The following is a 253936-nucleotide window of genomic DNA, read 5'->3' on the forward strand; positions in this document are numbered from 1 at the left end:
TTAATCAATTTATCATATTCCGAGATGAATGAATATTCACATTGTCCACCTAGAGAGAAGAAAACTTCTATTGATAAATTGAAGATGGTCGTCAACAATGCCAAGATACTCGGCCAATTTTATTTCATTGTTGCACGATATTGGGCGAGCCATGCCCATGTTTGACTTCAACTCTTGCTTACTTGGCTTTTTTTCGGTTTTTCCCAGTAGGCAAAAAAGGCACCTTGATGCTTATCAGTGACTTCAAAATTATCACTTATCCTTTCAGACGTCCACCCAAGATCTCCCGTGTGTCCACCTACTCAATCGGATATCCGTAACCTACGCTGAAATACTAAAAAACAATTTCCAAAGTCAAAGATGTCTCAGAAAATTCATTCTTACGTATAAATTTTGCCATTTGGTTTTACGTCGTGCGCGTAAATCACCATGTCCACGTTTGCTGGACACTTAATAGCGGCAATAATAAAATATGGGGGGAAAGCCCACTCTGTTATCTCTTATCTTAAACGCCGCCCAAATGTTTTTATTTGGATATCTTTAGGAATGCCATAAATTTACGAAGCTTGCGGATTATCTCTTTACGGTTATGCGCGCGACATCTATCTTCATACATTGTTCTTTTTTTTTTTTTGTATCTGCTTCTACCTCTTTATAGACTCGAATTACAGCAGTACAGTGTGGTATTGGGTGGCGAATTATAAATTAGTTCTGCGATCTGGATATTTCTGTAGAATTGATGGTTGAATATTTTTGAAATTGTGAAAGAAATTTCAAATTTTGAAATTTTCGCGATGGAAGTACATCAAACTCGCCTCAGTACGACACAACTTTGACTGGTCCTTGCACATTCACCACCAACTTGATGCATAAAAACATACCAGAGCAGCGGTTCTCAACCTTCTTTGACTCGCGGAGCCCTTTTAAGTAAAAAAATTCTATGGCGGAGCCCCGCAGGCCAATTTTTTTTAATTATGCATCAAAGTTACCGATATATGTTTACAATTTAAAAATATTTATAATTATTTTTTTAAATTTTACGATTTTTTTATATTTTCCTTGAGCAGCCGCGGAGCCCGTGGAGAGTGCACGAGGAGCCCCAAAGGGCTCCGCGGAGCACCGGTTTAGAACCGCTTTACTAGAGATATCAGTAAAGTCATATAAAAATAGGACGACCAGATTCAGAAACTCCGAAGTAAGGACGAACCTTGTGCCCTTTCAGCACCGACTCTTGTTTACAACAAATGTGACGCTACTGTACTAAAAACAGCAGTACTTTTGTAGCCAAAACAGAGCTACAACGACTTACCTTTACTTAACCGTACATGCACCTCGTACACATTTCTCTATGGAATTTCTAACGAATCGGTACACGTCGGAAAGTGTGTGTACGTGCTTTGAACATAACGTGAAGTTTGTTTCCGTGTAATGCTTGTTACGTGTAGCGCTGCCACTGCCGTCAATTTTTCTAACCATGAGTGAAGTATAATGATTCATTATTTGCACAGTTAGGCCGGTTGCTCTCTGTGGTGTGTGTGTGGCGACGGTGTAGTTCGAATCTCACCGGTCGCCGCGGTGGTGGTTAGCTGAAGTTGGTTTCCTGTGGTTCCCAACTTCGAGGTACAAATGCGAGCAGATCTTCCCATTAAATCTGTCTCCCCACAGAGAGCAACAGGCCTACAACGATAAATTATTCAATCATTACACTTCACTCATTGTTAGAAAAGCCGGTGGCAGCACTACACATAACAAGCATTACACAGAAACAAACTTCACTTCAGGTTTCACTACACGTACACTCCAACATGTACCAATTCGTTAGAGGTTCCGCAAAGGAATATGGACGAGGTGCATGTGTGTGAGTGGTTTACCAGTAGTAGTGGCTAACACAATGAAATGGTTTAGCGAAATCTGTGAAAATCACATCAAGCTGACTATTATTAGCTATGGCTTCGACCAGAACAGAACTGCTATTTCTATTTTCCTCGGGCTTTGGCTATCGGACCCACCGCATTTTATGCATTCTTAATAAATCCATCCCCATTTCCTTGCGAACAATAATTCAAATTTTCATCATCTCCCTCATGCGTTCATGTTGTGAATAAATAATATTATCAACACACAATCTCTCGATTATACTACTTACCATCACAACCCCCGAGTGGCAATTATCAAGTTTTCAAGCTTCCATGTTCACGTGCGAAAGATGGGAGAAAGAAAGGGACTGACCAAAGGAGAAAGAGACGCTGCACAAGCGGCGCGTAAAAATAGTAAACAACTGTACTGCGCCTGCGCAAATAAAGGCAAGACACGTATGATCCCATTCGGTTTGGATTTGGTCGGTCGTCCCCTGCTGCCGCCGGAGGAGATCGTCTCTAGGGGTTGCAAGCATAGTGCACTCCTAGAAACGATCTCACGTTGTGATTCACTCGACACTATCACGACGCATTTTCCCAATTGAAAAAAAAAAAACCCTGTAATTATAAATGGCTGAAACATTCATTATTTTCAACAAATGATTGATAGGAAATCGTAGAAATTGATGACATCAACTCGAGAATTGAAGAACGTTCCCCTAGCCATGGAAGAGACCGCAATGAAAAGCTCTAATTAACGCTAAAAAATGAGCTTGAACGGATCTCTGACTATAGGGCGAATTGATGATTATCGATGCGTCTGCCAATGACAGATGAAAACACAAGTGCAAAACTGATATTTGTTTGTTTGTTTTTTTTTCAGGGCATTTCGGAGCCAGTTCTCGGCCGATTTCTTGTTTTTCCCTTCCATGATCGATGCGATTCCAATAAATTTAACTAACGTTATGATCAATGACTCACGTTGGCATCCAATTTAGCCGGTCCATTCACCTCAGTTCCTCAGTTTATCATTCAAGTGAATTTTAAATATGTATCTTAGACAGTTCTGTGTAGATATGACTGCTTTCGCCTTCAAGAAGTTTAATTGGATTGTCGTTAAAGAAAACAGAAATGAATTTAATGTTCAGCCACTCCCCGACTTGCGAGCAGGTTCTCTTCCGAGCATCGTGTTCGTAGTCGTAATTGTGCTGATTAGGCCAGACTCCATCGATTTCACCGATATCAATTTTTTAAGGCTTTTGAAATCATCGGCAGATTTTTTTTTTTTTTGGACGCTTTCTTTATACAAATGCTTTCCATACATACACTACTTCACCAAACACCAACTCTGGCCATATCGCTATATTGCAATTTACTGCCATTAGTGAGATGGGTTGGAAGTGAAGGTGCTGTCTATCGGTGGTCGCCTCGAGTTCGGTAGGGAAATCCATACATACACTGGGAACTTCCAACGATGTCGGTCTAAGGGTCTCTCATTTCTTGCCAGAGAAAATTTTGCCAAAGCGAGCAACTCACCTGCAACAATGGTACAAATATTCAATAATTACACTTCACTTAGTTTGAAAATACGGTATACGCACTGAATGTTCACGCACAACACTAGATACGCATTCAGCCTTCTAGATGGAAACGCACACTTTGGTGGTGAATTTTCCATGGTGATAGACCGGAGTTGTGGTCGGTTTTAAAGAGAGAAAGGGGGGGCCCTCCTTGTATTTCCTCTCATTAAGATGTTATGTTACGAATGAAATGCTTGAATTAAAACGCAATACAGCAAAAAGCCAATCAACATAACGGTATAGCGTGCACATTATTTTCCCGCACGGGAGGAAGGAGGGGTCCTCTATTTGATAATGTTTTATTCCTGTGGCCCTGCATTTACTGAATGAAATTTCTTGCCATTTTCTTTTTTACTTTCATTCGATTTTCACCCACGTTCTCTGAATAATCCCATGGACACAGGAGTTAGCCAACGATTGAAAACCATAGGACAGCCTTTTGAATATATTTTCGTTGTAATACAAGTTTCATCATGACAAGTTTTATCATCTCAAACCTTTATCGTGAGTAAAACCTTTCTACTAACCTACTACTCAATGTTTCATTCTCATTTACTGTATGGCTCTGACATTAGTTGTACCGGGCCGTGAGCGATTCACTCTGGTTCATTTTTCCTCATTTATTTCTCACTGGTCGTGTGTATGACGGTGACACGCGGAAATTCTTTCAGATTTTTTCGTATTTCTGGACAAAATGTTTCGGATCCGGAAAGAATATTTCGATTAGAAACAAAGTTTTTCTGATCCAAAGTGAAATTCCGCCGATTGAAAACATTTTACTGATCCAAAAAAACAAAAAATTGCGATGGGCTTTAGTTTCCGGAATTATTTTTCGTACTAGTTTAAAATTGGGATCCGGAACTTTCGCCCCCGACATTTCGTCCCAGACATTTTGTCCCCGACATCTCGCCCCTGGAACGTTTCGTCCCCGTTACATTTGGCCCCCGGAAATTTCGCCCCTGACATTTCGCCCCGGTACATTTTGCCCCTGGTGCGTTTGGCCCCCGAAAAATTCACACCTGACATTTCACCTGCCCTGAACGTATGAGTGATTGACTGTATGAGTGACCGTATGAGTGATTGACTGTATGAGTGACCGTATGAGTGATTGACCGTATGAGTGATTGACCGTATGAGTGACCGTATGAGTGACCGTATGAGTGATTGACTGTATGAGTGACCGTATGAGTGATTGACCGTATGAGTGATTGACCGTATGAGTGATTGACTGTATGAGTGACCGTGTGAATGATCGAGTGACAGCATGAGTGATCGAGTGACCGTGTGAATGATCGAGTGACAGCATGAGTGATCGAGTGACCGTAAGAGTGATTGACTGTATGAGTGACCGTGTGAATGATCGAGTGACCGCATGAGTGACCGTGTGAATGATCGAGTGACCGCATGAGTGACCAAGTGAGTGTGAAATGAACTGTAGGAGTGCGTTAGTGACCGTACAAATGACTGAAAGAGTGGCAGAATGACTCACCACGTGAGTGACCGTATCAACTAGTGTGCAATTGACTTTATGAGTGAATGACCGTATGACTGACCACGTGACTGATCGAATGGCCGTATGAGTGAGCAAATGAATGACTGCATGAGCGACCAAGTGATTAACTGTATGAGTGATCAAGTGAGTGATAGTGGGATTGACCGTGTCAGCGACAAAGGGAGGAATTGAGCGATGGAACGTTTGAGTGAATAAGTGACTGACCGAATGAGTGACCGAGTGACTGACCGCATGAGTGACCGAGTGGTTAACTGCATGAGTGACCAAGTGAGTGACTGTATATGTGACCAGGTGAGTGACGGTACAAGTGTTCAAGTGAGTGATCAAGGGACTGACCGTGTGAGTGACCAAGGGAGTTACTGAGTGATAGAACGCATAAGTGAATGTGTGACCAAGTGAGTGACTGCATGAGTGACCGAAAGATTGATAAAGTGAATGACCGTATGATTGACCCAGTGAGCGACTGAGTGATTGACAAAGTGCGCGATTGAGTGATTGACAGAGTGAGCAATTGAGTGATTGGCAAAGTGCGAGGGTGGAGTGTCTGCAAAGATGATCCTCCTCATCCCCTCCCTTTTTATAGGTGGTTACGTAGCACTGAGTGACCAAGTGACTCACACTTTAATGGATTCTAAGAATTTAGAATTTTCAGTTTAAGCATAAAATATTTTTCCCAAATTTACAACTCACACCGGTGTGGTCACTCACACTATTATTCATATATTCACTCATACGGTCACGCGTATGGTCAAGATAGGCAAAATGACAGGGGTCAATTTCCGATTCACTTGATTACTCACTGAGTAACTCATATGATCACTCACTGGGTCACTCATATGGTCAGGGCAGGTGAAATGTCCGGGGATAAATTTTCAATTCACTCGATCACTCATGTATTCATTCACTTGGTCACTCATGCGATCAGGGGAAGCAAAATGTCACGAGTAAATGTCCAACTCACTTGATCACTCATGTGGTCACTCACTTGGTCACTTGTACCATCATTCATATGTTCACTCATAGAGTCACGCGTACGATAAGGGCTGGCGAAATATCAGAGATAAATTTCCAATTTACTTGATTACTTACTGAGTCACTCATATGGTCACTCACTGAGTCACTCATATGGTCACTGATATGGTCAGGGCGAAATTCCCGGTGTGAAATGTCCGGGGCGAAATATCCGGGGGCTAAATGTACCGGGGTGAGATGTCAGGGGCGAAATTTCCGGGGGCCAAATGTACTGGGGACGAAACGTGCCAGGGGCGAGATGTTCGCGAGAACATTCGTGCTCTCATGTAGAATTTTTTCTTATATATTCCCCAGCGCGACCCAACCCGCAAGGGTAAAAGGCTTATATCCCGGGAGGGACAGAGCCTGGGTCGTGACTGGTCTGTCGGGGCGAGATGTCGGGGACGAAATGTCGGAGGCGAAATATCGGGGGCAAAGGTTCCGTGAACCTTTAAAATTACCTCCAGTGCTGAATTTTCATTCTGTGCCATATGATTGCACAGCCGCAAGTTTTGACATGAATATGTCTTCTGTGCCTTAAATCGCTTGATAGGTACTGACATAATGAAATTAGGTATTGGCATAATGAAATTATGTCACTGTCATCGGCTTTGCCATTGTAATAGCTAACAAACGATACTAATGTCCCTATTTTCATTGTGAACTGCTCGAGATATAGCGGAAAACAATTTGTTACGAATCAGGACAGTAGTCCTGGTACCCAGACGGCGAGAGATATTAAATATTAAAACCGGAGTGGTATCATATATTGGATTTGCCGTTGCAATGTGCATCTGACGATACTATTGGTTTAGACCATTGTTTTCCAACCGTTGTGCCCCGGCACTCTAGGGTGCCGCGATATCGGCTAAGGGGTGCCGCGTAATATTATGGACATGAATCAAAAAACAAAATTTCACAGTCCACTTAAGGTCTTAAAATAAATTTAGTCAAATTAATTACTCTCATGCATTACAGACTTATCGGGTAAGTCGCCATCTGGTGGCAGTGTCATCAATGTGAGCTTTGTCCTGTGCTAGGTCTGGCTGCCCGTGTACGGCCCCGTTCAGCACACGCGACCTCTAAGGACAGAGGATTCGTTGGATTTCTAGATAATGGTCTACGGCGCTCACCCGCAAGTGAGAGGACGTGGGTTCGATTCCCGCAAGGCCAATTTTCTTTCTTGAATTTTTCTTTTTTTCTCAGCCAGCTGTCGGAACCCTCGTAGTAATAGCGGAGATGACATCACACACTCACCTTCGGATAAGCTGAAAGACCTCGCTTGTCAATACAGTGGAACTTCGGTTAACGAGCTTAATTCGTTCGCGAACGTGCTCGTTATACGAATCAAACTACCCCATAGGAAATAATGGAAACACGGATAATTCGTTCCACAATTATTCATCCACATAAAAATGACTAATAAAAACGGCATTTAATCAATAACACAATGCAATAATAATAAAATATTGATCTTGGCCCCGCCTATCCTGGGCTAGAAATCAGTGAACTTCCCTCTTGCGGGGAGGGCGTCTCAATATCATGGATCCTCAGGAAAAGTGCAGGTTTCAAGAGCCCCATTGGCTTCTTCTCCTTGGATACAGTAATTTTTCTAAGACCCCGTACTTAGATAAAAATGCCTTAGATAAGTATGCTATTCACATATTGAAGCTCTCGAAAATGTTGACCAAATGTCGTTATTATAAGCAGCCTTTTCAAAGTTGAGGTCCCCGGGCCGTTCCAGCTTGGGAACATGTATTAAGACGGCACTGACAAAGTGTTCTGGGGTCACCCGTACTTGGCTGGAGAGAAGTAATAGCTTATATATTAATTACATCCAGAAATTGTAGTACCAGATCTCATCATGTGGCCCACCTATGGATATTAGGGCCCGGGCCCTGCCCATATGGGCCCGCGGACTTAGATGGTCCTGGTTCCATACTGTGCTATTCAGAAAGTATTAACATTTCCTCCCACCACATAATTCACTTGAAATCTATCACCTCTCTCTCTCTGAGGGCCCCTCTTCAGCACTTGTCATGGTTCTCCTTCATCTGATTTTCACCTGTGCTTCCCCCCCCCCCCTCTCCACAGACGCTAAAAGGCCATACGGCACTATGTTAAGAACCACTGCAATCTAACATGCTAACATAAATCATTGATCTGAAATATCTGCTGCCACCTACCGAATAAAACTAATATAATTTTTCAATTGCCACTGGTGAAAGGTTTTCCGATTGGTAAAGTATATTGAAAAAATAATATAATATGATGCAATAAAATATTTTTATAAATAATAATATTTATAAAGTTATCAAATTCGTTTCAAAATTTTAACAGTTGATATTTTTGTAAAGTGAAATAATATGTATAAATTCTGAAGACAGGGCCGTCCTTGCTTTACTGGATTCTGTTTTCCGTCCTGTTTGAAAGCAATCATTCTTTAAAGTGATAGACGACCGCTCTTGACGAAATTTATTGATATTACATTACTGTACACAAATATCAACTGACAAAAATTTTTTAGTAAATTTAATAATTTTAAGTATATTATTGTATTTTAAAATATTACTAACATGATACAATATTTTTTTTATTACTTTATTATGTTATTCGGGAGTAGGTCAGCAACTTCAATCGGAAAATTATAACAGTTTTATTCGATAGGTGACAGCAAAAGTTCCAGAGAAATGATTTTTCTTTACCTGTATATAATATACTGCAGTAGTTCGCAACCTGATGTCATGTGGCCCTGGGATACTCTAAAAGGGGGCCACAGATAGAAAGGGGAGCAACGACAATTTCTGAAGGGAGCCATACACACAAAAAGAGAGGTGATGAATTAGAGCTTTCAAGTGAAATATGTACAATATATATAATGTAATAACGCCATAAACAAACATGCGATACGATAATCTATACAAACTAACTTACTCTAAACACCGAGAGAGAAGAGGACTCTCGTGTTAGACGATTTACGTACTCACTGTTGTTTGCATTCTTATTCTTTTTTGTGCGATTTTAAAAGGAACGTATCCAATGTGACACGTGCTTTTTGCCTCCTTTTTAGGATTTCTCGGAGATGGAAAATTGCATTGTCATTGCACAGATTTATTACTTGCTTTACTGTGCTTCTATTTCATTGGTACTTTTCTGCAGAATTTTTGCACGGATTCCTACATTTTACACATCTTTCTAATCACATTTGAAAAGTGAGGGACTTCTCACTTTTCAAATGTGAAATTTCTTCTCTCTCTTCCTCAGAAAAAGATACCTTCAATATAAGCTCTTGCTGTTGCATGCAATAGAGGTCCATCAATTCGTCAACTCCTGGCCAAGCAGAATTTATATAAAAAATAAGCGCACATACGCGCGATTGCAATGCGACATCAGGTTTCGTATGATAGTCACACTCAATTTTTCCAGTGAGACACGCTGACCGGACAATGTATATAGGGGAGTATATTACCTACAATTCCACAGTACGTGTGCACGAAAGCGAAAAATCATCAGTTAGTTGTGAAAACGTGACAATAAATAAACAAAGCGCAAAATTTTTGCTCGTAATGCGAATCATCGCTCGTTAATCGAATCAATTTTTTTTTCAAAATTTTTGCTCGTTATGCGAATTGCTCGCTAACCGAAGTTCCACTGTACTTATTAAGATTGCAAAAGAGATGTACTTTCCATCGTTTTCCACTAAAATTTCGACTGGGTTGGCTGAACATTTGATTTCGCAGATAGTGCGGAGAAAATAGATTTTACTGCTTGCGAACTATAACTACTTATAGATGAATTTATTGATCTTTGAGGCGATTCCACAATTGGCGCCGATTGCCGATTGAGGCGTCAGTGGCTGCTTTTTGGCTTGGATTGAGAAAGAGGTATCTAATCTAATGAAGACAGCCATTAACACATTTTTGCCCTTTTCAACATCATACATATGCGAACGAGATTTCTCTGCTATGGTGACAGTAAAATACAAAGCAAGAAATAGACTACTACCATTCAACCGTACATGAACCTCGTACACATTCCTCTACAGAATTTCTAATGAAGTGGTACATTCCGGAATGTGCGTGTATGTGTTGTGAACATAACGTGAAGTTTGTTTTTGTGTACTACTTTACTGAGATACTAAAATCATTATAGGGGGGATTTATAGCCTCGTTCACATGTGCAAATATTGCGGTAGTATTGGTAGTTCTAGCACCCACTTGACGACTTTTTTCCTTCGTAAGGAAAGAAATGGGGAGCAGTCGTTGGTGAAAATTCTTGAAGCGGGTTTTAAACCCACTGTTTTTATTTCCCACGTGAACGGGGCTTATGTGTAGTGCTGTCATCTGTTAAGAAATAGACTGCAAGACCTTCGGGACAATTTACGTGTTTCATTGCCAACTGCAAGGCTTGATTTCAAGTATCTGTTCACTACGCATCAATCACAAGTTTCACATTAATGATTAATCGAACAAAACTCTACCGATATATTTTTACTCAGTGATTTTTGTTGTGGTAAACTGTATTCTGTATTCAAGGAAGGGTGCCCCAAGTTTATAATTTTATTCCCAAGGGTGCCGAGAACTTCAAAAGGTTGGGAAACGCTGGTTTAGACTTTCGTTGCGTACTTTCCGAGTCATAGCATGAAACAATGAGTTGCGAATCAAAGCAGCGGGACTGTTGCCCAGACAGGAAGAGAGATATCGAAACCGGAGTGATATCATTGGATGCACCTTTGCCATGTGCATCTGATGGTATCATTTCTTTTGACTTGAGTTTGGTACTTCTTGAGATATGAGCGTTCGAAGAATTTCGTCACTCTAACTTTTTGCGAATGCTGCCATTGTCGTCAAATGATTTAAAAGATGTATTGACGTCAAAAAACGGAATCTTACTGATTCGGAAACAAAAAGTTTTTCTGATAAACAGAAAAACAGAATTTCACTGATTCGCAATGAAATTTTCCGTGATTCAAAACAAAGAAAAGTTCGATCCGCAACTAAGTACATCAGATCGCAAAAGAATTCAAAACGAAGAATTTTCTGATCGAAAACGGAATTTTGACGCTTCGAAACAGAAATGAGAAATAAATGAACCATGATGACCCATTCGATAAGGGTTTTCAAAACATTTTTCCTTATCCAAAATTCAAGCGCTGTACTGTTAACTGATTCTCGACGAGCTTACCGACGACTGCAACAACTTTCCCATCCGAAACAGAAACAGGTCGTTAACCGAATAGACATCATGATGATGATTCTTGAAAATTTTACTGATCCTATATTGGTGTTCAACCAAACCCGAATCTAGCAAATTTCAAAGAGACCGAAAAATCCGTTTAAGATACAATCTTCAGAGGACATCTTAGATGGGACCAAAAATTTCATTCGTTATATCGGCAGGTTCACTCCAGCGAGGTTCGTCTTACTTGGATCCTGATGAATCATCCGATAAAGGTGACAAAAACTTTTCATGGTTCAACACTAACACTAAAAAAACCATTCTGAATAATCGTAAGGCTTACAGATCAAAAAATAATCCTCACGTGATCCTAAAACAGTCTTTGGCCGTTTCCTACAAACTGAGGTCAAAAAAGGCCACCAGATTCGAACAAAATGTACTCTGAAGTTGAAAAAGACCCCTAGGAATCCACGACGTTGAATTCCAATGCTTTGAACCCATGTGAAATTTAGTTGCAAAACTTTTGATTAACCCGAAGCATTTAAAGAACTCGCCACATCTGGGAAATATCTGGCCTATTTTCTATTCATTCCGAACCAAATTCTTGGGAGGAGGTGAATTCGAATCTGAAATATAGTCTCTGTAATCGCCATTATAATCTCAATTTACCTTTTTCTTCCGAGTTCATAATTTGAAATAGGTCGCAGCACCCATCTACTATGACCATTATTATCTCGCATATTAAAACGGGAACGCAAAAATTGCTCGCATATCCATGTACGAAATTCCCATTGGGCGTTTTCTTTTATATGGAAAATAATTTAATATGGGAGAGACCTTATAATTGGTATTAAATATATATATATATATATATTTCTGAAGAATAACAGGGTGGTTGTGCGTGACCTAATGTGTCTCAATATCCCCGTTGTCCAATATCAGCAATCCTAATTCCATTCAATGGTAAATCTTGAGCACCCCATTTTCTATTTAAAATCCAGTTTAATTTATTTTAAATTCCATTATGCATAGCTTAAATTAAAATGAAATACTACGGCTCAGACACATAAGTTTAGGGCAGTGGTCACCAACCTGTGGAACGCGTACCTCCCGCGTATGTATGACAACCCATTCACAGGAGTAATTGAAAAATAACTTGTAATGGTGGTGGGGGGGGGGGGAATTAGCTCAGTAATGAGAAGTGCGAAACACTTAGAAGTGCAAACAATTAGAATTTCTAGGAACATAGAAGCTTCCCACGCATTTCTAAAGGTACGTAAGCTTCCTACGGAATTAAAATTTCAAACACCTCTTACGCGAATTTGAATTTTCACACATCTCTTACGAATTCAAAATTTTCCACACATCTCTTACGAATTTTCAGAAGTACGCAAGCCTCCTTCGTTTACCTAGGAGGCAAGTCTCCTACGTATTTCTATGAGCATGGAATCCTCTTACGCATTTTTCGGGTTACGGAATCCTCTTGTACGTTTCTAAAAGTATACAAGCTTTCCACGCATTGCCAGACCAGACGTAAGCCTTTCAATGGGTTCGCTAAACTCCCGAACGTTTTTACCGCTACGTCAGCGGGTAGCTCTCAGACGGGAATTCGGAAATTTTGCATCCGACATTTTGTCCCCGACATTTCGCCTGCCTTGACCGAATGATTTATCGAGTGACTGACTGACTGTGTGAGTGACCAAGTAAGTGTGCGATCGACTGTTTGAGTGAGTGAGGGACCGTCACTCACTTAGTCACTCATGCACGGTCAGGGAAGGCGAAATATACCGGGGATGAAACGTACTAGGGGCGAAATGCCGGGGGGGGGGCAAAGTTTCTGTAAACCCCACGGAGACCTATGAGCACATCCGGGGGAAGGCAAGTCCTCTACCCATTCCAATATGCAAGCCTTTCAAACATATATAATAGTGCCCCACAATCAACAGACTGTTTTCAAAATGGGATCGCAAGAAACGCTGGCAGATATTAAAGTCATTCTTGCGTAATATAAGTGTGTGAAGTCAGAAATTTCGGCTGCGTCACGTCGTTCATGTTGCAAGAGGTTGCATAGTTGTTGAAGGGGATTGAAGTATTACGTCAGCATCGTTGGGGGGAGGGGGTTTCCGATTTGCTGACTTTTGATGACAGGGGGAGGGTGGGGGGTTTGGACAATGCTTACGTCATCGACCACCGTTTGTAAAAAATATGAAATATTCTTAATGGCATCCTGGACTGTGGTTTGTGGGCACCTGAACTAACAATCTCCCTACTGATAAGTCTCCTAGAGAACCACTTTGGTGATCTCTAAATGTTTCGTGGATCCTTCAAGTGATCTAGAAATGTGTTTTGGACACTCAAGTACTCCCGAACTGTGCCACGCGTCATTCAAGTGATCCGTAATTATGCCACTTGAGTAATCTGGGAATGTGCCGCGGGTAACTTGAGTGATGTAGAGCAGCACTGGAGGGTCGCTTAAGAAGGGCCGCAACTAGAGGGGCAGCAGGCAGGTCTGGTGCCCCGTGTGCTGAACCATAAGAGGGCACCGAATTCACCCTTTAACTGCTTCTTCTACATTACAAGGGGCACCAACGTGCCGGCTTGCCCCGGGTGACAAAATATCTAGTTGCGGCCCTGCGCTGAAGTGTTCTAAAACTGTGCCAACTGTCACTCAAAGGATTTCTAAATGCGCCACGGGTCACTTAAGTGATCTGTGAATGCGCCCCGGTCCTACTCGGTAGTCTGAAAATGTGCCACGAGAACAGTGGACGTGTGAAGCGTAATACAGTCGAATCCCGTTATAACGAACTCCAAGAGACCGGAGAAATCACTTTGTTAAAACGAAATTTCATTATAAAGGAATTTCAAGTCTTTGCATTGTTCGTATGTAAATTTATCTGGGGGGGGGGGGATTAAAAAAAGTATTCGTTAAAACGAAATTTTCACTATAACGGTATTCGTTAAAACGGGATTCGACTGTATTCGGAAAAGTCGTTAATATATATATTACATGTATCATGTTAAGCGAGGAACTTTAACATTGTCTCTATGAGAGAAATTTTGGTACTGCAGGATTTTATCCGTTTAAGCGAGTTATCCGTTTATTCGTTATCCGATTAGGCGGGGCCGACTGTATTTTATAGAATCCGTCCCGGAACGTCTTGCACAGAGTGTTTATGACGCATTTTACAAATCTGTGGCTATTCCAAGAGGAGTTGCGACCATTTAAAGCATAGTTTCCCAACCTTTTTTTATTGTCCCATCGCCCCCTTCTTCAGAAATTTTTTTCCTCCCATCGCCCCCCCCCCCCCCTCCCAGGGGGCATTAACGCTCACGTTGGGAATCACTGATTTAAAGCTTTTTCAGAGGATCCTGTTGAAGTGAGGACGTTAGCCTGGAGAATGAGGATATACGAGCAGAAATGTCTTTGAAAAAATTAAGGTTTAATTCAACGGAAATTAGCATTTACTCGTGACTATTATACCACCTAGGCGGAATGGAAGTAAGTACACTCACGTCCACCCTCGCTATATCGAAACCGAGCTCTTCCTGTTGTCAGCCGGAGACTACGGGACTCCCAAAATGAATATGCAAATTTTTAAGTTCTAGTCGCTAATTCTGATTTGCCTCTATCCGTGGGGTTCAACGATCCTCACTTCGGAAGAAGAGACTCACGCGAAAGGGTCAAGATGACAAAAGTAGTTGTGGGAGGTGCCCGCGAGGCTTCTTCTCATTCCTTCAAGAAGGTCATAAACACGAGCAGATCCGTATTTACATCGAGGGATTCATTGGCGTGGTCGCCATCTCTCTCTCTCTCTCTTATAAACACTTTTTTTTATTTCCTTATTACCGTGTTCCCATGGTGTGGGCCGAGTGAAACCATGCAAGGTCATTGTCACCCCTCCTTCCGTGTAGTTTCTCGACCTTGTACGGGCACCACACTGCAATGCACTGCCCACAAAGAACATTTCGTGTGTATTTGATGTTGTCATAGGTTAGGGCTTTTTCGGATGACTCCCACGCAGAATCAGCTGGTGGATCGACTATGAAGTAAAGTAGTAGTAGTAGTAGTCGTCGTCGTCGCCAAGTAGGCGGAGGAACAGGAACTCAACTCTCTCTCTTTCTTGTTGTTGGCAGCTTATTTGGGAGTTGTCTTCGACAAGATAGAGAGAGAGAGAAGGCAAACTGGTCCACCCTATCGGTTGCAATTAAAATTCGAGAAGTGAAAGGGGTTCTTCTCTCTCTCTCTCTCAGAGTTGAGAGATTCAGCCAAGAGATTACAGGTTGACAAGAAGTGATGAGGCTGAAGCAACCACTTCCACAATCCGTCATGAGGTGGATGCTCGGATATATGCAGGAGGTGTTCACCGTCACACAATGTTTTGAGGAAAAATAATTTTCCCATTCAAATATTTAGGGTAAAACAAGATGTTTTGGAAAAGTTCTCGAGAGAGTATTGACTCTCGCCGCATATACAAAGTATTAAGTAATATGTACACGTGTTTCGCCACGGTCTTTATTCGGCTGGATTTGTATGAAATGAGCTGTTTCAAATGCATGAACAGAGGGCGTGTGAAGCCATGACCTTCCCCTCCACGGAGGAATAGAAGCTCGTGGCGGCGCGTGCCATCAGTGCCAGTGACCCTGTGCACACGTATCCTCCCCTTATATGAATTTTTAATTGCAACTAATGTGATACCAATCTGTATCAACTTACTTGGAACTTTTATCCTTGAGCAAAAAGGTGCGCGTTAATTTTATTCATGGCACTACCGTAACGTAAACGTAGTTGGTAATAGTAATAATAGCTTACTTACTGTTTAGATTGGATTCAGTGGTGTAGAAAACGGTCATATAGAAAAATAATACCTACAACAACAATATGAAGATGAAATTTCGATTGATTATTTCGAGTTACCAGTCAAGGTCTCATTGGCCCACGGTGTAATGGGTTTGCTCTGCGGTGGTCATGTGGATCGGATGTTTGTCAGTCTAGGGGTCTTTTGCCGGGCCTGCATCAATGCTTTAGTCGTTAAAATCTGTTATTGCACAATACGGAACTGTGATAGGTAATCATGAACGTTTTTTGGCCATTCTGAGTAGGAAATGTGAATTAGTGGCACATGCGGACATTGACTCTCGCGAATGTATCAGATTTAGTGACACTTGTCTTTACAAGTTTTATCTTTACACACACAGGGTTTTCAACAGCTGGTTGATGAGAAGATATATATTTTTTGGAAAGAGAGAAAATTCAACTACCCCCCTGCGGGAAATCGAACCCACGTCCTTTCACTTTCCGAGTGAACGCACGCACTAGACTACAGAGGCAACGAATATCTCAATCTCTCCTTGGAGCTCGTGTGCACTGAAAGGGACCGTGCATGGACGGTCGGACCTAACTCGGGCCAAAGCTCACAATTGATGACGATGCCACCAGATGGCGACTTATCCAATTGTGAGCTTTTGCCTGAGTTACGTCCGACCGCAGGGGTAGTTGAATTTTCTCTCTTTGGGGCCATTCAAGTATTACGTAAGCAGATTTTCAGCCATTTTTGACCCCCTCCCTCCCCTTGTCAGCAAAACACTGACCCTCCCCCTTCCCCCTGTCAGCAAAATTTCGTCAGCAGCTTAGAATATTTCATATCTTCAAAAAAGAATGGTTGATTACGTAAGCAATCTTCAAACCCCCCTCCTCCCCCCCCCCGTCATCAAAACTCAGCAAATCCAAAATCCCTTCCCCCCTCGATGCTGACGTAATACTTGAATGACCCCTTTCCAAAAAATATATCTTCGCATCGGCCAGCTGTTAAAAACCTTTGTATGGATAGCGGAGAGTGACGTCATCCTCGGACAAGTTTTATCTCCCCTGAAAGGTTTAAAACTATAACTTACTATATCTCTATATATATATATATATATATATAAGTACATGAAAACTATACTTAAACCCGGGAAGCGACCGCGTGTCAAAAACTTTGCCTGCCGAGCAGTTCCATAAGAACAGTATAAACGCGCAAAACGCGATTAATAATGTACGTACACGGGTGGCCCCCATTTCATAGAGAAATGGAAGTGAAATCAGGATCCCTTTGCTAAAATACTAAAGCATTACCAATTAAGGCCAAAAAAAAAAAATTGGCAAAGGTAAGAAAAGTTGTCATTTATCAATGCACTCATTGGAAAAAAAAAAAATCAATCATCGGCCAATATTGCGGGAAAATACGAGAATGTCCGGTGAAATGCTGACCATATGGTTCGTGAACGGTAGCAATTTATACATACGTACACAACGCCGGTGTATCGTCATGGGTAATTTACTAATGAATGAGTTACACCTAGGGTTACCAACCGTCCATCGAAAGAACTTACTGTGTATGTGTAACACTTATCGGGCAGAGCTGCAACCTCGAAATGCTTACAAAATAGTGGAATTTCGTACCTTCTGGGGTGATAACGCTGGGAGAAAAATTCTGGAAGGAAATATGGCCGTCAAAACAATTGGAACCCGTTTCTTTGAGGATCGCCGACGTCAGCAATCGCTCTATAATTTACGGCTTTTGCAGAGACAATATGCCAGAAGAACTGTTGCAGCGACGATTTTGCACTGCATACAAAAGTTGCGCACATTTGATAGATGTAAATGACGTTTCTCCCCCCCCCCCCCCATAAGATTCGGAGTTTGAATCGAAGTGAAAACGTCGAGTAATTGAGGTTTGGGGTCATTCAAGTATTACGTCAGCATCGGGGAGGGGGGTTCGGATTTGCTGACTTTTGATTACGGGGGGGGGGGGTCAAAAATGGCTGAAAATCTGCTTACTTGAATAGCCCCTTAGTAATACTTGAATGGCCCCTTTTACACAGAATAAATGAATTATTTTAACATTAAAATGCATAGGAACCAATTACGACTGCAGCCCAACGTCGAATAAACGTGAAAGTCGTATAGCTGAGCGAAGTATATAAACACGAGGTTCCGTTGTACTTGGAAAATTTTCATGACCGACGTTATTCTCTTATCTAAAGCGTATTTGACCGCAATTAACGCGAAATCCCACGCAAACGATTTCCGCTCGTTGATGTGCCATCTTTGGCACAAATAAATTACATTGAAGAAGAAAATTCAAAAATTTCGTAGGTGAACGATCTATACGTGATCACCGCAATATGGCTCTATTATTCGTCGTCATCATGCAAATTTAACAACAAAACATTTATGACAAAATATGGGGTGAAATGATAGAGCCCAGAAAGAAACCGGAATCGGCAATGGCCACTACCATCATCAACTGCTTTTTTTATCCCATGATGCATGTTGAAGAGACACCTACGAGTCATAATGGTGATAATTTGAGACAATCACGTCGAGAAAAAAAAATACAGCAATGATCACATCGATTCAGATTAGTGCTAATGGGTGCAAATTGAGCACTCTACATTCATGAGGACCGAGACCACATTTTGGTGATAGAAATGTAATGTCTTCGCATCACGCCTTCCGCATCAACATCACCTCTGTCTAGACGGGAATGAGATATTCCGAATTGGTATTAAATTATAGTCTCAAGTCTTGGAATTGAAATAAAGAACCCCGTGGAACACACACCTTCAGTACCTGTTACAAGGCTGCACGGGGTTCTCCAAAGATTCTATTAAGATTATGTAGCGTGGGTACAATAACCTTCTTGTTGTGGATGCAGGTATGGTGCTATAACCCCCGCGTTGAGGAGAACGACTCACTTTCATCACATGCGAACTATCACACCCTTCTTCACAGTCAGGTAATGTTAGACCAGTCATCATATATATATATATTCCAGCGTGGTCCAACCCGTCGGGGTAAAAGGCTTATATCCCTCTTGGGACAGAGCCTGGATCATGACTGGTCTTACAGTCATCATATATGTCTTCATGAAACATTATGATCTCGATTTCTTTAGATACTGATCAAATTTGGAAGAAGGTTTCAAACTTTTCTGCTGCAGTGCTTCACCTGAGCTGCCAAAACTTATACTTCACTCTTCATGCCACATTCTTACTGAGTAGCCTAGTTTTTGACAAAGTTTCACGCTCTCCTCACGTTTTACTGTAGGTGTTTTTAAACCTATGGGTCGCGACGTAAACTTAGATTTAAGGGGCTTCCGAGATGGGTCGTACAAATATAATTAAAGCCAATGATTCTTGAACGGGTCACGACCTAACCTTGATTAGTAGATGTATCCGAGATGGATCGTATAAATCCACTTACAGCCAGGGATTCTTGAGCTGAGTTTAAACCCCACACTTCATTCGCAGAGGCTTCCGAGATGAGTCGTTTAAAGCCACTAACAGCCAAGGGCTTACTTGCTTACTAACCGAAATGGCGACCCAGTCCATATTCCGAAGATAGCCAAGGGATCCCGACCCAAACTTAATTTTCAGGGACTTCCGGGAATGGTCGAACTAATCCACTTACAGCCAAGGGTTTATAAACCATAGGTCACGACCCAAATTTGATTAGCAGCAGCCTCTGAGATGGGTCGGGTCACGACTCAAACTTGATTGGCAATGGCTTTCTAGATGAGCCGTACAAATTCACTAACAGTCCTATTGTAAACGCACTTATTACGCAACTGGCGTCACTAATTTTGAAAACAAAACAAACAGTGCCATGAGTCGCGAAGGTGATCTTGTTGTTGATTTTGGGTCGCGGTTGGAAAAGAACCTCTGGCTTAGTGGGTAGTTTTTTGGAAAACCGAAAATTATCACATTTCCCAGTTTTATAATCACTGCGTTATGTGATGCAAACAAAAATTCGACACTATTCTTCCCTCTGTTTATCCATACGGAACCCTTATAACAATACCCATGTTGTAAGAAACCACTAAAATCGAAAGCTGTGTTTCCTCAACCAGGATTTCCCGGAAAACCCAACAGTTCTATATACAGGGTGATTATAGTTAAAGTTCGTTTTTGAAAAGGCTGTAAAAAAACCATTAGTCAGAATGACCTGATATTTCATCTGAATATACATGAAGCAATGAGATTTTGTCTAGCATAAGACAAAAAATACTTCAAAAGTTATTAGATAGATGGCGCTGGTCTCGTCATAAGATGCAAATTAAAAGACGTGACCGGAAGAAACATCGTAAAGAAGCAAACAGTGATGAAACCATCAGGAAAAGGATGTGGTAAATTAGCTGCAACTAAAGTAATTCAATAAGTAATTAATAAGTTCAATATGCTGTCCACCGTTTTCTCCTTTGAGCCGAAATCGCGCAACAGCATGTTCCACAACAGATCGAAGTGTATCAGGGGTGGTGATGTGAATGTGTTGAGTAATGTGGTTTTTCAACTCAGCAAGTTCGCAATCGGACTACTGTACACAACATTTTTTTAGATGATCCCACAGCCAGAAGTCACAAGGGTTCAGGGCAGGTGATCGTGGTGGCCAAACTGTTGGAAAATGGCGACTGATAACTCCGTCATTGCCAAACAGTAGATTCAACAGTTGGTTCAATGGTGTTGCAATATGCGGAGGAGCGCCATCGTGCATGAAAATTGCGCAACCCACGCTGTTGCAGTGCTGGAATGAGCTGGTTGCGCAAAAGATATTCATACCGTGTCCTATTTACGGTACAGGTTACAGGACCCGAAGAACCTACCTCCTCGAAAAAGAAAGAGCCAACGATAAACACTGCCGTAAATCCGCACCACACAGTGACCTTTATAGAATGAAGAGGCAATGGTTGCATTTGGAACGGATACTCTCTTGGCCCTATCCTGCAATTTTGTGTATTGACACAATTTTGTGTTATTGAACCTTAGAGATGGGCTTTGTCTATCCACAAAATGTTCCATGGTCATGCATGGTCCATTTCCATCCGAGCAAGAAATTCCAGGGTGAAATGTTTTCGTATTGGCAGGTCCGCAGGAAACAACTCTTGAGCATGTGTAATTTTGTATGGATAGCATTGCAGGATGTTTCGTAAAATTTTACGAATCGTGCTGACAGGCATGTCGAAAGTTCGGCCAATTCCCCGAGCACTGCTCGTTCCCAAAGCACAGCTTGACGCTTCCTGCAGTGCTGTAGCCACTTGCTCCACTGACATCGAAGCAATTGCTTTCTTCCCTCTGCCACATTGCACGTCAAACGAACACGTCTCTTCGAATTTATCAACTATCTTCTTTAGACCGTTTGCAGACATCGAATCAGAGCCACTTTTGATACCCTTTAATGTCCGGAATTTCTTTTATGCAAATACCACACACACAGTCACCGTTCTTGTAAAAAAGTTTCAAAACCAGAGCTCGTTCCTTCAATGACAACGTCATGACGACCTTCTCGGACGCAGAGAATAACAGGAACTGCCTTTTATCACAATTGCAATGTGCGGTGCGCATGTCATGTCTTTTAATTTGCATCTTATGACGAGTACAGCGCCATCTATCGGTCAATTTGTTGATTTTTTTTCTTTTTCTAGACATAATCCCATTGCTTCGTGTATATTCAGGTGAAATATCAGATAATTCTGACCTGTGGTTCTTTTATTACAGCCTTTTCAAAAACGAACTTTAAATATAATCACCTTGTATATAATTACACAGTCTTTAAGTAGGAAGAAAAGTAGAGCAAGGATGCATAGCTCCGGTCCGCGAAATGTGCTTCTGTCGAATGGAATTGATAGATATAACACAGTAGATAGAACGGTTTCTTCCGTTCCTCTACTTCAATTTTTCACCTTTGCTTTTAAATCTTTTTTTCCCCTCTTTAACATATTTTTTCTTCGTACCTTTTTTTTACATCTTTTCTCTTTTTTTTTTGTTTTCACATCTTTTCTCTCTCTACTTTTGTCATCATCGTCACCATCACGCATTTTCAATCCACCATTGGCTATAGGTCTCCTTTTTTGTGACACTTATTTCTTACTTATTTTCACCTCTTTTTCTGTTTTTACGTCCGTTTCCACATCTACTTCTCTATTCCCTTTGTTTTACACCTTGTTTTCATTCATCATTTTTCGTTGGTTTTCACATTTCCTTTTCTCTTTTCACGTCTACCTCTGTTTCTACATCTTTTTTTACCCCTTTTATCTCTATTTTTTACATCTTTAAAATGGCCAGTGGGAAATTTTTCCCACTCCTTTCATTAATGACCAACTCTACATAGGATCAGTTTTCGGAGGAACTGTGGCAGTCCTTAGAGAGATCCCGCTGTATTTCTCTATGAGATCTAGGTGAAATTACACGCAGCGTAGTCAATAAAGTGCGAGTGTGCGTAGGGGATCTTTATAATGTAAGCAGTACTTATAGTAAGCATTGAGTATACAAAAAATTGTGCTAACCACTGCAATTTTTCACAGATTGATAAATAAAATATTCCAAGTAACAAAGTTACTTGGCCTTGTAAAAACGCCCACGCCTTCAAATATATATAGAGATAATCGCACAGGCGGGTGAAAGTATACCTTGCCGTATAACCATTTTCCCCAGAAACCTGTAATTTTAGAGATAATTTGATACGGCTTTCTCAACTTAAAATAGACCTACTTTCATCCTCTTTTTATATTAAAATCGTTAGTTCCTAAATATTGAAAATAAAATGGTGTTCTAATTTCTATATACACTCCCTTCAAAGAAATTTTTTATGGTCTCTCGTATTTCAATGACGGAATTTCTTTTTTCCAAACTTTCAGGGACATAGGCCAAGCCTTTAGCCACTTTATGAAAAATAAAATGAAGAACAATAGCTAGCTGGAATTTCAAGCAACAATAAGATATAAGTGTGTTGTGTGAGGATAGAATACGTATGGTGGAAATTTGGAAGTTTGCTTTTAAAGGGGGTGAAAAAAGGGTTTACCCAAAGGTAAACAAGCCGCCATGTCTCGTTTGAACAACCCACGCCCGCGGTTAAGGTCTTAGATTTTAGTGACTTTTGCTTCTTTCGTAGTTTATCTTTACTGTTTCTTCTTTTCTCTCTCTCTCTCTCTCCCCATATAACGCCATCCTTTTCTATTTTTCTTGCGCATCCTTAGGACGCCTCTTCTGTCAAGGTTGCTTAGGGAGGGGTCACTGTCTGATTAGTCATTCCCCATCAAACTGTAGTACGAGACCAAAACAAGAGTCTTTTTTTCACACCATAAAATTATTTCTCACCCTTTCCTATCGAAAATATATCCCGGCATCAAATATTTAATATATTCTCAACTTCAACATAAATACTACTATAAGAGAATTGTACTTCTACTTTTACGGCTGTGCCCTGTGAGAGGAGTAAGCGAAGACACTAGATTTCTATTGTGCGTGTATCCAGAAACGAATGCAACTAACGAATTCACCTACTCCTCTCCCGTGGGCAAAGGCACTATAGTTGTATTGGGTACGCATCCAGAACAATACAACTGTAATGTTTTCACCAACTCTTCTAACGTGGGGCAATGATACCACGGTTGAGATGTGCGTTTCATTAGAGCAGCGGTTCTCAACCCTTTTCGTCTGGCCTTTGTAGTCTATGATTTCTATAGGCTTTTTCTGTAGGCTTCTTTTTTTTTCTTATTTATATATCAAATAATTTTATTGTACTGGAGGGGTCGCGAAGTCCTTGAGAAGTGTAAAAGTAGTCCTGAAAGGGCTCAGCGAAATACAGGTTGAGAACTCCTGATCTAGAGAAATGCAGCTGTAGCGCTATCACTTATTCCTCTCACGTGGTCAAAGACAATGCAGTTGTGTTAGCACATATCCAGAAAAACACAGCTTTTCTGGAACGTAGGAGAACGCTTGAAATGGCATCGAACAAGAGGACGTCTGGTAATCCTTAGGGCAGCGGTTCTCAACCGGTGCTCCGCGGAGCCCTTGGGGCTCCTTGTGCACTCTCCAGGGGCTCCGTGGCCGCTCTAGGAAAATAAAAAAAAACATTAAATTAAATTAATTATAAATATTTTTAAATGGTAAAAATAAATTAGTAACTTTAATGAATAATTAAAAATGGGTCTACAGGGCTCCGCCATTGAATTTTTTTACTAAAAAGGGCTCCGTGAGTCAAAATATGTTGAGAACCGATGCCTTTATAGTGCCGTTTGAAGCGTCCGCCTACGTTTCGGAAAATTCGTTCTTTTGTCCTCCTTTTTAGGTATCCAGAATCATTTTCTTTTTTTTCAGGGGAATTGTTTTTTCTTCAATCTGAAACATATACCTATCTCTTCATTGGAGTGTTTGCGTGTGTCTTTTTCTCCACACATTTTTACATGCTTTGACCAACGCCCTCGAAATTCCCAGACAAATCCAAGTTGATTTCAAGCAGGACAGATGCTATTCTAACCATGGCCCAACTTGCCCGAGGATAACATGAAAAAGACAGTCGGAAAAACCGCTCTGGGAGAAGAAAACGGCAATATCCATTTCGAGAATTCCATTGTTTGCTCACCGACAGCAGATGCCGTGTACTGAAGTGGTGGCGGAGGGGGCTACCTATTCTCAATTCAGAAATAAAGAAAATGGGATGCAAACAACACTCAATAATGCTGATTCCTCTAGCAAAAAAAAAAAGGGAAAGCAAACTCTCCGAAAAGATAAAAAAAATAAACTTTTGAGGGAAAGGAAACACCCTCCGTGCTCCGGGCGAAGTAATAAAACTGACAAGATAGTGGGTACAATTCATTAAAAGCGAGGAGAGACGGAACGTTATTTTTTTTCTCCAACTCCTAATGTCTCTGCTAGACATGTGTTTCAAAATGTCGAGACGGTTCAAGTCCAAGACTTTTTGGCTATCATCATCATCATCATCCTACTACCCTTTCCACCTGGTCGGAAATTCCAAATGAAAAAAAAAAATTAACCAATGGACAAGATTCACAACTGCAGGAGCGACGTCATAAACAGCTACTACACCATTAATGTTTGTTCCTCTCTTTGTTGAGAACTTATCGGGTGAATTCGAATAGCTTTTACCATAACTATAGCCCGGATTATACGCAAATGCATACGCGTATATGCATTTGGAAATTTTGAACTTTTTTAGTGTTGATGCATACAAGTGTATAAAATTGAAGTGAGTGCGTATTTTTGAAGTTAAACGAATGTTCAATCACATTTTTATAATTTTTCGAATGAGTATCGCTTTTAAAAATGCACGTGAATAATAAGCAATTGGAAAGTGTTCGTATCTCACGTAAAAGATGAACAGCATTTAGAGAGAGGATTTTTTTTAGTGAATTGCCAAAGATGTTTGTTACCTTTTGATGGTATCCGTTGCTCAAGCCAGATTTTAAAAAAAATTTACTTATTTCCTCCTGGTTAAGTTATATATATATAGAGCGAGTTTTAAAACTCTCCACAGGTTCTTTTCAAAAAATGTAAGACGAACCAATTGCTTTGTAAAGAAATAATAAATTATAGTGATCATCACTCAGGGCCGCAACTAGAAGGGGGAGTAGGCGGCAGGGCCGTCTTAAGAGCATCATGGGCCCCCTGGCCAAGTGATTTTTCTGAGGCCCCACCTTAGAAATTCTCGAAAAATTTAACTACTTCTCATCTTTCTGAGGCCTCTCTCCTCGTGAGGCCCCCGGGCCGTGCCCGGGTGGGCCCATGCGTTAAGACGGCACTGCCCGGCTGACCAAGCCTGTTGTAGCCCCGGACTTTATGATGCTCTTAAGGCGGCCTTAACGTACCCGTAGGCAAGGGAGGCTAGAGAAAAAAATCTCTACCAGTGCGGGATCTATCTTTGTGCCCCCGGCAACGTTTTTCTGGTCAACAGTTTTTTTTTACCTTTCCACTCGGATTTGGTACGCCCCCTCCTAGACAAGTGCCCCATGATGCTGCACAGGTCACACGGCCTCTGGGAGGGGGGCTGGAAGGATCCAGCCTAGTGCGATTCTTCTAATATTTTTGTTCTTTCATACTATAAATTCTTTATCGAGGGACAGGTGAAAAATCTGACCTAAGGCCTTCACCAAAGGTTCCAGCCTAGGGGCCCTTCCAGGACCGGATCTCGAATCCTGTGAACTACGCGGCCACAGAAGGTGCCAACCGATAGGGGCTCATTTTCTAGGCCGCCAACCATTGAACTTATATTACTGGAGAGCGGGGCTAACGAGAGGGCTCTTTTTCTCGTTAGCCCCGACTGGAGAGAGTATGACGTCAGCGGTCTCTGCCTTGGCAGTGCTAAGAACGGTGTCTCCAACTTCGTCGGAAGATCATGTAACTCGATGAAAACACACACAATCTCCCATTATTTTCTTATGGCATCCACAGAAATTTAAAACAATAAATGAAAGAAATAATTTCAGCACCGATGAGATAATTCCAAAATTAATGAAAGAAATAATTTCAGAATTGATGAAAGAGATAATAATAAAATTAATGAAAGATAATTCCAGAATGAAGGAAATAGATAATAATAAAATTAATGAAAGGTAATTCCAGAATGAAGGAAAGATATAATTCCACCGTTAATGAAAGATAATTTCAGATTGATGGACGTGATAATTCCAAAATCAATGAAATATGTAATTTCAGCATTAATGAAAAATAATTCCAAAATCAATGAAATATGTAATTTCAGCATTAATGAAAAATAATTCCAAAATTAAGGGAAGATATAATTCCAAAATTAATGGAACGATAAATACAGCATTAATGAAAGATAATTTCGAACCGATGAAAAAGTGATGATTCAAAAATTAATGAAAGAGATAATTCCAGAAGTAATGAGATTTCAGAGTCAATGAAAAAAATAATTCCAACATTAATAAAAGAAATACTTTCAGCATTAATGAAAGAAACAAATCCCGAATGGATGAAAGAAATAATAATTAATAAAGGAAATTATTCCAGCATTAATGAAAGAAATTATTTAATCTTTTTTTTTAGATGAGTTCTCCATCCTTTTTCCTAATCTTTAAAACGCGATGTTATAGAGACCGAACTGTACATTTCAATGAGGAAATTGTCAGGCACGAACTGTGTTTCCACCGAGTCACATGATTTTCTTTGCATTTGATGTCGCTGCCGTCGAGGAAACTGTGGCTGCCCTCCTGTAATATAAGCTCGACGGCGCCAACTGATGGGAGGGATGATTTTTTTCATCACCAAAATATCTTTCGTTCCCACTTGAAAAATGTCCAAAACTGTCTCTCAGCCAACACCTATGGAACATGTATGGAACATGTTCCATAGGTGGTGTTGCCTGGGTCCTGCTACAGAATGTGGGTGCTTAAATGCACCCATTCTTCCCCAGTACCTCCTATCATAGGCGTACGCAGAATTTGGAGTTTTCAATTTTTTTTTTCTTCTCAAGGGGGGCGGTTTACGTTTTTTCCTGCAAAATAACACTATAATCTCGGCTTGAGGAGGGATTAGAACTCCAACCCCTTCCCCCTTTGCGTACGCCAATGCCTCCTACAGATATTGTATCCAGGAAATAATGACGATTTAGTCCTTTATATACCGGGTGAAACGAAACTTTATGCCCCCGCACGTAGCAGTTTTTTTTTACTTTGCAGCATTTGCCGCTAAATCAAAATGGCACTAATAATTTTACGGGAATCCAATATTAATTTAATACTCTGGAATACTTTGACTGCGGTTCTCAACCTTTATCGACTCGCGGAGCCCTTTTTAGTATAAAATTTGCATGGCGGAGCTATTCTATTTTATTTATAAAATTTACTTATTTATTTTATTTTCTTCGGGTGGCTCTGGAGCTACTGGGAAGTCCACGCGGATCACCGGTTGAGAACCACTGCTTTATAAGTTTGTTTTTTTTTAATATTTTGGTGCTGCCATCTCATGTCGAAATTAGAAGTGACTTATGTGGTGATGATGAAGTTCAGGTTAGAAACTATATTCTTCATTCCACTCAGTTCCTTATACACAAAACTTATGAACTGAACTGAAAGTTCGAACTAACAGTTCAGTTATTTTTCCAGGAAACAAGGAGACGTCTAAAACAAAGGTCTTTCCAACAAGCAGACGACAGATAAGAAGTGAATTTCATCACGTCAATTGGTAGTGCAAGTGCTGCCATCTAACGTCAGAATTAAAAGTGACACATGTGGTGAAGATGAAGTATAATAAAAAAACGATATTCTTCATTCCGCTCAGCTCCTTACGAACAATGCTCATAAACTGAACTGGAAATTTGAACTAAAAGTTCGGCTATTATATGTGGGCATACGAAGATGTCCAAAACGAAGAACCTCTTAATGAGCAGACGACAGGCAAAAAGTAGATTTGTTCGGTTCCTTGAACTGGAAATTCAAACTAAAAGTTCAGTTATTCTTTATAACATAGAGTGACCATACGTCCCGTATTTCCAGGAACAGTCTCGGTATTTTTTTATTTGGTTGTCCCGACTTTTTCGCAAAAGTGTCCCGGTTTTTCCCGTATTTTACACGAAACCTACTTGAATTTTTATTGTTTAAGTCAAAGATTGAAATTATTTTTCAACTTATAAATTATATTATGATAATTACAACTATAAATGAGAATATTTCTTTTTACTTTCTTTTCACTCATGTTCTGTCAATTATTTTTTATTTATTTATTTTTATGTTTATAAGTTTCATATCAAATTGTAAATTGTGATTGCCAGTAAGGGCCATTTGGCTCCTTGGTAATTTTTTTTTTTTCCTCTTTTTTTTCTGTATTCCTCATTTCTGACTAATAAAGTATTGTATAATTATCTTTAAAAACAAAAATATTTATCACCCACATTTGTCTTGGTGAACTTTTCGTGGAACTCGTTTTAATCCACTGCAATTAGCAGTAATGCTGCATTTCTCGCAGTTGTGATTTTTCCGTTATTCAGGCCTAGAAGTAAAAATTTGAAAAAAAGAGTAGGAAAAATAGGAAAACCATTGACAAAAAAAGGAGGAAAAAAAACTGAATTCCCAAATTATCGTGGCATTTAAAAATGTGCCATTGAGATTCACACCTTATATATTTTAATTATTGCATTATCTATTGATATTTCAAGAAACTGAAGTTCTAATAAATGTAAAAATCTCTCACTTCCACAGAATGTGGAATCAAAAACAATGTAAACAGCAAAACTAAAAAGAAATTAATAAAATTTGTACTGTTCTTTATAAGTCCAATTAATGATCGTGATCCATTTTCCGCCGTGCTTTTCAGAGAGGGAAAAAAACCCTGTCTAGGTGCCAGAGAAATGTAGCACATGCATGCATACCTCATTGCCCACGGGCCGAATGTGGCCGCGGAATCATCTGTTGAGGCCCACAGCTTCAAACCTCATTTTGTAAAAAATGAACTAAGCGACACATTTCCAGATCATTCAAGAGAACCTGCAGCACAGTTTCAGGTCATTCAAGTGGCTCGTGTCACAGTTCCAGATTACTCAAGTTACCCAAGCTGCTGTTCCACTTCACTTAATGACATGTGGCACATTCCTAGATCACTAGAGTAACCTGCGATATTGTTCATCTACACTTAAGTGACTCACGGCAGAGTTCTAGACCACTCCAAGTGACCCGTGTACATTTACACATCATTCAAGAGGCCTGCGGCACATTCTCTGATGAGTAAATATGTCACAGCATATTTACAGATCACCGCGGCACAGTCCCAGAGCACTCAATTGACCCAGAAATATTTACAGCTCAGCTTCAGTGACCCGCGACACATTTCAAAATCAATGAAATAGCCCACACTACTGAATGTTGAACACCCTTGATGTAACACTTCCTGGAGTTACACTATATCCGAAGGATACAATGATTAGAATGGCCTGCATATGTTCGTGAATGTCTGGTTTTTCCAAAGACACACATGCTGACCTGTGACCCGCGGAGTTATCTCATGTGGTCCAGCACAAATAACAAAACCACTCAAGTGACCTACGAACGATCATCAAATCATTTAAGGGGCACACATTTCCAGATTACTTCAGTGGCTTGTGGCACATTTCCAGATATAAGAGGCCGTTCAAGTATTACGTTAGCAAATTTTTAGCCATTTTTGACCCCCCCTTGTTAGCAAAATTTCGTCATCAGCTCTGCACCTCTGAATCATAACTCATATTTTCATAAAGGGTGGTTGATGACGTAAGCATTATCCAACCCCCCCCCCTCATCAAAAGTCAGCAAATCAGAAACCCCCTCCCCTCCATCGATGATGACGTAATACTTGAACAGCCCGTAAGCTGCCAACAGTATATATCCAGATCACCTAAATGACCTCATGCACATTTCCAGATCACTTGAGCAACCAGCGGCAAACCCCCAGTTCACTTAAGTGGCATGTAGTTCAGTTGCAGATTACCTTAAGTGGCTGGAGGTACATTTGATGATTTGAGTGGCCCTCTGCAGGCTTCGAAATCACTTGAGTCGCTTGCAGCACACAGATCACCTAATGGGCTGCAATACATTAACACTTCAAGTGGCAAAATGCATTTTTTATAGATTACTAGCTAACCCATCGTGCGTTGCTGCGATCTCAGAAGAAAGGAAATTCAAGGAAATGGAAGGAAAGGAAAAAAAATTTTTTTTTTAAACTATGCCAGAAACCTTCGCGGGAGTGTACTAAACAACTTCCCAACGTTTCATGGCGATCGGATGAATGGTTTAGTAATGCATAAAGGACAAACAGACATACATTCGGTTTTATATATATAGAAGGTTTTAGTGGCGCTCTTGACACATTTCTTGTCAAGAAACTTGTCAGTGACTTGTGGCACACTTCCTGATGACTCAAACGGCCCGAGGCACACTTTTAGACCATCTGAATGACTTGTGGCACATTTCAACTTAACTCAATCTTTTGAAGAGTGTGGGGGCCACTTCATTGATTTGAAAACATGTCGCGGATCACTTGATCAAGTGATCTAGAACAGCACCGTAGGTTATTTGTGTGATCTGTAAATGTGCCGCGGATCATTCAAGCAATCTGGGAATGTGCAGCGGGCCACTTATGCGATTGGGAAATTTGCCTCAGGCCGCTCAATTGAAGTAAGAATTCACCGCGAGCCACTTGAGTGATCTGGAAATATGCCACGGGTCATTTAAATGAGGTATGAATGTGCCGCGAGCCACTTAATTTATTTGTACGTGTACCGGGGCCATTTGAGGCAGGCCACATTTAGGCCATGGGTTGAGCACATGCACGCTTTAAAATAAGTGGCCGTTCAAGTGTCAGCAAATTTTTAGTCACTTTTGACCCCCTCCTTGTCAGAAAAAGTCAGCAAAACTCTGACCCCCCCCCCCCCCCCCCGTAAGCAAAATTTTGTCAGCGCTCTGTCCCCTTCCTCCTAACGCATATTGGTGGGATCAGATTAGATTAACTGAACAAATTCAAAATAATAATAATAATAATACATCTTTTAATGGCAACAAAAGATCACTCACAAACACACACACAATCTACTCCTCTGAATATATTCCCTCGAGTCCATCGTCTTATCCATCAGGCCACAAGGACATAGACACAATCTACTCCTGGAAAATCTCGCATTTCTATCTTTCAGATGTTATCTTTCCATTTCCTAAGAACTTTTAGTTCCAGAACTTTTTTTTTTGTTTCGCGCCGCCAATCTAAATGTTTTCCAGTACGTTTCCCAAATGTTTTCCACTGTGCTTCAAATCGAAATTAATATATAAGCTTACCTTACAGTTACAGGCAGCTAGATTAAGTTCACACTATGATTCGTATTTCCAAATAATGTATAACATAGTGGAAAAATTGCATGTTTTAATAAACTGTGTGGCACACTATTTAATTAATAGATCCATTTGGTGTGAGACATAGCATCGCTCTTACACCTAATACCTTACCAAGGTGCAAAACAATGCTGTGAAGCATATCTTAGGGACAACGATACCAATGGAATAAAGCAATACATATTTTGCACCTCAAACTTTTTTCTTAGTTTCAAAAACAGAATTGAAGGAGGGAGAGGGGGGGGGTCATGATTGTGGAATATGGTTTGCAAAGCTGTTTGGAAAAATCAAATTGAATTTCCAACATACGTTCATTAGTTTCTTGAAAGGGAAAAGATGTTTTTTTAGAGTCCCGTTGTGGCCACACCTTACCAAGGCCTCCTAGACAGAGATACTGTCTAGGAGCCAAGCCTACTATGAGGCTCCTGGAGCCTCATAGGAGGCTTTACTGTTACTCACTGGATATCTGGAACAAGATCCATGAAACTCTGAAAAGATGTTCAGTTGTGTACGTACGGTTTGTTACAATTTTCGACACACATACGTTGCACTCAGGGGCGGGTCGAGACAAAATCTTTACACTCGAGCGGGACCTATTTTTGGGGCCCCCTGACCTCCCCAATTAGAAAAAAAACTTTTGTTTCAATCGCTTCGTTTTGATGCGTTCAAAGGAACAGCGATATTTTATGTCATAATACATCATGTCGAATGGTTTTTTTTTTTTTTTTTTTTTTTGCCCTTTTACCTTGGTGCTCCTTCTAGAGCAGGCAGAAATCATTTTCCAATTTTTTCGCTCTTTTACTTCGGACTTAACGCCCCTCCAAGAGAGGGCACAAATAATTTTTCCTAATTTTTTTTTGTCCTTTCACTTCGGATTAGAGGCCCTTCTAGAGCACACCCAATTGTAATACTCCTCACAACACAGGAAAACATTTTGGCTCTCGTTAGTAGAAAAATAGGGTGACCAAGGGTGATTCCTCCATTATTTTTATTTTTTACTGCACAACAACTGTGTGCATCAACTGTTTGTTCACCGTGGAGACCTACTGTGGTCATTATGCCTAAAATTTTGTTTAATTTGCCACACCCTGGTGACTTGAGCCGATCGCTTATACACTTATATAGCATCTATGTACAAAACAAGCAAAAAATTAAAGGAGATGAAAAAATTTCATAAGTAATTGATGCTATAATTTGAAAACTAACAAACTTGTTTACAATAACGTGGTGATTGATCTACTTTACCACACACCAACTCCAGTCATACATCGGCATACAGCATTTCCAGCCAGTGGAGTTGGGTGGGTAATGAAGATACCATCTATCGGTGGTCGCTCCCAGCTCAGAAGGTGAAGAACATGTTTCCGACATTCTATGCCTGTGGACCTTGGCAGTAACCACCATAGTGGAAGATGAGCATCTTATCACTGCACCACTCGAGTGTTCAAACTAATGGATGGTGATTGATCTAGCGAGAGTGAAAGAGTCAAACGAGTAACGTTGGATGACATATGATCACAGGAGGTGCAAATTACAGTTTAGATCCCAAAATTAATAACTGATTTGCAGGAAGGGCTCTAATGAGAAGAAACAGAAGGAAACACAATCATGTTATGATCCAGAGATCACAATTCGAAGTAAGAGAAAAATGCTATGACTGTAAAACGTACGATTATTGGCACTCATTCACTGTTTCGATGCTTTGGGTTTCCTCCTATTCCTGCTGCCACCAGATGAATTCTTATCTTGCCTCTTTCTCACAGGTCTTTGACCATATGAATCAGAGGTATCATCGTCCTGGTCAACCAAATCCAGTTCGTCGTTGGCTGTGTTCTTGATCTTCTGTTTCGCAAGCCTCACACTCGCCCTGCCCTTCATGTAATGGTCCTGCAGGTGTTTCACGAAACGCTCCGCGTTGACAGTCACCTTGCACAGCTTGCAGTTGGTCCCGACGTTTCTCAGCTTCTCCTTGACCTGTTGATGCCCACTGATGTCGTAGCCGGACTTGTTATCGATATAGTACTGGACCATGTCCTTCTCGTCCATGTTGAAATGAAATATCTTGAGTTTGTAGTAGCGGTGGATGTCGAAACACTCGCCAAGGATTATGTCATCGACTATCTCGCCAACTATCTCTTCCAGATACACGTCTAAATCATTCTGTGGGATATCTTTTAGATACTCGTATGAACTAAATGGTGAAAGTTCCATTATTTTCTTATTCCTCTCTCTCAACTCAATGGATTTCTTATGGGGAACTCAACCAATAACCACGTGATCAAAATATCTGAAACTGTTAAAAAGGGTATAGGTTAAAATCCAATTTATACAACAAAAACAATTGTAGAATTTTTCTCACGTAAGAATTCAAATATATTCATAGATAAATATCATGAAAATCAACGATTTGAGAAAGGCACCATTAAATGATCAAATATAATTAAATGGTAATTATATAAATTAAAGGACAAAAAACAAATAATAACCTGATCGAATAGTATTTTGAAATGACAGAATAACGCCGAGTACACAAAAAGAAGACAACAAAAGCAAATCTTTTGGTATGGCACACCGAAAATGTCAGGTCTTCCCATCAGTTTGAAAATAAATCGAAATATATTTCTAGACCTTACCGCTGGATGTCAGGAAGTCTCAAACGTTTGATCACATATATTAAAGGGGCAAAAAAGAATGATCGGCGGCATAATTTCGGATAACAAAATGCAAGAAACAAAAAAAAGCATCGAAAACAATTGTCCTTTTTTTTACCTTTCCTTCTTTTCTGTGCAGTGAGCAAAATAACATTTAACATTTTCGCCTATGGATTTGATTATTTATAAAGCATTCTTTATTTCAATACCATATCAGTGGTTTCTGGATTTGACAGAAAAACCGTAAAAAGTCATTCAAATCAAATCTTCTTTTGAATCACTTTTTTTGGCCAGAAAAAACAGAGACTGTCCCGGCAAATAAGGGACGTATGGTCACTTTATGAATACTGGAAATTCCAGGTAGAAAATAAAATTAAAAAACCCTCTATTCAAAAAATAGCCGTTCTCTATTGACTACCTATCCATCTGAACGATAGATGACAGTGTTCTCCACACTTAACCATGCATGTCGAAGTTCGAATGTAAAATATTTCCGTTATTTACTAGCAGTGCCTTGTACAAATGAAGCTGAAAAATTCTTCAGCTTTGATTTTTTTTCTCCAGCTGTTCGTGATCGGCTCTAAAGCCGGGTTTTCCTAGGAGCAGGTTTCCTGTGCCGCGCACAACGTGATTCGTCCAGCGCGACACGCCGTCCACTCACCAGTAAGAAAAGCAGCAAAGCAGCATGGCTGTATCCCTACAGAGCGCAATACGCCTGACGACAGCGCTTTACGTCGGGCGTGATTGGCCGACTGCTTCTGGAGGAGTCAAATGTGCACCGTGGTTTTGCTGATACTCTCGTGTGTTTTCTTTCCCTTCCCTTCAAACCGGAGCATGCAGACGACAGAGCAGCTGATGCCAGGGCCATATACTATAATATAGCTGTCCTGATTTGATGCGCCACTCTAGGAAAACACAAATGCGTAGCGTAATTATGTAACACGTTTCTGCCGACGCGAAATCGTCTAATTCGGTTCACGCGGCGTAAAAAAACTTGTTCCTAGGAATACCCGGCTTAAACTGCAAGTTCTGGACTCCGGATGCACAGTCGTGCCCGCTCTCCGTAAGCAGATTATGACCATGATATTTCAGTCACAAGAAGTAACTGGAGTCCAGTACGATATGCAAAATAGCATGACTTTTTAACCAACTCTCTTTTGTACACCCAATAGAATAAAATATATTATACAATAACTCAAAAAAATCATCTAATGCCTTTATTTTTCAGTAAACTTCGATAAAAAAACCTAAATTTAGCAACATTTACCCCCACAGTGCATTCAAGTAGTATCTAGTAAGACCGGAGCAATTGTTAATTAATATTAATTTATTGTTTTTATTGGCATTTCCCGTATATAATATCACAACGTAGTCCGATGTATAAAGACACGCTGGTTTCGATTTAATAATTCGTGAATTTTCGCTGCGATAAATTCATAGCAGGAAGTCCAAGTTATATTGAGCGAATCATTTCCTTGATCTTGTAAGTACGGATCCATCCGCCATCTTGTCACATGTCCATTTGCTCACATGACCCGTTGTTTAGCCCCGTGATCAGGTGGACAAAATTCAAAACAAATAGAGATCTCCATCGGCTGGTTACACACATGGACTCGAATGGATTCATTATTACCGTTATAAATTGGCGTTTTTATTAGTCGTCGAGGGTATACAATTCGTCGTCTGCTCGTCGTTTCTTGATGTCCGAAAGGTTATAAGAAGGAAGAGGAGGAAAAAGCACACCAGGAAGTCGCGAAGGTGAGCATGCAACTTCGAGTTCCATGAAATTTATTATAATTTAATAATTTATCTGGACTTTAATGGATCATCGATTTGATAAATGAACAATTTTCTACCGTACTTACGTCGAGGGCCGTGGGTTCGAGTTCGCATTGAAATGTTCGACCCTTCCGGTCCTGAAAAGTCCCTGGAAGCGAAGGACTGGGAAAGTCGGTGAGATCGTTTTGTTTGCGTATAATCGCGAAGAAGCTTGAGGATTGTTTGTGCATGTTTTCGACATGCAATCCGTGGATCCCGTTGAGAAGTGGGTGGGGGACTGTGCTGATGCCGTCTAAACGCATGGACTAATTTGGGAACGGCCTGGGGCCTCATGAAAATGAGACCTGGTTTTAATTTTTACTGTGAATTTGTAGATATTTCTAGCTGGATAGGAAAGAGGGGAGGGAAGGAGTTCCCTCTAAGGAAAAATAAAACTGCCTGGAGGTCCATGGCCTGCCATGTCCTACAGCAGGGCTACCACAAGGCTTGGAACTGTGGCAGGTCCCTCATTCCCCATGCCAGACTGTTCATAATCCTCTATAACGTGTAAAGATGAACTATGAAATATTAGAATCGTATCAGAACCTCCCTGGTTACTTTACCACGCAACTACTCTGGTCGCCATATATCGCCAGCCAATGGAGTTGCGGGGGAAATAAAGATGACATCCATTGGCAGTTGTCCAAGGCTCTGTAGGTGAAGAACTTGATTCTGATGCTCTTTTGGCCAGATTCAAAACCATGGACCTCGATGGTAACCTTCATAGCGTACAACAAGCATTTTTGCCACTGTGCCACTCGGGCACCTAATCAGGGAGAGTTCCTCCTTGACTGGAGCCTTGCCAGCTCTACCCTTGTGAGGGCCATGCGGAAGCCCATAGTTCTTTTTAAAATGCACCTTGTCTGGCCCGAGGGTCCACAGGATGTGTGTGTGCCAGAATGAAATCTTAAACCAAAAGAAATTATTGGTGGATTTATATATTGGGTTACTCAGTACTAGACCAAGAGTTCCTAAGTTAACTGTTCATTAAAAACTCTATTGGTAATATAGTAGTATACCGTTAAAAAGTCTGGTTTCTCTATTAGGTTACAGGTTACGTCACTAAAACGAAGCCAAGATTCAAGGATTGTTTTTTTTCCTGCAGTAATCTTCCCCTCGCTTGAGAAAATGTCTTGTACCTATTCCTGGGTCTCTCAGTATTCACATTTGGGTGGTGTGTTGATCAAAATTTCTTTAAGTCGTATTTGTGAGGACACAGAGAGAGTCAGTACATTCGTGAAATCTGCATACTAGCTCTTATTTTTATATTGGAAGTCTATGCCTCTGCCGTCACAATCACTTTATTACGGAAAGAAAAGCAAATAAAAGCAAAAGTCGGGCATATATTTATAATTTTTATTATTACCCCAAGAGAACCGGGAATAGTATAATCCCTTCTGAAAAAATTATAATAAAAACGAATGAGAGATATATAATCGTATAATTCCCAATATATGGTACACCACGATTTTGCTACTTTTTTTTAAATCACGAAACCTACTTTGGTGCCATGCTCTAGGATTATTGCCCGAACACCGAAAAACAATTAAAAACACATAGATATAAAGAAAAATAGCTACGACGTGAAAAAATGGCACAGAAAATAAAATCAGCTTAAGCATCAGCGCATAAAAAAAAAACTGCACGGAAAAAGCAGCCTAAGCACTTTCTTTTTTTGTTTTTCTGTCTTTCAAACCAAGCACAACTCAGGCCCATCACCATATCTATGGGCGATTTACTACCTAGTGAGTTGTGCCGAAAGTGTAACTGTGTGTACGTAGTTGTCTGATTGCATATGTAGTGTTGTGTTTCTTACACCAACAGGTCACCTCTAGTCATGCAGCACACAATTTTAACTGCAATTGTTCGCACTCAATATGTTGATGACATCCTGCAGCTGGTTGTGTCACCCTTCATGGCACATCGTCCAGGGGGCTATTTTCCAAGAAGGTAGTGCCAGGATCCCATGTTTCTCGCATATCTCTGGACCCCAAAGCGGAATATCCCGAAATGTGCGACGTACATCGCAGAACAACCAGTGCTGTTGCAGAACAATCTGGAAGAGTTTTAAGAAAAGTGTAGAAAAACGCTATTATGTAGATGCAAATTTTTACAGCAGAACATTTTAAGTCAGCTGAGGGATCGTTACAGAACAACGCAAAACATTCTGCTTTGGGGTCTATGGACTGCCTCAGTGCTGTTGATACTCTTCCTTGGCCAGCAAGGTCACTGGACCTTTTTCCAATCAAACATGTATGGGACATAGTAGGCAGCCAGATTCGGGCATCCCAAAATATGCAAATCTGGAGCAACAATTGATAAATGGCCTGGCAGAATATATCGCAAGATGAGATTAGGAATCTTTAACCCTTTGCACTCGAGGCTGTTTCCGCGCGGACTAATCAGCAACTCGAAGCGTTTCGCAGCGCTTTTGGTGAATTTCTTACCTCTAACTTAAGATGATTACGCACACAAATTAACACATAAAACTTTTATATTTTAATATTCAATGCGACACCCCACATGTCCAGAATCGCTACAAAGTGGCTCCAGGAACACTCTTCTGACTTTAGACACTTCCGCTGGCCATCTAAATCCCCAGACATGAACATTATTGAACATATCTGGGATGCCTTGCAACGTGCTGTTCAGAAGAGATCTCCACCCCCTCTTACTCCTACGGATTTATGAACAGCTCTGCAGAATTCATGGTGTCAATTACCTCCAGCACTACTTCAGACATTAGTCGAGTCCATGCCCCGTCGTGTTGCAGCACTTCTGCGGGCTCGCTGGGGCCCTACACGATATTAGGCAGGTGTACCAGTTTTTTTGGCTCAGACTTGGTGCCCCTTCTACAGTGGGCACAAATAATTTTTTCAAAATTTTTTTTGCCCTTTCACTTCAGATTTGACGCCCTTCTAGAGCACACCCAGTGCAACCGAGCTGCCCCTGATTGAACTAATAGGAAAGTCTAGCGAGACGGGAGACTGGCCAGTGATCGGGGGCGCTAAAGTGCATGGGTTTTCTCATGTGAGCACATTTTTGTTTCTCCTCGTGTGACAGGTAGGAACGTGACCCAAGTGCAGTATCCCTATTTAAAATGGTCAGCTAATCATAGGTTTTAATTCATTCGTTTTTTAAATATATTTTTTTTTTGGAAATACTGTACTGTATTGAGATTCGATTCTGAGTTTTTAATAAAAGTAATACAAGTCGGGAAAAAAGAGGCATGAAAGGCCTTCTGGCTGAAAATATTTCCCACATCAGAAGACACCTTCAATTCCTGTAATACTCATAATGTATATCTAACGTGTTTCGGCGCCCCTTATCATTTGGGGCCCAGTGCAAAAGTTTCTGTAAGTATCTGGACTTGACAAACCCCTGGTCATCATAGCAACTTAAAAATTGGTGTTAGCGCTAAAATTGTTTATGTATGATGACAAACTTGGAGTCTGAGGGCAACATAAAATTTTCTAGACTCATGTTATACATTTAACGCTCTATATACAAAAGCCTATTACTAGCTACCTCTAGAGCACTTTTTCCCAAAATTGGCAATATGGGCGATGGAATGGCCCAAGGGGAGGGGCACAGAAGCTACAAGTATAACATAAGAAATGGGGAGGATGCTGAGAGTCAAAGTGTTATAAATCTATGGGTTCGCTTAAGTCAGGGGCGATGGGAGAAAAAAATTTCTGAAGGAGGGGGAGGCGATAGAACAAAAATTTTGGGATACTGTGGTCTTGAGGGTGACGTCACCTTCAAACGATAACCAACAGTAAAAAAAAAAGGGAAGGAATGGCAACTTGGGAGTGAATAGTAATTACAACAGAGACAGACAAAAAACCCACACAGAAGAAAATGGGCGACCCATCGTAACCAGGAAGAAAAGCACCAACATGCTAGAAAGGAAATCGCCAAATAAAAAAGTAGATTATATACTATAGCTGTTTCAGAAACCAAATAAGTACACGTGGATTTTAGAAATGTAGAAATTTCCCAGAAGAAATGTTTTGAGGTGCCTTTACAAGGTGGTGGTGGTAGTCCTAGGATGTGAAGGAAGGGTACATAGGAATAATCGGCAAGTAATAGGATGATCACTAAATCCCTGTAAAGTCTAAAAAAAACATTTTGGATAATTTTTATCGAAAAAAAAAGTTTCGGCTATATAAACTAAAATAATATGTTTGGTTTACCAAGAAATATTCCGCAGTTGTCTAAATTATTTCTCAAGCCCCGTTTAAAATCACGTGCCCAGTTATAACTATCCCTTGATGTGCTTAAATAATTAAGGTTAAGGGGGCCATTCAAGTATTACGTAAGCAGATTTTTAGCCATTTTTTGTTAGCAAAACTCTGACCCCCCTCCTCCCTTGTCAGCAAATTTTCATCAGCACTTCCCCCACCTCCTCCTAACGTATATATTGGGATCAGAGATGTACGCTATGCCCCCCCCCCCATGATAAAAATAACTTTTTTTATGCAAAAATATTTAAAAACAAATTTTAAAATTTCGGAAGAAAATACCTTCATATGCTATTTAATCGATTTCTGTTAACTTCAATGCTATTTTTAGGCTAAGAACACAAAATTTCTCTTTAGGAAATTCATTGTGAACCACCTTCTAAGTCATAGTTTCTTAACCTTTTTTGTCCCATCGCCCCCATCCCCAACACAATCTAACCCATAGGATCCTATGTTATACCCATTGCTTCTACCGCCCTCCTGGAACTTTCCATCGCCCCCAAGGGGGCATTAACGCCCACGTTGGGAATCACTGCTCTAAGTCATATATGCTATGGCCCACATCCCAAATGTGACCCTCGGGGTTATCTGATGTTGCCCGCTACCTCAAACCTAATTTTGTAAAAATAAACTAAGCTGAACATTTAAGCAGTCCGTGGCACATTTTCAGATCACTGAAGTAGGCCTGTGGCACGTTCACAGATCATTTTAGTGACCTGCGGCACATTTACAGATCAATTGAATAACCCACGGCAGAGTTCCAGAACATTTAAGTGGCCAGAGGCACATTTAGACATGCCTTTTTTGAGTATTTAAGCAGCCTGCAGTGCAGTTATACATCACTCAAGTTGCCTGTGGGACATTCCCAGATTATTTGTGATGTGTGGCATACTTATAGATCATTTGGGTGATGCGTGGCACGGTTCCAGAGCACCTGAGTGGTTCGCTACACATTTTTAGAACACTTGAGTGGCCTGGACACATTTCCAGCTCACTTGAAGAATCAGCGGGACATTTAGAGATCACTAACGTGGTTCTATAGAGGTGTTATCAACAGGTATAATATAAGTTCAGTTGTCCACACACACTAGGCAAAGGTTTTTCTCGTTTTTAGTATACCCAGTAAGATGCCATTAAGAATATTTTGTATTTTTATAAAGGGTGGTTGATGATGTAATCATCATTCAAACCTCTCCCTCCTCAATCATCAACAGTCAGCAAATCGAAACTCCCCCTTATCGAATCTGACGTAATACTTGACCCTTAAGGAAAAATAAAATTGAGAAAATTCTTATATATATATATATATATATATAATACAGCGTATAAATAGGTTTTATTTTTTTTCATAGCAATATTTTCATAATTATTATTTCATAGTGTCCAGATGGATGTCAATGGCGAAGATAATACATCAAGTGGTCGCTGGGAAGTTGTTGAAGTCGTTCAGGAGTGCAATCCAACGAGAGGTCTACATGCCAATATCATATATTCTGAAGCATTGAGGTAAGGATTTGTTTTCAGATTCGATTAACTTCATGCAGCTTTGCATTTATCTATATCTGTTGCGATTAATTTGACTATTATGAATGCCATATAGTAAATTTATAACTAAAAGCACGGAGAAAGGACTGTCCAATCACACAAATTAATAGCAATGTGTCCAAAGGCACATTTACGGTTTTGCCACCTGTAGGCTATACAAATTTTGCTGCCCTCCTCCCATTTTAGTTCAATTTTCTTGACTACTTTTTCCTTGAATTCGCCACCCTGTGCTATAACCGATTTAGCCTTCCCCCCCCCCCTCCCCTACATTCCTGCAAGTGCAACTGTGTCTCAAAAGTCACTCTTTTGGTCTCTCACATGCTTGCACACTCTGTTTCATTTACTCACTCACTTGCACATGCTCTAGGTCAATCTTTTGGTTGCTCACTGACATTGTTTTTTTGCTTTATGGGTCACTCTTTTGGTCATTCATGTGCTTGAAAACTCTCTAGATCACTTTTTGGTCATTCACTGATCTAGTCCCTTGCTTCCTGGGCAGATGCAGATTTATCATGCCCCCTCCCATCCTGCACACCACCATTTACTATAACCCCGCTTGGCTTTCTTCTCCCCCCCCCCCCCTGCAAGTACACATGTCTCCAAAGTCACTCTTTTAGTCATTCACATGCTTGCACACTGTTTTGGTCACTCACTCTCTGCAGCCTTCCCTGTATCCGAAACTGTCAAAAAAAATTGTAATTGACAGGTCTATTATGTCTGGCAAATTTGTATAACTGTCCCTTGTACGTCAAATTTAGGCTATAACTATAAAGCCCTATGTCCAAAATTTTAACTAAGCCAAATGAATTTATAATTGACAGATCCTATGTCTGAAATTATAATTGCATAGCCCATTGTCTTCAACTCTATTGATTGCACGGCCTTATCTCTTAATTCATCATTGAATGGGTACTGGGGCACTGCAGTCGTAAACGAAAATTCACACTTCCAGGGAAAGAGAAAAAAAAAACTTGTTTTTGACCAAATGGCAGGAAAAACTGGAACAGTACTGCAGAAATAGTAATGGAGTTGCCAATTGCGATGCAGAACCTTTTGATAATACTCCTTGTCCGATACTTTCGATAATACTCCTTCGAGTAGACAGTCAACATGGCTCCATTATTGCATCTCCTGAAAACCAAATCATCAGTCAAATTGGAATGAACAGATATAATGCTAATGTTTGCCTCTTCTAAGAATTCTCTGATCTTGATTTAATGATCCTGTGCATCACCTGAGCCCTCACTCAGTCAATGTTGAGGGACCTACCAGAATATGCTTCACTCTGCATTGATGAGTTGCCATCATTGAAGAAGTTGTACCACTCCTTTATCGGCATGGTGCCAATTTCTTCATCTCAGCTGGTGTGTAGTATCATGGGGCGGCTCACACCAGAGCAATGAAAATTTAAAAATATGAAATGATTAATTTTTTTTTTTTAATTTAAATGAAAAATGTTAAAAGAATAATATGTGCTGAATATAAAAAAAACTAATAATAATAATACTATTTCTTTGAAGAGTGTGTTAAAGTATCAATAATATTTGCTGAAATTAATCGAAATGTATTGGTGAAATAGGAAAAATATGAGCTAATGAATCTGTTGCTATTTTGTTGTCTTGGTAATCCATATTTTTCTTTTCCCCCCTTTCAAATAGCCCTCAGGATGTGAAAGTCAATGTCGATGATCCCCCACAAATCACAGAAAATGATACAAAGTTCTCATTGCAGACATCCGATGATGGTAATATTACTTTCTTGTGATATTTTGTTCACAAATATAATCTCTTATGATCACTTTTCTTATTCTAAATATCTGGGCTATTTTTAAAACGCCTGTATATTATTCATACACGGTTGAATCTCGTTAAGACAAAATTCAAAGGTTACCAAAAATATTTCATACTGACCAAGGAAATAGCTATTTCAATTGTTAAAAGTGACTCTAAATGAAATTTTTATTTTGCTGAATGATGTTCAATGTGTATGGATGATGTAGTCAGCTAAATATATAACCACTGTTGGATACGGGTATCCTAGAGGGTCACAAAATGATCCTGCCGTAAAAGTCCGTGAAAAAGTCTAGCCGTATCCCTTCATTGGTCGAATGTTTTATAAAAAACTGGTGCCTTACATCAATGGTATACGTATAAGACTCAGAACCATGTATGCATTTAGCGTCTCTAGGAAATTAATGGTTGCTGCCACAGTAGGTTCTTTCTTCTAATGGAGAAAAATATTAATCATGTGGCTGATATTTATTATTTTCATTCCTGTCGTAAAATTTTCTTTTTTATATAGGGGGTGGTACAGTGACGTATCGCGTCGTGCATGTCACGCCAGACATAACACCAGAGGATGTCTCCTCTGAACAGAATGTCACGTCATCTGCAGCTCTGGTGGCTGGGCAACCAGTGGCGCAAGCTATCATTGCCAATACATTTACAGCAGCGAATGGCGGAACAAGTCCAAATGCGGATGGTTAGTTTCTGCTGTTATTCTCTTCCTATATTTGTATGATGCAATCGGATCTCGAAAAAAAACTTAGTAGTTCGTGTAAATATTGATATCATTCAATACTTTATCAATGCCACTGTGGTGGTCGAGTGGTCATAGTAATGGACTCGCATCATGAGGATCCGGGTTCAAGCCCCCACTGTCGCCGCAGTGGTGGTTGGCTGAAGTTGGTTTTCTGCAGTTCCTAACTTCGAGGCGCGAATGTAAGCCGATCACCCCATCAAAAAGTCTCACCACAGAGAGCAAGACCCGTACAACGGTACAATTATTCATTCATTACACTTCACTCATTATGAGTTGAGAAAAACTCATTGTTTCAAAAATTCATTGCAGATGGCAACACTATGCAAACAAGCATTACACAAACTTCACAGAAGGTTCACTATACGTACACACACATTCCAACAATTCGTTAGAAGTTCTGCAGAGGATTATGGATGAGATACATGTCTGGTGTAGTAGTAGTATTTCATCAATAAATTTACATTTCTAAGATATGTTTTTATGAGAAGAATCTTAAAATTTTGAATTGAGCAATAAGTGAGATATAACCGATTACTTTTTGCAACTATCAAGGGACTGTTTCTCTGGCAAAAAAAAAGTCATTGGTGCTAGTTCATCTGCTCTGTTTTGTGGCTAACAAGAATATGAGTAAAAACAAATTCCTTATTACATTTGATGTTCGTGCAACATCAGTTCCAGTGCTAAATAACCAATTGCAATGCAGCAGATCCAGTCAAGCTGTAAATATAGGCTTGAGTTACAGTATTTCACAGACCTAAAAACCACTGGTGGCAGGGGAAAACATTCAAAATGACCTTTTATCAATGGGGTTCATTTATCTTGAGACTCTCTTTCGAATGCATTCTATACTGCATATTGAAAACATGGAAATTGATATTTTTCCCCTTTCCATTCAAGGTCCGTTTTATGTGATGATGTCTCCACAAGACGTCATACAAACTGCTTCTGGTCAAAGAACGTTAGCACCTCGTACACACCAATTTAGTCCGAAACTCGAGAGCACTAGGACAGCTCGGGATGAAAGGAGGCGAGCGACACACAACGAAGGTGATTCAGTAGATTTGTTTCACACCTTGCTTATAAATATTACTAGATTGTGATTTTCATTTTTTATAAATTCTTATTTTAGAATACTTTATATGTAATCTAAATTTTCTCTATAACACATATACAGTGGAAAGGAGAAGGAGAGATAAGATAAATAACTGGATTTTGAAGTTATCAAAAATTGTACCAGACTGCACGCCCGATAATGCGAAGCAAGGACAAGTACGCATGCAAATTTCTTGTTCAAAAGTCGTATTATATTGTATTTGTGGTATTATTTCTTGTATGGAATATTTGGGATATTTAAATAGTTGGAATGGCAACAAACTGGTCAATGTAAAGTTTTAGTTGTAATGATGAGAATTTTTTCCCCACCATAATATATGCAAGTATGAATAATCCCTTGACTGTTAGATCGCTTTCACTTGCTTGCAACACTGACAGATCTATTCCTTCTGCTATAATCATCATGAAGTAGTGAGGAACCTTGATCGATCTTATCAGATGATGTGTTTCTATTCATATACAGTCCATTGGTAGTGAGCTGTTGTTAATTGGTTCAAAAATTCTGTTCCTCTTGCAGCCATGCTCTGATGCGAGCTGGTCTCCCATTCAAAAAGGCTCTTCACAGAGTACAACACAATTATTATTACAACACAATACTTACATAGCATGGGAATTCAAGCATTTGTCATCTTTACTTCAAAACATGGAAGATGGGTGGCAGCACCAGCAAGAACACAAAACAAGCCAAATTCTGACATGTTAGGACTACATATGCACTCAGAACAGACATTCTGGCATGTACAAATTTGTTGGAATTTCTGTAAAGAATGTTTAAGAGGTGCATGTATGGTTGAGTAGCAGCAGCCATGCTCCAACAAAGTCATCGTACATAACAATGGTTTTGCTGATTCCAAAATTTGTACAGGATTTCCCTGAGCCCATAGAGCTTTGTGCTTGCTGCTCCTCCAGGAAACAATAGGCAACCCCTGAAGCATGACTCACTTGCAATGTTTATATGTATGTGAGATACTTTATTGCAAAGACGTTTGCTTACATATTACTACAGCTGTTGTTACAAAAATTGATGAATTTCGAAAGTCTTAGCACACACCCCCCCCCCCTTTCTGCAGGGTCATCTGGATGAGTTAGAAGGGTTAGAGGCAAAACATTTTTTGGGGGTCTCTCATAACTGCCACTTCTCTACTTGATTTCCCTGAAACTCCCGAAAAATTCTTACATCTCCTGAATTTTGATTGTGAATGCAAAATAAAAGCTACTTTTGGAGAAGAATTACTCACAACGAATATACAATTGTCATTTAACTTGTTTAAACAAAATTCCTGAAAGTTTGGAGGTTCTATGGTGACAAAGGTACGAGAGTATGTTAAACTACCCATGCTAATTCATTGTGTATATCTCTTTTTTTGCTGCCGTTGATTGCTCATTTGTATGTTTTCGCTCAAGGTATGTATGTGAGTGTTTTCATTGTACAGTCAGACTTCGTTAGAATGTTACCCCCAACTAGGAACCAATTAAAAATGCCTGGTTTGCTAATCATGCCCGAGGAGACATTAAGTAAGATCTTAAAAGTGGTAAATGTTATACTGAAGTCTGGTTGAAGTATACTGAACAGGGAAGGTATTTTTCGCTTAAAAAATACAAAAACTGTAAACACGGTCCAAGGCATTCCTCAACTGTTAGTCTGCGGACCAGCACTGCTGGAATGGTGTGTTGTCTGTTACAATTTCCTACCAATCTGCAAAAAATTTATCCAATTCCTTTTAGCCGCTACGTAATTTTAGATTTTATAATTATACTGTCTCTTCGTTTTTTAATTTCTATCTTAACTGCCAGCAGGTTGTGAATTATTTCTCCCATTTATTTATTCCCATGCTTTGCTGTTTGCAAAATATTTCTCTCATTCAATTTTTTGCCTATCTGCAAATTAGACATATCTCAGCTAACAAAGATAATTTGTTCTGGAATCACATTGGTTAGCTGAAACGTGATTTCCCATAGATGTCTCTATAGAAAATTGTTTAATTCATTCCAAATTTTTGGCCAAAACTTGAAGATAAGGTTTATAAAACACTAGAGGAGCACGGTGAAAGAAATTGAATGCTAAAATAAACCGCTTCAAAATTAGAATTTATACAGGAAGTATAGAGGTACTGTTGAGAGAGATTGTTTTATTTAATACTATGTGCACAACAACCATTACCAGCTTTAGTCTACTGACGTTGACTCAATTCACTCGAGTTCAAAGGTGTTCCATAGATTTGTTATTTGGTCAGCTCATTTCTGTGTTCGTTACATGCAGGTGGAGAAGATAAATTTCTAGAATGTCCAAACCGTTCAGTTTGGACTGAACGGTTTTGCGCTGAAAAAACGTGCATTCCAAAAATATAGGCTCTTTTGTTTAATGCATTTTCTATTAGCTGAACCTTTCAGTTTGCATGAAATGGTTCAAAAACTTCCAGAAAAGAAGTGGAGTTACATTTGGAAAAAGATTTTCCTTTTGATCCTTGTTTCATTTTGAGGTGGACATGAGTTAATCAGGCTCGAGTGACAGTAATTCTGATGACGATTGGGGGGGCGAAAATTCAGCCCATGACGCTGCTGTTTTGCATTAGTGCATGCACACATGTCAACAAAAATGTTCTTTGGCCAGAACATTTGTTAGCTGAGATATCACTGCATATCTCCGATTTCCATAGGTCCTCAAAAATTGTTCCACTACTTTCAACAGCAGGCATACATAGCTGTAAAGAGGCTTAAAGAACACTGGTCTAGTGCCATGGTTTGGCCTTTAAAACTTATTCATAATACAGCGGGTGGCTAAAGAAGGTTTTTTTCAGTAAAATTACAATAAGATGGTAGACAAGCAAAATACATCTGGTCCCTGGTGTAGAGTTTTAAATTGATACATCTTCGATCTCATATGGAAATTTCAATTTTCTGGCATGGGCTCATGATAATCAAGGTACTATAATATGAAGTGAGTAGGGCGAGTGTAGACTTTACTTTGAAATAAATGAGGAATTACTACTTTTTAAAATCAAATATAAATTTGTATAAATAAGCTGAATGAATGTTTCTGGAGTGTAGGTGAAAAAACGATGACGCCCAAGATTTTTTTTATTTTTAGTTATCCTTCTATAATCGTAACCTCATGTAGTATAAATTTTACTGAAATAATGTATAAAGATTGAATTTTTTTTAAGTTTTGTCTGTGAAACTAACAATGAATACAATTTTTTTTTTCTACCCATATATGTTTATGTTTTCCCCGATTCGACCTCATTAAATGCTGTTTCATTTTGCGGTGCTACTACTAAGAATTCGTCCTGGGCACAAACTGAGGTATTACTTGTACATCCGTTTCCTTATTTCTTATATCGTTCCTTTTGCAAGCATGGTGTACGTAAGACAAAAAAACAAAATGAGTAAATGGTTTCTCTCTATATATGTGTGTATTACTTTTCAGAGAGAGGATTTTATTTCTTATTATTTTCCAAATGTTTAATTTCACAGACACCGTTATTGTATGTGAAATTCAGTTCTGCCTGAGGGTACGTCTGTACAACAAGCCTGCGAAGATTTCTTTTTGTAATTAGGTTGCAGTGTTAATTGATTTGTGGTAGTCATGTACATGGTCACTTGTACAGGGTGGCATGTATGATATCTACAAATTTTGAATCGGAATGTGAAGGTAGTGAGGGATTGTAGTAACTTTATACAGTTATGAATTACACATAGCACAGAGGTTCTTAACCAGGGGTCCTTGAAGAGATTTCAGGGAGTCATGGACGAGAAAACAATTAACTTATTCTTTTCACATTGCTATATACTTAATATTATATTGTAAAAGTGTCTTTGGCTTTCTTTTTATTGGGGGGTTTGTGGAGCACAAAATGTTAAGAACCTTCGAATTAGAGTATTCTTTTAGGAATTAATTACAATTTATGTATATAAAAAATTGATTTTCTGTATGTGCGTGTGTTCTCTACACAAATATACAATTTTAGATAAATCGTCTCCAAATTTTTCAGATATATCAAACAGGGTCGGGATTGAACAAGAGGCTACTTTAAAAAATTTTCAGAGCAGGGCAAATGCTCGAAATGGGCAAAAAACTGTCGGGCAATAATGGTTCCTGGACCTCAACAATCATTTTCGGAATATTTACTTTGGCTTCCATGATTCCATAGCAATGCGTTTCAGGCATGTATATGCCTTTACAATAGTTTGTCACTTCTTTAATCCTGTTGGTATGTGTATAATAGTTTATATGCCTTTATAATGGTTTATCACTTCCAGTAATTGAAGAAAACCTGGGCAGCGCTGGGTATTATAGCTAGTGCACAATAATGTATGTACTTAGACTTTCTTCCTCTTGTGCTTGGTTGCATGGTTCTAGGCAAAGCACTAAGGCCTGACGTGCTCCAACTTGTCCCCATAGTTGCCAAATCTCAAATTCTCTGGAAGGCTCCCGTATTTTTACTCCATCCCCTTAGACTCCAAAAAAATTATACTTCGCAAATGTCGACCATGATGGAGAAAAATCCATACTTTTTGTGGGGATTATTCCCAAAAGTTTACCCTTTAAAATATTGATGCTTTTAAAACTTATGTCCATACATAAAGTAAATTGTAGCTATTGTGCTTTGCTAAACTGCCAGTGTCAGTTTGGCCTCTCCACAGTCGAATTGGCGAGATTACCCATGTCCTAGATCAGTGATGCATCCGCTGATCTTCTTTAGCACGTGAAATACTCGTAAAGATTTCAATCATGCATCCTGTGGGATGTTTACTTTCCAAGTTCTGAGAAAAAATAGTACAGAGGGAAAAATCTGAATGAACTTTTTTTCCCTCCTCCTCGCCATCTATTCTGATCTTGCGATGTCACGACATTGAAAAGTAGTTCCATTACTTTTAAGTACAGAGGAAGTATAAACTGTATTGGTATAAAATATATAACCCCGCGGGCTATCACAAATAGGTGGATGAAATATCAAGTTGTGTACCTGAATGAGTGGCTATTGTACCAGATTTTCAAATTTCTGAAGGTTTTTCTCCTTTGGGTTATACATCGGAAATTATTGTACTTTCGCACATGTCCACCCACATTCAGAGACAGTATGTTTACTACATAAATTTGCTTCATTCCCACAAGATTGCACCTGTGTCTTTTTCAAGAATCATATAAGATTGGATCACTCAATTTTTTAAAAAAAATTCAGAAATTGACAGGAAAAAAAAACGATCTGTGGAAACTTGATCATAAATATCCACAGTTTTGTCATCTAGCCGCTATGCAGTTGTTGCAAACATCCGGGTTTGGGACCCTCTAGGCCACTAATGCTTAGTGGTGATCAGTTAAATATGATTTTCTGAGGTTTTCCAACTTTGAATTGGTTATTGCTTTGAAAAAGCTTTGTTGCCACGATGCAGAGGTGGCTCTCGGGATAAGCGGTCACACGGGATGCTGCTGTAGGAGGGGTGACAAATCCAAGATGAAAGGGGGATTTTTTTTGATAAAACAATAAAAGAAAAATATTTGTCTGCACTTGGATGAGCATCAAAGGCAAAAAAAAAAAAAATTGGGATGGGGCACGAAAAACCCTGCACAGGTAGAGATTTTTTCCCAAGCCACCCCTTCCGTGATGATCAGCAAACCTACAGCACAAATACATGTTGAATTATTATTGGGCTGTTGTACAGGCATGTCCTCGAACAGATCTGTTTCTGACCTTATGTGTGTATATGTGTGCACAATTTTTTCCCCTCTTTCTTTTCATTCCTTATAGTTCCATAACCAGAGTAAAGGTGGCATTCTGGCAAAAGCGTGTGATTATATTCAAGAGTTGAGAGCGGCTAGTGCTCGTGTACCTGAGATGCTGAAAGAAAATGAAAGGCTCACGGTCGAACTCGACATAATGAAACAGCAGTGCGAGGACCTCAGAAACGAAAATGAGATTCTTCGAGCTCACCTCCAGCAAAACGGGATAACAGTCGCCTCCTCCATCACCACCAGTGGTAACAGCAGTTCTTAGTCATGTGGGGAAAATAAACGGTACGTGTGGTTTTGAACATATGGTATTGATCTTCACATTTCATTCTATACAACAGGGGTGTGAGTTGAAAAATGGTAATTCCATCCTTCATGTGTTTTCTTCCCAACTCATCTCATGGTCTCGCACCCTTCTGCTTTTTTTTTAATCTGCAACATTATTTTCGACAAGATAAATCTAACAATACTATACTATAACGGTGGCAACGGTCACTGTTGTTTACAAACACGCCCGTGTAACGCTGTTGAAAAAAAAATTTGTTTTCTGTTCGATTCTTCGATTTCTAAATACGGTGAGTGACGCAGAATATGTTTAACTATGCCAATAATTGAAAATTAACATCGTTTATGCAATTAGCTGTGTTAATTAAGATGCAAATGAAATAAATAAAATTGGATTTAACCCTAAAGTTAAATGACAAACGATTAAGTCGCCATCTATATTTAAAAAAAAATAAACACTTGAAAAAAATTATTGCAAGATGAACTGCAACGTTTGCTCTGCCACGATATATGATATTAATGAGGTGCTGAAATGCAAGTGCTGTTCAAAATTATTCCATCCAACCTGTATAGGGAAAACTGAAGCTGTTTTCCGCAAAATGAACAAAGAGTCGAAAAAAAATTATGTATGCAAAAATTGTGTTGAGCCCAGTGAGGGGCTCAAAATGTTAAACATGTCTTGGATCAATTCAAGCAAGAGATGAAAGCAATGATCCAAAATAACCTGGCTTCAATTCAGGATACCATGAAGGAATACAAAAAAGATATAGGTGACATTACTAAAAGCTTAGAGTTTCATATGGAACTATTAAAAGAGGTTGACAACAAGGTGCAAAATTTATCTAATGAAATAACCCATTTGCGTGATGAAAACTTGCAATTAAAGAACGAAAATATTCAACTGCATAGAGACATATTTGAACTAAAAGAATCACTTTCAGATATAGAATATAGGAGTAAAGCAAATAACATCGAAATAAATGGTATTCCTGAGGAGAAAAATGAAAACATAATTGAAATGTTGAACAACATAAAGGATGTGCTCAACATCACCCAAGATACCGAAATTGAGAAAACACATAGGGTACCATCATTCACAAAGGGGAAACCTAATCCAATTATTGTCAGATTCAAGGAGGAATCATCAAAGACGACTTGGATTGATGCTGTTAAAAAGCACCCATCCTTAGATACTGATATCATCAATAAGAATTTTACTCCTCAGAGAATTTACATCAACGAACATTTGACTCGACACATCAAGCAACTGTTTTATGCTGTAAGGAAATTCAAGTATGAACAAAACTACCAGTTTGCCTGGACTAAAAATGGGAAAGTGTTTTTAAGACAGACGGAGACATCCACGGTATTAAGGATAAGAAACACCAAAGAATTGGAAAAAATACTTGTAAACAATGTTTGACTTGGAAACTGAAAACTATATAGAATTGAACAACGATAGAGTGCCTGTCTTGAATTCGCCTAATTCTATAAAAGAGTTTCTAAATACCGATGAAACAGCTTGTAATACGACACTGAAATATATTGTCTGTAATGTGAGGAGTATGAGGAAAAACTTTGATAATTTTATGGTATTTTTAAAATATACTAATGAAGATTTTGATGTGATATGTCTAACTGAAATCTGGATTAAGGAATGTGAAGTGAATATGTACACAATCCCAGGTTATTATAGTTTTTATAATTGTCGTGAATATAATAAATCAGGAGGGGTTTACATATACATTAGAGAAGGTATAAAAGTCAATTCAATCTCTAGTCAATTTCAGACAGCAGAAATTTTAACATTAAAAATTTGTGATTTCAATATTATATTTTCACTATTTTATAGATCTCATAATTATACCATTGAACAATTTAATAATGAACTTAGAATATATTTGAACAAATTTAAAAACTCGGATATGGTAATTATGGGTGACATGAATGTGAACCTATTCAATGATAATGACATAAATATTAATGACTATTTGAATTTATTCTGTTTAAATGGTTTTTCTTCATTTGAAAAATGTGTTACAAGAATCGGATTTACTGATTCAACTGATGTTGACCATGTGTTTTACCGTTCGCAAAAAAATAATTTTCAGTGTAAAATGGGCGTATATGATGCGGGAATCACTGATCATCATCTACTAATTGGTTACATAAGAAAATGTTCACCATATAATAGCGATAACAATTCAAATTATATAGAAAAAACTTGGATAAATTATGAATTATTTGAACGATTTATTAGGGGTGTTGATTTCACGCGGGTGTTTGATGAAATCGATACAAATCAGGCTTATATACGTTTTATTGACATCCTTAGATTGAATTCAAGCTTATTTATAAAAAAAAAATATGTTAAAGATAGAAATGGGGCAAAGCTTAATGAATGGATTACGGATGACCTAATTAAAATGATAAATATTAAGGAAAAACTATATATGAAGCATCGTAAAAATCCATTCAGACATGATTATGAAATCAAATATAAACAATATAATACTAATTTAAAGAAAGCAATCAAAAAACAGAAAGATAATTATTTTAGGGAAAAGTTTATCAATTTGGGATCAAATAAAAGAAGTCAGTGGAAATTTATAAACCATTTTGTAAACAACAAAAAAATTAGGAAATTACCCAATTGTGATGATCAAAATAAACTAGCTAACGATTTTAATGATAACTTTATAAATCAAGTAAGGGACACTGAAGTAAACAATCAAACAAATGACTTTGTAAACAACGAAAGTTCTCAACTCAATTCAATTGTTCTTCACGAAATTGACTTGCCACAAACTGAAAGCTTGGTTAACTCAATTAATATTAATAAGCCGGCAGGAAGTGATGGTCTGACACCAAGAATGATTAAAATTATCTATCGTCACCACCCATCACTAATAACCCATCTGATTAATAAATCTCTAGATACTGGAATATTTTATAATGAACTAAAAAAGTCGATTGTTACGCCTATATACAAGAAAGGTAATAAAGATGACATGAACAATTACAGACCAATTTCGATTTTACCTATTATGTCAAAATTATTAGAGAAATGGGTAAAACGACAACTTAATAGTTATTTACACGCCATTGCCTACTACTCACATCATCAATTTGGTTTCAGGGAAAAAAGGAATACTGAAATGGCTATGATTAGATTAATGGATTATATACAAAATAAAATTAATAATAACAAAAAAGTAGCAGCTGTATTTATAGATATCAGTAAAGCGTTTGATACAGTAAACTGGGATATCTTATTGGAAAAACTAAAAAATATTGGAGTAAGAGGGCTCCCGCTCGATTGGTTCAGATCTTTTATAACAAATAGGAAACAGACAGTTAAAGTAGGCAATGCGATAAGTCAGGTAAAGGCAATAGATACAGGCGTACCTCAGGGATCGGTTCTTGGCCCAACACTTTTTTCTATTTACATTAATGAAATTCATAATATCAATATTTCCGGTCAACTTGTTTCATTCGCAGATGATACAGTTCTAGTTTCCTCCGCTGAAACAACTGAAGAACTGATAAAAAATTTGGAAAAAGACATCCATGTAATAAATAAAAGAATTCGAAACCTTCGACTTAGGCTAAATGCTAGCAAAACTAAATGGGTTCTTTTTAATTTAACTAACTTAAGCACACAGACAGATTTAATGAAATTTCATGAATGTAACGACTTTCTTTCAAATACTATATGTAACTGTTCATACATTGAAAGAGTACAGCATTATAAATATCTTGGAATCATTATTTCATCTAACCTAAAATGGAAAGATCATACTGATCAAGTTGTTAATAAATTACGAGCAATCACAGCAATGACGTATAAATTAAAGGCTATCATCTCACACCAAAGTTTGAAAGAAGTATTTTTTGCATGGGTGTTCCCACATATTTTATATGGACTACAAGTTTGGGGGGGAACATATAAAAATTCAATCCATACTATTGATAATCTTTATGACTGTTTGCGACGTGACATTATACAAACTAACAGTTCTGCACGAAATAAAGTATCATTGATCCAATTTAATATACGGCAACTTTATCTGTATAAAGTTTTAGTATACATCTATAAGAATCCTGATTGGTATCCCAGAGTGAATATACAAAGAAGAACTATTAGATCACAATATTTATATCAAATACCATTACCTAAAAAAACAATTTTCAAAAAATCAATATGTTTTCTTGCTCCAAGAATATGTAGAGAATTTGATGATATTATTAGACAACAGCAATCATTTTATATGTTTAAAAAGACTATAAAGGATCGTATACTGGAAATAGCAGATATGGAGCGGTTCGTTTCGTTCGATAGTTAATGAAATTGCAAATGATATAAGGAGTAAAATTTGTTTATATTTTTGTTGTGTAAGAAAATATATCTCTATTTCGACATATCAGACTATAGTTCAACATTTTAAGGTAATATAGTTGGTGTGACTTGAATGCAGCAATTGTAGTAAAATATATCTATGTATGTTGCCAGAAATTCTTTATGTAATGTATCAATACGACCCATGGAAGGTTTCTTATATCCCTTTGGGTCGAAAAGTGTTTGTTTAATTTTTTTTTTTTTTGTCTGTTTTGTCCATTGTGCTGTTTGTTCAATTCTGTGCAACAATACATTGTGCCCATACTTAAGATATCACTGAAGATGTAATTATCCCTCAACAAGATGAATCAAACTGTCACTCAAAATTTGGTATTGCTTTGCACATCCACATATTATATACACAAAGAGGATCCAATATGTTCAAACAGCACCACCTTAACCCACTCATTGCATGATCTTCAACCTCATTTTGTTAATAAAGTAGACTCTCGTTAATCCGCCACATATCTGACCAGGATGTGTCACATTACTGGAAGTCAATTGAAAGGCCCATTTGAATAATATAAACTTCTGCACACAGACATGCAGTGACGTTTTCCTCTTCTTTGCTCGACGAAAACCCGTCTAAAAGACGTCAAATCAGCACACAGCTAGGTTATTGAGAATATACTGTACCTTTGCTCTCTTAAAAAATATTACTATATGTTCGTTAGCCTGGTATACTATAAGTTATAATGGTTTTCCTTTGACAATTTTTGTTATTCCAAACTGTGAATTATGTGTTTGTGTCCCAATGATCACAGAATTGTGTGGCCTTCAACAAAAACTCATCTCGTTTTTGCTCATTTCAAATCATTTGCCACTTTTGTGATGAGTCATAATGTGGTTTTCAGTTTTAGTCATCACTTTTTATCACTCTGGACAGTCTTGTCTCATTTGTGCTATCCCTCCTCACAATAAGGCGCTCCCATGTTATTCTGTATTATCTTGTCAACCTCTTTCATTCACACTCCCTTCATTACAGCATAATATTTAATCAACACTTTTTTTGCCTACTCTAATTTTTGTTTTTGTAGATGTGAAGAGTGAGAAAGAACAAAATTTTACACAGTACAGGCAACGCTCGATTTTACGAATCTCCAATTTAGGAACATACTCTTTTTCACGAACTGTTTCTCTGTCCCAAACAGCATACCAAAGAAATAATGTTAAAATCCACTCTGTTTCACTAACTCTCATTTCTATTAACTGTATTTTATAAACTCGTTTTTCTTCCAGCCACCTTCGAGTATATTGTAACCAAAAGTAAACTTCAGTTCAGACGTTCTGTGTAGAAAAAACAGAAAACATAGGGAGGTAAAGAGTTCACCAATTTGTCATCACTAGGGATACATAAATTTTTCAAATAAAAAAAAATCGAAATTTCTCAAAAAAAAAAACCTGTATAAAATGTTTGCATTTGTCCTCTAAAAACATTTTTTTTTTTCAAAACACTATTATGGTGATTTTTACCACACACAGAACATTTCCAGTCAGCCAAGGACTTCTTGCTGAACAATGCAAAACATTCTGCTTTGGGGCTTCTTTGTTCTGTCGAGTAATATATATATATAAGTTTCAGAGCACCCTTACTTTATCCACATTTACAATTATCCTTCAGATCCATTTCATTCTGCTACAATGGATCTTGCTTATAACACTTTCCAAAAAAAAAACCAAAAAAACTCCCCGTCAAGAAAAGATTTTGTAGGCATTAAAATGCTTTGAATGAAAAATCTCAATGAGTATTAGCCATAGTTGGGACCACGGAAAAAGTTATACTAAGCTGGAAAACATTTTAAGTGGGATCACTCAGTAGGATTCACCCTATTAGCGAATGGAATCCTGTTCAATCATGAAATACATTATCGTACTGATGTGAACTCTCTGAAATGTTTTTGCATAGAATTTTGTATTCTCATAATTGATCAAGTACAATTTGTCCAACCTTTTTGAAATAACTTTGCATGTTATTCAAGTCCACAAAGTTCTGGTTAGAAAGCAACGAAAACTCTGGCCTCTGTCAAAATTGACAAGGGTGAGTTATATCATTTGATTAGATGAACCATATGCAGGGCAACTACTACATGCTTTGTCAGCCGGGGCAAGCATGCACTTTGATTTCCCCTGTGTAATGTAGAAAGAGCAGTTAATTGGTGAACTGGGTGCGAGTTCTGCATCCCCCGCCCAGCTAGTCCAGTGCTCGGGCACCATATCTGCCTACTCCCCTCTAATTGTGGCCCTGGCCTTTATTTCCATTGAGTCTATGTCTCATTTGGCATCAAACTAAAAAAAGCTCATTTGTTTGTTGGTGAGATACGATTCAAAAGTAGTTATGATGGGTAATTTAACCTACTGGTTGGCAATTATTGGCAGCTTTGCCATGTCTGTAATTGTGATGGCTTGCACCATGTTAAATTTTCGTAAAGGGGGAAAAATCCTTACGATTTTACTTTTCCTAATGCAGAATTGCAAACATTTGGATGGAGGCTATTGGTAGCAATATATGCTGACCAGCTGAGGGGGGGGGGGGATCAGTCAATTGAGAGACCCCCAAACTCATTTTTTAAAAAAATTAAATATATATTTTGTAAATTGAATTTTTTTCATTTGAATATGGTACCCGTGCCTGCAACTGAAAATTTCTTAAAATAATTTCATACTAAGTATTTGCCATTTATTTTAATGTGAAAGGATTGATGAGTTATTGATGATTCAGGAGAGGAGCAAGAAAAATAATTCTCCAGAGTATTTTAACCCATCAGTACATCAGATGTCCCCACTCTATCATAGTGCCCCTGCTATCGAAATTTTGTGTAATGGATGTGCTCGTGGTCGCAATTTGTTGCTGCTGTGAAGAAAAAAGAATGAGAAACATGTTATGCGGGAGTTCTGTCTTCAAGACATGGCTCACTTGAACAAGGCCTGGCAGGCTAGAAAAAAAGAGCAAAAGTCAGATGTATTTATTACCCCCACCCCCCACAACAAGAGCATCCCGACCGGTACATTTTCACTGGCATTTGCTCTTTTTTCTTCACCCATGCAGTAACAAGTTGCAGCCATGGCCACTGTACAAGATCCCAGAAGTTGGGTGCAAATGTACAGGTTGGAATGGTGCTATTTAATTCCCCCCCCCCCCCGAAGGACTTAAGCACTTTTAATGACTATTATGGAGGTAACTTGTTCTGTGAAAACACCCTTCTCTGATTACTTATAAATTGAATGTTTCTAGAAGATTTTGGCAATAAAATATTTGCACTCATCCCCTTCCAAGAAGATTCTGGGGTGACCACGGCTATAGTACATTATATTTTTACAACCCTCAAGCTCATCCAACAAGAAAGGGAGAACAGCTGTATAACAAATATGCATGAATCAAGGTCAACTCTAAATCTTTTTTCAATCTCCATCCTATCAATGCAAACCGGCTATCAGTTGACACCATGATTTTTTTTATTCCACTAAAGGGTAAAAAGCAGCGTGATTTTGATTGTTTTCCGTGGGGAACAAAGCAAATTTTCCTCATATAAACAAATAAAATAGAAACAGGTTGCATATATTTGTATTTGCAAAATGTATAAAAACAGCTTCCGTAATATTTCGGGTTCTTTCCCATAACTCTGCGTTAAGTACGTTCAGCCATAGAAACTACAGAAAAATCACAACCGTTGGCAATTCTGCGAATGAAAAATCTTTTATATTTTTCTATAGAATTTGGATCTGCGGGAAAATCTCCCTCATGCTCATTCTGCAAGGTTGGCAGCTATGATATTATGATAATTATTGTTATTTATAATTTACATTAAATTTTCAGTTAAATAAATTACCTGGAGGTCAGGGAACGATTCAGGTTATTTTTGACGAAAATGAGTATGAACCCTGTTATGTTTATGTATAAGTCAACTAATCAAGGTTCTTTTTTTTTTATCGCCTATAGGTTTTCATAACGATGGAGACACGCTCAGCCTTCTGAATTCACCAAAGATTCGTGAGGGCTGTTTATACATATAAATACACACACACACATATATTGAAAATATATATATATATATATGTAAATGATTTACTTTATTCGTGCATGCCCAGCACACACAAACACAACTTGTCTTTTGACTGTCAGTGCCTTTGCTTTCGTACATTTGTTCTTTTTTCCCCCCCTCTCTTGCTTTCGTATGCATTTCTTGAATTCAAGAGTTGATCCGTTTCCGATGAATATTTGCTTAAGTAATTTTTGTATATAAATGCATTTCGGTACATCCAAAAAGAAGCGAAGGTCACTGTTGCTCACAAATTAATGTTCTTTATTTGCGTGCTCTGACAGAGTGAAAAAAAAAAGATATACTGTACCGTCCTTATCCCTTTGTCAAGTGCTGCTTCTCATGGGGATAAAAATTACCATGGGACATTAAGTTTGGCGAAAGTTTTTTTTTGGGGGGGTGAAATTGATTTTGGTTTCGAATTATACCTAAATTTGATCCATAATCAACTCTATTGAGGTTTTGTTACTGGATGGGTTTCATTGCATTTTTCAAAGGGTTTGAGAGCACCAAATTCTTCTTATGAAAATTCGCATTGACAGAGTCATGTGAGTTGGAATATTATCTTGAAACTCGTCCTGCTTTTTTTTTAAATTCCCATTTTCTTCCTTTATTTGAGAAAGAATTCAGGGCATTAAATATCAAATCCTCACTGGCCTGTTCCTAGTACCTGATACAGATTTTGTTCTTTGTTATGAGATTTTTTTTTTAAAATATCCAACTTGTCGATGCTTTATGAATTTTTGATGGATTCTTGGCGATGTGGAAGATGCAAGAAAGAATCGGAAACCAAATTAGTTTCCATGACTTATAAAGTTTAGAGTAGTGTTTCTCTTTCTGAAAGGAATACCTGGCTGTGACGGGGGGGGGGGGGGGGGGGGGGAATACCACGTCTCGACATCAACCGTACTGGGTGAGAACAAATTTAATTTCATTCTAGAATTTTGTAGTCCCGTGTATGGTTTGAGATGCTATTTATACGTACATTTAGGATTTCATGAACAGTAAATTTCTCAAAAGCAGTCTTTATATAGTTTTAAAAAAGAAAAATTCATTCTCTCAGTCACAGCCTTTCTAGAACCATTGTGCTACAGTTAGAATACAGACCTACAGCAACAAGATTGAGATTAGTTTGTGTCATGTTATAAACACTGTTTCCCGGAATGTATGATTTATCGTAAATTATAAGTGGTATTCTTTCCATTTTGGATGTCTATAGTTTGCTGTGGAATCTATTTTTATACTGTCGCTTTCAGGGACAGTATAACATAGCTGCAAAGTTTCCCTTATATTTTCCATCCTATCCCCTGAAAAGTTTTTATAGCTCCAGAATTTTCACCGTTAGTGCAAGAAAGTTGTTGCTTTTGGGGGAGGAATATTTCCAAAGAATTTATTCAAATGGCAGTTTTTTCCCCATTTCCAAAATGACAGATATCACCATGTTGCTAAATCATGACAATGTTTTGTTAAGAAAAATATATATGCCAGTTCTTGCTGAAAATTTGGCGCTAATTCAATCTCTTGACAATCGAATCAGCTGGATGATTTGTGAGTGGAATGACTATACATCCTTACTATTTTGTAGTTGCTTATTTTCAACCTGATCTAAAATTGCTAATGTTGATCATTGAGAATCATTTTAGGAATCTGTTGCTTTTTTTTTTTCCTTTTGTAAATGCTTCTTGCACTATTTTTAGCAGATATCACCAGAGCTTGAATTAATTTTTTCCCCTTTTCTAGCGCAAAAGTTCATATTTTAACAATCAGTATGTGTTAGACTAGATGGGGGGGGGGAGAAAGAATACTCAGAGCGCTGATTGTAAGACGTAATGGCCATCTATATGCAATTTTCCTAGAAGATTTTTGAAATTCCATTGAATTTACCTACCAAAAAAAACTTTGACAAATTTGAAGGGATGATGATGCCACGACTGTGTATTATAGTGAAACCCCTTAGAGATGAGGTTATCCCTCTTTTACGGCCAAATAAAAGTATGCATTTCAAAATTTTACACTTTTTTTTTTCCCAACCTGTGTCTGAAAGAAGTTTTACTGTAATGCCAAATGGCTTTAGGCTTCACCAGTAGTTGTGAAATGTTGCCATGGCAACCACCACAAACAGCTCAGAATCCTGCCACACAGAGGCCACTATTATGTTTGTTTCCTTCTCAACAAGGGGACAAATTTAAATCTAACTTTACAGTAAGAAGAAAGGCTTTTCCCCCTTTGAGGCGAAATGTATATTTCAAATGATTTAAAATGTGGAGAAACTAATTTCTCACAAGGATTTTTGAGATGTTAACATTTTCCTCTGTTTGACTATCAACTGACAGTGTAAAGAGGTTCCACTGTTTTTTTCAAAGAAAAAGCTATTTCGGCTCATGTTAAATCAAAAATAAATCCACTCCAACCTCATTCTCTAAAAAAATTTGTTTCACCATTCTTTTCTTTCAGTTTTTGGCTATACTTTCATTGAAATCACATTTTTTTTTTTTAAATGTAAACGTTAAATCAGTAATGGACATCATGGAGACTGTAATTTTTGTCCGCTAACAGCGTGTGTCCATTGTGGGGGGGGGGGGGATTCCTTTATAATAAAAGAAACCTTCTGGAAGAGATGTGTGTGTAGATGCCGTCCTATATCGGTGTATGGCTTTGATAGAATCTATTGGGTCGAGCGATTTATCTCTGCCACCAACATGAGAATAGAAATATATTTTTGCCTGATACCATCAATGTTGTATTTTAAATCCACGAAAAACTTGACATTGACACATTTGAATGATGAAAAAAATGGTATCTTACTACTATATCATATTTTGTTGTTGCGTGTGTGCTATTGGTCGTCTTGTTCAAATCGCTTTAAAAAACTTATTTATAATAATAAAGGAAGAAAATGATGAATCGGATCTCCCTCTTGTTTATTCGCTCTCATATGGGACATTTATTATTCCTACTAAATTTTTTTTAAGTAGCGCCATTTGCATGATGCTAGGGCAGTATTTTTTACAGTGCCTTGTAATCTTGTTCGTGTAGATATTGTTACGAAATTCCTAAGCAGCGCAATCGAGATTTAAAAGCTGCTCGAAAAAAAATTGTGTAATTATGTACTATAAATATATATTACGTGCATATACCAGAGATTTGTCTAATTCATTCAAATGCTGTAGACTGATGTGCAGCAGAATGTGTAAATAAAAGATGAAATTGTATAGCCTTTTAATTCGAAGCAAAACTTGCTATATTACGATAGTCTAATTGGATCCTTTGAAGTGTTAATAAAAGTTTTTGTTTCCTCTGCATTTTTGTTTAGTTATGGCTACTGTGAATTTTACTCCACATTTTAGCTAAAGGGAAAGTATAACGAGTTTGTCTTGAAAGCCTTACCCTAGAAAGAACTTTCAATGGTGTTATCAAGGCTCCGATTTTATGACCTTGGAATTTTCGTCTTTTTTTTTTTTTTTCAGTTACTGCTTCATATCCTATCCAGTTAAAAAAATTCATTTTTTTAAAATTAAATTTCCCTTTTTAACTGAGATTCTCTCACTAAATTCAAAGGAACCACGCCTACCTTATGCACAACAACTGCTTTAGTACGTTATAGAATTGCACTGAATTTTATGAGATTTTTCTAAACAATTTCAAAATGCAACAAATTTTTTAGTTCCTTCTAAGAAATAGAATTCCATTATCACCTTCCCTAGGTACCACCCAACACAAGGTGACCTGTAAGTGCTAATGTGACCTTTATCACATCACCCGTTCCTCATAGAGGTATAGTTTCGATTTAAGAAATGCTCAAAAGGTATTCAAGAATCACCCTGTACCAGTTTTGGGACTGAAAATATAGTGTTTCACGAAATGAAAATTTAATTTTTTTATATGGCCATCTCCTCTTAACTGCCAATTAGAAAGTTGTTGCCCTGTCTCTCTTAAGGCCAACAAAAAAAATTTTCAAGTGCAATATTGGCTGAGATAACCAAATTCAAAAATTGGAGAAAAAATTAGGAAGGACAGCATAAATGAGAGAAAGGAGCGTTGTCTGTCAGTTTTCACAATTCTTTCATAACTTTTCTGATTTTGAATTCAAATATCTTAGCGAATATTTTGCACTGAAACTATGGCATTTTTCTGTTGGCCGCGAGATACAGGGCAAACAACTTCCTAGTTGGAAGTTAGAGGACAAGGGGGCCCACATATAAAAATTTAAGTTCTTTTTATTTTGTGACACACTGTATTCTCACTCTTAATACTGGTACAGGGAAATTTTTGAACGCCTTCTGAGTATTTCTTAAATTCAAAACTATACCTCAATGGTAGACAGTTAAGATAAGATAAAGGCAGCATTAGCACTTACAGGACACCCTGTATGTATATATATATATACACTTTATACAAATATAACGCCACAACAGGCAAATTGCCCAACGAGGTGGCTGACCTAAGAACATCATGGATCCCTGAGCCCTACCTACTACTGCTACACCACCCATGCACCCCCCCCCCCCCCCCGCGGAACCCCCAACGAATCGGTACATGCGGGAATGTACGTGTAGTGAAACCTGACGTGAAGTTTTTTTGTTTCTCTGTAATGCTTGTTATGCGTAGTGCTGCCGTCTGCCACCAGTTTTTCTAACTATGAGTGAATGATTTATCGTTGTAGGACTGTTGCTCTCTGTGGCGAGACTTTTTAATGGGGAGATCGGCTCATATTTGCGCCTTGAAGTTGGGAACCACAGAAAACCAACTTCAGCCGACCACCACTGTGGGGTTCGAACCAGGATCCTCGCATCGCGAGTCCGTCACTATAACCACTCGACCACCACAGCGGCAAAGGTTTTTTTTTTAAATTCTGGAAAAATTATCAGATAGAACAATATTTGAAGAGGAGGCTTGTCAATGCCTTGTTGATTGTTTCTCAAGCTGAATTGCAACATTGCTGCACATTAAATCGGTTTTGTAATGAAACTTAACATACAGTATCTAACAAAATATGATAGTGATACCCATCTGCCCCCCTCTTAAACCAAGCACAACTCCAGTTAACAGTCATTTGGACAATTTAATACTGTTTCACCACCTTTTGATAGTGAGTGCATTGTGCCATATGTGTATACCCGTCATATCTAATGCATTTGGTGTTGTGCTTGAAGTTAGTGCTACCATCTGTATTTCTAATTGTGAGTGAAGTGAAATGCTTGAATAGTTATTGGCAGGCCACAACTAGGATGGGAGGGAGCAAAGGTCTAATGGCCCATGTACTGAACTAAGAAGAGTACCAAGTTTTTTGTTTGTTCAAAATTATGAAGAGATGCGCTCCAAAATTTGTACTTGACCCCAGGAAGAAGACAAATGTCAACTTTTATTTTTGGTTGCAGGATCTGTTGCAAAACTTTTTAATGTGTAGATTGACTCACATTTTCACCTGAAGCTAACCAACTTCTCTCAACCATCACCGGTGGGATTTAAACCCATGTCCTTGCATCCCTCACCCATGACAGCATATTTTTTGAACAAAGAAAACTCTGCTTATACGCACCTATGTATGGTACTTTTGTGGGGGGGGGGGGGGAAATTATTGCCAAAGAATTTACTCAGGAAAAAAGAATGTTGCTCTCATTTTTAATCCTCAAAATGGCATGGCAAGCGTAATGTAAATTGTTGCCATTGTGTCAAATAACAAAGTACAGTGAAACCTGTCTGAAATGGAATCAAAATACAGTTTGTTCAATGATTAGTGCTTTCATTAGCGGCTTTATAAAACGGGAATCTGTCTAAAATAAAATATTATTTCAGTCTATTGACGTCCCATTCCATACAGGTTTCACTGAATTTCATTTTTGGGGGAAAAAGACAAAAATTAGAAAAAAAAACACAGCCAGTGTCAATTCAGTTTTTCGACATCCGAAATTGGCGAGATGATTTATATCTACTTTGCCCATATGTCATGTTAATTCTGTATGTTCCATTATGAGCCCCAATGGTGGTTATTATTCTTTGGCATGATTTGATTTTTCAGCAGTAATGACAGATATTTAAGCTAAGCTACTTGTTGGCGATGGTTGGTACAATGACTTGCACAATACTTTTTTTTTTACAAATGGTAATAATCCTTAGAATTTTTTATTATTTATGAAAAATCCCTCATATATTTATTTTTACAAAGAATTTGGATCCAATTCTCTAAAGTTGGCAGCTATGCAATGACATTAACTTATATTTTGGTGGGAAGAGAAAAAACAAAAGTCTTTTCCTGAGTAAATTCAAAGGAAAACCAGAGAGATTCTGTAGCTATCCAATCTCTTGCCATGTCATAAAACCAAAGCAAATGTATTGGAACAAATTCGACACAATGAAAAAAAAAAGCAATCTAATATTATTTTGTTAACACTTCATTCATCGCATAAGAAAATGCACATGGGGTCTTCATAATTGACACCATACATGAGAATATTAAAAACAAAACTTTCACATGTCGTTATTTAATAACATAATCGTAACATGAGAGAAGATATTTTTTTACCTTAAAAAAACTTGTATGATAGCATGTTAAATGCTAACTACTGTCTAGTAACTGCAAACAGTAGATAATGAAACAGAAATAATTTAGTCTTGCAGATACATTTCAACGAACCACATACTGAACAATGTGATGCACCACACCTTAACGAAAATATGTCACCAGATTCATAGTAACTGTCCATTTTGTTTTGAAATGTCTTTAAAAAACACTTTTTTACATTCTTTATAAACATAAAGCTATCGTAAAAGTAGAAACTAACACATGTACAACAAATGTAACTTACACACGAATAATTACAGAAAAAAAAATATCTTTCCTACTTCACAAACGATTTGGTACATTTCCATGATGAATGAGAAAAAACAAATGCCCCAAACATATTGATTCTACCACAAATTAGTTCTCAAACGTCACCTGCAAAATAAAACCAGATTGAAAATCACATAATTGCTGATGAGAAGAAAATTTAAACATGTGATACCTCGGCTAATGAAGATAATTCATTCCATAACCACATTTGTTAGCAGAAATGTGATTTCCCATAGGTTTATATGGAAAATTATTTAATTCATTCCAGAAATTGCCCAAAAAATTTGAAGATAGTTTTCATAAAACATTAAGAAGCACTAAAAATTATGAACACTGACCGAAGGCTGAGATGAACAACTTCACAATCGCATGAAGGAGAACTTAAGATGGAAAACTTAATATCATATAATAATCTTTTAATTTTACACTATGTACCATAATGCAGTCAGGTTCGTGAGCCATAGTGAAAACAAAAGCTGTGTGTGAAGTGGTGTGCTATGTGAGTGGTATTAGTCAGCTCATTCCCTCTCTCACGCAAGATGCAGTCAGATGAACAAGTTCCTAGAATGTCCCGACAGTTCAGTTTTGTATTAAGTCAAACAGTATCCACAGAAACCATTCATCAAAGTTTGAGGCTTCTTTTTTATTTATTTTTTAATGCATTTTCTCTACTTAATCATTCATTTCACATGAAATGCCTCGAAATCTTTCTGAAAGCAAAAGAGAGGTGTATCTGGAAGCAATTACAAGGTGGAAATAAATTATTAATCTTGTTTGAGTAACATTTTCACATTAAACACATTTTGATTAGCACAAAAATTTAGCTCAGAACACTGCTGTTTTATGTCGGTGAATGCATCCATTAACTAGAATGTTTAGTGCCCAAGTAATAAGATGCTGGTCTTCCACTATGAAGGTCAGCATTAAGGCCCATGGGTTCGAATCCGGGCAAAGGAACATCCGAAACAAGTTTTTTACCTACCAGGATGACCAGTGATAGGTGGCGCCTTCATTTCCCACCCAGCTCCACTGATTGGAACACGGAAAATTCAGTACAGATGGGAAAAGCAGGTTCAGGTAATTTTTGTGGGTCTATTTCCTGATTTTTTATAATAGGTGATTCTGTTACTTGCACTTGATCCCATGCAATTATTTCCGAATAGTGCTTAGCAGAAAAGTTTATTTTCGGAACGTGGAATGTACGGATTTCTGCTTCTGATAATCCTTCATTTTTAATTTTCAGAATTCTCTTGATTCCCAGTTCTTTGTAAATGAGATTCTCATCTGATAGTAATGAGAGCAATAAATTCTCTGGGTGGACATAGAAAGTGTTCCTTTGAATAAGTGGGTCAATGATGCATAATATTTTGTTAGGTAAAAACCTGGATAACTCCACTAAATTGAACAAATGTCTTGCTCCATCAGCACACGATGACTTTATCTTAATGTTAAATCACATTGGTGCGTAAACTTTTGTTATGTACTCAGTCAAAATGATTAGAATTTCATTTTTCTGTAGCAGAGTATGACCTTAAAATAGTATTAGCTGCCGTTAGCCACCTAGCATGCGAAAGTTTACCTGGATCACAATGTGATAACGAAGCAGGTAAATCACACATACCATTTCCACAAGATATCTCTGATCTGCACTTAATCACTATTGTCACTCCATTATCGGAAGGTTATAAGAGATTGGTTTAAATTTCACAATTTTCCAAACTTTTTCCGATATCACCTTGAAGTCTGTGTGGATTGATGAAACATCCATCTAGATGCTTCACAAGATGCCTTAGAGCAGCGGTTCTCAACTGGGGCTCCGTGTGAACTCTCCATGGGCTCTGCGGCCGCTCCAGAAAAATATAAAAAAAACTGTAAATTTGAAAAAATATATATAAATGTTTTTGAATAATAAAAGTAAATCAGTAACTTTGATAAATAAATTAAAAATATGCCTACAGGGCTCTGCCAGAGACATTATATACCAGAAAGGGCTCTGCGAGTCAAAAAGGTTGAGAACCGCTGCCTTAGAGGTAACTCATTAAAGTGAAAAAGAAAAATAAGCCATTGCAAGGGATGGCCTATTTCTTTGTTTCTCTATTAATCTGATAACACCATTTTTATAACCAGTATTGGTAACAGTTCCGTTGCATTCGATCACCATCAATTTTTTCGTATCAAAATCTTGCTTAAAAAGTCTAGGTTTGATGATTTTATATCCCTTGCTCTACTGCTTTTTGGAGTTGTGTGACCGAGTAAATTGACCCGGGTTCCTGCAATATGGTTATGTGTTCTTCCGATATGGTTCTTCTATGGAAAGAATCACCTTCTTTGACATTAGCTAAGGTTTTGTCTTTGACCATCAAAATATATTCCTCGCACATTTTGTTCTAGGAATTTTATCATGCAAAAGAACTATGTGATGCTCTTTCACGTCTTATTTTCATCCGGTCTATTGTCATATTGGCCTCTCTTTCGTCAATAACCCAATATCTTCCAGCACAGCATTCACAGTAATTGGAGCTGATCGATCAGACACACCAATTCTATCACAAGCAAGAGCAACATTTGGCAATTTAGTTCTCATCTGTGAGGATGATGGTAGAACTTCAAAAGCAAATTGAATACTTGCTTCGGTACCGATTGATGGACCAGCTTCAGTACTGGTAAATGGAAATGCTAACTTCAAAGGTAAACTTTGTTTTGGCTCATATAGCCTCTAGCCTCTTTTTCCTCAGAATCGTTGGATATAGATGAGTTTTCAGTGGTTGATGAACTAGTTTCCGCCGTTTCTTCTTGAGATGACTTCAAACAGGATAACATTTTATTTTTCTTCGTTCATTGTTTTTAAATTTCTTCATAGTTAGGACATCTACTCGACCAATTGCTATCTTGCATGTACTTCTTTGATCTTGCAAGAAATCTCACTCGAAATTTGGGCCCTTCCTCAACTTGTAACACTTACAACGTTCAAAATCACATTTGCATGCTGCAATGTTGAATAATTTCTGTGCATCACACTGAAAAGATTTCAAAAGTTCAACTTGAAAGTTTGAGAATCTTTCCTTGCTTTCATATTTTTCTGAAGATTCTTGTATTTACAGTAAAAGTCTTTGAAAATTTTGCATATCCGTTGGTGAGAAACTGTAGGAATCGAAGCAGTTTTCCAAATATTTTCTCTTTGGCACAATAATTTCAAGAATGTCTGCAATAGCTGGATCTTTTCTTGATTGTTGTGCCATCATATTGCGTCGAGTCAGCAAATAACAAAGCATAACATCATCATAGGTGGGCAAGACCTGAGTATCACACTCTTTAGGATTTCCTAAAATGTCACAACAATAAAAACTTCTGGTCGTCATTTTGACTGCTATACACCATCTCAGTTTAAGGGGTAAGATGAATACTGAAAACAAGGGAAAAACATCTAGTTCACTGAATGAATCACGTGTTCAGGGGAATAGGAAAGCCTCCTCCGCGGTGTCATGTTACAGAATTCCACACGTGCTTAAAACTTTAGGGGCGATGAGGAACCTCAAGAAGTTTGAATTTTGGAGAAAAAAATTAGGAATGGCATTTCTTCACATAAAGGCATATTTTAAATTCTATTACAATGGCAATTTCGAAAAAAAAAATTTTGTTCCACCCTATTGACAGTATCTTGGAAAAACGGGTATCTTTAACATTTTGAACAAAGGTGAGTGAAAAAAGCCAGTTCTTGTTTCCCCCTTTCTTTCTCAACCACACTTCTCCATATATAAAGGGTGATTCAAAACTCAAAAAAAAAAAAGTTAAAAAAAATGTAGAAACTTTTAGGGGAGGTAGAAACCAAACCACACAACAGAATTGCATAGGAATGTATCACAAGTTTTTTTTGGTGCATAACTGTGGATGGTAAGAGCTTTGAGCACTTGTTGTGAAGCTTAATGTGTACACATGCTGTCCTCATGTAAAGTATTGCAAAATAAAGAGTTTTTCCACCCATTATTGGCTTGGCATTTCTGCATCTCCATTTATCCTCCAGCTGATCTGGTTGGGGTTTCCAATCATACATTCCTATGCGATTCCGTTTTGTTTTCTACTTCCTCTAAAAGTTTGTACGTTGAGTATTGAATCACCTTGTATATCTGTGTGCCCGAGGTAAAGGGCACTATGTCCATTTTCAATATTTGGATATCGCTATTGATTTTTGTACTTTTATCACACTCTACATTTTGTATATGACACTACATCCTATTTCAATGAATAACAGAGATATTCGATTTATAAAACAAGCGAGCTCAATAGAAAGCTGTTCTAAAAAAATTGTAAACGGCTCTCCTGTAAAATTTTATTTTCGTCACTTAGTGCTCTTTATCTCTGGCATACAGATACATATTTCACTCATCAAACCATGGTGAATAAGAAAAAATAAATATTGCTGAGGTAAAGAGGGATATGAATCAATTTTTCCCATTCATAGGGTTACCAATGGAGAATCATGAAAAAAAAAAAGAGAGCTCAGATGTATTTCTGCTCTAGGCTGAAGTGCAAAGAGGTTTAAAAATGAATACCAAGAAATACTCAATAAATTATCAGTAACTCATTGTTCTATATCATCAGGGATGGACAAACCCTATGCACAAGGTTGCCATGAATAGAAAATCAGTATGGTGCCCAAAATTTTCTATATGTGTCAAATTTGAATTTAAGGAAGACAAGAAATTTTCTAATTTCATCACAATAAGTCTTTCAACAAGGGAAAAAGTTATTTCAAAATCACAGGTAATTTTTAACCTACTGGTTAGCGATGATCTGTGACCTGGTGTTAATCTGCGATGGCTTACAAAATGAGGCAAACATCCCTGCAATTTTGAGTATTATTGAAGAATAATCCCTATATTGTTTTTCAAAAATCCCTTGAATATTTATTTTTGTGTGGAATTTGAATCCTAGTGAAAACCTCCCTAATACTCATTCTCCAAAGTTGGCAGCTACACATTCCATTCATCAATTGAAGGCCACGTACTGCTACACTAACAACGGAGAAGCTGAGAGAGCTTTGACAGATCTCTGCTCTATAACACCTTTCCTATAGTCCAGATTTAGGTTCCCCCTGCAAGGCATCGACAAGACAGTGATTCGATGATAATGCAGAACTTCTTGCACAACTTGCTACACACACATGCAAAAATTTCTCTTCTTTTTTTCTTGTTTTTTAAGTAAGAGATTAAAAACTGCCTATTTGTTAGGAGAAATGTGTTTCAGAATCCAAAGGTTGTGTAGAAAAGTAAATAACGTATGTTGCCTCCTTCATGCTAGAAGCATGAATGTTCAAATTTTCACTTAACTTTTATCAGCTTGTTGGATACCTTACTTTGCTATCCAAGTTTTGCCTGAAACGTGAATGCGTATTCCTATTGAAACACATGTTACAGGACATTGTAGGAAAATAACTTCCATAGAGTAACATGGGTAGAGTAAACATTCAAATATTCTTTCCCACATTCTTTTTTTTCCAAGGACATTGCACATTCGTGCTTCTAGCATAAAGAAGTGGTTATTTTCATATATATTTATTCCTGAGAAATAATTACATTCATTACAAAATTATTCTGGTTTATAATTAATTTTCCCTCATGCAACAAATAAAGTGATCTTCCTTACTTTCGTTCTCGTGATTACTTTCGGTCTCGTGATCACTTTCAGCAGTCATTGGAACTCGACTTCTAATCAGTCCTTTGTCATATAAAAGTGAGGCTATATTCATCTGAAACACATAAAAACCATAACAAAGTTAGCTCACTTTAATGATGTAAACCACCAAAATAAAAATTAAATAGAAGGTCACATCAAGTTTTTCCCTGAGAGAGAGAATTCAGCTAAGTTTATAAACTTTAATAGTCGCAATGTTTTTTGGACAACAGTCTTGCATTTTGAATTTTAAATTAGATATGCAATTCTTCACCTATACAGAAGAAATGTAATCAAAAATTTAAACACATGTCGTCTATGATAAATTCACTCGCATCCACAAGCAGAATATTCAGTGAATGTTTATTGTCCCTTACCAATCAAGCATGGAATAATTAATCTGCTAATGCCAGTGATAGCTTTACAATGATGCAGGATCTGATGCATTTCCTCGCATCCTGGATGCCGTTATCAAAGGTTAAAGCTAGATGTCAATTGTTGAGCATTATAAGCAAAGTGTAATATTTTTCTTTATGTACAGAATGTTTATTTCTGTGCAAAGAGTTCTGACAAAATGGAATGAATTATGAAAATAGTATCTGTGTCTGAGGGTGACCATTAAGAAAGGGTTCGAAATACAGTAGAGCAGCTTATTTAAATCATGAGATGTTATCTTTTTCGCTAAGTACAGAGAGGACATTAACCTTATTATAGGGAAACACTTTGTTCACGGTTACCAGGATTTTGGTTTATACAGTCGGACCCAGGGCATGAAAAAAAAAAATTGTAAAAACCCCCATCAGTTGCCAAAAGGTAAATTTACAGATAAGATTTAGTTAACATTAGAGGGAAATTTTGTGAAAATTCCATGTTTGAAAATTGGTTATGCTCATTATAAGCAATCAAAATACCATTGATAAGCAATACAAAGTTCACAGGACATGGAAAAACTTCATTTATATGTAAAAATTTTTAATATTCATTATAAGTGAGTCTGCCCGTATTACCTTGTCTTCTATCAAAAGTTAACCCCCCCCCCCATTTTGAAACTTAAGTTGTGTTAGAATTCCCCCTTATGAGTTATTATTAGCCTGCAGATTATGTAGAGGTCACAGAATATGAACTTTATTTTGTACTCAAACATTTCCTTACTCCATTCTCACTGTCATCATCGGCCCATTGTAGCTGCTATGATTCACGTGTACACAATAGACTTCCTATCATAGAGGCAAGTGAAATGTAAAAATAAGGCCTTGGTAAGCATCTTTTGGTTGATCAAATTAATAATTCTTCTGCTGAAATACTAAGAAATCTATAGCACATACGTTTTTTTTTTTAAATATGAAGCCGCATTGGATACACACCTCTATTATAACTCCTCACTATGGGTGATTTTAAAAAGTAAATAGCATGATCATCACGTATTCCCAAGAGATCTTCATGATCTGTCCAGGGAATTTGTTAGAAAAAAAATTGTCTTGGGAAAAAAAAAAAATTCTTCCCAGCCACGATGATTTTTGTTTTAGAACAGTATGATAAGTTAATGAAAATTGAATCAATGGAATGCAACAGCCCTGTTGAATATTTTGTAAAAAAAACTAGAACAGTCTTGGTTTTGAAAAAAACTGGATTTATGTTCATCTCATTAGAGCATCTCTGTATTTATTTATTTTGGATATACTATCAATTGCCTATTATTATAAAAAAAAAAAAGCCCCCAAGAGTTTGGCGTGATTACGTCAAACAGCATGCACTGCACAAACTTTAAATAGGATCTTTCCGTTGAAATTTTATTTGGCTGTAAAACGTGTGACTGTTCAGGGAGGGTTCACAGTATATTCATTTTTTCACCAAATTATGATTATACCGAAGTGTTTTTATGAGTATGACTTGTGGCTAATATTTTTTTTACAATTTTTTAAGGAGGCTAATCCATATTTTGAAACATTATTGGACATAGCAAACCAGGATATTTTGTTCATTAAGGCAGAGTTTGGCTTTTATTCCAAATTATGAATTAATTTGCAAATTATTTAGTGTAATTTGAACTTGCCTTTGCTTCATCATCAGGAAGATCCAAATCATAAACTCTGACATACTGTGGATACATCTCAATCAGCTGTTCTACGGCTGGCACCAAACTCCATTCCAGTTCCACGTACTGGGCTTCTTTCTCTCTGTACCTTCGACTATTTTCAAATGAATGGTAAAGGTATGGAACCTGACCAACCCTCACGAGTCTAAATATATGAATAAAATGAGCAAAAGCAAAAAACATTATTTGAATATATATACTTTTGACAACCTCAATTAAACTTAAGAAGCAATCCATTCAAGATAGCACATTATGACAAATAAAATTTACACTAGAATGATAGAAGCATTCATTTGAACTGCAAAGCTACTTTGACATGTGATTACACCTAAACAGTTTAATCTCAGGCAATCGATATTTCACGTCTTTTCTCATTTGCTTGAGATTTTTGAATTTCTAGAATAAAACTATATATATATATTTCAGGTTTTCTTGATTGAAAAGTAAAATAAATGTTCTCCCTAGAACAATGGTCACAGTCAAAATGATTGAATAGGGATTATGCATAAATGTGGTTACAAAACATCCTGAAATGGAGTCTATATGTATGCAAACATACATATGAGAGAGAAATGTGTTTTATCACTGATGTTTGATGTTTTCAGTGACCATTTTAAACTGCTCAAAAGTGGAAAAGAAGCTTAATGTTAATCAAAATTTGATTCATATAGCACTTTTATGGATCTTGACACTTTTATCACATTGTTATCAAAAGCAAAAGTTTTCTGATCATTGTGGGGCAGGAGCTAGATAGTCAAAAATTAGAAGCCAGTATTAGCTAAAACAGTCACATGACCAGATGTTTGATTGTTTTTGCAGGAGTTCAAATTGTCACATCAAAAACCATAAATATTGATTTTCAGTATACCTGTTTCCAGTAAAAATACAGGGTGCTCCAAAAGTCTGGACCCATTTTGAAAAAATATTTAAAAAGGTGTTAAAGATAAATGCAAAGCAGCTTAATCCATTTTTGACTGTTGCATTTGCACAATGCTTTGTTAAAAAAAAAATTCCAATTAATTTTCATACAAATTTTTGCATGAAATTAACATTTATGGCAATTAAACAGTCTAATGAATATCACAGTATTTTTTAAAATTTGTCCACAAAGAAATTCAAATTTTTATGACATTTAAAACATGAAATTTTTGGAAATTTTATCCATGGGCATCATTTTAAAAATGTAAATTTTTTTTTTTTCTAACCATGAACAGAAATATAAATGTTTTAAAAATAGAAAAAAGTTTTTTCTTAATTTTTTTTTTTCCTGTCACAAAATACATGGGATTCCCAAAATCATAATTACTAATTGCTTTCATTTAATTTAATTAGTTTATATTATAAAGTTGATTGGAAATTTACATTCGTGTGGTATTTTTAGTTATAATTTTTTTTCTCTAATCAGTAGATGGCGCTGCAGCACAAAGAAAATAAATAAGATTACGAAGATGAAAAGATTAAAATTGTCAATGAGATGAGTGGTTGGGGAGGTTGGCTGGAAATGACACTTTTTCTTTTTCCATGTTTGATATAGTATTGTATTTTGCGCGCATAATAAATGTTTAGAAAATGGATGATGTGTTTTCCCCCACATTAATTCTCCCCCCCCCCCCTATGAAAAGCAGGTTGTAAAACACCAGTGTTTTTGGGGGAGGGGGAACCTGGGTTTTTGGACAAAATTGAATTTCCTTTTTCCCCCACCACCTAAAAATATCTAATTTAAACGTATGTACATCCTTTGTGTATATCTCTTACATTATGTCTAAATATAAATTTTTGGTGCATGTTAAACTATGTATTTGATTAATAAAATTGACCACACAAGAAAGGAATAATTTTTCACACATAAACACACGCACTTCTGCATAATTGTATCTGAACCTTGAGTTGTATGCAGAACTGTAGCAAGAAGATTGTTTGTGGTAAAATGAATTAATTAGGATAATGAAAATTCTCAGAAATCAGGATGGTGCCTGAATTTTTTTCCCTCCAAAATTTTCAAACCCCGAAGAAAATGTATCCAAAAGTGTCCTGATCCATCAAAAATAAAACCTTTAGCTATGTAACCAGAACCATAAAGTGTTTTTTTAAATCGAACCCAAACTTTCAGGAGGTAAAGTCGCATGCTTCTCTTTTTCTTGAATTCCTCACTGTTGAAGAATATCCCTGCTTCATTAAATTAAATTCTGAAATATTCTTAAGAGAGCAGTAATAATTAAAAACTATCTGGTTAGGAGGAGGAGATAGCAGTCATTCTGAGAATTCATTACTCGGGAGGTGTTTTCCACTTGTCCAAATTAGCCATGTTTGGGAACTTACAACTACAGAATAACTTTAATTATCATTAAATACAAATGTCAATAACATTGTATATTAATATCAGGATCTGGCTTTGAACCCCACTGGCACTACAGTGGTATTCGGCCGAAGTTGGTTTTCTGTGGTTCCCAACAGCGAGGCGCGAATGCGAGCCAATCTCTCCATTAAAAAGTCTTGCCACAGAGAGCAACAGGCCCACAATGCTACAAATATTCAATCATTACACTGCATTCACAATTTGAAGTATAGATGGCGGCACTGAAAAATCATACACTAGATACACTCACATCAACACTAGATACATGCTCAGACTATTAGGTGCACATACTTTGTTCCAGACTCTGCCACAAAGCTGAGCTGAAAGAGATCTCTGTAATGGGATAAGTCTGGTGGCAGAGACCTGGCGTTCATTCATTCATGTATATTAATATCACTTTATACAAGACAACCTGTCATGTATAGCAATAGACCTACAGAATGCCTTCATCTGGTTGATGATTTTAACAGGTCAATTTTCAGGGTCTGGCTTATATTATGAGCATTTTGAAAAATCAAGCTAAGGATTATTTTCTAGTTAGGTCTTATTTTCGGAGAAAAACTATACTTTTTGTTCTGTTTCACTTGAAGGTGTTCAATTCAAGAATCCCACAAAGTTATTTTCTTTTCGTTATGAGATAATTTTGTCTCTTGATATTTCAGTTATGAAAGTCTGATGTACCTGTATAAAACTTATAAAAAGCAATGCAAACATGTAAATATATTTTACATACACTGATTTACTTCTTCACAGAGGCTTCAATTTATTTGTAGAAGGATTTGTGTGTGTGTGAAAAAATATTGTGTATTATAAATAAGCAATAATTTCTGTGGATATATTATATATCAGGTATATTTGTTAAATTAAGGTCCATGGTTACGCACATTTTCTGCTTGCGGTTTTTGTAACATATTTTATTTTAATACATGAATCTTGAACCTAAATGCTTACCTAAAAAAAATGATATTTTTGGAGTACATAAACTAACCTCAAAATAAAATTTTAACCTGAAAGTAACACATTTTCTTCGAAAACAATTTCCCCCCCCCCCTAAAAAACGTATTTTCCACAAAAAACCCAGGTTTTTTAGGCAAAATAATCCAACCCAGGGAGCAAATTTGACAACCCTGGTGAAAAGTCCACATTGATTACAAAGGAAAACATCCTAAATTAATATCCAATTTGTTGAAACGTCTCAAACATGTTATTTATGTAACTAGTCATCATATACAAAAAAATTGTGCAATTTGGTCATGAATTGAAGAAGCGGTCAAAAATGGGTTGACGCATTTGAAAGAGAAGGTTTCAAAGTTTTTTTTTTTTTTCACTTCCATCCGTACTTCCATTCTTTGTAACATCCATGTTACAAATAACATAGTAAAAAATACTATATAGGTTTGACACCGCCCAGGTCACTAAATGTGTGCATGTAAAAACTTTGTAATAGGAGCTTTAGAGTGGCAGTAGAACCCTCTGCACAATAGACAGATTTGGGAAGGAGCTTGCATAACAAAACAGATCAGCCCGTGCATGTATGCGATCCGTGCAAATGAGGGCTCCATGTTGAGAAGCAGGCAATTCATTAAACCAAGCATCCAATAAGAAATGCTGGGAGTCTGAGTACAAGCTAGAAAGAAGTGGTCCCACATCACCCCAGTACAGGCTCCACCATCGCAGAGAAAGGTAGTATGACCATCACACAAACAACCCAAGATAATGGATTTTAAGTTGTCACAATATCAGGTCGCCTGGTGAAGCCACTATCCAGGTTGACTCACTTGCACAAATTATAGACATTTTATTGTCCCCCCCCCCCCCCAAAGGAAGGAAGATGTTAGAGATGTTAATTTATTGATATTATTGTTATAACAAGTTGTAGAATGACAACAGCTTAGCAATTGAATCTCGGCTTGGTTTTTAGTGTCATGTTTACTGCTGCTGGATGTTTATTAATTTTTTTGTTATGTTCTCGTTTGTAATTGATGTAGTATTGTACCACTAAACAGCAATGGCATATACCATCGTAAGTGGTTAATATGATTGTTATATAAATTTAATATAAAAGAGAATTAAAAATAAAATTATACATGAATAACATCAAACCAAAATCACAAAAATTATACATAAAAAACTCAAATAATTCCATTGAGCTCTGTCCATAATAAACTCTGCATAACATGAGCTCAATGTCCTGAAACAGTTCACATTTTAACAAGAACCCTCAAAAATTTTAACTATATAGTGCTTCTCAATGTGACGATTAATCCTTTCATAAAGGCATTTTCATCTGATCCACAAAACACCATGTCTGTAATAGATTTAGATTTATTAGCGAAATGCTTAGTAAACCGTAATATTCTGAAGTACGTAATACCTGACAGCACGTTTCCGTAACCAACGGATTTCAGTAGTCAATTCCATCAAAACGGCATTGCAAACTTTGCCATTTTCCCATCTCTCACCATTGCCATGAATACTACATGATTTTTCACCTTTAAAAAAAATCAGTAAGGAATTTTACTATGAAAGGCATTTCAAATCATTGACATATTTCAAAAGCTTCTGGTTGAAATGGATTGTTTGCTTTAATGAATACATTGAATAAATAGACAAACTTGGCTATAATGAAATCAAAGATTACACAAAATTTTGTCATTACAACCAAGAATGAAATTTTCAAGACTTTCTAATTATGAAAAAAATAAAATAAAATCAGATGCAATTAAATAATCAAACTATGAGCACCTCCTGTGACCTCACATAATATCGAAATTGTTACATTTTGATGAATGAAACTATGTTCGTTATTTGTGTGTTGCTTTTTCATTTCTCATAGAATAAGAGAGCATGTTTTTCTGAACAATATAGTGTGTGCGTTTCCAACCTTGGCTATGTGCTAACTGGATTTATGAGTATTTTGCAAGGCCAGCAAAAAAAATTTCTAAACAAATTTTGACTTGACAAACAAACGATATCTTTCAATACGATTAATACATGTACCAAAACTGCCCTAGATGAGGACTAGTCTATAGAAGGCTATGTACAATTGTATTATCTACAGTACTGTGATTTCAACCAACTGTTCACTTTCACTGTGTGCAAGGCCGCCTTAACACGTTCAGTGGCCAGGCCCATGCCTTTTCAAGGCTCCTTTTATTATTTTAATTCATGAAAGAAAGATCAAATTAAAAGCATATATTATATGCATAACAGTTGAAAACTGTTGAAAACAGGAAAATAATGTAAAAACCCTTGTGTGACTTAGGCCCCCCCTCTTTCTGAACCCCATGAGTCCATTCATAGAACAAGACAATTAAAGACTGTCTCCCCTTTTTCTTGAGTGTTGATGCAAGCAGGATTTAAAAGTGAAGCCACAAGCTCTCTTGTATCATTCTGTAATTATTCTAGATTTCAATATAAAATAAGATAAAATACAATAATATAAAATAAATTTATCTGTACTTTATCTTTGAAAAGAATTGTGGATGATGTGAAGGAGGATGTTGTAGAATGAATCATTGCTATGTTAGCTACTATGATACAATTTTTCTCAACAGATATTCTGATTTGCATGCCATATTTAAAAAAATCTAACTAAAGACTTACTATCAGTGAGGCAAGGAGGTAGCGATGAATGAATAAATTCTCTGGCCATCAAATTGATACCATGATCAATGTTCACATTCTCAAATAAGCAACTAATCAAACCTGTCGCCTTTTTGAATACCTCATCTTTATAGGAATCCTCCTGAGAATTGGATGCAAAAAGCAATTACCTATAATGAAGTAACTAAGAAAAATATTCCTCTTCAAAGAAAATTTCAATTAACAAATACAGTTGACACTCGTTATAACGACCCCACATTATAGCAACCACTACATTGTAACGACTGGTAGGATAAAGCCAGAATGCTTTCATATAACGAATAACCCCTATATGTTTTTTCTTTCGATGCAATGACCTTCCAATCCGCAATGGAACTCCAAAAATAGAAATCATCTAGCTAAGAGCGCAAGAACAGAAACAGACAGTTGTTATAGAAACTTTAAAAAAATTAACACAAGTAACAACAATGAAAAAATTAGTAAAAGTAATAAACAAACATGGTTCAAATAGTTTCTTGGTAATGATTCCCTGAATCGGACATCACTTTCCATAGCAGAATCTATTGCATCTATCATGGCCTACAGGAGTAATAAAGAAAAACTACAATTATAAAGGGGAAAAATGGATAAGTTTAAATTAATGCACAAAATCAAATTAACTAAAGAAATGCATGCATTATGAAAAACAAAACACACATAAATACAATAAAGCATTATGAGAATTACATACACTAAACCATGCAAGCACACATTGTTACAATACTGTAAACCCTCATTAACAATGATCTGGATGTACCGAATTCCAATCGATATGAAAACAAATATCATGTCTAATGGATTACTATAAACATGAAATAATTTTAGTGATTCCATTGATTTCATATTAACATAGACACCCTACTTTATTTGGATATTTCATATGCACCAACTTTTCAGTTTGTAGATTATGGATAAAAAATGTGATATGCATTTATATATAACTTATGCACAATGAGGATTACATAAGGATTAATGAGGATTAACTTTTAGGCCATGAACTGGCATACTTATCATGTTATGTAACAGATTCTTTCTTAACGGAAAATTATTTTTCTCCTACTCACTTTTTGGCAAAATACAATTAATCTCTTGCGTACCTTTTTCAACAAGTCTCCATAGGTATTCTTCATACATGTAGAGATTGTAATGTGCAAAGAATGGTGGGACTCAGAAGTACATGCCTTAAATATGAAAATACACACATTAAAAACAAATGTTTCAAATGTTTAAAAAAAAATTCAAAGGCCATGGCATACAAAACAAAACCAAAAAATCAAGCAACAAAATGACATGAATTGAAACAGTCATTCCTCTGTTCTGGAAGCTAGTCTCAGAATAAAGTCAATTATATTTATAAAGCTGAATCCCATACAATGACACATTTTTCTGGTCTTCCTTTCTCCCTTGAATAACAGAGTATTAAAAAGCTTTCTTAAAAACAATTAGTGTTTCTATAGGTTTTTTAATGCTAACTACTGGGAAAGTAATTAAAAAATTTCATCCTATCTAGCTTTTGAGATAAAATTAAAACTAAATTGCAATAATAACGCTAATGCATAGGCAGCATACAAATCATATCGAAACTGTGCGCTATACACAAATGTATTAAATCGTTTCCAAAGATATTCCAATGAATTTTTGTGTGGTTTTTTGGGCACCAATTTTGAATCTGGCATCGATTTTGTCATATTGGCTCTACTTTTTGAAGAAAAATGGAAATTAAATTTCAATAGTAATACCACATTAAGAATTTGCATTGAAGGCTGTATGCTATAAACAAACAATGAGTCATTGCTGAAAATAATTAATTGATTTTAGGACGCTGATTCCGAATCTGGCATTGGTTTTGTCAGGTGGGCTCTACTTTTTGAGATAAAGTGAAAATTTAATTTCAGTGGTAATACATAAGCAGCATACAAATCACATTAAAACTGTGAATTTTGGATAAATATAGTGAACCACTGCCAAAGATATTTCATTGATTTTAGGGTTGATCATTATAATGATGGGGCTACAGGGTGTCTACCAAATACCAAAAGCAAAATTTGGGGACTTTTTGCTGACTTTTCTGTGACCTTTCTTCCTTTTGACAAAACGAACTATGCTGGACTGTTTTCTTACATCAGTGGTTTCCAAACTGCGAGTAGCGACACCTGGAGGGGGGGGTTAATAAAATATGGGGGTTTTAATGAAAGCGGTAGCGCAAGTGAATTTACAAAATAAAACTTTGATAACAAATATATTATTTTTGAATCCTTTGAAACTTTCTACTACTACTACTAAACCAGACATGCTCCTCGTCAATATTCCTCTGCGGAACCTGTAACGAATTGGTACATGTTGGAATGTGTGTGTACCTATAGTGAACCTACCGTGAAGTTTGTTTCCGTGTAATGCTTGTTATGTGTAGTGCTGCCATCAGCAACCAATTTTCTAAACTATGAGTTTTTTTCCTCAACTCATAGAGCGTGAAGTGTAATAAATGAATAATTATAGCGTTGTATGCCTGTTGCTCTCTGGGGTGAGACTTTTTAACGGGGAGATCGGCTCACATGTGCATCTCGAAGTTGGGAACCACAGAAAACCACTTCAGCCGATCACCACTACAGCGACGGTGGGGTTTCAACCCAGATCCTCGCTTCAAAACTTTCTGCAAAGCATGATGATATCAATGCATGTACACACACAGACATGCCAACAATGGCATGAAGCCTCGCAGTTATGCTGAATGATGAGCTTCACCACAATGGGGAGGGGGGGGGGGGATAACCCCTCCAACCACAATGAAATGGGTGAAAAAAACTCAATTTTTTTTTAATTTTTAAAAACGTTTAAATTTAAAGATTTAAATACAACACCCTATAGGAACTGTGCACTCTAAGGGCTCAAGCCACTTAAGCTACCCCCCGCAAACGCGGCTACAGATTGTTTCTCGAGAAGGGAACAAATCACAACCTGCCTATGCCAATAATTTTTTTTAATCGAGAGGGGAGATCCTCCTCATCACCCTCCCTCTGTATTCCCACCCATGCCTTTGACCAACTTTGCTAGGTCACCTAAGCCCTCAGTAAATCATGAATATCCAATGCAATCCTCCCAGCATGCACCCTTGGGTCGCATATACGGACGTCTGGCAACCCTAAGCACCCCCCCCCCCCATGTTTTTGTTGTATCTGAGTTCCTTTGATACCTATGACCAAACTTTCCAAAATAAGCTCCACAGGCGCACCCGCACAAGTTGAAAACACATCCTGCAAATGCAAAACTACTAAACACACTATTGATCAATATTAAGCTGCGTGCACAACAGCCACGTTGTGTTGTGAAGCACTGTGACATAACAATAGTGGGCTCAAAACATAGCAAAAGAGCCAAACAATGTTGAACAAGCAAGAAGTAAGTGATTGAGCAGTTTGTTCAATCGATTCAACGATCGATCCATTCACCTGTGCAGGGAAACACAGTAAGGGACTGACAGGGTTCCAGCCCAGGGACCAGAGATACTTCTTTTTTTCCACACTATCAATTCCCTATACGGGGTCCCATGAAAAATCTGGCCAGGGCCCGTCAAAGATTCAGCTTAGGGACTTTACTGCATGATGTGGTTCACAACACCTTTGGAATGCAGAGGCACAGTTGATTTCTTTTTCTGGATTGGACGTCTCGCCATACAATATTAATGGGAAATAAATGGGGTAAATATGAAACAATAAACCACTTATGACTTAGTTTGGCTGATGTCTGGGCCCAGCAGTTGAGCAACACTGCACTAGACTGGATGTTCATTTTTCCTCTCTGACTCCAGTATGAGGAAAAAAATCACAACGGCCCTGACTAGACCAACCCAGCTGGGCTCTTCTGAAGGACAGATTTCACATATTCCTTTTCCTATTCACATGTTTCAAAGTCTGATGTTAGACGCTTGTTATTTTCTCTATTGTCATGCTTTGTTGTCAGTCTAAGATCGCAAGCTTGTCACTGTATTCTGATGGTTTTCTTTTGTCAGCTGCCTCCCTTGTATAATTCATGGTTCATCAGCAGCTCCCCAAAAGTTTGGCAGTTATTTTCCCATATAAAAGAACCACTTCAAAGCATGAATAGGCGCCCAAATCAATATTTTCAGCTTGCCACGATGCTCCACGAAGCTGCACACTTTTAGAAACACTGGTATTCCTTTAAATTCTGCCTAAATGTTGCGTTTTGCAACACAATTAATGGCAAATGAGTACAATGTTTGTCTCCTCTTGAGCTCTCTCGTTCTGTTGCATGCTTATACTGTACAATTTCGTTGTTCACTGTAGCTAGTCAGTAAAAAGATCAATGCAAGTAAAAAAAGGATTATTATTTAAAAAAAAAACTTTCTTGGTGGGGTGGGGGGGGGGGGGAATCACCACCATCCACCATCATTGTTAAGGTTTGATGTGGTAAGAGTGAACGTTGAACTTATCATGTATATTAAACGAAAAGTTTGCGATTTGAATGGTAATTTTCAAAAATGCGCTCTCACAAAAGTTACTCATTAAGCGGAGTGGATGACATATTATCTGGAGTTCAATAACATTAGAACCTCATACAAGGCAATTGGCATTTCCAAAAAGTGACCCAGTAAGCGGAGTGACCTGTTACCTGGGTGACGCACTAACGGGGTTTGCCTGTATTTGGATTTGAGTAATTTTCCCCAAAATATGAAACCATTATGTAAGAAATAGACCATAATAGAAAAAATTGATTACATTTTTGGAATCAGTACTGAAAATAATATAAAAATCAGTTATCAAAACTAAAAAACTTTCAAAAAGTATTTTTTGTAGACATGTGTTATTGTTTCTCCAACATACCTGGTGAATGAAACCCCGTGGAAAGTACAGCAGATCACCAGGATGTAGCTCCACTTCGATAATTGGTTCTCCAACATCATTCTCATTAAAATTACCTGATAAAGTTGAACAGATATTAAATTATGCTACAAATTGACAATAGACATTTGGAGGCATAATGTCCTAATCATGTATAACACTCTCTTGAAATCCATAATCACAATGGAATTTCGGGGTTGGTGAGCATAATTTGCATGTAAACCAAAAAACTTGTATATCAAAATACATTTCCCTCATGAGAAATAATGTAGACTCAAATTTATTCTACAACAGTATTCTTCACACCAGATTCATTTCAAAGATAACGTGCAGATTGATTTATTTTATATTAATGTGTTTTTATTTATTTTATATTAAAATCTAGAATTACAGAATGATACAAGAGCGCTTGGGCTTCACTTTTAAATCTCGCTTGCATTAACACTTAAAAAGAGGGCGAGAAAAGTCTTTCCATAGGCTCGGAGAGAGGCTCAAATCATACAAGAGGAACCAAAATGACAGATGCAACAATTGAAATTGATCGCATTTGTAAAAAAATAAGCTAAAATATAAATACTAAAAAAAGAAGCTTAAAATTAACTGCACTTACCACTAGAAAGCCTTGGAAGAGTTTCACATTCATTCCTGTAAGAGTGGAGGTATAAATGTGATAACAGAAACTTTACGAAAACAAATAGTGTCCATTACAAAATATCAGATAAAAACAATCATTTTTAACAAGTTACAATAAGTTACAACCAACTGATTCATATTCATACAGAAGAAGGGGGAAAGGGGGAGGAAATCACCTGGGGGCATAAACTTTCCACTGCTTGCAGCCTTCAATTTGCAAGACAAATGCTTCAATGTCATCATAATGTGGAGCAAAACCTTGAGATCCTGGCGGAGTTAAATAACTGCAAACAAATACACTTATTTATGGTCTGATTCTATAAACAAATAAGTTTTTGCTCTTTCTCAAACAAGCAAGAAAAGATAAATCAAGGACTCTTAACAAACAAACTGGATCAGATGCAATGTGACACTGTAATACGATGAATCACCAACAAACTTACACGTTTGCCCCAGTAAAGCTGGAAAAATATTCCTGCAGGAGTGAACAAAGTTTCATAATTGACTTGCTGTATTGTTGGGGATTGAGCATCCGAACTGAAAAACCTTTCTGTGGAAGAAAAAAAAAAGACATGGAATAAACTGGGATAGTACAGTGCACTGCAGAAGTTAAGACATTTCTGCAGAATGAACACTTTACTTACATACAAATTCACTGTTAATTTTAAAAAAAACTAAATTATTGAATAATCAAGATTAGCAGATCCCCTTCTAAAAATATTATTTGAATATTTGAGTACCAAAAATAGTGCTGTAATTCGAAATTAAAATAAATTTTTGCAAAAAGAGTGAGATCAATGTTCACAAAAGTTTAGACACAATAAAAAATCTTTGCGATTGGTCATCCAAATATGCAAATTCTCAAATAATGAATAGTGATGACATCATTAATAATGTTCTTCATGCAATATCAGTTATTTGAGATGCCGCGAGCTATAACGAGCAGTTCTGAAAAAGTAAACAGAATATGGAAGTTAAAATTAGAAGGGTAGACTATTTCAAAAATTTCAGTTCTCTCACAATGTTTTAAAATGTCTGTCCACCGAGTATTATCTGGAGATGGAAAATATAGTGAACAACAACACAACCAATCAGGAAGGCCACGCGTTACAGATAAAGGAGATGACAAGAATCTAAAGACTGGTATCTACACAAAGGATGACTGTGCAGCAATTTAAAAGCTTGTCTGGACTCTCAGTGTGTGAATGGATACAATTCGTGAATGTATATGGAAAAAAAGTATGGTATTATTTCAAAAATTATAAAAAATAAATCAGCTTGTGCATAAACACAAAGATTACAAAGGGCTGACAAGTATGTGCCATATGAAGCCAAATTAGTTATTTTAAAAGATGAGAAGAAGCGAGACTTAGATGAGTCAGATATTGGAGATAATATTAGCATGATTTGCACAAGGAAGCATAGACTAATTGCAGAGTCTTAGGCAAGGATTACACTAGAATAAAAGTTTGATACAGGTTCTTTTATAAAACTTGAAAAATGCCACCAATAAGCGCATTAATTACATTGGAGCGAATGTAATTGATACGATTATTGTTTGTTTCTCTTAGGTTTTATAAAAGGACTTTTATCGAACTTTAATAGTGTAATTCCGGCCTTAGACAAGGTGGTGGTTCACTGATGGTTTTGGCTACATTCTACTGCAATGGGCAGCTATCAATAGCCTCTCAGAGGTCACCAAAATGCTCAGCATTACCTACAGCACTAGAACATGATCTATTTCTCTCTGGTGAACCTGTAGCTGGTCTCCAGTGTGAGTTTCAGCAAGATAATGCAGGCAGATCTTAGTCACGTAGGCAAATCATGCAAAAGCCTAGTTTAATGAGCAAAATATTGAAGTTTTTACTGGGCGGCATGTGGGCCCCATCTCAAACCTGTTTAGAATCTTTAAGGCATTTTGTCAAGAGGTTTATGAAAATAATTGATAGTATTCATCTGCAAAAGATCTTGGAGCTTCCGTTGAGATTTATTGGCATAGTTTTGATTGGATTTTAAATTTGCTGGCGCAAGGACCAATTTGGTCAAACTGCGCCAAAGGCATAGTTTTGAGTTGCAGATAATGCAAGAACTAATTTCTTCATGGAAATCTGCATTGACTTACTTATTAAGGGAATGTTTGGTCTTCAAAGGTGCACTGTATCAAATACAGTTATGCATCGCAACCAAACAAATTAATCGTAGCCTAACTGTGTAATTCTAAGAGTTAATTTTTGGCTCTTGCAGCGAATTCAAAGTTCCTATGATAAATAATATGATATCTTCAAGACAGATATTATAGTTCTCCTCTTTATTAGCTGTGTTTTCAGCTGTTGATTTTTATGCAGAGATACCTTGACTCTTGACTTATCTCTTTTGGTTTACAAAGATTTTTTTTTCAACTTTGGCTAAAGAACCTTTTCATTTATATGTATGCACAACCAAAAAGTACTTCCATACTGATTCACCAAAATGAGTGAAGAGACATGGAAATGCATATCTCCGTGCACATAACACAAAAATTTCAGAAAGGGAAAGAAGTTTTCGAGAGGAAAACCTCCTATTATTCATATAGAAGAAAAAAATTACACTATAATCCGCCCAAACCAAAGGACCATACGCTCTTCCATCATATTCTTGAACAATCTTCTTTCCATCCTCATACTTGACAATATCAATGTTTGTATTGAACTCCAAGTGCTCCTGAATAAAAATTATATTTAGAAAAAAAAAATTCACAATATCAATATTATGTGCTTAACAAACTATAGCATTTCGATGTAATTAAATTGAAAGATCATCTGTTCTAACAAAACATTTGAATGCAATTTCTAGATGCAAAAAACTAGAGTTTGAAAACATGGAGAAAGAGCTCAGCATATACTATTTCCTTCCCACATCAGCTCAAATTCAAGCAGAAAGAGGGCATTTTAGAGGATGTTATTTTCACAATGCACGATGTCTATATTGTATAGCAAGGGTTTTCAACTTTATTAATCTTTAGAAGTCATATACTAAAAAAAAGTTTAAGTTATTCATATACTAAAAAAAGTAACTTTTTTAGTATATAACTTCTAAGGCAGAGCCCCAAAGACCCTTTTTTGTTACTCATTTATCAAATTTGATTTATTTCAGTTTCCTCAAGTGGCCACAGGGTTGGAAGTGCACACAGAGCCCTAAGGGCTCAGTAAGGGGCATCAGTTAGGAACCGCTGTTGTAAACTCAATTCGAAAAATTGTAGCTGACTATATACAATGCTTTCTCAACTGAATGCACTATATTAAATGCCCACTTGTATATTTTCATTTCATACAGTTACTACAAACACTTAGCAGCTTACCGTTTTGATTTCAAGTTGTTAAACATAATATGCATCACCCTGTATATAACATGGAAAAAAAAGTACATTTCGGCAGAATTTTAACAAAGGTTTAAGTGCCCCAAGATGAAAAGGGTTGAAAACTGCTGCTTTAAAAAACTAAACAGTAAAAGCTGATGTTTAGAAGAAATACTGATGCAATATTGATGAATATTGATGTGCATTAAGCTTTCAAAACTCCAATAACCCAGTTAAAATGTTTTCACTTATAATAATCTTCAAATTTTTAAAACCTTAAATATTTGAAAAGATCAAGTTTCTGAAAAATGCATCATATTATATCAGAAAATAACACCCCACGGTATATAGAGTTTACAAAATGTAATATTAGGGGAACAAAAACATAACTCAAAAGCCTAACAGCTGTAAATAAGAGACTGTGCATCAACTCATGACAGATAAGCTGAACAAAAAAGAGACAAATTACAAGTAAAAATTGAGATTAAAAGTATAGCACCTTTTCCAATATTTTGCTGAACTCATCACAGCTAAACAAACCATCATAATGACTTGGCTTTCTCACTAAATGAAGGGGTTTTTTCTCCCATTCATCTCTGCAATTAACAAGTCAATGTGATTCAGCATACAAGAAAAATTTCAAAAATGCATATTCAAAGCTTTAGCTGTAAAATGATAGGCTATATTTATTTATTGAAACACTTTACGAGTTCTAATTGAGTACCTCTGCTAACAAACACCTCGGTTTAGGAATTTTTTGGCAAACAGATTTTCTTTCTTGGCAAACGAATACAGGTTCAGCTAACAAAATTTTCATTGATATGGATGCACATGCAAACATAAACAGCTGCGTCATGAGCTCAATTTTATTAACAATCATCATCAGAATTACTGTCACTAGAGCCTGATAAACTCATGTCCACCTCAGAATCTTTTTCAAGATGTACATCCACTTCAAAAGAGAAGTGGGGATTTCTGAATCATTTCATGTAAAATGAAACATTCAGCTAACATAGAATGCATTAGAAAACTAAAAAGCCATTATGTTTTTGGAACACACATTTTTTCAGGGCAAGACTTAGCATCAAATTGAACAGCCTGGACATTCTAGGAGCTAATCCTCTCCATCTGCATGTATCAGACACAGAAATGGGCTGACCAAATCACAAATGAAATAATGGGGGCACCTATGAACTTGACTGGGTTGTGACAAAACCAGCTTCATAATGGTTGTGACAAAACCAGCTTCATAATGGTTGTGTGCACAGTGTAAAATAAAAATTATCTTCAGCACCTTATTTTCCTGTAAATTCTAATTCATCCATCTTTGAAGCTGTTCATTTTAGTGTTTGGTCCGTTTTGTCTTTTTTAAAGCACTCTTTAGTATTTAAAAAAACTTCAAATTTTTGGCAGCACCTGCAGCAGATTAAAGGATTTTTCATAGAAACTCATGGGAAATCTTCGGCTCACGAATAATCTTTGTTAGCTTAAGTATCATTGTATTTATGATAAAATAGTTGCATATAGTGAGAATAAAAAATTCTAATGGCAACTGAATTTCAGCACATCATATATCCTTCTACTATATCTGGAGAACCAAACTGTATGTTACAAAATGAGATATTAAGAGTGTTAGTTATTGTCCTAGATATTGAAAAAAAAACAAAAAAAAAACAAACAAAACACTTCATCACCATTGTTTTGCAAAACAAGAAAGGGACATGAGGGGAGGGGGCTTGTACTTCAAAAGATTATATTCTCTTCTTTTCTTGGACTACATCACTGTTCAGGAACCCAGAGTGAAATTTCAAGTTACTTTAAAAAATTAAAATGTTGCAAGAGATATTTTTATAATATAAAATTGATTTTTCTGTCTGTGTGTATGTTCTCTATACAAACCTACAATTCTGGATCTATCATCACCAAATTTTGCATATATATACCAAACGAAACCCGACTTGAACGACAGGCTACTATAAAATTTGTCAGAGCTGGGAAAATGCCTGAAATGGGCAAAAAACTGTCAAGCCCCAACAATCACTTTCGGAATGTTTACTTTGGCTACCGTGGTTCCCTAGCAATGCATCTCAGACATGCATATGTCCTTACAGTGGTTTGCCACTTCTTTAATCCTGCCAGTATTATGTATAATAGTTTATTTCTTTATAATGGTTTGTGTCTTTTTCAAATCTTCCAGTAATTGAAAAAAACACAGGCAGCACTGGGTATTATAGCTAGTATTTTTATAATATAGATTATGTGACGATATATTTTAAGTTTAAAGAATATATAAAGCAAATACCTATAATTTACTTTAGTACTTATACTTATCAATTTTCATGGTATAGGCTATATTTTTTAAGTAAATTTATCCTTGTTCTTTTTATTATCGTATATCCTCTCATATGTTATATAAATTTGCCTATCTCATCAGTGAAGTATTACAGGGGGTTTTTCTGTTAATTTTTAATTCCTGTGCTTTCGTTATTTAAACAGATCTCCATGGACTTTGAAAACATAGCAAAATAAATTTGCAGTACAAATGAATTTAAAGTACAAACGTAAAGAACTGTGTTGGGACTTTTGGAAACATCAGCCACTTGAAAACATGTTCGGCTTGTGGATTTCCACATGGGACAGGTTCAGCGGCATTATTCTGGATGCTCATCTTCCTTTTCCTTTTACCAACAGTTGGAGTGGACAAAGATATTCCTTTGCAGACTGAAAGAATTCACAAAACCAGATATGAATGAAAAAGGAATGTTGAAGTGAGATTATTCCAGTATAAGTAAAAGAATTTACAAGCGAATAAAATGTTTCTAATCTAAAATGTTTCTATTCTAAAATGTTTCTAATCTAAAATGTTTCATAAATACAAATCTATCAGATGTAGAATTAACTATCATGAACACACCAATCATTATAAAGGAAAGATCAATAAATAAAAAAACTAGCCTGCTGTATTTACTTAAACCTAACACCCCTCTCCACACCATATCTCCTATGCACCTTTATCTTCCGAAAGCAAAAAATTATAGTTTTTTTTTTTAACATTGCTTATTGAATTGAAAGTGCATGTAAAAAAGTTTAATTTTAAATAGAAAAGACACTTTAAATGAAAACACAAAGACCACAACAGACAAAATGCCCAGCGAGGTGGCTGAAAAATTTGATGATGTCACATTGATGCTGGGGAGGGGGACCTACGACAGAACTTGACTAATGAAAAAATTTAGGAACCACTGAAATTTCTTGGGGGAGACGCAAAGCATTTTTTTCCCAAAGAAAACCAGTAAAAAATACTGGGGGTGGGGGTTTTTTTCTCACTCATCAAGGACTTGACTACCACTACTTTTCCATGTTGGTAGACACGCTGAATTAATTTTTAAATCGTTCTCAGACTTCAATTTAAGTGATTAAAAGTAATAAGTAAAGTAAGTTAAGTAGGCAAATCAAGATTGGTGTCAATGGCAATTTTTTGCAGCGCCTGGGATTGGTCAAAATTTGTCTGCATATGTCAAGGACTTGAGTTGAAATTCTATTATTTCTTCCATGAATGATGACAGGCCACCTCTTCCATTTTTATACTCCCTCAATGCCTTTTTCTTTTCAAGGTAATGAATTAACACATTAGCCTATATTTGAACCAGAGGAGGTGGAATGAGCAAACATGCTTTTTACAAGCGAAGGGAATCGTATCATTTGAAACATAATATAGTTTTGTCCTAGATTCCTTCCACTGACTTACCACACCCACTGATTCCAACCAGTCTTTGAAAATTACCGCTAACCTTTCCCTCAAGAGTTCAAAGTTGGTTTTCAAAAACTTTGCTGAACTTTTTTTTCTTATGATTATCTGACTAACCAATTTACCAAAAAATAAATAAGAAAAAATGTTCATAATTACATGGATTAAGTCTAGAATCACTTGATTGACCTTCAGCTGTAGTGATTGATGAACCAGCATTTGTTAGAGAAGAAAGTCTCTGGGTGCTTGACATACTTGCCCCAGTATCAGCATTTATGAAAGCTTCATTGACATAAGGGGATCCTCGCAGCTTAGACTTCAGCTTTTTCTCAAGCTTAAATAGAATTATTTCACAACAATATTAGAACTTCGAAAATGTATATAGGCCTACTTACACTAAATTACATGTAATAATATAATTTTAGAGTGGATCAAATTTAAAAAAAAAAAAAAACAGAAGAAACAATGAAATTCATTACCATTTCAAAGCTACACAAGCCCTTAAATAGTAGAATTGGACCTCAGGAAAATTAGCTTAAGCAAATTTAAACTACCAGGCAATATCAGGGCTGGCAAAATTGCAAAAAAAATCTAGACATAAAAAAAAAATGTTACCAAAGGAAAAGCTCCAAAATTAATGTTTAGTTTGACTTTTTAAAAATAAAAAGGAGGTAAATTCTGCCTTGCAGGGCTGGATTTGAACCCGGACCTAAATCCTATAGGATTTATTATTATAAATAGACTGGATCTTGTCCTCTTTTATACAAAGATAGGTTTCCCCCACTCCCCTCAGGATAAACTGATTTTCTTAATACCCTAGTACCCTACTACTACTACTTAACCATACATGCGCCTCACACTCATTCCTCCATAGAATTCTAATGAATCGGCACATGCTGGAATGAGTGTTCTGGGTGTATGTGTGGCCTCATCGTAGGGTTACTAACCGTCCTATGTTTTGGAAAAATTCACCCTTTTGTTCTACTTTCCAGGGGTTTGCAGAGTTTTTATTATTATTTTTTCGATACTTTCAAACATATATTTCTTCATCGATATGTGTTTTTGTTTTTCTTCCCACATGCATTCACCAATAGCTGTCGAAATTCCCATAATGTTTTGTTTTTGCTTTTTTTAGTGGTTCTATTTTAGAGTTGTGAAAAATTATTTTTGTGGCCTGTTTTATTGCTTGGAATAGTGGAGCCATCTATTGTGAACATTGAGATAAGCGACAGCATTAAGGGTGCGCGCATAGGCGTCCTCTTTTTTTTAGTTTTTTGATCTGGTAACCATACCCTAACGTATTTGCTGTCGAGTTGAGCTTGTTCGTGCTGCAATCTGTATTCTATTTTCTGAAATAAAGATGGAAATGCTCGAATTTTCATCTTGTTTTGGTATCCTGCTGTAGGTCTGCCTGCTCTCCGCAGAGACTCTCAAATGGGGGACCAGCTTGCATTCGCACCTCAAAGCTAGGGAAATCAACTTCAGCTGACCACCGCTGTGCGGCCAACAGGCTTTGAACCTGGATCCTCAAGAAGAGTCCAGCACAATGCCCACACGACCGCTCTCACTCGGAAATAATGCCTATCAATTAACAAACTATCGACACTAATAGTGCTTAATCATGAGTCCCTGGAGCCGTACCGGGGTAGGCCAAAGCTTTGCGTGGAGGCTAAAAAGTGATAATATCAATAATGACGCAAGACCGGAAAATTCAATAGGGGCCACAACTAAATGTTCGGTCGGCCGGAAAAACATGTATTTTAGCGTCTCCACTTTTTACCGATGAAACTTGCGCCTCCTCTGGTTCGACGCCCGCAACACCAGACGCACCTGCGACCCCTAGACGCCTATTCCTTCATCGGTAAATTAAAATACGCACGTGGCAAAAAAAGAAAAGTAAACAAATGAGCATACTCTTTTCTGGATCTTTTCTTGTTTACTCGTCTTTTTCTCTTGTTGAGATTTTTTAAACAGCGCGAAAGCTGATATCGTCTCCTTCCGTTTAGGCTTCATGGTAGAAAATAATCTGTTATAGTTCACACTTCGAGAAAACTAACTTCAAACCGTGTTCTGACGTCTTTGACCGAGATGTTTACAGTGTCTGCGAGTAAAGAAGTTTTCTTCACTCACTGGCAAAAAAAAAAATTAAGAAAACATTCTGTTTTCAGACCATATTTATCAAAATGAAAAGGGACAATCTTGCTTCATTTGTAACTTAACCATACATCCCAGATTCACTGGTATAGTACCGATATTTTCTAGTTGTCCTGATTTTTTTGCAAAAATGTCCCAGTGTTTCACATATTTTCTCACAAAGTCAACTTGACTTTTATTCTTCAAATCAACGATCATCTTCCCAATTCAGAAATCACATTACCATAACTGGGGTTACCAACACCATATTGCTCTAGAAGGGCATGTCGTTTTTGATGTCATTTCAACCGCTTGAGATCAAAATAAACCCCTCCGTGAGAGAGCCAAATGACCCCTCCAGCGCGGCAGGTCACGCCCACTGGCGCATGCGCATAGCTCTACTTAACCGGAAAAAATAGAACCGTTCTTATCTCACTTACCAACTAAATCACTTCTGCACTTGCGCACTTGCCAACTAAAGCCGTGTAAACGGCCCTTATCGTCTGCATTGTATCGTACTTGGCAACTAAAAATTAAGTTACCAACTAAAGGTCCGTTTACACGACGCAAGCGCTTTAGTTGGTAACTTAATTTTTAGTTGCCAAGTACGATACAATGCAGACGATAAGGGCCGTTTACACGGCTTTAGTTGGCAAGTGCGCAAGTGCAGAAGTGATTTAGTTGGTAAGTGAGATAAGAACGGTTCTATTTTTTCCGGTTAAGTAGAGCTATGCGCATGCGCCAGTGGGCGTGATCTGCCGCTCTGGAGGGGTCTTTTTGCTCTCTCACGGAGGGGTTTATTTTGATCTCAAGCGTGAACCTGTTCATACTCCGTCGTCTCCTGAAGTTTCGCTAGAATTCCGCCGAAATATTGGATGGTGAGGTGGCCAGAGGACACAATCTTCAAGTTTATTGAAAAATATCTTCGCCATGAATGTTTGTTGAACTATAGAAATGGAAATTACCTTGTTCAAACAAGGTAAAATTATTCGATGTTGGGAAAAGCTATGGAATGTTCTGTCGACGTGATGTCAGGAGTTATATATTTTTGAACCTTCAATTTTTTTTATCTGGTGGGGAGAATTTATATATTAAAAACTGGAGAGGGGGGTTTCGAATATTTCTCTCGTCCAGAACGAATTTGCTGCTATCTGTTGCAAAAATACATGATCAAATATTTAACATAAAGATATCATCTCTATAGATCAAATTAAAAAATAATAATGATTTCGAAAATTTGGAAATAATTTTTGTTTAATGAATTTTTATTATTTAATTTTTAACCCTTAGAATTTCCTACGAATGCCAAGAATCTTCTCCTGTATTTTCGGCTTACATAATTCATAATTATCTCCTCTTTAACATCGATTAAAATATCATATAATCGGTATTTACAACTTAGAGGAGAAATAGAGAAATCTTATATTTCTTCTCGATGACTTACTTAAGTTTATAATATGTTGTGTGTTCTTTTTTCCCCTGTGGCGTCATCTCTCGCCCCCTTGCGTGGGTGGCAGAGGCGAAAAAAGGGGACAAGCGAACTGTTTCCCTTGCGTGACCTACTTCTTGCTCAGTGTGTTGCTCTCGCGCAAGTGAGAAAAGAGTTTCTCCTTTTTTATTATTTGGAATTAATATTGTTAACCTATGTAAATAGTTTTTTAAAATTAAATGAACTTAAATATTATCAACCGTTTCTTCAATTGGAGTCAGAATATACATCGTCCTCAATGTGTATCGTATAACTATACCCCCCTTGAGTAAGTGAAAATGAATAAATTTATATTCTTTAAAAAAATATCCTATAATGTGGCTCTGATCACAGTATTCTTAAGTTCTACCTGATCATCTTCATCCATCGTTACGAAAGCTATGAGCTTTAAAAAAGGCACCTCTCTGAATGCCAGATAAATCAAAAATTATTACTATTATTCTCCCGCGCGTTGTGCGTCTGTCTCTCTCCGTGGATTTGAGTAGACTGAAGCGCGCATGCGCTAACTGCGCTCACCTCCGTAAAAATTATCCAATGAGTGCCTACTTACCACTTATCGTGTGGACAGTTTCAAGAAGAATCGGTAAGTTGAAATTAAGTTACCAACTAAAGCGCTTGCCTCGTGTAAACGGGCCTTAAGATATACTTTTAGGGACCGGGAGGGGGGGGGGGAGGGTGTTGGCACCAAAACCATTCAAGAGCTTAGGGCCTTTAAACACTTTAATCCGGTCATGGAAATAGGGGAACGTATACCTTTGAACCATTCTGCTGGTAATTATAGAAACTTAATGAATAGCTCAAAAGTAAAAATCGAATGTTTAGGAGTTGCTCAGAAACATCAACGCCGAACCGAGCAAAATATGCAATGCCTTTATTTGAAAAACATAAGAAAACCACACATATTGCTTTTGAGAGCAACAATTTGCCAAACATATTGCTGTGCATTCTTCAACGATGATATAAAAGTTGGAAAAACAATATAAATGACATTTTTATACTATTCAAATCTACGTAAATCATATAAATACAGTGTGTTCCCTGAAGTGCAACGTCCTTCTTTTTAAATATTGATTAAAAAAAATTGTTATGTAATAGCATTCAAAGTACGTCATTTGCTTAATATAACCCCTCAATTCCCCCCTCCCGGATATGTCAATGTTTGCCAATTAAAGGGTTAAGACGGTCCTGCCATCCATGGCTCCCAAAAGGGGAGAGCCTGGGACAATTCTTATCAGTTTTTGTTTTTCCGCACTACAAGTTCACTATATAAAGGAGGCCCCCGTGGAAAGTCAGGCGTGAGGAGGACCCTGCTGTAGGGTATGCCGGCCTTGTCTTGTACAGCTGTCAATTTGGACACATCTGAATCCTGGACGCAGCACCAGAGCCATCTTAAGTGCATTATGGGCCTCCGGGTAAATTAGTTTTCTGAGTCCCTCTATTTAGCCGACCAAAAATGTCTCCTTGACAATTTACATGCTCAGTCTCGGAAATCTTAATCAGATTTCATTATCATGAGACCCCAGGCCATGCCTGATGGGTTGGCAAGTGCATTAAGAAGGCACCCGCACAGTCTTCCCTATAGTTTTGAATGTAGCCGTCCTATGACGCAAAATATATCCATAACACTACCATGGAACCTCTGCGATAACGGGACCGAACTTTTCTCCTTGGAACCGAAAATTTTGTCCGCTAACGGGGAATGTCCGTTAATAGTTAATAACATGCATTGAAACCCGTTGACGTAATTCAAAAAGTATCCGTCAATGGGACGTGTCTGTTATGAGCAGAAGCGGATATGGGGGGAGACGATGGGGGATATATCATCCACCCGTTCCGTGAAAAATTTGTATTATTGTCATAGACGGATATTCGTCCCCCCCCCCCACTATGCATTATCTCTGTGGTTCGCTTCCCCATCCTCTCGTTCGAAGAGCTTGCATCTGTTGTGGGAAGTTCCACTGCGTACCTCTATAAGTTGGACAAGTTTCAATAGAACCTTATGTGTCTAATTTATAAAAGATTTTACTGTAACGGGGCCGAAGTCCGGCCACTTCATGCATTGCCAGGAGTTTAGACACTGGCACTTCATTAAATGACCGATCAGTTGCTGACCACTTTGCGAAGACATTGGACATGGACCGCAACATGTATCATTTACAGGACAGGAAAAACATTATTTCTCTTGAAACCAGGGCCGTAACAAGGATTTTTGCCGCCAAGGGCAAACGTTATATTCTGCCGCCCCCACAGCTTTGAATTTGATAATTTTTGTAATGCTGTTCTTTGTCCCCACCTAAAACTGCCGTCCGGGTCAGTTTCCCCCACCGCTCCCTCCAGTTACGGCCCTGCTTGAAACCATATTCATGATTGTCAGGGCAGCAACTGGGAGGAACAGGAGGGGTGTCCCATATCATAGGGGGCACCAATTTCACCTTTTAACCTCTCCTTCAACATTACAAGTGGCCGCCAAAATGTGTGTTTGCTTGGGCTGACAAAGCATCTAGTTGCGGCCCTGATGATGGATGAGCATCATTCTGTTTACATACCTTTTTTCCATGGGCTTTTTCCTCAACCTCAACATTGATGGACTCGGCCCTCTTCTTGTGAGGAGGGATGACGTCAACAACTCTGGATATCAAGTCATAACGATCCCTCCTGAAACAAACGTGGTGACAGTAATAGGTCGAGTCGGAGCATTTCCTTCCTGGAACTTCGCGGAACCCCCTTGATATCAGCTGTTGATGGAACTCTTCGTACGAATTCACCTCGAAATATCCGCCCTGGATGAAAACGCTCTCGAACACCGTACTCTCGATCACCACTTGCTCACCGGTCAGTGACCAACGGAGGCAACGGTGGACTTTGTCTTGGAGGAGGATGAACAAAACTTGAAGCATGTCGACATCGTCAAAATCGGCATTAGACACCGGTCCTGGCGGTTGCCGCGATCTCGTTTCCATAGCCAATCGCCTCCACACAGTACTGACACGGCCGACGTACTGGAACGTACTAGACAAAGGAAACGAAATAGAATGTTCGTCTCTACGCTGAATGGAATGAAAGAGAGCAGACGGCTTTTAAACACTCCCCCCCCCCCCCCTGGACGATTAATTTCATTCACAAGGATTCACGGAAAAAACTTATGAATGCGACACCAATAATTTTTGGGAATTTAAAATGCAGGTGGCAGCACCAAGAAAAATTTGTCTATGTGTTGGATTCATGACCATATGACCCACCATTTACAGGACATCCCATGATTTCCTCTTAAAAGTTGATCGTCCCATTTTTTACAAAGGTTACTTGAATTCATGATTTTTCCATGATGTCATGAAGCCCGATGATATTTACGGTTGCAGTGACCATATGAGCCAATTTTGACTTTTTTTTTTCGTTATTCCTTTATTTTCTTTCAGGTTTGCTTGTTGCCCTCCTCTCATTTTGTTCGATTTTTATCGCAACCATGGCTTCTCAAGGCAAAAAGGGCGATACAATTCTCTTTTTTTTTTCACATTATAAATCCTCTATACAAGGACCCGTGAAAAATCTACAATTGGGCCTGGCTTAGATCCCAGCTTGGAGTCCCTGCAGCAGAATATGTGTGTATGTGTGTGTGTGTGTTTAAAAATGTCTCTCCCTCTCTCTCACGGGCCACTTAAGTGATATGTAAACATGCCCCAGGTCACTTAAATGATCTGTAAATGTACCACAAGCAATTTGAGTGATCCCGAACTGGGCGGAAGGACCCTCAAGTGATCTGAAAATATGCTGCTGGTCACTCAAGTGATCTGAGAATGTGCCGCAGACCACTGAAGTGATTTGAAAATGTACTGCTTAGGTCATTTTTACAAAATTAGATTTGAAGTTGCTGGCCACATCAGATGACTGTAAGGGTCACATTTGGCCTGCGGGCCATGGGTTGAGCATGTATGATCTACAGCAGTGGTTCTCAACCTGGGCCATATGGCCCCTATGTGGTACTGGGAGAAAATCAGAAGGTGATACACGATAGGTGGTGAAGGGAGTCATAGAGAGTTGTGAAGAAAAACGCTTTAAAAGTGAAACATGGTTGAAAAATATTACTACTTTCAGAATTCATCAGATCCGTCCATAGAAATAGGGTCATCTTAACCCTTGGGTCTATGTGGGCATGACCCGGGTTTTCATGTCTATAATGGAGGGAGGGGGACTGGACTATATGGAATCTGATACTATGATTTTCATATGTAAGCTGTTACTTCCAGCTAAGTGTTTAGGGCAGCCAGAGCAACGGTTGGTGTGTTAGGAGGGTCGATTTATCGTGCATGTTCGTTGGATCGTTCCGTATTTTACACACACCGTTTTTTAACACATAATTTTACTTCTGGGAGAGATGATAATCCGCCATTTGAGTCCGTGCCTAGCCAGGATTCCAGAGATTGATCCGATTTATTAAAATTTCATTCATAATAAAAAATAGAAAGTATCTCAATCTAGGGTGAGGGTGGGGGGAGGGGGGGCCTGGATAAGACAGGGGGGGCCACGAGAAAAAATATGATCCATAGGGGGGCCATAAGCTGAAAAAGGTTAAGAAACACTGCTTTAGGTCACTCTTTTGTTCACTCACATACTTGCATGCTTTAGGTCACTCTTTTATTCACTCACATACTCGCACATGCTTTAGATCACTTTTTTTTCACTCACATACTTTGATATAATGATGCTCTGTGGATCAAGAAAAAAATATTGTTGTAGAGGGATTTATTGTTATATCGGGCATCGTTACAATGAGGTTCCACCGTACAGTAATACCCAAACTTACACTACCACTCAAGGGCGTAGCCAGAAATTTCGTTCGGGGGGACCACTTTCATTTCGGGGGGGGGGGGGAACCAAAGTTATAGAACAATAGATTTGGCCACCTTTTTCCCTTTTTTCGATCATTTTCTCATATTTCGGAGGGGACCAGACTCCCCAAGTCCGCCCCCCCCCTTTCGCTACGCCCTTGCTACCACTAGTTGCACAGTTTTAGAGTTATGTGATTTTCAGTGAAAAACGTTCATTTCTGAAATTCAAGAATAATCACTGGATTATTGCTGAAATAGTGCAAATCATTAAATAATAAAATCAAATGATCTTCATCGAAAACAACTAGAAACCGGACTTAAGCAACCAGAATTAATTTTAATTATTATTTGGATGACCATACGTCCAGTGACGGATTAAAGTCGGCTCCAGATGCAAAAGAAAATATTGCCCCCCCCCCCCCTTAAATTAGAAAAAGTGTGAAGTTTGGGTTTTTCGAGGTGCTTTAGAAGTCGGGGCTCCGGGTGCTCGCTCGGTGCGTCCGCCGTTATTCCGCCTCTGCATACGTCTCGTATTTCCCGGAACATTCCTGTATTTTTACGTGATTTAATAATAGGCTACTAGTGCACAGGAAATTTTTTGAAAAGGACTAGACAAACAACTAGCAGCTATATGGGTTTTTTACATCCAAATGGCCAAGAAAAAGGCCAGATCTAGTTGGAAAATTACTAGTTGTCAACACTGTTGTAGCTTGAGCTGGCACTAAAGAAACATCAAACACTTAAACTTTAGAATGGAAAATGAAAACAAGACAATATTTTACCTTTTTTCCGATGTCAAAATGTAGATGTTGATTTCTATCATTTTTCAATAATAACAAGACAGCAATACAAAATGCACACAAGAAGAGATGTAAAACAAATACTCAATTTAAAAAAAAGTCTGAACAAAAAGTAATTTTACACGAGTCATTACACGATTTCATCTTACGTAACACAGATCCTTCTAAAAAGGCGTTGACATATGATACCCCAGGTCTTGATTGGTATTTTTTTATGGTTTGTTATTACTGTATGGCCCGCTTGAGAGTGACCATTGGCTAGCTTTATCACTAAGAGATACTGTCACCAACACATCCCCCAAAGACAGACCCATGCCATTCTCTCCTTCCCCCCCCCCCCCTCTAACTTTTACAAACATTGGAGATTCAATAGATGGAGAATCACTCTTCAAGTATTGTATATTCACATACAGTGGGGTTCAGTAAACACAGAAACACTCACAAAACCACAGTACAGTGGAACACTCATTTATACGACTCATTCTTGCGACTTTTAATTATTCATTTATACATGTTTGGCTTCGGTCGTAGTTCATTCCTATACATTTTAATGTTAAAATATTTAATTCATTAGACACACATCAATTACACGGTGTTTTCATTTCGACTTGAACTCCGAAACTCCGTAAAAACTTCATTTTTGTCAATAGGATTTCAATTTTTTTGTAAGCAGCAAAAGAAATTAATATTTTTACGAATATTATCACCGGAAAAGCTAGAGTTATAGCTTAACTATCGCGGAGTTTAAAACAATAAATGAAAAAATAATTTCAGCTTGGACGAGATAATTCCAAAATTGATGTACAGCATTGATAAAAGTGATAATTCCAAAATTGATGTACAGCATTGATAAAAGTGATAATTCCAAAATTAGTGAAAGAATTAATGAAAGAGATAATAATAAAATTAATGAAAGATAGTTTCAGAATGAAGGAAAGAGATAATTCCAAAATTAATGAAAGAGACAATTCCAGAATGAGATATAATTTCAGAATCAATGAGATATAATTTCAGAATCAATGAGATATAATTTCAGAATCAATGAGATATAATTTCAGAATCAATGAGATATAATTTCAGAATCAATGACAGATATAATTTCAGAATCAATGACAGAAATAATTCCAGCATTAATAAAAGAAACAAATCCAGAATTGATGAAAGCAATTATTTCAGAAGTAATAAAGGAAATAATAATTAATAAAGGAAATAATAATTAATAAAGGAAATAATAATTAATAAAGGAAATAATAATTAATAAAGGAAATAATAATTAATAAAGGAAATAATAATTAATAAAGGAAATAATTCCAGAATTAATGAAAGAAAATTCAAGAAATATTGAAGAAAAATTCCAGAATTGATGAAGGAAATGATTCCAGTATTAGTCAAATAAAGAATTTAATCTTTTTTCACCTTAAGATGTGAATTCTCTATCCTTTTTTTAAATCTTTAAAACCCAATATTCAGAGACCGAACTGTACATTTCTTTGAAAAAATTGCCAGGCGGTAAGACGCCTTCCAGGCGGGAAGTTTGTTTTGACCGAGTGACGTGATTTCCTTACATTTGATGTCGCTGCAGTCGCGGTGGCTGGATGATCCCGCCTGTAATATATAATCTCTGTCGTCTGCTTCTCTCCAGATTACTTGTTTTGGTTTTCTCCTTGTGTCATGAAAAAAATACTGAACTGGCAGTTCGAACTTCCAGTTCTGTTTGTGAGCTAAGCTTGTAGGGAACCGAACAAACCGTCTGTCGTCTGCTCATTAAGAGGTTCTTCGTTTTGGACGTTTCCTTATGCCAAATAAAATAACCGAACTTTTAGTTCAAATATCCAGTTCAGTTTATGAGCTTTGTTTATAAGGAACTGAGCGGAATAAAGAATATAGTTTTTTTTAGTTTAAACTTCATAATCACCAGAGTCGCTTTTAAATTTGACATTAGATGGCAGCACATTACTATAAAGTGGAACGTGAAAAAATCGGAGCGTTTAGAGAGCAAAGTGAGCATTGCGAGGTTGCATTAAAATTGGCGAAAAGACTTAGAATTGAAGGTTGACGAAGAAAATCGCATTCTGCTTTTTTCGTTCAGCCATGTTTTCGTCTCGTGTTTCGCTTGTCGTCGTTTTCTTGCTTGTTTCTGCTATTCATTTTTCTGTTGCCGTCCTTGTTATGTCATCCGATCATGGAAATAAACGGCCCTTATCAGGACCAAATACCTCTTTTAACACGGGGAATCGCTCAGAATTACGATGCAATTTGTGCGAGTCGGTGTTTTCCTGGGCAAATACCTTGAAAAGGCATATGCGAACAATCCATTCAATTTCGGATACAGCCGTGGAAAAATTGAAGTGCCCCGAATGTGAAGCTATGTTCGGTCGGCACCATGTTCTCCGCAATCATCTGCATGAAAATAATTGTCTGGTGATAGAGTATGCGGAGCACGTATTTTCATCCATCCAAGGTGAGTTTATTTGTCGATGGTGTTCCTTATATATAGAGGCGTAGGCAGGGAGGTGTGCCTCTGCTCTTAGTTTAGAAATTTAATTACAATTACTGACACTAAACCATTTGAACATTTTGGATATTATGATTAACGACCAGGTGATTTCTCTGTTTACACTCCCAAAAAAGGTTAAAACTTGTTATTGTCCCAAGGGCCCCCATTCCCTTCATTATTTGCATCCATCTTGATAACTAGAGAAATATTGAATTTATGTAAACAGCTATTTACTTTGCAGTGTCTGATTTAAATGCCATCCTCATTTCCAAAGGCAACTCTTGGACTGTGTAGCTGCACAATGCATAGCCCTAAGGCTGTAGTTGTAGTAGAGCGAAGAGATAAGCAGGTGATTTGGAAGGAGAAAATGCATTAGGGCAGAGGAAGAGGTGCCAACACATAGTAAACACGGTGGGGAAGAGCAAAAATTACTGGAGTGTTCTGAAATGTAAGGAGGTGATGATACCTCTGCAGAAGAGGGAGGGAGAAACAAACCAAACAGTAGATAGGGAAAAACAAGTATTTTTTTTACTTCCAATCCTTGTTGAGTGGGCTCTTTCTCTTTGCTCGAGTATGTGAGATGTACAACAAAACAATTGTTTTTGATGTTCTTCTCTAGCTCTTACCGTTTTGCTGCAGTATGTGTTCATGTGTTTGGTCTACGAGGGGATGTCAAATCCCAGTCCAGTTGAAGGAGTTTAAAGTTTTTTGGTGAGAAGAAGTGCCAAAAATATTAGTCCCACACAGGTTGATTTTTCTCTGGAACCGCTCAGCTCATTTCAATCATCTAAACAACCAGCTATCTCCACCCTGTTGCTCCCTGAAACACCTAAATGTAAATGCCTATGTCCGATTTCACTGTTTGCAGGCGCTTGATAAGCATTTAAATTAAACATCTTTGAAAATTGTATCCAAGGATTATAATTATGTAATTTCATGCATGTTTGTCAAAATTGTCTTGAAGGTGCTCTTCATTTGATGGTGGGCATAAATAGTGCTCACTGCTCAGGAAGGTTTAAGACCCTTAATCTAAATTCTCCAACTCAAAGTTGTTTTTTCATTGGTAATTTTTGTCAAGGTTATCAATCTAGTATTTAAAAGTGACAGGTATAAAGTTATTTATAATTTTGAAACTGATGGGTTTTTTTTTTGTTTTGTTTTGTTGCAGATTTTGATCTTTGGAAAGTGGAAATGGAGAAACAGTCGAAATGTTTCTATCGAAGGCACCATCAGTATAGCATAAAAGGAGGAATGCGGAAGACCTTTGTCTGTCATAGGTCGGGAAATTTCATTAGCAAATCCACTGGCCAGAGATGTTGTAAAAGTCAAGGTAGCAGAAAGATTGATGTCTGGTGTCCTGCAGAAATAATACTTCTAGTGAGCTCTGAAAAGGTTCAAGTATAGCATTGGAAAAGTCACTTTGGACATACTAATGATTTATGATTTAGAAGAGGCAAGAAGTTGCAAGTGAGTTCATATTCATTTTTTCTTTCATGTATTTTTATTTCATTTGCCCTCTCCTTGTATCTGCCTATGAAGGGAAGTTTAACATTTGAACAATCAAAGGACCAAGCCAATCATTTTGATCTCGTTTCATTTTCATTATGAACCAGATTGTTTAGAATGTTGAAATTATACAACTTTTTCTAAAACTACTACTTGACCTACATGCACATCATACATATTCCTCAGAATTTCTAACAAATCTGTACATGTCAGAATGTTATGTGTGTGTTTCATATTTTCCATAAAAATACTGAAACATTATGGTGTTCATCTTTATAGAGTTTAAAAAATAAAATCAAGATATTCTTAGTTCCATTCAAAGGAACCATGGCCAGTCAATTCGACCAGAACATTATAAACACTTTCATTGCTTGCACAGCTAATATTTTGTTGAATCATCGGGTCCCTCGATGCTGCGGAAGTAGGTGACCAAACACAAATAAGCACACAATATAGTTTTTGGCAAGCACACGATGTAGTCTTTGGCGCATTTGTTGATTGGCACTATTGGCGATCAACTTATTATTTATTATTGCCTTTTTTCGTTATTGAAGTTGACAACAGCACTGATTATATTTTCATCCACGTTTTTATTTTCTGTAATCCGGTGGTTGTACCGCTGATTATACTTTTAATACTTCAATTTTTTTTCATATTTTTCATAGTTTTCAGTTTTTTTCTTCATGTCAACCTTCGAAGAAAAGATGCAGTCCTTTTCAGGGCCATCCACTTACGATTCTCGTTCACCGGCTCAGAAATAATGTATTATGTTGTTTATAAATTGCCACAGGAGTTCAATTCAGACTATCCGGTCGTTAAAGGTGATTTCATCCTAGGCTAAATGAATGAAGCTCAAGAGGAGACATAAAATATATGGCGAAGAGGTAATTTTTATTGATTCTACACGGCACAAACAAATACAACATTAAAATGCATGCCAATAAACACAATGCAGCTATTATAATTTATGCACCATATTCAGATTCTTATCGACATGAATTTTTCTTTCACAGGGTCATCCCAAGACACTATCTTAAGGAGAAGGCAATACACATCCTGGCAGCACGTGTAAAGACCAGGAGGAAAAAGATGAAAGAAGACCCACCAGGATGAAGCAGCTGCGAAGACCCAATCCAAGGATAGAGAATATATTATCACAACTAAGCCGAAGAAGTAAGTCAAGATTAAAATGTATGCCAATAATACCCTTAATTTGTACCTTTCGTGCGAATCAATGATTTTATGCATGATATTTTTCCATTGAATCAGATATGTAAGTTTTGAGCCTTAATAGAATTCGGTATTCTAAACAATTTTTTTCATCCCACCCTCATGTATGTGCCAGAAAAGGATTAAAAAGTCTAAACGGGTGATAGTTTTGTCTCCTCCCAACCTGTTCATCAATAGTCAGTGGGGTTGACAAATGTTTGCCGTAGCGGTAAAAATCATGGGGAGAAAGAAAAACTCAGCAAAAATAGTTTTTCTAGTGGCGAAATTGAAATGCAGTCAAATCCTGTTTTAGCAAACTCCATAAGACTGGAGAACAGGGTTGGTGAAAAAAACTTTTTCTTGGTTTAAACCAGGTTCTTTCAAACTTCTAATAATTAATTAAAATAAAATGTTTATTAATGTAACTAACACTATTCCTATATTAATCTACAAATATTTCTTACATTGTAACAAAAATCCACTTCTGAAATTTAGTTATTTTTTTGCTTAACTCAATAAATTACTTTGACAATTCTTAACCATATAATACAAATGTTTTTCCTCCAGTTACTTTCAGTATGCTTAATTAAGAAGTTATTTTGCAAAAACTGCTATAAAAATTAGGTGAATATATTGTATTTAATGAAACTGAAACAATGCAGATTAATTAGCAGTGATTTATGATATACATGGTGATTATAACCCCCAAAGCAGAATGTTTAGTACTGTTCTGTGGAAAGATATCAGCTGACGAAATGTTCTGCGGTAAAAATCCCCATACATGTAATAGTGCATTTTTGCACTTTTTCTTAAAATTCTTCCTAATTGTTCTGCGACGTACGTCACAGATTTTGGCACATTCTGCTTTAGGGATTATAACTAAAGTTCTGGTTTCAAAACACTTTTTAGAAAAGCCATCATCAGAATGACTCGAATTTACATGGGAAAAATGTTTAAAAATATAAAATTAACAACACTGTACTCATCCAACATGTGGGAGGTTTCCTAGCAGAATGCAAATGATAGCCAGTCAGAGCAAAATAATTTAATTAGCATTGCACAATTTCATATAATTCATGGAAACATTACAAAAATGAAGTAATTGAATAAATAAAACTGAACTTGCTTAAGAAATGTTAAATATATTACCCACTGTGTTCTGGCAATGAGGTGAAAGCACAAACATGCTTGTTCAACAACAGGTCAGAGTATGTCATGATGTGGATGTGCTTGCAATTCAACCACTGTTCATAACATAATTCGAAGGTTATGGACGGGAAGTTAAAGTATAAATAGTCTATCTGCGTTTTTTTATTTTTTATGGTGATTTCACCATTTGCAATCCAAGATAGAGGTCATGAAATGCAATTCAGCTATATTAAATAATAATGACTAATTAATTTTTAAATCGCGATGCTTGAATGATGAATCGGTTTCCCTTGTAATTCGATAGTAACGCCGCTTGAAAAGTTTTCTTTGGTGATGAGTTAATTCTCACATCATTGACGGCTGATTTAGCAGCGAAAATCCATGGAAAAGTGACGTAATCAGCAGTACAGGAAAGGGGGAGCCACGACCATTAATCTGAAAGTTTTCCCTTCCGATTCGCAGATGGCGCTGCCATTCTTTAACATTGAGTGAATACGCTTACCTTTCAAGTGGCTTTGACTTGCACATTTTGCACTTTTTCCCTTTTGCCGAAAAAATTCTCATTGCTTCAGAAGTATCCATGTAAATTTTCAAGATATTCCGACCAGTAGTTCTTATTGTATAGTTTTAGAATCAAAACTTTATTATTTAACAAAATTTATTATTATAACAAAATTATAATCAACCTGTATAATAATCTGTATAAATCTGTTACTACTATACAGGAGAACCTTGATTAACTGGGCTTAATGGTGAAAGTATAAAAAAAAAATTATTGAATATTAAGAGTGGGTAATATACAGAACCAGATAATGTTACTTCTTATGGGAATGAAAATATCTGTGAGATAATGCAACTACCAGTAAAATGGTCTCTGTCCTGATTTTTTCAATGTAATGGGATTTGACCGCAATTCAAAATTTTAATGTTTACTTTCATGGGGATAGTTCTAAAAAAAATAACTAACTTAAAATAAATTTAAATTTACTACATTATATAAAATCTTGGTTAACAACCTTTGAATATGTTTTTGCACTAAAAAAGCAAATTCTTTTAGCATATACTATTTTTCGGTTATTGTTGCTAAGGGAAATGAGCTTGTTAAAAACTGTGCTTAAAATATACACATTTTACATGAAAAGTTACCACAATTAATACTATTCGTGTTGACTTGGTTGTGATGGGAGCTTCCACTATGATATTCCGAATATACAATAAAACCTTGTTAAGTTGTCACTCCGGTTAAATCGGCATTTTTCTTCAGACCCTTCCAGCTCTCATAGACCACAATGTTATTAAACCCTCGTTTACTCGTCGCTAATTTCGGTTAAGTTGTCACTATGAAAAAGTTATGAGAAATAGAAACAAAATATTTTTATGGCTCCCATTAAAAAAAGAGCTTGTTAACAGCATTGCCATATGCTTAAAAATCACCATAAAATCCTATATACCCAAACGGAACAGTTTAAGTAACAAAAGTTACGCTGGGGAAGTTCATTTGCTGAATAAGGTTTTTGGAACGTTGGGGACTGTTCAGGCTAGATCTCATTTCTGCCTGGGCTCCATTAGAGAAACTGGACAAACCGCGAGACACCCAAGCTCTGTCGAAAGAAGCAACGTAAGCACTTCGGGGGGGAGGGGCATCTCCGGAAAAACCAAAATTTATTGATATGTCAAAGATTACATATAGTGCAAGGAAATCAAAAATTATGTAAATCGAAGAATCAAATTAATCAAGTCAAAGTGCAACGGGCACGGATAATAAATTATCATAGAAAGCATGGACTCAACTAATTTAGGGCTTGAAATTTAAACAAAATATATTTGCTGAAAAAAATTAGACATTCTTTCCCAAGTTGAGGTCTTCAGTTTAATTTTCTGTGCCCAGGGGCCCCTCCACAAAGTCAAAAGTGTTCGAGATCACTTTGTAGTTGCATCATGAAGAATTCAAACACTAAAATTAAATCAGATGTATATGTAAAATTAATGTGCAATTGAGAGTTCTGTTATGAAGAAAAGCTACTTATTCAAACAGTTGCTCTGTTAGTCTATAAATTAAAAATTACTAGTTTAAATCTAAATGTACAGTACATTTCACTACACAAGTAATAAGAGATAAAAAAGGTAAAAAATTGCTATTATTTTTTTCTTTCGCAATCTATAAATTTTATTAATATTGTTATTTTGATTCATACTTTAATAAATGTCATATTACTTTAAATTTATACGATTTTCATAACGTTGCACATTAAATCTGACGGAACTCCGCTTAAGTCGTCATAATTTTTCTTTAACTTGAGGTGACGACTTATCGAGGCTTTACTGTATTTGAGTATGCTATGAGCAGAGGCCGATTTAACGGCAGTGGCACGCCCGGGGCCCGACTTAAGAGAACTGCAAAATACACACACTTTTTCCGATTAAAGGGGCCCCTCCTTCTGCGCTCGAGATCTCAAACGACCTTAATCCGCTTCTGGTTATAACGACATATTTTCCATACGGCATTTCTATAAATCGATAAAATTATGATCTAAAAATCTTTGCCAAGCGTTTGAACTCATAATGGAACAAATTTTTTTAATTTATCAGATCTTAATTTCATTTAATCGCCCGTTTTACGACCCCTGATATTTTGCGGCCTAGTAATATATGTGCGACCGCTGACTTTTGTAAGTTCGGCGCTGATTCAGGCTTGTAAGAAGACTGGGGCAACCGGGGAACTGCCCTAAGGGCCCAAGCCAAATGGGCCAAATCTCAGAAAATGTACACATATTTAGCATAATAATAGCTCTTTTTAAGGGGGTCGTAAGAAAAGTCTGCATGGGGGGGCCCCCCCAATAAGGCACACTACGGATCTGTACTGATGTAATGCAACCATATTTCCCAAAACGCGGCAGTGAATGATTTTTGTTGAGGTGAAACATTTCTAATTAAAAAAATATTTTAATACATTTCTCTAAGGCCGGTATTACAAACTTTGATAAAATCCCTTTTATAAAACTTTTATAGTGTAATACCGGCCTTAAACAAATTCCACCTAATTCCGGGATTAGGCCGGTATTACACTATAAAAGTTTGATAAAATCCCTTTTATAAAACTTGAAAAATCTAACCAATAAGGTTATTAGTTACATTCCAGAAAATACAACCGTTTATCTTATTGGCTGCATTTATCAAGTTTTATAATAGTACTTTTATCAAACTTTTATAGTGTAATACCGGCCTTACACTACAAAATTTTAATAAAAATACTTTTATATAACTTGAAAAATGCCAATAATAAGATTATTGGTTACATTCTAGAAAATTCAACCGATGATCTCATTGGTAGCATTTTTCAAGTTTTATAAAAGGACTTTTATCAAACTTTTATAGTGTAGTCCCGTATTTTGATTGAAATGAAAAAAATTTTTATACCGTAAAATACAGAAAATATGGTCATTTAGTTTTCTTGAGTAAGTTTTTGTTTTAAGAGTTGGCAACAAACCATCTCTATCTTTCTTGGCGACAAAAGCCCATGCGATAAGCTATTTATTGTGGTAACCTTGACTGGATCTAACGCAAAGGATTCTGGGACTGTTTTTCCCTGAGAACAATAGGCTCACTTTACTCTGCAATGGGTCCTGAAAAAATTCCCTTTTTACGGTCTTATCTGTCGTCTGCTTGTGTGGAGGAACTTTGTTTTGGATGTCTCCTTGGGTCTTGAAAAAATTACTGAACTGGAAGTCCGATTTTTCAGGTCAGTTTATAAGTTTTTTTTATAAGGAGCAAAGCTAAATGAAGAATTTAGCTTTTATACCTGAGTTTCGCCATCACCACATAAGGCACTTCTAATTTTGAAAGTAGCTAGCAGCACCAACAATATTTTTAAAAATGAATTTCTTAAAGTATTCTAGAGTATTAAATATTAATTCCCTTAAAATTGTCAGTGCCAATGTGAATTCGCTGCAAATGCTACAAGGCAAAAAAAAAAAAAAAAACTGCTTTGGCGGCGTAACATTTGGAGTCAACCAGTATATACGGGTTTTGTCATTGCGTAACGCAGTGACAAAACTGTTCATGTGAACATAATAATGATTCATTAGCAGGATTTCAAGCCCATCGGGAAATATAAATAAGGGGTCATTCAAGTATTACGTAAGCAGACTTTCAGCCATTTTTGACCCCCCCCCCTTGTCAGCAAAACACTGACCCCTTCCCCGTCAGCAGCTAAGAATATTTCATATCTTCAAAAAAGGATGGTTGATGTCATAAGCAACCTTCAAACCCCCCCCCCCCCGTCATCAAATCCGAAACCCCCTCCTAGCAGTTTGTTGACTTCAATTTCGATACGGTGAAAATCTGATATTTGGATGACAAGTTACCTTCAAGTGGCTTTTTGGTTCATATTGTGGCCGCTCTCTCGCAGGCGAACGAAGCAATGTGCGAGTTATAAACACAACACAATATTTCACATAATAGTCAGTACTATGTATATTTAATATACAAGGCGCATAGGTAACGGGGCATATGGCATTTTAATGACGAACCATTGGTCCTAGAGGCATACTTCCAGTTGGAAAAAGTACCCAAATAATGTGTGGTACTCAGATATTTGATTCATGTTGCCAGGGGTTACTTAGTTATTAAAATAAAAATATTAACTTTTTATGTGGACACCCTGTGCCCCAAAACCCAATTGGAAAGTTGTTTCCCTGTCTCCAACAAAAAAATTCATCGTTTCTAAGTGCAATATTCACTGAGATATTCGAAGAAGGTTGGAAATAAGCATCATTAAATGAGAGGAAACCATTTAATGGAATACCCGCATTTAATGCTGTTTTTTTTTCCCCCAAATTTCCTCAATTTTTCGAATTTGCATATCTCGGTGAACATTGCACTTAGAAACGTGAAATTATTTTAGTTGCCATCGGAAAAGACAGAGCAACAATTTCTTAATTGGGTTCTTTGGCACACGGAGATGGTATAAAAAGTTGTTTTTTAATTTTATAAATAGACAACCCTTTACAACATGAATGACATATCTGAGTTGGGCACGTGAATCGGATACTTTTTCTAGTTGGGTATGTCTCTAAGACTAACGGCTCGCCAGTAAAGTGCCATACGCCCTGTTACCCATGCAGTCTGCATATGCACGTAAAAAAATAGTTTGAGACGAAATACAGTCGACTCTCGTTTTAACGAATACCGTTATAACGGAAAAAAAATATTATACAAAGATACGCATTGAGCGGGTTATGGACATTTCAAAGTGAAGACTTACGTGAGCACTTATTACACGTTTCTGAGAAATCAGCAGATGCAGCGAGTCTCAAATAAACGGATTTAAATTGCTTCAAATGTGGTCATACGCCATTTTAGATTTTTTTTTTTCCAATGTCCACAACATTGTTCTTGCAGGATAGGAAAATTGCATTGAAATTATTTGGGATGTTGCAGGCCAGTAGTAGGCCCAGCAGCAGGATTACATAGTAGGGCAGTTAATAGGAAGCATTACAGTATAGATTAAAAAAACTTTAAAGATGTGGTGTCAATTTTTAAAGATAAGATTTTAAAGATTTTTAAAGTCCCAATACATTATGCTTGGATTGCATATAGAAACCAATCAGCACAAACCAAATGACGTTAAGACCGTTTTAAATATGTTTAAAATCACGTTTTTCCTGTTAAATTGAAAGGAATGACATATAAACACTTCGACTGAGACACAACAGCAAATTTATGCAGTTACAGTTTCTTAAGTTATACAGCAATGTAGTTTTAAAAAAATTTAGTTTCGGGGGTATTTTTCCTCATGTATGATTTGATTTCTTGGATGGAGTTCGTTATAACTGAATTCGACTTTACTTCTTTTCAGTGGAAGCAATGGGTTGGCACACCCCTCCCCAAAAATTCATAAAAAAATACCCCCGAGCAATCATGCTTTATTCGATTTTTATAAATATATTCCCCATCAGACCACTTAGGTTTAGAGGTGCCGCGAGTTCGATACCCGATTCGTCCTTGTTAGAAAACTTTCCTGACATAGGGGTACAATAAAAAATGGCGACTTGATCGCAGCGAAAACTTGCTACCGCAGGGAGTCCCCCATCGAGGGGGTTAGCGCACCAACCTCTCGATGAGTATAAGAAACAAGCCTGCCGTTCGGAATCGACAGTAAATTGTAGGTCTAATTAGCCCTCGTGTGCAGAAAATGACCGTGGTGCGACAAAAATGATCAATGATCAGACCACTCAGTGCTGGTTGAAGATAGCTTTGTGCTCTAAACTGGATGGCTATCCTTCTGTAATTGCATGAAAACGATGGGTTTTTTTACAAGCTTTCATTTTCACCCATCTACTTCTTGGATTGCATTTACTACCAGCACTCAAAAGAATGTCAATGAATGGTCAACAAATCTTTGTCTGCTTTCTTTATGGCGGCCTCTTTGAATGAAAAGTCTTCGAACACACACAACTTTCTGTCTTTACAGTTACTCCATTTTCCTTTAAACCTCTTCTATAGTTTTTGTCAGGGCCTACTGTCACCCCCAAGTCGTAATCCCACCGAGATTACATGCAACGCTTTTTTTATTTCCTTCCTCATGTTAATGTTACTTGAATAGCGGAAAAATAGCGAAAAATATATTCTATGCATTTTTTGTTTGAAATTAAGTTTTTTTTAGTCAGAGTGACTAAAAAAATTTAATTCCACAAACTTCTTCGTGGCTCCCCTTTTGCCAGATTTTCATCCGTGGCCCCCCTGGCATATCCTAGGGCCCCCTGAGGCCATATGGCCTACGGTTAAGAACCACTGCTCTAGGCCACTCTTTTATCATTCAATAACCTGGTCTCCTGTTATCAAGGTGACTTCTTTGGTCACTCCCTAAATTTCCCGCATATATGAGACCTCCACCTCCCACATTTCCTGGAAAAAATATAGTCAGCTTGGTCATCCCTTATTTAGGTAAAATAACCAAAACTTCATTCCAATCAGAAAAAACAAGGTGTTTACAAACGAACAGGTCCCGTGAATTATATATAGACAGTATTAAATAAGCTAGAAGTAGGTGTCACAATGCAAATAAATATATATAATAACGCTCTCCCATATAACAAAATTAATTCCTAAGGAAATTCATTCACTTTTGCGATATTTTTAAACATTGTATCCACTTTATTCGATATTTTAAACACAAAATGAAGCTGCGGTTAAAATTACGCAACTGCAGGTTTCGGTGCCCTCAGTGTATCTTGGGTTTTGACTACAATAAACATACTCTGATTTCTAGGTTAAAAATACTCTCTCATTTCTGGGTTAAAAATAAATACTCTGATGGTTTCTGAGTTAAAATTAATACTCTTTCATTTCTGAGTTAAAATTAATACTCTGAGTGAGTACTCTCTGATTTCTAGGTTAAAAATAAATACTCTTTGTGATTTCTGGGTTAAAATAAATACTCTCCGATTTCTGGGTGGAAAATAAATACTCTCATTTCTGAGTTAAAACTAATACTCTTTCATTTCTGAGTTAAAATGAATACTCTCTCATTTCAGGGTGAAAAATAAATACTCTGATTTCTGAGTTGAAATTAATACTCCCTCATTTCTGAGTTAAAACTAATACTCTCTCATTTCTGAGTTAGAACTAATACTCTTTCATTTCTGAGTTAAAATGAATACTCTCTCATTTCAGGGTGAAAAATAAATACTCTGATTTCTGAGTTGAAATTAATACTCTCTCATTTCTGAGTTAAAACTAATACTCTTTCATTTCTGAGTTAAAATTAATACTCTTTCATTTCTGAGTTAAAATGAATACTCTCTCATTTCAGGGTGAAAAATAAATACTCTGATTTCTGAGTTAAAATTAATACTCTCTCATTTCTGAGTTAAAACTAATACTCTTTCATTTCTGAGTTAAAATTAATACTCTCTCATTTCAGGGTGAAAAATAAATACTCTGATTTCTGAGTTGAAATTAATATTCTCTCATTTCTGAGTTAAAACTAATACTCTTTCATTTCTGAGTTAAAATTAATACTCTCTCATTTCAGGGTGAAAAATAAATACTCTGATTTCTGAGTTGAAATTAATATTCTCTCATTTCTGAGTTAAAACTAATACTCTTTCATTTCTGAGTTAAAATGAATACTCTCTCATTTCAGGGTGAAAAATAAATACTCTCTCATTTCAGGGTGAAAAATAAATACTCTGATTTCTGAGTTAAAAATAAATACTCTTTGTGATTTCTGGGTTAAAATAAATACTCTCCGATTTCTGGGTGAAAAATAAATACTTTGATTTCTGAGTTAAAATTAATACTCTCTCATTTCTGGGTGAAAAATAAATACTCTGATTTCTATGTTAAAAATGAAAACTTTCTGAATTCTGAGTTGATAGCTTTCCCTGAAGCAGAAGACATGACAACAAAAAAAAAAGAATAAATATAACAGAACGATACAACCTGATACGACGACAGAATAATCCACGCTACTCCCGAACTGGAAAAAGATCAATGAAATACAACGGCTGTTTGAAATTTCAAAAGACACAGTAAAACAAAGAGTACCCCCACCTTTTGAAAATCCAGTGGAACTAGCGCCACCTGCATAGAAAGAACAGGAGAGATATGACAACCCAGTGCCATTGCGTTGGGCTTGGCGACATATTGTCTGGCCATCAGAAAGGGTCACCTAGGGAATCCTGGAATAGCGTTAGTATAATCCAGAGATTCCCTTGGACAATCCATACCTATCTTTTTATTAGTTTTATGGACAATTACTTATAGGTGAAATGTGACTTTCCTTCCCCCCCCCCCATTTCGACAAAGTTTTTGCCCATTGTGTAGCGACTTAGATTTTTTTTTTGCTAGCAAAACATCTTTAACATCGTGAAAATCAAGATGGTTGACAAAAAAGGAATTTGGCAATTTCTTTAATTCTAGTGGCAGGCTAGAATATTGCGAGGAAGAATTCTGGAGCCAATGAAGGAAGGCAGGCATTGGCCATGGGATCCACCAACCCATTAGATTTTGCGTCCCTATTCTGGCAACCCAACACCAACCAAATTTCTTGGTGCAATCGCTTTTCGGAACCATGCTATAGCCATATTTCTGGCAAGAAACCATTATTTCTTTTGCATGTATCACGCTGATTTCTGTAAAAACTTAACCCAGTGTCAGATGAAAAAATGAAGTAATTTTTTATCTGACTAAAGAATGTTCATTCATGAAAAAACAAAAATTCATGAGTGAAAGGATGCACAATGACGAACAGGGCTTTTACCTATTGCTCAATAAATTTCAATGATCATGAACTCTATAACGAGACCTGAAGGCCACTACACATTACTCTGATGTGACATAGCTAACCATCAAGATGCTAGCCGCTGTGGAGTTCGAGCGGTCATAGTGACAGATTCGCATCGCGAGGACCCGGGTTCGAACCCCACAGATACCACAGTGGTGGTTGGTTTTCTGTGATTCATAAATTTGAGGCGCAAATGAGAGCTGATCTCCCCGTTAAACTGTCTCTCCACAGAAAGCAACAGGCCTACGATGGTAAAAATATTCAATCATTACACTTCACTTGTAGTTAGAGAAATTAATAGCAGATCACTACACATATATATAACAAGCACTACACAGGAACAAACTTCAAGTCAGGTTTACTACACGTACATTCCAACATGTACCGATTTGTTGGAAGTTCTGCAGAGGAATATGGATGAGGTGCATGTGTGATTTAGTAGTAGCCTTAAGACGATGGTGACAGTTAGAAATGAAAATGATGCTAAAATTTATAAGGATAACATGCTGGCTTAAAAAACATTATTGCCATTTGCCAATAAAATTCAAACAGGATGAGTTAAAGTTTGTCGATTCGGTTAAATACCGTGGAGTTTTAATTGGCGAGCATCTTTCGTGGTCTAACCATATACTCTAGAAGTCAGCAAATCATTAAACTCATTTATATACATATTTTTGAAAGCAAGGCATTTCATATTCTTTTATGTAATACGAGCATGTTATATTTTTCACTATATTTTTCTCTAAATTAACTTATTGCTTGGAAGTATGGTCATCTGCCACTCAAACATCTCTACAACCCCTGATAATTGCTCAAAAGAAAATATTGAGGGTGATGCGCTTCGCCTCATTTAATGTTCACACGGCTCCTCTTCTTAAACTCTGGCGAATTCTTCCATTAAATAGCTTGATAAAATATTGATCAGCTATAATAATGTATGAATCACTACATAAACCAACACATATTCCCTCTCTTTTCCTATCTCTCTGCACACGGATATCCAACAAGATTCTTCCTCCAGAAACTGTATCCTGACCCCTGCAGCGAGAACAAATTTCAAGAAAAATATGGTTTTCTTCTGGGGTATTCACATTTGTAATTCTCTGCCATTGTGTTTGAAATAAATCCTTAGCATTGTTCAAAATGACTGTATTTAACCATCTTCTGGATGAAAATCTCTTGGAATGAACAGTGTGAGCGTGTTCGTCTGTACATATGTACAAAAGCACTTGTTATCACTGATAAGAGGTTTTCTTTTCCTTCACCCCACCCCCCTCCTATCGCCAAAAAACAATTTTCTTTAAATCCTATCTTTGTAAATGTTTCCTCACTTTATAACATTGTTTTTTTCAACACCTGTTCTCTTCCATAACCAAACTGTCGGCATGGGGGGGGGGGGGGTGTCTTCCATTCGTGTAGGGGATAAAGTACCCCTACTTTATCCGTACCTTTTATCTTCCCCCCACATCAACAAGCCTTGTGAAGTGACTCACTTGGTCCTTCATAAAAAATTCTTCTTGCTGACTCGTTCTTCTGAACTAATTATACAACCAATTATGAACTTTTCACAGAAACTCAGTTGAAACTCCTTTGATTGTGAAAGCAACTTTCCTTCCGTTTCATTAACTGTGGTTAAAAAAGTTCTGCAATAGCAATGTCGCATTAACAAATTGATGAATGGGAAGACAATAAATGAAATTTAAACAAATATTATGAAATGAAAAATTAATTTAACCCGATATAAAATTTTCTATATCAAATAATAAATTAATTCGACAGGTAAATTTAAATGAAAACAATAACTCGATTTGGTTATGTAGATAGTTATCAACTGTAGATTCTATTTATTTTTGTCTAGCTTTTTCTCTCCCTTCTATATTAAAAATTTGTCATTGATTTAAAGTGAAAAAAAAAAACCGTTGCATGAAATTCTCTTATATCAGCTTTTGGTTGCCATAATTCATTTTTTAATTTAATAAATAAATATATTTACGCCTATTTGGCCGATATACTTCATTCTTTTTATCTTTCAGGTCAAAAGGAATTAGATATATGTGCGTCACCTATAGAGATGTCGTCATAGGGTCCAGAGCATTTTACTAGCTTTTAGCTACTGCTCTCTTCGTCCCAGCTTTCTTCATCATATTATGAATTAACTGTTCTACCGTGTCCATTCAAACATTTGTCTTTCTCTTTGCATTTTCTTTCAAATATTGTAAAATATGTAGTTTAATTGTTAAACTCTAATACGTATAGTATTGTCATAATTGACTGGGAACAAATAAATTATGTTACGTTATTGTTACCAATGGAAAATTTTGAAACAACCAAAGCGCCATGGGGTAATCAGTTGGCAACAAAAACTAATTACAAAATTTGGTGCAACCCCACTTACAGAATCTTAGCCTAGTTTCACAAGAATGAAGCATTAGGACGGCTGTGACATCTCGGTGCCATCTAATGAATGCGAGTAATTTGAGTTTTAAGTGGTCTTTGATCCCAAGGCAGGGGTCTTCTACCAGAAATTTTCACAGGCCCATCTATAGTAAATTTATATGGTATTGGTATAACTGAAAAAATATTTGTATAGTAAATTTACAGCGTAAAATTTTTTTCATAACATTCATTTCTGTTGGCCTCCCTTGTAAAGAGGACTACAGTTGTATAACACACACAGCTTAGTTGAAATTTAGAAGAAAAGGTTAATAGAGATTGTTTTTTTTCCATAAAACATTGCTTACACTCACTGGTCTCTCCTCCCCCCCCCCCCCAGCTTTCTACTTTTCCCATACAAAGCAGATACTTTGTTTTCTTTCAAACCGAGCACAACTCAGGTCTATCACCATATTTACTACCTAGTGAGTTGCGCTGGAAGTGTAACTGTGTGTGTGTACCTAACAGTCTGAGTGAGTATGTAGTGTTGTGTTTGATTTTTCAGTGCTGCCATCTATATTTCAGAAGTGAAGTGAGTGATGTGTTATGATTGAATTATATCTGTACTGTTTGTAGGTCTGTTGTTCTCTGTGGCGAAACTTTTGAAAGGGGAGATCGGCTCGCATTCGCGCCTTGAAGTTGGGAACCACAGAAAACCAACTTTAGCCGACCACCACTGTGCCAACAGTGGGGTTCGAACCCGGGACCTCGTGACAGGAGTCTGTCACTATGACCACTCAACCATCACAGTGGCCAAAGCAGATACTGTACAAACGAGAGCCCTAAAAAAAAGCCTATGGTTTGGGTTATTCGTAGATTTTCCATATTTGTAGTCACCCCCAGGAAAATGACCCCTGTGAATACCAAGGGACAACTGTATATGATATACAGTAGCACTCTGACAAAGGTGAACAAGAAAGGCACTAGTCATTGCAGTCAGTTAAAGTTAGTGATAATAGTTTCGATTCTGTTTTATTTAATCTCCTGATGGTGAGGAACGCAGGCGTCGAGTTAATACTCGAACTCTGTGGCTTGTTATCACAATGATTCACGAGTGTATTTTGCCTTTCTAGACTGCTTTGCTCTGCCACACCATGAAATACATTTCTCTGTTCCATCTTAATAAAGCCAGCAACACTCATGGATGAGCGATGAAAATTATTGTATAATCTAATCCCAATATTGATAGTTTTTCTTGAGATATGAGAAAATTACGATTTTTCTGTTTAACACATTAATATTTGATTTGCGTATCGCACTCCTAAATATTTATCTAATTTAAATGAATTTTGTTTACCAAAGGACCAAAAATGGAAGCATTCCTGTGGTATCTGACTTTTCTTGTTATCGGAGTTTATGGAAAACCGAATATCGTTATCCTTCTTGCTGATGACCTTGGTATTGGTGACGTTGGCTGCTTTGGTAATCATAGTATCAATACACCAAACATAGATTCCATCTCGCGCCATGGAGCTAAGCTCAGCCACCACCTAACTGCGGCTGCTGTATGTACTCCGAGTAGAGCTGCTCTTCTAACCGGGAGATATCCGGTGCGATCAGGCAAGTTACAAAGCACTGTATATAGTTAATTTCATATTCAAATATCTCAGTTTTTAACACATTTTTACTAATAAAATTTCGTACTTGGTGCATAGGTGGCAGTTCCTTTGGACGAAAAATCTTTTTCACATGACGAAACATTTCACTGCTGAAGAAAATGTGATACAAATAAAAGGGAAAATTCTGGATTTTTTGAGGTGACCACATGATGTGTTTTTACTGGAACGTTCCGGTAATTTTTACCCTCCCGGTTTTTTTGTAAATAAAAAAAAATTGTCCTGTTCCTTCCCATATTTTCAGCGAAGTATACTTGAATTTTTATTCTTCGCTGAAATCAAGCTGGTTATTATGACTATGAATATTCATCCTCTCATATTTGTCATGTTAAATATTGCATAAGGACTTCATTTCCTGCCAATGGCAATCGTTTTGGAGATTTTAGCAATAATGGAAAACTTTGCTGAGTTTTGGTATCATATTGACAATTTTTTTTTTTTTTTGGCAATCTCCCGTATTTTTCTAAAGAAAATTTTTTTTCTTAGGATTTTCTTTAGAGATGAAACGTGGACATCTATTGTTGTTGCATTTAATTGAGTATACAAAGTCTGTGCATTTGTTACATACTCAAAACCAGTTACCCCTCATGTACAAGAAAACAACTTGTCTCTTCATGCTTTTTCATTATGAACAATGATTCTGTTTAGCTCTGATGGCCTATACAACGATAATCAGTACTCGTCATGAGCTCTAGATCAAATTACAGATAGCCCCTGTAGCACCACTGTATATAGCTTTACCAATTTCTTTTTTGTAGAAAGTGTGTACAGCCTTCTATCAAAGGTGATTCAATAAAAGATTCTAATTCACGACAGATTAAGAATCGGTTTACATGTTGAGCGAACAAATATAAAGTTCAGTCAAAATGTAAAATAATGGTCTATTTTTCAAACATGAGAAAATGTTGGTAACTAGCACTTCACCAAAACTCATACTTTGTAACATCACATATACTAAGGAAACAAGATATTTTCAGGATTTTATGCTGAGGTGAACTCGGAAAGAAAAAGTCATCTGGTCTTCGCTGGGACTCAAACCCAGGCTCTCTTGCATTCTGGCAAGCATGCTACAATCTACACCACTGGAGACACGACCCTACAATGCCGTGTCTATGACATTGCAGGGTACTACTAACACCACGGAAAGCAAGAGGGACCTGGAGTCCTGACAGAGACCACATGACATTTCTTTCAGAGTTCACCTCGGCATGTAATCCTGAAAATATGTTTCCATGATATATTTGGTTTAGGAAAAGCCGTCTATCACTATTTCTACCATTCTACCTGGGGTCCATTTGCTGAAGTTGAGAAAGGCTACTAAGGTGCCTCACTTTAGCACCTCACATAAGGAAGGCAGTATCGTGTCTCCAGTGGTGTCGATGGTAGCATGCTTGCCTGGAATGAAAGAGGGAAGAGGGCCTGGGCTCGAGTTCTGGTACAGAGCAAATTCTGAAAATATTGTAAGATAATCATCGGCTCCCCCGTGGAATAGTCCTTAATTTAGCTATTTTTATTTATTGCCTTACCTTTTTTTCCCTCCAGAGATCAATCAGTGGGATCACGTGCTGCTGATCTATGTCGATCAGCCAACAATGTTTACATTTTTAGTGTTGCCAGATTCCATGCCATAATTTATGCAATAATATTTCATTCCGTATAAATATGCAAATGAGTCATATTACGGTTCCACCAAATGTGATTTGCTGCTGGGATGATGTATGATTGGATGAGTACTCCTTAAATACCATTGTTGTGCTGTGAACAAGAGCTTTGGCATTCATCTTGATCCAACATAGTTCCGTTTTTGTCCTCCAATGCATTTCGTCCTGCATGCTGAGTCACACTTCTTCCGTCACCATGTACCTACCGCTGATCTAGTGCCGTGCTTCGGCATCCTTCTAGTTGTCCGGCCTTTCCTCCTTTTCGACACCTCACTGCCGAAGTTTTCTTCATGTGAGAGTTTGAAGCGATGCGTTCTTCCTATCAAAGCAAGCTTGCTGGTAACATCAGATTCGACAGCGCCACCACTGAACTCGCCAGCACTGCATATATGCTGGACTAAACCCCCTTGTACTGATCGTGCAAAAAGCTAGATGTTGTGATGAAGACGTAAAAGGCGCCTTGACGGACTGCACTGGTGAGATCGAACTTTTTTGTTAAACATTTTAGCACTGATATTAACTTTCTGTGACAGATCAAGTTGAAAAATGTTGTGTTGTGTAAAAATCTACATCTAATTATTATTTTTTGGATAAATGTCGTAAATGGAAAACAGTGTTGTCATTCAATATTGTCGTCCACTGATGAATTAATGTTGGGTAAACAAAAAACAAACTGGGAATGTACTGAAACATGAACAATATGTGTTTCATTTACATACTAGGCTGAGAAAAAACGCCACCTATCTCTATCACGACATATATTCTTTCAAATACATTTATTGTGTGTGCGTTTTAACTAATCACTAATCACACTGACAGAGTCTCTCCCACTTGAATACCAAATCTCTCGTAACTCTTTATTTCTCAGTGAAAAAAGTGTGTCTGCTCACTTCAAACGTTGTGGTCAGAATGAAGCCGAGAGCCTGTGTGTGATACCAATGAAGTGTCCTGATTGGACGCTTGCGGAATGGTGTTACCCCCCGATTGGTCTATTCACATTTTTTTTGAATTCCCGCTCAAAATGAATTTAAGCCATGGCGTTGCGATCGGTGGTGTAGATTTCATGTATTTTCCTTATTCGTTGGTGACTTCTTAATATTCTTGGACGAAGTCGATCAACTCTTCCATAATTAAATTTTACCCTTACCTGAGCAATATAAAACCTGAGAAATCACCTGAGGTGATGAAACTGTTTATTGGACAGCGAAGAGCCAAACTTTTCACCTACACTAATAACATTCATACGTATTTGTTACAGGCATGGAGAGTTCTGGCAGAAACAAAGTTTTCTTTTTTGCTGCAGCGAGCGGTGGCTTACCACAGAACGAAACCACGATAGCTAAAGCTTTGAAAGAACATGGATACTCTACAGCGATTTTTGGTGAGAATCTAATTCAGTTTATCAAATTAAAATTCTCATCTTACTTATAATCATTCAAATAAACGAGATGTACCTTTCCGTATGTGCGCAGGGAAAAAATTAACTTTGAATAGTGAATTTTTAAAAAAAGGAAACTCGAACCCTATTGGCTGGGTAGTGGTGATCAACTGAATTCGGTTTTCTGCAGTTTTCCAACTTCGAGGAGCGAATGTGAGCTCTGGTCTTCCATTTGAAAAAGTTTTCACGCAGAGAGACCTACAGCATGATACTTGCATAACAGTAAAATATAAGCATTTACCATCTACAACTTTAGAATATGGAAGCCAGATGGCAGAGAGCACCAGCAAGAACATGAAACAAGCATAAGTCTGACAGCATAAATACCTTAGGGGGCGTCAGCATAAACACTCAGAACATACACTCCTCCATGTACCGCATGCAATTCCACAGAGGAATGAGGTTCGTGTACCGTGAAGTAGTAATATTTCTTTGCGGCAAGCATAATGGTGTACATAAAAGGTGCTCAACCTTTTGGATAGTGTGGGTCACATTATTGATTTGAAAATGTGACACGGCCATTTAACTGATCTGTAAATGTACAGCGGATTGCTTAAGTGATCTGTGAATATACCGCGGATTGCTTAAGTGATCTGTAAATATACCGCGGATTGCTTAAGTGATCTGTAAATATACTACGGGTCACTTAAATTCTGAGAATGTGCAATGGGCCATTTAAGTGATTTGGATTTGTGCCATGGACCACTTAATTGAAGTGAGAATGTGTGGCAGGTCACTTAAGTGATCTGCACATGTGCCCCAAGTCACTTGAGTGATCTTGAAATATCCACTTATGTCATTTTTATAAATGTAGGTTTGAGGTCGCAGGTTTGTTGTTGAGAGGGACCCACTTTCACTCAAAAAGGACCCAGATTTTTCAAATAACCTGGGTCCTGGAGGTAAATTAGAGTACAGCGACATCTCTGATATGGTGTACATCATCTTCCAATTTTAATTTTGATTTCCGATTTGCTAAATCTCGTCTCTTTTCTCTTTCAGGAAAGTGGCATCTCGGTGGTGATTGTGATCATGCAGGTGATTTGTGCCATCACCCACTAAAACATGGCTTCGATCATTTCTATGGCCTTCCACTGTCTAATTTCAAGGACTTCGAAGAAGGGCAAAGCGTTATAACGACCTACGCACCTAATTTTTATAAATTCTTGAGCGCCTTTGCAGTGTGTGGTTTGACCATCGTTTTTTTCACATTGAAGACCAGGAAAACTCTTAGTGTTTTCATAATTTTCATCACGGTTATACTTCCGGTACTCCTTTCAACATTCCTCTTGAACTTGAAAACTATAAATGGCATAATAATGCGTAATGAAATTGTAGTCGAACAACCACTGAAACTGGAAGGTCTGACTCAACGCTTCGTGCGAGAGGCAAACGAGTTTATAGCGTCAAATGTTGTGACGGGCACCCCATTCTTTTTATATATGCCTTTTGTTCATGTTCATACAGCACTATTTACAAGGCCTGAGTTCCGAGGGAAAAGCCGGTTTGGACGATATGGCGATAACATAGAAGAGCTTGACTGGGCTATTGGTGAGATTATAAATACTCTGAATAAATATAAAATCTTCAATGACACGTTTTTGTATTTCTCGTCAGATAACGGTGGTCACGTGGAAGAAGTTGGTCATGATGGCGAGAGAGAAGGTGGATATAACGGAATTTTCAGAGGTAATTTGCTTTTGAATGAAGATTCTAGTCAATATTTTTGGTCGTTAGAAATTGTGGAATGGCTCTTTTCAGATATTCATCAGAGAAGATCTAATCTGCTCAGCTAAAAATTGTTAGCCACTCGATTGCCAGGCCATGTTTATAATAATATAGCCTTCTATTTATTTTTTTGGTAAAACAAGCACATATTAATTTTTATTTATTGCAGGTGGGAAGACTATTGCCGGCTTTGAAGGGGGCATACGAGTGCCAAGCCTTGTTTCATGGCCTTCGAAAATTAAAGGAAGAACACAACTAAAAGTACCAACAAGTCAAATGGACATTTTCTCTACGATCATGCACATAGCTGGCGTACCTCGACCCAGAGACAGGATCATAGATGGGAAGACCATTCTTCCACTTCTCCAAGGGAAAGTTACTAGAAGCCCACACAAAGTTTTATTCCATTATTGTGGAATTCGCATTCACGCTGCAACGTACATTCCAAATACTGGTAAGTGAAAAATTCTGGCATGCCCTCCCCATGACTTAAAGAACAGGTATGTTCATTGAACACTGTTTAACGGTTAGCAGTGTGCAGGCCACTTCGTTAATTTAAAAAGTCTCTCTCTCTCACGGGCCACTTAAGTGATATGTAAACATGCCCCAGGTCACTTAAATGATCTGTAAATGTACCAGAAGCAATTTGAGTGATCCCGAACTGGGCGGCAGGACCCTCAAGTGATCTGAAAATATGCTGCTGGTCACTCAAGTGATCTGAGAATGTGCCGCAGACCACTGAAGTGATTTGAAAATGTACTGCTTAGGTCATTTTTACAAAATTAGATTTGAAGTTGCTGGCCATCATCAGATGACTATAAGGGTCACATTTGGCCTGCGAGCCATGGGTTGAGCATGTATGATCTACAGCAGTGGTTCTCAACCTGGGCCATATGGCCCCTATGTGGTACTGGGAGAAAATCAGAAGGTGATACACGATAGGTGGTGAAGGGAGTCATAGAGAGTAAAAGTGAAACATGGTTGTAAAATATTATTACTTTCAGAATTCATCAGATCCATCCATAGAACCAGGGGCATCTTAACCCTTGGGTCTATGTGAGCACGACACGGGTCTTCATGTCTATAATGGAGGGGGGGGGGGGACTGCACTATATGGGATCTGTTACTATGATTACTATGATTTTCATATGTAAGCTGTTACTTCCAGCTAAGTATGGAGGGCCACCAGAGCAACGGTTGATGTGTTGTTGGGAGGGTTGATTTATTGTGCATGTTCGTTGGATAGCCTCGTATTTTACACAGACTGTTTTATACAGTATAATTTGACTCCTGGGAGAGATAATTCACTATTTGAATCCGTGCCTAGCAGAATTCCAGAGATCGATCTGATTTATTAAAATTTCATTCATAATAAAAAAATAGTATCTCACTCTTGGTGAGGGTAGAGGCAGGGCTGTCATTTTTCAACTTTATCATACAAAAATCATAAGAATTTTGAATTTTGTTTCTGACCACAAAATTTTGATAAGGCTAAAAAATCGGAAGCATTGGTACCTATTGCCTACTGCAGGGATGGACAAATCCCAGGTGGTCATGGCAACTAAAAAATTGGAATTGATACCTTGAATTTTCTTTGTGTAGTTACTAAATTGCAGGCCGAGAGCAGCCCAAAATGTTTGCAATTTATAGCAGCATATCTGCCAGCATGAAAGAAGGGATCACTTTGCCCTGAAAAAGTCAAAAGAAGCATTATTTTGGACTTTTTTTCTTCAAGTAAAAATTGTTCTGGTGTGTATTTTTTTTTTTTTTTTTCAATTTGTCCAGCCCTGGCCTACAGCCATGGTGAGTTTTGATCAGTTCATAAATTGAAGAAAAAAAACTAAAAAAAAAAAAAAGATTTGTTTTTCCCGTTTTCAGGAAACAAAGTATGGAAGATACACTGGACAACCCCTGCTTTTGCACCCGGCAAATCAGACTGTGGATATGTTTGCCACTGTTTCGGAAAATTTGTAATCCATCACAACCCACCGCTCCTGTTCGAACTTTCGACTGATCCATCTGAATCTCATGCTTTGAACATTAAGGATGATATCAAGTATGCTGAAGTTATCTCTCGAGTGAACAGCCTGAGGAAAGACCACGAAGCAACTTTGGAAAGAGTACCTGATCAATTCAGTTTCTGGAACACTGTCTGGAAACCATGGCTCCAACCATGTTGTGATTTTCCGAGATGCACATGCAGAGATCTGAAGTACAGCGATATCTGATGCAATTCCATCCTAAAGAATACCTTATAAAATATCAATGATTTTTATGGTAAATACATAATATAAAGTCGAGAATCGCAGTGTAAATTCCATATGAGGGTAATCTTTTATACAACTATCATTTTTTGATGCTAGGAAATTTTCAAAAGGTTAATTCACATTCCATCAGCAATGATAAATCCATTGTAACAATTTTATCTGGTCAACTCAAATGTTGTGTTATATAGTGTTTTTTGTATTATATTGCTTTGAATGCCAGTGGCAGCTCATCACAGAAAAATCTGGGGGGGGGGGCGCACGAAAATTTTGTAATTTATTATGTGTGTGATACGGGTATTCTACTATTTTTGTTAGTGAAGTTATTTTTTAGATTATGTGTATACCTGTGCTGTATGAAAATAGCAAGCTCCATTAACATGAATGATTTGTGCAATGAGCTCAACTGATATTTTTCAACGTCGGAAATCATTGTTTAGGTTCAGCAATGCCAAAGCAATTGTTTATTATGAATTTGTGAAACTTTATACACTTCTTTTAACATTAAATTTCAATTTAAAAGACAGATGGCAGCATCAATACTAGTAGTTTGAAAAATTGATGGCAGATGGCCGCACCACACATAACAAGCATTACACAGAAACAAACTGAATGTTGGATTCACAATACATACACGCACACTCAGGCATGTGCTGATTCATTAGAAATTCTGTAGAGGAATGTGTACAAGTTGGCATGTATGGCTAAGTAGTAGTATCAATACTAAGGGGGCAGAGAGAGAGAGAGAGAGCGCTTTTTTCTGAGCGCCCAGAAGTAGTGTAATAATCTGCACAGGCCCTAAAGTAGAATGTTTTGCATTGTTGAGCAACGAACCTGCAGCTGACTGAAAATGTTCTGGAGTAAAAATTCCTAATAGTTTTTTCTACCCTTTTAAAATTCCTTCAGATTGTTCTGCAACGCGCATCACAGATTTTGGCATATTCTGCTTTGGGGTGTACAGGCATCTTTACACGATCAATTGATTCTGCAAAATAGTCATGGCGAAATCGCATGAAATAAGTTGAGTTTAACATGGGTGGGTAGAGATAGAGGGGTTTCTTCAAGAAAGACAAATAATAATAATAAAAGCAAAAAAATAGCAGAAAAATAATTTTCTTTTTAATAATGTCAATAATTGATTATTCAAACTTAAACAAATCTCATGAATTTAAGCCACGAGAATGAATTTAATTAATGCTTTTTACTTCCATATTTACTACTTTTTTGATTAACTATAGTGAGTGTGGATGATTTTTTTCTGAAGAGCCTTTTATGATAGGCTAATAATTTTTTCTAATGAAACAGTAGAGATCACAAGCTGAGAAGCAGCATTCTTTGTCTCTTTATTAAAACTTTAGTACCAAGAGAATAGTCATGGAATTTTGAATTATCCTTCGCAAATACAAAAATTCTTTACTCCATATCTCACTAATTAGTGAGATATGGAGTAAAGAATTTTTGTATTAGATTTTTGTATAGAATTTGTTGTTTGTCGCACATTTGTCTCATTTAACTCATGAAAATACGATGGATTTTTCCATTTCAACTATGTCATATATTTAATTTTCTGGCAAGCCTATTTTCAAGGTTAACATCAAACTTTGGGCCAAATTTTCAAGATTGCAATTTATAAAAATCGACCTTTCAAAATCACTTGAAATGAGGGGTACCTGTATAACAAACCACTCATCTTATAGCCTACCTCCTCACATTCTAACTACACCAAGGCTATATATTTCTTTTGTTGCATATATATCAGATCACATGACACAACTTATTTTGGATGGACACCCATTGGGGGGCTAAATTTTTTGTCCTCTAACAGGTAAGTGCCCATTAGGAGACACTATGTTACACTCTAATTAATTGTATGTCAAACCAGATTTTATTACTGAACGTGTCTGTGATCAAGAAAAGATTTAGAAGCTCATCTCAGCCATCACATTGGTTTTAAATTCTACCAAAATAAGAAATAAATGATATTTAATATTGTTTCATATACACTCTATCACTGCCTTGAGAGCATCACAGATAGAGCTCCTCGACACCCCAGGCTGACATCTGTTTTTGTACAAATTGCGACTCCAGTATTATAGCTATAGCCAATCGCTGCTCCCTATTGTGCTTTTTTATTTTAGTGATTAGACTTCACTTTTAACACAACATTGGTTTTGCCACTCTAAGATGAATGGCGATGAGTTCGCCTGGTTATACAGGCATCTTAATCACAGGTATATGAATATTAGGGGTAAGGAATCCACCAATAATATAACTATCAGGGTGAGCCAGACACGGGTAATGAAAACATGTCTGGAATCAGGCACGTCTTTGTGCCTCAGAGAAGCAATCAATACAAAGGCTGTAACGAATGAAGAAATAATGACAGGATGAGAAAAAATGGAAGAAAATTCAGACATTTTGAAATTGATAGTGGAGGAATGTGTCAAAAAACTTGTGGAAAATAGGAAAAAGATTGCCCTGCAGCTGAACATACTGAGAACCTATTATAAACACTCTGAATATTTTCTCCCACCAAGTGTGTTTCTTTGAAATTTCCGAAGGAGTCTGGCATTTTTTCCCACACCTGATGTGGTTGCCTAAAGAATTTTGCGGTTTGTGTCAAACAAAGACATTTTATTACCTTTCCCAATCCCATATGATGACGCTGGAATTGTTGGACATCATCTTTAGGGGCAGGTAAGTTATTTCTAGGATTTGAAATCTTGTGCTAAAATTAAAATGATCACTAGGGCAAGGAGGCCGTTGATGACAAAAGTTTGAGAACCACTGCTGTAAGCGACAGAAAAGAAAATATTATCAGCAGAGTGAGAATTACATGCCTTTGAGTATTTTAAAGTCCAACAAATTACATGTAACACAATGTATCATGAGTTGATAATCTGTAGAATTGATACTATGATGCTGCTAGACAATATTTTGTCCTAACAATGATCAAGACGGCTTTGAGCGTTAGGTGCTTGATTCCATTTTTCTTCACACAATATCTGTGATCTGTTCGGATTGAGCAGGATTCTAATAGATAATAAAGCAAACACACCATTAGTATATGACTAAATAACCAGTGTCTCCAACATAACATTTACCGTACAATATTTTCTTGCATATGACATTTGTCTCGATACAATTCTGAAATGTCACGTATATCGAAATATCTTTTGATTAATTTTTTACAAACGTTTACCATGTGAAATTTCATTTACATTCCTGTTGAAATATTTTAGTTATGTGTGTATGAAATGAAATAAATTTACTTTTTGTTATATCAAATAATGAATTTAGCTCATTTCAAAACCGAACCGCAGGAAAACACACTAACGGCACAAAATATATTCACTCATTTATTCAACAAATTCCAGCCCAATTCTGTCATTATATTTAAAATTCAGCGACACAATTTATATTACTATTTATCACGTTGAAAAATGTTGAATAAAAAAAATCTTAGGCTTCAATGAAGCGGCAACAACAAATAAACTTCGGACGACAAAGAAGAAAAAATAATTACGGTACAGCTCAGGATAAAGACAAAATCGCTAATATTGGAAACTTTTTTCAAGGGAAACTATTTTTCTGATGGGGGGATAAAATCAGTCATTTTCTGAAATAAAAGCCTCATGGAAAGATGTATGACAGACACAAACTTATCATAGTTAAGGCATTCATGTCACAAGATTTGATACTAGCAAGACATATCACGACTTTTTCAAATGTGATACATTGTTTAAAAGATACACACCAACAAAGAAATGTCTAAAATTCATAATAATCTTTATCAAATGCATCTGAATATTTTTTCTCCAATAAAGCATTCGTTTCTTTGGAACTAGATGCTGTGTTGCACTGAAAATTCACAAAAGGTTAAAGGTGGGAGGAAAAAACGAATGACCTCATTTTGACTATATCAATTTTCCCACATGCCTGAATCAAATAGCAAGTACACAGTCTGTGTCAGTACACATATTTATTGTCCGAGCCTATTGAATACGCTCTGCCGATTATTTTGGGCGAACTTGGACCCAGCACTATTTCTCAATGAAATTACTTTGCCTCTCCCACGAACTACTGAGACCAAATTCTGTGTTCTGGATTGCTGCTGCAGCTGCTTCTTTGCGAGACCAATACGTGTTATGGCAGCACTTCTGTTGCTAAAACCCCCCCGGCGACCTGTAAATGCAAGTAAAAGAAAATTAAAAAGTGAATCGATTGTAGCAAAAACATGCATAGTATATTTCTTGAAATATATGTCACATTGAAAAAAAAAATCAAATTCTTTTCTTGCTCAACATAATGGTTGCATTGCCCTTCATTTGGATGTAGAGAGAATGGTTATTTCCGAGATGATGCCTTTTAAATTTTTTTTTTTTTTTGTCATTGGGATGAATCTGGGATATGAAACCACTGCAGGGCCGTCATTTCAACTTTTTCCGGGGGGGGGGGGGGCAAAGCACATGTACTCAATGTATGTATATATATATATTTGTATATAAATACCATTTTTAGTGTATTTTCAAATGCCAGGGGGGAGGGGCAACGGCCCCCTGCCCTCCCTAAATGACGGGCCTGAACCACTGAAATGAACTTGATTAAATGTTTAATCAAGTTCATTTTTCAAATTACTTCTAATGTTTAAAAGTATGCCCATGTACATAACAAAAACTGTGACAACTATGCCATCGTCAGTATGTTGCAATGATATTACAAGTGAAATATTTTGCATGAACTTGATGCTATAACAAGTTCGATATTGAAATCACTCTGGCTTGACCATATATAGGAAGCCAAAATACCACTAAAGATATCAAACAAGAAGGTGTAACATTATTCTGATCCTTGGAGCAAAGGTCTGGTTTTTACTTTATTTCCATTCATTTTTACATTTATATATTTTGAAAATTAGAATATTAACCTTTTAGTTCCGCTTGTGGTGGTTGCTTATCGACAACCACGGTCAATCATCGTCCGGTAAATGTTGCCATTTTCACATTTGTTAATTCTATTTTTTGCGTTCTGTGATTATGCTAATTTTCCTTGTTTGTTTGAATATGATACAAGTTTATTCTTTTAAAGACAGATTAGTTCCATAGAGCAGTTGTTCTGAAAATTTCTTTAAGATTGTTTAAAAAAGCCTGTGGTTAAATTTCTCTCACTTATCATCGCTTGTTCATCTTAACATGAAGTTTCAACATTAACATTTAGTAATAATTAATTGCATGAACACATTAACATTTAGTAATAATTAATGGCATGACACATTAACATTTAGTAATAATTAATTGCATGAACACGCTAACATTTAGTAATAATTAATTGCATGATTATGAACCAAATTCTTATGAACCAAAATTCTCTAAAATGAAAGTTCAAGGTAAAAGCACAATCCAGGACAGATTTAGTTTTTCAAAATTATGCAATGCAGAGTTCAGTTTGGGTGTTCTATAGGATTGAATGATCTTTTTAGGTCATTATATTGGATGGAAAATAACATGAGTAGGGAAACATTTGGGACTTATACTGGTTGGTATAATGGAATGGACATGATAACAAGCGATGACTGTATTACACATGTTAATGAAAAATAGAAAGAAAAATTCAAATTATCAGTTCAAGAAACGTGCATCAATTATTATGCTGCAGGGGGATGGGGACTTTCATAAAATAATTTTCATTGAATTATTCCAAATATCAAACACTCAAGGCCGAAAATCTGTCCTATACCACACCTCTATTATTCTGCACACCAAATGTTGGCCTGAGAACTTGCTTAGCTCCAGATGTACGAACTATATTTTGAGTGAGTATCTTGTTTATCTGGCTCACATTTGATGTCTGGAGATCTTTGACGCTCTGCACAACTGTCCTCCTGCTAACGGATGATCTTGGGCCAGAAACTGATGATGGCTGCTTCAATCGAATTATTTTCTTTCCAGGAAAAGTAACTGGTTTGGTAACTGAAAAATGAAAATATATATATTCTTATAACAGAAATGGAATTAACAGAATTTTAAAAGAATTTAACAGAATTAAATTACAAATGGACAAGGTCAGACAAGAAAAAATATTTGTTACTTCATTAATGTAGAAAAAATAGTGCATCAATGCATGTGGTAGAACGAAATACAGCCAAAAACAAAGAAATTAACACTGTACTAGCTTAGCTTTTACTTATTATCCTAAAAGAAAAACGAGATAGAATAGCTGAAGAAAGAAAGAGAAGAAAATTGCTCTAGAATCGCAGAAGAGAAATAACGAATCGCTCTGGAACATAATTTTGAACTTGAAAAGATGGAGTTGCAGCTTGAGTTTCAATGAATCTAGACAGAAGAGCCATCCGTCACTCTCATCGATCAGCCCAAGTTTGGCATGGAGAAGTTGATTCTGAATTTCAATCCGAGTGAAGATGATATGTCGTTATTCCTAAAGTTGTTTGAAAGGCAGCTAAAATTCTTGAAAGTGGAGAAGATGAATTGGGTTGCGTATCTGCTGGGAGTTTTGCTGAATGAAGTCGCTAAACTCATTGCTCGAGAACCTGCAGATAAGGCCCATGATTACGATCACATCCGGGAGGTTTACGGACACATGCCATTTCAAGCTGAGTGCGAAAAGGTTCCGGCAGCTCTTCCCTACTCACAGAAAAGCATCTCAAAGTACCTGGAAGGACTATGAGATCCAAAGTTACTTCAAAGGCTGGCTGTCTGAACTGAACATTGGAAATTTTGACGAGCTAAAACATCTGAAGATTTCAAATCAGATGAAGAGGATCCCACCTAAACTAAAAGAGCATTTTCTGGATGTTTGGAGTGAGTGGACTACCCCTGAAGATATCGTGGAGAAGCTTGATGCTTATGATAATCTTCGAAACAAAAAGAGTGAGATCCAAGTTGAGAGGAAGAAGTTGCAGTCCAAGCAACATGAAATCTCTGGGTCTCCTGTGCAACGAAGAGACTTTCATTCTAATCAACGTGCGAATCCGGAATCGGAAGATGCAGGACGTCATCCTGTCTTACGATGCTATGGTTATGGGGAACCTGGTGTTACCAAGTCCCAATGCTGAACGTGTAATCCTCCAACGGATAAACCTGGACCCAGTGTCAACGCTTTGGACTTTTATGGTTTCTCAACTGAGAGACATCAAAGAAATGCTATCAAAGTCATGATTTGTCACAGGCATGGAGCAGTGTGTGCTGACACGAATGTTAAACATTAGGTGGCAGGGGAGAAGCTATATCATCTCCTACAAGAACATAGCTTGCTCTTTTCCCGCAAGACTATCGTTATGAGATTAGCCTATGGATATGCTCGTAGAGCCGAAGTCCTAACTACGACTGTGGACATCAATGTTCAAGGTAAAGTGATTCCCACGAGATGATGGTACTACCACAGGCTAGAGAAAACCAAACCCTTCTCGGTACCGGTTTTCTCAGCGATGCTGGAATCATCCTGGATGCACAGCAAGGAAAGTGGTACTTTCCTTGCTGAAGTTTCCCTCTGCTGAGTCACCCTCGTGAAGATGAAGGTGTACCCACCTTATTTCTCAGCAACGAGAACTTGATTCATTCCCAGCAGAGTTCAAGCAATGCTTCAATCCAGGGGAGGCCAGACACCTTTCACCGAGAACTTTATTCCTTCTCAGAAGAATCCCATAGATGCTCCAAGTCAGGAGGAGGAAGACCTTTACTCTGGCACCAGATCAACATGAGTGGTGATGACAGGGTATACTGCAGTAGAGGTGACCCTGGAGAAGGCTATGAAAAGTGTTGTGCATCAATTTCTTACGCGACCTCGCGAGGAAGGCATGCTTGCTATAACTGCGGTCTACGTGGACATGTTGCCCGACGATGTTTAGATCAGATAGTGTGTTACCAATGTAGAAATCATAGTCATATTGCCCATAACTGTCCAAGTAGCCACACTGATAGCCTATCCTGCTTGATTCGTAAAAGAGCCCAGCGGTGTGAGCTGTTGAATTTCATTGTAGTGAAGAATTCACAGACTTTCCGAGAGTAACAATGTGAGAATGATGTTTTGGATAAGATAATCGAAAACGTTGAATCTACTCAAGAAGCTGAAGATTACCTAAACAGGAGAAAACGAGAACTCGTCTTGAATCCCATAAAGAAGTACCGATACCAAAGGGAGTTGACTATATTACGAGATGCTAAGACCATAACCGGGGTTACCCGGACCCCAAGAGAGTGGCACTCTTCAAAAGTGCATCCAAATCCTAGTGGGCAACCTGAGAACCAGTGTGATTCAAGGACTGAACTTCAACTAAGACAAGAGTGTCAGCAGTTGCCCGGGGCTTCCCGTTGTGTTCATCAGGAATTACTCCCAAAGGAAAGATGGCTCTTACTGGCTCCTCACCGAGACGTTGTCGGAGCAAGAGGAGGAGATTGTAACGAATCTATTTTTCCAGTATGGACATTTTTACTAACTCTCTGCAGCCTTAAGTGTGAGTTGGAATGTGGCTTCCATCCTGGAAGGTTGTCTGTTTTGAGTGTGCTTCGAAATAAAGTCTTCTTTAAGTTCCGTAGTTTTGTGTATACATTGGAAACCCCTCCAATATCAAGTGTCTAGGAATATTCTGCTTAAATAATATACTTCCCGGAAAAGAGACGCACCTCAGACACGACGTCTTCTTATATAATTAATACTGCATAAAAAAATCTATGATGAGGAATTTTTTCTTTCATGAAAATAGGGAGTAACAAAATTGTACCAATAATAAATTATTAAAAATGAATACCCGAAGAGCTGTTCTTCTGAATTGTTCTGGTGGTTTTGGCTGAACTCAATGTTTTCAGCACTCCCCTGTATTGCAAGGGTCTTGAATTATCCTCTTCAATTTTACCAGCGGTAGAAGTCACTTCTCCAGTTGAGGATGATGGGCCCAAACGATTGAATACTGATGATATATTCTAAAAAAATATATATATATATATAACTCTTGTATCTTGTATTTATCACACTCAAAAATTATCATACCAAAACAAAGTTTCTCAGAAGCATTCAAATTATGGCTGCATTTGATGCTGAATGATGTGAAAAAGCATGTATTTTCATATTTCAATGCTGCCAACTTCGTCATTGTGATGGTCGAGTGGTCATAGTGGCAGACTTGCTTTGTGAGGACCCAGGTTTGAAATCCACAGTCACCACAGTGGTGGTTGGCTGAAATTGGTTTTCTGTGGTATCCAAACTTCGAGGTGCAAATGTGAGCCAATCTCCTGGCTTGCCACAGAGACCAGGCCCACAACAATAAAATTATTCAATTATTACACTTCACTCATAATTAGAAAAATTGATGGTGAATGGCAGCATTATATAGAAACTAAGTTTACGGAGAGTTCACTACATGCATATTCCAACATGTACCAATTCGTTAGAAGTTGCACAGAGGAATATGGACAAGATTTATGCATGGTTTAGTAGTAGTAGCTGCCAACTTTGGATAATGAAAATTAGAGAGATTTAGATCCATGCAGGCATGGATCTAAATTTTGCACAAAAACAAATATACAAGGGATTTTTGTAAAATAAAGATAGAATTTTTCATAAATGAAAAAAAAAAGAAGTGGCATCATGCTAGCCACCTGGTTTCTTTCTTATTTGTTATACATATAAAGATTATTATGATAGCAACATAGAAAGCTCTTACACAGAGAGGAAAAAACGATGGAAGAATTTCAGGATAGGTAAAGCAGCAGTTGAAAAAAAAACAAAAAAACGAGTGATTCTAGAACTAGAAACAATGTTTTAGCATCCTGAGCTCAGGTTGAAAACTGCACCAACTAACACTAAAAACAAATGAGACGGCAGCGTGCCTTAAGCAAGTACTCTGTTTAATTAGATGAAACATCCTAGGGTCCCATAATGTACCACTGATTTTGAAAACCATATTGAGAAAAAAACAATTAGAAAATTTCTGTTGAATGTTCTCTCCCATGAAATCATGATATTCCTTTACTGATTTCCATTTTTTTTTACTTCTGTTAGTCCTGCATATACAGCAGATGGCACTTATTAGAATCATGGATAATGCTATCATTTGGGTATTGTTATCACTTTCGTTAAGTACAGATCAGACCAATATCATAACATGGGCAAAAAATTTGTTCATAGCTATCAAGACTTTGGATAATGTTATCAATTTTTTTTCTCAGTCAAAAGAGCTTTTTGCACATTATTAAGATAAGGTTTATATTGCTATCGAATCTGCAAGACTATGTAAGAAGTCAGAAGGCTCCTTAATTGACCAAAATTTCTGTACTCAGTTCATGCCATAATCAGACTGAACTCAGCTGCTGCAATTTATGTACACATGTAGCGCTGCTTTTGTAATGGTTTTTCTATAGTGAAGGAATGTGTAAGATAATGGAAAAAGTCCCTTTCGTCAGTTCATGGTTAATTTCTCTCAACTGATCACATTCACACTTCCTCGGCCTGAAGACTATCATAAGGGATCTGGAATGCATTGTACATTATGAAAGTATTGTTTTTTGTGATACACATTAGAAGCTCAATTCTAATTCCACAATTTCTGAATAGAAAAAAGGATATTTTAGCTTAAAGCCGGAGGAAAACCCTATTTTAGCACATAAAATACATGTTGTATATTCTACATATAACGAAAAGGTTCCATGTTTTTTCCTATTCTTGGAATGAGCTTGGTTGGGAATAGTAGTGTAAATATAGAGCATGTTTCTTTGTGCATGGGGAGGGGTATAGAAGAAAATGATCACATCAGCTGAGGTTTGCCTTTTGCAAAGGGTGGGTGGACAGCAACTTTTATCTGCTCCTCACCAATTTAAATTTTTTTACAAGAGAAACTGGGGAAGCCCACAGTGAGATGCACAAGACTGATTTGATTTTTTTGCTAAGTCAGAAATTTGTTTCCTAATTTCTGATGAATCAGAAAAGGACGGCCTATAAGGGTGAAGGTGAATTGGTGTTTTATCTTTCATAACTAATATGGGGGAATCAATATTTAGAGGTGGCACATCATATTTTTATTTCGAAAAAATATTATCATACTGTTTAACTAATGACTTAAAATGATCCTTTGCTTCTACCTTAAAGCAGTCCTTCTTTTCAACTCTAGTAGAAATAGGAACCATAGGATAAGTATAGAAACTTCTATTGATACCAATATTATAAACATTATTTGAAACAGAAATAACATTCAAGGAAACAGTTATTTTCCGGATATTATGCTGAGGTGAGCTCGGAAAGAAAAGTCATCACGTCTCCGCCGGGACTCGAACCCAGGCCCTCTTGCATACCGGGCAAGCATGCTACCATCTACACCACTGGAGACACATGAATCTGCCTTCCTAATTTCACGCACTGTGTCGTGAGGCGCTGAAGTAGAGGCATTAGTAGCCTCTCTTAACTTCAGGAAATGGCCCCCGGGTGGGACGGTTTAGAGAGATTTAGATGGCTTTTTTCTCAGCCAGAGATATCAAGGAAACAGTTATTTTCCGGATATTATGCTGAGGTGAGCTCGGAAAGAAAAGTCATCACGTCTCCGCCGGGACTCGAACCCAGGCCCTCTTGCATACCGGGCAAGCATGCTACCATCTACACCACTGGAGACACATGAATCTGCCTTCCTAATTTCACGCACTGTGGGCCATTTCCTGAAGTTAAGAGAGGCTACTAATGCCTCTACTTCAGCGCCTCACGACACAGTGCGTGAAATTAGGAAGGCAGATTCATGTGTCTCCAGTGGTGTAGATGGTAGCATGCTTGCCCGGTATGCAAGAGGGCCTGGGTTCGAGTCCCGGCGGAGACGTGATGACTTTTCTTTCCGAGCTCACCTCAGCATAATATCCGGAAAATAACTGTTTCCTTGATATCTCTGGCTGAGAAAAAAGCCATCTAGAAATAACATTATCAAATTGCAAAACACAAACTTACAAAATCAATTTTTAATAATTATTAACTATAACTATTTGCTGAATATTACTTTCCATGTGGGTAGCATGGGCGGAGATATGGGGGTGCATTCCAAATTTTTTTTGGGATATACAGTAGAATCTTGACTATTGTTGCCATATAGACAGCTTAGTCTGTTGTTCACTCTCTGAGAGATGTGAAATGGGATGTGCCCAGTCCTTCAATATCAATGTTGTCATGACATCGCCAAATCACCAGAGTTTTTGCCAATTTGGCAATACTTACAGATGAATGTGTTAATTTTCATTTTTACATAAGATAATGACTATTTACAGGTGAAAAATGGCATAACAAATGATAAATAAGAACTATTTACATAATTTTCATAACAATATTTATATTCTTGGATTTCTTTTTTTCTGTAATAAATTTTAAAACACAGTACATACATGTGTACATAATGTAAATGTTTGTTATGCATAAAATACATACATTTTATTCACCAGTCCACCTTACACAAGTCTTATATGGAATTGATAATGTAAATAACAAGTTTCTATACCTTGCTGAATTTGACATCAGTAGAACTGCTAACATGACTATCTCCAAGTCGATCAAATACGGATCTTTTCATAGCTGAAAACAAGAGATTTTGATGGATTACTACAAAAATCTAACATTTCTGCAATCATTTGAACTGATATAAATCAAAACATGAAACAGAATTGTTTTCCCGCAAACTATGATTTTGTGGTTATGAGCAGCTCATTCACGGGTAATCAGAAATTGAAGGAAAGAGGAAAAAGAAGCAAGATTCTTACACTGCATTTGCTGTTGCAGATGAAGGAGCTTCCTGCTTCTTTCGGTGGTGCCAGATGGCATCCTCACAACCATCGATTTTTCTTCTTCTGGTTGTAGTTGTTGTTGAAATAAACGAGCTTTTTTGATTGGTGATTGGCCTGGAGAAACTGACTGTGACAAATTAACGAGAGTTCTCTTTGTTGGCAAAGCAGAGGCTAAGAAGATGAACAAATCCATTAATATGAGCAAAAAGTAACAAATAGACATACATGGCAATGGATATGGTTGGGACTGCTAAAACATAAAAACTGCATCACAGGATTCAGGAACACGTTAAATTTATGATAAAAAGTTTCAATTTTATAACTGCTTATTTCCAATTTTTACAAAGCGATTATAAAACAAGACCATATTTGATATACTTTCCATCACTCCAGTGAGTGAAATTTAAAATTACCGAAATCACATGAATACCTTACAAAACAATGAACATTGACAAAATAACCTTCAAAAGTACATATAATTATTCAATATTGAACAATTGATTGAAGAAATAAATATAAGATGGTTGTTTCTGGTCAAAGTAATAATATGATGGCTGGTCAAATGAAAAGGTGACGAGAGCTGACAGCTCCTGCTGAGAATACATGTATCAGAAATAACTTCCTTGGGACTGAAAGAAGAGATACGATTGCTTTGCAAACTGTGAGAGAACTATTCCTTCACCTCACTATCCAAGGCAAACTTTTGTCCTTTCAGATGATTTTTTGAGGCTAAACAAGTGAAAACTGGCACTGTGGCAGGTCTGAATTGTAGAGTTTATGCCCCAGTAGTACCCCATTATTTCAGCAAAATCCAGTGAACATTTTGGTTGTTTGCTAGGACACATATGAGCGGACATTACAATGGAACAACACAAAACCCTTACTCAATGTTCCACAGCATTTGTTCTTTATGGCAAGACACACACATTGCAATGATCAACGTCGGACTCTGGTGTTACAAAAAGGTGTAATATCGCACAATCAGCAACAGTACATGGCTATCAAAGAAAGTTATATACACAGCTTAATCTGCTAATTTTTTTCCCCTATTTAATAAAAAACATTGCACTTTTTATTAAGATTGCTCTTTCTAAAAATACAAATACAAATACAACGCCACAACAGGCAAATTGCCCAACGAGGTGGCTGACTTAAGAACATCATGGATCCCCGAACCCTTTTTTACCCTACCTACGAGCCCTACCTACTACTGCTACACCACACATGCACCCCGCCCACAACCCCCCCCCCCGCGGAACCCCCAACGAATCGGTACATGCGGGAATGTGCGTGTACGTGTAGTGAAACCTGACGTGAAGTTTTTTTGTTTCTCTGTAATGCTTGTTATGTGTAGTGCTGCCATCTGCCACCAGTTTTTCAAACTATGTGTGAAGTGTTATGATTGAATGATTTTTCGTTGTAGGACTGTTGCTCTCTGTGGCGAGACTTTTTAACGGGGAGATCGGCTCGCATTTGCGCCTTGAAATTGGGAACCACAGAAAACCAACTTCAGCCGACCACCACTGTGGTGTTCGAACCCGGATCCTCGCATCGCGAGTCCGTCACTATAACCACTCGACCACCACAGCGGCATTGATTGATGGACACATAACATTGCCCACCTTGTGCAATGCAAAACCCTATTCTGCTTTTATATAGAATGTATGGTGATAAATCTAAAAAAAAATTAAGCCAGCCAAATTTTTTAGGCACCAAACATTTTTTATCCTTTGAAAGAAACGGTCTAAAATCAATTTTTCCACTGACTTTTCAAGATTTTGATGTCCCATTTTTTCCCCTGTTAGTATACAAGCTGACATAAACTTCGAAAATTCTTGTGTTGCTGTTTCTAATTTAATGGCACATAAAAATTTTTATATTCGCCAATTCAATTTTTTAAGCGCCATAGTGACTGGGATTCATCAATCCCTGGCATACTGTATTTTTTTTCTGTGCAGACCTTGTCTCATTTCATTTGACCACACCTTATACAGTCCCTGAGGAATAAGTCTAGCTTCTTTACGAAATGGTCAGCTACTTCCCACATCATTCAGACACTAGCCACTTGACGAAGATGCTTGTTTCAGACATGGACAGTCACATATACATAAATTATAATATATATAAAAATTACATTATTATATATTATATATAATTTCACATAAATATGTTGTTTCAAAAAAATTCAGCACCTAGAGAGAATTTTCTAAATCACGAATGCATTACCATTTTTTTAAACAATAAATATAAAAATAAATTATGTGAATCAAAAATCACTTTTGCGGAGATAAGTAAATCATAGAATACTATGTTCATAATATTATCCTATAAGTTTGAAATTGTTTCAATAAAAATTAGTACAGATAATTGGTTTAGTATCAGTATTACGAGCAACAAGAATAAGAAAACTTGATACATGCACAAAAGCTACAAAGTAATATGATACTGGAAGAACTACAGACAGCATTAGAAACTACATGTTAATTTTTTTTTCATCACCACCTACTCTTTTGCTTTAGAAAGCCAAAGAATCAAAGAGGAAACAAGCAGGAAATGCTATTAGTAAAAGAAATGAAAGCGCTATAGAGTGCAGACTAAGAACCCATAGCACACCCAAAATCATTATAGACATTTTCTAACCTGCTGGTGTCTCTCTCCTAGAAACTGGCGTGAAACCTGTCACTGCCGAGTCAACTCTCTGAACTAGTGGAGAACTTTTTCTATTGACATTACTTGGTCTGGTGTAGTGATTCAATATTCGGGTAGTTGCTGAAAGAGTATGGTTTTCGTAAATCTTCCTTCATTTTCTTTCCCCCGGAGTTTAAATCATGTTCAGTAGGCCCTCAATTAACCAGATTCGGGTTATCAGAGGTGCAGAGTTGCCAACTGCTATGGATCGTCCGTAGTTTCTATGGACGGCCACAATGAACTAGGGAGCTATGGGAGACACTCTCAGTACCACGGAAATCAGTTTAAAAAAAATATGGTCTTCGAGTTTCTTGTGGTGTTTTACTCTATTTTTATTTTTATTATTTTTATAAAATTACATTGATCTTTACCGTAATGATGAATTTGTGTATGCATGTGAGTGAGTTCGAGAGAAGACAAACTCTGAGTCAAATTGTTTTATGTGTGTACAGAAGGCAATCTGTAAAGTCTCGTAACAACAGGTTTTTGAATGGTTCAGCGCAACGGATCCAGGCAACTTCATTTGCATAGAGCATGGTTGAGCTCGCGGAACTTGTGTGGAAAAGAATGTTTTGTCATAGGTATTGTAGGAGCTATGATCATTGGTCATTTTCTGCACACAAGAGCTAATTAGACCGGGACCTACAATTTATTGCCAATTCCGAACGGCGGGTTTGTATTTTATACTCATCGAGAGGTTGGTGTGCTAACCCCTCGATGGGGGACTCCCTGCGATAGCAATTTTTTGCTGCGGTCAAGTCACCATTTTTTGTTGCACCCCTGTGCCAGGAAAGTTTTTTGACAAGGATGAACCCGGTATCGAACTCACGACACCTCAAAACATCCTTTGGTACTTTAGGCAAACATCTTATCAACAGGGCTACAGTGCCTCTTAGGAGCTATGATACAAAGAAAATAGGTCTAGGGTTGCTAGACATCCATATATATATATGGCCCACAAGGGCATATGCAGGTTGGGATTGCATTGAGTATTCATGAATTATTAAGGGATTTGGCGATGCCAGAAAGTTGCTTCGGGAGGTTGGGTGGGGGCTCACATGACCTGAGCCCTATAGGTTCCAGTATCGCTGAGGGGTGCTGTATTTAATGAACCCTGAATTAAAAACTTTAAAACAATTAAATTTTTGAGTGATTATTTTTTATTGTAATATGATTATATTGTCTTAGGGGGGTGCCCCCCTCCCCCATATGGCGAAGCTGAACATTCATCACTACTGATGAGCTTTAAGCCAATGTTGGCATGTCTGGAGGTGTTTTTGATATTGATTTTGAAAAAGTAAGTACTTAGGTGCAGCAAAACCATGTATAAAATGCTTTGCATTGCTGCAAAATGATTCAAACCACAAACTCTTGGCGTAGCAAGAGCTTTGTGTGTTACATAAGGGTATTGTTTTCAAAGCATGTATAGGTCTACAGTAATATTCAAAATGTTGCGAATCGTAAGTACAATGTACATTCTTTATTTAATTTTTTACTATACTAATTTGATATTTCATTGCATTGTGCAGTAAATTGAAATCATTTTTGCACAAATGCATAATTTATATCATTCCTATCTCATTTCATCTACTTAGCCTTAAAACCGAATAAGGTTCATATTATTGAAGTTTTCAGTTATCTGAGGTAGGTTTGATCTACATTAACCCGGATAATCGAGACCTTATTGTAGGACTTTAAAAATTCCAGACACCAGGTTGCTGCGGAAAAACCAGAAAATTGGTATTGACACCTAAAATTTTCTATATGCGATTGCAAAGTCAGAGTATAAGAATAACACAAGATTTTCTCATTTAACAATAATGTGTCTTCCAACATGTGAAGGGGGTGGCAAGTTCCGGAAAAGTCTGAAAAAAAATAATTAAGGACTGTTTCTCTTGGGAAAAAATTAAATTTGACTGGCACCTAAAGTTTTTTTACAGTTCCAACATGCATATTGCAAGTCGTTTCACTGCACCTTATTTTTGACATTAATTTACGAAAAGTACCATGGATAACCCGAAACTCAGTTAATGGAGGTCCTAGAGCATTTATAAAATATGAAATTTTAAAGCGACAAAAATAATAAAAAATAAAAGGAACTCAAAATTACTGGTGCCCACTTCATACTCACTTTTCTTCCCTTAATTTCTTAGCTCAACATTCCAACCTACGTTTTAAGCATTTTTTATCCTGAAAGAACCCTTAATACTGCTGTAACATGAATCTTGTAAAATATGTTCAAGGTGATTTTCCTCCTTTTTTGTAGGTAAGCAAAAACCAAGACTGTTCTATATCAAGTTCACGATGTAAATAATAAATTTCATGCACAAACAGTTTTATCACAACATCTTTTAAACTCGTCCAACACTGATAGTTAAAAATCAGTTATTCTTTCATCATACAGAGGTTTCAGGGTTTACGGGATCCCTATCTTAAGTGGCGATAGAAAGAAATATTAACTTGCTTTCTAGAAGAGTGGATATAAACAGTCTGTTACAACACAAACCACTTGCTTGCTCCTAAAGTCAGATGAAGAAATTTAGACGTAGTTTGAGTAATGGCGAAACGTAAACATCACCACCACCATCTCACACTTTGTTGCTGTCATCATGACTATCATTTCTTCAGCTGGATACATGCTACGTGTTGTTCTTGAGTGATCTTAGCTCTCATGTAACATGAATGGGACAGGTTACAAGACAAGCAGCGAATCAGGTGCCTGCCAGGATCTGTTTAGTTTTGGTGCATCAGACACTTGGCCACACCTTCCAAATCCTGTATCGTTACCGGTTTGTGAATGGGAGGAAAATAAAAAGCCAAGTGCACTTATTTATTACTGCCCCCCCCTCCCCCGCCTGAAACACACACAGCGTGGACCCAGTTTTAATCTACTCGTGTGTGTCTTAATTTTTTCTTCTGACTTGGGTGTAAATAAGTGGTCTGTGCTATAAAAACCAGTTTTTCACTATTCCGAAAAACTGATGTTTTACTTTTGGTTTCTTCCCTACCTCTAAACAGCTGAATGGTTGATACATTTCATTTTGTGCTATAAGTGTTTGACTTCTGTTCAAAAGATATTCCTTTGCACGTCCTTTAACCTTTTAAGCGGCATTGAGACAAGATATCTCGCCTCGTTAAAGGCCTCTTATTTTAGCATTGGAAGGCCTAGATATTTGGTAAAGTTGATTTCCCAATAGAACATTTATCTCTATGCCCTTTACTTTGCACCTGCTCAAAATCAGAAGAAAGCCTATTTAATTTTTAAAAATGTGGTATTTAATAAGGGGGGTTAATGATTTCTGCTATGCCGCTTAAAAGGTTAAGGCAAATTTTAATCATTTTCAACTAGTTGATAACCATAGCACGGGACATAGTAATAAATAACATCTATTTCACTGTCTGCATTCATAACACAAGTTTATAAACTGAAACACAAAATTTATTTTTCTTACGAGAACTCTGGGTCTTCATAAATGGCACAGAGGGTTGCCCTATCATCTTCTCTTTAACCATCTGGAAAATGAAAAGTCTACTTCATTAAATCAGATTGTTTTTTTTCCACAATGAGAGTCTATTTGATATAAATCGGCAAGTGCAAAAACAAAACAAAAAAATTCTCTGTACCTGATTGTGATATTCTTTAGCATGGCGCAGTATGGCGATGACATCACCCATTACTCTTATGCCCATATCATACAGGTATTCTTTCGACAAATCCATCAACATATCAAGCTGGATACGGTTATCATAGAATATGATAGCGTAGTTGGCAGCCACATTCAGAGGCATACCTGCGTTCCTAAAAAACTGGATCCACTGGCTAGTATCTAAGGGAGGAAAAAATGATAATAGTTATACTCGATGCAGCTTATTGGAATCAAAAAATTTTAGCATTCAGGTATTGTTATCAATTTTGCAAAGAATGGAGCGGACCAATATCATAACATGGGGAAAAATGTATTTATAGTGGGGACTTCGGATAATTTTATCAATTTTTTTCCGTCGAAAGAATTTTTTCAGCATTTTGAAGCTAATGTTCAATCTTTTTTCCCCTGTAAGGTATCGTTATCAAGACTATGTATTTGGTTAGAAAACGTTCTCTTCCCCTCTCCCTCATTGACAAATATTTCCAGACTTAATGTCGAATCAGTCTATAGCATTTGCTGTGATCCATATCCGCATGGAGCTGCTTTTCCAATAGCCTTCCTATAGTGTAAGCAAATGTATGGGGGGAAAACGCTTTGATCTAGTTCTTGATCAGTTTTTTTTCATTGTTCACTGCTTCTGTTGGGCCAAGGTTTTGCAATAACTTCAAACCCAGTAGAGTTTATTTTCCGGTGAATTTCATTTTGAATTTTCATGATTTTACTTTTAATTGGGTAGTACCAGAGTACCATCCGTTCAATTCAATATGGATGTATTCCCTTTGAATTATTCAGATTTATAGCATGGATTTAGGCACGTGTGGATGCCTTTGAGTTACACGAAATTTTGTGATTTTTTTTCCCGCAACTGATAACCCTGGTGCTTTGGCTCTTTCAAAATTTTTCATTGGGGGACTATAATGCTTTTCAAGCCAATGTGCTATTTTTATCTGTTTTAGTGCCCTTTTCATTCCTCACTCTCATCAGCATCCCGGCCAAGGCCGCAACTAGATGCTTGGTCAACCAAGCAAAAATGCATTTTGGCACCCCTCTTGTAACGTTGAAGTGGAGGTTAAATGGTGAAATTTCTGCCCTCCTCCCCTCCAGTCCGGTGCACTAGACCCACCTTATCCTCCTCCTCCCCCCCCACCCCACAGTTGCAACCCTGGATCCTTGGTCTTATCAAAACATTTCTTATGAATGAGTATTCTTCAGTCAGATGGAAAACACTTGTTTTTGGCAGAATTTGACATTGCAACTGCAAAAGAAATTGTTTGCTGCCTAAAATGTGTCATTAGCATGGTTTTGAACAGCAATCACACCAAGAAATTTGGTTAGCATTGGGTGGCCATAATAGCAAAGCAAAATCCAAATGTAATGGGCCAGTGAATCCCGTGGCCAATACGTTCTTCATTGGTTTCAGAATTCCTTCTCGCGATGTTCCAGCTCACCAAAAAGGAATTGCCAGCAATCTTGATTCTCACGAAATGTTGAAGATGTTTGGCGAGCAAAAAAAATGTTGCCAAGGATCAAAATCCTTGGTGAATTTGGAAATAGCCAAATTTGGTGCAACCCAGTACTTAAGAGGAATCAGCCAGTTGGCAAATTGGCTGGCCAAAACTCTCAGCAAATTCGTGAATTGGTCAAACTTCAGGCATTGCCAGTAGCATGTACATGTCTCCTTCTAGAACATGGAGGCTTTCCTACACGGTTCAAAACAGCTATAGTACAATTCCTTTCTGGCAAACTTTTGGCTTTCTGTTAGCAATTTCTTTTTTTTTGGCAAGAAAAACATCTGAAAGCATGAGGAGAGATGCATCGACAAGATTGAAAAAAGAAAGTCATTCTTCCTAATGACTTTCTTGCCAAAAAAAAAAAAAAGAAATCGCCAAATAGGGATAATACAATTGCAGCAACTGATAATAATCACCGGTTCTTAAGAATCAACCACTTTTAAGAATCGAAGTGCCAAAACAAAACTGTTCTCTGGCAAGAAAGATGTCCGAAAAGCATGACTCACTCCTGAACTACTTCTCCTCGTGCTTTCTGACAGTTTTCTCGCTAAAAGGCATCAACTATACTATACATATAGAAACGTCCTCTCCACTTGTCAATACAATATTCATCGCAAGACTGGTTATTTGTGGAGATGAAGATTACAAGGAAGAAAATCCATCACTGCCACCCACGGGGACTCGAACCCCGGTCTCTCGCTTGCCGGATCTTCATCTCCAAAAAATAACCAGTCTTTCGATGAATCTTGTATTGACAAGTGGAGAAGACGTTTCTATATGCATATGGCCATCTGGTTGGCCTTTGTCATTCACGAGCTATTAGTTGATTGTTGACGCCGTCCCTGTACAGTGCCTTCCAACACATATATATATATATATATATATACGCTCCAAGGTAGAAATATTCTATCTGCTTCCATAGCTTAGATGGTAGAGCACTCATCCGGCAAGCGAGAGACCGGGGGTCAAGTCCCTGTGTGGCCAGTGATGAATTTTCTTCCTTGTAATCTTCATCTCCACAAATAACCAGTCTTTCAATGAATCTTGCAATTATACTATAGTTGTCCCAAAAACATTATTGTTGCCAATGGAAAGTCTTAAAAGAGCCAAAGCAACAAGCTAATCAGTTGGCGGTAAAAAGTAACAGCCTGATTGGCACAACCTGAATCTTAGCCTGCAAATAAACAGAGGGGTAGGCTACAAAATTGCTATTGGCACCGGGGCCGCCAAAGCCATGAGCCCGACCTCGATTCTAAGCACAAACATTCTTTCATTTACGAAGAATCTCATGATACTTATAAGATCAAGTCAAGTCTCAATTCTTTTGTGAATACATTATATATTGCACATGTCTCCGTTCAAATATAGATGACTGAAACCCTAATTCTAAAACAACCGTAAGTATTTTTATACTTACTGACTTCACCCATCTTGATTCCTCTCTACCCCTTTTATTCCCCCTCTTTATGAGCCAATGTTTATAAATTTACTGAGTTTTAGAGAATTAATAAACAAAATTCATCCAATCAACACACACAAAATATCTGATGTATTATAATTGTAGATCTTTCATAATAATATATATAAACAGCTTTGTCAACATATTTTAGTGGTCGAATCAACTTTTTTCAGAAGACTAATCACCCAAATTCGAAGGTGAAATCCATTATAGATGGCAACACAAAGCGGGTACGTTATGTAGTCGTTACTGACCATATTTCCTTCAGTTCTGGGTAATCTGATATTAGTGACCATATTTTTTTTAGAGAAATACAGGAAATTGGTATTTCAAAATTCAGGACGCCGTTGACAGGGCCATCTTAAGAGCATCGTAGACCACCCCCCCCCTCGGGCCAAGTAAATTTCCTAAGGCCCCACCTGACGAATTCTCGAAAATTTCTAGCTGATCTCATTTTTGTGCGGTCCCTTCTTCTCTTGAGGCTCCCGGCCGTGCCCTGGGGGTCCCATGCGTTAAGATGGCACAGGCCGTTGACGAAAGAAATGTCAATCATTGGGAAACAGAAAACTGCCAAAGATACGTCTAACTGGAGTGACCGCATGTCCCGTATTTCCCGGGACAGTCCTGGTTTTCTAGCCGTCCCGACTTTTTGGTAGAAGTGTCCTGGTTTTTCCCGTTTTTTTACATGACGCCTACTTGAATTTTTATTCTTTATTGAAGCCAAAGATTGAAATTATTTTTGAGCTAATAAATTATATTATGATAATTACAACTACAAATAACAACATTAATCTCCCACATTTGCCTTGGTGAAGGTTTTATTTCGTGGAATCCATTGCAATTTACAGTAATGCTTCGTTTCCCGCCATTGTGATTTTTTCGTAACTTCTGCAATATTTGGCAACATTGTTCACTTTTGGCGTCGTCCTTGGCAATAATTGGCGATGTCCCGTATTTGGAATCTTAATTTCCGTATTTCTCTCGAAGAAATATGGTCAGCCTACGTCTAACTCATACATTCTCAACTTGTGGAGTGATTTAGTGATTAAACTCTAGTATTAAACTCTTAGTATTTGGTGATTAAACTCTGTCGGTGAATACGGCTCGCAACACGTTTCCAGGTAATTTAAGCTGACAACGCACATATAAAGATCACGTAAGTGACTCTAAGCACACTTCCAAGTTACTTGAGCGTCCCCAAACACATTTCCCAATCACTTGAGAGACCCGCGATCAGTGGTGTATTTACCCACCACAAGGGGGGGGGGGGGAAAGCGGGCTATGGCCCAGGGTGGCAAATTTTTTGAGTATAGACAGAGATGGGGAGAAAAACTTCTTTTTTTAAATTCACGTTTCGTAAACGTGTGGAACGGCCATGTGTCATTTCTATCGTAAGGACGTCAGCATCAAGGGGAGAGAGGGTCCGATTTGATGACAAGGGGGGGGGGTTAGGATGATGCTTACGTTATCAACCCACCTTTCATAAAAATATGAAATATTCTTAATGTCATCTTACTCGGTGTGCCAAAAACAGGAAAAATCTTTCGCTAGTTTGTAGGCACTTGAACTAACATTCTCCCTATTAATAAGTTTCATACAGCAGCCATATTAGTGATTCCAATTGTTTCGCGGATCCAAGTGATCTGGAAATGCATCCGAGCTGCTCAAGTGCTCTGGAACTATGCCACGCATCCCTCAAGTGATCCGTAATTATGCAGCGGATCACTTAAGTAATCTGGGAAGTGTGCTGCGGGTAACTTGAGTGATGTAGAACCGCATGGAGGCCGCTTCGCTTAAGTGCTCTAAAACTATGCTACACGTCACTCAAGGGATCTCTAAATGTGCCACGGATCGCTTAAGTGTTCCGCAACTTAAGTGATCTGTGAAGGTACATACTCAAGTAGGCCACCCTTCACCGATCACTTAAAAGTATCACTTTTTGAGTATCTGAAAATGAGCCACGAGCAACTTAAATGCTCTGGAATTGGGCCACGGGTCACTCAAGCAATTTGTAAATGTGCCGCTTAGTTCAGTTTTACAAAATTAGGTTTGAGGGGGCAGGCCACATCAGATAATCCCCAGGACCACATTTGATCTGCGAGCCAAGGGTTTACGATAGAGGGTGGGTCGCAATGAATTTCTTAAAAATAAATTTTGAGATCTTAGCCTTCAAATAGCATTAAAATTTACAAAAATTGATTATAATAATATATGAAGGTATTCTTTCAAAATTTTAATTAAAAATTTTTTTTGCATTAAAAAAATAAATTTTTGATCGTGTAGAGCAGTGGTTTTCAACCTTTTTTTGTCCATGGCCCCGTTTCAACCATTTCTCATTCCTGTGGCCCCCCTTGCGAGCATGAATAATTTTCTACTCCCCCCCCCCCCCGTTTTCCCATTAGAAGATAATTATTCAAAAATTGTCTGAAGTATAAATATTTTTGAATTTAATTTGATTAATTTTTAATTTATGAAAATAATGGAAAAGCAAAATAAACATAATAGAATACAGTAAAAATAGGATAAATCCCTTGGGGTCACAAAGGGTCTGTATCATCGTAATGTTACTTTTTCTGAAGTTTATTGTTTTGTGTTTTTCTCAGTTTGATTTGTATGTTTTATGTGTTGTGTCAGTCCAATTAAAAAAAAATATTTTCAATCAATGTAAACTCTGCGCTTGAAGACGGCACAATGTCATCAAGTTACTCTTACCGGATGAAATTTTTATTATTTCCAAATTAGTTTTTTTTTTGTGTGTAAAAGATTATGGTTTCATTGAGAAATGTCAGTTGTAGCTTCCAAAATACGCATTCTTATAATGATAAAAATCGCAAAAAGTGGTAGCAAGCAGTTTCATTAATTTTATTCTCTTCGTGCGGATAAAAGTAGTAATGAGGGAGTAGCCACACAAATGAATCACAATTGAAATGTTCAACCTTCCACATCGTTTTCAACAATAATACATGTATCAAGGATATAGGTTCATGTTGAAGCCCTACTATGAATTTAAAAAAATGAACTAAAATACGTGGGAAAATTTTTTAAATATTTGTTTGAACCATTCATTCCAGAGAAATCATGTAGGCCTACGTAGTGACAAAACTGTTCGTGTGTACATAATAATGATTCATTATCAGGATTTCAAGCCCATCGGAAAATTAAAATAATCAGATTTTCAAATAAGAAACTTATCAGTTTGTTGACTTCAATTTCGATACAGTGAAAATCTGATATTTCGTTGGATGACAAGCTACCTTCAAGTGGCTTTTTGGTTCATAATGTGACCGCTCTCTCGCAGGCGAACGAAGCAACATGCGTGTTAGCTTAAACACAACACAATATTTCACATAATAGTCTGTACTATATTTAATGTGCAGGGCGCATAGGTAACGGGGCATATGGCGTTTTACTGGTGAACCATTGTCCTAGAGGCATGCTTCCAGTTGGAAAAAGTAACCGAATAATGTGTATTACTCAGATATTTGATTCATGTTGCCAGGGGTTACATAGTTATTAAAATAAAAATGTTAACTTTTTATGCTGACACCCTGTGCCCCAAAACCCAATTGGAAAGTTGTTTCCCGGTCTCCAACAAAAAAATTCAACGTGTCTAAGTTCAAATTTTCACAGAGATATTCGAAGAAAGTTGGAAAAAAAACAGCATTAAATGAGGGGAAACTATTTTACCCGCATTGAATGCTCTTTTTTTCCCAAATTTCCTCAATTTTTCGAATTCGCATATCTCGGTGAATATTGCACTTAGAAACGTGAAATTATTTTAGTTGGCATCAGGAAAGACAGAGCAACAACTTCTTAATTAGGTTCTTTGGCACACTGGGACGGTATAAAAAGTTTTTTTTTTATTTTATAGCTATACAACCCCTTACAACATGAATGACATATCTGAGTTGGACACGTGATTTGGATACTTTTTCTAGTTGGGTGTATGTCTCTAAGATTAATGGCTCACCAGTAAAGTGCCATACACCCTGTTACCCATGCATCCTCCAAATACACGCAAAAAAATAGTTTGAGACAAAATACAGTCAACTTTCATTTTAACAAATACCATTATAACGGGAAAAATATCAATTTGACGAAAATCCCTCGGATAGGTTTACATAGGAACAATATAAAAATCTGGAATTCCTTTGTAACGAAATTTCGTTATTACGAAGTGATTTTTCGGGTCTCTTGGAGTCCCGGTTTAATGGGGTTTGACCAAAGCGTATTAATAAAGGGTCTTTAATACGCTTCGGGTTTCACTGTATTTCTCCCCCCACCCCCCAAAAAAAAATCGGACATTTTTGCAGTAAAGTAATTGAACTTCGGCAATTTGATCTGAAAACAGTCCTTTTTATAATGATTATGTCCTTTTTACTTTTATAAATTTAGAAAGAAAAAAAACGGAAGAAAGGGTGGGGAGAAAAAGAAAAATTTCCAAGACGGGCTCGGTTGTGCTTAAATGCCTCGAAATTCCACTTGTGCGCAAGGGGATTCGGGCCTCACTCTCAGTTTTATGGCAAAATTTCACATTTATGAGACGTTTGACTATGGGGTTACGATTAATCTCTTTATATATATATAGCTTTCAATATTAAAATATTTCATTTATACGAAGCACAATTTCACTTATTTGACATTTTCATTTTGATTGGAACTCCAAATCTTTGGCATTTAGACATCATTTCCAACTATCAAATCCAAGCAGTTTTTGCAGATTGTGAAAACGCGTCGCTGAAATGGTTTTGCATGCGTATTATCAACACTAAAAACCATAAATTTTAGGTTGACAGATACAAAGAGACGCATTGAGCGGGTTACGGACATTTCAAAGTAAAGACTTACGTGAGAATTTATTGCACTTTTTTAGAAATCAGCAGATGCAGTGAGTCTCTAATAAACGGATTTAAATTGCTTTAAATGTAGTCATACGCCTTTTTAGAAATTTTTTTTCTAATGTCCACAACATTGTTCTTGCAGGATAGGAAAATTGCATTGAAATTATTTAGGATGCTGCAGGCCAGTAGTAGGGCAGTTAAAAGGAAGTATTACAGTATCGATTAAAAGAACTTTATTTCAAGCATTAAATGCATATTTTCAAGCATTAAATGCATATTTTCAAGCATTAAATGCATATCTTCAAGCATTAAATGCATATTTTCAAGCATTAAATGCATATCTTCAAGCATTAAATGCATATTTTCAAGCATTAAATGCATATTTTTACACTTCTAAATGCATATTTTTACACTTCTAAATGCATATTTTTACACTTCTAAATGCATATTTTTGTACTTCTAAATGCATATTTTTGCACTTCTAAATGCATATTTTTGCACTTCTAAACGCATGCGTTCTCCATTTATTGCGCATATTTTTGCACTTCTAAATGCATGCGTTCTCCATTTATTGCGCATATTTTTTAGTTTTACTGTACGTTTTCCTTTTCTTACGTTAGGCCGAGTTCAATGTTTTTAATGGAGTATTTTCTTCTTTCAGTTTTGCGCATATTTTTTTTTATGCATAATTTTGTTTTATGCATGTTTTACATTTTTTGGGAAACTTCAGCATTTTTGCATAATTTTTTATTTTCACTTATATTTTTCATGGGAGCGGGGGGTTACATTCAAGTATTACGTCAGAAGATTTTCGGCCCTTTACAAAATTTCATCAGCACTGCCTTCCACCCCCTAACGCATAATGGGATCAGACAGATACGTGGGGGGGGGGGCATGAGAGTTCCTATGCGCCCCCTCCCCCAGACAATCAAAAGTTTATTTTTGACACGATAAAATTAAAATATCGGAAAAAAAAACCTTTATCGTAATGCTAATAACTCAAAATTTCTCTTTAATAAATTCATTTCGACCCACCCACAAAGCCTTTTGTAGCCCCTTCCAAAAGTCGATCACGCGTACGCCTCTGATCTGGATTGATGAAAGAAATAATTTCGGAATTAATAAAAAAATAAAACTTTCCAGAATTTCATGAAATAAATAATTCCAGAATTAATGCTAAGTATGCTAATTTTTTAAGACCTGTACTATGCTTGGTTTTATTCACTTATAAATTATGGTGCAATTATAAGGGGTAGTGATTATATATATATAAGACTAATTTAATGCCTTTATTTTCAATCCAAAAAAGTGTTTTCAAAGTTTTGGGTCGGGGTCAGACTCGTTCTACAATTTTTAGGAATCTTGATCTAGTTCCTTTGCGTTATATATATATATATATATAATGCTCTTTTCGTATTATTCTTTTCTTAAACGGTAATAAAGGCTTATGCAGCATAAAAGATAATGTTTCCAAACGAAGACCTACTTTTAGGAAAGAAATTTTTCGTAAACATTTTTATTATTTAGCTTCGAAATTTTATAATTCACTACCACTAGAAATACAAAATATACCCACACACGCGGCATTTAAAGAAGCATTAATCAAATTATTAATTTCAATAGACGATGTAGACCATACTTTTTCCAACCGTTTTTGTCCCATCACCTCCTTCATCAGAATTTTTTTCTCCCATCGTCCCCACCGCAATCTAATCCATAGAATCCTATGTTACACACGTAGCTTCTACCGCCCTCCCGGAACATTCCATCGTCCCCAAGGGGGCGTTAACACCCACGTTGGGAACAGAGCCGGATTAAGATGTTTGAAGGCCCTAAACCACTTAAATGATTCTGGTGCCCCTCGTATATTTTACACAATGTTGAAACTATCAATGGGGAAAAAAACATTGAATGAAACTTATTTCAGAAGTAACTAATCCAAGACCAGCCGTGGATCCAGAAGTAGGGTGGGGAGTAATCAGCCCCCCTCCCAAAATCCGGATAATATGGTAAAAGTTGGCCTGTCCCGTAAAATACAGGACAATCCTACAATCATACATAATTAGTCACCCCTCCTGACTCTTCGCTGGGGATCCGTGACTGTGTTCAGACATTCATTTTTAAAAATATTGTTGTGTGTGTGTGGTGCTGCTATCTACTTTTAAAATCAGAAGTGTCTTTTGTGGTGATAACGAAGCTCAGGTATAAAAAAACTAAATTCTTCATTCAGCTTTACTCCTGATAAACAAAGCTTATAAACTGACCTGAAAGATCAAACTTCCAGTTCAGTTATTTTTTCAAGACCCAAGGAAACATCCAAAACTAAGGACTTACGCACAAGCAGACGATAGGTAAGGTCGTAAAAAGTGAATTTTTCCACACTACACCTTCATAGTAATGTGCTGCCATCTAATTTCAAATTTAAAAGCGACTCATGTGGGGATGATGAAGTTTAAAGTAAAAAAACTATATTCTTTATTCTGCTCAGTTCCTTATAAACAAAGCTCATAAACTGAACTGGAAATTGGAACTGAAAGTTCGGTTATTTTATTTGAGCATAAGGAGACGTCCAAAACGAAGAACCTCTTGATGAGCAGACGACAGACGGTTTGTTCGGGTCCCTACAAGCTAAGCTCACAAACAGAACTGGAAGTTCGAATTACCAGTTCAGTAATGTTTTCAGGACACAAGGAGACGTCCGAAACAAGTAACCTGGAGAGAAGCAGACGACAGAGATTCTGAGCCTTGCATCGAGCTTGTATTACTGGAGGGAGCATTCAGCCGCCGCGACGGCAGCGACATCAAATGCAAAGAAATGACGTGACTTGGTGAAAACAAAGTTCCCGCCTGGCGATTTGCTCATAGAAATGTACATTGTACAATTCGGTCTCTAAATATTGGATTTTAGATATTAAAAAAAAGGATAGAGAGAACTCATCTAAAGGTAAAAAAAGATTTTATATATATATATATATATATATAAATTACTTATTTTTCATTAATACTGGAATAATTTCTTTCATAAATGCGGAATAATTTCTTTCATTAATGCAAAATAATTTCTTTCATTAATGTAAAATAATTTCTTTCATTAATGTAAAATAATTTCTTTCATTAATGTAAAATAATTTCTTTCATTAATGTAAAATAATTTCTTTCATTAATGTAAAATAATTTCTTTCATCAATTCTCGAATTTTCCTTCATTAATTTTGGATTTGTTTCTTTTATTAATGCTGAAATTGTTTCTTTTATTAATGCTGAAATTATTTCTTTTATTAATGCTGAAATTATTTCTTTCATTGATTCTGAAATTATATCTCAATAATTCTGGAATTATCTCTTTCATTAATTTTATTATTATTACTTTCATTAATTTTATTATTATTACTTTCATTAATTTTATTATTATTACTTTCATTAATTTTATTATTATCACTTTTATCCACACAATGCTGAAATTATCTCTTACATTAATTATAGAATATTTTCTTCCATTAATTCTGGAATTATCTCTTCATTAATTATGGAATTATCTCATCGATGCTGAAATTATTTCTTTCATTTATTTCTTTAAATTTCTGTGGATGCCATAAGAAAATAACAGAGGGATTGTGTTTGTTTTCACCGAGTCACTTCATGTTCCGATGAAAGATGTTGGGGGACACCGTTCTCAGCACTGCCAAGGCGAAGACCACTCACGTCATACGCACTCCAGTAATATAAGCTCGATGGAGGCTTGATTTATATACTGTTGGTGCTGCCATCTGATCTCAAAATTTCAGGCTACTCATCCGATGGTGAAAAGAGAGAGATTGTTATTTTTAGCATAAATTTTTTTTATGAGACGAAAATTTCGTTAACAAAATTCGTACATTTGCAATAATCGATTTTTTATGTAGAAAAAATAAGTTCTTTCCACAAAAAAATTTGGACAATATGAATGATCGAACAAATAAGTGAAAATACGGATTATGTCGTCTTCAGATAGGGTTACCAGATTCAAAACTGAAAAAGGAGGGCGCCTGGTGCGAACCTTAGGCAGAGCCGTCTTAACGCATGCATCCCCCCCCCACGGTCCGTGCCCGGAAGGGCCTCAAGATAAGAGGCGCCTCTGAAAAACGAGACGTAGTTGAATTTTTCATGTAGGGCCTCCAAAAAATCCCTTGGCTCGGGGGCCCATGATGCTCTTAAGACGATCCTGCCTATCAGCCCCCACCCTTGTGGAGGTCATGGAATTCCAGTGCTTGATACCTTTGCTTCTATTAATTTACATTAATTGAACAAAAACAGCAATGAAAAATTCGAAAAATGATCAAAGTTATCGAATTGCAACGTATATTTGATAAAGAAATGATGATGCAATTCAAAAGTATGACAAAAATTTATGTCTGTTCAATATCATTCGAACCACGATGAAGTGTCCGCAGTTGGACCGCGCTAATTATCATTAATAATTTATGAATTTTGTAAAATTAATTTAAATGCCATTCCATCTCAATGGATCGTGTTTGATTACGATCCACACTATCAATGCGTTCCTGAAATAATTTAAAAAAAAAAAGCATAATAAAATGCGTTCTTTCTGGAAGAAAATTTCCCCATCAAGATTTACGTTCGTAACTCGAAAAGTTTGTAAGTCGGGAACAACTACATACAATCTTTTCAGAGGGGGCCGCAAAAATTCTCCTAAGCCCGAACCTGTCTCAGATTTTTAAATTTAAATATCTCTCTCAAGATATCCCCCTCGCTGATTCAATCTATCAACGCGTTCGTGAAATAATGAAAAAAATGAGCATAATAGAATGCGTTCTTTATGAAAAAAAATTTCCCCTTCGAGATTTACGTTCGTAACTCGAAAAGTTTGCAAGTCTGCCAGGGCCGTCTTAACAGCATCATGGGCCCTCGGGCCAATAGGTTTTTCTGAGGCCCTACCTATGAAATTCTCGAAAATTTCAATTAATTCTCATTTTTGTGAGACCCCCGACACGGCCCCCATTTTTGAATTTAAATATCTCAGGGAATAATGCAGTTAAAAACATGTTATTTGTTTGTTGGGCTCAGAAGAGAAAGAGCACCAACTGTCTAATATGGAAGTTAGAGAACCGGGGGAGTGATCATATAAAAATTTACATTTTTTATTTTATGTACACTGTATTTTCATCTTCAAAACTCGCACAAGGTGATTTCTGGTCACATTCTGAGAATTTTTAAAATAGAACCATAGCACTACTACAAACGGTTGATGAGATAAAGGCTGTAACAAAACTCCAAGGAGAAACCATTGAATCTTAGAATGGCCATAATATTACCAACTAGCTATAATACCCGGCGCTGCCCGGGTTTTCTTTAATGAGGCTTTTTGGATCACGTGATATCTCCCTCTTTCTTTGAGGGACATGCAAACCGTGTATAAGTTAACCAATATGGCGACTGATGAAATAAACAAATCTAGATTTAAAGAAACGTAGAAATGAATATATATTTTTCATCCTTTTTTAAGGGGCGCTAATTATTTCGATCCCACTCCCCTGTACTTCAAGTTGTCCATCTGCCTGTTTCAGCTTTGAAAAATGATTAACAAAAGCTGTGGAATTTTTTCGATGCACTTTTTACGGGCCCATAATTAATTTTAAAATATCGTAACCCACATGAATCTATGCAGTTGAACATGAAAAGACAATACGGGGACATTAATTTTCATGCTTGAGAATATATAAATAAGAAGTTAAAATCAATGTTATTGCATGAATATCCAACCCAAAAGTATATAGGTCCGGGGCTAATTACTTCATATTTAATCTCCTGGGCTTTGTATATCTCTAAGTGAACTCATATCTTAAAAATCGAGAATTCTATACAATTTTTAAAATTATTCATGTGGTGGAAAACCCCCACTAAATTTTCGCATTTGCACAGTAAAATCGGCAATTTTAACACGGATTTCTATGGGATCATCCTTTGCCTGACCCTCAAAGTGATGATGAATATGGCATCTATTCAAGAAGCCTCATTACTGGGGGGGGGGGGGATTGAAAAAGTGACAAACCATTACAAAGGCATAAACTATTATACAACCACTTCTACAGAGCCAACTGAAGAGACTATAAAAGACATTGTCACGTTAGCGAAACTGGTAGGTGGAGAAGGGTTCAATGATATGGATTAGAGGAAGTCGAACAGCTAAATTAATAGCAATTCAGAGGTGTTGACCGAGGATGAATTAATGCAGGTTGACTGCTCCTGAAGCGGTACCAGATGAAGATCAAGATAAAGAAGTAGAAGACAGGTTCACCATGAGTAACATAGCGAAAAGGCTTCGCACGTTCAAATGAGCAATGGATTGTTTTCATGGCATAGATCCCCATATGGTACACTCTTCACAATTAGAAAAATTGGTACAGGAAGCCTTGTCATCATATTACGACATACTTGATGATATGAAGAAGACACGACAAACAGAAATCACAATGTTCTTTCAGAAAACATCGCCAACAATCGCTGCACCCGATTTTACATTTCGTTCTATCCTCTGCGTCACCCTGCTCTTTCCCATAATGTTCAATAAGCGAGATATACAAGAAGAAAACTATGGTTTCGGTTATTCGCTGTCACCCCCGGAACGTAACCCACCTGAATACGGGGGGGGGGGGGGAGACTGTATTGTATCGTTACACGTAGCCAGGTAATATATTGGCGCTAACCAAAGCGCCAAGCGGGCAACCCATTCATTTTCGTTGCATTATCACCAGCCAATCGCTGTGCCTTTTGAGAATTAACGGCTTCCCGCGCACAGGCAATACCTTCTAGAGCAGAAGGCCTGACCCCGAGATTCGTGACGTCATCGAATTCCGTCCTAGAATCGTCTTCCTTGTAAGATCGTTTTCCAGCAGCACCACACACTGTAGCGCCGTTATATATATTTTTTTTTGACCCACCCCGCTGTAATAGATATTTTTTTCTTATAAAAAAAAGGTTGAATTACCTAAGAATTTAGCACTCGAATGGACGAGTTTATACTTATAATTCAACATTATTTTCAAGTATCAATTAGAGCCAGAGTTTTTACGAAAACTTGACAATATTTGAATTACCATTTGACATCAAAATTTCCCCAAGAGAATTTTTCGGAATTTCATTTCTGTTGATTTTAACCAAAAAAATATCCATTGAATACCAAAATTCAAGTATATGTAAAATATCCTTTATTTTTCATTAAGATAGACATATGCAATATTCACTATATATTTTGTCATTTAAAAAATATATACAGTATATACAAACTTTTCACGTAATGTGTATTTTATTGAAAGGAAGAAAAAAGAACGAATGAACAAATATGCTTTGCTCCTTCCAGAAAATTTCAATGAAAACTATGGATTAGATATAGATTGTATGATTCTCATTTGTACACAAATTCATAACATTCAAGTAGTAAAAATCCATTTCAAAAATAGTTTTTTTCTTCAATATATGTCACCAGTTTCTTCTTTGCATAAAATTGTTTTATTATTTATAACTTCTCTTAAACATTCATTTTTATTCGAAGATTCTTTAGAAATAAGCCAGAAAAAAAACAAACCAAGAATACGTAGATTAATTTTGAGGTTCGTTATGAAGCAAAGTGTGATCTATGTTCAAGATTATAAATATCATCAGGTTCATATTTTATTTAGGCTGGGGAGAAAAAATTCTATCCAATGTTTTTCACTACACACATGGAATTACACAAGAAATAAAACTTGCTAGAATTGAAAAACAATCTTTAATTGAACATTTGCATTAAACATGAATTCAACATCATTTTTCAGTTTCTCAGTCACAACGTCATTATATAGAACATAACTAACAACTACAGGAGTTGACACGACAAACCCCTTTAACCAAATTTCGTATGATTATGAAACTTCCATCTTCACACATAACCATCACACATAAACACATTTCTTTTTCAGTACTTAAATGCTCAGAGTGGAAAGAGTATCTAAGTTTTTTCATGAAAGCATGTGAGCAATATATATATATTCAGAACTTGATGGCAATTTTCTGTGAACGACTAAAATCATAACCACCATCATTTATGAATAACTTTTTTTAAAAAAAAAAAGGGAGGTGTAAAATGTACCAGTAATGAGACACTTATTTCAAAGATTTAAAAATAAAAAATGAATTTAAAGGTGAATTTGAAATTTTGAGCTGATAATGATGGATAAATGTTTGACTGATATTGAAAAGTAATTGAGTAAATATTATTTCAAGTTTCGGAGCTAATTAATTAAATGTTAAGTGGCCCATTACTTATACATTTACCGAACTTGATCAAAACAATCAAGTTTCCTCTTTGCACATTTTTCATTCCTAATTTTCCCTTTTTTCTTTGTCACCAAATCATTTTTATTCATACACAGATTTTTGAGTAAAATATTAGATGAAATCCATAAAAAATTTGTTGAGCAATATCAGCTTCCCTGTGACAACTACAACATTCATATACATTTCCTAAAATTTCAAACTCTTCCAAGGTGGTAAAAGCTGTGTTTACAAGAACTTCTCTATGCTTACTCTGATTATTATATATCATTTATTACTATATATGATATGATTATTACTATGATTATCTGATTACTGTGATTACTTTGATAAATTCAGCAGTATCAGTAAAATGAGGGATATTTCTGTCTGGACCCAATATATTTAAAGCCTCGCAAACAAACTAATTGAAGACTGAGTACAAGTTTGATGTTTGTCTCTCTAAATTAAAAGGTCTGAGATTTTCATGTTAGCCCTCTTGCATATGAGACAACATTTGCAGAGTCTGTCATACAGTTGTTTCACTGATGCAAAAGATGCTGTACAAAAATTGTCAACTGAAACATCAAAGTTCAGGTAAAAATAGCACTTGCCATCATTTCTTTGATTCAACCAGTTATTTCTGATATTTTTTAACAAATACACACTATAACAAAAAATAGTGGTCTCGATGGACACCGAGGCTGGGGATACATATATAAATTCTTATGTGGCTTTGTGAACAAGCTCATTGCTTTTCTATTGATAGCATTGTTATCAGTGACAACACCAATAACTGTGAAACCAATATTTTCTAAACCTAAAATAACTTAAGATAACATTACGTAACAATACGTGATTTATCTTGAACACAGGTAAAATATGCACAACTTCTTTAAAAGGGGACATTAGGCTGGAAACTATAAACACAAAAGCACTCTTCGCAGCTTCTTCTGTGTTGAAGGCCATGCCAACAACAGAACCTCCCTTATAATCAAAATAAGGTTTTATGTAAATTTCGTCAACAAGAAAAATAACTTTATCTGCATCAGAAATATATTTTGCTCTGACTTTTATGTACATCAAGAAATTTTGACTCACCTCCTCGGTTGGTGAAACTGGTAGTCGCTGACTAATTTTCCTCAAAGTTGATGGATGAGGCAGTATTATTTTATTGCTAGATCTTATAAATTTGTACACTTGTGGCGAAATTGAATGTAACAGAGTAGCAAACATATGATGTCATTAGAGTATTTAAAGTTGTTTTTTGCACGACTAATCTTAATTTGTTCCTCTATAAAATTTATCAGTAATTCATTTTCACCAGTCTTCAAAGAAGACAGAGCATCATTGAAGAAATCTATTTTAGAGGAATTTTTTCCTCACACATAGGATTCATACTTTTAAGTGTGTCTAATATATCAATTAAGTCATTGAAATTTGTGAACTTATATGGGAGGGTAAATTTTGTAATTCTTTTCAATGCAATACTTTTTAGATAAACAGAAACATTAAGATTACTTACAACCACTGAATGCGAAATCTGTGGGTATGGTTGTATATCCAAATGATAAACACAAAATTTTTCACTGATTCGACACTTCATAAAAATTGTCAAGACCAAATGTTTCAACACATCACTGTAGATCTTCCATACTGCTGATTTGTCTCTGCTGAGAAAATGTTGCTGCATCAGTCACACTTTCCTCAAGGGCCGTTTTTAAGCGTTCATTCTTTCAGTGTTTTTTGTAGTTTGGAGATAACCTTCGTTTAATAGGAAGTGTCATAGAAGTTGATGGATATCCTTCGAAGAGTCACGGCACAGCGTTCTTTCTTCTCTTAATTATCAACGGAGCTGTTAAAGTATTACCACTGTTTCTGTCAAAAGCTGAAGATTCTGTTAACAAATCCATGGCCAGAAAATGCAGTTCACATACCTAGACATAAAATAAGCATAATCAGACTGATGGCTATTGGTAATAACATGAAATTAATTTAGTCTCTGACCATTACTTGTTCTCCATAAGAGATGGGACAAATAATCTGCTGCTAAATTATATATAATATACTATTATTATAACTAGTTAAATACTAGTTCATAAATTATATGGTGCATTACCAGTTAGGAGTAAATAATGATTTACATTTCCTTGATTGGATATGAAATTGTAATTAATTAAAAACAAAAATCATTTGGTAATATTAATGTACTATGATGTATCATTGTCAAATTTTGTCAGTATCATGGCAATATCTCCCAATTACCAGTTTTACAATATCTATTGAAATAAAAAAATTCCATACTTAAAATTCAATATTTAAAATTACCAATAATTTCATTTCTTAATTAAAAACACTAATTTCATTTACAATTGTGATGAATTTTAAGGAAATTAATATTCGGCCACGAAATATTTGCTATCTGGCCAAAACATTATCTGAATATTTGGTACTCGGTTATTCCGCCGAATCACTATTTGTCCCATCTCTTCTTAATATCGGAGTTGATTTTTTTGCATTCCGTTGTTTTTTTCTTTAATTTTTCTTAAAGAATAAAACAATATAATGTTTACGAAATGAGCACTTACACTACTGCGATCATTCGGTACGAAGTCCTTTCTTTGGATGGAATTCAACCACTTCTTCTTCAGATCTTCACATTTCGGAAAATAAAATACAGATACTTTTGGGTCAGACATATTTCTATAAAAAAATATCTAATCGACGACCACGTGCCTTCGTTAATGGCGATTTCTTGGGAGAAGCAGAGCGTGGATCGGGGGAGAATGCTGAGAAGAAGAAATTCTCTTTCTCGTTTAAGCCGGAGTGTGGTGACGTCACAGCATCGAAAATATCTCGCGCGAAGGCCTTCTCTCTAGAAGGTATTGGCACAGGCATCCTCCTTTCTCATTTTTCGAACCTGGAAACCCTATTTCCATAAATCTTTATTGACCATATGACCTGTAATGCTTCTGGACATTTCTGTATTTTCCTGTAATTTTTGGTCATCTCAACTGTTTTTGTAAGAATATCCGTACGTCATTTGTAATTTTCGTATGTTCGACATGGAGCCCACCTAATTTTTTATTTTTTCTCGTACTCAGAATCTCAATGTCCCATAATTTTATGAAACAAGTATGGTCAGACGGAGTGAGTCAGAGTGTTATTTTTTTTTTTTGAACGGGAACGTCCCGTACAATATGAGTGCTATGGTCACGTAGTTTACGTTATAAGTCGGTCACTGCCGAACGAACATGGCCGCGACCAGGTAAAACGCTGGTCATCCTTTTAGCAATCAGTGAAATTCGTTTAGTCACTTCGGTCGCTGTCAAATTTGGTCAGTCATCCCGAGCGAGTGGAGTTCGCCATAGGAAAAAGAGCACCGCTGAACATCCACCTGCTGCAATGGATGAAGATCGGTTCGTCAAGTTGGGGTTCAAGCCCCAAAAAGAAGTTGTTTACAACAAGCTTCTCCCGTATGCTGTTAAACTGGACGAAGAGAGTGTCCGCTATTTGACAGAAATCAAAACAAACCTCGGACAAGCCATTCTCCTCAGAGATATAATACCCGAAGCTATGTATTGGCTCAGCCAACTATCCAGGTAAGGGAATCCAACTTCACCCCGAAGTTTATTAATGATTTATATTTACTTATTTACATTATTTAATTTCAATGCACATGTTAGACTTCAAGTAAATATGGAAAGAGTTTTAAGAGAAAAATTTACTGACATTATTATTAGTTCAAAGTTGGATAAACCATTACTTTCTTTTTGGTATTAGAGGGCAATTAACTCAAAAGGACAAGGAAAATCTAATCTGGCAGGGGTATCCAGAATCAACTGGGGGGGGGGGGGAAGTGTGTCAACCTTTCCTATAGTGTGGGCTATATTGAAAATTCCAGTGAAGCCCACAGGACTACTAAACTGTACTAGCCATATGTTATTTAGCTATATTGATTGCTATTTAAATAAACAGATCAATTGATTTTTTTGAAACAGCTGGCGGGTCTTGTGGTGGAGATCCTTGAATGGAACACATAACCGCCAGTGGTTGAATGCTCAGTTCAATATGTGAATAACGAATGCAAGATCATATAATGAGCTTTCAATATGTGATTAATTAATGTGCTTGATAAAGGGTTGCTGAAACTAGCTTATACTGATTTGGCTGTCAGGGTTGATAAAAATTTGATGTGTGAAAAAAATTGCCTCGTTGGCGCTGAGTACACGTATGGAAAATTGACCAAATGCTTACATTATATAAAAGTAGACACATCACATATTAACTACTTTATTAATAACACTATGACAGTTAAAACGGATAAAAGTAATAATAGTGGATAGAAAAACACACAGAAGAAAATGGCTGACCATCATTTGACCAGAAAGAAAAGCACCAACACACTAAAAAAGAAAATTGCCAGGAAAAGTTACCAAAGAAGAAAAGGTTTATACTATTGCTGTTCCAAAAAAGTGGAGTAAAATGCTTATATAATGATACTCAGGGGACTGGAAAAACATGTTGTAAAGTAGTTATCTAGACACAGACGCCAGATGTCTGTTCAGTTTATGGCAGAAGACTTGCCAGATCTTTTAGAGACAAGATACCAGACGTTCATTTGACGTACGAAAGATTTTATTAATGCATGTGACCTGCTTGCCACGTCTTTTTGAAAATAACAAAACAAGTAATTATTGCATCGTGAGCACAATGTGATTTAGCTTTATTTTATTATGAAGCAAATTTCATGCGGGACGCGCATGCTTCACTTGCTGATCTGCCACATCTTGCAGCAAGCCTATTATGACCCCTCACCCCCAAATATAAATGATTATAAAAATTAATCAGTTGTCATGACGACTTGCTCCAAGACAGCCCTTCAGGGTTGATTGGATACTTTATATCAAACTGGTCTAACAGTGGATGTTAGCCTGAAACCAAATTTAATTTAGAAATTCACGAAGATCCATTTGTCAATAATCTGCATAATCTCTCAGAATAGACTCACAGAAGTGGCGTCACTTCCAGTTTGGTTGTTTGCTGAATAAACGCCCGGTGCCACATATATGTATCCACAGCGATTAAAAATAGACCAAAATCTATTGTGCAACAGCACATGGGTGTGGAAAAGAAATACAGTGAAACGCCTATATAGCGGCGATACTCAAGGGACCAGAAAAACATATATTTTTAAGTAGTTATCCTTATAGTAGATTATAAACACTATGAAAAATGAATCACGACTGGAGAGTAATATTATATAGGTAATTATCATTATAGAGGGTAAAGGTATGCCAGATTCTGGATTATGCAAAACTTTCGTTTACAAGCATAATTTGGTCTGTGAATATTCTCATAATCAAAAACACTAGTTTATCAAAGTGTACTTCCTTATTAGAAATAATGAAATTCAAATGATTCGTTTCACAACCCTCATGCTGGGCACAATTCTTTTCAAAGATGTAGTTACCGATTGTGATTTATTTCACAGCGTCAGATATTTATGTATTTTATATTGAAGGCTCTCAAGTATTTTCAAGATGATATAAAAGGGAGCAGTGGCTTCACTTTGAAAGCCCCGCTTGCATGAACACAAGAGAATGAAAGGGATCAGCTAAGATTTTTACTCCTGTATTCAGTGGCATCCTAATGAATGGGCCGTAAGCCAAACTCTGCCATAAACTATCAATGTTTTCAGAGGATGATGTCACTCTCCTCTATCCATATGAAGGTTTTCAACAGCTGGCTGATGTGAAGATATATTTACGGGAAAGAAAGAATATTCAACTTCGCATTCGGAAAATCAAACCCAAGGACTAGGTGTGATCCGCAGATGGAGTTGAGAAATTTAATTATAATTAAAATGAAAATTATCATAAACAATTATGAACACATAGGCTTGAATAAAATATTAGTCTCATATACTGTAAGTAAGTGGTCTTCAAGGTGTGCATTGTGTGCATCACCAATCTATGTCCGAGGCAAGCTGTCAATATTGATGTGTGCCTGTTCAGTGCTTTGAAATGATTTAGACTCTTCTGGGGAGCCGTAAATAAATTTGGACTGAAGCAAGAGAGTTGTGGGTGACAAACTTGAAAGAACTGCTGCTGTAAATGGTTCGTCGAACTGTTACAGATATTTTCGATGGTTCTGGTCAATGAACTGGGAGGGAGGAGGGTCACGAGATTCTCCGAAATAAAAACTTCCATATAAGAAATTCATTTTTATTTAAAAATAGGTCAAAATTAAAGAATGCCTTTATTCAGCTGAGCTCATTACCATGTATCATACAATGTAATTTCATCAAATTCTACTTGTACAATAATCAATGTATTGGTTCTGTCATGCTGGAATCACTAATGTTCAATGCCGTTTCGAAAAAAGAACGTGACAAATGACATTTGAATGTTTACTCTACCCATGTTACTTTATGAAAGTTATTTTCCTAAAGTGTTTTGTAACATGTGCTTCAATAGGGATACACATTTGCATTCCAGGCACAACTTAGAATAGCAAAAAACAAGGTATCCAAACAGCTTATAAAAAAAAGGAAAATTTGTACATTTGTGCTTCAGGCATGCAGCGGATGATATCAAGTTAGTAGGCCTACTTTTACTGGGTAACTTGGAGAGAATCACCCGATTTCAGAATTGTATATTTCTTGAAAATTAAAAACCCAGAATAGTATGATAAATAATATGTGAATTTATGGGGGATATGTGTCTATGTTTTATGAAAAAAAAATATTTTAAAGTAGATTTCAAGTGTAGTCATTTTAAAAGTGGGTGATTCTTTCTTAATCACCCAGTATACGAAAATCAAGGACCATACACCTTGATATACTTCCATCTTGCATAAGAGACACAAAGTACATAGAAAAACAAAGTAAATATTTATATAATATTTAAAAAAAATTGAATATCTATGGAAGTCAATATCGCCGAATAAAAATCAAAACGAACGTCTTAAAAAGTGCTTTCGGGACAGCACATTTATTTGCAAAAAATCAGAATGTCCAGGAAAACTGGGACATATGGTCAGCCTATGGGGGGGGTCGCAATAAAATTTTTGGTCAAAGGAGGATCGCGCTTCAAAAAGTTTGCGCATCACTGCTCTAGATGGTGATGACAGAACACACCCATAGGGTTTCCCGGAATAGCTCACTAGTACACCATCTGATTTTATAGAACTTAATCCTATAACAAAAAAAATTCATTCTTGCCAAAAAAAATTAGTTTTATCCGATATTCATGAACATCGCAATTCGTTATAAGTGATATTTTCAACATTGTTTCAGTATTGCAAGTTCACTGGGATGGGAAAAAATTTGTTATAACCGATACAGTTGAATGCCATTATAATTAACTCCAAGAGACTGGAGAAATCACTCAGTAATAAGAAAATTTTGTTATAAAGGAATTCCAGATTTTTACATTGTTTCTATGCACAATAATCTTGTTGATTTGAAAAGTTTTTGTTAAAATAAGATTTTTATTATAATGGTATTCATTGAAACAGGAATCGATTGTACTTTATCTGATTTTGTTATGAGCAGAAGTGTATTTTTTTTTCTCTTTTTTGTATTAAGGAACTGACTTTTTCGAAATCTCTCCATCTAAATTTTTTTAGTCTTCTTTGTTCTACTGTAGTTTGGGTGAAAAAAAATTAATAGTTTTTGTCTTTATTTTTAGATATATGAAACTTTATGGTAGGAAGTTTTCAAAAGAAGATCACCTTCAATTCATCCATCTGCTGTATGATATGCTACTTATTCCCGAGCTTCAGCTTGTTACTGTCCAGTCAATCTCAGCAGTTTTACAAATGTTACTGAAGTGAGTTTTCCCCTCGCAGATATTTAAACCTTTCAAGCTGATTTGTAGATGTACTTCTACTCATATATGAAAATTAAAATTTTTGAGCAGTTTAACGACTAACTAATCAAATTTTTATGTAATTAAATAGAACGTCTTTGTGACATTAGTGATGAGTGTTTCATAACTTACTTTTTTTACATTTTTAAATAGGAAAAAAGAATTGATATCTCGTGATGATTTGGTTCTCGACTGGCGGCCATTATATGACCTCTATGAGAAAACTTGTCTTTCTTCTTATCATGCTTATGGACTTTCACAAATTCCAAGGTAAGATGATTATCGTGTATCATTTGGTTGTAATGCCATTTTTTTTTCATATGTGTCTAAATGACAAATCCCATGCACCAGGTTCCCATAACGACTGAATTGATATTGGCCCTTAAAGTTTTCTTTGCGTAATTACTAAATTAAACTCTGAGAACAGCATAAATTGTTTGGAATTTATATCAGCATATAATACCAACATAAAAGAGGATCGCTATGCCCTGGAAAAGTTAAGAGACATCCTTTTGGACCTGTTTTTTTTCTGGTCAAATTTTTTTTGGCTCTTAAAAATTGTTCTGGCACCTAAATTGTTTGCTATTTATCAAGCCCTAAAATTAGTTTGACTTTACCCATGAATAAGTTAAGGTGTTTGGATGAACATCATAGTACACTCGTGCAAAATTAAGGGAATTTGCGGATTGTGTTCTATTTGAGGCATTATGTTGCATAGCTGTACACCCCTCCATGTGTTTGACAGAGGGTCCCTGACTGCCGGAGGCATAGAGAGGAGATCTTAGAGCCCTATGTTTGACTTTTCAGGGGTACAGTTGGCTCTCAGTTCCTGCTCATGGACGACAATGCTCATTCACATTGGGCTCACCTTGTCAACGGTTATCTCGAAAAAAAGAATATTTGGTGTATGGATTTACCAGCCGTATCTCCTTACCTAAACCCTATAGAACATGTCTGGGATGTTCTTGGGAGGGCAATTGTATCCCCCCCCCACCCCCTCTGAGAACCATTCCAGAGCTAAAAACTGTGTTGCTGCAGGTTTGGGATCAATTGCCTCTGGGACTCCTCAACTGCCTCTTGTCCAGTTTGCCGTCATGCTGTACAACCTGTCTGATGGTGAACGGGGGGTCATACCCCATATTAGACTCATTTTTGGCTCGATCTCGCAATGTGGATTTTGGACATTCCTGCAATGATGAGCTTTTCGGATAATCATGTATGCATTTTATGGGAAGGTGATATTGTTCTTCAGCAAGTCAAAACCATCAGGATTGTTCATTTATTTTAATGTCGGGCACAATTTCATTGTATGCAGCTATAGTAATTGAAAAATAAATTAATTGAAGTCATGCACAACTAATTTAATGCCTAATTTTGTAAAACTTTTCAAATACAGTTATACTGGGTTATAATGACACCTTGGCTATGGTGCCAGTAATTGGTGGTCTGAGCTTAATGTCTTATAATATAGTCACACAAGGAATTTATCATAACAATTGTTGCAACAGAACTGTCGCTATAATGTATGGTCATTATAACAAGTGTCGACTGTACTGTGTAACTTATATGGGTAGTCTTATCCGACATCTTTGTTTTTGAATCCTAAACTGTACAAGGTGTATCTAAAAACAATAAAAATTTGAAAATATTTCAAAAGGAAAAGTCTATTTGTTAATTGCACTGAATAAATATAATTTCTCAGACATTACGATTATTTTATTCAGTAGATGGTGTTGGACATTAAGGTTTCAGTGTTTTTTTTTATTTATTCCATTTATTTTTTTGTATGCAATTTTATTTTTTGCTCTGTAATCAATTATCTTAAAAATCTCTTTTTTTAAATCTATTTAATCAGCAATTTCGAGTCAAGCTTGAAAGGACTCGTACGTGTTTCACGTCCGTAAGTTCAAACATTTCTTTTCTTTTTTATTGATACTATTTTTTAATGTTTTCTGACTTTTGTTTCTTAATTATTATCATGTTTATTCTACAATTGTTGTCATAAAAATACTCTACTAAGTAGTTCTTGTTAATTGTCAAACTTGGTGAAAAACCCTCAGTATAACAATCATTTCAATAAGCTAAAGTATGTTAAATAATACCAGAGAGAAATTAGATTGGTTCTCGCCCGGGCCGTGTCTGGTCTGACCGAGAGAAATTATAATATGGAGCTATCAAACTTTCTCCAAGTTATTATTGTGATAAAAAGCAGCTGGAATCAAACTCATTATAAATAATATCAATAAGGCTTTTTATGCAGTGTCTCGTAATTTCCATGAACACCTCTTTCTTTGCGTTAATTTACTGTCAGGTTATATTATTTTAATCTTGCAGTTGACTTTATAAAATCCTCAACAGTAAATTAAATTACTGATTAGGTTTAATGACACATAGTGTCAGTTAATTTTTATTTGATAGCACCAAAATTTTATAATTGTTTTGGCACAATCTGGAAATGCTTTATGGTTCATTCCTTTTTTTTCGTCCATTAGATATTTTTCCATTGAGTCAACACAAGAGATGCTGGATGAATGGAGACCTATGCTCTATCCATTTGACAGTCTTATGGCTGTTCCATTATCTTACATGGATCTATTCTTTTGCACAAAATTACCACCTCATCAACATGATAAAGGTTTCAAGTGAGTCGCAATTTATGAAATTAAAATTTTGATCACAGGATATGTTTTATCGAAGATAAAGGTTCTGTTTAAGGTGCTTGATTTTTTAAAAAATTTCTTTCGCAAGGATCTTAACTTTTCCCCAAGAATTGTGATTTGTTTCATTTTTCCTAATGAATTCCAATTGTTTCGGTTTGAGACTGACCAGGTAGCCCCAGTCAGTAAAACTGTGACGCTTTACTTGAAACAGAACTGATAAGACTGAGTAAAAAGGCCCAATCCTCAAGTAATTATTTCATAAAAAAATAATTCCTTTTTTTTTTCTTTATCACCAACTCTATCAAAATGGTACATGACCATATATGTATTTTTATTTAATAATCTGGGCTTCTTAAATTAAAACTGGCATCTCACACATTTTCTGTTTTTAATATTCCAAGTTTTCTGGAAAAGTGACTGTTTCATTCACCTCAAATCGTAGAATTATTTTTTTTAATGTTTCTATTATCATATGTTTCACTATCTTTAGTGCACTTTATTTTTATGTATAGCTCTTGTAGTTAAATTATTTTACCATTTATGGTATTTTAATGCATTGTAATGCATTTTTTCCCCCCTACATTTTTACTTGTTTTTTTCAGGTTATGGTTTGATGAATTAATTCAACTATGGCAAAACTTCCCAATATGGGATAATGTAAGTCTAGTAATTATGTTGCTGCAATTTTTTTCCACACATTTTCTTTTCATTTTACACGTTAAATTTTTATCGTGAATTTTAATGTCATTTATTTCTTTTTTTGTTCAGCATTTTGTTGGACTCTTCTCTCGCCTGGCAAAAGACAACATAGGTTACATAGATTGGGAACCTTACATCTCAACCGTAAGTTTTCTTTTTTGGCTCTTCCCCCTTGTATTTTTTCATAGTTTTAGTTGAGAGTGGGCTGTTTATTTCATGTGATCTGTATTTATTTTCACAGGTTTTCTCTAGGCTAATGAAGAATTTGAACCTTCCAAAATCAACTGCCAGTAACTGTCATACTGATATGTATCCGATGCTGGTGTGGATAGCTGCGATGATGGTATAATTGAATGAAATTTATTTTTCTCTTCGTTACTTTTTAGAATTTTAAGCCATAGTCGATATGGGTATTGATTTTCAAATGAAAATATCTTGAAGTAGATGCACAGTTGATGTGTGTGTGTGTATTTTTAAATTCTCCAAACTCTCAAATATTTTGCAGATATTTTGCTGCCAGTCAATTAAATAGTTAATGTGCTAACACATGGTTTAACAAGCTTGGATCAAAATCATTGATTGAGCACTTCTGTATTTTTCTCTTATCATCCTTGTGTACATGAAATAATTTTACCCTAGTTTATTTTACTACACTGTGGCCCAGTAAGTATTGTTTGAAAATGGTACATGACCATATATGTATTTTTATTTAATAATCTGGGCTTCTTAAATTAAAACTGGCATCTCACACATTTTCTGTTTTTAATATTAACGTCAATCAAAAATTAAAAACAAATAAGAGCGATGAAAAGATTGTGATTATGCATATTGAACTTACATAGTGGGCAATTAATGATAAATAGGTTTGAAGTGAACACCTTCTTCAACAATGACAGCAATGAGGTGATTCTGAAATTTATCCATTACGTGTGAAAAGACCTGTCTGTCAGTTATGTGAACAGCAGTTGTAATAACAGCTTTCAGTTCTGGAAGAGTCCGGCCACTTATTGTTCTAAAACTCCCTCGCCATGCTCGTTGAACTGCCTTAACATTTTCATGGCAACTGATCATTTGTAGCTTACTCAAACATCTGTTGAATATTTATTTTCGCTTGTGAAAAATCACAACTGAACAGCATGCTTTAATTCACTGCTCACTTACAAAAAATATGTATACAGTTACCTGCTCTAATGATCGAGTGCACCAACTTTGGCCTTGCTTGCTCATACCTAGCACCATCTATTAGACTTTTTTCAAACATTACTTGCTGGGCCACCCTGTATTTGGTTATACTATTTTACTACATAGTTTATTTTACATGAACAACTGTACAAATTACTGTTTCAGGGCAATGGGAGTAGTTGTCAGAAGCACATCACACATTTGTTCAAGGCTCTGGAATCTTATTATCATCCCTCTAACTTTGGTAGATGGTTGGTGAGTTTTTTTTTAATTTTTCCAGTACTTTATTAAAAGCTGATTAAATTTAAAACAGTTTTATTATTCATGCGGTTTCAGTTTTTGTTGTGAAAGTCCAGTTTTCATTTTGATCAAATGCATTGATTGTAACAATTCTAAGGATTTTTCATGCATAGAAAAAGGAAATCACTTTTTTTTTTATGTAGGGCAAACTTCAGAAGTTAGCCCATAAATTGCCAGTTGCTGTTGTTAGAAGACTGCATAGGTATTTATATTTCCTTTATTTTGACACCGCTATTATTCCTGTAATATTTTTCTAACCTTTCTATTCGTTTTGTTCCCCTCCTGTGTATTGTGTAAAGTCTGCATTATCTGATTGTTGTGAGAAGTAGGAAAATACTGAGGAATTCATAAAAAATTATTTCTATCAAAGACAGTTCCTTTGGTTAAAAAACCTTTCATTAGTTTGAGTTTTTCTTAATGTTTCCCTTGAAACTAATCAGAATTTTTTTATGCGTATAATAAATAATAAATGCGTTTTATAAATAAAAATAACCATTTTACCATTTCATTTTTTTTCAATGAACAATTCAAAGTTTCTAAAGTATTAGTAACCAGTGCAATTTTTTTTATTTCATGTTATTTATTTTTTTAAGGGAACGTTACAGTAAAGAAACATGGGATAATTTTGTACCAGAGTCCTGTAAGCTGACAGATGCCGAAATAACTGAATTTGTTTCAAGCTTGAAATCTATCGCTCTTCTCCAGATGTACAGCAAAGTGAGCACTCAGGATAATGTCCTTGCTTTGCAGAACTTGGCTTTGTTGCGACCTGAGCTCATTATACCCAGTGTAATTGAAAGGTATGCTTGTACAAAATGCCTAGTTATATATAGTGTAGTGTATTGTCATAAATTAGAACTTTGTGTAGGGCAATGTTAAATTCCTAACAGCTGTTTTACTGAAAAACACGAAATATCCAAATGCATGTTATAAATAAAATGGCTAATTGCACATAACTTGCTGCATAATGCTTCGTATTTATATATCAGCTCCTTTTACTTTAACCCTTTGACTACTTGTGGGACATATATGTCCCATAATATGTCCAGATTTCAAAAACTACTACTAGGACAAAAATTGTATAGAAACTAAATGTATCCCAGTCATAGAGCCAGACCAGTTGCTCATGTTTTATCTTTAGTTATATAGATGACATTGCAGTTACCACACTCAAAACCATAAGCTTATATGTATATATTACCCCTCCCCCATATCTATAACGTTTTTGACTGTGACATATGTGTCCCAGGCTTGGTTCAAATGATTTGGTGAAAAAATCTCACACTGAATGTTTTATTTGTGACATATTATGTCCATTTTCATAGTAAATTAGTTTAAAAAAAAACTTATTCAAAGGGTTAAAGTGAATCAGGGATTTTTGTGGAGATAATAGAATAAATACTATGTGATTGAAGGATTGTTATTCTAAGACTGTTATAATTATATTTTTGTTTTGCCACTTAACAAAGATGCATGTACTCATACGTTATGAAACTATAATTTATCACAGAATAGAAATAAAGTGAGAATTAAATAAAAGAATCAAAAATTTTAAGCTAAAACAATGTATATATTATATGAACTATTACACCACTTTATTTAATTTGTTCAAAAAAAAAAATCTGTCCCAGAAAGGAAGGGGTGGAAAAAATATATGAAAAATAAAAAATATGAAAAAATGTAAGAGCTTGTTTCTCCATGGAACCTTAATCTACTTGTAAAAAATAAAATGTCAAAAAATATGAATAAATAAATTTTCTTATATGCATTTTTTATATATTTTTTTAAAATATTTTACAGGCTTTATTCATCATTGGAAACACTAACTGAACCACATCGTCTTACTGCAGCCATGCAATGTGTATCGTTTATGGCAAGAAATTTTGTATGTAAGGATCCCCATTTTCCGGAAGGTCAGACTCATGTTGTCCCTCTGTTGATGGGCTCACTACCAGGAATCGATCCAAATGATATGAAGAAGTGTATGGTATGTATATTATGCTACCACTTAAAAAAAATGTGTAGATGCACATAAACTTATTCATAAATGGTTTTAAATTTTTCCAAATTTTATAAATTTATAAAATGGTATTTAATCACAATTAAAAATCATAGTCAAATCAAACGATTGATGTTTTAAATATATATATTTTTTCTTTTGATTCAGCTCACTTTCCAGTTTGTATCAATGATCTCTTCATTGATTTTGATTGTGGACTGCTCGAAAGGAATTGATGATGTTCCTGGTCTCAATGAGGTAAATTTTAATATTAGGTTACAATAAGTATAGTAAAAAAATTGAACAGCTGAATAATGTTTACAGGCATAGTGATTAGTCACACTGTTCCACCTCCCCCCCCCCCCTCCCCGCATGCCAGAAACACAAATGTGCAAATTTTTCTTTCTTTATCAGTGGGTTAGATACCTTATTTTGCTATATAAGTTTTGCCTGAAATGTAAATGGGTATCCCTATTGAAACACGCTACAAAACATTTTAGGAAAATAACTTCCGTACAGTAACATGGGTAGAGTAAATATTCACACAAGTGTCATTTCTCACCATTCTTTTTTTTCCCAAAGGATATTGCACATTTGTACTTCTAGCATTAGGGGACAATATGCACTTAGCAAGGAATGTCTTTTCTTCTAATCTACCCATCTTGATCAATTTACACTAAAAAGTATTTTTGTAATTATAATTTTTTTTTTCATATTTATATAATTTGAATTATTCGAATTCTTAATCAAGAATTCTTTGTTTTATATACTGATGTTAGCAATAGGTGAAACAGTGGCTTTCAACATTTTCAGTATAATGAGGTCACTAATTGAATCATCAGGTTTAAAAAGGGGAATAACTTCAAAAATCAAGTTTTTAGAAGTTGAAAAAAACTGTAAAAGTGGTAGGTATTTTCATTCAATAACCACAATTTTAAGGTATGTTTGCCTCCAGGGACTGGCCTTTGTTTTCTTTTCTTTGCACTCACATGTAGAGCGAAGCATATAGATACTTCAGAGTACAAAAAATAATTTTGCTATTTTGGGTCTTCATTTCCTTCTTAAACCTGATGATTCAATTTCATATGCTGATGCTGATTTATTATGAAATGTTGAGAGAGTTAAAAGAGGAGTAAAAGTAGTCATTGACATTTTGCTGATGACAATTCAGCACTTGTCTGAAACCCTGAGAACCCACATTTTCTGTGGCATTCCCATTTAGTCCCTCTCAAATATTCGATCATTTTGTTTCTTCATCATTATGCCTACATTATGCTATATGTATTACAATTTTTATACATACCAGCTATAGCATAATTGATATTTGATTTCATGTTAATTGTGACTTTTTTTTTTTTCATTCCCCATATTATTTGATTTCAGATTCAAAGGCAAGTCTGCTTGTCAACAGCAGCATTTGAGGACTTTGTCTTACAGTTTTTGGACAGGTAAAATTATTAATTATCCTATATTTTAACCAAGGGATTTTCAGTGCATGATCCGCTGAGCTCTTTGATAGTATATATATATGTGTGTGTGTGTGTTTAGTGTAGAATTGGGGCCGTGTTTCTTGCATGGGCAAAAGGGGTATGTGCCCAAGTCGCAAAATTGGCTGCCTTTGGTATTTTAGGCACACCCCGCATGCTCCTTTCTCTGCATACGCCTATACCTTAAAGAAAACTTCATAGATCCCGAAAATTCATATTTGCCCATGGCCAAAGCTTAGTAGAGCTAGAAACTGAGTAGAGCCTGGAAGTTCACGCAAAATTCCATAAATGCCTTTTTTTGCCTGTTTTCAAACTATTTGGTAAAAATGTTTTTTTTTTTTAATAATAACGTGATCTTCACGCATTCCCAAGGGATCAGCATGATCCATCCAGGGAATTTGTTAGTGTTAGTAAACATCCATGCCCGAACCGGGATTCGAACCCAGACTTGCACAGTGAGAAGCTAGTTCCCTAACCACTCGACTGCCGCCTGGCAGTCGAGGCAATTTCTTTGCCTTATATGCCTATTTTAACATAGTTTTAAGTTTATTAGTGAATTTCAGAGGCCATAATCTGTAAAATTCGATATTTTGGACAATGAGAATTTCAAAAGAATTGCTCTTTTTAAAATTTTCCAACAGTCAGTATTAATTATCATCAGAAAGCCCTCCCCCTCCTTCCAGCTCCATTTAGATGCAACCAAGTGATCTAAGAGATTGGCGTTGCCATGCATTAACTTTGCTTTGACTGGATGGTGTTGAACTTGAATGATTTTGTTTCAGATGAATGCAGCCCAGGTTAGAAAAGCAGAGGAAAATTAGAAATTTGTTTCCCCACAGTCTTCTCTTCACATAATATGTCTCACTCAGACTGCTGTTGTATGTGTGTAGTGGACCGATGATTGCCCCAGGTCATCAGTTGATATCATGGCTCACACAAGGCTGGGTAGAAGCAGACAGGGTTCTGGGACCAATGTTGTTTTGATTTTTTTTTCATCATAAATGCATTGCAAACAACCATGGCTATTTATTAAACATATATATTTAGTATTCAATTAAATTGACAAGAGTCACCTTCAGGGGTTTGTGACAGATGTGGCCACACAGGACCCCATGCTGAAAGGAATCCTGCATACGTGGCACAATAAAACCTTCCGATAATGGACACCCATGTGACCAAAACTTTTGTCTGCTATTGGGGAGGCATGATATTCGGTGGAGCCTCGTTCATACAGCTTTCACATTTATACAATGCTTGGCTTCAGGGTTTTGGTTCCTAAACATTTTAATGTGTTTTTTATGTTTTACTGTGTGTAAAAGAGATACACTGGTGGTTATGCATAATCATCAATTATCTTGATAAAGTTTGATCAAATTTCACTACATTTATCACTTTTACCAATGATTATCATAGTTCCAAAATTAAGTGATAAATATGGAAAATTATAATAACCTTTTTTCTCTTCATTAAACCCATTAATTATTTTTACCCTTACATGGTACGTGCACTACACATATTTTGCAGTAAAAATTAAATTAAAATAAATGTAAAGAAGAACAGTTATGTTCACTTCCTCCACAGGTATCGAAATGTGCAAACAAAAACAGCATTACCATTCGGAATCAGCATCCTGGACCATAGTTATGTTCAGTTAGTCAAGTAATTAATTTATATTATATATATTAATTATACCAATTAGTATTTAATTATACCAATACGAGCTTGAGATACATGATCACCATTGAGCATGATAAATTTTTGATTTATGAGGAAAAATTCACAAATTAGAGTTAGGAAAAAAAGTTTGTCTAATTTTACTGTCCGCTATCTAGAGCAGTGTTTCCCAACCTCCGGGCCGTGCCATCAATCGTACCGGACCGTGAGAATATATTCATTATCCTTTCATTCCTCAAAGCATTTCCACACGAATAACTAATTGGTTTCTTCACCACTATGGAAAATATTATTCAAATTTTTGTCTAAAAATCATACAACGGTAAAGATGAAAAAACTTCCTGTAGTTCCAGGACAAAAGCTTCCAGCTGCAACCATAAATTATAGTAATTTGGATGATCTCTCTTTCCCTATCGCACCGAAAATCACTCGTTTTGTTGCAAGACCCTGAGGAAGGGAAACAAGTGTATGGTCATCGCCGTATTTTTAATTGTAATTCTTTTTCTTTTTGCAATTTTGAGTACCCGTCGTCATGAAACCCCGAACAATACAGCAGGGGAGGGCTAAATGTTTTTTTTTCCTTGCTCTTCGGCCCCTCTTTCCTGAAAATATTCTATTGCTTCAAGGCTCTCTGTTGACAACCAGATGACCCTGCTGTTTGCGTGTTCACTATTTGCCATTATAGGCACCACAGAAAATGTCCTGAAGACAATAATGCCATGAGAAAACTCGGTATCTGTAGAATTCCTTGGAGACTGGAAAAACATATGTGCTACTCGCCATTGACCAAGCCGCGTAACTTCAAAGGGGAATAATTATGAGTGATTAGGAATTTCCGAGCAATAGAAAACCACCTTCGACCATTGGACTCAATATTTATGACCCCCCAGTGGTAAAAACCTCTAGCAGTCCTACTATAACGATGGAGTATGTATTCATCTGTTTTCAGAAATGAACGAAGTATTTTACATATGCGTGGCAAATGTCAGTGAAGCACCTGCATGTACACCGAAAATATTGTTTTGAATTGGTCATCAAAGTGCACATAACTAGGGGTGTTGATAAAGAATACTGTTTTCTTTGTAAAAACACAGTGAATTTTGTTAAAAAAGTTTTTGTTTCGATTTTCTTCCAGTGTCGTATTTTTCATTTTTGTTTGAATGATAGGTTCATAAATCAAAATATTTGTTAAAAAATAGAGAAAAGTTTTCAAATTTCAGAGTAGAAAAATCAAGTGCTCATGGTTTTGAAATTTATTAAGTTACACAATTTAACATAAGCCTCTATCGTGAATATACTGAAACGAACCTTTCGCCCAAAATTGAACAATTTTCTGCTTTTCAGATGACTCTTATGGTGAGTTACAATATACACAATTTTTTTTATATTACCTTCTTTCTAGCTAAGATTAAGTACACAATTTTATCGTAAAATATACTTTACATTAAATTATTAAAAAAGTGTTAATCAATAAGTGTTGCGTTGATGTCAACACAAATAAATTTAATTGCCCAATGCAAATGAAAACTTCGTATTTTGAAAGCTTTCTATGCGAACTGTGTGAAATTATTCTATAAAATTGAATATTAAGACGTTTCGATTGATTTGCGATCAATTGCATTTTCTTATGAGGCAAAGGCACCAAAATGAGAAAACATTGAAGGGACTGAAAGTTTCCATTTTCCCGTATATATGGGCTCAAGCCCTTATGCAGGAGAGGGAGTGGTATGTTGCACTGTATATTCATTAATTATTGGGGCGTTCAAACCAGGGTTGTCAAATTTGCTCCCCGGGTAGATACCCATTCCCCCCCCCCCTTCCCCGGCTGGGTTTTTTTGGGGAAAATGGGTTTTTTGTAGGGAATATTGTTTGTTTTCGAAGAAAATGTGTTGCTTTCAGGTTAAAATTGTAGTTTGAGCTTAGTTTATGTATTCCAAAAATTGCTGCATAGTGCAGTGTTTAGAATATGTATATTTTGAAATAATTTTTAATGATTTTTTAGGAACAAAAATGTGATAATAAATAATTTCTTGGAATCACAAACACCCTTTTTTATAATTCTTCTACCTTTTTTATGTAAGCATTTAGGTATGAGATCCACATATTAAAATATTTTACAAGAAATCGCAAACAGAAAATTGTAACCATGGACCTTAGTTTAAAAAATATACCTGATATATGTGATAAGCATACGTACAGAAATTTATTTATAATACACAATAATTTTTCACACACACACAAATCCTTGTATAAATAAATTGAAGCATCCGTGAAGGTAAACCAATGTATGTAAACTGAATTTTCATTCAAAAAATATTTACATGTTTTTGCAATACTTATACAGGTACATCAGACTTGTGAATGACTTATCTCCTCTTAGCCAGATCATTTTTTAATTATCACTGCTCCTTTAAAAATATTTCAGAATTTAATTTATCGAAGTAGGGATATTCTTTAACAGTGAGGAATTTAAGAAAAAGAGAAGCATGAGACTTTAGCTCCTGAAAGTTTGGGTTCAATTATAAAAAAAAAAAAAACTGGTTCTGGTTACATAGCTGAAAGGTTTTATTTTTGACTTATCAGGACACTTTTGGTTACATTTTCTGCGGGGTCTGAAAAATTTGGAGAAAAAAAAATTCAGGCACCATTCTGATTTACAACTCAAGGTTCAAATATAATTACACAGAAGTGTGTGTTTTTGTGGGTGAACCCCTTACTTATAATCATGGTCAATTTTATTGATCAAATACATAGTTTAACATTCACCAAAAATGGAAGTTTATGAAAATTGACAAAATTGAACATTTTTCTTAAATTCTTTTAATATTACATAAAATTTGATGATTGATGTGCAAAAGTTTCTTATGCTTATTTTATGGTTCAATAAAGTAAAATTAAAGCATCATTGATATTGCAATGTTTATCGGTCGCACAATGTGTTCGAAAAACTGGAATTGACCAAATTTTTGCAAGTTTCGTTGTACAACTCTTCGCATGCTTTGTTGAAAATGACCCAGAATTAACCATGAAGAGGTGGCTGCACATTGAGTTCCACCTACACTCTATCCAATCAACCATCCAAAGTAGGAGAGTGTATGTACTTTACATTATAGTTACCAAAATTGACTAGGATTTACTGGTTTACAGTTTCTTCTGTTGTTTCTTTTCCAAGTGTTCACGTTTAAAGTCAAACTTTTGCACAATGAAACTTGCAAAAATTTGGTCAATTCCAGTTTTTCGGACAGATTGCGCGACCGATAAACATTGAAATATCAATGATGATTTAATTTATTTTACTTTATTGAACCATAAAATAAGCATAACAAACTTTTGCATGTCGATCGTCAAATTTTAAGTAATATTAAAAAATTAAGAAAAATGTTCAATTTTCATAATCTTCAAGTACGACCGGAAGATATCAACTGATCTTAAAAGTTTTTCTTCTTATTAAAAGAGGCAACTTTTCCACACTATAGCAATTTGAAAATGAAACTTCATTTTTTTTTCAACCCACCCTGTTGTACATACATGTTTAAGTTACATATTTTGAAGTTGTGGAAAAAGAAAATTCAATTTTCCCCATTTTGCCCAAAAAAAAACCGGGTTTTCTACCCAAAAAACACTGGCTTTTTAGAAAATCTCACCCGGGATGGGGTTTTTTTTTTAAATCCTGGGTTTTTTACAACCCTGGTTCAAACAGCCTCAATACTCAGGTTCCGGCGCCTAAGCAATGAGTATGTTTACTGCAGTTGCTGATGAAACGCTTCGTTTATGTTCTGACTTCTGCACGTTATTAATATAGTACCAAAAAGAAAACATTTTTACATCCATCCGGTCAGATAATAATGGATTCCATTCATTAAAATTATTTTAATTAAAACAGTTTAAATTAATCAATGAATTAAAATAGCTTAAATTGATTTTTTAATTAAAATGTCTTATACAAATACAAATACAACGCCACAACAGGCAAAATGCCCAACGAGGTGGCTGATAAAAAGATGCCCATAAAAATATGGTTGTCATATGTTTCAAAAATACAGCAACCCAATTAAAAATGCAATTAACACAAATTACAAACAATATATACACATGATAAAATATTATACAATGCCCATAAAGAATACTTATGGTTGTCTTATTCTAAGAATGGATAGCTTCTCGATTTACCCCAACATGTTTATCGTATTTCTTTTTAAACGTGTCAATTGTGTTACAATTTACTACCTCCGGGGGTAAGCTATTCCATTTATTAACAACCCTATTGGAGAAAAATTCCCTGCGACACCATAACCTTGCATTGTCCCTCACCAATCGATACTGGTGTCCCCTTGTAAAAGCAGTCGATTGGCGGTGTACTAAAAGTTCATGGTCCATCCTATCCATCCCATTGAAAATTTTGAACACTTCGATCATATCTCCTCGACACCTGCGTTCATCCAATGTAAACATATTCAAAAAATGAAGTCTTTCTTCATAACTCAAGCCCTGTGTGCCAATAAGGACACGCGTAGCTCTTCTCTGCACCCCTTCAACCAAGTCTATGTCCCTCTGTAGGTATGGTCTCCAAAACCTTACAGCATACTCCAGTCCAGGACGAACTAAGCCTCGAAAAAGCGGAAGAATGACTTTAGGAGAACGCGAAGAGACCTTTTTGAAAATGAGACCAAGCATTCTATTCGATTTTTAATTCGGTCTTAATTTAATAAATTAATTAAAAGGGTTTAACTAATTAATTGAATAAAGGGTTTTAAATAATTAATCAAATAATTAGCTCATAATTAAAAGGTAGTTGGTTGTATATCAATTAGTATCTTATGAATGAGTAAACTATTCCAGACCGGGCCGTAGACTCATAGAAATTTGATTCGCCGGGCCGGGATTCCAAAAAGGTTGAGAACCACTGATCTAGAGTGTTTGCTAATGGGAAGTGAAATTCACTAAAGCTATATTCCACGGGACTGGGGATTCGAAAAGTGTCTGTAACGGGGAGTGTCCGTTAAGAGAGGTTCTACTGTAATATGAATTTTTTTTTTTTTCTTTTTACAAAAGAACAAGATAGTCATGTTTCAACTAGAGTGATGGAATAATGATTATTCCAAATAATACAACAAATAAACAAGAATTATTCGCAACTCAAGGGAGCCCCACAGATAATTTTCACTACCATCTGGTAATGGTGGCCGGGGAATTGGCTTAATCCTGAGGGTGTAGTAACATTTTATTTTGGATTTGAAATGTGGATAATAATGCAGTTATTATAAACTATAATTAAAAAAATAGATGGATTAAGTGCAACCCTCTGTGTGATTTTTCAGCTAGTTTTTGGACCCTCAATACCTTTGTTTTTAGTTATTTTTCTTCCTTCCAAAAATTATAAATGCCTTTTTTTTAGTGCCTATTTGAGGTATTTTTAGTGCATTTTTGCCTGCCTATTTTTACCATTTTTATGCCTAAACTTCCGATTGCTAGTAATAATTAAAGAGAAAAATGCTTTTTGGGGTGCCTACACTTCCGGGCTCTAATAATGTATAAAACTTCTTTTTTTTTTGTATGTGTTTCAATGTTCTTCCATTTATGTGCATCAATGCAAAGGGTTTTTATCATGTTATTCTAGGGCATTCATGTTGATTGAAAAGAGCAGCTCAAATAATAATAGCCATTCAGACAGGTCATCTGAATGCATGAACTTGGAAGAGAATATAATGGGAGTGGGTATGAATGCAACTCTCAGGAGCCTTTTGATACAGTGTTCTCCGGAGATTTATAAGGTAAAAAGCGTTATATTTTTGTGGGCTTCCATATGAATAGTTTTTTGTTGTCATCAGTTTTTTGAATAAAGGTCCCCCCCCCCCTCATGTTGTAGGCTGCATTACAGAAACTGTATAACTTTATATCAAGTCACATCTTTGAAGTCAAGTTTGCTGGAAAATATGCAGCAACATTGTGTCGTGCTGCTTTCAAGGTAATTTCTTTAGTTTTCTTTAGTTGATTTATTGTTGTTATTATTTATTATTTTTTGATTATCTCTAAAATGAACTCATTCAATTGAGTCATTGAAAAATGTAGCTTTTCTGTGGTCTTGGTCTATTGTCAGAGGTTTTTTTTTTTTTTGGATTTGGCACTATTAAATTTTCTGTGGTTAAAAGTGATTATTTTTTTCTTTCACACTATTTCTGTGAACAAAAAAAAAGGTTCCATGGACATTTTATAGTATTAATTTATTTTTTGATAATTTTATTTTATTTTTCTTATTCATGAAAAAAGGAGAAAGTGCCCTTTCTTTTTAGTCTACAAAATTTCAATGTTTTGAACACATGTGAAGTTTGTGTTTTCTCAACTGTTATTAAATTTTATCGAATTTATTATAAATATTATTAGAGGTAGTACTCAACAAGTTGTGGTATCCGACTCTCGTGTTGGTAGACCCAGCACTTCGATCACTGATTTGAATGTCTGGGAAATCGAAATGCTTGTGAGAGAGGATTCAGGAATAACCCACAAAACTATTTCAAATATGTTGAACATTAGTTCCGGGAGTGTCAATTCCATCCTCCATAATCAACTTTCCCTCAGTAAGCGTTGCTCTAGATGAATTCCCCATTCCCTCACAGAAGATCAAAAGACAGCATGCGTTGATTGGTGTCATTTCATGAAGAAAAAATTCAAAGATGGCACTGCCAAGAGCATTTGGGATGTTGTGACGGGAGATGAAACATGGATTTATCAGTACGATCCAGAAACAAAGCTACAGTCTGCAATTTGGGTGTTCCCAGATGAAACGCCACCCACTAAAGTTCGACGTGGAAGAAGCATTAGCAAGAAAATGGTGGCAACTTTTCTTTGCTTATTCTGGCCATATTGTCACAGTCCCACTTGAAGATCAAAAAACTATCACGGCAGATTGGTATGTCAATGTTTGCCTTCCTGAGGTGTTGGAAAAGATGCGTGAGAAGCGCCCAAAACGGGGCACTCATGGGCTGATTCTTCATCATGACAATGCATCAGCACACACTGTTCGCAGAACAAAGGAATTCATCAAGAAAGAGAAGATAGAAATTTTGCCTCACCCACCTTATTCTCCTGATCTGGCCCTGTGTGACTTTTTCCTCTTCGGAACTGTAAAAAAATGAGATGGGAAAAAGATTTTCCAGTGCGGATAAAGCTATAGAGGTATACAAAATGAAACTGGCGAGCCTTGACAAAGAAGTGTGGTCAGCTGCTTTTAAAACTTGGTTTAAAAGAATGGACAAATGTATTGATGCAGGGGGAAGTTATTTTGAAAAAGACAACTGAAATTTTTGTTGTAAGTTAATTTTTTCTGTGGGAATCTAAAAACTTTTTGAACCACCCTCGTAACATAGCTATCTGACATTTATCTTTGATTATGTACTAATGTATGTTTTCTCTACTATTGAATTTTTTTTTTACCCAAGAAAGTTTGTTCACTTTTTTAAGAAAATAAAATGATAGTTGAAGTGATTTAAGACATTAAATTTTTTTTGTTGTTCGAATGTGTTTCTGATTATCGCAAAATTTGTCTTGACATATTTTTTACATATATTGTATTATATACATTCATTAAAACAGACCACAATCATTTATTCAGATGAGTCACGATTCATGAAGTTCTCTTCTAAAAAAACACTATTTTTCTATTACAGGTTGATGCTAAACAGTCTTTGCAGTTATTTCTACCACATTTCTACAAGTTAGTTATGGTATTGACTGATAATGATGAAGTTCTGGAGGAAGAAGTGCTTGACAATGAACTTCTTTTCAGTCTTCTTCTTTTATCAGAGGTAGTACTCAGCAAGTTGTGATACCCATATAAATTAAATCTGTAATATTCAGAATTTTGTGCTATCATATGTTCAGAATCATAGCTATCTGACTCTTATCTTTGATACCGATTATGCACAAAAGTGTGTTTTCCCTACCATTAAATTTTTTTTACCTCAAAGAAGGTTTGTTAATTTTTTTCAGAAGAGAAAATGATGGTTGAATTGATTTAAGAGATTAAACTTTTTTACCCTGTAGATCTTTTTTTAAAAGACAATTTTTAAAAAAGTGTGAAGTACAGTTGATGCTCGTTATAACAACCATGCATTATCATGAACGTTCCATTATAAGACCAGCAAGATAAGTACCAAATACTGCCTTATTCATGCCATGTTAACTTTCGTCTAATATAATGACCGGCAAAAAGACCATTCTATCCAACACAACATCCAAACTTGGCTGAGCTCCATTTTTTTGTAATTAACAAACTCTTTTTTTAAGTGTTTGACTTTGATAATGCAGAATTTGGTATAATCTGCTTGTTATAGACAAGAGACACAATTTAATGTCTAATAGATATGTATGTGAAAACATTGCATGATTGGCCCCTCCTTTTCTTGAGGTCAGGATTTCTTGTAATACAGATTAAGGAGGAATGGTATGAAAGGTTCTGAACATGATATAAGAGCATGTCGTCCAATAGGCATTCATAAATCACTTCTCTTCAGATATGGGGAGAATATACAGATAAGTGGACTCACTTTTTCATACAGCAAAAAGTATAAGTATTGCACTTTCTTGTTTGCATTTTTCTTGCAAGGCAGCTGGAAATAAAACAGGACATGATATCCTTGGACCATAAAAGGTATAGGTACACAGTTCGTGCATGCAATTAATCATTACAATTTTATTATTTTCTAACCTGATACTGTTCTATTGCGACTGTTTACATCATAACAAAATGAACAATATTGTTTTTATTTTGTCAAAATATGGAAAGTAGCTAAATTTTTTCGATTGTTTGATACATCAATTTCCCAAAATTATTTCCATTTTCCGTGGAACAATGAGGGTGATTATAATGAGCGTTGACTGTATCAGCTAATTTAGTTTTGGAATATTGTGGAATGTATTTTCATTAGTTATTAGATCTCAAAAATATCTTGATTTTGATGTAGAATTTAAATTTCTGAATTTCCATTGATGTTTCTTTCTGTTTTCTAGCTTTGCACCTGTGATGGCATTCACGTTGCAAAGTACCGAAATGAAATTGAACAAGTCCTCAGTCGGTCTTTGCATCTGAAGTGTAAGGATGGTTATATGCTTGCTTGTACCCTTTTACGTAATGCTTTGAAAGCATTCACCACTGTATATCCAGTCGACTTTTGTAGCATATCTGACTTTTGGACTCGTTGTGGAGAAGAAAACCTTCACTTACTAATAAACGTTAGTTGCAACTTCACTTTAATGAGAATTTGTTTGATATTTATTTCAGCATATATTATTCATACAATACACAGTTTATCATGAATACATCAGTATCATCATTTGTACGTATGCAGCTTTGTAGGCACTAGAAACTGCACAACTGTGATTGTATACATTATCATCATGCAAATTCACTTAAACTTTTTTCATTTACTACAGGAATGGGGCAAACCAGGAAATATAAATGATATTGGAATGAAGTTTCATATTCCTGCTGATGAAGAGATTGAATTAGCAAAAATGTTTCTCCAAAAATTTTTAGATCCAGAACTTGAACTACTTTCTTCATGGTCCAAGGGGGAGAAGTCATTGACTCGGTAAATTGGACCTTGATGCTAATGTAAACTACAAATTTAAGTTTTTAATATCAACTAAAATCAAATACTGAATGATTGTTTTTTTAAAACAAAATTATTTCATCATTAGTTTTCATTCCTTTTTATTCCTTTTTTGAAATTTTATAACGTAAATGCAATAAAACTTTGTATCACATTTTTAAATATTATTGTTTAATATTTCACAGCGAAGAAGTTCAGTGTTCTTTGAATATAATTGTCGAATGCATCAGTGGTGCGTCTGCTGCCATACCATTTTGGGGAGGTGATGCGATGACTTTGTGAGTACAAAGTTTTCAATAATTTCTCTATGTATTTATACATTAGAACCACTCTTTCACGAACACTGGCAGGACAAAAAAAATTCATCACTAAAAGAAGGGTGATGTTAATCAGGGGTTCGAAATGCATACTTTTATTATACAAGGGGAATTATTAGTTGGCTGTAAAAGAGGGGTTTCACTGTATGTGCACACTGTTGGTTATCAAATATATGTTTCACAGTTGAAATTTTTTTACCTGGCCCCAGAACCTAAAAAAATTTATATAGTAATTCATTGAGTCAAACTAATTATAAGCTCACTTATTTTCAAAATTGAGTATTAGGATTGATAAAATATTTGTTTTGACCCAAGAAATAATGTGAAGAAAAAAAATAATCACTTTTAACCACAGAAAATTTAATAGTGCCAAATCCAAAAAAAAAAAAAAGAAACCCCTCTGACAATAGACCAAGACCACAGAAAAGCTACATTTTTCATGAATAATCTTTCTATTATTTCAGCCGGGATTCTAAAGTTCCTATGCATTGCACTGCAGTCAAGGAATGTGGAACTAAAAGTGAGTAGTTATATCAAATTGCTTTGTGATAGTTTTATTGAACAAGGAGATTGATCTCCATCGTGAATAGTTTTTGAGAAAATTTCTTTATGAATTCATTACTGAATCAACATAGATAGAAAAATGTATTGTGTTTGTTTAATTTCAGGCCTTTTTAAATAATTTCCTCTTTATACTTTGAATGTCTAATAATTTTAATCTGTATTTCATTTTTTTTAAATCAAGTTTTATTTTTCACAGAGCTTGAGTTTTCTTCTGGGAAAAACCTTCGCATACACATTGCTGAAATAATGAAGCAGCTACTAGGTTTGCTTTTTTTATTCATTGCTAGATGAAATATTTTCCCTTGATTTAATTTATTTGCATATATATAAAAGTTTAAGTCTTAAATTATTTTTTTTTCAGAAACTTTTATTTTTTAAACATTAGAAACAGAAATTATAAAGAAATAAATAAGCGCAGTCTTTCCTTGTTGATGCAAATAATATATAAAAAAAACACTGGAATTATTTCTTGTTAACCAAATTTCATGTTATTCAATAAAATTTAATGTTTTGCTTTGATAGAATTATGAACAGGTTTTATGTGAAGTAGTATTTTGTAATGCAATTTTTCAACAATGAGGTTTGACTAATGTTATTTTTATTCAAAACCTCCTAGCACACCATAGCTAATGAATTTGATTATTTATAATATACTTATTGTAAACACTTCTTTTTCACCAGGTCATGTACTGCAGACTGCTGAAGATGATACAAAGTCTCTCCTTACAATAATTAAGGTTTGTATAAAGAATTTGATAAATTTTGTGATTTTTTTAATATAAAAACTCTTTTCTGTGTTCTATTTGTTTGCCTCAGTTTGTCTCAAAGCTTATGTAGGCATCATATTTATGTGGCTTATCAATTGTATAGTACTATATTTCACTTTCTGCTGATGATATTTTAAAAAGTTTTGTTAAAGAATTCAAATATGACACAAAAATATTATTATTTTGTGAATATTAAGGGAAAAACTGCTGTTGTTTAGATTGAATTTACCAAAATTTACATGATACCAGATTCTTTTTTTTAATACATGAAAGTGGCTTTTCTTCCAATTTTTTCATGTTAATTGCTTTTTTATTTTAGATCTATCAAGTCATATTATTTCAGTGGGGAATAACTGAAGAGGAGTCTGATGCCAGGTGGAAAGGGTTTCAAGATGTTAAGAAAGCCCTTGGAAATAAGGTATTGATAATAAATCTCTTGTACATAACACCAACAAGACTTACGAGAAAATTCATAATCTTACTTTTTTGCATGTGCTCATGTTATTATTCAAGGTCATGAATTTTGTGGCAGTTATTTTTTTTATAAAGTAAATTCTCTGTAGCCATGTTTCCAAATTGAAGTTATTAATTTTTTTTCCTTTTCTGGTACCCACAGGCATTTGAGATTTTTATTTGGTTCTGGTATCTTTATAAATCTTCATTCTAATAGGTATCATTGAAAAATAATTTTTTAACAATTTTAATTCAGCATTGGCTTTTTTCATTCAAATGGAATGAAACTGTAAAAAAAAAAGTATTTCATAAATGTTTGAAAAAATTCATGATAATATTCAACCTGTGAAACATTTTGATAAGGAACTCAAAAATTTTCACATTAAATAAAAAAAATTTCTCACATTGTTATGGTTTTGAATCCGCAACAAAAAAATGAAAAAAAAATGAGTGAGCTATAATGTTCCAGAAATCACTATGAAAATGCGTATCAAATAGAGTAGGAGGGAATATTGAATGCCTGTATGCTATCTGCAATCAAGCTTTATAATTTTGTTATGCATAAGTTAGATCCATTACCTTTGTTTCCCCTTTTATTTAGTTGCGAGGAAGAAAACAACATACCAGGCTTCTTCTTGTGGATCGAGTATGCTTGCAGCAAGATGTTAGTACATTCTTTTTACTTTTATTAAAAACTTGATTCTGACCATAGAAAAACACATTATTCATATTACTTGAGTTATTAAAATGTTACAGGAAATTTAATGTGTGCATAAGGGGAATGAAATTTGAATCTTGGTATTTAACTTTCTTTTTTTCTTACAGTTGCGCATGCTGGTTAAGAATAAGCCCTATTTTACATCTGCTCATGCGTTTATTATGCAAGATATTTTCAAGTTGTCAGTGAGCCATTATGGTGCAGTAAGTATAATTTAATAAATAATTTAGAACTTTTTAATTATTTATAGAGGTTATATTTTATTCTGAGTGAATGATTAATATTGGAGAGTATATTTAAATAAGTTGCTTTTGAAAGTTTGCTGTTTTGTGTGTTTAGGTGAGAGCAAGTGCACAAAAAGTATTGAGTAATTTATTGAGGACGCATACCCGGTCCTATGAGGTCATTCTACCTGGTCTATTAGAAGTTCTCAAGAAGGATCCTGCAAAATTCCATGAAGAATTCAAGGTTCCATAAATTTTTAGTTCTTTTTCAGCTGAGAATAAAAAGGTTTAAACTTATGTATATGTCACATGGCCTACATTAAGAACTCTAGTTGTTTTTCATTTGTTTAGTATTTTTAGTTTTTCTTCAGTATTTATCCTAGCTTCAGTTTGAAATGTGGCTATTTTTTTTATTTTCAGGGAACTCTATACATATTAGCTTCTCAGAAACAACACACTATGCTTACAAGGAGGAATTGGAAGCTAACGGAGCAACTTTGGCCTGCATTGGTTTCTGCACAACATTCAGAGAAACCATCCATCATAAAATTGCAGGAGCACTTATCCATAATGATGCAGAAAAATTTCACCACCTTTCAAATTGAACTAGAGGTATGTTTTGTTTCCCCTAATAGTTGATTTCATTGCAGTAAGTACAAATGTTATGAAACACCTGTTAAAATATGCAACAACACCTAAAAACAAGTAACAAGTTCTTTGTTGTTCTGGTACTTCAATATAGTGTTTTATCCCTACTGATAAAATACTTTCTGTTAGGTCACTCAGCAAAAATAAAATTTGCTTCAAATTTGAGAGAAGAAATTTTTTTTACATAATGGGTGAACAATCTTATAAAGCCATACCCTCTGTAATCGCCTGTATAACAATATTAATCTCTGGTCCCAATGCACTTATCGTAGTGCTAATATATTCCATTTATATAACATAAATCCTTTACAAGGATAAATTTCTCTGATTTCTTGAGTATCACCTAATAGGAGTTTCACTTTCACCAAGTGACTAACTAGACACTTTATATGCAATAAATTTATGTGAATTTATCTCACTTTTTAAGCTATTTTATATACACAAAATGTTTAATTTTCTGTGGTAAGTCAAATGCTCTTTCTTGAATTTTCATTGGATTTTAATTGTCATCTTAGGTTCCAGAAAAAGTAATAGAAAGATGTAAGTTTCTTTGGAAATCTGGCTCTCCTCTTGCTGATCCAACAGTCATTCCTACCCGTGAAGAAGAACAAGAATCCATTGAGAGATTGAAGCAAAGAAACAGTGAAAACAGAAGGTAATTAATCAAGTCAAAGCTCTCCCAGTATCCGTAATTCAGAGTATAATTCAATATACAATGCAATTAGTTCAATACAGTGATTCTTAGACCACTTTCTTCTGTAAATGCAAGATTTTTTCCCATTCACGTGACTTAGAGTACTTCCTACCTTATGTTTGATTGAAACTGAAATTTTCAAATGATTAAAATTTTGAAATTCTGATGATACTTTTTAAAAAATCTGGTATGATACAATTCTTCAATGCTAATTATTGTACTATAATTAATTTCAATGCTATTCATTTCTAATTTGCTCATCAATATTTTTGGTTGAAGTTTTTAATTTTAAGATTGGAAAAAAATACTTTGCTTTCTGAAGTATTAAGAACTATCTTATTTTTTAGAGCATTTCATTGAAGTTTTGTCTTACTTTTGGTTTAAAAATGTTAGGTTAATTGATATTTTCCATATTGATGCTATAAACATATTTTTTCCCCCTTTAGCTTGTATTTATTATTGATTGAAAAACTTGTGAACTTGTTGGAAAATGGAAACCTGTAAGTATATATTTTTTCTTCTGAATCTTGTATGTTCAACTTAATTTTATAATTTTTTATAAGTATTTATCTACTACTTCACCAAACACTAATTCCAGCCATATCATTATATTCCAATTTACTGTCATTAATGAGTTTTGTTGGAAATGAAGGTGGTCGCCTCAAGCTTGTTAGGGAAAATATCTTGTTACCTATATTCTTCCCCGGTTCAAACCTGGGACCCAGCGGCAACCTTCACAGTAGTACAAATACAAATGCCACCACAGACAAAATGCCCATAGAGGTATCTGAGAAAAGATGCCTATGAAAAGTATGGATGTCAAATATGCATCTAAACTATATAAAAAATATAGCAACCCAATAAGAGCAATAAAAACCAATAATTATGATAATACCAATAATAAAGGATCTGTACTTGGCCCCATCATTTTCGATTTATGTTAATGATATTTAACAATTACAACTAAATGAACTAAATGGCAATATCATAGGTTACGTGGATGATACAGCAATAGTTATTTCTGATCAAAATCAATCAACTCTCAAAATTAAAGAGGAATCTGATATTTCAATAATTTCTAACTGGTTAAAATGCAATAAACTAACTCTTAATCTAAAAAAAACCAAATTCATTTATTTTCAATTATACACAACTAAAAACAGAGAACCTGTCATAATCCAGTGTCATACAAATGACTGTCCACGGGAACATTGTGCTTGCAAACAAATTTCAGAAACAGATGAATTTAATTATCTGGGTGTTGTTTTCAATAAAAATATTAAATGGAAATCCCAAGCAGTAGCGATAAGCAATAAATTAAAATTTATTAACATCATTGATCTATATATTTCGCTTGGGTACTGCCAGTTATACAATATGTTATCACAGTTTGGGGTGGTAACTATGAGACTAATATTAGTATGGTCAGTAGTTCTTTTCAAAAAGTAATCAACAATATATCACAAAAATATTCATGATCCAGGGTTTCAATAATGACTAGATTCAATACTCATAAACTTGACCTTTATAAAACAATATTATTTATTCAGAAAAACCCTGCTTGGGGTTCAAAATAAAACACACAGTGAGACAAACAAGACTAACAAGAATCCAATACGAAGTGATAAAATCATAATATGGAAACAATTTTTATATATGGCATCTAAATCAGTGGTTCTCAACCTTTTTTGACTTGCGGAGCCCTTTTTAGTAAAAAAATTCTATGGCGGAGCCCTGTATATATATATAGGCCCATTTTTTAATTATTCATTAAATTTATTGATTTACTTTTACTATTTAAAAATATTTATAACTATTTTTTAAATTTTACTGGTTTTTTAAATTTCCTCGAGCGGCCGCGGAGCCCCTGGAGAGTGCAGAAGGAGCCCCAAGGGCTCCGCGGAGCACTGGTTGAAAACCGCTGATCTAAATCATGATATAAAATTGGAAAAATGTATTTAAAAATTTAAACGATTACTAATTATTGATATCAATCAAATCTCTTGAGTAATAAATGGAATGAAATCTGTCTTCTTTTTTTAAGTATCTTATATTTGACTGTGCTTGTGTTTTTGTAATCTGATCAATTTTAAATTTCAAATGAGCATGGAAAATTTATGGTTGCAAATTAATGACATCAATTTCTCAATGTGCAAGCATAGCGAATACTAATTTTTATGTACTCAAGTCAAGATATGAGTGCTGTTTTTTACATGGTTGATCTGTTGCAAGTATTATCAATTAATGAACCCTGGACTGGTTCGATCCCTTGGGTTAATATTGGAATTTAATATGTGTTTATGTGTGTGTTCTGTATTTGTCTTTATGTTTTAATTAAATTTCAAATTTTAAAATATAAATATACTGCTCATAAAAAATTATGGTTGTCCCATCTAAGTATGTATAGCTTCTTGATTTATCCCAATATGTTTATTGTATGTCTTTTTAAATGTGTAAATCATGTTAGAATTCACAACCCCTGGGGGCAAGGTATTCCACTTATTCACAAATAAGTAGATAAGCATCATGCCACTTGGGCGCAGTATTTTACTGCTCTTGTTCTTTCTTTCAAAAATTCAAAAAGGCGCTGCAGCTTTCAATCTGAATTATTTTTCTCTATTGAAGACAAAAACATTTCCAGGAGTTCATTTACGCAGATTACAACATATTTTGTGTTATAATGATCTAAATTTGGAAAGTCACTTTATAATTTCACTTACAAACTAGCTTAGAATTACATGGCATAGTGCTGCAATTTTGTCATGTTCTTATAAAACTCATTTTAAACTCGACAATCTACTATTTCAATCATGTATTTAATATAAAAAAGTATCTATTTCTACAAAATTTGTGGAAATATTAAAAAAATACTTTGTGTGTAAAAATAAAGCAATAACTTTTTTGTTTAAGTTTTATGTGACATGCAACATATGGTGTGTATGAATTTGGCAGCACTATAAAGACATGTTAACACTTTGTGCTATTGAAATGAATCGGGAAAAAAAAGTAAAATGGAATAGATATATCAAATGATGATTTGTTTTATATAAATTAAATGACTTACAATCAACTTTTTTGCATGTTATTTGAAATAAAACACCTTAATTACTTTTTTTAAGGCACTGGAGACAGTATCATTTAGCATTTGTGATGCTACTAATACTTGCCAGATACGACGTCCATTTTCCTCCTTCAGCTGTACGTGTCATCACATCAAATCTAGTCCATGATGCAGTAGCTATTAGAAAAGTATGTTTTATTTTTGCTTTGATTCTTAAAATGTTTGTGTTACACATCAATCTGATTTGTTTCCATCACCGAAATATGCAAGAAAAAGATGACTTGAATATTTATATTTTTTTGTTTCTGGACAAGCAGCCGTTACCATTTTTCTACAGGAGCTATAACCACTACTTTTTGCGACTTTTTTGTAGGTTGCTATTTCTGCCTTGAGCGCCATCATGAAGCAGCAAAAGCAGAAACATCCAACTAGAATTGTAGATCCTCTAACAATTGATTGTAATAATCTTCCGCTCCATCCTTCCCTGGAGAAGCTACTTGAAAATGGTGAAAGGATGTCAAACTTATGGCTTCAATATAGCAGTGTCAGCAAACCAAACACCAAAGAGGCCTGGGAAAAAAGGAATTTCCTGCACAAAGCAACTTTTGGATTCAACTCTTGGCCAAAGTAAATAATTTATAAAGAATATACAGACTTTTTTCTATTTATTAGAATTTAAAGGCTTTAGTTTTAGTCAGGTATGAATTTTAAAGCTTTGAAAAGTCAGCATTAAGCCACCCAAGAAATTATAAAAGATCATTCCATTATTATACAAGGGTCAGAAAGAAGTGGTGCAGTGGTAACACTAGTCTCACTGTGCATAGGAACAAGAGGCGATTGTGGTTACGAGCATGTCTTAAGAGAATTCATAGTTGTCCAACGCATTTGTCGCCCATAATACTGTATAACTGACATATATTGAGTTACAATTTTGTTGTTTGAAATTAACTGCCCTTAGCAATGATTTTGGAGATCAAGAAGTGTAGGTGAACCTTTTAACAGGGAGATCGACACACATTTGCTCCTTCCAACTTCGAGGTGCAAATGTGTGCCAATCTCCTTGTTAAAAAGTCTTGCCATAGAAAGTAACAGGCTTAACAAGGGATAAGAGATCCCTTTTAAATGATAAAAACTACAGTAAAACCTCCCCCAACAAGCACTCCCCTTTAGCGGACACTTCTTATGATAACGGATGCTGTTTTAAAATTATTTTGACAGGTCCCTGTGTATTTTCCTGTCCATTAACAGATACTACTCATTAGCGGGCAAAATTTTCTGTCCCATGGGTGTCCGTCATCTAGAGGTTCTACTGTATATATCATGGAAAGGGGACAGGAGTATAAATAGGACCTAGTTTTGAGGGGGGAGAGCACACTGGCTAATTTCACCTTTTAGGGGGCACCTTCTATAAATGTTTCAAATTCGCAGAAATTTATTGAGACAGCATTTAAAGTTTTTTTTGTTTTGTTGATATTTTAACACTTTTCATTTACACCCCCCCCCCCCCCCCCTGGGTCTCTTAAGGATGGGGCATCAGGATTTTTACAAGATTCTTAGGTAGGGCATGGCGAAGAAAGAGTTGGAAACCACTGCTTTATATCTTTCAAATAGGAGTCTGTGCCTTGGACCTCTTTCACCAGTTTATAGACCATTGAAAGGGCATTGTTTCCATTTCTCTGCCAGAGATGTTGTTCTGTAAGCAATGTAGCATAGGACAGCGCTGGACAACTCCTAGTCACCATGGTGGACTAAAAAATTGGTATTGGTGCCTAAAATTTTTTTTGTGTGTAGTCAATGAATTGTAGGCTGAGAATGAGGCTCACAGCATGTTCGGAATTTATAGCAGCAGCATATCTGCCAACATGAAAGAGGGTCACTATGCCCTGAAAAAGTCAAAAGAAGCACTATCTTGGACCTTTTTCTTTGGGTAAACATTTGTTTGGCACCTAAATTTTTTTTTGTGATTTGTCCAGCCCTGGCATAGGATATCAAGGGCATTGATAGCAATGGCATCGCCACTGGTGTCTAGTATCTTTAATAGATATGGAACAAGTTATGAATATGTTTGGAAGTCGCATTAGAAGAATGTAACAATTTGCAGGTTATATAGAATAAGTTTTTGTATGTGTTGCCATTGCTTTCTTTTGTAAAAAGATGATCATTTACTGGTTTTTTTTTACTTCCGTTGCTGTAATTTTAATAGTGTTTTGACTTTCCTTATTCTCTTGAATCAGGGCTTTGAAATTATATTGTCCAGATTCAGAACAGCCGAAAATTGATAGAAGCTATGATGAACTGAAAGAGGTAGATTTAGCTTTTGTTCACACATAATTTGTTAGTGTGTTGAGAGTTCTTGATATTTAACCACAGTATCTGGGTTCTACGATTATCCTCTTCGTTCCAGAGGTCAACATATGTGGACCCTCATGTTTGAGTAGTAGTAATTTGTTTTATTTATGCAATTTCTTTTTTTTGTAAATTAAAAAAAAATGTTTGTAAAATTGTTATTGAAATGCTTTTTTTCTCCCACTAAAACAGGAAGAGAAGCCTATTTATGATTGCTTTTCACAGCACGAATTCCTCGATAACTTGATCAAGTACTATTCTTTGGAAGGTTTAGAGGTTTTTGATCCAACCAGATGTGATTTATTCAAGGTATCGTTCATGCATGAAGTCATATTTTAGATAATAAAGAAGGTGGATAATATACAGAAGTTCTGGAACACATTTAAGAAATTAATAAAAATCAACCACACAATTGACATAAAAAGGTGCAGTTTGTGCCAGAATAATTGCCAGGACCTAGAGTTCAAATTCCACTCTCAGGTGGAGCTGTAAAACGAAAACCCGACATAACACATAAAATGTAACAAAAAGCACAAAATTAATCTTTATGGCAATTTGCATTGCATAAAATTATCACATTTCATTATAAGCACCCTTTTTAGCTCGAGCTACGTCTAAACGAGGGAAAGGGTTCTCATGTCAAAACATTCTAGTTTTATGTAATGTGAATTGTCATAAACATTAATTATGCACTTCTTGTGTTGCTTGGATATAATATAGCTAACAAATTTGCAAGGGTTTAGTGTAGGATTAAATGCCTGCAGGAATTTTCAGAATAATTTTTTTATTTCTTAAGTTCTTTATAATTTCAAATTGGAACCTCTGCTTTGGACTGTTATGTTATATAACAAAATTTATGGATTTTCTTGCCAAACCCTCTGCTGTATCTGATGTTCATTTATTTGAGAATTTGCTACAAGTGAAATTTTTTAACACAGTTCTGTTATTACAGGCTTACAGGGGTGAAAAAAATCATTATAGCTAATTCTTTGTTCTATTATTTTAAGCTTGACAATGCAATTTTTTTTTCGTGAACATGAACAAAAAAAAAATCTAATCTCAAAATGATAGCTATACTTAAATATTTTAACATTTCAAAATTAAAATTCATCATTCACTTGTGATATTCTGTTGTTTTTATCGTAGCTTGGATGGAATCATTCACAAGATTACTTACGATTTTTATTCAATGGCTATGACTTTTCTGTTCTTGTGTGTGAGTAAAATTCCAATTCATAGTGTTTATTCAAGATATTGATTCCTCTTCAAGGGCTTGTTCCGGAATTTTGGTGATACTTTCCTCGCAGCTTTTTGCGAGAAACTCAAAGTATTGGTGGAAGACAAACAAGAGAGCAGTCAAATATGTGCAGCTGAAATAATTAGTGGCATCATCAGGGGATCGAAACACTGGAGTTTTGAAAAGGTATCCTCACATAAGTGACAACCATATTTAGTATGGCACTTTTGTTTTTCTAGTTTTTTTCAGCCACCGTACTTGGATGATTAGCCTGCTGTGGTGTTTGCATTTACATTGTTTGTGTATTCAGAATCGGTGTGTGACATGCAGTGTTGAGATTTGTTTAGCAACCAGTGAAGTAAGCAAGTGTAACTGAAGAGAAAAATTTCCAGTCATAATTTGCTATATACGGGGTTGCCACTACTAAACTGACATTACTCAAAGCCATCTTATGGTAACAACCAGGATGGTATAAAATTCATATGGGAACTAATAAAGACATGGGAATAAGGATTCCCTAAAAAAAAAAATCAGTGTGGCAAATTGCTGATAGAGGGAAATGTGGCATATATTCTATAGTCTTGTAATGGAAGGGAAAACAAATTATAGCAGATAAAACAATCTGCACATTATTTTTTATTCAGTACTTTGAAATTCACGTACACAGTGTACTCACTGCTCTTGAGGACCAGGAATTGCATACTTTCCACAACAACATCCTAATGTAATTTTGTTTTTATAGACCAAATTTGACAATTTTACTAAAAATTAGCATTTCAGGGCTTTCAGCTGTATTTTATGCAGATTTTAAACTTTGTATGCTACCCTTCTCTCTAGGAAATTTTTAGAAATGATTTTTTTTCGCCAAATCATTCCTTTTTTTGTTTTTATTTGTGGCTGTATGAAATTTTGTGCCGTTTTGATTGTTAGATGAAGCTACGGATGGCTTTAAGTAGTGTCATTTTATTTATGGCAGTCCTGTATTTATTTTCTAAAGAAATGTTTCATTTATGAAAAGTTTATGAAATCATGATTCTTGTATGAGAATCTTACGGGGGGATTGCTTACAAGAGTGAAAAAAATCATTTTAGCTAATGCTTTGTTCTATTATTTTAAGCTTGATAATGCTTATATATATTTTTTTCTGAACTTGAACAAAAAATCCATTCTCTCAAAATCTTAATGTACTTAATTTTGATACTGTACTTTTTGTACTGTACTTAAATTTGAACATTTCAAAATTAAAACACATTCACTTGTAATATTCTGCTGTTTTTATCTTTGCTGTGTTTCTGATTTGTTGTTGCATAGATACCGCTGGATATTCCAAACTTTGCTCTAACTTCACTTTTACGTATTTTGTTTTTTCATACTTTTTCCTTTATGTGGATGCAGGTTGAAGTTTTGAAAGAGTCAATCGTTCCTATATTGAGAAGTGCCTTTAGAAATCTCACCCATGAGACGAGGGACAACTGGGGGATGTGCATATCCAATATATTTGTAAGTTCGAATTTTGCCAATATATCATTATCTATATATTTATTCAGTAAAATCTCTATCTCAAAAATAATGGGACAGAAAAAACTTTTTGTCAAAAAATGAGTTTTTTAAAAATAGTTTTTATGTAACAAAGAAGATGATGACAAAAATGAAAAAAAATTCAATAGTGAAAACTAAAGTACACAGTGAAACGCCCATGTACCAATACTCAATTGCAGGAACTTATAATTAAAGAAAGTTATAGGTGGAATATATTGATGTGTGCTATGAAATGTGCAATCAGGAACGAAGAGCAATATTGTTATATAGTAGATTATTCTTGTAGAGAGTATCAGTTACTTCTCACTGTACTATATTTAAACCTAGTCTTACTTTTCCTACTTTTTTACAAAATCCTATCAACAAAATTTGTGTAATTGGTTTTAATTGAGCAGGGAATCATCCATATATTGCCAAATATTACAAACTTGTAGATTACGTTATTGATTCCACCAAAGGCAGAAATTGTATCATTTTTCAGGTTATTTGAGGGTGTATGTGGGCGATTTGGTTTATTAATTCTTAATTTGCTTAATTTGAGTTTTCAACAAGTAGTGTAGTCATTAAAAACTTTAATTATTATAAGAAGCTTGCAGTTAGTTATTGTTTTGTATCTTGTCTGTCTGGATGTAAAAAATAATTTTGTATTTACTACTTCATGGTCTTGGACAGTAGCTAACATTCATCATTCAAAATTATGGTGCACATTTTGTGTGTGGGTGAAACAACAGTTTGCATTACAAAGCAGTTGGATACATAGGCCTATTCTACATTAGGTGATTCTGATGCTACCCAATAGCATTCAGTTGTCTTCTGTATTTTTAGGGCATGTACAGAGGAATAAACAATGTATATAATACTTAGGGAAGAGCTAGAAATGAAACTTTCATTTTTCAAAAATGATTACACTGGTACTGAACAGTAAAATATAAACAAATCCCTTTAAAAATTGTATGGCAATGCAGTAAAACCATCTGGTTCACCTTGACTTATTTATATCGGACCTTGTAATTTACACGTTCTGCACTGTACTTTTGGAAGTGGTATCAAAAGAGCATCATTCTTAAAAAACTTACATGTCTTCATAATTTGCTGTACGCATTGTTTAAGAGAGTTGACGGAGTGGACTGTGAAGGACTCCAAAAAAAAAAAAATGTAATTTATATTGTGAGGGGAGACAGAAAATAATTATCTGTGGTTGCTAATCCCCTATTTTGGCCAAAAATTGTTTTGTTTCCAAGTCATTTCTGCCATTTTCCTTTGGCTCGAGTCAATCTTATAGGATACTGAAATAGTGTGCTGTGTAAAAAAATAATTAATGTTCAATTTTTTCAAAAAAAAAAATTTTTTTTTAGGGATTTTTTTTATGTTATGATTATGTTGTATAAGGGGTACCCTCCCCATCCTACTTTTTCTAATTTTTTGAGTGGATCCCTGCATATACTCAAAAATTACTTCTGTGACCTTAGCAAAATCTCTCTTCGGCTTTCTCAAAATCATAGTCCCACTGAATGGATTCTTTTTACCCCGTGGCTCGCATAACCCATCATTGTTTAACTCATCCATTGATATCAAAGTGAGTAGGTTTCCAAACTTCCATCGCTCTTGCTTGATGTTGTTTTCATACTTGTTTCAGATGGTTTCTGTGTTTCTGATTTGTTGTTGTACGGATACCCCTGGGCATTCCGAACTTTGCTCTAACTTCTTCTTTTTTTTCATGATTAAATTTTCGGTTTAAAACCGAAACCTACAATTTTTTTTTTATTAGAGGCACATAAGTTCCCATTTCTTCAGCCAGTTCTTTGGTACTGCTTAACTTTTTAAATGAATGAATGGCATCTACTGATGACTAGGGTTACAATTACAGGATACTGAAATAGTGTGCTATGGAAAAAAAATAAATTTAAAAAAACATAGCTCTGATTTAATTTTTTAGCTCCAGGTGATATAACAGTTTTTTATCTGTGTCTGGGTCTCAAAGACTTTTGCAATTGAGAGGTTCAAAACAAAACTCTGTTACTGCATGGTGAAAATGCATTAATTTGATACACTAAATGCTTGGAATTTGTTTTCCTCTGAGATAATGAAGTTTGGGGATAGGAAGGTTCTGTATATTGCTCATGATAATAAACTATTTGTTCCTTCTTTCTGTGACTTTTGCATAATATGCATTCCTTATTCAGGATAACAGGGATCCTAATAAAGCATATTGGATATTGGATGTGATGTTAGAAGAACCAGTGGAAGAAGACAGCAGGTCCTGCATTGTATCAAAGTAAGAAGAAATTATATTAATTTATTAACCAAATTTCTGAGAAATCATAGTCTTTGTGACTGTAACAAACTCAAGTGAAATGCATTTTTTTTAATGTCATGTTAGGTTTCATTCACTGTTTATAATTTTATGATATTCTTCTATGTGTTTATAGTTGGCTTCGACTTCTATTTTATGTATTGAAGAATGTCAACTGGAGAGCATTTGAGATTCTTTATAGGCTGTTAGACTATGCACTGCCTCGGTTGAATCATCCTTATGCCAATATTAGAAAAGAAATAGCTAGGTGAGTTTTTGCTGGATGTTTGTGAGTTTGTGAAATTATACACTGCTCTGAAAAATAAAGGTGGCTTTCACAACAGTAATAATTTAAGTTTTAATAAATTTTTATGCAGAGAAACTGTAAATGAACTTATAGCTGCACCCTCATATACAGTGAAATTCCTATATGGCGATACTCAAGGAACCAAAGAGAGGTATTGTTATAGCTGGAATACTATGAATAGTACATCACAACCAATGAGTAATATCATTATACAGGCGATTATTATTGCAGAGGGTATTGTTATGTATGACTTTCACTGTATGTATTCAAAAACGGGGTGAAATTTTTTTTTTTACAAAAAAACTTTTTTTAATATGTGTAATTACAAGAGTTGAGAGTTTGTTAATTAGAGTACGGAATATTGCTCTGCACTTGCAGAAGAGCTGTTTTTAAAATTTTGACTGGCCCTAAATGTGTTAATCGATGTGCAATTGTTCTTTTCCGTATGTTTCAGACCTGTCCTTTATTGGGGAGGGGGCAATGGCTAAAATTGTCTACAGCCTTGGTGGTTTGAATGAAAAAAAAATGTCTCAGAACTGCTATGCGATTGTGTGGGCAGTGTGCTTGACTCTCTCCTCATAAGGTTCCATGTTTGAACCCTGTGCAGTGGTGGTTGGTTGAAGTTTGTTTTCTACAATTTTTCAACTGTTTCAAGGTGCGAATGTGAGCCAGTCTAACATTTGAAAAAGTCTCTCTGAACAGAGCAGCCTTTTTAATACCATACTTACATAACATAAAAACTCAAGCATTTGCCATTTTAACTTCAAAATATGGTAGACAGATGGTAGTGCCAGTATAACACAAAAACTTTGCCTGCATAATATGCCCCCCCCTCACATATATAATGCTCACACTGCATGCACCAATTCATTAGAAATTCCCCAGCGGGATGTTCATGATGTGCATGTACGGTTAAGTAGTAGTATGTCTCACTGATATTCTTGATGCATGGCTCATGCCAGTGAAAAATTCCAATCGAACCATTTGGTTTGAATGATTCAGAAAGCCTTCTACCAGCGGTGTACAGTGTGATTTCTGACTATAACCTCCAAAATTTTCTCATTGTTTTGGAGGGAGATAGCAAAAGGGATAGCAAGGGATAGCAAATGATCTGAGGATATTATTCTGATATCGTTGAATATAGGCAGTGCTCCATTTCTCTCTTGTTCTATTCTCATGTAGTATCACTAGTATGTAACATGCATGAATAATAATGCAAGTTATGTAACATGCATGAATAATAATGCAAGTTATGTAACATGCATAAAGATTATATTTTTGAAAAAAAAAATTTTTTCTCTTACAGTATACTATCAATCATCTTCAAATACGACGTTGCTGAGGTTTGTATGTCGGATGCAGCTGTTTTGAAATTGGCTCCACGTAGGGTACCTTTCATCAAGCATATCCTCCCACAGTTAGCGATTTTGGAATCCTCCAGTGATACTGTCTCAGACACTGATGAAGTTATGTCAGATGGACAAGAAATGTCTGACCTTAACGATTCCAATAGAAACAAAGCAAAGAACTTGTTACAAACAGGTTTGTAAATTATATATATATATGGTGAACGTTTCCTAAGATGGCCACTCGGCATTCTGGCCTTCTATCTATGGAGGTTTTTAGTGCATTCTAGTGTGGGGAATTTCCATTGGTACAGTTCTAAAGATTATCAAGGGACTAGAGAAACAGGATTAGATCAGAGAGTTCTCCAACTGTGTGCCCTGGTATGCCACCAACCCTTTGTCAGGGGCACCCTCCATGGGTGGAAAAAGTTTGAGAACCCATGGACTAAATTGCTGATAGAATATATTGTGTCTCTATGGATAGTATATATGGCTAGAAAGTAATGTTGTTATATAGGAGTATCACTGTATATTGAGAACACAACTAAATGTAATATCTAGATTGACCTCAAAACAAAAATTTTTGTGATAAGAACAAAATGCATGCCAGGATATTTTGCTATTTTACTGGAATAATTTTTGGAGATCAAAAACAATAGCTACTGGGGGAGGGCCGGAATACACATAACACATATTTATTACGCATTTTAGCACAAATTTTTAGCTATACAGTCAAATCTTGTTATATCAAACTCCAAGAGACCAGAGAAATCACTTTTTTAAAACAAAATTTTGTTATAAAGGAATTCCAGATTTTTACATTGTTCCTACGTAAACTTATCTGGGGGATTAGAAAACCGTTCATTAAAATGAGATTTTCACTATAACTGTATTCGTGAAAACGGGAATCAATTGTATATATGACACAAATATAAAGACGAAGATGGCAAACTAAACATGTTTGTAGGTATGGGAGTCACAGAATGCAATACAGTATAAGAAATATCTTCCTTGAGAGTTTGTGGGGGGGGGGGGGTTGAGACCAAAGTTTACATTGTCTGCCTCAGGTACCTTCGAATTCCATAATTTAGCTTTTTCCTATCAGCGCAGCTGAAAAAATAGGTGTCTGTTTCTCTGGTGTTATACAGTCGAATCCCATTATAACGAACGCCAAGAGACTGGAGGAATCACTTCGTTAAAACGAAATTTCATTATATAGGAATTCCAGGTTACCTAGCATTGTTCCTATGTAAACTTATTTGAGGGATTAGAAAAGTGTTTGTTAAAACAAGATTTTTGCTATAACCTTATTCGTTAAAACAGGATTCGACTGTATATCCATTGAGATCACTGGCTTGACTTAAAGACTATAAAAAGTTTATACCATCCTAAAAGTTAGATTCTCATAGAGAATCTCAAATCTAGCCATTGAAAGCATAGTCTGTTGAGATCATGGGCTGGCTTTGAAATTGGAAAATGGTGCTGTTGCTATTTAAAAACTTGCTTTAAATTTATGTCACGTATGTAGGTCTGCAAGTTAATGTTTTGATTTATCCTTTATGGTAGGGGTTCTCAACCTGTGCTGTGTGGAGCCCCAGTAATATGTCATGATAGCATTCCCCCCACCTTTAACATATTTAGAAGCCACACTTTTCTTATACCAGGAAACACTTCTAGTGTCTTTCCTTTCCTGGCTTAAGAATTGTAAGACGCACACCATTTATATAGATATAAGGTACCTGCGACATTTCGGCATCGTAGCTGTCTGTCAACACATTCAACAGACAAAGATCACACTACTCATGCATGTGCATGTTTGAACCAATAAAAGCATTGTTGGTTGTCAGACAATCGTACTCAACCAATTAGAGGAGTTTTCAACTGATTGAGAGTTAGCATTGATCGTGCTTTTTAGGCAGAGAGAGAATAGGGCCGCGTGGGGAAAGTTGCATTTAAATATGCTGTAACACTCTCTCTCACGACCCGGGAGGATGCCCCCGCCCCAATGATAATTAGTGGGAAAACAATTTATCATACATTAAATTGAACCCTTCCTAGAGGAGATGAGGGGTGAGTGACCACCTTTTGTTTTGGTTATCTGCAGGGAGAGTATTTAATGGATAATTTACCATATCAAGTTATTTTGTAAAGGAAACAGGGCTCGGCACGGGTCACTTTTTTCACTAAAAGTCATTTTTTTAGAAACACGTCACTTTTATTACGTATTTTCAGGCCCAGGTCATTTTTTTTAGCAAAAAAACCTCGGTCTCGCACGCTTTTCTGCTGTCAGTGTTTTTCTTTTCTTCAAGGAAGAACTTTAAAGGTTCAAGGTCGTTAATTTTCTCTCTCCCTTCATTGAACTACGATCGTTAGCTCCCTTCCCGTAGAACCCCTATACATGAAGGCGTCTTATCTTCCCGGGAGCATACCGTGTGACGTCAGCGTAACTTGATTTCAAGGCTCTTGGAAAGAAAGCTCCTTGGTTAAAGAGTCATTTTATGGAAAAGCCGGTCGGAAAAAAATAGCGTAAAAGGCGTACTTACAACAAAGAAATCCCCCCCCCCCCTACTACCATTCTTTCTTATTTCCCCACGCGTGCTCACTCGTTTTTTCATTTTCATCTTATTTTAAAATTGATCCTTTATTTTATTTGTTTTAAAAAGTTTTAATCCTAAGGGCCGAATTCCTTTCTTGGAGCATCGAGCAAGTTACATTTGTTGTTTATTCTATCGTTACTTTTGTTAATTTTTTTTAATATTTGAAATGACTATTGAAGAGAGCCCGTGCAGAAACTAACTTACGTGCAGCGGGAGAATACCAAAGCGCGCGTATTAAAGATGCGTACTATTAATATGTATTAAGCGTATTATTAATACGCTTTGGAGAATACTCTTGTAGGTGGCCAAGGTTAAAGAAGCTCGCCAAGTATTTTGAATTTACTTACAATTAAAAAAATCATTCGACTGAAAATCGCAATCTATCTAGAAATAAAATTTGTACTATTTTTCTAACTGGATTTAAATCTCAGCAAGAAACCGTAGCCCCAGGTATGATCAAAAGGAAAACTGTTTATGAAAAGATCACAGAATCCTGCAATTCAAGCAATTCAACGTTTAGTTTAACACAAGGGTTTCCAAATCAGATGAAAATTGGTCATCGGGCTAATAAAAACTCGGTGCATGCGAGCCGTAAATAGAGGTGGGCACACCGAGCACGCCTCTGACCCCTACTTTACACTTTTTTTCGTAATTTAAGGGGCCTAATATTAATTTTTTTTAATGCCCGGGGCCGTCAACAACCGACCTTTATCTGCTTCTGGCTGTAACTTAATTTAGAGCATCTTCACGATATCGATTGTTGACTTAATATCGGTGTTGTGTAAAACAATCCCCTTTTTAGACCTCGAAAGTTATTAAAACGTTTTTGTCTCGAGTCGCTGTTATGACCGCAATAGGAGAGGGCGGGGTCTGGTTCCACTTGTGTTGAATGAGGAAGAGTGCCAGGGTGCAGAGTTTACTCTTTTTCCGTTAAAAAAATGGATACCGGCCCCCGATGATAGTAAATTTTTGTTCGTACTTGCGGCCCGGGTTGCTACATACCGTGATCAGATCCAAAACTGGGGGGGGGGGGGGGAATGCCTCGAACGACATTTTTGATGGAATGGTATATTTAAGAAAAGGCAATTAAATTTATTTGCAAAATTATCGAATTTCACAGTCAAGGGGCAGTAAAATTACGTTTCCCCTCCAGAAAAAAAATATCGTATTACGGCCATGGTAAATCGGGAGCCTCGGGTGGTAGGGGGGGGGGCAAATTCACTGTTTTTGTTTGTTGAAAATTACGGGAGGAGTCGGAGCTAACGTGGCGAAGGGTAGGTAACCCTGACAGCAGCATCCATAAACTCGGTATCAACCGTATTTATAAACCCTGTATGTCGTTGACAGGGCCGTCTTAAGAGTATCATGGGCCCCTGGGCCAATTGATTTTTCGGAGGCCCTCCCAAACATTTTCGAAAATTTCAACCAGATCTCATTTTTGTGAGGCCCCTCTTCGCTTGAGGCCCCCGGGCCGAGCCCGGATGGTCCCATGCCTTAAGACGGCACTGGTCATTGATTCGATTTTTGTGTTCATTTTATCCTAATTTTCTGTATTTCCCGATATATTTCTATCGATTTTCGCATATTAGGTTGATTCATATTATAAATAATATATTTTTTTGTTATTTTATGTGCCCTTTGTGAGCCATCTTGAATTGACGCCGCAATACGGCGATTGATTGGCGCAGAAAAAAGCCGCCACGTTGGTGCTTACAAGATTCATGGGAAATTTACCGGTCTTATTATAGTCTTTTTCTGTTAAAAATTACAGGTGGAGGGGCCAAAATTATACTGTTTCTGCGTAAAGGAGTAAATGTTATCAGTAGCCTCTGCCATTGACGCTGGGGGGTGGGGGGTGTTGCCCTCCCTTAACGTATAACAATTAAAATAATTTAGTTAATTTAATAATTAAAATAATTTAGTTAATTTAATAATTAAAATAATTTAGTTAATTTAATAATTTAAATACTTTATTCAATTTAATAATTTATTTAATTCAGTTATTTAAGTAATATTTTAATTTAATAATTTAAAATAATATTGTAAAAATGTAATTTTATAGGGTTTTTTTAAAATCATTATAGTAAATTTCTTAAAATTTGTTGGAATACAAACCTAGGCATGTAAATAAAATTTGTACTAGTTAAAAAAAGTTTGAGTACATTTTGTATACTGTCATTCATAGCATAACATGAATGAAAAATCCACTGGAATGTAGATGGGACAAATTGTCTCATCAAAAATTTTGTGTTATTTCATTTTTTTTCCCTTTAAATGTGAAAACCTTTTCCCGTTTTGAAGTTTTTCCTGCTTAAATTGATTTTAAGATGGCTTGCGGAAAGCAACACGGGGGAAAGGCATTGCTGCTATTACTTAAAAAGGATGTAATGTTACTCTCTCACGCATAGTTGTTGATAAATTTGATAAGTTATTCAAAACTTTTCTGGTTAGCAGAATGTGTTTGAGTTTGATTTATTTCACACTACTATGTAAAAAAAACCAATTTCAATAAGTTCCATTGAAATACAAAGTTTAGTAAAAACTAAATTCAATTTCAATTCATTCAATTTTGTAATAATCAAAATTCAATGTCCATTTGGTCTCTTGTCTAAAATTATTTTGGTCACTATTTGGTCACTTTTAAACATTTTGGTCACTATTTGGTCTCTTTTTTGAACATTTTGGTCACTATTTTCACTAGTTTTGAGGCCATGATCCGTGCTGAGCCCAGTGGTAAACCTGAATTAAAATAAGTGTTTAAATATATAAATGTGGGACATCGAAGAAGATTATTTAATTCTAACTGTTTGCAATGTCTAGTAAGTTTATATTTGTTATTTTCGTGACTTTGCCATCATAACATGTAGGGCTCCTTGTGCACTTCCCAGCTGTTCCAGTACCATAAAATAAATAGTAAATTTGATAAATAAATTTTAAAGAAAAGGCTATGGGACTCCACCATAGAAATTATAGACTAAAAAGGGTGCTGCAATCAAACAAAGGTTGAAAATCACTGATCATGGGATAAATTTGTTATAAAAGAAGTACAATGAACATACTTTAAGTTAGTAGTCTTCGACCATTTGACCTTGCGAGCCGCATTAAAAATTTCAGTGAAAACTGTAAGTTATCGAGTGATACTGCAGTAATTGGAATTTTAAGCTGGCATTCACAGAATCGCCATAGCTTTATAAAACTAATTAAATGCATGAAAATACTTGTTAATTCAGGAAGCATCTTGAAAAGTTTCCCACGGTATAACTTAATGACTTGTAGACTTGTGTGTGTGATCAAAATTATTACTTCATTTAATTGTCTTTAAATGTTGAATAGCTATTTCTTAATTGTGTTCGATGGGCCACTGCAAAGAGCTTCAAGGACCTGCTCTAAATACTGTATGCTCAAAAATTATTATTGTAGAAGTGTGAGCATCACTGTAGATATTTAAAGAAATATGTGCATGGAATTTTTATACAAATACAAATACAACGCCACAACAGGCAAAATGCCCAACGAGGTGGCTGATAAAAAGATGCCCATAAAAATATGGTTGTCATATGTTTCAAAAATACAGCAACCCAATTAAAAATGCAATTAACACAAATTACAAACAATATATACACATGATAAAATATTATACAATGCCCATAAAGAATACTTATGGTTGTCTTATTCTAAGAATGGATAGCTTCTCGATTTACCCCAACATGTTTATCGTATTTCTTTTTAAACGTGTCAATTGTGTTACAATTTACTACCTCCGGGGGTAAGCTATTCCATTTATTAACAACCCTATTGGAGAAAAATTCCCTGCGACACCATAACCTTGCATTGTCCCTCACCAATCGATACTGGTGTCCCCTTGTAACAGCAGTCGATTGGCGGTGTACTAAAAGTTCATGGTCCATCCTATTCATCCCATTGAAAATTTTGAACACTTCGATCATATCTCCTCGACACCTGCGTTCATCCAATGTAAACATATTCAAAAAATGAAGTCTTTCTTCATAACTCAAGCCCTGTGTGCCAATAAGGACACGCGTAGCTCTTCTCTGCACCCCTTCAACCAAGTCTATGTCCCTCTGTAGGTATGGTCTCCAAAACCTTACAGCATACTCCAGTCCAGGACGAACTAAGCCTCGAAAAAGCGGAAGAATGACTTTAGGAGAACGCGAAGAGACCTTTTTGAAAATGAGACCAAGCATTCTATTCGTTTTTTTTACAACCGCTGAACAATGTTCAGAAAACTTAAGTCGCTCGTCAATGAGAATTCCCAAATCGGTGACTCTAGTTGCATCCGGGATAGTGACACCATTCAACTCGTAAGAGAACCGTGGGTTGTTCGAACCAAAATGAGCGACCATGCACTTATCTACGCTAAACGTCATGCTCCATTCATTTGCCCATGCTGCAATCTTGTTTAAGTTGGTCTGGAGCAACTCCCTATCGCTTTCATTTCCGATTACCCCCATTAGCTTCACATCATCTGCGAATTTGCTAGTAATTCCATCGATACCCTGATCGAGTTTGTCGATAAAAAGTGAAAAAAGTATGGGGCCAAGGACACTTCCCTGAGGAACTCCACTTGTGACGTCTGTCCAACCAGAGAATTCCCCGTTCACCATAACTCGTTGCGACCTATCTCTTAACCATGATTCTATCCAATTCAGCAAGTTGCCCCCTATTCCAATCTCGTGTAAACGCTTCAAGAGTTTGCCATGTTGGACCCGATCGAATGCCTTCTGGAAATCAAGGTAAACAACGTCGACATTTTTGCTCTTACCCAAAGCCTTAGTCACGTAATCATAGAAGCAAAGGAGGTTAGTTACACGACTTCCCCTTCCTGAACCCATGCTGATTATCCGACAATACATTATTCTCGTCTATCCACTTCACAAACTGCCTTTTGATGATAATTTCCAAAATTTTCGAGAGGGAGCTCGTCAAACTCACTGGACGATAATTAGACACCACTTCTCTACTACCCTTCTTAAATATCGGAACAACGTTAGCCAGTTTCCAATCTCTCGGGACGATACCCTCAGCAACACTACTCCTGTATATCTGTGCGACTGGCCCCAACAATTCATTAGCACCTTCCCTGAGAACCCTGGGATAGATATCATCTGGTCCTGGTGCTTTGCTTGCACATACATTTCTTAGAAGATTTAGGACCTCCACGTCTTCCACTTGAATATCGTTGAGCGTTTTATTACCCCATGCAACACCCGTATATCGAATATCATTATCTCCATTAAAAACCGACGTGAAAAAGTCATTGAAAGCACTACACATGCCTACATTGCTCTCTACTTTTGAGCCTCCTATCAAGAGGGGGCCAACTGTCCCCTTACATCCATTATTGACGTATCGAAAAAATGATTTTGGGTCAGAGCCAATGTTATCTGCCAACCTAGATTCAACTTGCTTTTTACTATCCCTTATCGCTTTCTTCAACAGTCTTCTTTTATCAGTAAACAATGATAGGTCACCTCGTCCACTTTTATACTCTCTGAATGCTCTTTTCTTTTCAAGATAAAGGTTCCGCACGCTATCCGTGAACCATAGAGGGTGTGATGTACAAACACGCTTTTTTCGAACAAAGGGTATGACATCGTGCAAAACAGAGGACAGCTTCGTACTAAATTCTTCCCATTGACTTACCACCCCTACTGATTCCAACCGGTCTTTGAAAACTTCCGCTAACCTTCTTCGCAAAACATCAAAGATGATAGTTCAGAATTCAGTGTTATTCTGTTTTTGTGTTATTCCAGCTTGTATCTATATAATCAGTGTTTCATTGTTTTCCTCTTTGTTTTAGTGAGTTGTTGGACAATAAAGTCTTCTGCAGCATCCAAATTACAGTGTGTAGTTCAACCGGAAATGTTTGAAATTCTGTCTGTGGTATGTTGTTTCTTTTTGTGTGTTCAATATAAATGAGCGTGAAAGATTTTTCCCATGTTTTAGTTATTTTCACATTAACTTTTGTTTTTTTACCAAATTTTGACACCAAGTTTTATGCCATTTACAGTTATGTTCCATGAAGAGTGAATCTACTGATGATGATCGCATCAAAGACTGTAATTCTGCTATCTCATCTCTAAGTCTAGCTCATCTTCATCCCAGGACGTTAGAGGTTGCCATCAACACGTTGAAGCAGGTGAGTATCTATGAATATTATTAAATCAGATATAATCCAAAACTAAAAAATTCTTTTTTTTAAAAAATAATAAATCAAAGCTTCTTTTCATGAACATTGATTGAAGATTAGTTTATGATAAGATCAATTTATAATTCAAGACTTGAAAAATTAGTTTGTAAAATACTTTTGAAAAAAAATTAAGAAAAGAGACTTTCTAGATATTAATGCAGAAATGAACTTCAGAAAGAAAAGTTGGTAGCCTCTGCTGGGGGAATCTAATCCTGGCAACTGCGGTATCCTCTTTCCTCAACATGCAGAGTAGGATGAATCTCATCTGGGCATCAATATCCAGAAAGTCTTTCTGGGCTAAGAAAAGAAATTCTCTCGGAAACGACATATTATTGTTTGAGGCCAAAGGACTAGTTCATAAAAACGCATCAGTCTAAATTTGAGCAGTGACTGTAGAATTTAAAATGAAAATGACTGAATTTAATCCATAGAGAGATTAAATGCAAAAAAAATGAGAAATTTATATCTAAGTAGCTATAATACCCGCTCTGCCCAAGATTTCTTTAATTACTGAAAGGATTTAAAAAATGACAAACCATTATAAAGGCATGTAAAATATTATACATATACTGACCGGATTAAAGAAGTGACAAACCATTGTAAAGGCAATTTAATGAACGATGTTATTTCAACCCAAAATTGCAAAAAGAACCACAGCTAAACGCATTTCGAAACTATGTGAAGTTCCTTCATCAGTAGCAAAAGCAAAACAATAAAAGAAAAATATACTCCTTATAGCGGGAGTTACTCGCTGTTGTAGGCAAAAGAGTTAAATTCAAAATGAACCAGCAACAAGAGCAGAGGAGGAGGAGGAGGACGGGAAAAAGAGAAATGGCAGAGCCAATCACAAACGAGAACGTGATAGTGGTGCTGATGGAGAAGAATAATTATTGTAGAAACTGTTGCCAGATTTTTGAGAAGGGTGGTGTGCTAGTTAGGTCATTGGCCAACTGGTTTGAGTTTTTGTTGATGTGGAATGATTCGAAGAAGTCCAAGTCAGACGGTGAGGGGCATTTTTGAATGATTTTGGCAGCGTTTAAATGAGCATAGAAGATACACTGAAGAGCCAAAAAAACTGGTACACCTGCCTAATATGGTGTAGGACCCCCTGCGAACCCGCAGAAGTGCCGCAACATTACGTGGCATGGACTCGACTAATGTCTGAAGTAGTGCTGGAGGTAATTGACACCATGAATCCTGCAGGGCTGTCCATAAATCCGTAGGAGTAAGAGGGGGTGGAGATCTCTTCTGAACAGCACTTGCAAGGCATCCCAGATATGTTCATGTCTGGGGATTTTGGTGGCGAGTGGAAGTGTCTAAAGTCAGAAGAGTGTTCCTGGAGCCACTTTGTAGCAATTCTGGACGTGTGGGGTGTCGCATTGTCCTGCTGAAAGTGTCCAAGTTTGTCGGAATGCACAATGGACATGAATTGGTGCAGGTGATCATACAGAATGCTTACGTACCTGTCACCTGTCAGAGTCGTGTCTAGACATATCAGGGGTCCCATATCACGCCAACTGCACACGCCCCATACCATCACAGAGCCTCCACCGGCTTGAACAGTCCCCTGTTGACATGTAGGGTCCATGGATTCATGAGGTTGTCTCCGTACACGTCCATCAGCTCGAAGCAATTGGAACAAAGACTCGTCAGACCAGGCAACGTGTTTCCAGTATATCAACAGTCCAATGTCGGTGTTGTCGGGCCCATGCGAGGCGTAAAGCTTTGTGTTGTGCAGTCATCAAGGGTACACGAGTGGGCCTTTGGCTCCAAAAGCCCATATCGATGATGTTTCGTTGAATAGTTTGCACGCTGACACTTGTTGATGGCCCAGCATTGAAATCTGCAACAATTTGCGGAAGGGTTGCACGTGTCTGTCGCGTTTAATGATTTTCGTCAGTCAGCGTTAGTCCCGTTTTTGCATGATCTTTTTCTGGCTGCAGCGATGTCGTAGATTTAATTTTTTACCGGATTCCCGATATTCACGGTACACTCGTGAAATGGTTGTACGTGAAAATCCAAATTTCATCGCTACCTCAGAGATGCTATGTCCCATCTCTTGTGCGCCGACTATAACACCACGTTCAAGCTCACTTAAATCTCGATAACCTGCCATTGTAGCAGCAGTAACCAATCTAAAAACTATGCCAGACACTTGTTGTGTTATGTAGGCGTTGCCGACCGAAGCGCTGTACTCTGATTGGTTCCATATCTCTTTATTTGCATACTGGTGCATGCCTGCACCAGTTTTTTTGGCTCTTCAGTTTACTTAACCAACCAAGACTTTAACCACTCATCCATAGCCCAACACTGCTGGTCCTTTGACCATAAATTTGACTTTTCTTCTCCCAAAATCATTCACAAATGCTACTCACCATCTGACTTGGACTTCGAATCATTCCACATAAACCTCAAACCAGTTGGTCAACAACCTAACTAGCACACCACCCTTCTCAAAAATCTGGCAACAGTTTCTACAATAATTATTCTTCTCCATCAGCATCACTATCACGTTCTCGTTTGTGATTGGCTCTGCCATTTTTTTTTTTCTGCCTTCTTCCTCTGCTCTTGTTGCCGGTTGATTTTGAATTAGACTCTTTTGCGTACAACAGCGAGTAACTCCCGCTATAAGAAGTATTTTTCGTTATTTTTCTTATGTTGTTTTTTTTTTTTTTTTTTGCTACTGATGAAGGAACTTCCTATAGTTTCAAAGTGTGTTTAGCCGTGGTTCTTTTTGCAATTTTCGGTTCAAATAACATCGTTGATTCAATAGTCTTATCTAACCCAAAAGGTAATTCATTTTCCATTTTAAAGGCATATGCACATTGAAAACGCTTTGCTAGGGAACCACGATAACCAAAGCAAACATTCCGAAAGTTATTGTTGAGGCCCAGGAACCATTGTTGCCTGACGGTTTTTTGCCCATTTCGTGCATTTGCCCTGCTCTGACGAACTTTTAAATTAGCCTATTGTTCAATCCGGGTCCTGTTTAGTATATATGCAAAATTTTGGCGATGATCGATCTAAAATTGTAGATTTGTATAGAGAACATACACACACAGACACACAGAAAATCAATTTTATATATATACTAGGGGGGGCCAACCCCCCCCCCCCCACTTCTCTCCCGGACATATCTTGTTTATTTCGTCCCACTTCATCAGCGTGCTATGGAAAAGGGACGTGTGAAAGCACCAGCCTACTGAAGAAGCGAATTTTAATGAAAATAATAATAAAGCAACAAAAAACAAATGAGATTCATCAAGTATCCCCAGAAAACTTCCCCATGGGGGTCCCCAGATTCAATTCGCTGAATTTCAGTGGGGCCCCACACTGGATATATCTTGGGCTACCGATGTGTTGCAAATTTTACAATGTTAAACCACAAAAATCAATGAGATACATTCAGGGGCACCGAATTACAACCTGCCAACATTTCCATGAAGCCCTGACCTGCAAGCTTGTCGGACACCCCCCTGTGAGAATTTTTCATTTTTATCAATTTTACAACGAATAAAATCCAGGGCCCCACATCCAGTAGCGGGGACACAATACGCAGATTTTTAGTGGGGCCCCAGACTGGCTATATCTCGGGTTTCGGCTGTGGCAAATTCTACAACAGAAAAGAATGAGATTCCTCCAGGGCCCCCAAAATCAAACCTGTAAACATGGGGCCCCCGACTTGGAAGCTTGTCGGTCATCCCCCGGTGCGAGTGCCATGAAAAATTTTCATTTGTATTCGTTTTACGAACGAATAAAATCCAGGGCCCCCAAACAATTACCCGGGACACCAATTCGCATACTTTTGGTGGGGCCCCAGACTGGCTTTATCTCGGGCTTCGGCTGTTGCAAATTCTACAACAGAAAAGAATGAGATTCATCCAGGGCCCCCAAAATGAAACCTGTAAACATAGGGCCCCCGACTTGGAAGCTTGTCGGTCATCCCCCGGAGCGAGTGCCATGAAAAATTTTCATTTGTATTCGTTTTACCAACGAATAAAATCCTGGGCCCCCAAAATGAAACCTGTAAACATAGGGCCCCCGACTTGGAAGCTTGTCGGTCATCCCCCGGAGCGAGTGCCATGGAAAATTTTCATTTGTATTCGTTTTACCAACGAATAAAATCCAGGGCCCCCAAAATGAAACCTGTAAACATGGGGCCCCCGACTTGAAAGCTTGTCGGTCATCCCCCGGAGCGAGTGCCATGAAAAATTTCCATTTGTATTCGTTTTACCAACGAATAAAATCCAGGGGCCCCAACCAATTACCCGGGACACCAATTCGCATACTTTTGGTGGGGGCCCCAGACTGGCTTTATCTCGGGCTTCCGCTGTTGCGAATTCTACAACAGAAAAGAATGAGATTCGTCCAGGGCCCCAAAATGAAACCTGTAAACATGGGGCCCCCGACTTGGAAGCTTGTCGGTCATCCCCCAGTGCGAGTGCTATGAAAAATTTTCATTTGTATTCGTTTTACCAACAAATAAAATCCAGGTCACCCAAAATGAAACCTGTAAACATGGGCCCCGACTTGGAAGCTTGTCGGCCATCCCACTGAGCGAGTGGGATGGCCGACGTGAAATCTTCCCCGGGTACCACGACCCTGTGTTGGGAGCACTGCTGTTGTGTGTGTATATTATACATATATATACCTCTCGGCATGGACCTCCCCCCCCCCCCCACAAAGGAAGGGCTGACAGGGGCCACAACGATTCTTATCACTTTTTGATTTTTCACACTATAAATTAATCACAGAGGGGCCCCTGAAAAGCTGGTTTGGGGGCTCGAAATCTAAATTCCAGCCTAAGGGCTCTGCTGTAGGATGTAGGAGCCTCTTGGTACATGCACATAACATGGTCCCGATGGGTCAAATGGGTCCCGATATGTGAATATCGACCCAATATCGATATATGATATATGATATCATATCATATATCGATATATGATATATGATATCATATCGATATATGATATATGATATCATATCGATATATGAATATGAATGTGAATATCGATATATGAATCGAACCCACTTCCGTAACAGATTTCCGTCACTCAAAAATTTCACCCACTTCCGTCACTCGGTTGCTTAGCAACAGGCCCTTTTCGAGTTTGTTTGTGATTTTATATTATAGAATAGATAGAAAAATTTTAAAAATAATCATTATGGAAGTTAAACATTTTGTCGAAATATAACTTCAGTTCACAATCACGGAGAAATTGTCATTATATAACAGACTTCTAGCTATAAAGCGATTTTAATTTTTTACATATATAAATGGGGGAGGGGCGAAAGCAAGCTATAGGTAGATTTACTTTCCTTTTTGTTTTAAATAATTTTGCTGGAATATTCATTTAGAGTAGCTGCTTATACATATACAATGTTGATTGCATAACAAGATTTTGCACTTTATGGCAGGGCTGGAGAAGTCCCAGACACTAGGCCACCATAACGATAAAAAATTGGTACTAGTACATAAAATTTTGTATAGTTATTAAATTATAGATTGAGAGCAGTCCAAATTGTTTGGAATTTATAGCATCATTTCTGCTGACATGAAAGAGCGTCAATATGCCCTTAAAAAGTCAAAATAAGCATTATTTTGAACCTTTTTATTTAAAGTGAAATTTTTTTTTGGCGCCTAAAAAATTGTTCTGGTGTCTAGATTTTTTTTTTTTTTTTTTTTTTTTTTGTGATTTGTCCAGCCCTGCTTTATGGAATGAAGCAGTTTCTGCAGCTAGAGTATTCGCTGTGCTATGAAAATGTCCAATAACATTTAAAGCAGAGAAAGTGATTGAGACCTGTTTGCCTGGTGTCCAGTTTTGGAAGATTCCAGGAGAGGTGAGGACGACAACGATGTGAAAACCATAGGCTTAACCAACACACCCACAGAAAAAATTGTAGGGTTTTCAACCTCCCATATGGATAACAAGAAAATAAGATAAGGCATGTGGTGTTCTAATCTATGGGGAGATTCTGACCTTAGAGAAGGTATATGGTACTATAAGTATAGGGTACCTCTACACCTCTTCTAAGGTACTGACATTCCTTGTTTATAAACACCTATGACTAGGATGAAAAGATTTTTTAAATAAATGCCAGATTTTTTCTTATCTCTTTCTCCATTTTATGTGTAACTCTTAAACAAAGATAAAAGAAAACCATGCTTTTCTCGAGAATTTCCATTGTAATTATAGCAAATGTGTTCTGATTTTCATTCATAAATTACTCGCTATGAGCAAATACTTTTTTAATCTTCAACATTAGCTGTGACAATCACACATAATAGCGAGATTCTCTTTACAAGCCATACTCGTTATAACAGACACTTTTACTGTATATATATACCCTTCCAGAGATATGAGCAAAGTTTTGTTAATTTTTTTGTTTATTGTAGATAAGTCACAGCGGGTCATGGAGGTCAAGAGCAGCATCTGTATGCTTCTTGCGTCAAATGGTTTCTACTAATTTATTCAGAATATTCAGAAACGAGCAGCAGTTGACATCTGTGAAGGAGCTCACTCTCGAGCATATGCACGATGAGAGAGTGGAGGTGAGATTGTGATTTGCATTTATATGAGTTTATTGACTTTTTTCTTACTGATTCATTTTAAAATATCAGTAATGTACAAATTTATTGTTGTCACTTTCATTTGAGTGACTGTAAATGCTGATATTGTGTGAAACAAAGGTTGTACAACTTCTGGTTTGTGCAAAAGTGTTCCTAAAATAAATATCAATCCACACAATATAATATGATAAGTACACCAGTTTGTATGCCCGTGAGCTGTTATCTCACATATCTGGCCCGAGACTCAAAGAGTTGTGCACCCTTGCTTTGGAAGATCATCTAAATATAAACTCTTAAGCAAATGAATGAAGCTGCTCTGTATCATGTATATGTGGGGTTTTTTTTTGCAGGTGAGAGAAGCTGCGGCTCAAACTCTCGGAGGCTTATTGCATTGCGAAGTGATAAGTGTTAGCGAAAATCTATTGGTAAGGATGAACGCTTTGCATAAATAATTTTTTATTCTTGTTACACACTTTCAAACCTGTTTCTTTGAAAATAAATTGGAAGTGAAATAATTTGTGCATATTTCTGATGTGTGTGTGTGGTATCATAATTGCCTATCTGTGATCTCATAACAGAGATAATTATTTGGTTTGTGCATTCCAGTCTCTCTTCAAGAAAAAATGTCGGAAAAGTTCGAAGAGTAAACAAAGAATAAAACCGTCTGCACCTGGAAATTCTGTACTGAACTCTGAGCCTCCAGATCAACTGAGCAAAAGGCACGCTGGGATCTTAGGACTTTGTGCTTGTGTCAGTGCTTTCCCATATGACGTTCCAGATTTCATGCCAGATATTCTTATGGTGCTCAGCGATTATGTGCATGATTCGGAACCTATTCAGGTACACCCCCTTTTACATTTTGATAGATACTTACATATAAATTGTGTTTTTAATGAATGTAATCAGTTACCATTATAGAATCATATCTTGAGCAAAATTTATATACAGAGTGGGCAAAAAGTCTAGAAACTTTAAAAACTCATAAAAACCAGAAAAATAACCGAAATAAAAACGGTTTGCAGGGTAGCACCCCCTGAAGTTGGTTTTCTGTGGTTCCCAACTTTGAGGTGCAAATGCGAGCCGATCTCCCCGTTAAAAAGTCTCGCCACAGAGAGCAACAGGCCTACAACGTTACAAATATTCAGTCACTACACATCACTCACTTCACTTCTGAGATATACATGGCAGCACTGAAAAATCATACACAACACTAGATACGCACTCAGACTGTTAGGTACACGCACTTACACTTCCGGCACAACTCACTAGGTAGTAAATTGCCTATGGCAATAGACCCGAGTTGTGCTCAGTTTGAAAAAAAAAAAAAGGGTTAGCATCCCTAGGTCACAGGAATATTTTTAAGACAGGAAAAAAAATAACAAAAAACAGCCAATAGGTGGTACTGACGTACACAAGTTGAAGAAAAGATATGCAAATAACAAACAGAATGCCTCCAAATCGTTTATTTATTATCCACATTACCACCATCACAGGGATAACACATTGCAGGTGAGTCACAAATCCAGCAACGGCAGAGTGCCGAGTCTTCTCTGCGTATAGGTCCACATACACTGCATACAACGGTGAACTGGTTGTGTATTAGGAGCGCAAGTTCTTATAACCATCTCATTTGCCTATTTCCACTGAAGTCGCTCATACCAGCACCACCTATTGACTGATTTTTGAAGGGTTTTTTCCTGTCTTAAAAAATTCCCTGTGAGCTAATGATGCCTACCCTGCAAACCAATTTTTATTGCAGTTATTTTTCCGGTTTTTATGAATTTTTAAAGTTTCTACAGACTTTTTGCCCACCTTGTGTATTGTCATTAATTGAAAAGAAAAAACAATATTTTTTAGTAACTTTTGCTTTGTTGTACCTTCCCCTGGTCAATTTAAGCAATCAAATTGGGTAATTAGACTAACTTATTTTAACAGTGTTATTGTAGATTATTATTCTGAACCACACGAGAAAAACTCGAATAGGCAGTTCATGAAAATTTTGTTGCAATGTCAGTTATTCGTGTCATTGTGTGATTGTATGTATTTCATGATATGCATTCAAAAGAACGTGTAGAACACCTCCCCCACCCCCACACCCCCAGTCTGATCATGAGTTCTTGTTATAACGGAATTTTACTGTAGTTAGGGCTCATGAGATGGATCAATTTGTTTTTAAGAAAAACGTTTTGTTTTCAACTGCAGTAATTTCAGCAGTATACTATTAGTATGAAAGTTCACTTGTCTGAGGTAATTCTAACAATGGCTAGACACAGAAAAAAAGTATATACCATTTTTTACTCACACCCTATTTCTATTCTTAAGACTTTCTTAATATGCTTATAGTGCATGTGTGGCGATTTCATTTGAATTTTGTCACTTCAAGTGATTGATAGACCATGACTGTCTTTCACTCCCGAGGCTTGTATTACTGGAACTTACATTTTAAAATGGTTTCTAAATATATAGACCTGTGGCTCTCAAAGTTTGCGTCATGGCTCCTAGGGCATCACCAGAGCTGCAACTAGATGTTTGGTCACCTGGGGCAAGCGCACATTTTGACGCCCCCTTGTAATGTTGAAAGAGAAGTTTCAGAATGAAATTTGCCCCCCCCCCCCGGGTCTAGCACCCGGGCACAAGACCCGCCTGCACCACCCTAGTTGCAGCCCTGGGCATTGCCAACCTTTGTCAGAGACATCGTGAAAAGTTGGTGTATTGATGTGTGGCCATTTAATGCTTTGAAACCATTCTTTTCTACACTATTCTGGGAAGCCGTGGGTAAATGATAACAGAACAGAGGATCATCGGTAGAAAAGGTTTGAGAACCACAAGCTATAGACTAATTGTAGTGAAAAAAAACATACTAATAAACTACAATTGCACCTTGTCCATATTCCTCTGCAGAACTTCTAACGAATTGATACATGTTGCAATGTGCATGAACGTGTTGTGAGAGAACCTAATGTTGAGTTTGTTTCTGTGTAATACTTGTGCTTCCATATGCCATATATTTTTCAAACTATAAGTGAAGTTTAGTAATTGAATATTTGTACAGTTGTGGGCTTGTTGCTCTCTGTGGCGAGAGTTTTCAGTGAAAAAAAACAACCTGATGAACACAGAGATATCAAAATAAATTCATTAAAGATGTGGAATTCAGCAGTACTTGAGAGTTTTAATTGTTCTGTCAGTTGGCTAAATCGTTTTGAGAATATGAATTCTATGCAAAAACTTTCTGAAAGAACCAGCTGCTGCAAGCCAAAAATAAATTTTACAATTAAATCCTGTTTATTCGCTAACATCAGAACGAAATTAGTTAAGAGACATTTCTGTGTTGTTTGGTCAGAACATGATATCTTCAAAAAATATATTTTTTATCTAAAAGTAAGTCTAGCTAATTATTACTAATTAGAAGTAAGATAAATGCACAAATATGTGCATACGGCTAAACAACATTCTGATGTATGATATTTTCATTTGTATTTGTGTATATGCTTTATTTTTGGTTCTTAAATGACAATGGAAATGATTATATCTCAAAAATGTGATTTTGGAGTTATGTTTTGACAGAACACCACAGAATTACTGTGTGTGTGTGTGTGTGCGCATACGCGAGTGTCGTAGCAGCAGCATTGAAGATTCCTTGAAATTTTGTGCGTGAAGATTTTACTTCATTGCGGTCAGGGTGACCACATTTAATCCAGAAAAATATGGGAAGTCAGGATTGTTAATTCGCAACAACTCTGATTCTCCCCATCATGTTGCGGACAATTCCTGGTTGTGGTGTTGCAGGGAGTTTTTCGTTCTCAATAGGGTTGTTAATAAATGGTGTAGCTCACCTCTGGGAGTCAGGAATTCTAACAGGATTGACATGTTTGAAAAAGAATATACAATAAAGATATGGGGATAAATTGAGAAGCTATTTATCCTTAAATAAGACAACCATAAATATTTTTTATGCGCAGAGTATTCGGTGCATTACATTTTATTGTGTATATATAGTTTTTGTAATTGGTTTTTTTATTTTGTTGTATTTTAGAAATATATGACATCCATATTTGTTATGGGCATCTTTTTCTTAGCCACCTTGGTCGGCGTTTTGCCCGTTGTGTGGCCTTGTGTTTGTATTCGTTTTTCATTTGACGTCAAAATTCAATTTCAGAGTACAGTGAAGAAAACATTGTCTGATTTTAAGCGAACTCACCAGGACAGTTGGCGCGACCACAAACTGAAATTCACAGATGACCAGCTGGGCGTCATCACAGATCTTCTAGTTTCACCGAGCTATTATGCATGATATGTACACATTTTTCATTTTATCAGTCGTTTGAAATATTTGTGATGATTTCTCATTTCTGAAGGGGTATTTTTTTTATCGAGTCCAAAATGATATCACGAAGAATCATGCTCTATCTCAATGTGCTATAGATTCCATAATAACTAATTATTATTATCAAACATGTAATACAACAATGCTTCAATCACTATTTATGCAATGCATAAAATATTTTAAAAAAAGTTTTTATTTGCGGGAAAATGTTTTTCTCTTTTTTTTTTTTTTTCTTGCGAAGGGTTGTTGTATAATTTATTTTGTTTTATCTCGCAAATTTACTTATTATATATATATATTTGCCGTGCCTTTTTCCACTGTTGATAGACATCTGCCACAAGTGATTTACGACATTTTGGAGGCATCCATTTTAAGAATTTTTTCCCTTTTTTTTTTAAAGGAAAACAAAATCTCAATTTAAATATTGTATTTATAAAAATTTGTTTTTGTATATATGCATACGTATACACATATGTTTAAGTGTAATTGTTATTGACAATCGCAAGATCCAGTCAATTGTTATTGTATTTGCTACGTTGGCAGTCATTTTTTATTAATAAAAAAGGTGTGCTCATTTGAATTTTTGAAGCAAGTTTGTTGCCTTCACATTGTCCGTGTTTATAGACTCACGAATATTTAATATAAGTCTGAAATACATTCAGAGTGTTGGGATTGTGTAATGGATTCGAATGCTCGTTAGTGAGTGAGTGAATAGTTTGTGGACCAGCAAAAGTAGATATATTTTATAACAGATTGGGGGGGGGGGGGGGGGTTTGAGAAATAATTATTGAACCACAAAAAAATTAAGAATAGGATAAATCGGCTGCTGCCCTTTGGGGGTTGCGACAGTTGCGGTCACATCGAGCCCCCACGGTTATGGTAATAAAAGTGAAAAATTCATATATAAGCTATATTTTCAATTGTGTAATTTTTTCTCTAATTCTGACGTTTCATTGATTGTTCAATTTTTCAATCATTAACCTTTTCAGCTGCAATCCCGAGATATCTTGTCAAACTTGATCTGCTTTAGTTTTAGTCATCCCAAGATATTTCGTCTTCTCAAAATCCAATGAATCTGTTTTTACGATAAAACATGTTTTCCCATCCCTTCTTTCCAGCCAATCAACTGAAGTGGGCAGAGTCAGCTCTTGTTCAGCCTTTGATAAGAAGGAGTGAGAAAAATAGAGAAAAAAGAAATATACACCCAGTATAAATGATACAAAATACAAAAGAAGTTAGTCCTAGAAAGCCACACATGTCATGACAGGTGTTGTATCATAGTCAGATAAATAGAAGTGTTGGGGGGGGGGAAAAAGCAATTATCTGCTTGAAATCAGAAAAAATTACTCAAAATGCATGCAATTTGAAAAGGTTTTTGCAATTTCAAATCTGGCAGTTATAATGCGAATCAGGGAAATTTTAAAAACTGCTTAAAGGATTAATCCTGAATTTCCATCAATTCTGGGATAAATAATTTGCGGGCCCACAAAAACTAAAAATAGGGAAAATAATTTGTGGATCGGTACTCATGCGTTCATTCACTTGGCCCTCTCTCGGGCGAGAAGTCAATGGCGAAATGTTTGAGGTAAAAAAAATGCCAGGGGCGAAATAGTTTACAAACATGATGTACTCAGGTTTCCGTCGCAGAATCAGAAATAACCTGTGTCAGAATCGGAAAATCTGTCTTCTCTCTCTCCACTAGTTTGTGTATTCAGGGCCGCCCTTAGCAGACGCGGACCAATCACAGCCCGACTTTTTTTTTTTCTTCTGTGGGAGGGTGGAAATGGAAAATTCAGAACCCACGAAAATCCAGAATAATTGAAAGAAATTGTTTCAGAATAAATGAAAGAAATACTGTAGTTTCAGAATTTATGAAAAATTATTCCTACCTATAAATGCGCCAAAACGCGGTTCCCGATGCGACCACACCTACCGCACACCCCGAGTGGGGGAGGCTTTGTTTGTATCCCAGAGAAACCTAAAGCCGGGTTTTCCTAGGAGCAGGTTTTCTGTGCCGCGCGCAACGTGATTCCCCAGCGCGACACGCCGTCCACTCACCAGCAAGAAAAGCAGCATGACTGTTTTCCTACAGAGCGCAATACGGCTCACGACTCTCTGGAGGAGTGAAATGCGTCGTGCGCCGCGGTTTTGCCGATATTCTCTTCACTCTTGTGTGTTTAATTTCCCTTCCCTTCAAACCGGAGCATGCAGACGACAGAGTAGCTGATGCCAAAGCCATATACTTTATATAGCCGCCCTGCTCATCTGATGCGCCACGCTAGGAAAACAAACGCGTAGCGTGATTATGTAACACGTTTCTGTCGGCGCGAAATAGTCTAATTCGGTTCACGCTGCGCAACAAACCTGCTCCTAGGAAAACCCGGCTTTACAGCTCAGGAAGTACCCTAAGCTCATTTGGACCCTAAAATGTTGAAGAAAAAAAAGCAGAAGATACGAAACGGCGGGATTCAGTCGCATTGGCGGAGAGATAGACTTGGAAGTCTGGGGGTGGGGGGACAAGATGATGTAAATTCATATATACATTAGATCAGTAGACTCCACCTTTGACGCTGGGGGAGGGCAATGCCCATATCTCCGCCCATGATCAGTCGTCACCATAGTGAGATAAAGGCGTACCAAATATACAGTGTATCCATCCGCGGTGTTTCGGTGTCACGTGCTGCCGATTCCCGCCAAAATCAGAGATGGAAACAGAATAAGCATAAAAGTGACATCGAATAGTTTTATTCGGAGAGAGAGAAAAAAAAAACACCGAAACTATCATAACATTAAAGTCAATCCCAAAGTAGACGTAGAAAATTTGCGTTGATTTGTTTTTGTTTTTGGGGCATCGAAAAATGTATTAAGAACTATACTGCACAGCGGAATACTACACAGTTTCTTCCCTGCTGTGAAGTAAACACATCACATGTTGAGACCGTCTGCATTTCGCCCTTCGTAGTTGTTGTGTGTGTGTGTGTGTTTCTAATTCCTTCAAGATGTCGGTGAATGGTAAGTACGTATTTATATAAGCTGTGATAATTTATTTTCGTGCCACGATTGATATATATTTATTTAATTTTTATGCGTTTGAAATTTTTATCGTGATCATGCCCCCCCAATACATCATGGAGCAGGGCCCCCTATAGGCTGTGATCTTTTGCGGGCTCTCCGTAAGCCAGACTTTTCACGAGCCCTAGAGTGAATTTATAGCATGGAAAGAAAAAAAAAAGATGATGGTAATTGCCCCCCCCACCCAGAGCTGGGCCCCTGTCAGCCCTATCCTTGTGGGGGGCAGGATCATGATAAATAGCGTTCTTATGAACCGGTGGAATCGGAAGTCAAAAAGCTGTGGGTACTTGTGTTTAGTTTTATATACATAAGAAGTTTCGCAGGGCCGTAACTACGAATGAACATTTATTTTGTATAATTATTCCTTAATAAAGCCATCCCCTCAAGAAAATGTCGAGCTAAAATTTTATATACAGTCGAATCCCGTTATAACGAACGCCAAGAGACTGGAAGAATCACTTCGTTATAAAGGAATTCCAGGTTACCTAGCATTGTTCCTGTGTAAACTTATTTGGGGGATTAAAAAAAGTGTTCGTTAAAACGAGATTTTCGCCATAACGGTATTCGTTAAAACGGGATTCAACTGTATATATAGCATCCTTTTCTCCTATATATTCTAGTTTTATTTTCTCATTCCTTATATCTGCCGCCCTGGTCAGCTTGATAGTCCCCCCCCCCTCCTCTTTCCTGTAAATACGCCTCAGTTTCCAAATCACACCTTCCCGCTAACGGGAAGTGAAATACACTCAAACGTATAAATTGTATAAATACACTCAAGCCTTATTCCACGGAACAGGGAGGGGATCTGAAACAGGGTCGTTAAGAGCATCATAGGCCCCCCGGGCCAAGTGATTAAGGACCCTACCTAGTAAATTCTCGAAAATTTCAACCAGATCTCATTTTTGTGAGGCCTTTTTTCTCTTGCCTTAAGACGGCACTGATCAGAAAAGTACAGTATCTGTTAAGGGAGAGGTTCCACTGTATTACCGAAAATATTTCACGGTCTGTTAACATTTTGTGTATCGTGCTATTAGCATGCTGATACTGTCGTGAACCTGACTCAGGGAAAACGTCAGAAAGTATAATCAAGTGCCAAACAAACATGTAGAGGGCGACCATCACAGGGCCTCAACTGCTGCCCCTGATCAAAGGAGGGTGCCAATTTAACCCTTTAACCTCTCTTTCAGCATTACGAGGGGGCGCCTCAGTGCGCACTTGCCCCGGCTGACCAAGTATCTAGTTGCGGCCCTGGGGACCAGCAAGTCCTAATTCATCCTTCTTTAGCTCAACAACCAACCGTTCGTCGTAGAGGTACGGTTCAAATTTAAAAAAAAAAAAATGTTCAAAATATAGTGTTATACGTCGGTTGTCGTCGGTAATCCGTTCGAAAACAATCGGCGAAATCCGAAACCGAGGCAATTATTTCCATATGAATCAATGTAAATTCACTTAAAATTCGTTCTAGACTCTCCAAAATAATACAAAAAAACTTATTTTATAGAGAATAAAAACAGTGTGTGTAATAAGAAATTATTACTTTTAATATTTTAAAAATGAATGTAAAAGACTAATATAAAGAATGAATGGAATTTTAACATTTAATTCACGTTTTTATACCTTTCTGAAGATTTCTAGGCGTGTGGAAGATGGTGTGTGGGGGCGAGGGGGTGCAGATATTATTGTTTGGAAGGAAGAATTCCCCCTCCATAAGGACCTTGGGTATCAAAGCACTATCTAGGGTCACTTCTAGGGGACACTATCCTAGCTCACTTGAATTCGGACACAAATGTTGTGCCCCAGACTTGTCCGAACTCGCACCTTCGCCGTGCCTAGTAACACTATACATGCCAGTACACCTTTGGAATTTTTCGAACCAGCCTCTGCTCGCCTTAAAATAAGTAAAGTACACTGGCACTCGTCCGAGGCATTTCCTTAATGAGATCGGCGTACAACAGTTTGGCCTTTCCACATTATGGTGGCTTCCGAAACAGAATCGCCATCTAATTACTGTTTCTGATTGATCGAAATTAGTAATAGTTGTTCGACATCTTCAATTGCTTACTTGTGATCTTTATTTCGTTAGCATATTCAAACCTTTCGGTACATTTCAGCCTTCTTCATTGCTTCCTTTTTCGCCACAATGGAACCTATTCGTGGATGGCGTGACATCCCATACATGCCTCCCGATTACAGCGATCTTAATTGCCACTCGCGCATTTTTCAATGATTTCCTTCCAGAACTCGATCGTGTTCTTGGCTTTCTTTCGAAGGGCTGCTGGCTCTGGAAATTTTCTTCGGTTCCGTGGAAGTGCTTGACAATATGCGCAAGGTGATGAATGAGAAACAACGCCACACTTAGCAGGATTAACGAAAGTTAGCGGCGAGGTCAAATGGCATATCGACGAAAAATCCGAGACAAATTTTTCGTAAAAAAAAAACGAAAACCAAAGGCGACGAAAACGGAGGTATTACTGTATTCATAAATCACTCTCTGCCAGTTTCGGGATTGAAAATACAGTGTGTCACATAAAATAAGAAAATATATAAATTTTTTGTACGGGCTCTCCCCCCCCCCCCCATGTCTTTTAATTTCCAACTAGAAAGTTGTTGCCCTGCCTTTTCTGAGGTCAACAAAAAAAAAAATTACATACTTTCGATCTTACAATATTCGCTGATATATTTCAATTCAAAAATCGAAGGAAAGTTGGGACAGAACAGCATAAGGACGGCCGCTGTGGTGGTCGAGTGGTCATAGTGACGGACTCGCGTCGTGAGGTCCCGGGTCGGCTGAAGTTAGTTTTCTGTGTCCCAACTTGAAGACCCGAATGCGAGCCGATCTCTCCTTTAAAAAGTCTCGCCACAGAGAGCAGCAGACCTACAAATAGCACAAATGTAATTCAATCATAACACATCACTCACTTCACTTCTGAAATATAGATGGCGGCACTGAAGAATCAAGGCACATCACTACATACGCATTAAGATTGTTAGGTACACACAAAGTTACACTTCCGGCACAATTCACTAGGTAGTAAATCGCCCATTGATGGTGATAGACCTGAGTCGTGCTCGGTTTGAAAGAAAGAACAGCATAAGCTAAAACGGACAACCCTTCTTTTCCTCATTTATGCTGCCCCCCCCCCCAACTTATTTTCCTGGTTTTCGAATTAAAATATCTCATCGACTGTATTGCAATTAGAAATATGAAATTTTTTTCTTGGCCGCAAGAGAAGTACGCCAACAACTTTCTCATTGGAAATTAAAGGACAGGAGGGCCGTGCAAAAAAATTTAGATTTTGTATTTTGCGATACACTGTATTTTCACTGCCGAATGAGGTAGAGTGATTTATGAACATATTTTGAGCATTTTTTTAAATTGAAACCATACCTTTACGACGAACGGTTGATATGAGATAGACCGCATTAAGGGACTTGCAGGACACCCTTTCGTACGGCATTAGGGGTGTACGGGATGAGAAAAGCGTTAAGAACCACTGGCAGACCTGCCAACTCTCCCGATTTAGGCGGGAGACTCCGGATTTTTCATCCTTCCTCCCGCTCTCCGGATTTGTTAAAATTTCTCCAGATTTTGGCAGAAAATTAGATTTTACGCGAGCTTTCACTTTGCCGTGGCGTCAATAATTACCGTCGTCGTTAGGAAAAACATTCATAGAGGACAGCAGTAGTCGTTTCCATCGAGAAGTCTTAAAAAAGTCTCTGTGATTGCATTTAAGCAACTGGCGAAGACGCGACTTCGTTTTCGTAGCGTTTATCGGCAATCATTTATCAGGGGCATGACCTTAGTTGCCGAAATTCCTGTATAATCGTTATTGTAAAAACTCAAAATAAAAATGCTCCCCACTTCCTTGTAAATATTAACGGACATTATATAAGGCAAATAAGAAAGGAAATGTGAATTTTCTCGGACTATGGGGGGGGGGGCATTTTTTCAACTACTACGTCAGCATCGACTTGGGGGGGGGGGGTTGAAGGCCGCTTACTTAATCACCCACCCTTTATACAAATATGAAATGTTCTTAATGGCATCTTTACTGGGAATGTTAAAAACGCAGGCCCCCCCCCCACTCGTCCTACGTTCCCTAATTTTTTTTACCAAAAACTAACAACAAAATTCATATAATTGATTTCAGTTGAGGAGGGAATCAAAGAAATAATGCCAAATAATACAAATGTAGTCGATTGCAATTAATGATTCTGCCGAAACAGAAATTGTATTGGTTTTTAAGTTATTTGGGAGGGTGTATGTTGACCATTTGGTGGTTTTACTAATTTTTCATTTGCTTAGTTTTGAGGGTTCAACAAGTAGAGTAGTCATTAAAACTTCTGCCTGGTTGAAAAAAGAAATAATTTTGTATTTACTATACTTCATAGGTCTTGGACAGTAACTAACAGTCATGCTTCAAAATTATGGTGCACATTTTGTGTATTGTGAAAGAACAGTTCACATAACAAAGCAGTTGGGTACATAGACCTATTCTAGGTTTTGCGAGTCTGATGATACCCAATAACATTCAATTGTCTTCTGTATTTTTAGGGCATGCAGAGAGGCATAAACAATGTATACAATACTCAGCAGAGAGCTAGAAATGGAAGTGCTTCATTTGTCAAAAACGATTACACTGGTATTGAACAGTAAAATTTAAACAAATCCTTTTAAAAAAAGGGATGGACAATGCAGTAAAACACCGTCTGGTGCACCTTGAATTATTTATGTCTGACCTTGTGTGTGTAATTTACACATTTTGCTCCGTGCTCTTGGAAGTGGTCTCGAAAGAGCATCATTCTTAAACAACTTAACATGTCTTCATAATTTGCTGTGCAATGTCGGAGAGGGTTGACAGACTCTTCACTTTGGAAGACAAAAAAAAAAAAAAGAAGAATGTATTATAAATTGTTAGGGGAGACAGAAAAAAATTACCTGTGGTTGGTAGTGCCCCTGTTTGGGTCAAAAATTGTATTTGTAACCAAGTCATTTCTGTCATTTCGTTTTTGCTCGAGTCAGTCTTACAGGATGCTGAAATGGTGTGTGGTATGCAAAAAAAAAAGAATTTTTCTTAGGGATTTTTTATTATGCTATAATTATTTTGTCTAGGGGGTGGGGGTACCCTCCCCCGTCGTTACAAAAATGGAGAAGGAAACTACGAATTGGCATAATTGCGAAAATTGAGGAGAAAACACGTCGCGAAATTACATTATCACAGAAGTGAGACGTATTGCGAACCTGTATAATTGAGAAAACATGTTGCGAACTTGCATAATTGTAAAAAAAAGCCAATTCTTACTGTGGCCAATAATTACTAAAGCCAATACTGTGGGGAGGGCAATTACGTCCACCCCAACTGGGAAAAAAACCCCAGTTACGGCCCTGAGCAACTTCCATTGATTTATACTACATCTAATTGGTGATTTATTTGACATTCAGATATTGTGTGAATTGCGTAATTGATTATATTGATGAAATTTCTCAGCTGAAGCGCAACAAGATAATACGCTGGAGGCGATGAAAGACCAAGTGCTGAAACTGCTCAACGCCATGACCAGCTTCATAGAGGGTCTCGGCGAGCTTTCGCGCACTCCACTCCCTGGTGATAAATGGGATTTATTTGTTTATAATTATTAAATATTTGTTCGCTTGATATCAGTGCAACAATCATACTCAAAAGAACAAAACAGAAGTTATTACTTGAATAACTGATAAAGCATTCTATAATATTGGTTTGATTTCAGACAATTTGCTCTACGAGGTCGTGCTAAGCAAATGCAGATGTGAAGAGGTGATCGAAGATGTCATCAGAATGAAAAACAAACTGCATGGAACGCACCATTCGTGTGTCGGTAAAGAAAACGCCAGTTTGCATTTCGATGTACTTTTATGCGGATCGAAAAAGTACAGGGTGTCCCACAAATTCATGAATAGTTCATATAAAATGGAAGGAATTGGTATATTAGAAAGTGGTTAGCGCAAAAGTTGTTTTCACAAAGAGGTTTTTTTTTTTAGTACAGAAAAGAAATTTGGTTTAAGCTTTTGTCGATAGAGGACGGTACGAGAAAGAAAGCATCAGAATTCTGCACCTGAACCCAGGAATGCAAGAGCTGCGCCGAAACGGTTCTCTTACTACAAAGTGCGCTGAATCCCTGCGCATTTGCGGCAATTCCGATTTATGGTGTGGGTCGATTTCAAAGTGCAGGTAGGTTTTCTGATTCCGACAGCTAACACGGTCGGTGTTGGGGGGGGGGGGGAGGAGGAATGGGGTGCGGAAATTCTTGCATTGATTTTCAGTATGCATGTGTATGTTTGGAAAAAGTCAAATAATTGGTTTTGTCACTTCAGTATTGCATGCTTTTGCAGTGACAGATACTTCAGGAAAATTTGAACGGACTTTAATTTGTGAAGGAAATTTATTTTGAATTATATGTTTTTTAACTATTTTTTTGGCAGAACTTTCAGCATTTTGTAGGGAAAAATTATTCTTCATTGCAGATATAGTCTATTTTTACTACTGCTCCATTTTCAAAATCTCTGCTTCAAAAATTAAAGTTTGCTGCTCCAAAATAGATCATTAGTACTTGCATCCCCGTGAACCTTTCTTCAATCTCTTCTGTCTCCAAAACGTTCGTGAAGCTTCAGCCTGCTGTTCGTGGCTGAGCTAAAATATATTCACCAATGTCAAGAAAATATGTCACCACCATGTCAAAAAATGTCATCACCATGAAATATGTCGAGGGGAAGGGTTATGCACGAAAATAAATTCCCGGTGATTAGACACGAACCTTTCTCCAATCTCTTCTGTTTTCGAATCGTTCGTAAAGCTTCAGTCGGTGATTCGCGGATGTGACAAAACTCCACCAATAGTGCTTTATATCCATCAACCGTCAGCATCACGATAGAAACTTTATGTAAGCGCTGTTAATCGTTCACTCCGTTTTATACGAATTTAATTAGCATATTGCCATCGATTTACATTCGTGGAGCGCCCTCTAACTAAACTTTGTTGTTCTATACCAAAAAAAAAACCCCCCTTCGTGGAAATAACTTAAGCTCAAACCGCATTCAAATACAATATCGATTCCTTCAATTTTTATGAAGTTTTAAACTATTTACGAATTTTTTTGGGACGCCCTGTACTTTATACACATTGATATCGTGAAAAGTATATTTATGTAATATGTATAAGTAGTAATATGTATAAGTAGATGATATTAATTTTAATAATATGTTTTGATAATTCAAGTTCCGGCCGAGCAGGTCAAGAAGATTCTGGAGAAATTCGAGAGAGTGGAGCGATCGATTGCCGAGATGACATAATCTGATGAAGACCAAGCTGTCCTGTGGTATAATAAAAAAAATCTGATATTTATTCCTTAGATTTATCCTGAAAAAGACAGTAGTGGATATTGTTATATATATTAGGGATGCACAACCTCTTCAGTCCGCAGGTCGGATATGCTGTATTTCTGCCGCTCGTGGGCCAAGAATTTGCTGTAGGGTAACCGTATGACCCGGATTTTACGAGATATTTTCGCAGTTTTGGCCGTCTCAACTTTTCTATAAAATGTCACGTTTTTCACCACATTTTTAACGAGGCCTGCTGGGGGTTTTGCTCTTTACTGAAATCAGGAACTAAGATTATTTTCATGAGTTATGAATTAGTTATACTATGGTAATTATGACCTGAAAATATGACCGTAATTATGTCTCTAAAAGATTTCAGACAAGCTTAATTTAAAGTCTCTAAAAGCTCAAGAAAGTCAAGAATTTAAAGTCTCTAAAGCTTCGGCTTTTAGTTGCCGTTGAAAAGAAAACGTTAATGATGCTGTTATGGAAAAATGCTAAGCAATGTTTTATACCAATTTTTTATTTCTTTTTTTTTTTGCTTGTTTTATTCATACAATTTAACACGAATGTAACAAATACCAGCTCACAAATTATTTATACTCTATGGATCTAAACAGTTAAAGGTGGATTTAAATTTGCAATTTTTGAAAACCAAAATTCTTCTTCCACAAATTTCTGAAAATGCGATAGAAATCTTCGCAAATTTCAGTAAAATATTTCGCTAATTTATCAATGCATCTTCCGATAGCAAATCTACTAAAATAAACACATATAGTGTGAAAAAATATATCGTGTATGTTAATAATCGTACACAACTATAAGATATTTCAACATCTAATTTAAACATCAGAACTTCGGAAGAGTAAAGATATGCTAAAAGGAATTATATTTTTTTTTAGAACATAATAAATACATTTTTTAGAACATAACATTGGTCTTAATTTTTTTCTACATAAAGTAATATTTAGTTGATTTATTATGTATTAAAATTTAGATTCGGCAAAATATATTGTAATATATTGCATAGCTGCCAAGTCTCCCGAATTTTTCGGGAATCTCCCGAATTTTAGCTTCATCGCTCGACCTCCCGAAAAGTTCTTAAATCTCCCGAATTTTTACAAAAATCACAAAAATCCCTAATTGTCCCTAAAAATTCCCTACTTCATTAAAAAAAATCCCCGCTTATGAAAACAATCCCTAAGAAATTTCTTGTGGGGCATGAAGCCTCTTTTTTTTCCCTTTCGAAATGACGTCACACGTCTTAAATGGGGAAATTCCCTTTTTAAGGAAGTTTTACAAACCCTCTGATGGTAACAAGAAAGTTGTTTGTCTTATCGTGCAGGGAAATGGCTTAGCAGCCAATAGTCCTGGATAATAATTGAAGATTCTAGTGACGCGCATATGGTCAAAATTTCTTTTGTTTAAGTTACGTACGTGCGATATAACAAAGCAGGAATAATGATAAGCAAAAACATATTTAATCAATTTTAAAGATACTTATTCTGATGAATTTCCTTTCATCAAACGTTCCAGAAGAGGACCGACTTTTCCTTTTTGTACAAGTTGTGTTACGGACATAAACATCGGTCATGGAAAGACTGCCATCATCACTCGTGAAATGAAAAAAAAACCATCAAGCAAGTGTCACAAAATGTCAGTGTTCTTCAAAAATTGACGGTGTTTTCTTTCATCTTCCGATGATTTTGGGGTCATTCGCGCAGAATGTTTGTTCACAGCGTCTCTGATTGAACACAATATTTATTTTTACATCATTGAAGTTTTGGCCTCCAATTTCACTTGTTTTTTGAGTAGGAATTTTATTCCCAAGGGTTTAACTTCCATGTGTGTAAAATCCCTATTTTAATTTGACTTCAGTAGGGATTTTATTCCCTACGCTTTAACTTTTATGTTTGAAAAATCCCTATTTTATTTGGAAAATCCCTATTGTATTTATTAGGGAGTGGTTTTAGCATAAAATACGGGTTTGCGCGAAAATCTCCCGAAATTTTCATTTTCAAAAGTTGGCAGCTATGATATTGTATCAGCAAAGAAAAATGAATTTGTAAGAAAAATTTGAATTTTAAAGAAAAAGAGATTTGAATCCTTTTCGGACGAGGAGTGAAAATGGAAAAAAAAACTACTATTAACGACCCACAATAGAAGCTTTGGTCGCGAGGTTCGCAACCAGATGCATTATCAGCTGCACCAATTCAGACGGCGTATTAGGTAGGACCTAAGACTGCTGACTACCAAAAGCATATAATTTTAGTGAAGCCCACTGAAAAAAAAAAAAAATTTGCCTTTTTTTTTAAATGTATTACTACCTTCTTCACTCGCTACCATTAACCACGAAATTTTCTTTTTTCCCTTACGCGAATTGAAGTAAACAATGCTTTTATGGCATACAGCGTGTTAATCTATCTTATAATGTTAATAACGAAGCCTAGTGAGCGAAAACACAACAGATCGTACGATCGTGAGAATTAATCGTAAACCAAGAAGCAACGTGATCGGCTGAATAGGGCTCTTAACTGAAAAAAAATAAAGCGTAATAGCGGTGCATTTGCCAAATATGCGTTACTGTGTTTAAAAAAAACACTTTTGCCCTTTTTCACAAATTCCTTGTGTTTTATTAATCAACGGCGCTGCCCGGGTTTTATTCAATGGGGCTTTTTGGATCACGTGATATCTCCCTCTTTCTTTAAGGGACATACAAACCGTGTCTAAGTTAACCAATATGGCGACTACCTGTGAGGCATAGGAAACTGAAATAGTGCTATGAAAAAAAAAGTTAATTCAAAATTTAAGAAAAAAAATTTTTTTTAATTATTTGAATTTTTTTTTTTTTTTTTGCAAAAAAAAAATTTTTTTAGTGGTTTTTTTCCATTGTGCTATGATTATGTTGTCTAAGGGTTACCCCCCATCCTTCTTTTTAGTCCAGTGTTTTCCTACTTTTTCTCATTTTTTGAGTGGGAGCCCTGAATGTGTTATCCAGGACCGCAACCAGGAGGGAGCAGGTGGGTCTAGTGCTCCGGACCAGAGAAGGCGGCGGAAATTTCACCCTTTAACCCAGTAGTTCCCAAACTTTTGGAACCCGCGGTTTCTTTGCCATGACAACCATTATGCGCGAGTCCACAGAAAAGCACCACACTTCGAAGCACTTATGTAGGCAATCAACAGCTCTTCCCCGATGCCCTTGATACAAGTTGGCAACGCCCGTAGGAGCCACGACGCATACTTTGAGAACCACTGCTTTAACCTCTTCAATAACATCACAAGAGAGCGCCAAAATGCGGGCTTGTCACTGCTGACCAAGCATCTAATTGCGGCCCTTGCGTTCATTATTGGATTCGATTCTTAAGATCGAATTTAGTTTCTATATCACAAAATGCAAAACCGAATTTCTTTAAATGGAAAAGAGGCGAACATATACGAAATCCTTGTGTGTTTAATAGAATTTTTAGGACAATTTATTTTTAAATTTCTATGGTTCTTTTTAATTATATTTTCTTTATGAAGTTTTGTTTTTACTACAGGAAACGCTGGAGGATTCCTTGAGCTGCTCCCGATTATGACGGATGCCTCTGGGCAATCCGAAAACAGCAAAAACACATGAGGTTTTATATATATAACTTCATGTTTGGTGTAAACAAAAAAATTGTCTCTCATTCCTGTGAATTTTCCTTCATGTGAGATGTGTTGTTATTTCCTCATAACTATTATGATCCAAGTGGCTACCGTGTGATTTGTCTTTATGGTAATAAATTGACTATTTCTTTGCTCACGATAAGCATTTTTTTATTTGTTAATTCACATCTCAATAGGCAGATGTCCAACAAATAAATTAAGTACTAATTGATTAAGTGAATTGAAGTTTTATTGATGTGCGCATATACAATACAGGGTTCATAGCTACCAGCACTCCCTCCTAACTGGAAGTTAGAGGACAGGAGGATCATATAAATTCAAATCAATTTATTAATATATAAGGTTAATAAAAGTATTACATTTAATTAATGAAAACCACGAAGGCGACACCTACAAGGGTTGGACAAAATAATGTGCACACATTTAAAGCGAACATTTTTAATCACGCATGAGCAGGAAGTATCAAATATTACTTTTTAATGATTTGGTTGGCAGAGATATAGAAATTCCAGTTGAATGTCGTGAAAATTCAGAAAGATGTCGGCGATATAGTAAGCTGTAATTTAAGTTACTTGCTGAAAGTAGCTGGATGATAAAATGATTTGTCGATTATTTTCTGTCCTTTGATTAGTGCCATCAATTGTTCATTTTAACATCCTACACGCGTGCTGTGCTAAGGTACTTGCCTAAGTGAGCAGCGTTCGCGATACGACGCAGGGCAGGGCTCCCACTCGTCCTACTTTTTAGTAAAATGACCTACTTTCTAGTTTTTGTCCTATATTTTTCAACTTTTTTTTTACCAAAAACCTATCAACGAAATTCGTATCATCATCAACCATTTTCAATCTACTGCTGGATGAAGGTCTCTAAATTTTACCATTTTGCTCTGATGCTTTTAGCTTTCCAGTTACACACACAGATCGTCCGTGACGTCACAGCTCAGTTTTTATTTGTTGCAGACAGCACCACAACGCCGCCTCAGACGTTTAACACCACTAGGGTACCAATCTAGAATACTTGTGGTCCATCTGTTGTCCTGTCTTTTTGCCCATTTCTATTTTAGACGTTTAATTCTTTCCGTGATATCATATACCTTTGTGGTGGTGCCTTAACCAAGTGATTCGTTTTCTGTCTCTTCTTGCGGTGACTGGCATACATCTTTCCATGCTTCTTTGTGTGATCTGTAGCCTTTGTATCGTCTTGCTTGTGAGTGGCCATGTTTCAGCTCCATACGTCAGTGCAGGTAGCACACACACTAGTTAAACACTTTCCTTTTCAGGCATAGTGGCATGTGACTCTTCAGAATTAGTTTTTGCCAAAAGTGTTCCATCCAATCCTTATCTATTTATTTCATTAATGATTCTGTTGTCCATGGTAATTTTTTATTTTTAGAGTGTTTTTTGGCCGTAATCCTCCACGCTGGCCAGTGCGGGTTAGAGGATGCCCATCCGCGTCCGTTCATCCATTGCCACGAGCAGTCATGTTGTCGTGGCGTCAATAATTACCGTCGTCGTTAGGGAAAACACCCATAAAGGACAGTAGTAGTCATTTCCATCGAGCAGCCGTAAAAAAAAAAGTCTCTGTGACCGCATTTAAGCAACTGGCAAAGACGCGACTTTGTTTTTGTAGCATTTATCGGCAATCATTAATCAGGGGCATGACCTTGGTTGCCGAAATTCCTGTATAATCGTTATTGTATTCCATTAACAGCCGCGCGGGAAACACGTTTTTTTTCGTCCGCAGCTTTGTAATTAGAATTTTTTTTAAATCGTTTCTTCCGATTAAACATCTTCAGAAAGAAAATATAAAACTTTAAGCTATATACAGCTAAATATAAAGCTTTTAAGAATTCATACAGTTCCAAGATTATCAATCACTGATAGCATCCACGAAAGAAAACTTGTTTTATGAACAGTACGTAGATGTGATTTCTCTGTTCTGCATGGAAAGACTGGTATGGAATTATATTCTTCTCAGGGGCAATGCTGAACCTGCCTTTGATCGAGTCTATGAGTGTCGGAGGGGGGGGGGTACCCCCCATCGGGAGAATCTCTGGATTTCAAAAGTTGGCACGTCTGAGAAAATGATTGCTGAACTCGAAGAGACGGGTTCATTTGACGTACAATGCAACAGAGGGAGGAAAGCAATTGCTTCGACGTCAGTGGAGCATTGCAGAAAGCGTCAAGTAGTGCTTTGGGAAAGTGCAGTGCTCGGAGAATTGGCCGAACTTTAGGCATGCCTGTCAGCACGGTTCGTAAAATTTTACGAAACACCTTGCAATGCTATCCATGCAAAATTACGCATGTTCAAGAGTTGTTTCTTGCGAACCTAACAATACGAGAACATTTCGACCTGCAATTTCTTGCTCGGATGGAAGTGGACCATGCATGGTCATGGAACATTTTGTGGACAGACGAAGCCCATTTCCATCTCCAAGGTTCTGTCGATACACAAAATTGCAGGATATGGGCAAGAGAGAATCCATTCCAAATGCAACCATTGCCTCTTCATCCTCCAAAGGTCACTGTGTGGTGCGGGTTTACGGCAGTGTTTATCGCTGGCCCTTTCTTTTTCGAGGAGATAGGTCCTTCGGGTCCTGTAACCCGTACCGTCAATGGGACACGGTACGAATCTCTTTTGCGCAACCAGCTCATTCCAGCACTGCTACAGCGTGGATTGCACAATTTTCATGCACGATGGCGCTCCTCCGCATATTGCAACACCAGCGAAGCAACTGTTAAATCTCAATTTCGGCAATGACAGAGTTATGTTTTCGACAATTTGGGGCGTCGAAACAAGTTACAAAAAAAAAAAGAAAATCATCACTAGAAAAAAATCTCTAAGGTATTTTTAAAAAAAAATTACTTTACGAAATATACATGAAAAATGACCGAGATGAAAAAAAAGAAAATGAATGTTTGAGTATATGTTACGATTATTTTCCACAGAAAAAGAATCGATGATCAAGTGCCAACACCAGCTAAAGTAGAAAGCCTCACCCCGAGATTCGTGACGTCATCTAGATTCGTCCTAGCAGCAACACACACTGTAACCTACCGATTTGACCCACGTTGCGTTGCTATATTTTTTCTCAATGTTATAATTCAGTAAAGAATTGAGCACTATATATAAGAATAGACTAGTTTATACTTATAATCCGATATCATGTTTAAGCATCAATTAGGTCTAGTCGTTTCAATAAAAACTTGACAATATTTAAAATAATAACCCTTCAAAAGCATTAATTTTTTGGAAACTTCATTTCTGTTGATTTTATCCAAAAAAGGTATCCATTGAATACCAAAAGAAAACTGTGAGACCAATTTTCAAAACTGTATAACATCCTTTATTTTTCACTTAGATGGACACACATGCAATATATATTTTTGTCATTTATAAAAATATATATGTGGGAAAGATGGCGCCACATGCCGGGATCGAGTTGGCGACTGTGTGTGGGCGCGCGTGCGCAGAGAGTGGACGAGGAGAAGGATTGACGACGCGGTGGACAAAAGACGTATAGGAATGATGTCTGTAACTGAATGTAAATAATAATTATAGTTTATCAATGGAATCTCACATATATATCATAGCTGCCAAGTCTCCCGAATTTTATCTTCATCGCTCGATCTCCCGAAAAGTTCTTAAATCTCCCGAATTTTTACGAAAATCACAAAAATCCCTAATTGTCCCTAAAAATTCCCTACTTCATTAAAAAAAATCCCCGCTTATGAAAACAATCCCTAAGAAAATTCTTGTGGGGCATGAAGCCTCTTTTTTTTCCCTTTCGAAATGACGTCACACGTCGTAAATGGGGAAATTCCCTTTTTAAGGAAGTTTTACAAACCCTCTGATGGTAACAAGAAAGTTGTTTGTCTGATTATCGTGCAGGGAAATGGCTTAGCAGCCAATAGTCCTGGATAATAACCGAAGATTCTAGTGACGCGCATATGGTCAAAATTTCTTTTGTTGAAGTTACGTACGTACGATATAACAAAGCATGAATACTGATAAGCAAAAACATATTTAATCAATTTCAAAGATACTTATTCCGATGAATTTCCTTTCATCAAACGTTCCAGAAGAGGACAGACTTTTCCTTTTTATACAAGTTGTGTTACGGACATAAACATCGGTCCTGGAAAGACTGACATCATCACTCATGTGAAATGAAAAAAAACCCATCAAGCAAGTGTCACAAAAAGTCAGTGTTCTTCAAAAATTGACGGTGTGTTCCTTCATCTTCCGATGATTTTGGGGTCATTCGCGCAGAATGTTTGTTCACAGCGTTTCTGATTGAACACAATATTTATTTTTACATCATTGAAGTTTTGGCCTCCAATTTCACTTGTTTTTTGAGTAGGAATTTTATTCCCAAGGGTTTAACTTCCATGTGTGTAAAATCCCTATTTTAATTTGACTTCCGTAGGGATTTTATTCCCTACGCTTTAACTTTTGTGTTTGGAAAATCCCTATTTTATTTGGAAAAGCCCCTATTATATTTATTAGGGAGTGGTTTTAGCATAAAATACGGGTGTGCGCGAAAATCTCCCGAATTTTCATTTTCAAAAGTTGGCAGCTATGATATATGTATGTATAAGAAACTTTTCATGTAATGTATGCGCATTATTTTTTATTAAAGGGAAGAAAAAGCAGCGAATTAATAAACAAATACACTGAAGTTGATTTTCTGCGAATTCCCAACTTCGAGGCGCGAATGCGAGCCGAGATCTCCCCGTTAAAAAGTCTCACCGCAGAGAGCAACACAGCTCCTAAACAACGGTACAATTATTCATGCATCTCACTACGAGTTGAGAAAAAGTCTCATAGTTTAAAAAAATTCATTGCAGATGGCAGCACTACACATAACAAGCATTATACAGAAACAAACTTCACGGAAGGTCCACTATACGTACACACACACGTTCCAACATGTGCTAATTCGTTAGAAGTTCCGCGGAGGAATATGGACGAGGTGCACGACTGGTTTAGTAGTAGTATTAATTAAAGAGGAAAATGTTTTTTTTTGGGGAATAAGTTTATGAGAGAGAGAGCCATTTCTTTTTTTTCCATACTTTGTTGCACTAAAGTAGGCGGAGATAGACGTGGAAGCCTGGGGGAGGGCACGGTCATTATTGCTGGGGGGGGGGGGGCACGATGATGATGATGTCAATAATCTATACATATATGCATTAGATCAGTCGACTTCTCCTTTGATGCTGGCCGTCCCCACATCTTCGCAGCTCGATCTCACTGAGCATTAAAAGGGGGCTGTCAAATCCGACGGGGAAGGGTAAGAAAAAAAATAAGGAAAAATTGGTAACCAGGTGAGATCAAAAATAATATGTTAGGGAGGGAGAATTAGCGGGAGCGAAAGAGAGGGCGTACGGTGGAAAAAATTTCCGCATTTTTACGAGACAAAATAATTATTTATTATTATTATTCATTGTATTACTTGCTCTTGTGATGGGCAACATCGACCCAAGGCCGCAACTAGAAGCGAAAATTTGAAATCTGTTACACCCGTTGCCATTACCCCTCCGTTTATTTTAATGAAAAAAGAATCACTCTCTCAACCGGGGCCGGAATTGGAGGGTGTGGGGGGGGGGGATAACTGCCTCGGGCGGGAAAATTTCCGTGAGGACGCAAAACATCGTTGTAAAAAATTATCGAATTTTAGAGTTTTGGTGGGTGGCAGCGAAATCGTTTGCCCCGGTTGGCAAAACAATATAAAAACCCCAGTCCCGGGACTGCTCTCAACGACCTTCTTGGTCCAGTCCCCCGGGGCACAAGACGCCGCTGCCCTGTCTTAGTAGTTGCAGTCTTGGATCGCCCCTTACGGCACATTGCCCATCTGGATCCGCGTTTGCTAGGACCCTCATAGAGTCTCTATGTAGGAGGCTTTAGTAAGGTATAGCCACAAGGGCGTAGCGAGGGGGGGGGACTTGGGGGTCTGGTCCCCCCCCCCCGAAATGTGAGAAAATGACCGAAAAAAGGGAAAAAGATGGCCAAATCCATTGTTCTGTCACTTTGGTCCCCCCCCCCCGAAATGAAAGTGGTCCCCCCCCCCCCCCGAACGAAATTTCTGGCTACGCCCCTGTACAGCCACACCGGATAGCAAAAAGAGCCCCTCTTTTCCTGTCAAGAAACTAACGAAGTTTTGTTGAAAATTCAATTTGTGAACATGGACGAGAACAGTTTTGTAAAACAGATTCCAATTATAAGCCCCTCCCTCAATTTTGTTTATGAAGCTACGGAAAATTTTTGAGGTGAAAAAGCTATTGCTTTTTATTTCGCCGGGGTAGTTGTTCCCAAAATATGCTTCGCTGCATTATTTTGCGCTCTGGTAAGCTACTGGGTCGAGGAGCGACGATAAGTCTTATCAAATAGATTTATTACTTCAATGGTATGCATGCCCCCCACAGCAGTGCCCCTAGGCTACTAATTAACCGCGCGAGCCATCTCGTACATATTCCTCTACGAAATTTCGAACGCGTCGGTACATGCCGAAATGCGTGTTCTGAGTGCATGCGTAGCCCTAACGTATTTACATTTTTTAGAATTGTGATTGTTTCGTGTTCTTGGTTGCGATGCCATCGGTTTTGCGTATTCCGAAGCGAAGATATGATAAATGTTTGTATTTTTTTTCATGTCAACACACATGTATGTAATTATCGTGTTGTAGGATCTGCTTGCTCTCTGCGGAGAGACTTTTTTTAAATGGGAGAGCAATTGGAAAACTGCAGAAAAACAACTTCAGCCGCCCACCATATATTCGAACTTTGATCCTCACGATGACAGTCCAGCACGATGCCCACACAACAGCACAGCGGCCAGGGCCCTTAGCCTGGATCTTTGTCGGGGGCTCCAGGCCAGATTTTTCAGGGACCTTCGTATAGTTTCGCCTGAAAAAAAATACATACCTATATCTATGTATATAAAATTGATTTTTTCTGTCTGTGTGTGTGTATGTTCTCTATACAAATATACAATTTTAGATCGATCATCACCAAATTTTGCATGTATACCAAATGGGACTCGACTTGAACGATAGGCTACTTTAAAATTTCTTCAGAGCAGGGAAAATGCCGGAAAAATGTCGAGCAGCAATGCTTGCTGGGCCTCAACAATCACTTTCGGAACGTTTACTTTGGTTACCGTGGTTCCCTAGAAATGCGTTTCAGACGTGTTCGCCTTTACAATGAATGGTTTGTCACTTCTTCAATGCTGCCAGTGCGTATGTATAATAGTTTATGCCTTTATAATGGTATGCCAGTTTTTCAATAGTCGTCAGAATCATCATCAGCATGACTTTGAAGATCAGGCAAAGGATGAACCCCATAGAAATCAGTATTAAAATTGCCGATTTTACTGTATAAATATGCGAAAATTTAGTGGGAATTTTCCGCCACATCAATAATTTTGTAAATTGTATTTAATTCTTGATTTTTGAAATACTGAGTTCGCTTAGAGATATACGAAGCCCAGAAAATTAAATATGAAGTAATTACCCGGACCTATATATACTTTCATTTCATTCCGTGCACCGCCCAGGCTCTATCGACCATTGTCAATTTTAGCCATTGCCCGGATGAGGGGGCTGGGCGATGTCGGGTGCTTTATTATGCATATAAAATACATGAACATTGAATATAAAAAAACATTATTAAAAAAAAAGTGTATACAGATTTAAATATTTCTATTATACAATATACAATTTATTCCGATGAGGTACTCCGATGTCCTTTCCAGCTTTATTGAGCCCGAGCCCCCTGTTCCTCACTGTGGCCGAGCGCCAGGTCCTGAACCATGTTTTCCCTCATTGGCTTGTTGGCTCGGGTGAGCCCTCCGCCGTGTCCAGGCCAGGTCCTGGACCACGTCTTCCCTCGTTGGCTTGTTGGCCAGTGTGAGCCCTTCGTATCACATTGGTCCGACCAGGTGCCAGGTCCTTCAGCATGAGGGGAGGGGGGTTGTTGCCATTCAGTGTTTGGAAATACGAATCATCGGGCTGAACTTAATCAATATAGCTGAACTGTAATTGTTAGGTAGGCATTAAAGAGGCAATTCTAATCTCCTCCCCAGCTCTGGATCCGTGCCTGCTTCCCCCCCCCCCCCCACCCCCTGAACCCGACGAGGACAATCGTCCCCAAGAGCCCGATAATGAAGGAGAATAAATCTGTCCCGTATTTTATGGGACATTGATGACTAGAAATAAACAATAAAGCGCCCTCTCCGACGCATCACCCTAGATCCGCGTGGGGGGGGGGGGGGTAGGGGGTTCGCCGAGTGCTGGCTTTGCACAGGGAGCCACTTGGTCTAAGACCGGCCTGAGTCATACTTCAAGGTAACACGAGTGACTCGCGACTCATCTCCAGATCACTCAGGTGGCTCAGCACATTTTCAGATCATTCAAGTAACTTGGTTGCTGTTCCATAATGCATAATTGGCCCGCAATACGTTTTCAAATCAATGAAGTGGCCCGCACTAACCGAAATGTTCAACACACGCTTGCGTTATATCACTCTCTCATGCTTGCAAACTCTCTAGCTCACCCACTGACCTTATGCAGAGGCAGATTGATCGTTTCATCGCCTACGGTCCATGCAAAATTTGCTTCCTCTCTTCAATTGGGCTCCCTGGGCTATAGCCAGTGCCGTCTTAACGCATGGGCCCCACCCGAGCACGGCCCAGGGGCTTCGTGAGAAGAGGGGCCTCACAAAAATGAGAACTGGTTGAAATTTTCCAGGTAGGCCGTCAGAAAAATCACTTGGCCCGGGGGGGGGGGGGCTATGATGGTTAAGACGACCCTGGTAATAGCCCGCTACAATCTCTCCTCTCTGTAAATAGGCCTCTGCCCACACGTTACGACGAATCTGAATTTATGCTCATCCCATGGATCGTGGCCTAAAGGATCCTTCGATGTGGCCCGCGATCTTTAAAATTTTTTAAAAATGATCAAAGTTGCACTTTTTTTTTTTCTTATTACTTAAGTGATCCTTTTGAAGGGTGACTGTGACGTTTCCCTCGTCGTTTAAATAGCCCGCGACAACTTCACGGATACCCGCGATGCAGCTCCACATCATTTAAGTGTCCTGCAGCACATTCTCCTGACTACTTAAGTCGCTCCGCGACACAATTCCAGATCACTCAAGCAATCATGGCACATTTAAAAATCACTTAAGTGATCCGTGCCACAATTTGAGATCCTTTAAGCGGAGCGCGGCACATAACTTGGAATGTGAGATCCCTTAAGTGACCCCGAGACAAATTTGAAGATTCCCGTGCACAGTTCTAGATCACTCAAACGGTTTTAGCACAGTACCCAGACCAATAAAGTATTTATCGGTCCTTTCCCGGATCAGTTAAGTGACTCGACGGGCAATTTTTTTTTTTTAACCGAGCACAACTCAGGTCTATCGCCATAGGCAATTTTCTACCTAGTGAGTTGTGCCGGAAGTGTAAGTGTGTGTACCTAACAGTCTGAGTGTGTATCTAGTGTTGTGTATGATTTTTCAGTGCTGCCATCTATATCTCAGAAGTGAAGTGAGTGATGTGTAGTGACTGAATATTTGTACTGTTTGTAGGTCTGTTGCTCTCTGTGGCGAGACTTTTTAACGGGGAGATCGGCTCGCATTTGCGCCTCGAAGTTGGGAACCACAGAAAACCAACTTCAGCCGACCACCACTGTGGCGACGGTGGGGCTCGACGGGTAATTACAGATTACCCCGCGACACATCGCCAGATCACTTAAGTGAAATGCGGAAAGGAGTGAAAAACTTTGCAGATCACTTGATTAAAGTGGCCCGCGATATATTTCCAAATTAATGAAGTATCCTGACTCCAGAGCTGCATTTAAGAGTTCAAGCGGCTTGAGCCTTGAGCTTCAGCATGAGGTCTTCCTGACGTCATCATCGAAGAACGAATGAGAAACGCAGAACGAGCAGTGACATCAATTGTGGGAGGAGCAAAGAAAAACGAGTAACGAATCATCGGAGATATTTATGACGTCACACGTCAGGTGTGCCATAAAACCGGATTTTTAATTCTCGCTTCCAAGGTTTTGATGACGTCATCAGATTCATCGCATGGCATCTTCTAATGATAAAGCAATGTAAAACTGCCGTTTATTGATGATTTGTTTACTAGAGTAATTATTTTCAAAATATTACTAATTTTTTTGAGGAGAAGCCACAAATATCTTCCATTACTAGGACATTTATTTTACATTTTTAGAAAGAATATATTCTTTTTAGCTAGGCTGACCATATTTCCTCGAGAGAAATACGGGACATTGGGATTCCAAATACGGGACATCGCCAATTATCGCTAAACTCGACGCCAAAATCAAACAAAGTTGCCAAATATTGCTGAAATAACGGGAAAATCACAATGGCAGGAAATGATGCATTACTGCAAATTGCAGTGGATCAAAATGTATTCCACGAAAAAAAAAAAAGTTCACCAAGGCAAATGTGGGAGATTAATATTCTCATATATAGTTGTGATTATCATAAAGTAATTTATGAGTTGAAAAATAATGTCAATCTTTGACTTCAATAAAGAATAAAAATTCAAGTAGGCTTCGTGTAAAATACGGGAAAAACCGGGACACTCTTGCCAAAAAGTCGGGACGGCCAAAAAAACAGCAAATACCGGGACTGTCCCGGGAAATACGGGACGTATGGTCACCCTAATTTTGGCAGGTGTTTTTCCCGAGCTCATGCACTCAATGTTAAGTTAATGGGAAATGGCTTCTCTCTACGAGAACACAATTATCAGAAATGTCACTCTTGTAGGAATTATTATGCTCTAATATTATAATACTTGACAAAGGAATTGACTTTTAAATGAAAATTGTTTGTGGCACGTTATTCGGAAATGCAATGATTCATTTGAATAATGTGTTTTCTGAAAATAAGTAAAATACACACACACACACATAATCAATTGTAATATTCACACCAAAAATCGCAATCAATATCTTCTTTATTCTATCGGTGCTAGGGCTAACTTGGAAAAAAAATCAGCCTTTTCCCCATTAATTTGATTCTCAACGCGTGGCCACGGACCACATTTCAGCTTGGGGGAAAAAAATGATGAGTATTGCCCAGGCCAGTGGGAGCCGTGCAGAAGTACATATCTTTTTTTTTTTCAAACCGAGCACAACTCAGGTCTATCGCTATAGGCAATTTACTTACCTAGTGAGTTGTGCCGGAATTGTAAGTGTGTGTGTACCTAACAGTCTGAGTGCGTATCTAGTGTTGTGTATGATTTTTCAGTGCTGCCATCTATATCTCAGAAGTGAAGTGAGTGATGTGTAGTGACTGAATATTTGTAACGTTGTAGGCCTGTTGCTCTCTGTGGTAAGACTTTTTAACGGGGAGATCGGCTCGCCTCGAAGTTGGGAACCACATTAAACCAGCTTCAGCCGACCACCACTGTTGCGACGGTGGGGCTCGAACCCGGGTCCCCACTATGACCACTCGACCACCACAGCAGCAGAAGTACATATCTAAATCCCTTGAGTGTTTACTTAATTGCCACGTGGTACTCTGTTTGGATTACAGATTACTCAGGTGGCTGGCAGGCATTTCTATGTAGATCAGTCGA

At 36.7% G+C, this 253936-nt stretch overlaps 7 protein-coding genes and 1 long non-coding RNA gene across 10 annotated transcripts; 4 read left to right on the forward strand and 4 right to left on the reverse strand.

Annotated features, from left to right (window-relative positions):
- Positions 1–32955: 32955 nt before the first annotated feature.
- On the reverse strand, positions 32956–34370 carry LOC149080838 (ataxin-7-like protein 3). The gene is made up of 2 exons (XM_089237504.1): positions 34273–34370; positions 32956–34079 (listed from the first exon to the last, which is right to left on the reverse strand). Exon 2 carries the CDS (start codon positions 33995–33997, stop codon positions 33473–33475), a length of 525 nt encoding a protein of 174 aa, XP_089093630.1. The 5' UTR covers positions 33998–34079; positions 34273–34370; the 3' UTR covers positions 32956–33472.
- A 1345-nt stretch (positions 34371–35715) lies between these two features.
- On the forward strand, positions 35716–63452 carry LOC149080839 (upstream stimulatory factor 2-like). Of its 2 annotated transcripts, XM_089237505.1 has the most exons (9): positions 35716–36195; positions 41880–42005; positions 43703–43788; positions 44346–44525; positions 45483–45632; positions 45760–45854; positions 48978–49001; positions 51449–51714; positions 60051–63452. In XM_089237505.1, exons 2-8 carry the CDS (start codon positions 41887–41889, stop codon positions 51692–51694), a joined length of 900 nt encoding a protein of 299 aa, XP_089093631.1. In that variant the 5' UTR covers positions 35716–36195; positions 41880–41886; the 3' UTR covers positions 51695–51714; positions 60051–63452. The 2 variants fall into 2 exon arrangements, with proteins under 2 accessions (XP_089093631.1, XP_089093632.1); XM_089237506.1 differs by lacking the exon at positions 48978–49001 and having other exon boundaries at positions 35966–36195.
- A 3072-nt stretch (positions 63453–66524) lies between these two features.
- Positions 66525–95424, reverse strand: LOC149080840 (ribosomal oxygenase 1-like). The gene is made up of 16 exons (XM_089237507.1): positions 95234–95424; positions 93479–93653; positions 92133–92292; positions 90071–90167; positions 88824–88937; positions 86681–86787; positions 86414–86521; positions 86215–86249; positions 85587–85681; positions 81846–81929; positions 81208–81288; positions 80710–80851; positions 79478–79595; positions 74706–74892; positions 72626–72728; positions 66525–67087 (listed from the first exon to the last, which is right to left on the reverse strand). Exons 1-16 carry the CDS (start codon positions 95330–95332, stop codon positions 67077–67079), a joined length of 1716 nt encoding a protein of 571 aa, XP_089093633.1. The 5' UTR covers positions 95333–95424; the 3' UTR covers positions 66525–67076.
- Positions 95425–115903: 20479 nt separating this feature from the next.
- Positions 115904–132300, forward strand: LOC149080841 (steryl-sulfatase-like). Its single transcript, XM_089237508.1, has 6 exons — positions 115904–115972; positions 121953–122210; positions 125186–125308; positions 126365–127051; positions 127260–127544; positions 128969–132300. Exons 2-6 carry the CDS (start codon positions 121961–121963, stop codon positions 129316–129318), a joined length of 1695 nt encoding a protein of 564 aa, XP_089093634.1. The 5' UTR covers positions 115904–115972; positions 121953–121960; the 3' UTR covers positions 129319–132300.
- A 399-nt stretch (positions 132301–132699) lies between these two features.
- Positions 132700–151647, reverse strand: LOC149080842 (uncharacterized protein C19orf47 homolog). 2 transcript variants are annotated; one of them, XM_089237510.1, is made up of 9 exons: positions 151379–151619; positions 148428–148630; positions 148256–148316; positions 144756–144884; positions 142092–142286; positions 141833–141906; positions 138119–138290; positions 135096–135323; positions 132700–133539 (listed from the first exon to the last, which is right to left on the reverse strand). In XM_089237510.1, the coding sequence occupies exons 1-9, from the start codon at positions 151389–151391 to the stop codon at positions 133337–133339; spliced, it is 1278 nt and encodes a 425-aa protein (XP_089093636.1). In that variant the 5' UTR covers positions 151392–151619; the 3' UTR covers positions 132700–133336. The 2 variants fall into 2 exon arrangements, with proteins under 2 accessions (XP_089093636.1, XP_089093637.1); XM_089237511.1 differs by lacking the exon at positions 144756–144884 and having other exon boundaries at positions 151379–151647.
- Positions 151648–164006: 12359 nt separating this feature from the next.
- LOC149080843 (uncharacterized) lies at positions 164007–167326 on the reverse strand. The gene is made up of 2 exons (XR_016193393.1): positions 167138–167326; positions 164007–166486 (listed from the first exon to the last, which is right to left on the reverse strand). It is a non-coding gene; the product is annotated as an uncharacterized LOC149080843 (long non-coding RNA).
- A 448-nt stretch (positions 167327–167774) lies between these two features.
- LOC149080844 (proteasome activator complex subunit 4-like) lies at positions 167775–228829 on the forward strand. The gene is made up of 45 exons (XM_089237512.1): positions 167775–168151; positions 172244–172384; positions 172577–172693; positions 174279–174323; positions 174916–175065; positions 175686–175740; positions 175852–175926; positions 176024–176125; positions 177130–177219; positions 177408–177466; positions 177858–178064; positions 179065–179251; positions 179432–179521; positions 180647–180711; positions 188042–188195; positions 188291–188389; positions 190089–190226; positions 191431–191652; positions 191854–192011; positions 192218–192310; positions 192814–192869; positions 193110–193175; positions 193595–193650; positions 194000–194098; positions 194735–194797; positions 194959–195054; positions 195191–195319; positions 195496–195687; positions 196239–196378; positions 196864–196917; positions 199537–199666; positions 199852–200105; positions 201713–201782; positions 202017–202133; positions 203095–203247; positions 204457–204561; positions 206784–206875; positions 207030–207161; positions 208507–208742; positions 216965–217047; positions 217175–217303; positions 223752–223907; positions 224276–224350; positions 224532–224765; positions 228082–228829. The coding sequence occupies exons 1-45, from the start codon at positions 167955–167957 to the stop codon at positions 228214–228216; spliced, it is 5496 nt and encodes a 1831-aa protein (XP_089093638.1). The 5' UTR covers positions 167775–167954; the 3' UTR covers positions 228217–228829.
- A 2397-nt stretch (positions 228830–231226) lies between these two features.
- Positions 231227–242461, forward strand: LOC149080845 (uncharacterized). Its single transcript, XM_089237294.1, has 5 exons — positions 231227–231261; positions 236811–236927; positions 237070–237177; positions 238575–238674; positions 242215–242461. Exons 1-4 carry the CDS (start codon positions 231249–231251, stop codon positions 238646–238648), a joined length of 312 nt encoding a protein of 103 aa, XP_089093420.1. The 5' UTR covers positions 231227–231248; the 3' UTR covers positions 238649–238674; positions 242215–242461.
- Positions 242462–253936: the final 11475 nt, after the last annotated feature.

Source organism: Pholcus phalangioides, unplaced genomic scaffold (assembly GCF_987345545.1).
Source record: "Pholcus phalangioides strain wild (caught in Gottingen) unplaced genomic scaffold, Ppha-v1.0 ptg000010l_1, whole genome shotgun sequence".
Lineage (NCBI taxonomy): Eukaryota > Metazoa > Arthropoda > Arachnida > Araneae > Pholcidae > Pholcus > Pholcus phalangioides.

Coding starts and splice junctions, on each gene's coding strand:
- LOC149080838 (XM_089237504.1), bottom strand. CDS start 33,997: ATGGAACTTTCACCATTTAGTTCATACGAGTATCTAAAAGATATCCCA.
- LOC149080841 (XM_089237508.1), top strand. CDS start 121,961: ATGGAAGCATTCCTGTGGTATCTGACTTTTCTTGTTATCGGAGTTTAT. Junction 127,052..127,259: donor ATATAACGGAATTTTCAGAG/GTAATTTGCTTT, acceptor TATTTATTGCAG/GTGGGAAGACTATTGCCGGC. Junction 127,545..128,968: donor AACGTACATTCCAAATACTG/GTAAGTGAAAAA, acceptor TCCCGTTTTCAG/GAAACAAAGTATGGAAGATA.
- LOC149080839 (XM_089237505.1), top strand. CDS start 41,887: ATGGATGTCAATGGCGAAGATAATACATCAAGTGGTCGCTGGGAAGTT. Junction 42,006..43,702: donor ATATATTCTGAAGCATTGAG/GTAAGGATTTGT, acceptor CCTTTCAAATAG/CCCTCAGGATGTGAAAGTCA. Junction 43,789..44,345: donor ATTGCAGACATCCGATGATG/GTAATATTACTT, acceptor TTTTTTATATAG/GGGGTGGTACAGTGACGTAT.
- LOC149080842 (XM_089237510.1), bottom strand. Junction 144,885..148,255: donor TATGAAGACCCAGAGTTCTC/GTAAGAAAAATA, acceptor ATACTCTTTCAG/CAACTACCCGAATATTGAAT. Junction 141,907..142,091: donor TCTGCAACAGCAAATGCAGT/GTAAGAATCTTG, acceptor TCTTGTTTTCAG/CTATGAAAAGATCCGTATTT.
- LOC149080840 (XM_089237507.1), bottom strand. CDS start 95,332: ATGAAGCCTAAACGGAAGGAGACGATATCAGCTTTCGCGCTGTTTAAA. Junction 86,788..88,823: donor TGGTTTGGGCGGATTATAGT/GTAATTTTTTTC, acceptor TTTCTTCCACAG/AAAGGTTTTTCAGTTCGGAT. Junction 72,729..74,705: donor TTCCTGATGATGAAGCAAAG/GCAAGTTCAAAT, acceptor TATGTGTTTCAG/ATGAATATAGCCTCACTTTT.
- LOC149080844 (XM_089237512.1), top strand. CDS start 167,955: ATGGATGAAGATCGGTTCGTCAAGTTGGGGTTCAAGCCCCAAAAAGAA. Junction 191,653..191,853: donor ACCTTCACTTACTAATAAAC/GTTAGTTGCAAC, acceptor CATTTACTACAG/GAATGGGGCAAACCAGGAAA. Junction 192,870..193,109: donor CAAGGAATGTGGAACTAAAA/GTGAGTAGTTAT, acceptor TATTTTTCACAG/AGCTTGAGTTTTCTTCTGGG.
- LOC149080845 (XM_089237294.1), top strand. Junction 236,928..237,069: donor TTCGCGCACTCCACTCCCTG/GTGATAAATGGG, acceptor GTTTGATTTCAG/ACAATTTGCTCTACGAGGTC. Junction 237,178..238,574: donor AACGCACCATTCGTGTGTCG/GTAAAGAAAACG, acceptor TGATAATTCAAG/TTCCGGCCGAGCAGGTCAAG.